Here is a 287,508-nt window from a genome sequence, read left to right on the forward strand (position 1 = left end):
TATCTGTTACAAATGTCTAGAGAAAATGTATAAGCGAGTATCACGTTTCTATAGCCTGGAGTTATTTTAATATATCATCATCTACATTTCCAATTACCTTAGGAATAGCAGTCTTTGCTTTACGCTCTTACATCCTTCTGCTTTAAAATCTGTCTATACTATGTTTTGATTTATTATAAAAGGAATGAAATGCAGACTGTCAACATAGGTTTGAAAGAATGCATAGATTTATCATTAAAAAAAAATACTTTTACCAGATTTATGACATAAAAAAATAAAACAGTCCACATCAGCAAATGGAATGTGAACGTTATGTCAAACGCATGTTCACTTTGAGAGTCTGACGAAGTAAACCAAGACAAGAGAGAAAGTGTCAGAAATGTTACATTTAAACAGATGTCATTCTTAGATAGAAAACTTTTTCAACAAATTTGCATAACAGACTGAGTTTATTACATTGTTTGATAGCCAACATTAATTGAAATGTATTTGCGATCGAATTAACCTTTTTTTTTTTTTTTTTTATGAAGTGCCACGAGGCAACATTTGTTGCAAAACGGCACTTGACAAATAAGCTGAATTGACTCATGAGCCGGAGCTGAGGAGGCACATAAACACTGTATATGTTGTCATGGAGACGACAGGACTGGGAAAATATTTGTCCTCGCATGTGAACTGAAGGATAATGCAAGGTATGCAGGAACAAAGAAGGATCACAAAGATTAAAACGGAACAAATTCAAAAGAAAAGCAAGACATGAAAAATGACAAACACGAGAGGGAATAGCGCTGGCAACGAACGTTCAGAAGCAAACTAAGGTTGAAATACACAATAATGTTAAATCGGAGACCAAATATGAAGCTAAACAATTAGATAAGGCAAAAATACAGGTGAGAAAAGTTTGTTCCCTCAGTTTAGTGAATGTCTGAGCAAATGGTTTAGTGAATGGATTAGCGATCAGATTTTAGTTTCAGGTAATGTTCACATGGTGATGTGCTTAGCTTTGATAATCAGGGTAGAGCTGAACTGGATTCGACACATTTTGCCCTTTCATCACTTCATTCTTTTGCGGTTTTGATCTTTTCTTCTTGACTTTTTTGTTACTCATATGCGTGTCAGCAAATATATGTAAAGAAACAGATTAGTTTGATTAATGATGTCTTTGATTCAAGCAGTAGTCTCTGGTCATTTTTCTCAATGTTCCTATCCAATGTGACAGGAATAAGCTAGTGCTAACAAAAATATTAAGTCCTGTTTTTATTTGGAATGTGTAATTAGTGGTGGGATGAGGCAAAAATAATGTAATTAAATTAAATTACTTAATTGATCACAATTAATTAATTGTGGCAATTTTGCCAAATGCCAATATTTGACACAATAAGCAAAATTTTAAAAATTCCAATAAATTGTGGTGAATGACTGAATCACAAAATGGGTATAAATTTGCATGAAGAGCATGTTCATAAATTTTCCCTAATTTAGTGGAAACCTGTGGTACATCCAGTCAAGAGCCACATTTAATATTTCTTCTGACTAGTAATCCTGCAACTTTAACCTTCATACTCTATCTGTGTAAGAATGTACGTTGAGAAATGGCTAGAAAAGTTCTTCTGTATGCTACAGCAGCAGGTTTGTGTCATGTACGTCTATATTTTAATCTTAACAGTCACTGTATTTTAGTAGAAATGTGAAGTCTTCCATGTGTGGAGTATTTTTCTCAACACCCCACATCCCCGCCTGAATAAAAGCGCAACAAAGTAGCTAATTTAACGCATCATTTAGTGGAAAAGGAAGCAATTCCCATCAGATTGAGAGATTATTTGCATAGTGGTAGAATATTTAAGACTGGTTTACATATTAAATTCTATTGTAGTGGGGTTTGATAGTGCATTATGTGGGTACAACATGGTTTGTTTACAGATATGAAATGGAAGCAGGTTGGAATAAAATGGCCACATGTGGTTTCATAATGGAGGCACAAATCGGCAGAAGGTCAAAATGACTCAAAGAAAGCTAAAACAACATTTTGTTTTAGCTATTTGAGGTCACGACAAGTTCTCCCAACAACAGTTGAGATAAAGTGGTAATATTGATCATAATGCCAACATTATTGAATTTATCTCTATTAGTATATTACTTATTGGGGATCCACCGCAGCCACACGGAGAACAAAGTCAGAGTTGCACACCAAGGACAAAAGAAGCTTGTTAAGAACTGAGTCCCAGCAACCTGCTGGCATGGCGCGCTTCTAAGTTGGAGGGATTTCCACACAGTTGGAGATTCCATGTTACGTCACAGAGGCATTAAAATAAGGAACACGGCAGCAGACTTCTCCTTCCAGCAGCTCTCCAGCCGCACACACATGAAAGTCTTGTGAACGTACTGAGCTTGTTGGTTGAGTGAAAGACTTTGAACCTGCAAAGAAAAAAAAAGCTTGGACGAAGAAGCTTCGAATGGGCTGGTATTATGTATTTTTCAGGCACATAGTGGCATTTTATAGCACAATCAAGCAACTATGTCACCTTCAGTAGTCATAAAAATGCTATATATATATATATATATATATATATATATATATATATATATATATATATAGTCCCACAGGAGCTAAGATCCTGTGGGACTTCCAGATCCAGACAGACAAGATGGTAATGGCGAACCAACCGGACATTGTGGTGGTGGATAAAGAACAGAGGAAAGCCGTTGTGGTGGATGTAGCAATACCAAGTGATTACAACATCAGGAAAAAGGAGCATGAGAAATTGGAGAAGTACCAGGGCCTCAGGGAGGAACTGGAAAAGACCTGGAAGGTGAAGACCACAGTGGTGCCTGTGGTCATCGGGGCCCTCGGGGCAGTCACCCCCAAACTGGAGCAGTGGCTCAAACAGATCCCAGGAACAACATCAGACATCTCAGTCCAGAAATGTGCAGTTCTAGGCACAGCCAAGATACTGCGCAGAACCCTCAAGCTCCCAGGCCTCTGGTAGAGGACCCGAGCTCAGAGGATGAAACAGACCACCCGCGGAGGGTGAGAAGGGAATTTTTTTTATGCAGCTGTTGAAAAAATGAAGAGGCCACTTAAAACGATCAGTTTCTCTGATTTTACTTTTCATAGGTATATGTTTGAGTAAAATGAACATTGTTCTTTTATTCTATGAACTACTGACAATATGTCTCTGAATTTCCAAACTAAATTTTAGTATTTCTTTGGCAGAAAATGAGAAATGGTCAAGATAGCAAAAAAGATACAGTGCTTTCAGACCTCAAATAATGCAAAAAAGACAAGTTCATATTCATTTAGAAACAGCAATACTAATATTTTAACTCATTAGTTAAACATTAGTATTGTTTAACTAATACTAATACTACTAATACTTTCTGAACTCAGAAATATTGATTTCTGAGTTCAGAAACCAGGTTTTCAATGGGGTTATATAGTAAACGTGACTTAAGAGAAATTTGACGTCTTGGAATTGGGCCTCTGTCTCTTTAAGAAGCTCCTATTCTTTCGCTCCATCTTCATCGTGTCATCACAACAGTTTTTCTCATTATGTCATTAATGGAACAGGGAATAGCATTATACCATGATCAAATGCACAAAAAAGTTGATTTACATATTAATCCCCCCTTTAACGTTTTTGTCTGTGGAAAAATCCCTGACTTTTTTTAATCTCTATTGTTTCAGGACATACGTTTAGAGGACTTTCTGCTGTTTAAATTATATTTCAATTAGATTAAATGTTTGTAGAGAAGTTGACCAGGCAGGAAGTAAGAAATTTGTCTGACCTGGGTGAACCTGAATGATGTTTGTTCGTTTGACAAACTAAAGAAAAAACCTTCAGACCTAAGATTTGTCCTCAAGCCACTGGCACCTAGTGGACATTTTAAGGCACAAAGCATGAGAAAAACACAACATTCAAGCCATTTGTTTCACTTTTTTCCCCCTGTTTACTGGTCCTTTTATGCTTTTTAAGCATCCTTGATGTGTTTTATTAAATCTACCTGCCTTCTATTTTTCCACCATGTTTTTTAATCAAATTACTCTCCCACTGTAGTCAAGGAGAAATCACAAGGAAAAAAAAGCAGTCAATAAAAGACGTGTCAATCAGATTAAAAATGGCGGACCAGGCAGGTGCTGCCAGCCGCAGCCGCTGACGCTGTGGGAGGCAAGAGCTACAAGTTAGAGGATCGGCATGAAAGGTGTTAATTGCTGCATGTTATTTGATTTTTGTGAGCCATATAGGAACACACACACCTATGCGGTTCTTATCTTACATTCCCCCAATATAATCCAACACCCACACGCCGTGGCTACACTTGAACATTAATCATCACCTTCCGTTATATCAAATGCCTGTACCTGCTCCTGGTGGTTAAGTAAATAACGTGGCATTCATTGAGCCTGACAAGCACCGATGATAATCTGACATGTGTCAATGTGCCGCTTTCTTATTTTTACTCTTCCTCGAAACATCGGAACATGGAAAGTGTTAATTACAAATGGCATGAAAGGAGCACTAATTAGAACGTATATGCTTAAGGATGTAATCTGAAAGTTATTTTTAAAAAGTCTCTATATGATAATTTGCGCTCTTACATACAAAAGAAGGAATAAAAAAAATGTTTCACCTCATCTTGTTCTCCCTTTAAGTTTATTCAGGCTCGTCTCTGTTTTTTACAGCACCTCTCATACATGCGTTCCTGCAAGCCTCTGCCCTAACGAGCAGATATGAGAGAGCTATTCTCAGCTATGCTGAAAAAGATAGAAAATATTCTCAAATATAAAAAAAGACACTTAATTCAAATATTTGAATGCGGTAGGCAGTGGTGGGAAGTAAAAGATGATGTTGGCATAAAGACGTCGAATTGGCCTTCAAAGAAAAACTACATTTCACACCTTATATCTGCAGCTTATTCCACATTCAATTTTATTTCTTCAAAACTCCATGTCAGTTCCAAGTATTACAAATCAAACCCTTGAAAAATCTCTAATCATGTTGGTAACGTGATCCGTTTCAAATTGAAAGGAAATTTTAGGCCTCTAAAATGATCTCTCAGCATTTTTATTGTGAAATAGTAGCAAAAATAGTGTTTCGTACTGTTACCTTCATAAAATGATAGACCAAGTCAATATTTTGGCAAAAGATTACTTAGGCAAAAAAAAAAAAAAAAAAACGAAAATAGACGATTATTTGGAGAAAGTGATGATATGAAAGTTGTGAAACATTCCATTTTGGAAAATCAAAACTTTTCAGACATGAGTTTTAATTTTACCCCTTCGGTATGTGATCAACAATATTAATATGTTTTTGTTTCCACCCAAAAGTAAAAAACAATCCAAATACTTTTTCACAGCTCAGTTTCTGTTTGGACTCCTTCATCGTTTATGAAATTGTCTCCCTATGATGTGTATACCTCCATATGTCACATTAACCAACATGGCTTCACACACATAATGTACAACGCAAAAAAAGAAAGTCCCTAAAAGTTTATGAATAAAATTCCTGCTGAAATACTTTCATCTGCACGTAGATAAAGAACATGTTGCTGAAGCTCTCACTAGCTACTTTACCAGACACATTACCATCGTCCCACTCACAACAGCAGGGAAAATGTCTGCTCTTATTACAGGACGTCACCTTTTCCAGCCTTACCTTGTCTGTAATTTGCCCTAGTTGGTATTGCATGTGTTCTTTAATTCCATTACACTGAGCCAGCAGCGTGTTTCACCCAAAAAAAAAAAAAAGTGTAGAAATTGATGATTGGTGATATTATCAGACACCTGTATATTTTAGATTCTGAGTGCATCACTTATGTGTCAGTGGGAATACTGATCAGCTTGATCCGGCGATGTGAGCTTGGCATTGATGTTATGCAAATGCACGGCGCTCTCCTGACTGTGTCCACACACACTCTGAGCCCCTTCCAGTGCGAGGCGTGAAGTTTCATGTGATCTGGCGATAATGGAAGCTCATTTTATTCAGCTGAAACAATAGGGCGCGCCGGCTATAATCAAAGCGGTGTAAATAACACGCTCATACCTGTTCATCTTTGTCCCCCTGCCTTTCCTCTTGTTGAACTCGTTTACGGGTCTCTCTAAAGCAACACGGGGTTCTGCGAAGGACGTTACGTGACCTTTGGTTCTGTACCGAAGACGCTTCGTATACCGAGTCCGGCAACGTCAACTGAGAACTCGTCGTGATTGGGGGTTTAATTTTTAAAGTGCGAGATTATAGGCCTGCCATCACAGCGGCTGGTTGTCAGTATTACAGAGGTACAGAAGTGAGCAGTGTGACCAAAGCCTCTGAGCCGCTTCAGTGGGATTTTTATTTTAAGAATCGGTTCAGCGTGCATGGAGAAGACATTAGGAATCTTTTCTCTGATTCAGAATAATCTGCAGTAAGAAAAAGGCTTTTGTTTTTGTTTAGTTCAGTTTTGTTTTTTTTACCAATTAAAATTTAGACGCAATTGAAACACGAATATACAAAATGGCAATTACTTCAAAAGAAGCAGAACGATGGAAAAAAACAACAACTTTAAAGTTATAAATAACTGTATAATAAAAGCATAAAACAGACAACTGCCTACATCATCTGCCTCAAATGTCTTTCTATGTGTTAATTATGTCGTATCATTTTTTTCCCCAAATAGGACTTTTTGAATTGAACATCATTAAAAGTTCCATTATCCAAATTACTGAGCTCACTTCATGAACTGAAATGTCTTTTTCAGTGTAGTTTATTTCTTTTATTTTTTCAGATCATTTCTTTCTCCTGTTATCATCATAAGATGTTAATAGCCAAACTTAATGCACACTCATTTTTTAATGTACATCATGGAAAGATTCTTGTGGCCACTCTGTAAAACAAAGATTAATCTCTTTCATACATTAACTCTTTACGAACGTGCATAATGCTCTCAGCTGTATTAAAAATTTGCAATGCCTTTACATATGTTTTAAATAGTTTCTATGAGATTTCCATTTGGGTTTGTGATCTAAAATTGCTACTAAAAACTAAATTTGTTTCCTCCCTCCCCCAATTTAAGAATTTCTCATTAAACGTCTTGACATTAACCATATGCTGGATGATAATTACAAGTCAGTTTTTGTAAGAAATAATTGTGTCGCATACAAAAAAAATGAAACTGTAGTGGAAAATGTGCTTCATCTTTCACATTGTTATATAAAACAAAAAGCGTGGAGGTCCTAACGCTGAATCTTGTGGAACGCCACAATTAATGTACTTGAGCTCTGATCATTTGTCATTGAAATGTACAATCAATTTTCAGCAACGATGCACAAAACATCATATTTCGCAAGCCAATAATCCTAAAATAAGCTTTTTATAACTTTTTTTAAAATCTAGAAATATAAAAATATATACTTTTTACTTTTCCTTTGCTGTTGTAGCCATAATGGTCAAGTGACTACAATTGGATGAAAAATTCTTAAAACAATGATTTTTAATCCATTTAAATGGGGCTTCTTTTGCTTTTTTGTTTAAACTCATTTAGGTAAGTGAAATAATGTCAGGTGCTACTTTGTTTTTCTACATCCACGTTTCACCTCTCTGTTGCGCACGAGCAGGCGAACGCGTCTCGAGAGAGAAGATATTATGAGAAGGATCCACTGGACAAAAACACTTTAGACAGCAAGATCAGAGAATAAATATGTTAATTGGGGTTATCATGGGGGTGTTTTCTTCTTTGTGCTAAAAAAGCGAGTAGGTTTGATTTTAACTAACCTCTAAAGATAAGCCATCAAAGTTCTCTCCCCTGGCCATTCCCCCCGCACTAATACTCTGAACGAAGCAATTGATGTGAGCCTCTTAATTATGATGCACACTGAGATAATGATAATGGTTGCTTTAGCCTGTTTGAAGATTGCTCCGCAAATTCAAATTCAGATGCGCCCGCGTGCGAGTGCGCTGTCTCACACACACGCACACACCCCCACGCACACACACACACACCCACACACACGCACGCATGCGGAATGGGACGTATGGCTGAATGTCAAAGGAAGGAGAAAAACACATAGAAAAGCTTTTTAGTTAGTTTTTTTTTTCTTCTTGATCTACTTATTGATCAGGACCGAGAAGCTACTTTAATGTAATTAGCTCGTTTGTATGAAACTTCAGAAGTAAGCAGCAAGGTCGGTTTTCATTTTGTTTACTTGGAGATATTTTTCTCCCCCACTGACTGTGCATCGAGAACACAGTCTGCCTACAAACCTCTTGGATTATTATTACTATGTATATATTTTTTTAGCATTTTGTGTTTCTTTTCATATTCCATAATCTCCACTGCTTTCTATCGTGATATCATGTGATAAACCAACACAGAGAAGGGGATAATTGTGAAGTGGGAGGACGTTGATATATGGTTTGCATGGATTTTAATTATTTATTTTTCTCTTTTGCACATAAAAACCTGTGTGATTTATTGTCAGTGTAAATTCAGGCCTTAGAGGTTTTCACAGAAAACCGAAGCGTCCAAAGAAAAAGTCTCCTCGATAATTTTTGTTCAGAGATAAAATAGAGTAAAAGTTCAAACATTTGCAATGATATTAGATTGGTTACGGGTGAATGAAGGCCCACAGAAGCCTACATGTGCAATACGGGTTTGAATCATTGCAGAATCAAAATCATATCAATCTAATTCAAGAACTTATGTTATTTCCATGAGTCTGAAGTTATTTTTACAGAAATGTGTTATTTGTCAGAGAGGGACATGAAAGCTGGTCTGCGTGGCGTTAAATACAGATCCATCGTTGGGGGAAAAAAAAAAACTAATTATAAGCTACTAAAAGTTTGAGAATTTGGAGAGTCACCCTACAACAGAACAATCTCACTAAACACGAATGGCCTATTCAAAGACCAACACTTTGCGACTGAGAAAAAGTGGCAAGACTTCAATGATTAATGCTCAAAGACATTTTTCATCCAGTCTTACTGATTAAAAGCATTTCCAAAGAAAAACAAAAAAAGAATTCATAGTCTTTCGATACGCAAACAGGACAGAGACCAAATTGCACGTATGGCTGAATGTCAAAGGAAGGAGAAAGTCACCAAAAATCAACAAATTTGATTTTGTGTGAATTTTGCAGATCTGTGAAAAACTGGAAGAATTTACTGATGGAATTTGGAGTCTAAAGCTCCACATAAAAAGATACAGCGCCCCAGATTTGTCCCCCGGTCCTTGAGTGATTTAAGGTATATAAAAAAAAGGAAAAACAGTAAAAACGCAAAAGAAACCAAAACATTTTTTTATAGCCTGCTCTTCTTTCGTTCTTTCACTCAGAATTTCCACTTCAGTCCACTTTGATGCGACGCTCGCACAAGTTCAACAACAAAGGTGAAGCGAGGAGCGACGTGTGACCAAAAAAAAAAACACACACATACACATTTGCAAACCCAAACAGTTATGATACTCGGGTAGAGAAAATTAGTGCACTCAGAGCAAACCAGCATGCACTGCAGAGCCAACAGCTGCGCGAGTATCTGTCGACATATGTGATGAATGATGATTTCTACCTACAGTTTGGCGGAGAGCGGCCTGCGTCCTACAGTTTGCCTGTTTATTTATGCATTCCGCCTTAAGGTGGAGTGCTCTCCACAGCTGCGAGCGTGAACGGCCCATAAAGAGGTTTCCATTTGGAAAGCCTTTGTCATCGCACGCCCCGTCAGAGTGAAACGCTTCGCTTGATGAAATACCCCAAATTATGCAAGAAAAAAAAAAAAACGGAGGAAGAAGACTGACATTTTAATTGTAGAGAAGTATAATTTTAAAATGAGGCAGGAGAGTTTGGTGCTAAAGGAAGGTGTGCTATAGAAAGATAAATGTTAGGAATAAATTGGAGCTCGACTTTCCACCGGCTTCAAAAACACCGGGAGGAGGAGCGTGGGAGCAGCAGGCGGAGGAGGAGCTCTCCTTCCTTCAGGAGAAGAGAAAACACTTTAAACACACGAGCGTTTGCGGTCCCCTAAAAATACGCGGACAAAGTATTTTGCCGGAACTTCGTCGTGAAAGGACGATGAAATGACATTAAAGTCGAGCTGTTTGATCCTCCATCTTGGCAGAAAGCCTTCAGACGGCAGCAGACTCCAATTTTGGTAGCGACTAAAATAATTGCGCATCTCGTTACAGGGTTTGAAATGGATTGGTTACATTTATGTGCACTATTTGTGCTTCGTGTTAAATTCTAACATAAAACTGACATTGAGGATTTTCCTTTAATATGTGATGATCCCCGTTTCCCTTTCACTAATCATTTACTTAGACCGGTTCCAATCCCCTTTCAGAAAGCTTCTTCTTAACCGTTAAAAAAAAAAAAAACACTTTATTTAGTCATATAGAGTATCTACATAGGCTATTTCACATTTTGTTCAAATGCAATTCAGTATATTTATGGAGCGCTAATTCACAGCATGACATCTGAAGGCACCTTGCAAAAAAAAAAGACATGTCAGTCCAATCATACATACTTTACAATTGATCATAGTAATAGAAAAATGCTGTCAAGTTGAGTTTGGCTCTCCCTTAGAGATAGGGTGAGAAGCTCGGTCATCCGGGAGGGACTCAGAGTAGAGCCGCTGCTCCTCCACGTCGAGAGGAGCCAGTTGAGGTGGCTCGGGCATCTGGGTAAGGATGCCTCCTGGACGCCTCCCTGGTGAGGTGTTCCGGGCACGTCCCACCGGGAGGAGGCCTCGGGGAAGACCCAGGACACGCTGGAGGGATTACGTCTCTCGGCTGGCCTGGGAACACCTTGGCATTCCCCCGGAGGAGCTGGAAGAAGTGGCTGGGGAGAGGGAAGTCTGGGCCTCCCTTCTGAAGCTGCTGCCCCCGCGACCCGACCCCGGATAAGCGGAAGAAAATGGATGGATGGATGGACAGAAGCAATCTTCCCGGATAAGACTCCATCTGCCAGCTCAGCTCTGAAGACGGAAGAAGAAATTGGCTAAAAATGTTTCATATCTAGCGTAATTGCATTGATTCGCCAGCTTGCAGCGTTCACTCCTCCTGTGGTAGCATGTAGCCACAGTGGGCAGTTGTTTGCGTTGTGCCGCTGACTTTGCAGCAATCCCTCCTCCTGCATCAACATTGGCAGTAACTTGATGGTCAAGACAGCATCAAAAAGTAACTTACTGAAAAAGAAACTCTGTGTTCATGCAGTAGCACGCCATAAATGTATTTTTTTTAAATGTGCTTTTTTGTTCAGACTAATTTAAAGACCAACATAGTCAAGACATGTTTATTTACCCTAAGACACAAATGAACCGTTCCTGAAGAAGCTCTTATTCCATGAAAGTTGCCATGAATAAAAGGGAAAAAGTATTCAGCAGCCAAGAAGGTAATTTCATTATGATGCTATCTATTTGAGCACTAATAACGCTGGGATCTGTCGTTTTGTTACCAATAATTGCTCCTCAAAACTAGAAATGACTGGATTTTGAAGTCAACGTTGACCTGAACCTCCGCTGTGGGGCTGGTTCTGTTTGACTGGCTCACACTTACATCAGCTTTTGAATAACATAGCACCGCTTTCATCTTTAAACTCTTCACTAATGTCGCACTGTGGATGTTGGGAAATCCAGTCGACATCAAAAGACACCGCAAAGTCAATAAAAATGTCCGTATGGGATTCAGTCCCTGATAACTGGTAGATGGGGAGCAACTAGACAATTTTAGCAACTTTTATGTCTATATAAAGATGTATGGTTGAAAATGGCCACCTAATATTAACTTGCAAGGATTGGGAGCGTGGTTAGTTTGCAAATATTGGCAGACTTTTTGCACTTTTCAAAAATTATTCTATGAGTTATTTCACTTTATTACACATAATGCCGTTACTGACATAATTTATTTTAACTTCATTGCGTATACTTGGGTTGCTACCATTGTCAATTCAATTTCCCATTTGGAATCAATAAAGTATTTTGGAATCAACTTGAACAATTGTTGAAAAATGTTGACATGTTTGGAACTTCTAATCTTATTAAATAATTAGATTCTTTAAAATAGAAAGCAGAAAAAGCTTAATCAAACGAAACAGTTTGGTTTACAGGGTGAAAACATCGTCTGTACAAAAAAAAAAAAACATCCAAAACAAAACTTACCAAAATAAGTCTTCTCTCTGCTTTGCTATTTGCTATTTATGGCAAATTAGTATGTCTATATAAAATGTGCGAGCACGCCACGCTGCGTTTGTTGTTGTTTTCCAAAATGCACAAGCCGAAGCTTTCCGAGCTTTTACACCAAACACAAGGTGCTTGCAAAAAAAAAAAGCCCCCAGGGGAAAAGTTGTTGGATTGAGATCCATCCATCCATTTTCTTGACACCCTTGTCCCTTAGTGAGGTCGGGAGGGTTGCTGGTGCTTATCTCCAGCTGGCGTACCGGGCGAGAGGCAGGGTCACCCTGGACAGGTCGCTAGTCTGTCGCAGGGCAACACAGAGACACACAGGACACACAACCATGCACACACACACTCACACCTAGGGGCAATTTAGACAGACCAATTAACCTGACAGTCATGTTTTTGGACTGTGGGAGGAAGCTGGAGTACCCAGAGAAAACCCACCATGCACAGGGAGAACAACAAGCTCCGTTCAGAAAGACCGGGGCCGGGAATCAAACCCAGAACCTTCTTCCTGCAAGGCAACAGCTCTACCAACTGCACCACTGTGCATAACATAAACATAAGTTCAGATGTTGGATGAAAAGAAAAAAAGTCTCCTTTATGTTTCAGCCTCTGGGTCGATTCAGGTTTAGACTGATGTTCAAAGTCAACCTCTATGGTCAGAGCATTTATAGTTAGATTAAAAGGTAAAGGGAATATACCTGCTTTTTTTTTTTGCTTCTAATTTATCTACATATTATAACGTAAATAAATAAAACATTAAAGTTCTCTAAAACTTACGGGGTTTTTTGCTCAAAAGCAATCAGACATTTTTTTTTAGGTTAGAACCGGCTTCTTACTCCAGAGGTAGACGTAGGTTTTTGCAAACATCAACAGAGTGACACATCCTTACAGGAAAAGATCTCTGAGGTCAGAGCGAGGCACAGAAAACACCAGCTGGACGCCTGACTTGAGCTTGGACCGCTGGAGCGCTTCATTATTCTCTTTGAGCAAAGAGAAACAAAGGTTCCTTTCCATGCCTCTTTTGTCCATATTTGTTATTTCACGTCAAAATCATACGAGCAGAAAACATCACGACCTCACAGAGTTAAAGATAATACAATACAGCTGCCCTTTTCCCTCCGTTTAAACATTTGGTGTCGTGTAGCAGCTGGTCCAACGGATCCCAACGGTCACTCCGCTCTCCGCTGTAACGCCGGCCCGTCCCTGTGGAGGAAGCACCTAAAAGGAGAATATATTGCATTTCAAAGGGCTCAGGTGTTTCATCGTTGGCTTGAAAGTCTTGCGAACCCAAAGGTCCTGCTTAGAGGCTGGTGGTTTTTAAAACAACAAGCCTAAAGTCTGCCATATTTTGATTTACCTCCACTATTTGATTAAATGGTCAAAAATGACCTCTGCACGCCTTGCATTTTGTATTTTTCTAAATGCTTAAGACTGTTAAAGTTGAGAAATAGTTAAATGTTAAGAGTCTCCCAAGTTACAATATAGCTCTTTTAAATATTCTTAGCATATTTTAGATGCTTATATGCTTTTATTTTTCACAGCAAAAGTTTGGATTTTTAAATCCACTCTGCTTTCTGCATCATTTCAAATAAAATCATCGTATTAATTTCTTTCGAGCACCATAAGTAGATTTGCCTTTTTAATTTCCTTCTTTGTGGTTCGTATGTCATCAAACGTTTGGTGCTATAATAAAAAAAAGCACAGATCCGTCATTAAAAAAGAAAAATAACACATCTTAAATGTACAGATACATTTTGTAAAATAAGGGGAAAAAAGCTGTTTACATCCATTTGCCAGCGATTATTTTGTGCAATTAAATTATTTAAACAGATACTGAAGCAGAACATCACATTTAGTAATATTGATTTAAAATGAGAATGAAGTAAAACAAAATGTTTCATTAAATCCTAGCCACCTCTGTCAAAGAGCATTTCTCACCTCAGAAAAAAAAACAGAGGATGTTTTATGTGTTTTTCTTACTTCCAGTTTTATTTAATCTATTTACTCAGTTCAATGTGTGACTATAATAAGTGACAATATTTATATTAAAGATGACAGTGCTAACACATAAGTATAATAAAATATAGTATGCCTTGTTTAAAACCAGACCTCCTGCTGGGTATAAAAATTGCAACTTTCTAATGTTTGTAATACAATAAATGCTCTGAAGACACAAGAAACACAGCCTTTGCTTAATATTTTGCTGGTGAAAATCAAAATTGAGCCGTTTTCTCTGATCATCCTTGAGATGTTTCTACGAAAATCGAATCAATTCAGTTGATTGGACATGATTTGGGAAAGCACACACCTGTCTGTACAAAGGTGCCACAAGCTGCATCTCCATTACAAATGTGCTCAAGACTTTGTCAGTATTCTGCTCATGTTGAAAGAAACCACAATGTCCCCATTAAGTAAGAAACATGATTAAAATCACAGTTTCTTTAAGCAATAAGTCATTAAAAAAAAAAAAAAAAACATGTTGCGCCACGACCCGTCTTCTTCTTCATGGTTTGCGGCAGTGGCAAACATGTAGTTGTTGGTCATGTGATTCGTGTGATGCGGAAAAAAAGTGTTTCCGCTGCAGTTTTGCTAAATAAACCAATTTCTATACCAAAAAAACAAATCGTATCGCCAAAAAATGTTGTCAAATAAGTGTTTTTTTAAATGTTTTTTCAAAATTGGTATATTTCCTTCGAGCACATTTTTTTTCGCAATCTCAAATTGCGCAATTATATGGTCAGGGGAATTATCTGTACACGTCCAAGACAGGATTGTGTCGAAGCACAAATCTGGGGATGGCTGTAGACAAAGTTCTGCTACTCTGAATGTCCCAATGAGTTCAGTGGCCTCCATCATTCATAAATGAAACAAGCCGTTTAAACTAGCGATCGGGTGGAGAAAGGCCTCATACCACGAGAAGCAAAACTCTCACCGAAAATCAAAGATTGAACTCTTTGGTGTGGACGCCATGTTTGGGGGAAACTTCATCATCCCTTTTACTTTAACAAAACCATTCACTGCTTCTATTAAAACTAATATGGATTACACAGATAGTGGCAACATAAGGACAAAAACTCCCGTAGCACTAATAAGATACAACTAAAATTGTTCTCGCTCCTTTACGGTTTCTTTCTCTCTTTTCGACACAACATCGACGTGAGAATGAGAAAAAATAAGACGGGGGGTGGGAGGGGAAGAAGGAAAAAAAAAGCACAGGAGAATTGAGTTAATTTGCATCCCTATCATGAAGCAGCAGTCATTCACTGACTGCTTCCAGAAGACTTGGCTTTTCTTCAGAGTAACAGGGAGTCATTATTATTGATGGCTTGACAGCCACTAAACATCGGCAAAAGGTAAACTGACAGTTATCTGAAGTGCAGTATTTACCATACTGATGCGATTGTAAGATGAATGACAATTAGGTACAGCGGGGGGGAAAGCAACAAAAAAAAACAGCAAGCGGCCGACAGAGAGGATGCGAGATTCAAAACGAGAGTCGTCCACAGGAGAGTGAGCACTTACTCCTTAATGTGAAAACTATGTGGTCCTTAATTGAAAGGATAGCAAGCAGCTTAATTCCAAATCTAGAAATGTCTCTCACAGGCAGACGTACTGCAAAGGCTTCCGCAGATCAGTCATGCTCGTCCTCGGTGTCTCTTCATAATGAGGCTGCCCCCCCCCATCCCATCTAATATGCTTTGAATCCAAAGGGGGAAAAAAAGGCTCTTATAATTAGATATCTCCCAACACTGACACAATTAAGGTGTGAACGCAGGCGGAGAACTGTGATTGTGTCATCAGAGCAGTTCCTACCCCCTTCAAATTTGGTGGGGGGAGAGCGAGAGAATACTTTCCTGAATCTTTTCATCCATCCAATTTAATCTGTGTCAAAGAGACCTTCCATCAAAACAGGACAATAGAGACTGTTGTGAGTGAGCATGCAATCTACCTGTGTGTTATTGCAGAAGGAGGCCCATACTGGATGCACTGCAGGGTATTTCTACACCATTTCTAATCACAGGATTTTGACTTTAAAAAATTATATATATATATATATATATATATATATATATATATATATATATATAGCCATCCTAAAACATATCTGTATTTAAAATTGAAAACTTAAAATGTGATCTGCATTTACAGTGAGCTCAGGTGCATCTGGTTTACAGGTGCATCTGGTTTAAACCAGTCGTCTCCGAGTTGCTTCTGGAACTTCATTCAATTCAAAGTTCAGATTAAAAAAAATACTTTATTAAGCCCAAAAGAAAACAAAATGTTGTTGTAACTCATTAATTTAGATACTTCGAAGAGTAGGAAAGGTCTCTTACAGCAGTCAGTGCTACACTGAATCTGAAGAGAGCCTCTGACTGAAGATGGTCCAACTTTCCCAAGACAGTCTCGTGAAGAGGATGATCAGGGATGTCCATAATTTCCTTAATCCTATGATTTGCATAATCATCTCCAGAGGTTCCACAGTCGTCCCCAGAACAGAACCAGCTTTCTTTAAAGGCTCTTCAAGCCTTCCATAAGGGTCGATCTGTGATAAATTCAGTTTATTGTACATGATTTGGAACGGGACAGACTTGTCTGTACGGTTGGCAGTGCATATCAGAGCAGAACGCAAGGCATGAAGTCAAAGGAGTTGTCTGTAGACCCCAAACCTGACTTGTGTCAGTGGGCAAATGTACTGAAAAACATATTTGGGAGAATTCAAAAAATGTCTAGACTGGGATTATTTCTGAATCCTGGCCACTCCACCAAACCGAGTCTTCTTGGAAAAAGGGTCAAGGTAAAGGAGATAACCGAGAACAAAAAGGTCATTAGAGTGCTACTTCAACGTTCCCTTGTGATGTAGGATAATGGCCATTCAGAAAGTCAAACACAGCAGCGTTTCCCCTAGGGGGCGCCCCATCCCACCAACTAGTTCACTGGGATTGTTTCACTTTCCTGTTTCGCCATCATTTTTTCTTCTGTATCAGTTGGCGCCACTTAAAAATGACCGGCGGTGCCCTCTACTGGACGGTGGCCACACTACACCACTGACAAAAGTTCTAAGTGAATGTGGAGCTGATTTTAATCTAATAAACCAGTTGTTTGCATCTCTAATAAATACAGCACATAAAAGATGAATAAAGAAAATTTTCATCTGTTTTCCGTAGTATTACAAGGCTGTTTTGTGGCACTTCATTTTTGAGGATAAACACTCAAAACCAAGAGCTGTGAATACTCACTGTATATTCAGTGCTCACCTCTAAGCTCTTACAACAACAACAAAAAAGCCTTTGAATCATAAAAACCCAACATGCCTCATTAAATATTTAATAAAAAAGGGAATATTGTTCTTTCCACAGTGGTAAAGTTTGCAGTTTATCCAAGTCTTGGGAGAAGACAAAAGATGGATGTGCCTGAAAACAATTTAAAGTCTAAAATGTATTTTCATCTACCGTCGTTTGGTGGTGACATGTATTGATTTACCATCCACCTGACTGAAGGTTTTCACCAAAGCCAAATGCTTTTTTGTTTGCCGTTTCTTTCTTTCTTGTTCTGTCACAGAACAAGTGGGTATCTGGTCTTGCGATCAGTCTTTTGTATTGAAAAGTGTTCACAAAATATTTCATCACTATTAAAAACTGTTTTTAAATGATGAGGGGTGTGGGACTCTTATCTCAAACTGGTGTTTTGTTTCAGCTGAAACTGGGAAGTTAAAAGGCTATTTCATATTTCAATAAGGTATGTAACGACGATAAAGCAAGTCAATATCCCACATAGGTGACTCTCTAAGCATCTTGAAATGCTTACTGCAACATATTGCTGCAGAACAACAAACAACGGTCAGTTAGTCGAAAACGTTTGACCTTTCTGTCAATGACCACTCTTGAGCAAACAGAACCACAGTGTAAAGATATATATTTTTAATGTATTTGAATGAACTACACTGGCATTTTTTTTGTCTAAACTTGGAAGAAATCTGGTTGTTTACTGCGTTACTAATATGCTTCAGGTGAAACACGTCTAACTCCCTTGTTACATCTCAAGGAAAAACAAGTTATGTTAAATTTTATTGTAGTTTAGAACCACTTGATTGCAGCTCTCCTCTCATCACTGTTGTATCTTTATTATCCTCTGGCTCCTTTGTAGTTTGAATCATTGCAGCAAAATCTTCAAAAACATCTAAGACCTCGATTTTAGAGATCTTCGACTCAGCCTCCAAACTCAGCCACCTTTTGATCCGTGGCACCTCCCCTAATTATTATTCCCCTGGCCCTCTGATTGAACCCTTTGAATTCCAACTTAGCATTAATATACAAAGATGCATCAGTTCAGGTGACAGTGTGCTACATTCGTCTTTACCCGTTACTCAAACTGGAAGAAGTAACTCGACCTTTAAAATTTGCTCCAAAGATGTGAACAACTCTGCTGATAAAATAAATAATTGCTGCCCGATCTACCATCAGAGCCATTATGTTTAATTCACTGACATGTTTTATTACCATCAAACGTCTGCTTTTTGCTATGTAAATTTACCAATCAGTAGAGTCATACTGTCAAAGTTAAGAGTTTTGTGTCCCTTCTATTGGTGGAGCATAAATAGAAGGCAAAGTAGGAGGAAGAATGCATGAAAACAAAAATGTCCATAGTGTCATGAAATGTTTCAAGGGGCACCCAATTGTAAAAAGAACCTGCAAAGCAAAATATTTTAAATGAGAGAAGGAGGTGATGGACAACAGAAGCAACATGACAGGCTGAGGGAAGGAGACGGATAAATAAAGAAGAAATACAGGTGAAAACAACACTAATGTGACAGAACATTCACAGAAATTTTACATTTAGATGGTACTGCTAAGACACCTAGAGTCAGCTGTAGTTGTAATGCCAGGCCTCTATGTGGCGCTGTGATGTTAGCATGTCATCGAGCGCACATGCGGTGTTGAAGCTTCCACGTTACTGTAAACAGTAACCCGTCGCCGTCCCCCCATGAACGAAGTGCTTATTCCTTATCAGAAATAATTGTGTTAAACCTAACAGGCGACGTAGTAAAACGCTAGCTGCCATTGTTATTGTTTTCTGCCGGATCATGACGGTGTGCGTCTTGTGGGTAAGCACGTCCACACCGGTAGAGTAGGCTACTTCGTACCTCCGCGAAGCCTCCATCATTCATAAATGAAACAAGCCGTTTAAACTAGCGATCGGGTGGAGAAAGGCCTCATACCACGAAAAGCAAAACTCTCACCGAAAATCAAAGATTGAACTCTTTGGTGTGAACGCCATGTTTGGGGGAAACTTCATCATCCCTTTTACTTTAACAAAACCATTCACTGTGGCCATAGCAACGCTATAGTTAATTTCTATCATCACTATAAGTTTCAGGCTCAGGATTTTTTTTTTACTTTGAGCCCTGCTATACTCTCTGACAATATAAAGTTAGAAATGTGTATGATAAATTTTTGAGGTCTACTGAGATTGTTTGCGACAAAAAAAAAAAAATGCCAAAGCTCCTACACAATAAAGTTGTGAATTTATGAGATTTCCACTTGGATATTTTCCAGGATCCAGGCTCTTTTCACATCAGACTCATCATTTACATCTCTGTAAATATTCCAACCCTGGAATAATGTAGAATTAGCTGCATCAAACTGCCATGTCTAAAAACTTTTGACTTATGTTTCCCTAATAAATTTAAGAATCATACATGTCATATTTTGGCATTACAATGTCAAAGAATATCCTGGTTTCCATATTATAAATTCCTTCCTGAATAGTGGAGAATGTACCTTTTTTTAAATTACTTTTTTGCAAATGCAAAACTTTTTCTACAAAATATGAACTTTTTCTTTTGTAAATATATAAAATGATTCTTGAAGTTTATGTGCCTTTAGTCAAAACTTTGACTCCCCTCATGGCTACATTTTTTTTTCTCTGATCTACAATGGCCTTGACACTCCGCATTAGGAAAGATGAACACAAAAACAGAACAAGACAATGTAGAAGTGACTAAAATACAAACACAAAAGAATACAAAGAAACACAGAAAGAGGAGAGGAAGAAAACTGAAAATAAAGAAAACAAAGCAGCTCCATAAAACAGGAAACTACAAATAAGAAACTCGGATGTTAATCTAAATGGAACGTGAACCAAGATGCTTCAGTCTCAAAACAAATTTAGGAAGCAATTGGAAATTATGCACTTACATCTGCATAAGTACATCTACGTATTTGGAATCTGGAAACATAGAGAACACAGTCTTTAGGGGGGGAAATGACTTTTATCCCAGAATCATCATTTGCACCTCAGATGTATCACAAAACATCTCCTGTTTGCTGTAAAAGACAAACAAACAAAAAAAATCCCTTTTTGTTACCGCTTTTTCAGCCAAATGTGGTTAATGGAGTCTTTCATGACTTTAGTTAGTCTCCACTTGGGGGAATATGATTCACTCATTCAAAGCAACATGCGACAGCCAGGTTGAAAACGCAACGCTGCACAAAAACACACGTGCATGTTACGTTCTGTGAATTCATTAACAGAAGCTAATAACTACAGAGGAAAGAAACACACTTAAGATAAAGAACAAAGCCACAGCAGGCACCTGAGGTCACCGTGACTCGTGTTTGGCTGCGTTTTGTCGGTTCCACCAAATGGCTGAAAACCATTAACAGCTTTAAGCCCGAGCAGCGCTACTGCCACGGCTCACAAGCCTTCAGCACCTCTTGCCAAGCTTTAATCAGCGCCTCACAGGGCAGATAATAATTATATGATAATGTAGCGCGTCCTCATAATAATCTCTGAAATGTTCAACAAGGCTGCAGCACACAACCTAGCATTACAAGGCAACAAACACAACAAAGTGTGTAGCGCTCGATGGCCTCAGTTTGCCCCATTTGCTGCGTTAGTGTTCAAAAGAGACGTCCAGTGGTACTTTAGGAGAGTTTGGATCTGTCAGATCTTCCTTTGAAATTATCTCTCAGCACCATGCCATCACTCAAATCGCCTACCCTAATGCTGAGATGCATTCATAAACAGAAAAGTCGTTTCTAAATGTTAATTTTTTTTCAAGCTCATTAGCCAGAAAATCCTGTGGTCTACGTCTGTGCAGTAGAGGGCGCTGCTGCTGCACTTATAAAACTCCTGATTTGTCACCTCATGTAAAAATAGTACTATTAAAACCCACAGACTCACATCAACACTCTTGGACAAATTCAAGTCTTGATTTTTTTTTTTTTGCTTCTAATGAGCAAAAATAATCTGCAATTCATTTGAATTTATTTCAAGTTCCACCAGCGTAAAATGCTTTACATAAAAAAAACCCCACTCCCCTCCCAAAAGAATCCCTCAAAAAGAAAGAGGAAAAAAAAACATGCACAAATATTACAGATGAGATATATGGAACTAAAGTTAGTTAGTTCCATATATTGTATTCCCAAAAGTATTGAGTCACTTTCCGTTACATGAACAAGACCTTTGATGATGTGCCATTTTTGTTGTGGTGGTGGTCCACCCTTTACTGCCATAACTTTAACTCTTATGGGAAGGCTGGCCTTAGTGCTTAGAAGTATGTTTCTGGTAATTTTGTCCAGCCTTAAGGAAGAGTGTTTGTGAGGTCAAACACTGATGTTGGACGAGTAAACTCAGTTAACATCCATCCATCCATCCATCCATCCATCCATCCATCCATCCATCCATCCATCCATCCATTTTCTTCCGCTTATCCAGGGTCGGGTCGCAGGGGCAGCAGCTTCAGAAGGGAGGTCCAGACTTACCTCTCCCCAGCCACTTCTTCCAGCTCCTCCGGGGGAATCCCAAGGCGTTCCCAGGCCAGCTGAGAGACGTAATCCCTCCCGCGCGTCCTGGGTCTTCCCCAAGGCCTCCTCCCGGTGGGACGTGTCCGGAACACCTCACCAGGGAGGCGTCCAGGAGGCATCCTTACCAGATGCCCGAGCCACCTCAACTGGCTCCTCTCGAAGTGGAGGAGCAGCGGCTCTATTCTGAGTCCCTCCCGGATGACCGAGCTTCTCACCCTATCTCTAAGGGAGAGCCCAGCCACCCTGCAGAGGAAGACCATTTCGGCCGCTTGTACCCGTGATCTCGCTCTTTCGGTCATGACCCAAAGCTCATGACCATAGATGAGGGTGGGAATGTAGATCGACCGGTAAATAGAGAGCTTTGCTTTTTGGCTCAGCTCTCTCTTCACCACGACGGACTGGTACAGCGCCCGCTTCACAGTAGACACTGCCCCAATCCGCCTGTTGATCTCCCGCTCCCTTCTTCCCTCATTCGTGAACAAGATCCCCAGATACTTAAACTTCTCCACTTGAGGCAGGATGACCCCCCTGACCCGGAGAAGGCACTCTACCCTTTTCCGGCTCAAGACCATGGCCTCGGATTTGGAGGCACTGAGCCTCATTGCGCCAGCTTCACACTCGGCTGCGAACCGCTCCAGTGAGAGCTGCAGATCACGTTTCGATGAAGCCAACAGGACCACATCATCCGCAAAAAGCAGAGATGCGATCCTAAGGCCACCAAAACGGATCCCCTCAACACCTCGCTGCGCCTAGAAATTCTGTCCATAAAAGTAATGAACAGAATCGGTGCCAAAGGGCAGCCTTGGCGGAGTCAAACTCTCACCAGAAACGAGCCCGACTTACTGCCGGCAATGCGGACCAGACTCTGACACCGGTCATACAGGGACCTGACAGCCCGTATCAAAGGGCCCGGTACCCCATACTCCCGGAGTACCCTCCACAGAGCCCCCCGAGGGACATGGTCGAACGCATCCAAGTCCACAAAACACATGTAGACTGGTTGGGCGAACTCCCATGCACCCTCCAGGACCCTGCTGAGGGTGTAGAGCTGGCCCAGTGTTCCACGACCAGGACGAAAACCACACTGCTCTTCCTGAATCCGAGGTTCAACTATCCGACGGACCCTCCTTTCCAGGACCCCTGAATAGACCTTACCGGGAGGCTTAAGAGTGTGATCCCCCTGTAATTGGAGCACACCCTCCGGTCCCCCTTTTGGGACCGGAGGGATTGAGGAGGTCTTCGAAGTATTCCGCCCACCGGCCCACAACGTCCTGAGTTGAGGTCAGCAGCGCACCATCCCCACTATAAACAGTGTTGGTGCTGCACTGCTTCCCCCTTCTGAGCCGCCGGATGGTGGACCAGAATCGCCTCAAAGCCGTACGGAAGTCTGTCTCCATGGCCTCTCAAAACTCCTCCCACGCCCGAGTTTTTGCCTCAGCGACAACCTGAGCCGCATGCCGTTTCGCCCGTCGGTACCCATCAGCTGCTTCTGGAGTCCCACAGGCCAAAATGGCCCGGTAGGACTCCTTCTTCAGCTTGACAGCATCCCTCACCGAAGGTGTCCACCAACGGGTTCGAGGGTTGCCGCCACGACAGGCACCAACAATCTTGCGGCCGCAGCTCCAATAGGCTGCCTCGGCAATGGAGGTATGGAACATGGTCCACTCAGACTCAAGGTCCCCCTCATCCCCCGGAACATGTTCGAAGTTCTGCCGGAGATGAGAGTTGAAGCTCCGTCTCACAGGGGACTCCGCCAGACGTTCCCAGCAGACCCTCACTACACGTTTGGGCCTGCCAGGTCCTCCCCCACCACCGGAGCCAACTCGTCACCAGGTAGTGGTCAGTGGACAGCTCCGCACCTCTCTTCACCCGAGTGTCCAAGACATACGGCTGCAAATCCGATGAGACGATGACAAAGTCAATCATCGAACTGCGGCCTAGGGCGTCCTGGTGCCAAATGCACATATGGACGCCCTTATGCCTGAACATGGTGTTCGTGATGGACAATCCGTGATGAGCACAGAAGTCCAACAACAGAACACAGCTTGGGTTCAGATCGGTGGGGCCGTTCCTCCCAACCACGCCTCTCCAGGTCTCACTGTCATTGCGTTGAAGTCCCCCAGTAGAACAAGGGAGTGCCCATGAGGGGCATTCTCCAGTACCCCCTCTAAGGACTCCAAGAAGGGTGGGTAATCTGAACTGCCGTTTGGCCCGTAAGCACAAACAACAGTCAGAACCCGTCCCCCCACCCGTAGGCGGAGGGAGGCTTCCCTCACGTTCACCGGGGTGAACCCCAACGTACAGGCGCCCAAATGGGGGGCAACAAGTATGCCCACTCCAGCCCCGCGCCTCTCACCGTGGGCAACTCCAGAGTGGAAGTACGTCCAGCCCCTCTCAAGGAGACTGGTTCCAGAACCAAAGCCATGTGTCAAGGTGAGGCCGACTATTTCTAGCCAGAACCTCTCAGCCTCGCACACTAGCTCCGGTTCCTTCCCCACCAGAGAGGTGACGTTCCACGTCCCAAGAGCCAGCTTCTGCAGCCGAGGATCAGGCCTCCAGGGTCCCCTCCCTCGGCTGCCGCCCATAGCACAATGCACCCGACCCCTTTGGCCCCTCGGACAGGTGGTGAGCCCATCGGAAGGGGGACCTACGTCTCCTCTTCGGGCTGAGCCCGGCCACCAGGCGCTCGCCATCGTGCCCCACCTCCAGGCCTGGCTCCAGAGTGGGGCCCCGGTGACCCGCGTCCGGGCGAGGGAAAACAAAGTCCAAAGTTTGTATTCATCATAAAGGGTCTTCGGACTGCGCTTTGTCTGGTTCCTCACCTAGGACCTGTCTGCCTTGGGTGACCCTACCAGGGGCATAAAGCCCCAGACAGCATAGCTCCTAGGATCATTGGGACACTCAAACCCCTCCACCACGATAAGGTGGCAGCCCAAGGAGAGGCAGTTAACATTCTCTTCTCTAATTTATTCTAAAAGTGCTCTGTCAGGGTGTAGAGGTTAAAGTTTCATGCAGACCAGTCAAGATCCATTTGAATCCATGATCCATGTTTGAACTAAAATGAGCTTGGAAACATTGAATAGCAGATGAATGGACTGTTTAATAGAGAAAAATTTTCACAAATGGACTTTTGGGACATTTGGCATCTTTGGAAGTCACCGAGCTCCTGAAAGAGACTCGATCGTGGTGAGGTGTGTGGCCATGCGTAGCATTGTCAACAAATGTGTGTGTGTCCTGAAAGAAAATAAATAAGGTTAAGGATTAATATAAATTGTTAAATTACTAATCTAGAGGAATTAAAAAGTATGAAGAAGTAAATGTATCGACGAAACTGTGAAAATGTGTTTGAAACGTAAATTACTAGAATGTCAGTTATAAACAAGGCAAAAAAAGTTACATTGTAAATATAAGGTTATTACACAATTTAGAGCTCAAATGAATGATAAAATTAAAAACATGTGTTTGAAAAGATTCCACACTTTAAGCTACCCTCAAATCTTCTGGTAGTTCATTCCAGGGATGGGGACTATATTGATAATTTAAGGTCTTGCGGTGTGCGTTATTGATCTATCAATGATGAATAAACAAAGGCACCTAGTTCAGAGCCTGAAACAGGCTGTCTGCACAGAACAGAGAAGATCTGGAAAACATCCCGGCTGTGTTGGTGGAGCCAGCAGACAAAATGAAGTTTCTTATCCAAACAGTTTCCAGGGATTTGTTAACCAAAACTTGGCATCCGGAAGACAGATGAACAGAGAGATGATGAACTTCTCAGACGCCGTTTTAGATTTTGTTTTTTTTTGTTTGTTTGTTTTTCTTGCTCCTGGTCTCTGTGTCTCCTGTTGAGTTTTCAGGTGTGCTATTTGTAATTTTGTTTCCAACTTGTCAAAAGCCCTTATAATTTAAAGACACATTGCACACTGTGCCGCATTTTGACAGGTTTTTGGTTAACAGTTCTTTGGGTATCTCCTATTTGGTGTGAAGCTTCTTTTTTTGGAGGCCTGTCAAACTGTCATCTTTGCCTTTTTATTTTATTGCTACAAGAGAGAAAAAAATATGCATATTTTTGGCAGACTGCTGGTAGAGCAAAAAGATATCATTTAAGATTCATCCTGTCCAACACAACACCAGTTTCTCTATGGGGGTTTTAAATATAACGTTTTAGTACACAAATGTTATATAAAAAATAAAAAAAGAAGAAAAAAAAGATTCTATTAAAAATCATTTATTTAGAACCGATGCAACAACTTGACATGCATAAGAGAATAAGCACATTTTTATAGAAGAAAAATCGTAAAAAGGCCTAAAGGAAGCCGAATGAATCGTTGCTTTTGTCTGTTTCTAAAAACTTTGTGTTAGCCCCTTGATACAAAAGTTAAACAACTGAAAGGCTGCCATAGACTTTTTGCAAAGCTGTAGAAGTTGTGAAGCTTAAGTTCAGACTTGGTGATGCAATCTTGCAAACTGAAAGAGTTCAAACGTCGTTCTACTGGAAGTGCTGATGTCGTCTACCGATGATGGAAGTTGTGTAATGTGCTCTTTGTGATGACAGCACTTTGTTCTCAAAGTCTATAAAAGACTCTATGTAAGAATTAAGACATATACATTATCCATATGAAGGTTTACATGTTGTTCAACACATGTAAATTAATTTATATTGTTATTTTATTGTACTCAGTTAAAGTAAATGAAAGTGATTCTGTACCTTTTAGAAGGTTGAATTTATCTTAAAAAGCTCTTTTTAAAATGGCAGTAATTTAAATTTCAGATGTACAAGTATAACCAAAAATAAATAAATCTCTTAATAAATAACTTACGTAGCAACTTAAGTATGTGAAATCTAACTGTCATTGTGGTGGTGTGGGAGTTAATTGCTCTTAATCACTTAACTTTATTGCCTCTTACTCACTAGTCAAACCACTTTATTACTGGATATTATTGAATTCTAGAGATGTGCCGATCAGGTTTTTTCCTGCCGATACCGATACCGATCACCCATGAGGGCCAATTGCCAATACCTATACCGATCACATAATTATTATTATTATTATTTTTTTTATCATAAACACTACCGGTTACATTATGTGGAAAAAGGAACCATAAATTCACCTTAATTTAGACAAAAACTCGTTTTTAATAACTTTTTCCAAGAAGAAAACTAAACAAAACAGGCATTGTGCAAATTGTACTGCTATCAATAATACTATCTTTAACAGACTGATAACATATGAAGGCTCTGAAGAGGTTAAATAATGCAAAGAGCCAAAATAAAACATCTCAACATTGCCAAAAAAAATCAAGTATAAAACTTAACATTCAAAGGCAAATACAGGATCCATTACAATAAACAATCCTGAGTTACTGAATGAAAACTTCCTGATAGCATGGCGGCTAGCTGATTACTGCTAGTTCTGAGTGGCTGTTTCTGACTGAGTGGAGTAATTATGCAGAGCAGGGAGGAGATCGATTATTTTTTTAGAGATTATCTGTCTCATGTTAGGACAGCGAAAGTTTTAATACGTATGTAAAATGTATTTTTTTTAGGTTAGATGCTGCAGCTTTAAGCAGAGGTTCGGTGTGAGAGTCACTACCAGGTGGAGCAGAAGCGGCGCTCCGTCTGTGAAATATTACTACCTGTAGCATAGCAGCGGTTCAACAGCGAGAGCAGAACCAGCGTCTTACATCGCAGCTCGAAGACTTAAATAATTTTGCGGGTTATTTATTTAGCTTTCTGACCGTCATGCTAATCCGGGTGAGTGTTTGTAGCTGTGCGCTGCTTTACCTGCTATCTGATCCTCCATATGTCTTTTTTACTGCAGTGAGCCTTGATGTAGCCAAACTCCGTCAAGTATGGCATCGTTTTTATGCCATATTAGATTAGTCGTGTTGATGCATTTTGACGTGCTTCAATTTTCCGCCGCAACACGCAAACGTCCTCATTCACTCAGTGCGTTATAGTTCCACATCGCTTAGGATTTGTTGCTGTGCAGTGTGAAGGAAAGAGGAGACCAGCTGCACAGGCAGGCTGCGAAATGAGATGCAGGTGATTGGTATCGCCAACAAGAGCCAATGATCGCCGATTACCGATCATGCACTTTTTCACAAAAATTGGCCGATTATGATCGGTGACTGATCGATCAGCACACCTCTATTGAATTCTGTTGCTAAAGTCTGATTCAGCATTTTTACATGTGAACAGACGCATTCAGAGCAAATGCGTGTACAAAGCATTTGGAACCTCAACTTTTAAAAATGTATATTGATTGATATTGTCGTGTCAGTGGCTACAATTCAGAAGAAATTGCCTCTAATTACATATACTTGCAAATTTATGTTAAAAATTCCACTGCCTTGCAAGAGACAATGGAATCCAGTTCAATAGTGTTTTTACATTATTTGTGTGTTTTATTATTTTTAACTGGTAAAGTTATGCTGTAGGTTGACACTGATGGTCCAGGAGCGAAAGATTATCATAAAAAAATGCATTAAATGAATTACGATCAAGTATGAAGTAATCTGTCACTCATTATATCTGAAACCTAAGATCTTATGCATTTTTCTGACGCTAATGCTTGGATAAGGAATTTTCTTTGGGTTGCGTTCAATTTTCCTCAAATGGCAGATATTTTGTCCTCGCTAGAGCTTCTGATACGGTAAGCTAGCGCTAGCATGTTTCTCTCAGTTTTGATACAACTTGTTGATAAATCAGCTCAAAAAAAATGTAATTGTGCGTGGGTCAAACCTAGAGGGATTGGTATTAGCTAATGAGATCCGCTCACTAGCCAATAGTAAAAATTCAGCGGACTTGAAATTACAGACAGTATACCAACAGCAGGTACTGAGAGTTAGCTATGACTATGTCCAAATACACAAAAGTTCCATGATTTGACTTTGACTTGCTACATGTAATCTGGTCTGGAAATTACTGGACAAAAAAAACTGACCGCACATTGTGGAGAGTTAGTCACAAAATGTTACTTTATGTAACCTTTTACCTTTATTTCCAACTGGTTTCGTTACATAAGACAATTTAATGTCCTGGCAACAGTAAATAAATGTATTTATAGTACAACGCTGGACAATGCTATGTCAAAAAAGCTTCCTGTGGCATTTTCTTAGGACTGCTATGCAAAATATCAAAAATTAAACTAATGTAACTGAATCTGCTTAAAATGGCACATGTGGCAGAGTTACACCAATCAAACACAATGGGTTTCTGCTGCTTAAGAAAGCACATTGTTCTGCTAACCTATATAAGCATATTGCTGTACAACTAGCTTTTGTTTTTTCTGACTGTGTCTAAATGTGGTTTCTTTGTTACCTGTCTGTGCCCCTAGATGTCCTCAACACGTTCACTTCATCCTGAGCTCACCCTGTCACCACCTGTTGTCCGTCTCTCATCTACCACCACCTTAGTAATCCCTCATGCCTTTCTTGTTTTCTTTGTACATTGGCCTCATTGTTTCAGTCGGGTTTTTTTTTTTTTTTTTTTAGTCTTGTGTTATTTTCCTGCTCCTACATAACCTGTGATTTTAAATTCTTTCTCCTAGACTTAGTTAGCAACCGCCTAAATTAACTCATATGTTTAATAAACTTGCTAGTAAAATTTAATTAAATACTCTTCAACTCAAAGGACAAAAAGCGTCTCCTCATCTGGTGTGTGAGAAACACTTCACAGTGCGCAAAACGTTTGAAAGCCAAACACGTTTAGACTGGAAAACAAACCACAAAGTGATAGTATGTGAGAGCTGGAGGCACATTTTCCTGATACTGCAGACACATACTGTAATTTACCAAACTGTTGTTCCTCCTTACTGGAAATTAAATACCAAGTGAAATTCTTGAAATATTTTGGACCCGTCTCCACTTTCACGTGCTGCCAGCCAGCAGTGGCTTGATTTGATAGTTCACTGACAGGCCTCTGAGTAACTCAGTGGCAATTCGTTCTTCTTAAGTCATGTGCTTTAGAGTGACGACGAATCTAAAAGCATGTGGGACGACCCAGTCTGAAGAGCAGGATGGTTTGATGTTGACAGATCCAAAACTGGTTTTCCAATTTCTGAAAACAAGGTGCTAAATCATGAACACAAGAAAGTCTTGATTGTGTGTCGATTTCCCAGAAACATTCCCTTACCAGGGTTTCTCACGCCCATGCAACAATGTACCTGCCAAGTTTTTGTTGGTTTATTTAAAAAATGTCTTAGAACCAGTTTTTCATTAGGTTATTATAATAACTTGCCCTGTCTGTGTATGGGCAACTTTCTCTAAAAGTTGAATCCAACATTGTGAACTTGTCATGTTTGGTAATAAAGGAGAACCTGGGTGTTAAAAACTTGCAGATGAGAATGACTTTTAAAAATAAAAATAAAAAGGATTTAAATGGAGTGAAATGGAGAGAGCCAGTGGAGAACAATAGCTATGTTTCTATTTCAAGTTTCTTGGTATTCTGCTAATGTTGAAGAAACCCAATTTCCCAATTGTGGTGTTTCCATTCAATAGGAAGTTCAATTAAAATCACACAGAAATAAGCTTGTTCACATGATAAATCATTAAAAATAATCTACCAGTCATTGCAGGAGACGTGAGCATCTTACTGATACTTTGGAGCAGCAAGTCCCTTATACTTGAGAGGAGCTACATACGCGCCGTTTTAAGTGATCCATTTTACAGAAGAGCGACAAATTCAATACATTCAAATGACAAGCTCAAGTTTTGATGAACTATGCGTTGCTATGAGACCTCTGGTGGAGTCAGCTGCACACAGTCCAGAGAGACCAATGCTCTCAAATATGAGCGCTTCGAAGCAAAAAAAAGTGTTTCCATTGCAGTTTTGCACCAAAACATCCTTTTTCCCCACAACTGGCACGTTGCCAGTAAGCAAATGTATTTTCATAATTCCAATTTGTGGAACTTCATGGTCAATGGAAACACAGTTAGTGAAACCAAAATGCCATCTATGCACACAGAGGAACCAGAGGAGCTAATCAGATGAGAATGGGCGACAGCTGAGAGAGAGTGCAGGCAAAGCGAAATTAGGAGATGGAAAGCAGCTGGGCTGGGATTTGTTGTTGCCAACCGTCAATAAATACCAAAGAAGAAGAAGCATGCTGGTGGGTTGAGGTTGAGTCAAAAGAGAAACATCCAAAGGTCCAACACCTGGGATGAAACCAGAAGACTCAATTATGGAATCACTTATTTCCAAAATTAGAAAATGACTGCCGTCTCTTCAAGTGAAAAAGCCTCAGAGATAAGTTACCTGCGTGGGAGGTGAGCAGACGCTCGCCTTGGAGATTCGCCCCTCAAACAGTGACATTTGCCACATTACAATTGCCTTCCATGCCGTTAATATACCCTTTCCGTCTGTATAGGGTCTCAGGTGGTTATCACTGTTAGAAATGAGATTGTGGTTCGAAAGGTCACCAAGGGCAAAAAAAGGTCAGTGATATTTGCTCAAAATACATCCGCCACCTCGGTTACATCCAGAGTAGGAGAACACACAGAGCAATAGAGCAAATATAATAAAAAAAAAAGTAATCTTAACCATTTTTCTTAACAGGATATTATCCTTCACCCTTTGCTGAGAGAATACACACATATGATGGTCGTTTCATCGTACATCTCTTTTTGGGATGTAAATGTCACTTTCTTAATGCCCTTTTCCAAGATTTTGTTCCGTAACCAGGATTTTTTAAATTTATTTATTTTTAATCATGTGAGATGGGGAGGTTGAGATTTGTGGAAAATCACAGCAGCACGATCATAAAATCCCCACAAATTTGACCTGCTTTAAAACGTGGTGATTGATTTAAAGGTTTACTAAGAGAGAAATGTTTGAACGGTTGATTGATTAGGAATATCACATAGACAAATAGATATGACTGTTGTCGGTTGAAGTTTTTACCTTGAGAGAAAAATGGTGGTTGTTGTCTCAACATGTTCCTAAAAAAAACCTGATGGGTGAGTTGTTTTTAAGTTGGTTTCGTTTTCTGTCAAAGGACAGGGAGTGAGACTTACTTACAGACAAACTGAACGTTAGCAGTCGTATTAATTACCATGTGAAGTGAAATCCACCAATCAGAAAGTCCTGCAAATGGGAGCTTTTTGTCTTCAGCTTTACTTATTTAATATTCAATGGAGCGTGAAGAGAAAAAAAGCTTTATGCAAATCATGTCATTCACGTTGTGATCTCAATGGATTTTTTGACATCACAACATCAAATAAATTTTGACACTTTTTGATGCAGCACAATATATGCTGCACATACGTGCCACTGCTATGAGAGCTAGCAGTGACAATATAAACTCAATGGTGGCATAACTTAATCAGATGTTGTGCTGCGTTAACATTCTGCCTACGTTGATGAAGATCCACTCACCTCAGCATGTCAAATGCTTTAGGTGAGTTATTTAGGTAATAATTACTGTACCTTACCAGTCAAGGATATTCATACAATGTTTATAAAGCACTGAATTTCCAGCCAAAGATGATCAGGCGAGTACAAAGGTAAAAACAATTCTCTAAATAGTTATTAGAAGTTTTAAATATTCCCTCTTTTATATTTATCTTTTATTCCAGTTTTATTACGTCTGCTTATTATGGTTGTTGGTGCAATTGTGAAGCCTTTTGGAGAACTGTAGTTTTTGAATTATCTATCTTAATAACAAAAGCATAAATCTGAAATCAGTTTTAAATAAAATAGCAACAGGGCAGCATAAGGTATTTTAGTTTTAACACATTCTGTTTTTTGTTTTCACAAAAACAAAAAACCCTAGAATATAAAAAGATTTGTTTCTTGCAATAATTTTCTCTAGGTCCAAGATAATCATCCCAAAAAAGTACACACATAAAATATTCACAGAATTCATATCTATACTGATAATAGTTTACAAAAAAATGAAACCAAGTCTGTAGGTTGGGTTTCTTTTGGTTTGTTAAAGGTAAAATGCTAATAATATTCACAATTTGCCCTACATATGCATTGGTAGTCCAGTGTTCTATTACTATTCTCAAAAATGAAATAAAGAAAATTGCTCTCAAAATATGAGTAATGACATTTTTGAAGTCGGACAAAAAAAAATGAAATCCCACCATCAGATCTTACAAAGGCTTAAACTTCAGAGACGCATGTTTGGCATTTGGAGCCTCTCGTGACCTTTTCAGAAGTTCGCCAAACATATCTGAGTGTCAATCTCACCCTTTGCCTCTGAAATTTTAATTTCTGTTCCTATTGACGAGCAGAGTGGGAGAGAGCGGGAGCTGTGTTTTGAATCTTCTTTAGGGTGGTCAGGAAACGACTGAGTACTGTAATAAAAGAGACATGAATTGATGTTGTAATATTTCTGCTTTCACATCTCTGGTACAGTCCTGTCAGCTTTTTGAGGGAAGATAATAATATACACTTATAAATTTTTTTTAAAAAAAACTCACAAAAAATATGTGTAGAAAATAAAATCAGCTACAGAGCTCAAAGAAGCTCTCTCTTGCACCTTTATGTGCTCGACTCATATCACTGATTAAATATGTAATAAATAATGAAATAAAAGCAGAAGCATGATCAGGATATTTCTGTGCAACACTAAATGTACGGAACTGCACACAGCATGGTTTTAATGCAGCTGTTTCATCTTGAGCCACAGCGCCACTGTGTGGTGAAAGAAGGAACTTTACATTCAGAGCTTCTCTCTTGCAGAAGTGTTTAAAAAATGTAAACATCAAAGCTCTGGCACATAAAGGATATTAAAATAACCCATTATTTCATAATAGGCTGCATTCAGTGCGCATTTTGTTGCATGGTGAAGCAATCGCTATACCACTCGCTCACAAGCAATGTGAGCGAGCAAGTTTTGTTTACACTTTTCTAGATAAAGATCACAAGATGTTTCACAATGGTTAAAAATACACATATATATAGATAATACACTAATTTACAGAGTTCAATAGCTGCGAAAAAGGCACGATGGTAAATAGTCCGAATCATAATCGGATCTCACACCAAGCTGCGAGCTCTTCTTCTTCTACAGTCCAGGGTGTGGCTGCTTGATAGCAGCGGTCGCGTCGGCTTTTAAATCGAATGTGAAATCATCTTAATCGTCTCCAGTCCAACAAGCTTGGAGTCCAAAGCTGTAATGAGGCGCTTGAGCTACGAAAGTTCACACCAACACTCTCAAATTATTTCCAGCGAACCAGCCGATTAAACAGGACGGATGGCTTCTTCTATTTAACTCCAGTTGAGAGTGTTACTGCTGCCTTTTTCCCCTACCAGAGGCAAATCATGAGCTTTCAATTTTTTATTTATTTTTTTAAACTATTGTCCTCATTTTCTGTGTATAGGGAAAACACATACAAATCTCGGTCATTTTGACCCGAGGACAACAGGAGGGTTAAGTAAAACCTAAGCTAATTCACTCTCTGACCTTAGACTTGTCAAATTTGAAATGATTATGAAACGCAAAATACAACATTTGAACTGGATGTTTTGGCAGATTTGACACAACTCTGGAGTTTCCAAAGCCTCTGTCAGAAAGTCCTTTTGTTCAGTGTTTATTATGCCTCGCAGTCTGCTGAAATGTCCTGACGCAGAACGGCGGGAGGTGGAAACCACTAATATTACACCATTGTTCAACCTCGGAAGGTATTTAAAAACCTGTTTCAACAGCTATGAACTGCAAAGAGAAAGTGGATTTGCAAGACAAGTGTGATATTGTGTGTCGCAGCTCTTTAGTCCGCCGACCTACAACGAATGGAGACCTCATATCATCCTCCATTTTCCATCCAATTTGAGAAATAGATGGATTGGCAGAATTTAAAACACTGAATGTATTGGGAATGTAATTATTAGTTATTGAAGTATTAACTCTGACGGTAAAAAATTTAACTGATATGAGGGAACAATTACTGATGTCTTCTGTGCCAACGCGTAGGAAACTGATTTAGTGTCATCACTTCAGCACAGGGCCCTGGACCCTGTCGGCCGCACAGTTTCTCTATTTCTATCACTTTCAGACTTTACAAAATGAAGCAGAAAGACTCTTAATGAGAACAAAAGAGAAGATGTTACGCCTGTTCTGGCCTCCTTGCACCGGCTCCCTGAATATTATGGTTTAAAATATTAGTCCTGACGGTCAGGGCACTTCATTGCCAAGCTCCTCAATATATTCAGGATTTCTTGGAGCCTTAAACTTGAAGTTACAGAGGTTTCAATGCCTGTTCTGGTGCTATAAGTCAACACTTCTCCATTTTGTATTTCTGCAGTTTGGGACAGCTGCCGGGCTTCATACCCGCGTTAGCGAGCTTCGATAGAAACCCTTTATGGTTTACTGAAAGGAAATGTGGTTCTCTGACAATAACACATAGCCCATGAACCTAAGATCAATAATTTATTTAGATTTGATAAGGTTTAATAATAAGTGTCATCTAGAAAAAATGGGGTTCAGAAGCAAAGGTGGAGCAAAGGTGGCTGATGATGTGTTGAAGTCGGAGTTTGAAAGAGGAGGAAATTCTTAAAGAGACAAAGGCCCAATTTCAAGGAATTATATTGCAAAGTCATGTTTGATATACTTAGCTTTTTTATAACAACTGTTTATAGTTTGACTCTGCTATAAAACAGTGCTATGTGTCTAGAAAATACAAAATACCGCCCCTTTAAGAGAAAAAAAAGAACAGATACAATGGCAACGAGTGGATATTTGCTAAAAAAAAATGTAGAATCAGTGTTTTGTATTGGTCAACTTAACAGCTCGTCATATCAGCCATAATGGAGACAGAAGTGTTGTATGCTGATAAGAAAATGATCATGGCACCAGGCGACACGCTCTGTTAGCACAGTGCATCTTATCTTTTGTGTTATTCCAGAAACTGACCGCACAAGTTTCTTTTATCGTTTCATGGAACAATGAAACAAAGAAAATGGATGGGTTTATCGTGTTCTTTTTTCAGTATCAAGTATGGTCATCTCCTTTAGTTTTGCATTCCACAAAACCTGCCGTGTTTCTCGGTGGGTTGTGAGTGCGCGTTTGTTTATTTCGCACTGGTACAAAATGGTCCTGGATGGGAATTTTTATTTTTGCGTGCTCTGATACAATGATATAATGGATCTGATTAACATCTGCAGACAGGGGACCTGCTGGGTTGTTTTTGCACTTGTTGAACTCAAATTATTATTTTTTTTACTTAATTTTGTAGGTCAAAACAGCAAAAGTTTGGAATTAAACTCAAGTGGTTAGAAAAAGATGTCAAAACACAATCCAAGCATTATAAATTAAAAATATATACCATCCATGGTCATGCTATGCTAATCTAGCACAGGAGTTGTTATAGATGCCATCTTGGAACCGTGTTAGAGTTGTACATCTTTTGTGTCCAATTACTGTATTTATTCAGATATGCAAAGTGTCCAAATAACACATCCCTAACCAGTTTCCTTTATAGTTGATGATACTTGATGATACAGCAATGTTCCAACTAGTTGTTTCAACTTTAAAGGTTTTATTTCTCCACCATTCGTCTCTTATTATGCTTTATACATTTTTAGCTACAGTTCTGATTTCTGATCTCCTTTTGTAAAACTTTGACCTGTGGATATTGATTTAGGGAAATTCTGGTCCCTTTTTAGGAACTTAGAAGAACAGAAGTAAAAGCGAAGAGGAGCTGCATGGACGAGTGTCATCATCAGTGCAGTCAGGCTTAACAATCTATAGAGATTTTATTATTTAGGGAAAAGAAAAATCTGAATTAAAATTTTTTTTGTCTGACTGGCTGAAAGTCAAGCATTTCTACTGAGTCACTTTCTCAGTGCAAATATCAGTTTCCAGTTGAAAAAAAAATGATGATAATAATAATAATAATAAATAATAATAATAATAATTAATAATAAATTTCCCTTGCCTCCTCAAATAAAGTGGGATAATGTTTTAAAGGAAAAGAACATACAGTATGAAGAAAACTAGAAATTAAACTATTTCAGAAGCATTACTTTCAGACAACTTATTTCTTTCCAACTAATAAATACAGATTCAGTAGCAAACATTGACATTTCTTCCAGGGGCGTTGGGAAGCTTAGCCGGTAGATCAGGCTGCAGTCATCGTCTTTGTTGTTCTGGGTTTTGTTCCCAGGCTTGAGTCATTTGTTACATGTTCTTTCACCTCCCTCTTTCCTGTCAAGTTATTGTTCAAAAAAGGCCACTAGTGCCAAAAATGTAATTAAAAAAACATATTTTTTCATATTTGCTTTAGGCTTAGAAAAAACCTCAAACCAAATCAACCCTGAAGAGATCTCTTTGTTTAAAAGGTACACATGTACCAACCTTACAATCACAGCCTACTTAACACTTCTGAGTCCTGAACTAATAAAAACTCCTGAAACCGGTTCTGAATGACACAGCCTAAGGCATATCTTATCATTTTAATAACAAACGACTGACAATTTCTTCATAACATACCAAGCAGTTCTGCCGTTGCTGAACAGCTGCGATTTGGAACGGTGTAAACACGCAGTTACATCATGTTCTGAAGCGCTGATGGTCTTTGTGTTTTTAATGCGACATCAAAAAGGTCCTTCGTAAATGTGGTTTTAAAAAAAGGGGGTTGGGGGGAGGACGAACGCAACTGCAAAAGAGTCAAACAAAACAGGCCATCATTATATTTCCTTTCCATTGAAGAGCCTGTGTAATTTAATTCAATTTAATCTTTGTCTATCTGGAATGTGCTTTGTGTGTCTCGGCTTTGTTTTCCAAATCCCTATTCACTCTCGAATGTTTGCATGTCTAAATTTTAGCCAGCTGTTTTAACACGTTTCCTTTGACACAATGGGAAGACTGGTCGGTGATGCGTTGGAAGAAGATACAAGAAGCGCCACACCTGACGGAGCTATGTCTGAAAGAATGTGACAAACGGCGTCGCGTGGCTCTCGGCACAAAACCTGGAGACGGGTGAAATGCGGTTCTGATTCAGAAGCTTCACTCTCTGCGGGGACGGGGATTTGTTCCGCTAATGAGAAGTAATCAAAAGAAACCTTTGAAAGTGCGCAGATGTGACCGAGATGACTAAATCGTTGTGACGAATACCTTGCTGGCCTCTCGAAATTGACGCAAATGTTGGTGGTTATGCAGAAACTAAGAGCCGAGATTATCCACGGTTATTCTTGGATAATCAAATGAAACCTGTATTTACGTTAGCCTTGTGTTTCACCAGTGTAGTCATACAATGTAGCTCATTTGTCAGACTTAAAGTACCATAAAATAACTTGAAAGCAATTATGCCTGAATGCATTTTAAAGATTTCAGATTAACAGATGGTACTTTTTGGCTCTACTTAGAGCTTTAGAGGGAGCAAAAGTTGTTTTCCTTGAACAGCTTACTTAGGCAGGTGTGAAAGCACATGTAAACCTTTATGTCAACCCTGGTCAACTTTAAGAGCTCACCAAATTGTTTTGCTTTGTGCCGCGCTTTTGTACGGCTGCATTGCTCTCAAACAGTTACACAGTTGATTTTTTTACTCTTTTTTTTCATTTTAGGGTTTTCTGTGGCACTAGTGGTCTTCATTCGACAGCTTTGTAGCCAAGAAAAGGCTCCAGAGAGTGGAAAAGAAACTTGCAAACCCAGGACAGCTTAGTGGAGGACTAGCCTCTGGACAATGGACCAGAGGCGCCGCCCACTGCTCTGCCAGTTTACACCAGCTTGGTTCGCTTTTACTGGATGTGAAAGTGGGCCAGACTAAATAACGGCTTGATATTTTTGGCCAATCAAATCGAGTTCCCCGACTACCCTGGTCTGAAAATGCACCAAGTTTCTCTCCTGTGTGTTGTAAGGTGTGATTCTTATTTTCTTCTTCTGCTTCTGATCTGTTGGTCTATTTGATCAGCAGTGGCGCCTCACTTTGACGTAAGGTCAGAGTGACCTTACTTAGATTTCCAAATAAAAAGCAAAAGAGTACACTTCCCTATGTGCTTAGGAAGGATAATTAAATAAACTTTTGGTAGGCTTTCACAAGTCAACAAGATTTTACACATCAGTCTTGGGTTACATCTTCATCTTCCTCAGTGAATTTAACAGACACTCACTCTGCGCCACCTTTTCATAGTTTTAGTGTCAATTTGACCTCAGGGTAAATTTAGCACCTTTGTCACTGACAGAAACATGTATGTCTGCTATGTAAAAGCTGTACTCTTCCGTCCATTTGTTGCAACCGGGAAGGTATGAAGGAAAGTGATTTTCCACTCTGTCATCATCATCTGCTAACGACTAGGCAGCAGGTCGGGGAAGACGTCACAATTTAGTCCCGTGAAAAACTTGTTGATGAAAAGTATCAGGGTAAACAAAGACATTTGATCACCAATACACAAGATTATATTTTCTTAAACATAAGCCTCTAACTTCTGTTTTGTGTAATTACCACCAGCCAGCAGGAACATGGTTCCAGATTTCTGGAACAAACCAGCTGTAACGTTTTCACTCTTATCGCACATTGTGTGAATAATCATGGCTTAGTAAATCAGAACACATGATGTCAAAGCAAATTAACAATCCCACATCACCTTTTGTCTGCAATAAACACATTTAATCACAACACAGGTCAGGGTGCCACAGACTTTTTCATTACCTGTTGTTGTGCAACAACAGGCTCGGTTGGCCTTGGTTCATAGCCTATGAATAACTAATATTTAAAAAGTGCTTAAGGTACCATTACAGTACAATTGATACCGATATTAACCATCCTGGAAGTGTGTTACGCCCATTTCTTGCATGAATAGAAAAAGCTGTGATGACATCAGCACAAATAGTGAGTAGCATCTTTCCATTAAAACACCTTTTAGCTTTAGCACAAAGATATGATTGGTGAGTATTTACCAGTCATTAACTTTACAAAACAACTTTTTTTTTAAACTCTGACTCACTGGCCTGTTTGCACTCAAACCACTCAGCACCACAAAATGAAGCAATCAATGCTCAAGTTGTTTCATCGCCCAAACACAACTCCTGACTGGAACCATTGGGAACAGGAGGATGTCGAATGGGTAAGTCCGACGAACCAAGAGCCACTCTCGGTTTCGTTAGCTTTGGGCTGGCAAATGCGTGCAGCACGCAGAACTGCGGTTTCAAATGAGGTCTTCTCTCAGGACAAGTAAACCGTTTGTCGATGTAAACAAGAACAATATTTTCTCTTGGGAAATCTACAGCTAAGATAAGCCTGGTTCAGGCTTATTTTGGGACCAGCATGCACAAACAGCAGATTCATTCATTTTGGATCCAAGGCTTCTTCAAATCCAACTGGTGTGCTGAACCAGCTGGTTTTCTAAAAAATAGCAGGTTAGAAATAATTAAGCAGTCTCCACTATGCTTACAGGTTTAAATGAATTTAAATTTACCAGAGAGATTGACCAGAGAGACTAGCATTAGTATGCGTTTGCTCCGTGTATAACTGGTAAATCATCTCACTCTACAACTCCAGAGACCGGCTCGCTCTGTCTTTTGGTGTTGAACAAATAATAGATATATAAGGAAGCAGAATGAAGCACTGCAGTGTTTATGCAGGTGACTGAGTAATGCAATTAGCAGGCTGGGAGGAGTATAGGGAGCCACACCTAAAAGATACAAATAACAAGAAATACACCGACAGTGATTGCCAATAAATTGAGGAAACAAAAAATGAAGAAACGGTGAAGGAACGGCACATGACGGTAAATCCCCGCCCACATATTACTAATAATCTTACATAACATTTGTAGCCAAGCATGAACCTGTTCTACAATAACCTAATGCACAAAAAAAGATCATGCCCTATGATTAGGACACATCCCACTGGACACGTCCTGGTAAACGGACCTAAAAGTGTTTCAGCCATTCACTCGCATGCTGATAGTGGCAAGATGATGGAGCCAGGGTCCAAACCGGAGACCCACCGATTGCAGCAAAAACTCACGAACCAGGCCCCAGAACAGGGAGGGACTACGTGACTAACACTCAGGGATGAGTCCAAGAAGAAGACCGGATCAAATGAAACAGATAATCCACAATTTAGAAAGGTAGTCAAAAAACGAGGGGCAGGTCAAAGGTCAGAATATCAATGAGAAGGTTGGAGTGCAGACAGAAGTCAAGACAAACTAGAAAAGGGGAAGGGAACCAGAACAGAACGCAGAAAATGGTGAAACCGCATAACGGCCGATTTAGGAAGACACCTGAGGGGACGAAGGATGACCAAAGTAGAATATAATAGACGGATGTTTGGATTGGTAGATTGATTATGTTCCTGCAACTTCCCAATTATTCTCACTTTAAAATCTTGACAGTCTCTGGTCCAAACGTGGCACCGTCTGTTTGTCAGTTCATGTGTTTCGTGACCAGAGGCATGAATTGGTCCCTAAATGGCTCCGTTCTTTCCACTGTACACAAAGACAGGCAGAGTGGTGCATCAAGAGAAGACGGTCAAAATGGAAGACATATCAGGAGAAGTTATTTCAGGAATGCAGAAACGCAGTCTGCCAGAAACAAAGAGTAAAAAAAAAAAAAAAAAAGGTCGTCTTTTAGGACTGATCATCCCTGTTAAGTGTGCAAGCACTTACTTATTAGTTAACTAAGCAGAGTATAATGACAACACAAATAATATTGGCTGTAAAATTATTGTTCTAATGTAATTTTCCTGTAAATTAAACCTGACTAATTTTGAGTTTGGGGCACAATGTGATCTGAGACTACTGAAGTCTGGAATAGTTAAAGGGACACACATTACTACTCAAAGGTTGAGGACTTCCTTCTGCTGCAGTTATTTCAGTACAAACTGCAAGACAGCAGAAATGAGAAGTTGAGTTGCACCTTTTTGGGACAATAATAATATGATCCCATGTGTGGTAGAGAATCCACAGGAACAACCGTGAAGCTTTAGAGAAGGACAGATGGAGCAATGACGATGGAAACTGCAGATTGCACTTAGCAACAAGTAAGTTTTGCTGACATCCAATGTTCTTGCTGCTGTAAGAGGAAACGTGTTAGGGACATAAAACCACAGTCTGTTCACCAGGACTGTCAAAACTTTGCCAATTTGTATTATTCAAACCATGAATTTAAAAAAAAGAAGTTTAAATCAGATTTACGATGCATTAATAAAACAACAACTTACCATCAGAATGACATTTCCAAGTCTGAGGAGTTTTGCGAGGCTGAAATCCTGGAAGGACTCGAAACTTTTCTCCACTGCGGGAGAAAATTGGACAAAAGAGAACAAAGGTCAATATTTTGAAAAAAATGCAACATTGTTTTCACACATTCCATAAAGTGAAACGTGTATAGTATATAGATTATTCACATTTTAATTTGACAATAGTGGCAGATAGCTCATCAAAACCCCCAACATTCAAGTTCTCTGTAATAATTAAGGCAGGGAAAAATATATTTTAAAGTAAACAGATTACCTCCTAAGGCTCCTAATAACCTAACTTTCGTAATCAGGTGCGTTAACAGAAAGACCTCAAAGTTGTAAGACAGCAGCCCTCAAGCACTGGAGTTTGACACCTGTGATTCAGAGTCAGGAATCCCCTGCAGGTGTTTTGTCTTATTTAGCTAATTAGGGCGTCACCACAAGTTTCACTTTTTCACAATAATGTTCTAATTTTCCAAGACATTGACTTTTTGGGTTTTTCATAATCTGTAATCACTAAGCTAACAAGTAATAAACACTTGGCACATTTAGCTTCATGTGTAAGAGCCCACATAATGCATGAATTTCATTTTCTGAACTGAAGGTCACAAAGATATTTGTGCTTTTCCATGATTTTCCAATTTTCTGTTTGGAGGTTCTGTAAGAGACGGAGTCCAGTTTCAAAGCAATCAGATATTTTTATGACGCAAAGTTATGTTTCTTTTAAATTGTTCTTGATATAAACTGAATTTTTTATGACAACTAAAGTTAACATATTTGCTTGATTGCCATATAAAATGGCAGCATGTGACTGGAAAATACATAATACCCTCCCATTTAGCATCCCTTTGCAAGTTTTATCCTAGATTTTCATGAAACAAAACAAAATAAAAATTAATCTTGGACAACGAATTCCAGCTTTACATAACTGCTCAGTTATTTTTAACCTCGACTTGAACAATTTAGGTCAAGCGAAAGGTGGGGGTGGGGGGGAGGAACTCCTGCTGACAAATGTTTTAAAAAAGAATCCGTCTTCTTTTGAATTTTTAAGGGGACCGTGTTAAAACGTCAGGTTGGAACCTACTTTGATGTGTTCTCTTGGGCATGTGCATCTTTTTTTTTTTTTGTAGCTTAAGATAACTTTGTTACAATATGATCAGCAAAGAATACGTTGCATTCATGTGTTCCAGTTTCATTGTGTCCTTCATTTGTCACTCAGAGGCTTTGCTGTGACAAGACAACATTTTTTGTCACGGTTGACATAGCGTGACCGACGAGTTGGTTGTGATTTATTGATATACAAACATCACATTTTCTAAGGTAGACCTACATCCAGCCTGACATGTGTAAACATGCCGTATTTTAACAGGGAGCCATTGTGTCTCATTCTGCAACACAAAGAAGATGCATATTTTACAATTTTCTTGTAGATGGTGTGTTTGTTGTTTGATTGCAATAGGCTTAAGCAACGGATATCTGCAAGAGGTCCCCTTTCCAGTCTAACATAGAAAGTGGTGGTAAGAGCCCATATCAATAGGCACCATTGTATAGATCCGTCCCGTTCAAATGGTGCAAGGAATGTCCGACCTTTTAACTCGCCATTAACTCTCGCAGTCCAGCAATTTTATAAACGTGGCTGCTGGGAAATTCCACTCAATTCCTTTCCAAATAGAAATGAAAACTAAAAAAAAAAAAAAAAAAAAAAAGAGAGAATAAGGAAATGTGGTATAAGATTTCATCTTCACATCTTTGTTTTCACACTTAAGACTTCCCTGAGCTATCGTTGGTAGAGATTAGGCCCCTACGCCAGTCGTTGGCATGTTTAAAAAAAAAAAAAAGTCTTAAGTTGAGATTTCAAAACTGTAATATTTCTCTTACATAATTTTTCCAGTTTAAAGTCCTTTTACCTTTACTGTGACAGGCTGTGCTGCCGTGACTGGGGTTTGTTTTTGCTTCACAACGTTTAGAGGAACAAACTGAGTCGATGTTTGGGCCAGATTAAAAACTAAGCCTGCCAATAAATCACAAACAGGAGCTGGGAATGTATTTTCAAAACTTTAGTTTCTTGAAAATATGGCCATGCTAAAAATAAAAAATTTAAGATTAAAAAACTAAAATAATGAAAATAAAGTCTGAAAATTACGAGAATAAAGCCACGGCATTACAAGAATGAACTCGCACATGAATAAAGTAAAGAAAAAAAAAGAAAATAAATTGTTATAACAGAAATAGTATAAGCAAAAAATAAAATTTTGTGAATAAAGTCAATATTACAAAAACAAAGTATTACCAGACTAAAGTTGTAATTTTACCAGAGTAAACTATGTTAATATAATGACTTCTTGAAAATTGCTGTAAATTTCAGCACCAGCAATGCAAGGTATATATAACTTTTTTGTTTGCTTAAATTATTTTGTTAATGTTAATGTAGCGCAATTGTAGCATTTTTATTCAAAGTTACCCTCCGCTGATACCGACTTGGACCTTGACGGAGCAAAAACATGTTTTAAAAGCATTTAATCAAATCTTTCTTTTGCATGCAGCAATCGAGTTTCCTTTATTTTCCCAGTAAATTTGTGTTTTTTGATTCTGATCCATTAGTCCATCCACTTTTACTGTTTAATTCAATTTGGGGCTCAGTTTGTGTTGTCGGCTGAATATTGATTCTGTTGCCGACAGACAAAAGAAGCAGTATCTTTACCGTAACTTTCACACCCACTGAAACCAGTCAGAGGATCTCTGATGGGGTTTAAGACTGAGCCACTTCCTCCAGTTCTTTCCCCCCAATGTGTCTAGTTTATCCACAAATATCACCGATGTTACAGCATGCAAATTGCATAATACAAATTCAGGAAAAAAAATAAAACAAACCCTAATTACCATAGAATGCTTTCACAATGCTGATTTGACAGAGGAGCTTTAGAGGATTAAAGCAAACAGATTTCACCCGTTCGACTCATCCAGTTTTCTGGTTTCTATATTTACATCGTTGCAGGTTCAGCTCGGTGTAGCAGCGGTGTTTTGACAGGGACGGCGCCCCACCCTTCGGATTCCTACCACGGTGCCGGACAAATGCAAGAGTTTATTCTGAATTGAACTTCCTGGTAGAACCTTTCACTCTGGACATCTGTGGATTTGAACTCCAACCTTAAATTCATTGTTTTTGGTTTTCTGGTTCCCATTAGGCTGGGCTGTGGGTTGTTTTTACAAGTGAAAAACTTTGTGACATTTGGAAAGTTTTCATGATCCTGTTTGCTTTCAGAAAATTTAATGGAGCTTGACTGGCTTCACTCAAAAGACTGAGAACGTTGTAGTTACAGGTGGTTAAATATGCAGTTATATTAAGTAAATTAGAATACGTGTTCAAACCATTTATCAGACAAAATGTTCCTTTTGAAAACAATCTTTAAAAATATATTAACCATACTTAAGTGTTTGAGGTTTTTTTCTCTTAGGCTGATGTTATATTTTAATTTTTAAATATCATGTTTTTGTTACCTGTAAGTGAGAAATGACCATAACAGTAAAAGGTTTTCAAACATCCATCTGTGTCCAATTATTCTTTAAAATGTGTTGCACTCAGTAATAACATTTCTGAAATAAATGTTTAACTTTTTAAAGCAATATTCTAAGTTATGGGCTGTAAATACACGGTACACTTTTCAGATTTTGATATTCCATTAGTTTCCATCTGAATTACATTTCTGTACTAAATAATTTGTGTGGATTTGTGAAATAATCAAAATACAATACATATATATATATATATATATATATATATATATAGTTTTTACAATCATTTACTGTGATAATATAGTTATAATAATATGTAAGGAACATTTCATTATTCTGAAACACTGACTACAAATACATATTGCATACATGATAGACTAATCATGACCTTAGTTATTTTCTAAATGACAAATATGTTGTCTTCTTCTGCATTGTATGAGATTTAAAGAGATACCCAAAACCTAAACTACATGCTATCAAAACACTTTTTGAATGTTCCAGTTGTGACAAAGTAAACAGCACAAACTCCTGGGGGGGAGGATGTAAACAAATAAAAACTCCAGAAATATTTTTGCCAACTTCATACTTCCTTCTTCCTTATGGATAATCATCAGCATTTTTCATCAGCCAGAAAGGTCAGTTATTTTGAGAGCTTAGTTTAGTTCAAGTTCATTTTCTTCTACTTTGGTCTTATGTCAAGGTCATATGTTTTGCTCCCAATAGAGTGAAATCTAAATCTGAACTCGTATGAACCACTTTTTCAGACACACAACAGTTACTGCTGGGTTGGTCTTTGTTCTTTAATTATTCAACAAGATGTCAGAAACATTCGGCGGTTTTGGTCCAAACTGACGTGATGGCATCACACAGTTGTTGCAGAGCCGTTCGCTCCACAGCACTAGCTGCGTTCCCTTTACAAATGTGCTGCGAAACGTTTGACAATATTCCGCTAATGTTCAAAAAACACAATCTCACAATTTATGTAAATAAGAAACACAATTAAAATCACACGTGAATACGGTTGTTCACAGGATAAGTCGTTAAAAAACATGCTGTGCCATCATCCTCCTAACACTTCCAGTCGCCTTCGTCTTTCCCGAAGAAGGCGTTTGTTGATCGTCTGACTCATGATGTAAAGAGTGCTCCCATTGCAATTTTGTGAAATATGCTAATGTCAATACAAGTCAAAAAAACACCTTATCCTACAGTTTAATTGAAAAACATGTTTTTTTTTAATTGCCATTAAGCCAATTTATTTTTGTAATTCCAATCTACGCAATTCCAATCTCCCATCTCACTACATTGCAAATGGTCTTGTTTGGATTGAGGTCTTTTTTGGATGACTGGTGGTCATGGGAGTATGGGCAAAGTCATGCTTAAGAAACCAGTTTGAGATTATTTGAGCTTTTTGTGATTTAGTGTGACATAGTTCTGGATCAGTTGTTACTTTAGTGTGCTATACCCTCCTCACCATTAGTCTCCATTACCAGCCAAAGCGTTTGCTACCAGCCAGCATGCACTCATGATTTCTTGGAGGAGGTTTTGACCTGCTATCTACAGATGATATCAAATCTCAGGTGTTTCAGGCAATGTTTTTCCAATCTGTCATCGCCCGGCTATAGTGTGCCTATAAAAACAGGGGCCTTAATTTCCCGTTTCCTGGTTGGCAGGAGTGACACCCGTTGGGGTCTTCTGCTGCTGTAGCCCATCGCTACGAAGCTCAACTTCTTGTGCGTTCAGAGATAATGTTCTGCCTGGTTATAGTAGGTAGGTATTTGAGCAGGAAGAATCCCCATGAGCCCCATAAACTGGTTCTGATGCAGCAGATTATTTGAGAATCAATTTTAGCAGCCTAATTCAACACAAGGAACCCGTTGTTGTGCAAAATTAACTCAAGCGACGTACATGTCAGTAGATTTGTACAATATGTTTCAACATCTTCGCACATTTAGAAAGTTGTGTTTCTGAGAAATGCAAAACATTGATTTGATGTCCTGATAAGATGATTTTTGATGCTATTCCCTTTGCTGAACCGCTTTCCTGTTAAAGGCCAAACACACTGGAATGTCTATGAAAGGTTATGCAATATGTCATATGTGATTAAATAAAACATAATAGTAATTACAGATATAGATATGTCTGAATAGAAAATATGATGGGAGCAATTTTTTCACTGTCCCGAGTTATGATTAATTCTATTATGTTTGTTTTTTTTTCTGGTCACATAACTCCGGAACGAGTCGAACTGGTCGGACAATTCGAATCTCAGCAGGAAGTTGTTAAAGTAAACACCTCCTTTCTGCTACTTTATCACTTTGTCACAAAGTCTCAAGGGACAAATGCGCGACTGACGTGACAGGGGCCTTAATAACCTCCGGCCTGATCCAAGTTGTATTTTAAACTTCCTGCGGGATCTTTAACCCACACGGGCTTCTCGGCTTGTTCTCTGACGGTCAGGGCGATGAGATAAGCCTTTCCAAATTTATCGTCTTCTGGAGAACAAAAGGTAAGAGATACTTTGGTTTAAATCCAGACATAATTATCTCATGATATTTAATTTTGATTTTTAAAAAAAAAAAATTTATCATGTTTGTCGATTTTTCTGGTCACCCTTCATCTTTGTTATTGAGTGATTTTATTTAGATGCCACGAAAGAAAAACTCTTAGAACATTTAGTTTTGCATTATGGATAAAAATGGAACAGAACGATCTTTAATTAGCTTAAATAATGTCTGTTCTAATATTTTAATATATATTCTAACTAACAATTTGGTGCTGTAATTGACAAATAAGGAAACAGATTTGACTAAGTGGATAAAGGACGCATTGAAAGCATGCCGTGTTTACGCCTCGTGCCGATGCTGTGAGTCGCTCGCGCTGCTGAGATTAGTAAAAGTTTGAGTATCGACACGATGTGGCCGGGTTGCATCGATTTATCGAGGTGTTGAAGTAAAGCTGTTCATCCCGATACATTTGAGAACAACGGGAGAAAGCTCATTGGGATGACATCTCGAAATAAAATGGAAAATAAAAAAAAAATCTTAAATTTGCTCTCCTAAAAAAAAAATCTTGTTTATTACTGTTTTCAGGTTGCAAGTGAAAATGGCGCAGGTGGAAGTCCAAGACGAGAGCACCAAAAAGCCGATGGAGGAGATCACGGAGGAGCAGTTCCTGAAAAATCTTTACCTTTTCATGAAGAAGCGAGACACGCCGATAGAGAGGATCCCCAATCTGGGCTTCAAGCAAAGTAATTATCCGCGAAAACGTGTTGAGACGAATGTCAATAAGCCCTCAGTGTCTTTAAAAAAAATTTAAATTACATACCGTTGTAACATCATGACATAATTCAAGTGCATCGCATTCCAGCTGCGTTTGTTTGATATATTGTCAACAAACATCTCAAATGTCAGATCGAGTAAAAACGATCTTAGGAAACATCCTACACATCAAGATGTGAGATTTGGTGTTGAAATAGTTATTAGAGGAATTTAGATCAATATATGTGTTTCATATTGCTAAATTGTTTAGCTAAAAACATTTGAGTACCTCTATGAATTAAGAAATATTTTCAAAGAATAATCCTACTGAATGTTTTATGTGGTGTATTTTTTTCTCCCTGTGAATATAACACTTTGCATGATCTCAAAATCAAGAAAGGGGAAAAATGGTCTTAAGCAATCAAATATGAAAAAAATAACTGAATTGCAATAAATGACAAATACATTGATTTTACTTTTGAGTAATAATTATAATATATATTCATGTTTTTATTTGTTTTTGCTTTCCAGTTGATTTATTTTTGATGTTCAAGACTGTCAACGACTTGGGTGGCTACCATCAGGTAATTTTTTTATATAAATATATATATCATACATGGTATAATCATCATTTTTATAGAAGTAGATTAAATGATGTATAAGGTTAAGCTATGTTTATAAGTATTGCTGAATTTTCTAAACAAAAACTAGCCTTATTTTTTTATTTTCAATTTTGCCTTACAGCATCTTTTAATGTCAAATTTATGAAGACACATTTATTATAGATGTCTGAATGGAACATCTATTCTATGTTCTACAAATAACTACCACTTAGTTATTTGTAGTGGTAGATATTGTTTGCACTAAACCCTTACTTCTTTTTTTTAGTAAAACTGTTTTGGTGCATTTCTGTGTTTTAATGCCGTTTCCAGACAAACAAACACAAATTAATCTCTCCTCTACACTCCAGGTGACGTCTCATCAGCTCTGGAAACGGGTTTACAACACGCTGGGAGGAAACCCGCGAAGCACAAGTGCAGCCACCTGCACACGCAGACACTATGAAAAGTGAGTGCGGTTATCTGCGAGAGCAGTACGACCGGGTGGTTTTCTCTCGCTGGAAGCTTTCGTCTGACTCGGTCCCCATTTGTTTAGGTTGCTTCTGCCTTACGAGTGTCAGCTGAAAGGCATATTGATGAGCTCCATGCCGCAACATCAGACGAGGCCCTACCACGACCCCAAAGACAATCTAGGCCATAGGCCGCTCAAACGTGGGCTCTTACCGCTGTCACCGGTTGGTTACATTTCTGTCATTTTTAGCTGTATTTTATAAGCTTATGATGTGAATAAAGTGGTTCTAATGCAAGGAATAATTCACTGAACTATGAAGGCTTACTTCTTAATTTACAGACAAGAGAAAGGAGTCTCACTAAGATAATCTCTGATTTTCCCCCTCAGCTAACCCCCTGCTTCCAGTCGGACCCACATGGAAATATCTACTCTCTACCTTTCCATTACTACCCAACTGGGTGGCCAGCTCATCCACTTCTGCCACCTTTTGTGCCGGCTGTAATACCACCAAATATCCCCCCCTCTCCGAAAGTCCCACGTCTCCCTTCCCACCCGACTCCTCAGGATCCGGTCAACATGGTCAGCCAGTCTCTAGATCAGTTGCGTAGGCTGGCGAAGGAGTACAAGGACTCAACTGGATTGTCAACCTCTGAACCCCTGAACCTGAGCACGAAAGCTCCAGCTCGAGAGCCCCACACCGACACTGACCCTCCCTCGTCGTTCGGCCCACCTTCGTCCAGCAAGACCCCAAAGTTTCTGAACAAGCCCTCCACGCTCTACAACCCCCTTAGCGCAGGCGTAGTAAGAAGCGACGGAAGCGAGATGCAGGAGTCCAGCGAAGGTGTCACAACCCTCTCTGAGTCCGAGAAGAAAGAGAGCAGCGATGCTGATGTCCAAGCCCGGACGCCCTCAGACAGCCCTATATTCATTTCTGCTCTGACGCCGGAGCCAAACAAAGGCGTCCTTGAGACGACACCGAAAGTCGGCTCTCTGAAAGCAGACTTTCCAGTCCAACCGCCAGAGGACAGAGAGGCCAGGATGGAAGCGGAGGGTTTCAATCTCAGTCACGTTCTGCATAGGATACCCAAAGGCGAGGAAGGCAAGATGGAAATTGAAGTGCCGCTGTCCGTGGTTCGTAACTGGCTCAGGTTTTACGGTTCTTCGGCAAAGCTGCCCGAAGCGAAAGAGCTTCCCGTCTCCGTTGACGACGTCTCCGGGGGGAAAAAACGTGTGTCAGATGTGGACGTTCTCCCGACAGGCTACGAAACACCTCGTAGTCCTCAACACCAGAGCTCAGCTGAAGACCTGAGGCTGAGGAACAAACCAGGACTCATGCCAAACACTCGGGCAGATCACCACCAGGAGAGCCACCTCACCAGCTCCAAGACTTCTGGTGGTCTTCCGAGAAAAGTCGGAGGTGGCCGGAACGCCTGGGCACTCGACCAGCAGGATATCAATAAACCATACAAGCTCAACTCAACAGATTTCTGGAATGCCTCTTCCAAAGAGACGACGGCTCCCCACAGTCCGGTGAAACCCGAATCCAGTCCCCCGAGAAAGTCTTCCAAGTTCTACATGGAAGACCTGTTGCAGAGAGGGATGCAGAGGTTGGAAGTGGAGCCTTCAGCCGTGTTGATGGTGAACTCCAGCCCCACGTCCGTGTTTCCTCTGACCACCGACGAGATGAGGAAGCTGCAGACCATCATCTCAAGTTCATCATGACAATCAGGGAAGGACCCCAACACCACATTTAAGCTGCCTCCCATTACTGACTCAAAGCCTCTCATTAGCGTCGTTGCGCATCCGGTCGACGTCTACGCGCCATTAACAAAGAACAGGAGGATGGCAAAGTCAGCATTTTCAATGGATACATTGTAATCTGCATGATTTTCAGTATTAATGACACAAACATGAGGGAAAACGTGTGTGCATTAACATTCTCTTATTCCATTTCTAATCTGAAGAGTGATTAGTTTCATTTGTCAATATCTTTGAATAAAATAAACTGCAGATGAAATCATTCCTATTATACTTCATTAACCCAGTGTCGTAACAAATAATAGAAAATAGAGATTAAAGTCATGCATATTCAGAAGTGAAAGATTTTCACTCTCTTTTATTCTGCTTAAAATAAAGAGATTTTTTTTTACATTTGGAATTTACTGTAAAGATGTAAATTAATTTTGTCTATTTTTTTAAACTAAGCTTTTTATTTTTCCCTAATGCTATTTTTTTATATTAACTTTCTATGTATTTTTGTTGAAATGTCTGAAATAAAAAAAGAATGAATGTAATTCAGCAGAGATTAAATTAAAGGCACAATGTAGCAGAATGTGCTTTGAAGAAAATGTCTTCATTGACATTTAATTATCCTGTAAAATATACATGACTTGTACATACATTTGATTGTGAAAATCAAATAAATTCCATTAAAAATGTGACTGGCTTGTTCATGGAATGAAGAACTTGTTACAAATGTTTTTTTCCCCCCCATTTGTCTCTTATTTTGCTTTGCATATTTGTGTGACGGCTGTGTGAAGTGTGTGCCTGCAGAAAGCAATAAAAAAAAAACTGCATATTTTTCTGCCAGCCACATGATTGCTCAGGGGAATTTTTTTTTTTTTTTTCCGGGGGTCAGCCTGTGAAGTTGCTTTGATTCGTTTGCTGCGAGGAAGAGCTATACATAGAAATCAACACTTCATTTAGCCACAGCGAGAGAAGAAAAAAAGGTTTTTATGCAAGGAAGCAAATATCTGGATTAAGATCTTGGTGACTTATAGGCAAAATCAGATTGAGACAAAGTGTTCAGAACAGCTTTTTATTTAGAAAGCATTACCATCGAAAGAATTACAGTGTAAAGAGTTTGAATTGGTGTGACAATGCTAGCTAACTATGGCAAACATTAATATACACACCTTAAAGAATCTAATTCCTCCCATTCCTTGGAAGCATTTCTGTACCTTTTTTTTTATATTTTATGAAACATTTAAAGAAGAAATTCCTCTGCATCAAGCACACTTTTTTTATTTTATATTATTTCTGTTTATTGTCTGAACACTGGCACGACACGTGCAACCTGTTACGTTAGTGGTTACTGTCTGGGCCTTGGATACTTTGGATATCATCCAAAGTGATAACGTGCACAGATCTGTGGTGAGACAAAAACATGCAGGCAGAGGCGACACGCCCTGGACTGTAACGAAGACGCTGAGTATCGCATGCACATCGTTTGCTGACGTGTCAGACGTATCACACTCCATTACGACCTGCGCTTCAGAATCTGTCAAGTGAATTGAGCTTTAAAATCATTAGCAGCAGCAGCAACCAGGAGAAAACTTTTACTGTTCATGCTGTTAAACACTTCTTTTGTTAGATCTGGTGACGTGTTCGGAAGGAACCCGATTATGAACGCCTGTCCTGACAGGCATTGTATTGTCACTTCAATTAAGTTGTTCCTTTGCTGATCATCAATCCATGGTCCCCTGCTTATACTTCAGGTTTCATTTCTGTTCCAGAAAATTTCCGAGTTTCTTGTAATGAAACCCGAGCTGTAAGCTTAAGAACACAAATGGTTCAAGGAAGATATTATGTTACATAAACAATCTATAAAAACCTGATATCCTATATTGATATTATAGAATTAAGCTTATTTAATGCTCAATTCCATAGCTATAAAAGTAATGTGATTAGATGGATGCAACTGAAACACTTTTTTCACATCACACAAGTCACATGATCAAAACCTGGATGCCACTGGTGCAAACTCAGCATTACAGTGGAAAGACCGCAATTGCAAAATTGTGTTTTTTGACATTAGTGGAATATTGACAAAGTTTTGTGCACATTTGTAATGGGAACGCAGCTGCTGCTTAGACTAGATGTGCACTGCGCATCACCCACAAATCATCATTTCTACCCTGCAGTTTGGAAGAGGGAACCTTACAATGTGTGGCTGTTGTATATTTGACGAAAAGATGAAATTTACCGGAACTTTCTTGACCAGAGTTCGAAGGTGTCTTGCTGGATTTTCCAGCAAGACAATAATCTGAAACTCAAAAGACAAGAAAACCTTCCAACTGATTTCAAAACGCTGCCACAACGACCCAGTCAGTCACCCAATACGACTCCATTAGGTAATCTACAGAGAACAGAATCAGATCAGAGTGCATGGAAGATTTAAAGAGAATGGATCAAACTCACGCCCAGTATGAGGCATTAAAAGCATTTCAGTAAAAAATGTTTAATAATTAATCCCTGCATCATTCAACTTCACTGCATATAATTTGATCCGTGGAATTTTGTTTTGATTTCTCTTGGTGTGTGGATTAGTTGGGCTGATACGGTTTGAACTTTATTCACCGTTTTTTAAATTTTTTTTTATTTCCATGCAGTGTGTCAACAGCATTCCACAAGGTCACACTAAGGATGCAATATATACAATGCATCGAAACGCTAGGTAGCCAAACAGCTACTATGCAGCGCTTGCCAATGGGTGGGGTGATGTCAACTTACAGTAAAAAAAAAAAAATGTTTGTCTCGTGAGTCAGCCCGAAAGCAGCCAGATGGTTTCAGGATGAGAGTCTGAAAGCTGCAGGGTGACAGCTGACAGAACGTTTTATTTATAGCTTATCGGAAAATTTATTGCAACAAAAACAAAGAAATCAGAAGGGCAGTTTATGTGCACAACAAAAAAACTATTGACTGGATCTTGAAGCAACTTGGTTTGTTCGCTCCGGTTCACCATTTGTATTTTCACAACACAAATGCTAACATATTTGTAGACAAATGTACCATTTTCTGAAACTTAGCTAGTATTTTTTTGTGACTTTTTTTTTTTTGCTTTTTAAATTAGAAAACCAACATTCAATGAAGTCCTGGATTTGTGTACGGGTAGAAAAAAGCGACAGTAGGAGCCGTTACAGTGCGCCTGGCGTCCTTAAAGAACGAGCAGCATTCATCATGTTCTTGTCCTTTTCGACCAGGTTTAAAAAAAAAAAAAACCACAGACGAGGAGAACGGGAGAAATCGTCTGCCCACCGCTGTATCTCTGTCAGGATGATTAATAGCTGGAAAAAAGAAGAAGAAAAGAAAAATGGTCACTGAAGTTGAGAGCTAAACAATGAATTAGTGTCCTGAATTGACACTAAAGACACCTTGCAGAGGCCAGCCTGATTTTTTTCAGGCTTTTTAAATGTCCAATTCCTGTCCCGGCTGCTTAGGCAAAACAGCATGGTGGATTTGGCAGCTTTATGTTCATGTTGGGGGATTTGCTGTACCGTATAAAGGTGGAAAAGGGAATATTTTTTGCATATTTAATTTCACTCTGCAACTGGGTCGTGCAGTAAGGAACACAAGCCACGGTAATTATACACACTTTTTTTTTTTTTGCCTGAGTGTTTGACGGCAGCCGTTGCCACCAACAAGACTCAGTCGGTTACCTAAAATGGCCCGATTGACTCCAGAAGCCATTTTTTTCTCCACAATAAAAAAAAAATCTACTCAAGACTCCGTTGCTGTATTTACTTGAGGTTGTCTTCGTCTGATATTAACTTTTTTTTTTTATTTGATGATCTTAAATATGTCTCTCATATACGCCTAGTGTAATGTGTGTCAACACGAAGGTGGAGAAAGTGAGGACTTCTTCGCAAACGAGTGACGGAGGGTACGGGACAGACGGGGGCCAAGATCAATATTTTATTTATAGATATTCAACAGTCCCTGTGCAACTCGGAAGGAAGAAGGTGTGAAAATGCAGGAACTTTTTTTTTCCCCTTGTGGTTTGCACACACCCCACTCAACAATGTTGTCTTCTATTAAAAAAAACAAGCAAAAATAAAAATAAAAATCACACCACCCTGACAGTTGAAACTATTCAGACATACTTCTCAAAAACCACAATTTGCTCTCATGTGGGGATTTGTAAGAATGAGGATATGAAGCAGCTTTTTTTTTTTTTTTTTTTTTTTTAATGGCGCGATGACACAGAACCTGATGAATCACTCTGACCAGAATGTCGGCTTCTGTCCATCAGTTTAATGGAGCGTTTTGATTTGTTTTAGCGACGAGCCAAGCAGGAGATTTCTAACATCATCTGATTATTCAGAGATAAGATCAGAACGCGGCACTGTCGCATTGTAACCTCGAAAAATTTGAAATATAATTTTTAGATTTAATAGACCTGGGATTAAACAATGTTTTGTTTAAGCCACATCGATTTATTTTATTTCTCTTTTTAAATCAGAGTTTGATGCACAGATTATAACACATCTTGGAAATTGTTTCGCAAATACGGTATTTACTTTTCCATAAGACAGAAATTCAAAACTGAAAAATAAAAAGCCAAACAAAACATATAAAGCGATTGGAATTTTTCTTTTTATGCATTTTCTTTTCTGACTGGCAGCATGACAATCAAAGTGTCAAGGCCAGACCCAACAGGTTTCCTCTCACAACTAGAGCATTCAAGCTTTTGCCAAGATGTACAACTGTTAGAAATGTAATGGACACACAAAAAAGAAAAAAAAACGGGGAGGGGCGGGGGGGTGGAAGAGGTTTAGCAGGAATAGAGAGAGCACAAGTCGTCCTTGTGCTCTCTCTGCCTCTTACTGTTTGCTTTAAACTTATTTTGCTGAAATGACTCACAGCAAAACACACTCTGGTGAAAATGAGTGTATTCAAGATGAAGCGAGGCCATTGTTGTTAAAGCCGAACTTTGTTGCCGTGACCCATTGTCGCCTCACATATATCAAATATCAAACTTTGCGGTACAACCTGTTGTGTGACACCTTGTGACCAATCGTCGGATTTCTCTCCGTGCATCTCGCAGTCGAACAACAGGCGTCTTTCTTTCCACACTTAAACTTACGACTTTTGTCTGCCGCTCTGTGTAACAACTTAAATTATAGGTTTGTTTTTTATGCACTGCGTTACAATGTGCCATTGTGTTTTGGCTCAGAAGGCGTTTGTCTCGCCCGGCCTCGGTGACATCAGTGAAGGAATGTCAGTGCTGACCTAAAAAACAAGATCATCTTCATCAACGTCTACTTATGTCATTATTGCGAATAACATAATTAAGCTGTGATAACATGGCATCAAAAAATGTGTATATTATTGGGATGGCATCTTAATTGCTATAAATGGCAAGACACAAATGATGCAATGAAGCTTTGTCCTCTTGTCACAAAGATGGCAAATGATCTTTCCGCCGCGGCTCTGAAAAGCGTTCACTGTCTGACGTTTGTCGAGTCACAATTCAGTGGATCTCATTGGTACTCGTGCTTCAGCAACACGAAGCAGTGCGATTTTGTGAAGTAGATAGAAAATTGTTTAATGTCTTCCAATTTTGGTGTATAAAATTCTGAAAGGTGTGGCATGCATTTATAGCATGCCATATTTTACGTTAATAAACCCCAAAATAAAACTGCCTTCAGGAGACACAGAATTTGTAAACTGACTAGGTATTAACATGTTCATGCATGAATTATGATCCTTTGTGTCAGGATTTTTTTTTCTTAAGGGATAAAAAAAAGTTAGGAAAAAAATTCTGTAAAAAATATTTTTATTTTTTATTTTTTTAGGTGATCAATTGTAATTTTCTCCAAATACATCAGTAGTATTGTTCTTTAGGGGTTATCTGATGTCACAATATTTTTTTACCTGTAAGAGTCGTCTACAGTAGAAGGAGGGACCGGGTCGGCTGGCATGCTTTTGTGTCTGTCGGCCATATTGGATTTAAGAAAAATAATTTCTTGCATTTGCAGCTGATTCCCAGTGGTTTATGGTGCATTTTATGATGCATTAGTGTCCACTTCAGTGGTCTGTGTGCATTTATAACATAAAAATCCACAAGAAAATGGCTTTTAGATAGCTGTCCAGTGTAGTGACCACTACGCATGAAAGGGTTAATACATCAGTTCTGTGAATACAAATATATATATATATATATATATATATATATATATATATATATATATATATTATATTTACCTGTAAGAGTCGTCTACAGTAGAAGGAGGGACCGGGTCGGCTGGCACACGGGTCAGCCGACACATATATATATATATATATATATACACACACACAAACACACACACACACACACACACTTTTTTGGCAACATTAGTGAACAAATAAAGAGCAGAGAAAAACAAACATACCAGACAGTCCTGGGATGTACTAGCAGAAAGGTCTAGAGGAATGTCATGTTATAAAATCCTCTAGGGTTTTGTAATCTCGTGGGTATTTATGGTGACGTTATCTCCCCGTGCACGGAGATGATGTTGTGTTTTGGAACCGATTGTTATCTACAGACTTGTTCCTCGTCTTATTCAACTTTAAAGTGTCTTGAAGCCACCAGTTGTTCCAGTTGAAATTAAAAAAGCATTTAATTTTGAATTGAATCAGAGCTGCGCACAGTCATGGCCTCTGATATTTTTGAAAAGTTTGGTTTCGACAGGCTCTTTCTTTGAGACCATGAAGCGATAACGTGGAGACGGGCTGGCACAGAACTGAAATAAAAAGAAAGACCTGATATTCAAGCTGCCGCTGTTTGGGGCTTTTTCCCTTTCCTGCTACTCATTCTGATGAACAGTTCTCTCAGTTTACAGTCCTCATAAAATAATGGCAAACTGAATAAAATCTTTCTGTTCAATTGTAAAATTGAACTTTGCTGTCAAAAATTATGAGTCTAAAAATGAGTACGCATAGGGTGAATTTGCATGACACCATCACTTGAAAATTGCTTCCTGAAGTCTTTTTTGTCTGGTGTTGAAATTTGCTGGATGACAGTTTGACGTTCATAGATTTACTTCATCAAATTTCACCGAGTTTGGGCTATTTTGAAAAAAAAATTAAAACATTTTTTTTTGCATGTCTTTGAAGCAAAACCTCAAAGACATGCAGCTGCCAGTGGAGCAAAAGATTGTTGTGTGCAGCATCGACTCAGACGCCTGACACTGATTTTTATTTGCAGAAGAAAAAAAAAATGCATTCAAATACCCGTAACATTGAGATTTGTGGTTGTGTCAAAAAAGTTAAAGGCGCATGACTGCATTGGCAAAGCACAAATTACATTTAAGATTAATAATAAATTGGCTCTTCAGACACATTTCAAACCAGTGAGTAAAATATGACCCTTTACGTCTTTGTGAGCTGATTCAAACCTTAGATTCGTTTCAATTCCTGCATGTTTGTACGATAAGAATCCATTCTGCTCGATGTTGGAATGTTGAACGGATTGTTCTTGGAAGTGTTTTTACCCTAAAAAAAAAAAAAAAAAAAAATCTGATTTCTTCTGATTAGACCTGAGCCAAAGTATGAGGAACATGTCTCAGAATGTTGTGGACCATGTTACATAATTATCCCATGTAGAATGATTGCCTCTACTTCTGCAACTACTTGTAACAGCTTATTTAATGGCAACTATAAAGTATTAAAAAATAAATAAATAAATATATATATATATATATAAATACACACAAATATTAATAAAAAATTACACTCTTGAACTACTGAATACGGTGAATGTGGCTCCTGCATTGCCTTTGGAATGACGTTTGGTTTTTCTTGGCTCTGTGGGTCTTTGTTTTTTCTTGTGGTTGGCAGGAGATTACATTACATTAATTCCATTGTAGTTGATCAACCATTGTATCGTAGGCAGCAAGCAAGTTTGTTTTTTTTGGGGGGTGGGTTTAAGAGGAAAAAAAATGTGGGGGGAAATTTTCTGATGAAATATGAGGAAACGACAAGCTGCCGTTGGTTGATCTCTCTCTACTCGTTTGTTCAACATCGCCGCTTCTGAAACAAATTAGTTCGCATTAACACATCTCACAGATACGCCTTCAATATGCATCACTGGCACCAATCGACCCGTGTTGATTGGTGCCAGTCGCCAATATACAATAGAATAGAATATACTTTATTGATCCTAGATATACTAGATATAAACAAATAAATAAATAACAAGCTGTCACGTGCAATATATTAATCAATAACCTATAAATGAGCTCAAAAAAAAAAAAAGCTTTCAGCCATCTTTGGACTTATGAAAACTGTTCAACCTCGGAATCGACATTAATGTGGAGATTTCAAACTATGTGGAACCATTGATTATATCTGTTGCAGTTGTGCTTTGTGTTTAAAGCCTCAAGTCAAGCAAAAGAGAAACAGAAACGATGCATGCAGAAGGTTAAAGGAAAAAAAGTTTTCTGCTGTATCGCTTTTAATAAATAATTTTCCAATCCAGGAAGAAAATAGAAATAGGGTGTGACTTATTCCCCTTCCACATCCAAATCCAATCATATCCACAGTATTTTGTTTAGATTCCCTCTGTGTGTGTGTGTGTTTTGTTGTTGTTCCTCACTCAGGCTTTGGTTCACTGTCGACTCCCACAACCACAGAAATCCTAAGCATAACAATCTCTTCCAGACATCAGTAATGTTGGACGGTACGTGGAAATTTATACTTTGAAACTTGCATTTTCAGCACATTAGGAGACATTTTTTCTTTAAAGTTTTAAAGTGGGAAATAGAGCGACTCACATTTGGTTAACATGAAAGTAAGTGAAGCCGAGATAGCACCTCATGTTTAGAAATTTGAAGTAAAAAGGTGCACATTGGGAATTAATCTCTTGATATTTTGACATATTTTGCATGAATTGAAAATTCAAAATTTAACATTGGGTATTTAGCCAGGAACTGACTTTCTACCTAAATTTACTGAAAGTGCAAGCAGGGACATTTTTAAACAATCTCCGTTTGGTGTGAGCTGTGTCCGTCCAGCCGTTGCAACAAGTGATTGTGCACGTCAGCTGAGCATCGAGAGGATTTCCTGCGATTTATCCTGAGAGCAGAAGCAAAAGCAGTAGTTTGACTGCTGCAGCCAATCATACCTTTCGCTGTAGTAAGAGGACAGCAACGTTCGTATCTCATGAGACAAATCTGGAATGGCAGGACCTTTTCTCGGAGAGGAGGGCGTTACTGTAAAGGAAGAGGAAGATGGAGATAATGAATCCAACTATCAAACTCAAATCTTTCAAGTTTAACTCGCAGTGCCAGAAAACACTTGAAGGAGATGAGAGACTGGATATGAGGAAGTTTGAGAAAGTTTTTGTTTCGTTTTTTTCCCCTACTTCCCACCCTCTCCTCCTTCCAATCACATTAAAACTCTGAAACATCTCTTAACCACAAACATGTTGCATATATTTTGATCGGTATGAATGACGTTTTTGTCAGCAGGTGTAAGAGATAACGCGGTCGGTCCAGACGACAGCGTCTGACATTCTGTCCCGGGTCATTTATGGGTACTCCTGTTATTCACACAGACTCGTTTGTCCACTTTAAGGTCTGGTTTCTCCCCAACTTGTTGGTGATAAACACTGAACCTTTGTGTTTTGTTTTTTCCGTCTCAATTTCTGGCATGAAAGAACAGGCATGATTGTTGAAGCAGTCATTGTAACATCAATGCGCGTATTGATGTGAAGATTTAAGTCTTCCACAATAAAGTCGTTTTACGGGCAATCTGGTTTTTACAAATTCTGCTCGTCTCTACTTGATCTGTGTAGCCGCACTTGATCTGTGCAGCTACATAGATTTAATATTTCTTACTAATGTGGAAATCTATTCAAAAATCATGTTGTTAAAAAAAATCTAATAAAATCTTAATTCAAAAGGGTTACAAATAGATTAAATATTCATATTCAATATTCAATTTCAGCTGAAATTTCAATACAATTTTGCCATATTAATGTTCAATCATTTTAACAGCTGCTTTCATTTAGTTTGCACCTCAAAAAAAAAAATCCAAACTATATTTAATATTAGCACTGAATTGGAAACAAGAAAAGCTGATAACTAATTCACTGGGTCTTTGAGCCAGAGGCTGGCAAACTAGAGACATATCAATATTTCAAATTAATGTGGAAATAGAAAATTAAGAGGAAAGCGAATATTTGGACTCGCTTGTCAACTGCACAAAACCATAATCTTGGATTGTTGAGTAGGTATGACAAAGCAATAAGTCCAGTGCTTGTTGATTATTATATGAAGAAAAACCTCTTGCTTTGATCCCAGTGTGTCAAATAGAAAAGCCTGTAAAGTAGTTGATTTATGACTTTTACATCTTGAAGAATTATAATTACTTTTTAAGCTTTCTGAATGAACTGAGTTGATTTTACAAAAACAACATTTTCTCTCTCTGACATTAAAACCAGGCGTTTTGGTGAAGGAGGGGGACCGGTGTACTTGAATAATTAAATCGGCATAATGCGGAAAAACATTATGTGGAAATATAGAAGCAACATCAGCCAGGAAGTTAAAGCTTGAGCACAGGTAAGGCTTTCATTGTGGATGCCCCTTATATCACCAAATTAATTACGTGTTTTATCCACAAAAAAGTCAATGTCTTGGAGCGGCCATCACTAAGCTCAGCTCTATCAGAACTGCTGCATTTATACTGAGATTACGTCAGACAGCGTTTGAGTCATTTTAATTTAATTCATGTCTGAAGGAAAATGGTAGTGCAAAGTTTCATTTCGGGTATCAGTAAAAGGGGCAGACAAAAACTGTACCACACACAAAAATGTTTTAAAACCATGCACCCTTTTCTTTCAACTGCACAATTTTGTGTGATGTTTTCATACATAAAAATAGAAAATGCAGTGAAATATGTGGCTGTGGCAGAAGAGTTAACTTCTAGAGGTATGAATACTTTCGAAATGCACTGTAAATGTTGACATTTTCTTTGTCAGACAAGACGTTTGAGGGCGATGGCAGCGACTGCCGTTTCAGCTCGTCTCCATAACAGTAATGTAAATAATTGTGCAGCCGTAAAACACACACACACACGCACACACACACACACACACACACACACACACACACACACACACGCACGCACGCGCAAAAAAAAACAACTCCAGTGTTGTCAATTTAATGTGTTGGCTCAAATCAAGGATGCATTTCATGGCATCTTTTCAAGTCTTGTTTTCTGTACTGGCATCCAATCAGAGGAAAGTCTCAAACAAAAGAACGAAGCAAGAGGAAATTAACTAAATTGAAAAAGAATGTATTAACTAATCATTTTTGAAAGAGGTGGAAAAATAAAATCACCTCCAAGAAAAACCCCTGAAATCAGACGCGGTGCGTCATCTCAGAAATGCTTGAATGCAGCGTCGCCGCTATGCTTTTGGAGACGTTACCCATTTCGTGAAACAGAGATCCCTGCTTGGCCGTTTTGGGTTTCCTGGACCTCGGTGCCTCAATCTTCATCACCTCATCGCAACACCGTTTCCACTGACCTGAAACAGCCCAAGTCGGCGATTACGCATGTCGTAATGCAAAGACGTATTCTTTAACAGCTTTTCGTAATTATTCAATCATAATTATGTGGGCTTTATTCGTCGCTGTGCCAGAGTCTAGTCAAGTTCAGATTTTTGTTATACCTGCTGTACCACATGTCAGTCAGGAGGCCCAGAGGGTGAAAACAAACACACATACACACACTCACACACACGCATACATGTATACCATACCAACAGGGACTATCAGTTAGTCCTGCCAACAGGGGACTTCTGTTTCTAGTTTGTTGAAAATTTGAAACTCATAATACAATTTACTTTAAAGCTCTATTACCATATATATAATTGAATATTTGACTTTTAATCATTTTTAAAGAAATTGCCAAGAGGGCACCTAGATTTCTGAGCGATGTTTACCTTACAAAGAGGGGACCTTTACATATTGCATTAGAACTGACTACCACTTTTGACTTAAAGAGGATTTACTTACTACAATGAATTACTTTAACTATTTTAATACATTTATGATTTAACTGGGTTATGTTGTATAATTAATTATTTTTAATGCAAATATTACCCATAAAAGTAAAATAATGACCGTCATGGAAAATGAATAATTTTTGAATACCATTTAATGATGCATGAATAAATAAGGTCTGCAGTATCAACAACAAATATATATATTTAATATGAGTTTTGTCTCTTAAGGTCCTCTCGATTTCCAATACAAAGTAAAGGTCCCCACTTAGTCTGTATAAAACGACAGGGGTCTGCTGTTGGCTGGTGAAGAACGACACAGGTCCCTTCTTAATAAAGTAGGGATGGAAAGACATAAATATGTGTATATTTTTAATTCCAGCCCATGTCAAAGGCATTTCAAGAAAAAAAGGTCCCAACTTGGTCTGTACAGAACGACACAGGTCCCCTGTTGGCTGATGAAGAACGACACAGTTCCCCTCTTGGATGGGATGGAGCGACAGACACACTCCAGAATGGGGGAAAAAGAAGAAATTAACTGAATTATTTTAAGACAAAAACATATGTAAGCTGAATTAAAACAACTTAAGGTGAACTATGTCAGTTGACAAACTACAGATCCCAACATTTGTTAGACATGGAGCAACATACACACTCCAGATAAAGAAGAAATTACCTTTTATCAAATATCTTTACTTCTGAACTTCTTAATATAGTAGGGATGGACAAACAGACAGAAATAAATTAATAAATGAGTGTATATTTTTTTAGTTCCAGAACATGTCAAAGGCATTACAGGAAAAATTAAGGTCGCCACTTTGTCTGTACAGAACGACACAGGTCCACTGTTGGCTGTGAAGAACGACACAGTTTCCCTCTTGAATGGGATGGAGCGACATACACACTCCAGGATGGGGGAAAAAGAATTAACTGAATTATTTTTAAGTCATAAAATATGTAAGCTGAATCAGCTTTAAAAGTTATTTACAGAGCACAGTTTTTATAGACAAATTTAAAACAGCCCAGGTCAAACCTATTAGAAAAGAAAAGGTCCCACTTGGTCTGTATAGAACGACAGAAGTCCCTCTTGGATAGGATGGAATGACATACACACTCCAGGATGGGTGGAAATAAAGAAGAAATTAACTGATTTTGTTCTTTTTTTAAGACAAAAACATATGCACGCTGAATCAGCTTTAAAAAGTTATTTACAGAGCACATTTTTTATAGACAAATTTAAAACAGCCCATGTCAAACCTATTATAAATAAAAGGTCCCCACTTGGTCTTATAGAATGACACAAGTCCCTCTTGGATAGGATGGAGCGACATACACACTCCAGGATAAATAAGAAAATGGCCTATTATCAAACATGTTACTTCTGAACTTCTTAATGAAGTAGGAATGGTCAGACAGAAATAAATAGATAAATATCTATGTGTATATTTTTTAATTCCAGATGGAACGACATACACACTCCTGGATGGGGGATAAAGAAGAAATTAACTGAATTATTTTTTAAGTCAAATAAATATGTAAGCTGAATCAGCTTTAAAAAGTTATTTACAGAGCACATTTTTTTATAGACAAATTTAAAACAGCCCATGTCAAACCTATTAGAAAATAAAAGGTCCCCACTTGGTCTGTATAGAACGACAGAAGTCCCCTCTTGGATAGGATGGAACGACATACACACTCCAGGATGAGTGGATAAAGAAGAAATTAACTGAATTATTTTTTAAGACAAAAATATGTAAGCTGAATCAAAACAGCTTTAGGTGAATTATTTCAGTTGATATAACCTACAGATCAAAACATTGTCAGAAGTGTTTCCTCATCATGAATAGGTTCAATGGTATATAAACTGACATTCCAATAGTGAAAGGATCTGCAGCACAAAGTGATCAGCATAACGAGTAAAAAGTTATTTACAGAGCACATTTTTAAAGACAAATTTAAAACAGCCCATGTCAAACCTATTAGAAAAGAAAAGGTCCCACTTGGTCTGTATAGAACGACAGAAGTCCCTCTTGGATAGGATGGAATGACATACATACTCCAGGATGGGTGGAAAAAGAAGAAATTAACTGATTTTTTTCTTTTTTTAAGACAAAAACATATGCAAGCTGAATCAGCTTAAAAGTTATTTACACAGCACATTTTTATAGACAAATTTAAAACTGCCCATGTCAAACCTATTATAAAATAAAAGGTCCCCACTTGGTCTGTATAGAATGACACAAGTCCCCTCTTGGATAGGATGGAGCGACATACACACTCCAGGATAAATAAGAAAATGGCCTATTATCAAACATGTTTACTTCTGAACTTCTTAATGAAGTAGGAATGGTCAGACAGAAATAAATAGATAAATATCTATGTGTATATTTTTTAATTCCAGATGGAACGACATACACACTCCTGGATGGGGGATAAAGAAGAAATTAACTGAATTATTTTTTAAGTCAAATAAATATGTAAGCTGAATCAGCTTTAAAAAGTTATTTACAGAGCACATTTTTTATAGACAAATTTAAAACAGCCCATGTCAAACCTATTAGAAAATAAAAGGTCCCACTTGGTCTGTATAGAACGACAGATGTCCCTCTTGGATAGGATGGAACGACATACACACTCCTGGATGGGGGATAAAGAAGAAATTAACTGAACTATTTTTAAGTCAAATAAATATGTAAGCTGAATCAGCTTTAAAAGTTATTTACAGAGCACATTTTTTATAGACAAATTTAAAACAGCCCATGTCAAACCTATTAGAAAATAAAGGTCCCCACTTGGTCTGTATAGAACGACAGAAGTCCCCTCTTGGATAGGATGGAGCGACATACACACTCCAGGATGGGTGGAAAAAAGAAGAAATTAACTGATTTTTTCCCATTTTTTTAAGACAAAAACATGTAAGCTGAATCGGCTTAAAAAAGTTATTTACACAGCACATTTTTATAGACAAATTTAAAACAGCCTATGTCAAACCTATTATAAAATAAAAAGGTCCCCACTTGGTCTGTATAGAATGACACAAGTCCCTTCTTGGATAGTGACATACACACTCCAGGATAGGTAGATACAGCAGAAATTACCATAACTGATCATTTTAAGGCAGTTTAAAACTGCCTGTAATATAGCAGAAAAAAATTAAGCTTAATTAAAATATATGGCGTTATTTACCAACACATTTAAATCTGTTCTGACAAGAACTGTGATTAAAAAACATTTAAAAAAACCATAAAGTTGTTTTTGTTTTTCCTTCCGACAATTATCCATTTCTATATCGGCTATGTAACAATATATGTTTGTTTTCTTTTTCCAAAAGGAGAAAAGATATGAAGCAAAAAAGAAAAGAAGCTTTTACAGCAGTAACTTTAAAAAGACTTCTGTTTGTGGATGAGGAATGAACACTACAAAGTATGTGTTCATACTTTCTAGTGTAAACTTACATAATCTACAATCAGGCAAAGATTCATCGGACATTTGTAAAATTTAATATATTTGGTCTCAAACTTCATCTACTATGTTGAAATTGTCAAAAAATTACTTTGATAAATTGTCGAGTTATTAGACCCTTTTGTTAATTGTAAGTACTTTGAGTAACTAATTGGAAAGAACTCCACCACTTTGTCCGAAACTGGATTTATTTATATACAAATCAAACTCATAACCCTCAGGCATTTTAGAACTTAATAAATCAACTAGGCTCCAGAAAACTAAAAGATTCCCTTAGAAGTGGTTCAGGAGGATGGCTAATATGTCTTGATATTAACAAGGTTTTGGACAAGCTGCAAACTGACTTTGGAGATATATTTTCTGGTAGGTTTGTCTATCCTTAATGGTATTAATCTTATTTAGAAAGGACAGTAGCTATTAAGAATCAAATTGAAGTTCCATGCCAATGAGTTCCTCAAATCTTCAATTAAACTCTTACATTTCAGAAAATTTACTTCATAAGGATAAGGAAGGTTATCAATAGGGAAGGTTATGGGTTACAGTAATCTGTAAAATGAAGTCTGAATAAAAGATTGAATACAATGTGAAATGAACCAGGCTGTTCAAGTTTTTTCCACGTATTGTGAACAGGATTTTTGCCCATCTAAATGGCAAATCTATTATTAAGACACTCCCAAGTATCTATCTGCGGATCCTCTATCACCTATCAACTAGATACTAGAGGAGCAATAGTTTATTGAAATGAATAAACTTAAGTTATTCCTTTCAGAAAACGGAGTAGTGCATTGATAACATTTACATTTTGTTTTGGGCCTACAGATTTGTCTATTGTAAAAACATAATATTTGGGATTTACTGTGGATGAATATTTGACATTGGAAGAAGGAGTAAAAGTCCAATCGGACTCAGCTGGAAGAGAGCTAGCTTCAGTTATAAATACAGTCAAATATTAACACAGTCAGGGTCTTCTGAGAGACTGCTCTGCATCCCCAGAACTAGAATTAGACGATGAGAAGCAGCTTTCAGCTTCTATGCACTACAAATTTGGATCAAGCTTCCAAAAAACTGCTGAAACTGCTGAAACACTACCTTCCTTTAAATCTAGACTAAAATCCCAGCTGGTTAGAGTTGCTTTTGAAATGTAATCGGTTAAGAATTTAACAATGGCACTTGAATTAATATAATGATTTATTATGTAAAGCACTTTGAAATGTCTTGTTGCTGAAATGTGCTGAAATAAAATAAATTGATTGATTGATCAAATGATATAGGTGTATACTGAGTTGTAGAGGTCTTGTGTTTGCCCAGTATTGGATTACGGTGTCGGAGTTACTGTCAACAACCTCCCAGTGAAAAAGTTCAGTGTAGAGCCCTGCGATATTTTTTATATGTGCATAGAAATACTCCATAAAATGGCATTATATGGAGATATGGGTTTATCACGTGAAGTTAGATATCTGCAATATCTAACCATTTTGCAGATGTGGTTAGATTGTGGAATACGTTCGTTAAAATACCAGATCATAGATTAACAAAGCACATTTCCTTTCGGATTCACAATGGTATTCTTGGGCCAGACATATGGAGAAGATATTTGAGACTTTCCGTACATATAGGATTAAGATAAGATGTAATATTGAATAGCTTAAAGGTTGTTTGTTATTGCCAGCCCAAACTAAGCCCTCTTAAATCTCACAAACTGACTATTGGCTAGCTCTCCAGTTAATGGGTCGGGAAAGTCTCTAGTTACTAGGGCTTTTACTCCATGGATAATCTAGAGAACATTCTATTTAAGCTGGTGGCGGAGGACTCGTCTAGTCTCTAACTGCCTACAATCCAAAAGTTATCACCCTTTCCAATTATTAGAACAATTAACCCAGTACTCACACTGTTACTTAATTCCAATAATCACTCTGTTAATGGCAGCTCACTCCCTTGTAATAACGAGCACTTGGGTACACGGATCTGTCCTTACAGGTGTGCGGAGCCTTTAGCCGCTCTTGGATTCCAGGGCGTGTACTCAATCAATCAATCAAATGTTATTTGTATGGCACATTTCATCAGCAAGGCATTTCAAAGTGCTTTACATAATTAAAATAAAAACAGCATGTGACACTGAATAAACAGTGTCCTCTGCTGTTGATCTTTCAGCATCATGTTAGCTCTACTCCGACATCAGGAACAGAGAACACTTTGCTTCCCCTTCTTCAATTTGTATATCTTTTGTTTAGATGTGTGTGTATGTGGATGGTATACGTGACAACTCAACCGTCCACATGGGTGGTTCTTATGTGACCTCTTAGCTTTGGAAAACACTAACCCACTTTCACTCTCCTGTCTACATCAGCTCCTCCTCGAACATCTGTTACTCTTCTTCTTTTTAATGTTTTACTCTGCTTCTCAACAGTCAGCATGTCTCACAAAAGCCTCTTTTATTTAACCAATACTGTTATCTGATTTATATTCCAATATCAAAATGTACATTTGATTACTAAAAACCATTCCACTTAAATAGACACTGCCTGATTACTCAGACCCATAACATGTCAACCAAAATCAGAACACATGAAATACTTGTCAGACGAAATCAATTACATGTCACATAAATTGGGATATATGATTAAGACTTTCTATATTTAACTGTCTTTACTTCTGATAACACTACTCCTACAATAAATCATGTTTTCAATCAAGAGAAATCAAAATTACAATATGACTCCTTCCTCTCAGGCTCTTGTTATCTATTCTGCTTTTCCCTAACCTTTCACCTTCCATTTACATCCAACACAACATCAATGAGCTTTAGTTACACATTTTACACCATCTCAAGTTCAAATGTCAAAATCAGATTTAAAACCTTTTAGTTTCTCTCTTTGATTCAACATTCATATATAATATTATAACCATAATACCTAAACCCACTCTCGTTAGTTACTCAGCTACTCAACTAGTTACTCTCATTATAATCTTAATGTGAGTTTTACAGATGATGTTCTAAAAAGAAAACAAGAATACTCTGTTATTCTAATATTTAATACCAAAACTACAGTTACTTGTTTTACTTGCAAGTATTTCCACCAGAGTAAGTTTAAGTGTAAGTATTCTTATGAACGACCCAATATTAATATAAGTATTTTACTTTGGTCTTATCAAATTACTCAAATGTTTAGATTTTATTCTTTAAACCTATAATCCTTTGACACAAGGATTAGTCTGAACTATCTTATACTTTTGCAGGCTGGAAGTTCACTCCTCTTTCTCAGGAAACCTGCCCTTCCTGTTTCATGAAACTCTCTATGATTTTTTATGATCAGATAGAAAAAATAAGAATTAAAGCAAAGTTTGCAGGACACAATAACAACACACACAACCAGGTTCATTGTATTATAGTTTGACTACTGTTGGTCTTGATGTCACCTGTGTAATTAATTTCAGAGATAACTTTATTTATTGTCTCTATTAAACTAAAACCTCCAGCATGGGGAAGTAGAAGGATCTCAACTTTTCTCGACAGGTTTTATTTGAAGTTAGTGGGCAGTTGATATCTTACATAAACATAAAATAACGTACTTATATTTTACTAGAAGATGCCTATATGGTTCTTGAACCATATGCATCACGGAACCTGTCTATAAAACGACGGTCCATGTGCGCCCAGTTCAGATCTGCACTTGGCTTTGGAGACAAATACCAGAGGAAGGCCAAAGATGTCTTTGTGTGATTTGGGGAAAGTGGAAGTGAAGTCCACTTTTTGTTTTACCGTTTTTTGTACTTGAGGTTGAGAAATTATTTATTTACTAAAATACTTTATATTAAAGGGCGGGGATAAAATTTATATTTACGTATTTTATGTTTCAGTTAGCACACAATTTATTTTGAAGGCCTGGCACCTTAGAAGCTTTTTGTTTAAAGAAATGTATGTCTGTCTGTCTGTTTATGTTTTCTTGTGTCTTGTAAGCCTTTGTGGGCTGAGAACCTGTTAAAGGGTAAATGCCACTTATCTGTCTGTCTACAATATCAGACACTGTACTTTATCTCACCCAAGTACTGTAGGTCATAATAACATTTTCTAATATGTATGCTAATACTTTGCTCTCTTTGTCACTCTTTCTGGTATTAAAGCCGGTTTAGTTCTTTTCTTGTTTTGTAAGATTGCAAGTGATGCTTTATTGTGATGATTCAGTAATTCTGCCATGTTCTCAGAAAAATGTCGTCTAATAACAAATGTTTACATTACGTTAAGATGAAGCTCTTGATATAACATTGCATTGGTCCTCTTTCTATGTTTAAAGAAATACATTGCATTTTTAGTTTACCATGCCAGAAACAGTCACTCTGTGGTCACATAGACCGTATGCACAATTATTAGGCAAGTTTTAGTTTTGAACCATGTCATTATTTCTATGGATATTTTAAACTACAAGCTGTATAAACTTTAATCTTTATTTAACGGAACAAATCAGCTGATGTGTATTTGTTTAATGAGGGAGGAAGTTGCCTATAAAGATCAACACCCAATATGAAGGTGTGCAAATTATTAGGCAGCTTCTTTTCCTCAGGCAAAAGGGGCCAAAAATATTTAAGTGACTGAGAAAGGTCCAAAACTGTAAAAAGTTATCCAGAGAGATGCAGCACTGTTGAAATTAGTAAAATATTGGAGCGTGATCACAGAACCATCACATGTTTTGCTGCAAATATGAACATGATCACAAGAAACATGTTGGAAAAAAAAAGCTTTGCTCCAGCCTGAAATGTTCATATGTTAGGGGGAAAACTAGAACAAACACGTTGGTAAAACTTATTGTAACCCTGTACTAAATAAAAATAAGTATCGTAACAATAGCACAAGTTTGTTTCTTTAATCAAGTAACAAGTTTGTTTCTTTAATCAAGTATGCTTCACATAATCCAACAAGATGAATTTACCAACATTTAGAAACTAAACAATCTTTCCTGTTGGCATTATCCAGCAAATAAGATGCAAAAAGATTTGTAGCTATCAGGTCCAGTAAACGGGAGGACTGTTGCCTCCCTGCTGACCAGAATACTTGTTATTGATTATCAGTTATGTAAATGTGGACATGATGGTGAAGAACCAAGTATTATATTTTCAGATTATAAACAATTTAACAAAACAAGGCATTTCACACTAATGTTTAGTTTTCACTGTACTTAATGTTTTATACAAAATAAGCAGTATTTTCTTTCAAGTTGTTTTAATTAAGTTTGTGTTTGAAAATATGAAGACAATCATATGTGTAACATTACACAGCTATATTTTTTTGCAAGATGTTCTGTCTCAGAACTGACTTCCAAAAGCCACACAGCCTCCTGTGAACTGGACAAACCGGTTTCACTCAGGCCTGGCCATTCAGAGCCAACAAAGGTCTTCACCCAGACCATTCAGAGCCAACAAAGGCCTTCACCCAGGCCATTCAGAGCCAACAAAGGCCTTCACCCAGGCCATTCAGAGGCAACAAAGGCCTTCAGCCAGGCCCTTCCTCCACCACCAGGACACATCCAGAGGAGCTGAAAGAGCTCCTCAGGATGATCCTTCACCCAGAGGAGGTTCATGAGAACCATTCCTCTGTAACATTGGATCATGTTTGGCATTAAAGCCTGATTATGCTTAACCTAATCTAATTATGTCTCAACGTAACAACTTTCATTTTCTTTCATTTTTTACGGTTCATTCTGTCTTGGTAATTAGTTTATGGAACAATTTGTAAGTGAATCAAGATGGAAAAGAAATGATGACACTGAACAAAAAACATATGATTATTAAAATAACATTGATCCAGACAGTAATGTATTACATGGACCTAACAATTGACAACAATTGTTGTCGGTGATTTCAACATTCATGTGACAACCCCAAGACCGAGGGGCTAAAAAGCTCTGTAATATATTAGAGAGTTTTGGTTTAACACAACATGTCAAACAAGCAACACACACTCAGGGACACACACTGGACCCTGGTTATCAGTAAGGGTGTGAATATTTCCAATGTTTCTGTAACTGATATTGCCCTGTCGGATCATTTTGCTGTTATCTTTGATAGTTCTTTATCCGTTAACCCACTTGAACAAAAAGCTACTGTCACAAAACGTACTTTCACAGAAAACACAGCAGAAACATTTAATCAAATCTACTCTTCTTCCTCACTCTTAAGTTATAGTGACGTAGATAAGTTGGTGGATGATTTTCAGTGCAAACTTTCAGATATCATTGATTACATTGCCCCACTAAAGTGAAGGTTGTGACTGGCTGGAAGAAATCTCCATGGAGAAATGCACAAACAGTTCAATCTGCAAAACAACTCTGCCGAAGAGCCGAACGGAAATAGTGTAAAGGTCAACTGCACGTTTATTATGACATCTACAAGGAAAGACTACGCAACTATCACACAACACTAAAACATTCCAGAGAGGCTTTCTTTGCAGATGTCATAAGCAAAAACATTAACAATGCTCGAGCTTTATTTGCCACTGTTGACAGGCTCACAAATCCTCCGATGATGTTGCCACCTGAGCTTCAATCTAATGCCGCCTGCAACAAGTTTTCAAGTTTCTTTTTAGAGAAAATTCAAAAGATCAGAGGATTAATCTGCACATCCACTCCAAAGACAGTACTAATGCTGTGCCCAAACAAAACAAATGCAGGAAAAATGACCCAATTTCAACTACTAAATTATAAAACCCTAGAAGAAATTATAAGTCAATTAAGCTCCGGTTCCTGCTGTCTGGATGTCCTACCCACACATTTCTTTAAGAAAGTCCTGCCTGTTGTTGCTAATGATCTGATCCAAATAGTAAACTCATCGCTCTCTTCAGGTGTTTTCCCCCAGGCTTTTAAAACAGCAGTTGTCAAACCACTGATAAAAAAGAACAATCTGGACAAATCCCTACTGCAGAATTACAGGCCGATCTCCAACCTCCCATTCATCAGCAAAATTATTGAAAAAGCTGTTTTTAAACAATTAAATAACTTCCTAACAATAACAAACTGCTTTGACTCCTTCCAGTCTGGTTTTCGTGCTCACCACAGCACGGAGACGGCCCTTGTAAAAGTGTTCAATGACATTCATATAAATACAGACTGTGGGAGAACCACAGTGCTGGTTCTGTTGGACCTCAGTGCAGCTTTTGACACTGTTGACCATGACATTTTACTGAACCGGCTGGAGACTTGGATCGGACTCTCCGGTCCAGTGCTCAACTGGTTTGAATCTTACATAAAGAACAGGGATTTCTTTGTTTCAATCGGAAAATTCTCATCAGAGAGGTCAAAGGTCACATGTGGGTACCCCAAGGTTCAATCCTAGGACCCCTTCTTTTCAATATTTATATTCTCCCACTGGCTAAGGTTATAACAGGACATAGGATTAGCTACCACAATTATGCGGATGATACACAGGTCTACATCACGATGTCACCAGGGGACTCTGAACCCATCCAATCACTGAATAGATGCTTAGAACAGATCAATGTGTGGATGTGCCAAAACTTTTTCCAGCTGAACAGAAACAAAACTGAAGTTATTATCTTTGGACCTAAAGATGAGCGAACTAGAATCAATGCACAGCTTCAGTTGTTACAACTAAAAACCAGCGATCAGCCCGAAACCTGGGAGTAGTGATGAACTCTGACCTGAACCTTCAGAGCCACATTAAGACAGTCATAAAGTCGGCCTTCTATCACCTGAAGAACATCTCTAGGATTAGAGAACTTATGTCTCAGCAGGATCTAGAGAAACTCATCCATGCGTTTATCTTTAGCCGCATTGATTACTGCAACAGCGTCTTCACAGGTCTGACTAATAAATCAATCAAACAGCTGCAGCTGATCCAGAAGCTGCTGCTGCTGTTCTGACTAAAACCAGGAAGATAGAGACATAACACCAGGTTTAAAGTCCCTCCTCTGGCTCCCTGTAGCTTAGAGAATAGACTTTAAAATACTGATGTTAGTTTATAAATCACTGAACGGTTTAGCACCACAATACATTAAAGATCTGTTATTACTGTACCAACCGTCTAGACCCCTCAGATCTTCTGGTTCTGGTCTGCTCTGCATCCCCAGAACCAGAACCAGATGAGGAGAAGCAGCATTCAGTTTCTATGCACCACAGATTTGGAACAAACTTCCAGAAAACTGTAAAACAGCTGAAACACTGGGTGCCTTTAAATCTCAACTTAAAACCACCTGTTTAGAGTTGCTTATGGCTAAATTAGGGTTACAGTGCAGGTTTTGATGTCTTCCATGTTTTTATGTCTTTAATGTTTTTATATTCTTCTTCTAACCCTTTTCTTTTTACTTTACTGTGATGAACCATACATATAGGCAAATGATAACTTATATCACTTATTATGATCCCAATGCACATAACCTTTCCAATTATGTTTTTGAAAAATGACCAGAGTTGCACTAGTACAAGTAATTCTGTCTGGTTGAGTAAGCACTGGATATAAATTTAAACTGAACAAGGTATCTGCAAAATCTGTAGTCATTTTGTGTTGTCTATTGATTTATTATTGTTTTAATAAATCAATATTGAAATCATCACATATTAACAAAATTTTCCTATCATTTCATCCATTCAGGAGATTTTCACTTCTATTCCTAACAGAACCTGGCATTATATGTACAAGCTACAATGCTACTTATTTTCTGCTTCTCAGTTTCAACAGTAACACTTTCCATCATATCATCTAAAGGAAATGACAGACATTTAATTTTTCACATCTCAAGGAACAACTAACATACAGCAACATCCCACCTTTGTTCTTCACTCAATTTAATGAAAGAGATTTTACCTCTCCAACTCCAAATCTATAGATTTCTCATTTAACCAGGTCACAGAAAATGTTACTTGAAAGTGACTTATGAATGATTTCAAATATTCACTGATATTGTCAAAATTTGTCTGAAGAATTAAAATGAATAAGTGGAAAAAAACAACCAAATGCACAGCTGTTGACCTGTACAATATTAACAATTGTTAGGTCCATGTAATACATTACTGTCTGGATCAATGTTATTTTAATAATCATATGTTTTTTGTTCAGTGTCATCATTTCTTTTCCATCTTGATTCACTTACAAATTGTTCCATAAACTAATTAACAAGACAGAATGAACCGTAAAAAATGAAAGAAAAATGAAAGTTGTTACGTTGAGACATAATTAGATTGGGTTAAGCATAAATCAGGGTTAGGGTTAAACATGATCCAATGTTACAAGAGGAATGGTTCTCATGAACCTCCTCTGGGTGAAGGATCATCCTGAGGAGCTCTTTCAGCTCCTCTGGATGTGTCCTGGTGGTGGAGGAAGGGCCTGGGTGAAGGCCTTTGTTGCCTCTGAATGGCCTGGGTGAAGACCTTTGTTGCCTCTGAATGGCCTGGGTGAAGACCTTTGTTGGCTCTGAATGGCCTGGCCTGAGTGAAAACCGGTTTGTCTAGTTCACAGGAGGGCTGTGTGGCTTTTGGAAGTCAGTTCTGAGACAGAACATCTTGCAAAACAAATATAGCTGTGTAATGTTACACATATGATTGTCTTCATAATTTTCAAATACAAACTTAATTAAAACAACTTGAAAGAATATACTGCTTTATTTTTGTATAAAACATTAAGTACAGTGAAAACTAAACATTAGTGTGAAATGCCTTGTTTTGTTAAATTTTTTATAATCTGAAAATATAATACTTGGTTCTTCACCATCATGTCCACATTTACATAACTGATAATCAATAACAAGTATTCTGGTCAGCAGGGAGGCAACAGTCCCTCCCGTTTACTGGACCTGATAGCTACAAATCTTTTTGCATCTTATTTGCTGGATAATGCCAACAGGAAAGATTGTTTAGTTTCTAAATGTTGGTAAATTCGTCTTGTTGGATTATGTGAAGCAATACTTGATTAAAGAAACAAACTTGTGCTATTGTTACGGTACTTATTTTTATTTAGTACAGGGTTACAATGAGTTTTACCAAACTTGTTTGTTCTAGTTTTCCCCCTAACATATGAAACATTTCATTTTCCTCAACATGTTTCTTGTGATCATGTTCAATATTTGCAGCAAAACATGTGATGGTTCTGTGATCACGCTCGAATATTTTACTAATTTCAACAGTGCTGCATCTCTCTGGATAACTTTTTACAGTTTTGGACCTTTCACAGTCACTTAAATATTTTTTGGCCCCTTTTGTCTGAGGAAAAGAAGCTGCCTAATAATTTTGCACACCTTCATATTGGGTGTTGATCTTTATAGGCAACTTCCTCCCTCATTAAACAAATACACATCAGCTGATTTGTTCACGTTAAATAAAGATTAAAGTTTATACAGCTTGTAGTTTTAAAATATCCATAGAAATAATGACATGGTTCAAAACTAAAACTTGCCTAATAATTGTGCATACAGTCTATGTGACCACAGAGTGACTGTTTTCTGGCATGGTAAACTAAAAATGCAATGTATTCCTTTAAACATAGAAAGAGGACCAATGCAATGTTATGTCAAGAGCTTCATCTTAACGTAATGTAAACATTTGTTATTAGACGACATTTTTCTGAGAACATGGCAGAATTACTGAATCATCACACCAAAGCATCACTTGCAATCTTACAAAACAAGAAAAGAAGCTAAACCGGCTTTACTACCAGAAAGAGTGACAAAGAGAGCAAAGTATTAGCATACATATTAGAAAATGTTATTATGACCTACAGTACTTGGGTGAGATAAAGTACAGTGTCTGATATTTGTAGACAGACAGATAAGTGGCATTTACCCTTTAACAGGTTCTCAACCCACAAAGGCTTACAAGACACAAGAAAAACATAAACAGACAGACAGACATACATTTTCTTTAAACAAAAAGCTTCTAAGGTGCCAGGCCTTCAAAATAAATTGTGTGCTAACTGAAACATAAAATACTTAAATATACATTTTATCCCCACCCTTTAATATAAAGTATTTTAGTAAATAAATAATTTCTCAACCTCAAGTACAAAAGACGGTAAAACAAAAAGTGGACTTCACTCTCACTTTCCCCCAAATCACACAAAGAACATCTTTGGCCTTCCTCTGGGTACTTTGGTCTCCAAAGCCAAAGTGCCAGGTCTGAACTGGGCCCACATGGACCGTCGTTTTTATAGACAGGTTCCGTGATGCATATGGCTCAAGAACCATATAGGCATCCTTTAGTAAAATATAAGTACGTAATTATTGTTTATGTAAGATATCAACTACCCACTAAACTTCAAAATAAACCTGTCGAGAAAAGTTGAGATCCTTCTACTTCCCCATGCTGGAGGTTTTAGTTTAATAGAGACAATAAATAAAGTTATCTCTGAAATTAATTACACAGGTGACATCAAGACCCAACAGTAGAGTCAGACTATAAGAAAATGAACCGGGTTGTGTGTGTTGTTATTGCGTCGTGCAAACTTTGCTTTAATTCTTCTTTTTTCTATCTGATCATAAAAAATCATAGTCAGAGAGTTTCATGAAACAGGAAGGGCAGGTTTCCTGAAGAAAGAGGAAGTGAACTTCCAGCCTGCAAAAGTATAAGAATAGTTCAGACTAATCCTTGTGTCAAAGGATTATAGGTTTAAAGAATAAAATCTAAACATTTTGAGTAATTTGATAAGACCCAAAGTAAAATACGTATATTAATATTGGGTCGTTCATAAGAATACTTACACTTAAACTTACCCTGGTGGAAATACTTGCAAGTAAAACAAGTAACTGTAGTTTTGGTATTAAATAATTAGAATAACAGAGTATTCTTGTTTTCTTTTTAGAACATCATCTGTAAAAACTCACATTAAGATTATAATGAGAGTAACTAGTTGAGTAGCTGAGTAACTAACCGAGAGTGGGTTTAGGTGTTATGGTTATAATATTATATATGAATGTTGAATCAAAGAGAGAAACTAAAAGGTTTTAAATCTGATTTTTGACATTTGAACTTGAGATGGTGTAAAATGTGTAACTAAAGCTCATTGATGTTGTGTTGGATGTAGATGGAAGGTGAAAGGTTAGGGAAAAGCAGAATAGATAACAAGAGCCTAAGAGGAAGGAGTCATATTGTAATTTTGATTTCTCTTGATTGAAAACATGATTTATTGTAGGAGTAGTGTTAATCAGAAGTAAAGACAGTTAAATATAGAAAGTCTTAATCATATATCCCAATTTATGTGACATGTAATTGATTTCGTCTGACAATTATTTCATGTGTTCTGATTTTGGTTGACATGTTATGGGTCTGAGTAATCAGGCAGTGTCTATTTAAGTGGAGTGGTTTTTAGTAATCAAATGTAAATTTTTTGATATTGGAAATATAAATCAGATAACAGTATTAGGTTAAAATAAAAGAGGCTTTTTGTGAGACATGCTGACTGTTGAGAAGCAGAGTAAAACATTAAAAAGAAGAAGAGTAAACAGATGTTCGAGGAGGAGCTGATGAAGACAGGAGAAGTGAAAGTGGGTTAGGTGTTTTCCAAAAGCTAAGAGGTCACATAAGAACCACCCATGTGAACGGTTGAGTTGTCACGTATACCATCCACATACACACACATCTAAACAAAAGATATACAAATTCAAAGAAGGGGAAGCAAAGTGTTCTCTGTTCCTGATGTCGGAGTAGAGCTACCATGATGCAGAAGGATCAACAGCAGAGGACACTGTTTATTCAGTGTCACATGCTGTTTTTATTTTAATTATGTAAGCACTTTGAAATGCCTTGCTGATGAAATGTGCCATACAAATAACATTTGATTGATTGATTGATTGATTGATTGATTGATTGATTGAGCACCCTGGAATCCAAGAGCGGCTAAAGGCTCCGCACACCTGTAAGGGACAAGATCCGTGTACCCAAGTGCTCGTTATTACAAGGGAGTGAGCTGCCATTAACAGAAGTGATTATTGGAATTAAGTAACAGTGTGAGCTACTGGGTTAATTGTTCTAATAATTGGAAAGGGTGATAACTTTTGGATTGTAGGCAGTTAGAGACTAGACGAGTCCTCCCGCCACCAGCTTAAATAGAATGTTCTCTAGATTATCCATGGAGTAAAAGCCCTAGTAACTAGAGACGTTCCCGACCCATTAACTGGAGAGCTAGCCAATAGTCAGTTCGTGAGATTTGAGAGGGCTTAGGTGGGGCTGGCAATAACAAACAAACCTTTAAGCTATTCAATATTACATCTTATCTTAATCCTATATGTACGGAAAGTCTCAAATATCTTCTCCATATGTTTGGCCCAAGAATACCCATTTGTGAAATCCGAAAGGAAATGTGCTTTGTTAATCTATGATCTGGCATTTTAACGAACGTATTCCACAATCAAACCACATCTGCAAAATGGTTAGATATTGCAGATATCTAACTTCACGTGATCAACCCATATCTCCATATAATGCCATTTTATGGAGTATTTCTATGCAAATATAAGAAATATCGCAGGGCTCTACACTGAACTTTTTCACTGGGAGGTTGTTGACAGTAACTCCGACACCGAAATCCAATACTGGGCAAACACAAGACCTCTACAACTCAGTATACACCTTATATCATTTGATCAATCAATCAATTTTATTTTATTTCAGCACATTTCAGCAACAAGACATTTCAAAGTGCTTTACATAATAAATCATTATATTAATTCAAGTGCCATTGTTAAATTATTAACCGATTTCATTTCAAAAGCAACTCTAACCAGCTGGGATTTTAGTCTAGATTTAAAGGAAGGTAGTGTTTCAGCAGTTTCAGCAGTTTAGTGCATAGAAGCTGAAAGCTGCTTCTCATCGTTTGATTCTAGTTGTGGGGATGCAGAGCAGTCTCTCAGAAGACCCTGACTGTGTTAATATTTGACTGTATTTAGGCTATATTTAGGCTGTATTTAGGTATGTAGGCCCAAAACAAAATGTAAATGTTATCAATGCACTACTCCATTTTCTGAAAGGAATAACTTCAGTTTATTCATTTCAATAAACTATTGCTCCTCTAGTATCTAGTTGATAGGTGCTAGGGGATCAGCAGATAGATACTTGGGGAGTGTTTTAATAATAGATTTTGCCATTTAGATGGGCAAAAATTCTGTTCACAATATGAAGTAAATTTTCTGAAATGTAAGAGTTTAATTGAAGATTTGAGGAACTCATTGGCATGGAACTTCAATTTGATTCTTAATAGGTACTGTTCTTTCTAAATAAAATTAATACCATTAAGGATAGACAAAGCTACCAGAAAATATATCTCCAAAGTCAGTTTGCAACTTGTCCAAAACCTTGTTAATATCAAGACATATTAGCCATCCTCCTGAACCACTTCTAAGGGAATCTTTTTAGTTTTCTGGAGCCTAGTTGATTTATTAAGTTCTAAAATGCCTGAGGGTTAGGAGTTTGATTTGTATATAAATAAATCCAGTTTCTGACAAAGTGGTGGAGTTCTTTCCAATTAGTTACTCAAAGTACTTACAATTAACCAAAAGGGTCTAATAACTCGACAATTTATCAAAGTAATTTTTTGACAATTTCAACATAGTAGATGAAGTTTGAGACCAAATGTATTCAATTTTACAAATGTCCGATGAAATCTTTGCCTTATTGTAGATTATGTAAGTTTACACTAGAAAGTATGAACACATACTTTGTAGTGTTCATTCCTCATCCACAAACAGAAGTCTTTTTAAAGTTACTGCTGTAAAAGCTTCTTTTTCTTTTTTGCTTTATATCTTTCTCCTTTTGGAAAAAGAAAAACAAACATATATTGTTACATAGCCGATATAGAAATGGATAATTTGTCGGAAGGAAAAACAAAAACAACTTTATGGTTTTTTAAAATGTTTTTTTAATCACAGTTCTTGTCAGAACAAGATTTAAATAACGCCATATATTTTTTTTCTGCTATATTACAGGCAGTTTTAAACTGCCTTAAAATGATCAGTTATGGTAATTTCTGCTGTATCTACCTATCCTGGAGTGTGTATGTCACTATCCAAGAAGGGAATTCTGTCGTTCTATACAGACCAAGGGGGGACCTTTTATTTTCTAATAGGTTTGACATGGGCTGTTTTAAATTTGTCTATAAAAAATGTGCTCTGTAAATAACTTTTTAAAGCTGATTCAATTACATATTTTTTTGACTTAAAAATAATTCAGTTAATTTCTTCTTTATCCCCCATCCTGGAGTGTGTATGTCGTTCCATCCATTCAAGAGGGGAACTGTGTCGTTCTTCACCAGCCAACAGTGGATCCGTGTCGTTCTGTACAGACAAAGTGGGGACCTTTTTTTCTTGAAATGCCATTGACATGGGCTGGAATTAAAAAATATACACATAGATATTTATCTATTTATTTCTGTCTGACCATTCCTACTTCATTAAGAAGTTCAGAAGTAAAGATGTTTGATAATAGGCCATTTTCTTATTTATCCTGGAGTGTGTATGTCGCTCCATCCTATCCAAGAGGGGACTATACAGACCAAGTGGGGACCTTTTATTTTCTAATAGGTTTGACATGGGCAGTTTAAATTTGTCTATAAAAATGTGCTGTGTAAATAACTTTTAAGCTGATTCAGCTTGCATATGTTTTTGTCTTAAAAAAAAGAAAAAAATCAGTTAATTTCTTCTTTTTTCCACCCATCCTGGAGTGTGTATGTCATTCCATCCTATCCAAGAGGGACTTCCGTCGTCCTATACAGACCTTTTCTTTTCTAATAGGTTTGACCTGGGCTGTTTAAATTTGTCTATAAAAACTGTGCTCTGTAAATAACTTTTTAAAGTTGATTCAGCTTACATATTTTTATGACTTAAAGATAATTCAGTTAATTCTTTTTCCCCCATCCTGGAGTGTGTATGTCGCTCCATCCCATCCAAGAGGGGAACTGTGTCGTTCTTCACCAGCCAACAGTGGACCTGTGTCGTTCTGTACAAAGTGGCGACCTTAATTTTTCCTGTAATGCCTTTGACATGTTCTGGAACTAAAAAAATATACACTCATTTATTAATTTATTTCTGTCTGTTTGTCCATCCCTACTATATTAAGAAGTTCAGAAGTAAAGATATTTGATAAAAGGTAATTTTCTTCTTTATCTGGAGTGTGTATGTTGCTCCATGTCTGACAAATGTTGGGATCTGTAGTTTGTCAACTGACATAGTTCACCTTAAGTTGTTTTAATTCAGCTTACATATGTTTTGTCTTAAAAATAATTCAGTTAATTTCTTCTTTTTCCCCCCATTCTGGAGTGTGTCTGTCGCTCCATCCCATCCAAGAGGGGAACTGTGTCGTTCTTCATCAGCCAACAGTGGACCTGTGTCGTTCTGTACAGACAGAGGGGGGACCTTTTTTTCTTGAAATGCCTTTGACATGGGATGAAATTAAAAAATATACACACATATTTATTTATTTCTGTCTGATCATTCCTACTTCATTAAGAAGTTCAGAAGTAAAGATGTTTGATAATAGGACATTTTCTTATTTATCCTGGAGTGTGTATGTCGCTCCATCCTATCCAAGAGGGGACTTGTGTCATTCTATACAGACCAAGTGGGGACCTTTTATTTTCTAATAGGTTTGACATGGGCTGTTTTTAATTTGTCTATAAAAATGTGCTGTGTAAATAACTTTTAAGCTGATTCAGCTTACATATATTTTTGTCTTAAAAAATAATTCAGTTAATTCTTCTTCCCCCCATCCTGGAGTGTGTATGTCATTCCATCCTATCCAAGAGGGGACCTGTGTCGTTCTTCACCAGCCAACAGTGGACCTCTGTCATTCTTTATAGACAAAGTGGGGACCTTAATTTTCTTTTAATGCCTTTGACATGGTCTGGAATTAAAAAACATACACACATTTATTAATTCATATCCATCTGTCTGTCTAAATGAACAAGAATATCATCATTGGAGAAACTTATTGTCCACCAGATTCAAATCCTACTATGAATGTGTCTGTCTGTCTGTCCGTCCCTCCATCATTAAGAAGTTCAGAGGTAAAGATATTTGATGAAAGGTAATTTTTTAATTTATCTAGTGGAGTGTGTATGTCGCGCCATCCTATCCAAGAGGGGACTTGTGTCGTTATATACAAACCAAGTGGGGACTTCCTTTCTGTATTGCAAATCAATAAATAAAATCCTATAAATATAGATTGAAGCAACAAGTATTAAAAATTCACACAATTAAAAAGTAGAAATTTGCTGATATGTCTCACATGGTATCATTTATAAGTTATATTGGGTAGCCTCAGAGAACTGTATTACAGATTTCTGTAATACAAATTGTAATACAAAATGCATTCCTTTAAATAAAGATGTAGGACAAATGTTAATTTTAAATTTGGTTAAAATACATTTTAAAAGTGGCTAATGAATGTTTTGGAACTGAAGAAAATGTATTCATGAAAACACAAAAGAAGAAAACTATTTACTTCTTACCCTTTTACATTACATTTTATTTTTATTGCTTTTTCCAAGTCCTGCCTTTAAATTCCTCTTTAAATAAAACTTTTATATTTTGCTTAAAAAATACTAAAGTGTGTTTCTAGATCCTGGTTTATTCCCAAAGTAGTCTGTTTTTAGCCACTCCACAGTCTGAACGGCTTCTCTAGGCTTCTTTGTATTGTTAAGTGGAGTGTGTGTGTAAAACACAAAGCGACGTGTGTAAAAGGGCCATTGAAATTCCTGCCCCAACCTGGTGTGGCGCTGTTGAGCCTTACTCTACACACTCACACACACTTATGTCCCCTCTTGGCAAAAGTCTTAAAAATTTTCCAGATGTTTTTTTAACATGTTTTTAACTTTATTTATAGCATGTCCAAGAGGGGCCCTGCTCTAAATCATAAGTTTAAAGAGTTTTAAAAAATTCCAGGTTGTTTTTAACTTGAATTAGAGCATGACCAAGAGGGGACCTAAAAAACGTCCCCTCTTGGTCCGAGGGTCCCCTGTTGGTGAGTGTAGAATTACGCCAATATCCCCTGTTGGATGGTTTTGTAAGTGCACGCACACACACACACACACACACACACACACACACACACACACACACACACACACACACACACACACGTGATATTTTCAGTTGTTCTGTCTTTACATTTTCATCATTCATTGTAGTGACAAATTAGCAACAGCAATGTTTTTTTGGTTTTTTTGAGGCTTCAGCAAATTTGTGCTCACCACAAAGCAGCTTATTTTATGTCTAATAAAAGTCCAAGTCTAATGTTCTGTAAGAGGAATGCAGTAGTAGTCTGCTATAGTCAGATAAACCAATCAAAGGCATTTCAGCCATTTTGTTAGTAGTACAGACTCTTTTTGGTTGATAAAAATGCATCAAAGTCTTTAGTGGACTTTGTTTTGCCATTTCAGCAACATCCCAATTATTTAGAGTTGGTCTTAAAACTAGACCTGCCCTAAATAATGAAGGTAACAGCATAATTGACACGTGAAAATTAAAGTTAAAGTTAAATTAAAGGTTTCTAGTTGTGGAAGATAAGGACTTATTTTAGCACGGTATTTTGTGTTACTGTTGTAATAATGACAAAAGTGACGATAAGAACCATTTGTTACGCCTGTTTTTTGGGGTATTTTTTTTTAGATAACTGTACGGCAAAGACTGCGTCACAACAGTAATGGCCCCACGAACAAATACTGTTCTGGAGGAACATTCCCATTGGAAATACTTTCTTTTTTAGAACACCAGTCACACTGTGACAAATTGCAAATTTGTTGGCATTTGATGCTTTTATTGAACAAACGGCGCAGAAAATAGTAAAACTAATACTCCTGACATTAAGGAGACTTTTGGGAGTGTTTAAACGTCACTACTTAGAATTTATTATGACAAAGTTGCAAAAGTGTTGGGTGGTTCTACAAAGTATCAACTCTGTAGAACACACACCAATCGGGCTTTTCTTCGTAAAAACTTTTGAAAACTATGCACCATGATGCCAAAACACAAAATCTTATCAAGTATTTTTAGTGAAAATGTCTTGGTACACTTAAAATAAGACTAAACTAATTCACAAGTGACTTTTCGGCAAGAAATAAGAGCTTGGCTTAAGTCAATAATTCCTTATTCTTGATAAGACAGATAAGAAAATGAACTGAGATTATTTCACTTCTAATAAAATATTTTTCCACATCAGTGAAATAATCTGCCAGTGGATGTAATACTTTATCAAAAATCAAGCTCCTATAACTTGCTGAAAAGTTGCTTATAAGTTAGAACACTTGAAATAAGACCAAATTAAAATACTGAGTAAAACTGTGTTCACGTTTGCTTCGGTACCTATGAATTCCACAAAGTTCGTGGGTTTGCTCCAAAATTCCCCTCTGCTTAGTTCCCTTGCGTGCCGACAACCCCCTCCGCTGCAGCGGTTAGAAATCAAAAACCTGCTTTCACTTTGCTAATAAAAGTTTTCATAGCAGATAAGAGCTTAAGATAAACAAGATTTATTTTTCTGACAGATAATTTCCTCAGTCACAGTCTTACTCAGGCTGTAGACATGTTGCTGGAGGGCCTTGATCCAGCCTGGCAAGTCTGCAGCATTCTGGGTGGCAGCTGCGCAGGTCGCATTCCCTCTTTGAGGCTGCATGCTAATGCTAATCTGCAGCCCGTGGACAGGATCGCTCTCAGACGTACACACGTTGGTATCCTGAAGGCGGACAATAAATCAAATACAGACACTGTGTAAGTTTCATATTTAATTTAGATTTCTCAGATGTTTTCTGTAAGGACAGCAACATTAATATTACATTTTGGTAAAAAATAAATAAAAATAAAAAAGCTATATATACCCACAAACACATGCATCCCTATAGGTCTAAATTTGAGTCAGCTGCTAAGGCTGAGGGCAAATGTTCTCTTATAAATCCCAGAGGCCTTCACAGACCAGCTGTATTTATGCTGAGATTAAATCACATACAGGTAGACTGTTTACTGTCTGAGGGACTTCGCTTCAATGCGTTGACATAGATTTCATTTAAGGGCGTTGGCCCAGTCTGTTACCATGATGCTGCCAGCATCATGTTTCATGCAGTGCTTGTTTTTTTTTGTATTTTATTTTAGGTCAGTTATGGTTTAATTTGGTCTGTCCTGACCAGAGCACCTTCCTCCACATGCCAGTTTGACTTTTTGTGAAAGAACTGGGAAAAGTTCAGGTAACAAATAAACACTTCGGATTGCAGGTGCATCCTTTACCAGGAATGGAAATTCGAGTGAACTTCCTCTTCATCTCATGAGACATGACAGGATCGACAAGCATTTTATGGTTTCTTGAGCGGGTCACATTTTACCACGTTGGAAAAACTGGCTTGGTGGAAGAGTACAAATGAAAATACAGTGCGATGGAGGGGGTGAGGGAGCTTGAATTATCTTTTGTTTCACTTTTTGATGTCAAATTGTACACAGCTTTATTTAGCATGTCTGAACTCCATCTCAAGTTGAGCATTAATCAAGATACGTCATCAGGAAAGTGTTTAATGCTCCAGCTAAACTGAGAGAAAACATCCATTTAGCATTGTGATTTTCTTTTTCCAATCTTCGCAGTTAAATTTAAAATCGCAATGATTATGGTAAAAAAAAAGAAGAAAAAAAAAAACCACTGAATAATCCTGTATCGGTATAAATACGTAAAAGATATTTGACATGAAATCAGAAGTAGACGCGTAACATAATCAGAGCCAAAACAGTTTTTTTTTCCCCTTTCCTGTTTAACAATGCCTGGCTTTTCCAAGCAGCAGGTTAATGCCAGTCTGTGATTGATGAGGAGGGATCCGACTGCCCGTGCTGAATGAGTGGCCTCGCATCCAACACGACAGCAATCGATTTATAAAAGGTTTATTTTCTCTTCAGAAACTTACAGGAATTAAAATATGCCACTCGCTGATCAAATTAAAAGTAACATTTGAAAATAACCTTTTAGCAGGTATTAAAACTTTTTATTTATTGTTCTGGTGTAATATTTTAATCTTAAATATCATGTTCGTATCAGGCCCAAGCAGAAAATCATCGTGATTGACAAAAGCTTGAAAATAGTCTGTATAGTGTTTCACTCACTAAAATTAAATTTACAGTAATATTCTAGATTATTGCCTAGAATCATTCAATACATTGAATATGATTGCACATTGGAATGCGTTGTATTGATAAAATGTACAAATGACTTCAAGAAAAACAAAAACTCCCATCCTTGTGCAATGTTGTTGTCCCATAAGCAATAAGTTAATGAACCATATTAACAGAACATTTCCTCTTCACTCTCACTTCCTCATAATTGTTTTTGTTTTTTTGATGCGCTGGTATGTAGTAGCTGGCATTTACCAAAAATAAATGTAAGAAGAGATCCATCTGCAAAGGGGGAAACAAATGTGTCACAAGGAACAAGATCTGATAAATTGTCATTATCTAAGCGAGGAGTCAGGTGGATTTTTACAGATGCGACCGTCTGCAGGTTTCTGGTTTGAACTGGTCCTCTTGACGTCACTGGTTTCTGGCTTATCCAAAACTGTACAGATTAACAATGAGATCATTTTCTCAAGGCTTTTTTTTTCTTCCCCTCCTCGTCTCCTTGCAGGCAGCATCAGTCAGACGTGCTGTAAAAACTCGGTGTTTCTCAGTAAATTCAGGAAGTTTGATGCTTCGCCGAGATATTTTGTAAATTTAGCATATATACATTTAGTTTTCTAAACCAGTGGTTATGTATGCACAACTGAAATACTATTTTACATCTAGTCAGTGATCAAAGTTAGAGGAAACATGGTGGCTGGACGATCTCTCTAGATCACCTAGAGGAATGGTGAACGATCTGCTCTGTATCCTGTCATCTTGTGAAATGTTTTTGAAGTTTCAACATTTTTTGCACTGTGTGATTATCCAGGTGCAATATTGATACATTTAGTTATTTAAATAGGTGTCCCTATAACACGCTGTGGTTTAGTTTAGAAGTTATTCCATCATATTTATAGTACAAGTTATACTGTCACAAACACCCTGCAGCAGTGCCCGAGGAAAAACTGCAGAGGGCTTAAAATTACACGTCGCAAGTCGAAGAGCTATAAATCAGTAGACTGGAGCTCAGACTGGCTTTTCCTCAACTATGCAACAGGTGAATGGTTTGAGGTAAACAACTTTATTTCTTTACAAACCAACATTTTCCCAAAAAAATAAATGAATGTAGCTAAAAAACAGACGGCTCAGTTCCAGTGTAAATCTCCGTTTTGATGAACATGTCACTGGGTGCAATTAGTCAAGTCCTATTTTTGAGGATTCATTTTTAATAATCAACTACACAATTAATCCAAGACGCTAATAGGTTTCAAACATGAATGTTTAAGAAAAGTAAAGGGAGGTTTTGACTTTGAGGTTCTAAAAATATGTTTGTGCACAACTATTGGGCAAATGTTGCTTCACATAATGATCATGCAACTAAATGCAAAACATGTTCACACCACACTTATTTTCTTCTCTTGAAAGCAACAGTATGTAACCTATGAAAAACATGTCCTTCACATATTTGTCATTATGTCGTGACAATGATATGACAGATAATCTGAACTACTGCTCTGCTTTCTCATCGACGGCTCGCTGCCTCCCCGTTTCCCTCTGCTATACACTACAGTCGTTCAGCACAGTATAGGTTGATGAGTTCATGGTAGCGTCACGCTTCTTGTCAAATCTTCTGCAGTTACTTTGCATCTTCAATTCTCAACACGTTTCTTGCCACCCTATTGACTATTTGCGACAAAACGTTGGATGGTTCTGTGATCATGTTCCAGTATCAGAGCAATTTCAAACGAGACTTTTGGTCCTTTAACTGACTTAAAGGGGGAAAAAAAAAAATATATATATATATATATATATCTTTTTAGGTCCATTTTGCCAAAAGAAAAGAAGTTGACTCATATATACACATTTTGATACGTAGGGCATCGATCTCCTTTCACACCCTCCCTGCTACGCTTGAATCCATTAGGCATTGACATTTAGCCAGCTTGGAGTTAGAAAAAATGCCTAAAAATAATTCAAAATAATTGCAAACAGTGCAATGTCACGATATTTTTTCCTTAAAGACACGCGGATCCGTCTATGCTCGTGGACTTTGTGTAAATGATATGAATAATGTGTCAAATTAAATGGACTTGCGAAAGAATGGCTGTTTCAACCCCATTTCCTGAATTTGTCAAAAGCAGAGAGGAGTAACACTTGTTGCCACCCGCAGTAAAAATGTGTAAAAGTCTAAAAGATTCTAACTTCACACCCAAAAAAAAACCCAAACAAACCCATAAAAGCTCTCATGGCTGATCTGAGATTTGTATTTCACCTCCCTCTGCTTGGGAAGAAAACTCTCGGCTCCTCATCCAGCCCCGTTTGTCACAGTAGTTCATTTTATTTCTTAATTATTTTTTTACAAGCAGCTTTTGATCTGTTGATATTTTCTCGCAGCCACTTCCCGACTCAAAGATCAACAAACCTGTGCTCTACTTCAGCAGTATGTTGCTTTTCTTTTCGTTTGTTTATTTATTTTATGATGTCGGTGAGAGAATTGGGCAATCTGTTTGACATTGCATTCATGCACCAGCCTATCAGGAAGTCGTAGATAAAGTTTCACAGGACTTAAAAATGAAAGTGTATGTTTAAAAGAAACGCCTCAGTTACGGTTGTTTAATTGGAAAATAATTGTGACAGCACAGAATGTTTCTTCTCACCACAACATGCAATAAATGCTCTAAGGATGTGAATTTCAGCGGGGGAATGACGTTACTGCAAAGACGACCCATTTATCTATGGCTATAACATGAATAAATATGACAAGAATGATATGACAGATAATCTGAACTACTAATTACAAGGTGTTCTTATAAGTGTGTAGGATGCTGCAAGTTAACATAAAAACACTGTTTTAAGTGTGCATCTGCAGCTGTATTTGACTGAATTCATTCCATACTCTGAACTTTGAATAAACACATTTTTCACAAACCCTCATTATTAAACTACTAAAATAAATAACTGAACAGATTAGCGTGATATCTGACCGAGTGTGGGGAGAAATAACCCGGATTCAAACCGTGAAACGCTCAAAACAGTTTTGCTCGTGTTTTTACTCACCGGTGCCCTCTAGTGGTTTTGTCATGCGACTGTAACCAACCCAAGCATAATCTCTACATCTTTGCATTGACTTCATTCTGACTTTGCATATTTCAAAGCCAACCTTTGTGACGGGGATTACAAGCAGAGGCTCGTCCTCCGGCTCCAGGTCTTCTCCACTTCCATAGCAGAGAAGAGTTTGGCCTATGAGGACACAGAAGTAGTTTCCCCAATGATCTGCATCCTCCTCAAGCTGAGTGAGCAATAAAGACACACGCAAGTAAATCAGAATCAAAGGGAGTTGTTGTGTTTGGTGGTAAAAAAAAAAAAATTAAATAAAAAAAAAAGTTACAATATGTATTCACCTTGATCTTGAGTTGGCCCCTTATCGCTGGCTGAGTCATGCATAAAGGCTGAGCGACTAAGCGGCAGCACATGTTTCCGTACAGAGGCAACCAGAAAGGATTATCCTCTGGGGAGTGGGGGGTAAAAAAAAGCCTAAAATCATACTTAAAAAAAATATACAATAAGAGGGTAACAACAGGAAATTACCTGTTGCTGAAAGTGTTAAATCATGGGTCTTGAAACCCTCTCTGACATCTTCAATAGTCAGTGTTGTCTGAGCTAACAGGCTATACTTTGGGCCCCTGTGAATACAAAGAAATTCATACAATTAGACTCTCTCTTAAAAAAACAGCAATAAAACGTGTTTCAAGGAGAGTGACCGTGCCCACAGTGCAGAAGGAGGTGAAACATGTCCAGGCCTTGCGGTCCCTCCACCAGGACAGACAGAGCCACACGCAGACGCAGACTCAAACGCGGCACGGATCTTTTTCCCAGAGGAGCATCCCAGCGAGCCTCCCAGGAAGCTCATTCTCCTGGGAGCCGGAGCCGGGGCCGCCGGAGGGAAATCCTCGGCCGCGCAGCAGCTATAGAGCTCGACGCGGAGTGAGAAGCCCGGACCCACCTTGTCGCTGGGTGGATGTGAAAGGTCTTTTAAGATCTTGCACGTTGGAACGCGTTAACTCGGTTGTGGAAATTTTGCCTTACAATACGACCGCGTCCTCAAAGCAGATGTCGGTCAACGTCCTGTCCACCATCACCAGGTCGGTGTCGTGGATGTCTGAGCCGCACTGAAGCAGGCAGAACACAGCGCAGCGATGCAGCTCTGAAGATGGAGAAAACGTGATTTTATTGGGGATTTTTATTACATTTTTGGGGTGGAAATTGTGACATTTACATATAAAAATACTAATACAGGCGCAGAAATGCCTACAAAAAAAAAAATTATATTCTTACAATGAATACGGCAAACTTTTATCTGGATATTTTCCCACTGAGAGAAAACCTGATCCCGTTTGCTTACCTCCTTTGTTTTTGAAGTACTCCGAGTCTTTCCACATGAGGGGGATTCGCAGGTCTGCAGGGTGCAAATTAAGAAGTCAGACATGTAAGAAAAGGTTTGTTGCAACAAGCAGCTGAACGACAAACTTGGCTGCTAATATACAAAGGATTAAACAAATACGATTTGTACTCAGACATTTTGTTACCTGAAAGTGACACTTTCCCAGTACATGGCACTGCATCTTCAGATATCCTGCTGTCAAAAATAACCAGCAGTCAACCCACCCACATCCAGGAAATGGAGAAAATAAAAGAAACAAAACGTGTTTTTGTCTATTCTAAATCGAAAAGTATTGGCACATCAGTTGCATATTCACGACTCACACATCAAGATTTAACTTAGAAACAAAAATTTCTGGATCTATTCATTGTGGAATATAAACACAGCTCATGCATCTCCAAGTAACCTCGCCTGACATCTTGTTTGTTGGCGCAGGCTGTGCATTTATTCCACAAGAATTACTTTTTCAGTTCGCTTTTTAAAGAAAAAAAAAAAAAGACTTTTTAAGTTCCTCATTTACATGCATCTCCCTGACCAATTACCTTCCCGTGAAATCATGCATGCGCTCAATCCCTGTGCTACTGACCCGTGTCCCTCTCTCTCCAAGATCTGTGCTCTCCTCATCCTCTGCAGCTGGCCGAGCAGAGCCAGGATGCGGGCGTTGCAGGTCATCAGACTCTTGGAGGCCTCCAGGGCCTGATCTCTCTGGGAACAGGCAGCCAGCAGTTTGCAGGCTCCCTCCTGCATGCGCACCTCCCTCTCAATCTGCTGCAGCACTCTCTCATCCTGTTGGGAACGAAACGGCGGCATAATGCGACACCCACATCTAAGAAAGTCTGTATTGACAACACTGAGAACAGAGGATGCGCTACAAACCCCCCCCCCCCAGACATTAGAAAGGCAACGTAAGGGAATCTTAATTATATAGAACATTTTCAGCAATAAGGCAATTCAAAGTGCTTTACATGAATTATAAGGAAATGCTAGAAAAGCAAACCGAAAAAGATGAAACCACTACATAATTTAAACTCATAGGATCTAAAGTTTGTTCTCGATTAGTAATATGAAGAACAAGAGCTCCACAATTTATAAACTAGTAGGAGTTTCTGTGTCTCAATGTTTGATTCTTTTTCTGAGTTGCTGCTTAGTAAGAATAAAGCTAAACATTGGTTCCCCGTGTTTAATAAGAAGAAGTACGTCAGTTTATAAACTATGAAACTACGATCTCTGGATCTTAAGTTTGTTCAGGATTGACTAAATGTTGGTTCCAGTTGCTCTGGGTTGCTAAGTGAACAGTATTTTCTAAGCTTGTTCCAGATCCAATGGATTGCAAAAAGTATTGTCGTTTACAGAAGACATCAATACAAATTAAAAGTCACATCCTTAAGGAAACATGTAAAAACATGTAAAGTTCATAAAAAATTATTCAAAACATGAGTGCAGTTTTGATGACGTAGTGATGAATGACTTCCTGAATGATGTCATATTTTAGCTCCAATGGTAGCGTATTCCAAGAATTTGAAGCCGCGACCAGAAAATGGCAATTAGCTGAAAGAACTTCTCCTGCATGGTGTTTTACAGTCTCTCCTACTAATTGCTCTTGTAGTTGTGTTTGATTATAAAACAGAAACGTAATCCATCTCTTCATTAACTCCTTGTTAGGAGGAGTTGATGACAAGATAAAGGAAACCTCCCAGAAGAAAACCTGTTGGAACCTGCGTTAGACTAACAAAAGTTCATCTTCCTGGAGGAAAACAACGCTCCACCCAGACAGACCAAGCCTTGTCTGATCTGACTGAGCTGGAGCCATTTCGCAAAGAATGGGCAAATCATCGGTCTGCGTGTGGGTGGACACACCAAAAACAACTTGCAGCTATAACTGCAGTGAAAAGATGGCTGTAGGAAGAACTGATTTAGGTGGATTGTATCCAAATGATGGAGTGTTTCTCAGATTTTTCCTCCCCCCTCACATCACAAATATGCACCATTTTGAGTTGGACTTTTATAAAGAGAACCCAGTGAAATGTACAAATATTTGTAACAATGTGGCAAAATGTGAAAAAGTTTAAGGTAAATTAATACAAGGCCCTGCACAGTTAATCATCATGCAACTGTACTGAACACTATGAAATGTTTAGGATAGTCAGTGTAGCCTCCAACCTCACAATGAGCATCTATTATCCTCTGAGATTCAGACTAGGTTCTCTTTCATTGGCTCTATGAATTTGCTTCTTACCAAAAGTGTTGGACTAGTCCAAGTGTTCAAGTATCAGTTACCCTGATAACCAAAGTTCCTCAAGCAAGCTTCAGTGTCGATTGGTTACTCAGACGTGGTGTGAAAAGTGCGTCGTGCTAAAGCTAATTGAATGGTCTGATTTGTTTCGGAAGTCAACGAAACGTGGAATCATTTCGGCCTCGTCGTTTTTCAGTTTTCTTGTCACAATTCAGCTTGTCAATAAAATACAGTGATCAGACTTCGTGGAGATTTTTTCCCCGTCTTTCAAGCGAGTGTAAGAGTTTTGTGTGACATCAGAAATGCTGACGTTGACCGTACACGTGAAAATGAGAACCGTGTCCGTTAGTAACCTGGACTGAAACACCCGACAGACAATGCTGAAACCAGACATGTTGCATCAGGGGCTGAACTGGGCACGTCTGAAATCCAGGACGAAGTTGTTAAATAACAAACCGATGCTAAGTTTTTGTGACAAAAAACACAATGTTCTTTGTGTCCGTTTCCGAACACTAAAAACTGCAGAAGAAGACATTTGCGTAGTAAGAATTCCCAAATGGAACTTTTTTTCCTTTCTTTTTTAACCAAACGTACAAGATTACGGCTGCAGTTGCTGTTTTATTCATGATTGTAATGTATTGATTGTGTCCATGGTATGGTCTGCAGTCAGCATATGTTTAATACAGCTTTTGGCTTTCCACACTGAAGGACTCCACCGGGTTATTTATTGCAACCCCAAAAACAATCGACAGCCTTTCAAATGAGTCAAATGCTTTTATTCTGCCTGAAGTTTGCATTTTCCTGTTGATTTAGCATCAGATGAAACTTTCATCTATCAACAAACCTACTGTCGTCATATCTTTGAATCTCAAAATTGTTATAGAACGTAATGCGTAGTGGATTCACAATGTACTCGCTACATTAACAAGTCATGTGTTTGAGCTTTGGGGGGATCAGAACCAGTTTCATAATTCAGCCGTGCTGGTCTGGATTCAGTCTCTATGGATAATGAATAGTACATGTACCTCACTCAATAGGTTAAAATATATATATAAAAAGTTTTCTCCTTTTAATATTAAAAAAAAACCTGATGACAAATGTTTTGTGGTTTTTTTTTCCTTATATGAATTACTACTAGAGAAATAATAGAGAGATAATTGTTGATCTGCGCATCAGAACTATCGTTTTCAGCATAGGAACCTTTTCTCCTCCGTTTGCTTACCTGGTTCCTGTCGGCCATGGCTCCACTCAGCTGAGCCTCAGAGGTTCTGTTCGAGCTGCGCTCTCTGGCAGCGGGATAATCCTGCAGCTGGCTGGACCGGCGTTCGGACTGGATCTGCAGATGGAGCAATTAGTTACTCAACAGAGATCAAAACAATCTTAAGTCTCCATACAAGAGGCTGGAGCACGAAGGATTAGAGCCTCAAACAGTACACTCACTCATTCAAGCAGCTCTATAGCGGGAATAATGCAGGCCCATGTATAGAGTATTAGCTATAAAAATCATTATGTATCATATATATATATATATATATGGAAGTCAGTCTTGTCAAACAGTCTTCATATGAAAATCTTACTGTGAATTTCCATTTGGGGAATCAAAGTTAGAGGAACACAACCAGTTCATTTGTGAATTTACAATGGAGTTGAGGTATTGAGTGATTAATTTGAAGGGTATCTGGTAATTCCTGAGAAAGGATCAATGGTACCTGGCATAACTGGCATGCATTGTGCAACAAAGATCCCACTCAAAACGAGCAGGAGTATTTCCTTACTGCCTGGTCACTTTCCAAAAATTGTCCCTGTAAGGGGGAGAAATTAAAAAGTGGAGATTCATCAAAATCTCAAGTCAGGAAATAAGTGTTTGTTTTTCATGCAGGCAGTTCCTAACAAAGTTGAAACCAGGAAAAAAAAAGTTAGAAATTAGTGCTTTAAATTATGGTATTCTCTTCAAAAACATAGCTAGACTGTTGCTTTGATTCTTTCATGCATGTTTGAGAAATCCTTTGATCTCCCATGGCAACCATGCAGCTGTGCAAAACACCTGGGTAGAGCTAGCATCACCATAGAGGACTAAGTTCCTCCTTGGAGCTGCAGTTGTCCTCCCCCAAAACCCCTTCAGAATAGCTAACAGCAATTAGCAAAACCTAGTGGAGTTTTTTCAGCAGAAGCTGAGCTCATGAGCCACTTCTCAGTGGAACACTGGTAAAAATGTTAGAGGAGCGATATGATAACTTCCTGAAGGCAGAGTTTCAGAAAGGAATTTCTTAAAGAGACAGAGGTCCAAGTTCAAAGCTTTGTGTGTCAAATTTCTTTTAAGTCACAGTACATGCCATTGTAAATGCTGGGAACTACAATACCACCCTTAGATAAGTGAAGTTGGATGCAAACAAAACGTCACCTGTGTTAGTCAGAGGACGTCACATGTCTGAAGACACAAGCAGATCCTGGACTGAAATCAAGACCCTCACTAATGCTGACTGCCACCCAGTAACCATAAGGTGGGATCTGTGAGGGAAGGGCTTAAAACAACAAGCATCATGTTGGGAGGAAGTCTGACCCACATGCAGAATCACACAGGGAAACAGAGGCAAGTTTAAGCATTTATTTTAAATATGTTCAAAGAGGTACGAATATTGCAGAAGTTCTCCTTGGTTCCGGTCTGGGGATCATCTGCAGGAGAGGCAGATTAACGACGGTAAGGTCAGAATGGTTGAAAAAAATTCTGATGTTGCAGGTTAAGTGGGCTTATAGTACCTTGTAGGCTTCTCAGAAGGAGGAAGGTGAGGGGAGGGGAGTATAGGATCTGGCTGCAGGTGAGCACACGGTTCTGGACCACTGGAGGATCAGAGAGAGAAGAGTGAACCAAGCAGAGACAGTGGAGCTAAAAAAAACGATGAGTCACATAAATTCTAGCGTTTCTCAGAAGAGACATCAGCAGGCCAGCGACAACCTGTTTAAGTTTTCATCCAGCAGAGAGTGGAGGCCTTGCAGCTCCTTAAACCCTGCCAGGCTGATGATCCAATGAGCTGCAGGTGAGTGTCCCTGCTGCAGGCCAGCAGCCAATCAGAAGCGACTCAGAATCGCACAAAATCCTGACAACAAGACGCATTTTCAAATGTCACATCTATACATCTTAAGTAAACTTAAATATTCAGACAAGTAAATAAAATTTGTGGAGTCCAGTTGACGCCAGTAATGTCTGTAAGCTGCTGGAAAAAAAAAAAAGAAGATATTCAGATGTTAGGATTTCTCAGACTCGTCTTCATTAGAGCTAAGTTCAAAATGACTCAGAACGCCAACAGATTTGGATTTAAAGTGATATTTTCATTTAACCAACATGTGTTTTCCCAGATCTGAATGTTTTGGAGTGGAGAGTCCTGATTTAAACCTGATTACATAAACGGCTGGGAGGCCTTTCCGACTTCAACACCTGAAGCTCATCCATCAAACATGAATCGTCAGAATACCAGAGGAAACAGGTGTTACGTTGCAGAGCTCAAGTTTCGATTAACTTTTAAACAAACACAGACGAGCTGAAATCCTGAACCGCCGGCAGTTATTATTCTGAACTGGTCTCTGAACAAAAGGCTGAGACATTTGTCTCAAAACTTTGACAGCAAGGTTTGTCAAAAAAAGAAAGAAAAAAAGGAAATGGCAGGACTGACGGGACAATTAAGAGCATTAGGTCTGCACTGACAGATGCTGTCTTCACTTGCACTGCAGAAAGTGATACAAATGACAAGCATGTTTGTGTTTGGAGTTGATAAATTGCTTTTTGCAGAAGGTGTTAAAAAAAAAATCCCTTGAATGGGAATTGATAATTGTGTCTAGCAGTGCCTGTTCAGACCAGCATGTGGGGCATGAAAATAAAATAAAACATATCAGTATTTAGAAGTAAAACAACAACAAAAACAAGCCCAGAGTGCCATGAAAGTGATCTAATACCATGTTTAATTTTCTTAAGTGTTTCTGTCCATTATAGGGTTCAATTCTAAAACTTGATAAATGGCACATTCAGCAACTTAGAAATTGTTTAAGAACTTTATGAATAAAAGGAGAGAAAATGCTGGTTGAACACAATTTCATATATTCCCTCTCCCACCACACAGTTCAGGTGTTTAAGAAGTAGTTAAAACCTTGGAGAGAACAAGGGTTTAATTATCTTCTAGGAAAATACTTAATTTCATGAAGTCATCAAGAATTACGAACAGGGTTCCTTCCTATGTAATGCTTCTCTAGAAGCAAATTTGAAACATTTCCCAAACATTTGAATGCAATAATTTTTAAAAGCATAGAATTTAAAAATTCTATGCTGGGGAAAATCAATAAGTTCAACAAATGCTGAAGTGGAGATGTGGCAACATGGGGATTATAAATGTAAATTAGATTTCTGTAACTTTAAATTTATTCCAAGAAAGTAATTGAAATAAAGTCTGGCAACTGCTACGCTGAAGTTTTCTCCTCACACTTTTACAAATAACTACAGGAAATTCCAGACTTTCAAGGTAGCTGCATAAGACGACTAGAAAAACATATTACAGTGTTGAAGTAGATAACTTAGATTTTAAACAGATTTTCCATGTAAATTATCCCAATAACAACATAAATACATCAGACAGTGAAGTGGCTGATAGTTTTATTTAAGACAATATCACACTTCAGAGACATATTTAGTATTCCAGTGACAGAGGGAATTTGACAGCAGAAAGCAACTACAACGGAAAAGCATGTTTCTATTAATTAATTCAATAAAATATTTGTTTATATTAAATCATAAAGCACGTAAATGCTACAATGTTGTTGGTCTTATTTATCATTTTCCCCACATTTCAGAGCGTTTAACAGGACTAAACAAGTCACTAAATCTAATACATCTAAAGCATTCATTTAATATTTTTCGGTAACCGACTTCTGGTTGTTCTAAATTTGTTGCATTGTGTAATCATCTGCACGCCTAAAAATATATTACACACACTGGATGTTCAAGTTGCAAACGTAAGTAGTTCAAGGTATCAAATATAATATATTGACTGGTTCTCATCTGTACAAGGTGAGGATACACACAGCTACATATGGAAAACACTGGATCTGGTTTTTTATACAGAATGACATCTTTTGAAGTTTTGATGAACACAGAAAAAAATCAAATATATGCAAACATGTCTTCTTATGTAGTTAAATTTCTATTTAAAACCAATGACGCGGCCTAAAGTCTGAAAAAGTATGAACATGGAGAAAAGAGGAAAACAATCAGTTCTACTGTACAATATTTACATTTTCACAGCTGGTTTATGAAATCTGATAGTAATGCCTCAGTCAGCTGCCAGGTGTTCAGTCTACCTCATTCTGTCGGCCATATTTACACCGTTTCACATTTGTATTTAAACTGACAGAAGCTTAAAAATCACATTTCAGTACATCTGTACACATTCAAAGTGCTTGTTAAAGTTTATGAAATACGTCTGGTAAAAGAACTGAGAAAAAAAATAAAATAAAATACAACCTTAAATAAACCACTGTAGAAATGATACAAGAGCATAAAAATAAAAAAAAAAGTGGAACTGCAAGTGCTTTGCAGCTTTTATCCTTCATCAACTTCTGTGAAGATGTCACTCAGGAAGTACTGCGACACGCTCGTAGGCTCGTTGTCGACAAAGCCGCTCTCCCTTTCCGAGGACGTGAAAGCCTGCGAGAGAGAGCAAACAATTAGGTTTTATAAAGCTCATGTTGGAGAACAAAAATTAGCAAACACAAATCTGTATCCTCCTTACCGTAGATGAAGACCTCAGGTCAATATGCGCACGAACTGGTGCCGTAAGCGCCTCTGCTGCTGCCGCTGCTGCTGCTCTTGTTTGACTGGGAATATTAGAATTTGATGCAGAGGCTGTAGGTTTTGAAGATGTCTGTGCTGCTTTGGTTGGAGTTTTCTTCTGATTTCTCCTACTTGCTGCTTTTCTACACTTGGAACTCCTCGTTTCATAAACGCTCGCTTTGGAAACGTCAGAAGCAGAAACTTTGGGTTTTCTGTGACAAATGAAAATATAGTTAAACTAAAAGTTTCTAACCTGACAATCTGGAGAATTACTTCGATTTTCTTCCTCACCTGCTGAGACGAGTTTCCTTGTCGCCTAAATCATCACCGGTTGTTTCGTTCGCCTCAGCGACGGAGTTCTTGAGAACTTTAGGTTCAACAGAAACTTCTGGATGGTTTTCTTCTGCTTTCAAACTCGCCTCAGAAACACTGCAAAGGGAGAAGAAATGGGGAAGGTGGGAGGAATCAGAAGCAAAACTAAACGACCCAAACTTCCCCGGACGGAGAGCCGACACGAACCTCGTCTGCTGTCCCGATCCACCTGTTGCGGGAAGATAAGAGAGGTTCTGGGCTCCGCTCGCTCCCACTTCCCCTGCTGAGGGGACCGGGATCTCCGTCAGGGAGAGGATGAAAAAGGGCTCCTCTAGATCTGAAGGCACTTGCTCTGGCAGCACTGAGAGGGAGCGAGGCATAATTCAGTCAAAAAAAAAAAAAACAACAGGAAAGAGAAAGCAAACTTCAAACAAATCGACGCGAGTGGGAGAAAATCTCTGACTTACTTTGTGACAGGAGCGGATCTTTCTGAATTGCCTCGGTGCTTGATGCTTTATGCTGGGATTAAAGGAATCAAAGGGAGAAAATTTGAGGGGAAAGTAACGGCGTCTTTTTGTGTAGTACAACCCATCGTTGATCAAAGTGCCGACACTCAGTACTACAAAGCACGCTTTCTCAGACTTATTTAGTCAAAGGTTGTTCTACGGTCTTTGGGAAAGTATTTCTCCCCCCTTGTGTTTCCCACAATTTGAGTTTGGTAAGTAGAACAAAGAAAAACTCAATTTTTTTTTTTTGTTTTGCGATAAAAAAAAAAGAAAGTTTTTTCCTTGATCTTCAAAATTGTATTTTCCACCGCTGGATTATATTGGGATTAATTACAAATTAGATTACTTCAAAAAGCCAAATTAGTTGCACTGAATTATATTAAGGGTTGGCAAGGTAAATGGATTGAAACACAATTGTACACAAGACTTTTTGAACTAAAAAAAACAAAAAAAAACGACCAAAAAAACACACCTTTCACATTAACTTATAAAAAAGCAAGCCAAATTTGCCAGTAGAAGCTGCTGCTATAATGGTTATCATTTAGCTTCATTTAAAAAAAAAAAAAAAAGAAAAAGCATCGTTGAGAAAGAGTCTTGTTGATAAAGAAGCATATTTACCCCATAAGAAGATTGTGGTTGAACACAACTATGAGAGGAATGAGAATCAATTGAACTTGAGTCTTTTTCGTTCGATTTCTCAAGGGCTTTTTCTGGATCGTGGGTGTCGGCTTTAAGTTCATGTACAGATTTCTTGATTTCCCTAGAGGCACCAAAGGCTTGCAAAGTACTGTCAGAGACTGTAAAAAAGAAAAGGAAAAATAGTTTAAATCCCATTAGTTATTAAATCCAAACCAGTCAGGATTGCTGAGAACAGGAGAACCGTGAAACCTGTTTCCATTGGTTTTGTGTTTCCAGCTGGCTGGGTTTGCTGAAGACGTCCGCTGCAGCGCAGGTTGGGTTTCGGTTTAATAGCCAAGTTGCAATCTCCAGATGCTGGGTCTGTATCTGACATTTTGTCCTCAGTTGATTCCAGCGGTTGCTCCAATGCAACAGACAACATCTCTTTACTCTGGTCTTCAAAAGGTCTGCTGTGATCATCGGACTGAAGCTTTCTGACTCTACAGCTTTTTTCTAAATTGGGCTTGGGTTTGACTTTGGAAAAGCGCTGCCTTCGTTGAGGAATTGTTTTTTCTGTGACAGCTGAACTTGAAACTTCAACATTTTTTAGTACTTTTTCCTCAATTTCTCTATTCTGCTCAGAGGCCTGGCTTTGAGGTCTTCTTACAGCCTGCGTAGTTGTTGAGTTTTCTGCGTGTGATTTGTCATCCTTTTGATCACGGGCCGACGCAACACAAGGCTCCATCTGGTCTCGGGCTGAACTGCCTATATTTACAATGCTGATAATTGCTGATTTAACTGTTTGTGAAACATTTATGCTCTCACTTGGTCCACCTTGAGCTGTCAAGTTTGCATCTGTGAACTCAGAATACGTCCCTTTCTCTGCGGTTGTCTGCTGTGCACAGAGTTGGGGTTGGACTTCAGATTTGTCATTGGCTTTGGACCTTACAGGTCTTGCGGTCTGTGATAAATTTGGTTTAGGTTTTTGTGATCGACTCCTTTTGACCAGCTGAGCAGATGGCACTTTATCCTCCTTCTGACTGACTTGTAACTCTTCAGAGGGAGCAAAGCAAGCTGAAAGGTTGCTTCTTTCTAGATCTGCTCCTGAATTCAGGTTTGACCCTTGACCAAACTGTGGTCCTTTAACTGTTGGGCTATTATTGCTGAAGGTTGAAGATGTTGCACCTATGAGGTTTTCACTGGATGTTGACTCTTGTTTCATCAGCTCAGGATTGACGTTAAAGTTTTGCTTCTTTGCTTCAGAAAGTGTCTTTTTCATTTCTGAAGATTCAGAGGTAAGAGGTGGACTTAATTCCATCACAGGATTATTATTTCCACTTTGTCTGTCTGACAACGGGCCGCATGTTGGGTCTGGGTCCGGTTCAGGATTTGCGTGATTCTCTGACTGTCTTTCTGATGTTCGAGGTTTCAGCTTTGAAGCTCTTGATGCTTGAGAAATGTTAGGTCTAAGTCTGATTTTTGATAATCGATTTCGCCTCGGCTGTTCAGAAGCTGCATTTTCCCCGTCAGGTTTGCAGACAGCCGACTCTTCCTGAGGTCTTACAGACCCAGCAGGTTGACCGCGTTGGTCTTGGTCAGAATCAAAGTTTGTTCGACTAACATGTGATGTCATGTCACCACGACAACTAATTTCACTTGTTTCATCGAGAGAATCCAAAGCTTTATCTGTGGACTTAGAAGCCGAACTTGATTCGGCGCTGGTTTGCTTTTGACATTGGTCAACTGGAAGAAGTTCAATGTCAACCTGATTAACAATCTCAGTCGATGCAGGTTTGTTTGTAACCTGCTTTGCTGTCGATACATGAATGGAGTCCGAAGCCAGTATTGGGTTCAACCTTGAAGCACAGTCAGTGTCTTCCAAGTGAATCTGTGTCGACTCTGTAGGACTTTTGATTGCTGTGTCTTCTGTGGCTTGAGGTTTAGTTACTGTAGCTCTTAAAGTCTGGGTTAGATTTGGTTTGGGCTTAACCTTCTGCAAACGGCTCCTTCTCAACTGAGCAGATGTAACATTACTCTCTTGTTTACTAGCTGGTTTGTTTTCTACAGGGGAGATCGATGTAGCAGGACTACAACTTTGTTCTGGGACTGCAGCTAATTCTACATTTGATTTATATTCAGCTTGTGTTTCTGGACTAGAAAGAACCTTAAGAGTATTCTGGCGTTCTGCTTGAGGGGACACATCAACATTTCTTGACAAAAAGCTAGTAGATTGGGTTTCCACATCTGGTATGGTTTGCTTTTGGGATTCTGAGTTTGACGTAGTGAGTGGGTCTGTCTTTACAGTCTCTTTACTGATCTGAGATTTATTCATTGCAGTTCTTGACATCTGTGAAAGGTTGGGTTTGATTTTTGCCAATCTACTCCTTCTAGGTGCAAAAACACCCGTACTCTTTTGATTGGCAGGTAAATCTTTTTCAGCAGGAGGATGTTTGCTGCTGCTGTCTTGGATTGAGTCTGAAGGTGTGCATGGCTCTGGCACAATACGCGTCAATTCTGACTTAGATTCCAAAGAGCTGCTTAAATCAGACTCATCAGTTCTGTCATGAGGTGCAACACTTACATCTTTACGACTGGGTGAGTTTGTACCTCTGGCAACCTCATTCCCACTAAATTCAGCCTGGGATAATGACATGGAGCAACCTTGTGTGATCAATGAATTCCCAGATTTCTCTTCTGTTAGTTGAACTTCCTTAAGAGAATCACCGTCTTCTAACAATGCTTCATCAGAGTCTGCTCTCTTTGGGGTTGCTTCAACAGCACCAACCGAGCGTCTCTCTTCAGCCTCATTCTTTTTGGAAATCTCCGTTTGGATTGTTGGAGGTGTGGTCCTTGAAGATCGCCCAAGGTTTGGTTTAGGCTTTACTTTAGAAAAGCGCGCCACCTTGGTTGATGGAGAATTGCTATTTGAGCTCTGTGCAGTCTTTCGCTCGTCACATTTTGGCTCGGTGGTTTTAACATGAGATGTATCGCTGTGCCTCATTTCTAGGTTTCCTAGGTCCACACCGGCAACAGTTTCTGAAATTTCTCCGCCTATCTGCGAACATGCAGTAGATAAAGCACTTTGCGGTTGTGCATCAGCCACAATCTGTTCATCCAAGTGGTCTGATTTATTCCCATCCGTTACCATTCCTGAAATTAAACATTGTATACATTAACTCAACTTAAATAAAGCAACATCCAAACATAGATGAGGAATTCAGTGGTTTCTGATGCTCCTACCTGATGCGGAGGCTTGCGTAGTCACTTCTCCCTCTGTTGACATACAGACGTGACCAACCTTACCGATCGTCAAAAGGGTTTGAGCGGCCTCATTATAGCCGTCATCCTGAGAAACTGAGTGATAAAAAAAAAAAAACATAAATGGAGTCTCTGAAAACATGCTGGACTTTCTATTCACCAGAGGCTTCAAAGAATGAGCTTATAACATACATTCTGTTTGTTCTGAGGTAATAATGTCGATAACATCCTGCAACAGAAAAAAAAAAAGATTTAAATGTCAATAGGAAAAAGAAACAGGACACACAAAATATGCACAATTGCTCCAGTTACACTTCTTCATAATCTTCACAATAGTACACAGTGCTTTATAAATGTATTCATGCTCCTTGATCTTCTTGAGAATGTCACTTCACAACCACAAATATGTGTAAAAACTGTGTACAAATTTCCATCTCCATCTCTCGGTTTCGTAGTATTTCATCAAATCAAGAGGTGTAACTAAGTCTACAAGGCTCTGTAAGTTGTAAATGTAACACATTGCTGAATATGTATGTTATTTGACTATCAACAGTACATTTAATTTATCTCAAAACTATCCGTTTCAACTGGAATGCACTTATGTAAAAATTTGGATCGATATTGAGATCTGATTTTAGAATTGCTGTTATGGCTGATAGTATATCACCATCGTCACTGTCAAAATGGCCGACTTCCTCCCCTCACTCGCCCAAAAAAAAAAAAAAAAAAAGGCAACAAGATCTAAATAGATATCGGTTGTCAATATTGGCGTGGTTTTAATCATGGGACAATACAATATGTTAAAAAGTGACAAGCAAGTACAGATGTTTGTGCCGATACATCGGGCATCACTGTGTTTTATTTCTATGAACCAGATTATGGGAGACCAAAACACCACAACAGGATGTTGTCGGTCTATTATAATTAGGACCTTATTTCTTTGTGCATTGGATCCATTATTTTAGCTCACTATACATATTTTTCTTTTAATTAGTTATTGTATGTAAAACATTGTTTTGCCATTTTTAAAACATTCATAGAAACACTTCAGTCTTTTTTAGCGAATCTGCATGAAGTAGTTCTGGTTTATTATGAGTTTGGCAGCGCCCCCTGCTGTTCAGGCATCCACACTACCCACAAGACACAAATCTACCTCCAGCGTGAACACACTCAAGGGCACAAAAATAAAGATCAAGATTTGTGACTCGCATAAGCAGTTTTCCATAGTTAAATTTGGTGTCTGTGTTCAGCAAAAAAAAAAAAACAAATTTAAAATGTGTCTGTGTGAAGATGTTAATGTCGGTGTTCAAATTGGTTTTCTTTGAAATGTGTTGAACTTTTATTTTCTTTGACTTGTAGAATAGAACCGTACTAAGGAATCTGTATGGGTCTTTTGGTCGTCATTATTGATACTAAAGATCTGTGATTCTTTGGTTCGGGGTATAAGAAATATAAAGACTGTTTTTCTTTTCCATTTAAAACTTAATCTGTCACAGGTCAATGTTAGTATTTCACAAAACAGCTAAACTACTGCAGTAATAACTCATGAAAAATAGAGCAAATAATGCATGACCTTAAAGTGTAAACAAATAATACATTGGAATAAACTTGATCTAAACTGAACATCTGAGGTTGGACTCGAGAAAGAATAAATTCAACACTAGGTGTAACTGGGGATTAAGATTTAACACACAGCACGATTTAATGATACGTGACTTACAACCAGCAGGTCCAGCTGATGATCACATGCTTCAGCAGTGCTTGTCTCATACTGTGTTTGATGGCAAGATGAATCAGGACACAGCACATCTTGGGAGATGCCCAGCATATCAGGCATACTGGACAAGATATCAAGCTAATTATAGGAATGGGAGGGGTCAAGAGTGGAGGGGTTAAAATATGCAAAGTAAAATATGAAAAAAAAGGGGAAAAAAATAGTTGAAACACAAACAATGTTTGGAGGAGAAATGAAAATGAATGATGTGCCTCGGTGGCGTTTAAGTGGGGGAGTTTTCTGCTTCCTACCTCGGCCATAGGGTCATCCACTTCTGAAATCACATCATTCAACGAGTGCAGGCCACAAGACATGATGCCTTTATCGGAGATGCAACATCCATCTTCCTCATCTTCGTCGTCGTCGCTGAAGTCTGGCTTGGAGGATCTGAGAGTAACCAGTTTGGATTTCTTGGGTTTTTGGTCGGATTGCGGTTTCAGTGATTTGCCTCTTTTCAGAGAAACTTTGGGTTTGGACTTTGGGGCTGAAGACGTTTCTGCTTCAGAGGAATGTAATTCATCTTTGCTAGGATAAGCAAAGGCCAGATTGGGTTTGGGGATTCTTCCATATCTACAAATCAAATGGACAAAAGTAAATTGTACTGTAAATTACTAAGGGATTAGAAATTAATCAGTTGGGGTCCCGTCATTTATTTTGGCAAAAGATTGATTACTTTACCTGGTGGGTCCTTGATGCTTTACCGTTTCCTCTTCCTCTTCAGAAGAAATGTCATCGCCAGAAAACCTTTCCCTACTAGTTTTGCGTGCATTTGATTCATTTTTAGTCACCTAAAACATAAACAGGCTTTAAATAAGAAAAAATTACAACATAAAGAACATTTTGATGGCTCAAAATAGAAATTAATAACCTGTTCTTCTTCTTGTCTCGCATTCGTATCTCCTTTATCTGACTGGGTTTCTTCACTTTTCCCCTTTGTGCCTCGCTTCAGGCCCAAAGGCAGGAGTGGTTTTGGTGCTCTGGCTCGTGACAGCTTGGCTGGCTTGATGACTGGATCCTTGGTTGTATTTACGTTTGGAGACCTAAATGTTAGAGCAAACCAAAAAGTTTCAATTTCAATTTCTTTCAAAAAAGTGTTGCATCCAAACCTACTGCACAGCATTACATTTCTGAATCGGTGTGGCTCTCAGGAAGTGCCGCCTCCAAGGCTTCGGGTACTTCAGCTGAAAAAAATAAAGGAAGACTCAAAACATCAAATGGACATTTATTAACAAACACACCTTTTGAGTTCGAGAGAACAGGTAAAAAAAAAAACAACAACAAAAAACAGCTGGTTGTCCAAAACCAGCTGTTTTTACTTTTGAAAAACAGTTTACAATATTATCTTTTTTTTTTTATAATACTCTTAATTCTGACGTGAAGTCCTTTTTCAACTACAAAATCTCTGACTGGTCCATCTCTACTGGTCATAATGGAACAAACTTATAAAAACAAGAGTCAGATTTTTTCTTTAAAGACCTGTTTTGTTTTTCTTCTCATTCGTTTCCTCCCCGTTCTTCTTTTTGCGTTTTTTCATCGGCTCAGAAGCAGGAGTTTCCCCTTCGTTACACTGGTCCTCGTTCTCTTTCTCCTGCTCTTCCTCCAAATCAGGAATTTTGTTCTCCTCCTCTTCCTCCACGTCACTCAGACTCTTTGCCGGTCTCTTGCCTGTAAATAAAAGCATAGATTTAGAAATGAGACAAACCTATGAAACACCTCTTTGAAACGTCTGAGGAGTATGTTACCCTTTGGCCTCGTTCTGGCTTTTCTTTTGTTGTTCTTCCCAACGAGTGACTTGAGTTTCTTCTTCTCTCTCTGAAACTCCATAATTTTCTCCAGCAGCTTAGAAAAGTATTCTATATCCAGTTTTCGCCTCTCTCCTAAGAAGCAAACGTCCCATTAAATTACATTCACCAATCATTACTCACCTACTGTCACACTTGACACACTTACTAAAAGCTTTGTCGATCCTCCAGGAGTTTTCTCGTTCTTCTTTTTTGAACTTGTTCTGAAAAAGTATACATGTTTGTATATTTAGATCGCCTGTGAATTGCCTCTTTATGTCTTGTAAATACACATATTACAAGTAGTTAATAATCCTACTTTTATTTCTGACCGAGCTCTGTGTGGAAACAGTTGGCAAATCATGGAAAAGTCTGTCCCCACCATGCTGACTGCCAGGTAGAACATGTCGGTCTCTGAGGAAAACCAAACACAACAGAGATGTGTCAAAAATGAATTCAAGCGCATCACAGCCATGCAATAAATTTAGACGACAATCTGTGTGGGCTGAACCTTCAATCGACCAGGGTTTGGAGTAATTTGATTTCCTGAAGCTTGAGTAAGTTGTCGTGGAGCCTCTCTCAAAGATGGGGTCTCTGTCGGACGCCGGGTTCGGCCCTTTGGCTCGCTGGACTTCCACCGTTAAGCTGGAGGTTTGATAAATCACAAAAAAAAAAAAAAACAAACATCACTTGATTGCAAAACAAAGAGGGATCATAACACACTGTGAAGAACTCTGCTTACCTCTCTTCATCAATGATCAGCGAGCCGTCTTCTGCTACTTTGAGCTGAGGAACCATGAGAGATTCCTCCTGATCTTCCTCTGCCGCAGCCTCTTCCTCCTCCTCTTCTTCTTCTCTGGTATTCACTTTGGTAGGGGTGACCTCAGGTACCGGAGGTCGCTCTGTTGACCTTTAGGAGTTGGAAAACATAATGTGTGTTGGAATAAAACAACATTTTGAGAGACATTATTCAGCCCACTGCTAAGACCCGCAGATGTGGATTTCAGGCAAAAATGTGTAACTTTATCCAAAATATTCCTTCATTTAATGTCATTTAGCTTGAAGTGAAAACCAAAATTGAGACATCGCACTCAGAGCATTTCTGGATGAAAGGTACTAAAGGCGGTCAAAGTTTAAACGTACCAGATTTCATGCATAATAAGCACCACAAGAGGATGCTCACAAGTCATTTTTCCTCACATTTCATTTTCATAAAAAATGTATATCAGATGTAAGGTAAGGCCATCAGGTATAATGAGACAAACACACCCTTCTCTTCTTGGCGAAGGTGGGATCACCGTCTCGTTCTCCTCATTGTGTTCTTCCAAACTGGATCTGAAAAGATTGACAAATCAGATTTTAAAAAGCAGCTTCATTCACAATCACGAAATATCATCTCTGAGGTGCTGGCCTACAGAAAATGTCAAGAAACGTACCTCATAGGATTGGACGTAGGGAGGTAGTGGATGAGGTCTCTCATGGTCATTTTTGTCGGGTCTAAAGTGAAGTCCTTTCGACGTGTTTTAGCTCTTTTGAGATTCTGCAACAAAAAATGATGCAGTATTTCATTTATATCCAATAATACCGGTGTTGATAGCAATAAGAAAAACTTTAATGAAGTTAAATGTCCTGCATGCTGAGAATATGAATAATCCTGAGCCAACCGTTTCTTTGGAGCGCTCCTGCCTCAGCAGCTCTCTCAGCCTCCGAGCCTTCAGCATCCTCTGTACGTCTGACGGGTCATTCAGGAGTCTGCTCAGGGACATCGCTGATGGGGTCATTGAAGTTAAATTTTTTGATGATATGAGAGTCTTTGCTTTCTCTGATATTTCTGTAGCTTCCTTGTCCGGTATAGAAGGTGGCACTCTGTCGTGTGCTCTTGAATGAACTTCCTTGGCCTGACTGGTTGAAATGTTTTCCACTTGTTTGCTGCGGTCTGCCGGCAGATGGGTTGGCTTTGGCGAGTCCTCAGACGGAGAAACAGACGGAGGTCCTGGTTTCTCAGAGGAGACGGGACCGACCTTTGGTTGTATTTTGTGCTGCTTTGCATCTTCAGAGAGTCTTCTTCGCCTCGGGGACTGGAGCCCTCGAGGTGCTGGCGTTTTCGCCGGCTGACTAGATGTCGACGGCTTTTCTAGGTCTGACTCACACATGCCGTCGCCTGAAGGCGTAGAGGCTGCTTTGACGGGGGATTTTGGTGTCCGGGAGATGGCTGGAGGCCGACCAGGAGCCACCTTGGGCTTGATGGAGAAGCGCTTCCGTCTCTGGACTGATGCCGAGGAGCTGGCGCCGTCCCCGTTCTGGTCATTGCCATCGCTAAACAAATATCTGAAGAGTTAGTTTGGCTACTCAATGTAAAAGAAAAAGCTACAGCTAATCGAGTAGCTTGAGTCGACTCTCCCACTCACCCCGTACTGGGAGCGTTTTCTGATGGTGTAGCGTCAGACTTGCTTTCTAGAGAAGCGTTACTGCCCTCGTTTGGTTCCTTTTGGGTCTGACCTGCCTCCAGGCTTGCTGCCGGGGGTTCCTGAGGCGTTCCCGCTGCCGTTCTCCCGACCGTGCTGACATTGGGGCGAACACTGAATCTCGACCGACGAAACATTTTAACCTGAAGACCAGAGATTAGGAAGCAGTGCAGTTAAAACTGCAAGACCAATTTATCCAGAGATAGCAAGTCATTATTTAACAGCTACTTTAAAAGTCTTTTAAGACAGACATTTAAAGAGCAATTTGCTTAGCTTACATATTTTCAAAAATATTCACTCAACCACAACTTATGCTAAATATTTAGTGAATCATATGTATATCCTACCACAAAGTGACGTCCTTAGCTAGTAAACTCCAAGTCCAGAGTTACATGTTCATCAGTTCTCCCAACCTGATAACAAAATAAAATCAGGATCAGTTAATAAGCTTACATCCTCACATACTCTCGGCTACAGCTGTGATAAAGTGGTTTATCGTGCTATTCTTTGCCTTTTCTGTCTTTTATCATTGTAATTTCAATCAAACATCCACAGGATCATACACTTTTATTATTGATTAGATATAATAATAATCTAGTAATATAAAGAAGGAATTCATAAGTACATAGATTGCCTGGAAAAAATATTCATATCCCCTTGAACATTTTCCCCCATTCTGTCATATTACATCACAAACCTTCAGTGTATTTTATTGGGAATTTATGCAATAGAGCAACACAATGTAGGACATAGTTATGAAGTGGAAAGAACAGTTTATATGGTTTTCAAGATATTTTAAGAAATAAAAATCTAAAGAAAAATTGCTTGCATTTGAAAGCAATTTATTTTACTTTGATACTGATAAATCATACACTAAAGCAGCCATTTGAATTCACAGTACATCTTTGCATAAATCAATTAAATATTAGTTATGAAAGAGTGCTGCAGTTTCCACAATGCATGGTGAAACAATAAATATGCAAGATGTGCTGCTCTGATCAGATGACAACAAAATTGAGCTTTGTGGTCTATAAACACCATGTAAACTAACATTGCACATCTTCCTTAACAGGCCATGCCTTGAGTGAAAGATGGTGGTGGCAGCGTCATGCTATGGTGATGATTTTCTTCACTGCTTCAGCAGAGCGTTGATGAGAATATGGAGGTAAATAGACATACAGCCAGAGCAGCAGAACTGTTTGTTCAGTTATTTGTCATGCTAGTGTCCTATTCAAAGTCTGGATTTGAATCCCACTGAGATCTAAATTCACTTTCACGTAGGCAGACGACCCACTTTCACTGAAATGCTATGTAATTTTACAGGAAAGAATTGGCAAAAAATTACAGTCTAAAAACAATAATTTTTCATAGCAATTAATTGTTTTTCCTTTGACTTAACGTTTATGTACAACTTTTTGTTGTTGTTGATCTGCTACCAATAAAAGGCAGTAACTTTATGGTTGTAATGAAATAAAAGGTGAAATCAAATGGCTATGAATAAGTTTGCAAGGTCACGTGTAACACATTTATTTTTAAAAGCTAGCACAATTAGTTTGATTGCCACCAATTATGTAAATGTTTAGCTACAGTAAACATGTAATCTGTTGCATGGAAACTAAGAAACCATTCAAATTAGGTTTCGTAAGACATATTTTGTCCAGGCAGTTTACAGCAATAAAACACTATTTTTATTGCAACAAATAATCAACTTGTCCAACTCCTGCACCAAAACTAAGAATGTTTTGACTTTAATCCACTGCTCTTTCCAGCTAAGACTCAGCGGTTCGGTTAACTGTCAAGGCCAGCAATGTTCGACACATGGGAGAGCGTTTAGGGTTAATGTAAACATAAATTCACTAAATAATTGAGCGACCACACCTTTGTGCAAAAACGACTCTATCTTTAACGCGCCAAATAAAGCGCACCTTTTCATGGCAAGTAGAAAAGTGCACAAGGCAGCGCTTACACCCCATAACAATGCTTCAGTGTGGCAGACTGTCTGAGATATAGCTTCATGCTATCAAAGTAGTGTGACTCAAACGGCCGTAACAATCTCACCGACACAGTTGCTGTTCACGTTCGTACCTGTTCAATAGTATCCCGTTTTCTTGGCTAAGCAAGCCACAATGTATGGAAGAAAAGAAATAGGTAGCGGATCCAGTGCGATAACTAGTCCGCCATGTTTTTTTTTTATGACGTAAAATCCATGTCTACCGTAAATTCTCTCAGTGAAAAGATTTGTGGGAAACGTAGTCTCGCGATACAACAGTTTGGCTGAAGCAATATGAGATGGTATGAGAGAAACCACAAGCTTGTTTTCTGAAGTCTTTTGAGTAAGTCGTTAAAGCTATTTTAGGAGTTCTAAGCATTTCCTGAGTAAAATATGACAGAAATTATTTTTTTTAAATCAATGTGTGGAGAATTAGGACTAATTCATATAGTGAATATACATGTTTAAAGTTCAAATTTGGAGGAGGGGGTTGTTATAAAGACTTGAGATGTATTATGCTAAGTTTGTTGTAGCAATATAAATCACTGTAAAATATGAGGTTTGACCATTACTATTTAATAATATAATTCTTGATTGTTTTATTGCAAACAGTGACTCCAATGTTTTCTTTTATAATATTTTGTCTGAAATAAGCTAAACCAAACTTAATTATAGGGAAATCATCTCAAATAGCTTCAAAAGTCAGTTTGGAAACAAAAATTAATAGGGCAGATGTTTAAAGCTTGCACGTATATATCTATCTTTTATTGCAGCTCTATTAAAAAATCTTCTCAAATCAAACTAGTCGAGCATTTGTTTGTTCCCAAACAAAAACAGAATATAATTAAAGCTATTAACATGTTTTTAGCTACCTATTCTCACCATAGGTTCCCAAAATATTGTTCATGTTAATTCACAATCAACCACAAGATGGCAGTAGTTCAAAAAATAAAAGGAACACGAATGAGCTTGAACCTTTTCACATTTTGCCATTTGTAAACAAAAAACTTCAACGTATTTTTAATAGATTTTGTGTTATAGGTCAACCACCATGGGGGTATATTTTCTGAATTCAGTTTTTTTTTATCTAACCATCTTTCTTTTTCCTATTATAACGGAATCATACATTATGAATCTAAAACATAGACTCTTTACTAGTGAGGTAATTTCTGAACATAGTTGGCTGCACTGGATTTTATTTTGTAGAATCAGACTAAAGGGGGCTAAATTTAAATGTACACCACAGATATATTATACTAAAAAGTTTTGAAAACCAGGCATAACTTTCATTTGACTCCACTATTGACTGTGTTCTGTTAGTCTTTGACATAGATGACGTAGATTTATTAATCTGACCTAGAACTGATTTACACATGAGGAGCAGATTTTGTATGTGTATTTGTGGCTGCGTGAGACACACAGTGAAATCTATCAAATTTAAATATGAGGAACAGTGTCAATTAGGAACCGTGTCAAGAGTCACTTTAAAGATTCGAGAGTTCTACCGCTCGCATCTAAAAACATTTTGCATTTCTCTTACGATGTCGTAGATCAAAAGATATTCATAACTTTAATCTGTGCCGTTGGTCCCTTCTTGATCTCCTCTTTGCATTTCACAGAATAAATCTTGGACTTATAATTATCCACAGTCCCTTCGATGCAGACACAACAGTCGCTGTTGAAATTCTGTTAATATTTTCCTGCATAAATCAGCCACTGTTAAATCCAAAGTTTACAGTAGTATAACATTCTTTGTGATATATAAAGAAAGTCACAAATCAAACATTGATTAAAAGAATCCATGAGACTCATGTAGAATCTAAAAAATGCACAGTGCCCTTTTACCGTTTCTGTCCATCCATTTAAGGAGAGGAAACCATTCAAGAGTCCATAAAAATCTTTTACTTATAGAAAACTTTCACTTTCCTTAAAGCCAGAAAAATATATTGATGTTAATTGCCTGTCATTATTTTACACTCCAATGACGTTTCATCATGTTCAATGGGACATGTCTCTATTCCACTGAACACTATTCAATGGAGTAGAGTTTTATTTACTTTTTACTTTTTAATTTTCTTTTGGTGCAACCCTGTAAAGTGGCTATTTATTCCTCCTAGAGTGTAGTCAGCCTAATTTGTTCTCAAGAAAAAAGCAACTGAACATTCTAAACTCTTGAATGTTCCTCTTTTTTCAATCATGAAGCTTCCTCGGTTTCACACACTGGTGAAAAGTCACATGCTATTTACACTCATGGTGGTTTCAGAACTCCTGCGTTTGTCAGCGACTCGTTTCTTCACACTGCCCTCCGTCAGGGTGATTGTTATCTTATGAGGCCTTTTATAGCATTTGAAAACATGCAGTCTCTGTTACTGCGTGTGATGTGCATAACTGGTCTAAAACCTACTCATAACGAATTCAAACCCCTGTCATAAAAAAAATACATGTTGCTGTCACTTTCATGTTTACCAGGACCTAAATACCAGCGCGTCAGCTGACATGTAAATTTACACAAATGCAAATCTACACCTTCGTGGTTGTATTTACACAATTCACAAACCGACGAGGCTAGTTCCTGTTTTATGGACTGGACATGTCTATCTTAAATTAGTTTTTTTTGTTGTTGTTTTTTCATGTTTGGCTAAATTCAATACAAAATAATACATTAAACATGATCTTTATCTGAGTTCACTACAGATTCAGTGAGCAAATAATCTTTTGTACCCAAGTACACAATCAAACATTGACAATTGTTTTATGCAAAATTTTAGTTAGACATTATTCTGAAATAGGGTGTGAAATTTATTCATCATTTGGTATATTTGGTGGAGATTAGTGAAGACTTTCCTGCTGATTTACATGTTGGCACACCCTTAGAAGTTTCTTGAAACTCTGTGGGTGGGGTGTGAAGCATCTGTTAAGCCTTCATTTGAGGAACCACAGTATTTGTCTTCTTTTCTTCAGAAAACGTCTCAATTTGGTAAATAGAAGTGCAAAAAGAAACTGACCCATTCAAAAGCCAGATGATTAGCTTAAAACCTTTGATGCTTGCGATTCGGTATTATGCAGATAAGACACACTTTATTGTCCCCTACAAGAAATGTGCTGCCGGTAATTCTCCAGTGACTGTAAAACATACAAACGTGTTGCAAAAAGATAAGAAACATCACAGAAAAAGTAATAATTTATAATTATGCTAACAGTACGTGAGACAGGTGCTGCAAGATCTATTGTCCCTGTTTGATCGCAGTACCCTCATGAATCTTCATTGAATATTTCACCATATTTGGGAATGTAGACTTAGGCTGCATAAGCCAAACCAAAAAGCCATGTCATACCTAATTATACTGCCAGGAGCGACATTGTGAAAGATCGGCTTGATCTTAGATTGGACTCCACACACCCTCAAGTCTGCACACACACACAAAAGCAGTCTTTGGGTTAGTATGGAGCAGAGATCGTCACCATGACCACGACAGCACAATGTGTTGCACCTTGGCATGTGCTCTCAAACCCCTTGGATCAAAAATAATTTCCTTAGTTTTACTAGGATTCAAACTTGGTTTTTATCACACCTGGTTATAAAGGTCACAATAGATACACAGTAGAGTCCTACTGTAACACATTTAAAATAATAGTATCATCTGAAAATTTGATGACAGTTATTGGACTGCATGCTTCCACATTCGTTAGCGCATAAAGGAGAAAGTAAAGGAGAGCTGACACAGCCTGTGCTACAGTTTTTTACTTAAGACAAGAAGTTATTTACTCATCTGTTGAGACCTGTTTGTTGAAAAAGAATACAACCTAACATTAACACTCATATTGACCAGTTTTTTGACAATCAAGTGAGGTTGGACTGTATCAAAAGTTGCAAAAAAAACCAGTGTATCGGCCTTAGAATCTTCTTACATATGAAGTGGTATCGCTGGTGACAGCATCCTCTGCTTTGGCCATGCCTATAGACAAACTGCAGGGGGTCTTGCTCGTCGTAAACATTTCAACAGCAATTCTTTCAAAACATTTCATAACTACTGAAGTTAAGGCCATGGATCTGAAGTGGTTAAGCGAAGGACAAGACACTTTGGGAACATTTGACAGTCACCAAAGAGCAGGAACAGTATAATTAGTTTTTTTATTATTATTATTTAAAAAATTTAATGTCACAAGGTTTGATAATTGACTTTGGACTGTACAAAAAAGTGTAAAAAGCATGTATTTTAGCAGAGAATACTCCTCGATGGGCAGTGATTTGAAGATTAAGACTTCAAGAAAAAAGTTCAAATGATGATGCAGTTCTTCGGTCATGGTGAAAACTATGTAAGACTGAACGTCTTAGTTTTGACTGAACAAATAGCTGATGCTGACATGGCAGCAGCTCATTCCATCAAGCCATCTGGTGGATTTGACTTGATGAAATTAATTTCAAGCAGAATATGGAGAAAAAAGGGATTTAAGTGACTGAATGCAGCGTGGTTGCTATGACCACACTGGCTGGTCTTTGTATCCCAGAGGCTGCTGATCCACTGCGGTTTCCAGAGAAATTCTGCACAATAAGCTTCCAAATGTACAACAACTGTGTTTTCTACCATGTCAACATTGACAAAAATCTCAGAGGAATGTTCCCATCGCCTTGTTTAATCTCTGCTAAAACAAATCTAACCTACTACGAGCAAAGTAGAAAGAATATTGACCACTGGATGTGTTTCAGTCTATCTACTGAGCCTCAACATCACCATGTGGCAAAGCTAATGTCAGGAGACAAAAGTACAACAAAAAAATAAATAACAGGATGTATCTATAAATATAAAATCAGCCATGAATTATCTTTTGTTTCTGTCATATTATTCATTGATAATTGTTAGATCATTAATAGAATGTCTTACCAAAATAAAACTGTGGTCCAGATTAAATTGGCCGATACATAATATTCCTGTGTTCTGTGTTTGTTGCTGTGCAACTAGGCAACACGGGGGACAATTCCTGTAGTCTGTTAGCGTTTCAACATTTATAGTCAAGCTACGACTTTAGAAGCTCTCATCTGGAGGAAATTGCATCATTTGTCGTCGCAATTATCCAACTCTCAACACATTTTCTGGTGCTTTTCTTCCTCCCGTGGATGAAGCTAATGCAGGAAAGATAGCAAAGTAGTAGAGAACCTTACTGTGCGTCGCTGAATAATGTGGTTGATATTTAAATTTAATCACTTGGAACCAAAACGTAAAACTTTTGAGTCAATTATTTCATTCTTAAAATGATCCCGCTTTGTAATCACCAAACGCAAAAGAGACATCCTGCTTTTCTGCTCTGTCAGATAAACACGGGGAGGTGGGGGGGAGGGAATGTGAGAAAAATGTCACATCTCAGTTCAGTTTTTGTTACCATCACAGCCTTCCATATACTTCCTCAGAGACTCGGTTTTTGTCTCAGTCATGGGGCTCAGTCAATGGAGGAACTTCCTCATTATTCTGGCTATTGGTGAGATGTCTTTTTAGCATTTCTCTGTTTTGTTAGAAATGTCAAGCTCACTTTCAGATGTGTGTATTGAACTAAAGAAGATATAAAACTGCATACCGTTTTCATAACTGCACTTTGCTAATTGTTTGCAGCTGCCCACATTTGTGTGTTGTGTTATGCTGCTTCAGGTCAGTCATGTTCAAAAAGCAAATGTACTTTCAAATTTGTTTTTTGTGTTCACAGTTCATATATATGTATTTGCTAATCTCATGTTTATCAGTTTCTGTTGGATTTAAAAGTAAAGGAAAGTGCTATGGAGACGTTCAAATCCAAGACAAGAATATGGAAACATTCGATGATGACAGATGGCACTTCAACAACAGCAAAGTGCTTTGCAGAAACACTGGTTGTGGGACAGCACTGGAGTCACTGGAGTCACTGAAGTCACTGAAATCAGAGACGACCCCCACATCTAAAACCCCCGATTTTTGGTGTACGGGAAATGAAAACTCTTTTGATGAATGTCAGCGCAAGAATAACAAGACCCAGAACTCAACTGCCAATAAGGCACTCGTTGTCTGTTCAGGTAAGATGCTCAGTTATAATATACATCAGAGTATCATTTCAGTCATAGGGTCTAGCAGTTTGCAAAGTTTTTGTAATTTTTACTCTTCTACAAGTTAATTTCCTTGACTTTTGATCAGATGACGAACAGTCTATTTCAGCTTTATGGTCGTTTGCATTAAAATACTTACTCGGATTGTTTTTGTATCGCTCCCATTTCTTCTTTTTGCACTTTGAAGCTCTACCTAGAATCTTCTTAAGGTCCAACAGTGCAAAATGTAAATGTTTGCCATTTTTCAAGTGGTCTTAAGATTTTAATTTGGAGTGCATGTACAGATGGATAGCTTTGATTGGTATTGTACATTTTGATTCTTTTTTCCCCCGCGCCCCCATTTGTGGAAAGAAATGTACAGTTTCACCTAAAATAGTTCAAGCCTCACTTCCAATAGCTTCATTGTTCATGTAGAGGTATGCGTCTCAAAAATGAGTGAAATAAGTTCATTGCGCAGAGCGAAACATGTCAAACCAGTTTCTTCTAATTTTGATAGTTATGGATTACAGATAACAGAAATGCTAAATTCTGTTTTGAAAAAAGAAACAAACATGAATACTGTGAAAAAAAAAATACCGTAAAGTCGTGGTGTCACAGTCTGATCAGCCAATTAACCTGAAACACACCCAAAAGGTTTTTGGAGCATCAAATTGGTCTCTCAGTCTGGGTCAGTAGACGACATGATCAATCTAGACTGCTGATGTCACAGATGTACAGAAAACAGTGATTTTCACCCTGCAAGAGGAGGCTAAACCAAAAAAGTCATTGATGAAGAAGCTAGTTGAGTGCCGTGTCAAGATATAGAGTTGAAGGGAAACGGTGTGCTTTTCCTGGGCTGACGAGTAAAAAGAGCTAGATGTTTTCTTTGTGGTCCAAACCCCACTTTTCTGATAAAAACAAAGTTTGCATTTCATTTGGAAGTCTGGAGGAAGACTGGACACGAATTTGTGTTGTTTGAAGTCAAGAGAGACAGTGGTAGACTGTGAACATGTCAAGTCATAGGCGTTTCCCATGACTAGAAATCATAGCAATGACGTCTACTACTTGATTTTCCACAGCGATCAGGTAGTAAGTTGCTCTAAATCTACCATCTATTAGATTTAGAGCAACTACCTGGTGCTCTAAATCTACCAGGTAGTCATAGAGTACTTTATGCTTCTGACAAACTTTACAGATCCTGATTTTATTGTCTGACAGGACTCAAGTTTCCACATTCAGAGGTACAACAAGCAGGTTCAATGACTGTGGTGTTGTAGTGATTGACCAGCAAACTGGCCTGATCGGAACCTTTTAGAGAATTTTTAGAATATTTTCGAGAAAGATGAGACAGTAAACAATGGAGACGAGAAGGCCTCCATCAAAACAACCCGTACTTCACTTACACCTCAGCAGAACCACAGGCAGATCGATTCCGTGTCAAGCTGTGTTGACGCAGCAATTCATGCAAAAGGTGTTGCAACCAGGTGCTGAGTACATGGAAATTATCTTTTTGTTTAAAATATAATTTTTATTGATTTTATTCAATATTCAAATTGTCTGCGACACTCAGCTTGTGATTTTTCTTACCTGTACACAATATTAAAAAATAAGAAAACGAGGCTCACAATACTTCACTTCAGTTTAATGAATTTACTGAAGTGAAGTATTGTTAGTTTTCCATTGAAAAAAACTGAATTTGATTTAATCCTTGTTTTTTTGTTTTCAGATGCCATTTCAAAGCCCAGAATCTCACTGACGCTTCCTAATGGGACGTCGATTAACTTGTCACATGCAGAAATCCTCAGGGGTTCCAGCTTCTCCATCGAGTGCACAGTTGACTCAATCCCCGGCAAATTGAAATTTTATTTCCTTCAGCAATATAATGGCAATTCTACAAAATTAGAAAGCAACCATTCAGCTTCTTTTAACATTTCCAAGGCTGATTATAAAAACGAGGGCAACTACAGCTGTAGGTATACAGTGAACCTGAATGGAACATACGAGTCTGATGAGACGGGATGGATTCATGTCACTGTGACAGGTAAGACGACAAAAGTCACAATGAGTTTCACCTCAGGGATCAGCACTTAATGCTCGCATTTCCATGGTCATTTTGCTCTTGCAAAATCAACTCCAGGATATTTTCAGCATCAAGATAAGCCAAGGCAAGACAAAAATGAGCCGTTTCTTAAGGTTAGAACCCTTATAAAGCACTTTTTTGGATGCAAGACCCCATCTAGCGAGCTAGAGAGTAAGAAAGCGGCTTACGACAGATATAGCCTATTAGAGCAGGAGGGTAGAACGGTATTTATTTTTTAGACAGCAGTTTCAAAAGCAGCATAATTGCAAAACAAAATATTTCCTAAAACAGTAGAAGTGATTACGCCCTTTATTTCATCGTGACAATGCGTAGAGGAAGTGTTAAGAGCGTGTGCAACATCAATTTTCATCATGCACGTTTGAAGAAATTTTTTTTTTTTTTACTTTAAGATTCATGGTGGAAACTGCTGCTTTACATATTGCTGGCCGGGGTCCCGGTGCTTCTCCTGATAGTTTTACTGGTTGCCTGCCTAGTCCGCAGAAGAAGAAAACTGGCTGAAAAGCCAAGTGACGTGGTCTTAAATCAAGGTGAGTGCCCATGTCCAAGTCTTTGGACATTTGATGTCTTACAGCATGAGTAAAACAAGGAAAACCTGAGCACCATTTTGTCTGCTTATTCTCATGACAACTTATGTTGCAGTGACTGTTAGAAACAGTTACATAGACGACGACCAAGAGAGGGACTATGTAAACGTTGAGCCGGTGAACACCAGCAGTCTGGGAACTGAGGAAGTGGACGAGAAGGACAGTGATTCACACGACTATGAAGACCCTTCACAGGATAAAAATGACAGCAGTGATGATGAGCATGATTATGTTGATACTAGTAAGGGTCCTGTTGCAGCAAGGAACGGCACAAAAGAACAGAATGAGGAAGAGGACAGCAGTGATGACGGGGAGGACTATGTAAATCCCAGACTGGGTCCTGTTGCTGCAACAGGGGACGGCACAAAAGGACAGAGTGAGGAAGAGGACAGCACTGACGATGGGGAGGACTATGTCAACTTACAGGAACAAATTGTGGATATATACGGAGAAGACCTGGATATTTATCAAAACCTTTAGACAGTACACTGCAGGAAAAACATCTTACTCAGTATTTTGTGTAGTTTCTAGTGCAAATATCTTCACAAGCTTGAAATAAGTCAAGTAACTTTAAAGCAAGATATAAAAGCTTGTTTTAGATAAATTCCTTAATATTGATGAAAAAGTTTGTTTCATTGGCAGATTTTTTTAAAACTTACAAGACATTTTTCCACATAAGTTACTTTTTCTGCTATTAGAATAAGTACTTTATTATTTAATTATTTACTTTAAACACAAGCCTTCATGTTGCGCTGAAGTTACTTTTGATTCAGTTTCGTCTTAATTCAAGTGTAATGGGATATAGGAACCAGACCAAAAATCCTTGGTAAGATTTTGCGTTTTTGAAGTGTAGCTTGGAGAAATCTAACCAAGTACCTCAATAATATTTCCTACCTAACTACAGTCGTAGATCAGTACTGTTGTTGAAATGTTTATTAGCGTCAGTCACTACAGACACCTCGCCTCTTCCATAAGGGTGGTTGCACCCTTTATTTCATCGTGACAGATTTTAAATTTGAACTCCCTCATTTTCTGCTGTGCTTATAAATGGCCACTAGGGGCGTGACAGGATCTATTGGCAGAATATTGAGTTGAAAGATGTCTAACCAACTTAAACACGGTCTTGTATTCACAGTTGTAGTCAATATAGGACTTTATCAAACTAAGCTAAAGTGGTTATTATAGGTACCAGATATAAAAAGGTTGATTTAATTAGCAGTAGAAGTTATAAAGGTAGTATTACTGGTTTGCTAGCTTGTGTTGATATTCTAGTTTGGCTAGCTGTCTCAAACACACTTCCCTGCCACTTTTAATTGTAAGGCATTTGGGTTTCCTCTGCAGGAAAAAAAAAGATACAATAAAGAGACACACAAGACAGAAAACAGTACAACAGATTAACCGTTAGCTGCTAATGATGCTAAAGACTGTGTCTGAAGGTACAGGACAGGGAATAAAGGGCTTTGTTTTTCCTATACAAATTTTTTTTTTTTTTTTTTTTTTTAAATCAGGGAATCCAGTAAGTCATTAAATCAATTTTTGTAAATAATCTCACCTGGTGAATATTTGTAAGATGTATTGAAGGAATCTAAAATGTTTCATTTACAATTGGTCAACATGCTCTTCCAACCATATACTTTTTGTTTCAGGCGTGTTTAAAATGTCTTAGTCAGAGAATGCATTTTTAAACATCTGCAGTGAAAAACAATGGCAAAGTTATGCAATAATGCCTTCTATTTAATACACAACTTTTAGTTTCTTTGCCTCTATGCCAATTTTTGTGTGGTCAGTGACAAGCATCCCATGTTGCAAATAGGAACTGTTTCTGAAATGCATGTGCGCATTTTCTTTTATGAAATCAGTTCAATATTTTCTAATGAAATAAAAAAAATAATTTTTTTTTATAATCACTCCAGACAGGAACTAAACGATTTCAGAACAAAACAAAAACGTACAATACTTGCACTCAGCTTGGCAATATGTGAAATGACTTGTGATTATCTTTATTTAGATAAATGTTTTACATCAGCTGAAGCTTCTGAAGAACAGAAAGCTAGGGTAAATGTTTTTCAGCTACTGGAATCCATTATTAGGGCTCAGTATCATGCAACTGATCAACGTTTTCAGATGTGCAGTTTTCTCAAATGCTGTTTGTATCGTTTCAGCAAAGCACAATGCAACTTTGTTCAGTTAATTGTATGAACAACCTTTTGATAAAATTAACAAAAACCTCAATTGTTTCCAAAACTTGCCAAGCTGTTAATTCTAAATGTATTTTGGATCCTGCCTGACTAGCTTCAATTGAATGAACTCTACAACCGAAGACTTTATATTGGAAAGATAAACTGAGTAAAATCATGAAATATTTGGGGGGAAAAAAAATATATATAAAAAATTGTTTAGCAGAAGTTCCCATAACCCTTTCAACATCAGTGTTTTGAAATAACACAAAGTGGTGCATAAATGCAAGAAATGTATAGCTGGTTTCCAGGCAGCAACACAAAACTTTGGACTTAAACCGAGCTGTTGTACCAAATATCAGTTCAACCATTTCTGTATTTTTGCAATCACAATCGGATGCAGTTTGTGACATCAATGAGAGAAAGCAAAGATAAATGCACTGTACTCCAATTTCAAAAAATGGAAGCGATGATATTCTTTGCTTTCAGTATCAATAAAACTCAAAGTATTATTGATACTTTGAGTTTGAAAGATTCCACTCTTGATAAGCATTACTGTAGTATTTTGCTAGTGACATTCAATTGGATGAATGTTTTCATCCAATTGTTGCTCGATGAAAACATTCATCCAGCAACAATTTCTGTAGCTACAAACTGACACTTCATCCAACAGCAGTAAAAATTAATATTTTTTTAAATCTAAGAAAGCAAATTGTTTGTGATCAACTTCAGTTGGTTCCCTGTTACATAGCATGTTTCTCAGTACAAACTACTTGATTAAACAAAGCTGACAGAACATAGTCAGAACTTGACAGTGTTAAAACCACAACAGCAGACCAATTGGAGAAACTCGATGTTTCTCTAAGTGCATGCAATACGAAGCATATATACCAGAGACGTCACACCTCATTGCAGACTTTCTACAAACTTACTGGCAACAGTAGTTGGAGACAAATCGCTTCAACCAAGTCACAGTGCAGAGACTAGAGGGAGTTGTGTGTGTAGTTTGTCACAGTGGTGATGTAAACTGATCTGCATGGATGTTTTACTTTTACAAATCATGATCCATAAAATTTGACTTGAGAAACCGATTTCTATAAAAACATTTAAGATGATTCCATAAATATTAATGACCGTCTTAATTCAAAGGTACAGCCAGTTGTCCAACAAAATGAAAATTGGAGTGCAGTGACTGTGAAGACAATGTAAATTGGGAAGGTCCATTCACTTGTTAATCAGTATTGCTGGCCAACTTTATGGCATGAGTACTAAAAGCCAAAAACTAAGCAAATTAAATGAAAGTTTACTGAAAAATAAGTCAGGGATAGAAATGAAAATCACCAAGGCACAGAACATTCTATGTAGGTAAAAATGCAGTAGGGAACCTAAAAAGTATTTTACCCATGTTAAAGTGTCCCGACAGCACAAGACCGATGGAAAAAAAAAAAAAAAAAAAAAAAAAAAAGAGGTCAAAATAAAAATCAGAAGGTCTTGTCACTGTTAATCATCGGTGTGAATGCACTGCTCACACAAGCTTAAGATCGGTTTCCTGCAACTGTGTAAATGGCCAAGAAACAGGAACAAGTTTTTCATCATTTGCCATGTTACTGGTCTGCACTTTCACAGCAGGCTCTGCTGTAGAGGAGAATCTGCAGTGCAGTACATGAAGATGGAGACAAGCTTCCAGGCTCAGATTGGTTTCATCCATCATCTTACACCCTTATCCCTAGTGGGGTTTGGAGGGTGCAGTCAACAAATGAGGCAGAGATCACACTGGACAGATCACCAGGCCATCAAAGGGCACTCAGATTGGTTGACAAAATGCAGTACTCCAGGTCTGTGTTGTACCACCAAAAGAAATAAAGTACAAAATCTTCCATCTCAAGCTGTGTGATTTTGATTGCGTCAATATTCAGTCAGTGTTGCCTTTAGAAATTGTAATTCTTGCTGAAACAGAAATTTTAGACTGAAGGACAGCTTAAAGCTTTAAAATGCCGGAGAAAAAAAAACCTATATACAAATGTCCATGTTCTCAAAGAGCAAACCAGTCAATTCACTTCACCTTTTGTAGGATAGAAAAGTAGCCAATTGTAATTGATCTGTTGCTTCCTTCGCAATGATGCAAAGAATCAAACAATTTACTGCGTAATTTCTGATTTATTTCTTTTACAAAGATAGCATTAGCAGTGAACATTTAAACATCACAACCATTTCATCAGAAAATCATACCAAAACATTTACCAAGTGGATCAGTCAACAGGAACAAGAGTCAAAGGCTGGTGTGTTGGAAGGAAAAAAAAAAGGTGGTTCAGGGACAAGAATAAGAGTTCATTTGGATTGGATTGTCTTGCACAGGGCAGCTTGTCCTGAAGATAAGTTTGAGGTGGAGAGCTTCGTTTGCCCTGCAATTCCTTTCACTGTAAGGCATTAAAAAAATAAATTAAAAAAAAGAGTTAGGTTTGTTCCCTTATGATGTAAGGAACAAGCAAACAGGTACTTACTTACTCATGGGCCAACCTGTAGTCAAGCAAAAGGATTACCAAATGCATCTCCAAAGGCATCTGTGCAACCAGAGGCCTGAGCAACTGTATTCTGCCAAAGAAAAGTGTTTCATCACCAAGAGTATCAGAGAATGCAACATCTTGATTAACAAGTTCTTACCATTGGTGCTCCAAAAGGATTAGGATCCGGGACACCAAAGGCTTTATCAAACATGTCCTGACCAAAGCCTTGCCCCAGCGTTTGTGCTGAATTGTTGGGAACTGGAGCAGAAGAGAAGGCAGCATCAAGGAGGCCAGGAGTTTGCACAGGTACTTGCTTTGCAGCATCTAGAGGGAAACTGAGTTTCTTAGAATGTACAGCAAAATGGTTTGCATGAAGTACTAGGATTGCAATACCAGTAATGGCTCCATTATATGTTGCGATTTTAGAGAAAAGTCCATGGAGTACCGAGAGGCTGACTAGCGACCCAAATGCTCCAGTTTCAGGAGCTTGGATCAATTCAATATTTTTGCACCAGCACAAATGATGTGCGTTTGTCATTTTTCAGGTCTCCATCTCCCAGACAATCTAAAACTCAAGATGCATTGATTGGATCTGGTTAATACATAGAACATAACCAGGAAAAGGCCAGCCCCTTGTTCTATGTTTTGCCTCATACCAAGAGGTCTGGATCCTCCACTTTTGAGAAACAACTGCTTGCTAGCATGGACTCTGAAGTTTTCAACTTTACCCAATTGCTCTCTCTAGAGGGAATCCCATACTGCACAAACCGATAATCAAACCATTACCGATAAATCTCACTTCAAAAAATAAATCCAAATTATTCCTTTATTTTAAAACCCTGAGCCATCTTACCATTATTAGCAAGTGAAGACATCCGACTGATGTCAAAGTCATCATAGTCTGCAGCCTCCTGGGCCACACCCACTTTATTGGAAAAGTATTCATCGAATGCCCCCGACTCTTTGGCGGCGGGTGCAGCAGCACTTGATGCAACTTCCCCTTTCCTGGCTGGGATAGCAGGAGGTTTGGCGAGCTGGAAGTTCTTGAACATGTCCTTCCCAGTTTTCTTCTCCTTATCGCCAAGAGGATCCAAAGCAGTGAAGGCAGCGTTTTCCACTCTGGCCGGAGTCTCCTTAGCAGGCGGCCTTGGAGGGGGGCGTGACGGACCCTGGTCTCCCATTGTTTGGAAGGGATTGGAGGGAGCTGGCTGAGCCCACTGGAGGTGAGGCGGAGAGAGGGGTGGGACACTGAACTGAGGTGCCACCTGCGGACCCCAGGGGGGGGGCTGCATGGGAACAGCAAAGGGAGCCGGTTGCACAAAGTTGGGTCTAGGGCCAGGAGCAGCAATTCCTGGCATGTGATACATTGTGGCTGGAGCAGGGGAGGAACCCCACATGCCCATAGGTACACTTGTAGCTGGTGGACCCAACTGAAGATTGCCTGAATGTACAAAAGAAAGCAGTAAGTTTACAGTAAATTTACTCAAACTTTGGGAGAGAAAAAAAACAAAGCTCATTACCCAGAGCAGCCATGGCTGAAGGAACAACATTTGTAGGTGTATTGTTGAAAAGGTCAGCTGGAGATGTCTCAGAAGAAGCACCAAATAAGTCTGCGCCAAACAGATCACTTGACCCAGCCTAGTGGCACAAAATAAGATGCCAATGAGGGATTTTGAACACAGAAATGCAAAAATATTTACCCAAGACTGCTCAAATGTAATCTAGCATGCTCAAAGTAGAACCCTGATTACTAATGTGTAAACATGCTTCAAAACTTACCAGTGCCCTTTAGTCACTTGAAGCATGAATGTTAGAAAAATAGGTTAAGAGCCAAGGTGAAAAGAGGAAGAAAAAAAAGTGTTCGTTCAGCAGCATAGTCAAAATGCAGCGTTTCAAAGCCGGATCAAACCACCAGTGCAAGCATAGAGATGAAGAACATTTCCTGAAAGATTCAGAAGTCACTGAGGCCTTGCACGGCATCTACACACAGGCAGTCAAACTGTCCTCGTACCCAACAGAACCGTGAAAAGGTGATGTTAGACGTGAACCCCAGTCTCATGCAACCCCACTATAACTCTACTGGCTGTGTGGTTTCACCTTTGTGTTCCTTCGACCTCGTCCAGACTTAAAGTTCTGTGGAGGTGGGCTTATGACAACAGAGTTGTTGCTATGGGTCACCGGTGCTTCTGGGTTACTTATGTTGTAAGAGACTGGGGACGTTTTCAAAGAGGAGTCAAAAAATGGGTTTTTGGCAGAGATTCCTTGTTGACATTCATTCCCGTCCACCATCGTTATCCCAGTGCCTTGTGTTATACTACCCCCTAGTGGCCACTGTCCATTATTGAGCGCAAGGATCATCGATTTACTGGATAGTTCATTCTTCTGCAGATTTTGCCCAGTCTCTCCACTTAAACCATTAAGATTTGTCTTAACAGTGTCAGAAGAAACATTAAGATCATTTGTAGGTGGCTGATGTGCATCATGAGGTACAAAACTATTGGGTTGACTAGAAAGGGGGTCATCTCCAAATGGGTCACCATCTGGAGCAGGAAAGTAGCCAAAAGTTGACGTATTTTTAGAATTTGTGGGCACTTCATAGTCGGGGCCAAGGGAGTTCAGAAAAGAGGAATCCTTCATGCAATTTTGATTTCCATCAACTCCAGTAGAAAAGTCCAGCAACAGAATGTCATTAGATTCCTGGTTAACATGGACAGTGAGAGAAGAAGAGATCAATGAAACAATTTCAGAGTGCGCATATTAATCACATGGTGTGAGAGACAGGTGCTTTAAAGCTGCTACAAGTCAAAGGTTTTAAAAAATATATACATCATTGGTGTGCAGATCCATTTGGCAATTAGGCCAAAAACTCATTTAAGCAGTGTCCGGCGGTGGGGGAAAAAAAAAAAAAAAAAGTTGTAGAATTATATTTGCCCACATAGGTTTTCAATTGAATTTTGAGATCATGTGACAGACACAGTCTGGTGTTACTGTAAAGTAGTCACATCAGTGTGATATGCATTTGTATTCAGCAATTACCAGATTGGCCAAATCGCCACCAACTTTGCATAGTTTAAGACCATAATCTTAATTCTTTGAACAAACAAATGATCATTTTCAAATCCTGCCAAAGACTCCAGATTAGAATACAAAGCAGTCAGAAACAGCTGTATGTATATAGTGACACTCTAGTGGACCCCCTCAATATTTGGAAGTTTGAAGAGTAGGAATACTTTAGTGATCTTTGGAAAATATTTCATTTTTAAATCTAAAAAAAAAAAATCATGCACCCAGTGTTTTACTTTTATGTCAATACAAACACTGGTAGTTTCTAGAAGCAGCATATTAAAAATGTTCAAAAAAAAAAAAAAAAAACTTGTAGCAGCTTTAAGGTTAAGACGAATCATAAGATTGGTAAAGGGCGAATTATCCAAATTCTTAAACAGGTTGATTGCCTCCATTAAAAAAGAAAAAAAATTATGGCATTTAAATATTAAACACACTAAACTAAAAACATTGATGTCCAGTAAAGCCATTTTAAAATCATTGGATTTTTCAGCAAGTGTTGAGACACACAGTGACACACAGATACAAAGTATTAATATTAAGATGCCATAATACGACTCCAAAAATAGAGTTTAGCCAGATAGAGATAACAGCAGCTACAAACTTACTTCTGGAGCCCTGATGTCTGGGGGAGTTTTAATGTCTCCAAAAAGGTCGAGCTGCTCCACTGGCTGGAAATTAATCAAATATTAAAGCAAACGCTTACAGGGGAAAAAAATAAAAATAAATCCCAAAACAGGAATTCCTACCTGTGCAGGCTTCGATTCATTATTGTCACAGTTCTAATAAAAGAGAGGAGAATGTTAAGAGAAAGTCCAACTTTTCTGAAAACAAGAAGCTTTAGGGAGCTTACCTCTGCAACTGCAGAGCCATTTTGAGCCTGTGAAGAGAGTTACAATGTCAGTGATTCAATAAATTTTGCTGACATGAGCCTCGTCAGTGAACGAGAATGTAATTCCCTCACAGAACATCGAGAGGCACTGTTGATTTTCAGGAGGTGCATGGAGAACAGATTGCATCATGGCAGCTCTGCCAGTTTAAGACAATGTTTTGTTCTTCCACAAAGAAACAGAGTGTCCAACTTTAAGAGGGCGGCAGAGGAAGTTACAGCTTGGTGCTAAAACGTTACCTTCTCTGAGGACTCTGCTTCTTTCTTCCTCATGTTGAAGATTACTTGGAAAAGATCTTTCAGATCGATGACCAAAGGTTCTGCCTGTGCAAGTCCACAGAAAATAAAAAGTCTCAGTGCTGCCTGTGAATCTTAAGATTTACTGCTCTGCGACTCTGCTCATGTCATTACCTGTTGTGCCGTTTTTATGGCAAAGAACTGATGCTGTCCTTCACCCCCACATACATATCCAAACGCTCTGTTGTCCGTTACATCTCTGGCAATGAAGGAGATTTTATTCACCACATGCTCATGTTCAATTACCTGATAAAAGAGGGAAAAATAAATTGCAGTGAGTTATCTGAAATGCAAATAGTAATCCTCCGCAGGCAGCATTAAACTAGACTCACTCCTGACTTTTCATCAACAATCCTTATACCAGACATGGAAATGTTGACCCAGATTCTCTGTTTGTGTTTGCCTTGGGACCGAGCAGCTACCGCCATCCCCTGCAGGGGAAAAAGAAAAAAAAAAAAATGAATTTGTTCCATTGCAGGAAATTTGTTTAGTCCAGCACAAGCACACAGCAACAATATTAAAAGTTTAAAAATTATTTGACTCCAGCTGTACCTTAAGCTTCATCATAGAGTCCTGGCACATTTTGTCTCCACGGGCCTCGGGGACATCGTCGATACCGATGAGCTTGGCTTTGTACCTCACACCGTCCCCTTGAAACCTGCTCAGGAGGTACTCATCCGTCTTCTCTACCACTAAAAACAGGAAAATGTTTATTATGCGCTCAAACTGTTGCACATTTAGCATTTTGTCAAGCAGCTACAAACTGACCAAAAATGCTACTTCTCAAATTGTGCATTAGCTCCAAGGACATTGTATGACATCCTGTTTCAATTATTCTGAGTTCCAATTTTTTTGTTCACTTCACCGAGTGTTGAGCCCAGAGCAACTTCCTGCTAGTAGAAAATTTATGAGTTGAACAATTCCGCATAGTACAGGAAATCAATTGCTGCTTGTAATTCAAACGGGACACATCCTGTTATAGGCTGCAGTCATTACCCAGACATTGGGTGGACCAAGGCTGCAAATGGTCACAAGTCTTTCAGATAAAACAAAAACTGGTACTACAGTTTTACAGGTGCTAAATACAACTGGAACTATCGAGTTAAATATTGATATGACACACAAGTTGATTGAAATGTTTGTGTGAAAGTCTTTACTATGCAAGCCTCCTTGTCACATTAGGAATTTAAGCCCAGCTACAAAATTCAGACATTAGTGCATTCCGTTATGTTACATTAGCAAGACTTGTGGTTCTTTGTGCATAGCAAGTGACCAACCCACAAAATAGTCTATTCAGGAAATTGAGTCTTATACACACAAATTGCAACAGCCATTAAAAAACATTTCTCAGGACAAACGAGCAGTCCTCAAACATCGTCTTAGCTCGCCAACAGTCAGGGTTGTAGCCCGTTAGCTTGCTAGCTTCAGGTGCTCAATACTCTGAAATCTGACTTTTCAACTAGAAAAGTTGGAACAAACACTTGTAATGCCATTACAAGTGTTTGATTATAATATCATCGTAATAGCTACAGAAAGCAGTTGTGCTGTGCGGCTAGCAACCAAGGGCAAAGAAAGTTTGTTAAAAATCTCAGATTCCACCTTGTTCCACCACACCCAAATCAAATGAATGGCATACAGATTGTATTAACTCATGGTTTAAAATCCATTAGTGTTCCTAGAATTTACACAAGCTTTTTATTCCCCAGTGAAGGTTCTTTTAACGCCATTTGAGAGAGGTCTGTAGAGTAACACAAGCCTTTATTCTGGTATGCTGAAAACACCACTCTCTTTTAAAATTGGTTCATTAAGAGCCTCGAGTATTAAAGTTATTCAACTGACCTTTCCTCTTCTCTTTTCTCAACAGGCCCTTGGGTGTGGTCGTCAGAGGAGAAGGGGGTGGGCTGTTGGTTGAGGCTGTGGCTGGGGAACTTGGGTCAGCGGTTGCTGGTACACCGTTTTCCACCTCTGTAGACATCGTGTGAAGGGGTCCAACTTTACGGGACAAGCGACAATCCTAGGCGAAGCAGGCTGCAGCTCAGTGTTGCAAAGCAGAGACGAGTCAACCAGGCATATGACTTAACACCCACTCATCCTTCTCTTTTTGTTCGTCTGGAGTAGAAAAAGTGAAGTGAACAGTGATAAGCATTGGTGGAAAATATAAGACGTCATTAAAGACTCCTGGTAAGTCTGCTAGGGGGAAAAAAAAGGACATTAGACTAAGGCTGTAGTTAAGAAATTGATGAAGAGCTTCATTCATTTGCTCAAGAGCAAATTAAACGACATGCAATAAAATGTTTACAACCACATAAAACACCCATCAGAAACAAGCAAAACAAGCCATTATGACCAATAAAAAAAAACTCAAGACCACGAGACACTTTGACCTTCCCTTTAAAAATTTTTTTTAAAGGATTGCGATAGTTTGCTTGAAGTGAAATATTTAGAAATACAATGATGCCAAAACTATGTGCTTTAACATCTTAAACTCCATCATGGCAGTTCATTATACACCCAAACACTCAACTGTATAGAGGGACCAAATGTTTGCCAGAATCATCAACATTGCTGGAGAAAAATCCCACATGTACCCATGTTCAGTCAAACCGTTGACCCAGAAAACAAGCAACGCAGCACAAGTTAGTCGATCTGTGGTACCCACACAAATTTAAATTTGTAACAGCACAGGCACGTCTGAGTCAAATTATCACTGTAGAAGACACAATTACAAGCAATCAGCTACAACAAAAAGCTCAAAGCCACTGAAAAATATCTGGCACAAATCCTGCCATACCCAGTAGACAGACATACCTCAAGGACCAGCTCCAGAGGGAACACTGGTTAAAGCGCGGATGTAAAGAGCCCGTGACTACCGTTGAGCAGACCAAAGGTTGGAAACGGCCAAAGGTTGAGCAATTACCTAAAGGTTAATCTTAGGCTAGCAGAGTAAGAGATCTCGTGATGCCCAGCTGAGCAGGAACAAGAGGAAATTGGTGCCTTCAGAATGATGTTTGCCCACAGTCCTCTTATGCTTAAGCCTTGGAGAAGGAATGCCAGACTTATCAAAACCAGATAAGTTTGGGAGCAGAGGAAATGAGGCCGATACTGAGAGATATAAAAGACAGCATACCTGCCAGTCAGCAAATGTGCTGCAGCTTGGTGCCAGTAATCATCTGGCAATGAGCAACACCTGATCGTACAGAGAGGAGGGGTGGAAGGACTCACAGCCGACTTGCTACTCATTTGGTTTAAAAAGACAAAAAGTATCAGTTGGGTTTTAGCTGTGCAGTTTTTTTTTTTTTACAACAGCTACTGCGGAACTGTAAAACAATAAACCTCGACATCATCTACCAGTGATGGTGTTGAACACACACCAAATGCACAGCAGGATGCGTTTGCCCCATCATTTGCCATGTAAATTACTGCAGGCCACTGACACACACACGTGCAGATTTTGTTGTGCTTGGAAACTGCTGAAGGCAAACTTTAATGCATCACTCAGATAATCCTGACACATGATTGTTCTTGGCCATCAAGCACAGCTATGGCAGAAGGAGGACTGGAGGCAGAGCCTAATAAAACTGGTGTAATGTCAGCACTTCCTGGATATAACAGTTACATTTTAACAAAAATCTCAAGGGGTGCCCGTCAGGAGGAATATTTAAAGTCTGGAAGGTTTTTTTTTTTTTAAACGTACTTGTGTCACAACAAGTTAAACTTGACCACAGAGAACAAGCGTAAATCTCTGTCAGCAGAATTATGGCAGTGCTGAGTGCAGAAGTGTCACAATGTAGGGCCATCAGGAAACGTAAACTTCTGCACATCTGGAGGAAATCAGGGAATGAGTCAGTCTGCGAATGAATGAGATGGTGAAATACCACAGGGCGCTGTGCACACAAAGGCCAGTCACTTCCAAAAATGCTTTTAGAATTTAAACTAATTCTCCGAGGTGGTGCGTAGTTAAAAATACACCTTTGAATTTCTCTCGGAATTAAATGAAGTACTTTAGGTAAAAATGGTGCGCGCTTAGACCAGAGGCTGTAGAAAATGTTATGAGTCAGAGGGAAACAATGCAATAGGTTTAACCTTCCAAAGTGATGCCTGGATACATTTTAAGTGAAAACCAAGGTTCTATGAAGGTTAAAAAAAAATAAATAAAAATCTTACACTCGTCACAGCAGAAGCCGTGAGACGACCAACTCATAGACACGTTTGTATCCCTGCTGCATCAATAAACCAACAACCTGTAATGTTGCTGAGAGTTTGATGGGAAAACGTCGGGAAATAACAGTGACGTACCTGTTTAAACGCGCGCGGTGACACGGCTTAGCTACTTTGTTGTCGCCGTCGCACCTCGGCGGCTCTGCAGCAAAATGAGGAGGAAAAAAACAAAACACAAACCTAGCTCAGGACAGCGAGCAGGAGTCTGACTTTTTCCTGCTAAATACCGTGGACACACAGGGCAGACCCCTGCCAGCTCCAACCTTTAACTCTTCACTGACTGACTCACTGCAGCTTTAAAGTGGCAGAGGGGCGGTCACTTTTGGGATAGAAGGACACAGAAAAAAAATAAGCTTCCTTTTTTTTTGCTACATTTTAAATGTTAGGCAGCTGTCTAAGCTTAATTCACAAATTGATTAAGGCTAAAATATACACTTTAGGATATAAGGTATAGTCTTACTCAAACTAATTGTTTAATTTTGGAGTATATTTTGAAGTTTTGCAGTATTTCAGTTTGTTAAAAAAAAACACACACACACAAATGAATAAAGAAAGAAAATAATAATAATACCCTTGAACAAGTCTAATATGTCATATTTATACGGGTTCCCCACCCAGCTCGCTCTATATCTTGGTGGCAATCCCTGCTTTGTTTGCTTCCATAAATTTCCTCTCCTCTGTTCTGTAGTTTTGGTTTGACATAAACATAACTACTCATGTGACCTGCAGAGAGTCAGGAGCTGGATTATACGGAGGTACTTGTGACCCCTGGCCAAAGAATATGTTACAGTTAAGTATGGTACTTCTAAAAACTAATACCTGCACAAGTTTACATATGCAAATAAGTGTAGATTTTAAAAATGGAGTGTGGACAGAACACTGTTGGCGGATCATCCGGGAACGAGATGTGTGGGAGTTTCCTCTTAAATGGAAAGCAACGATCCGAGCGTATTATTTCATTAGCTATTGATAAATAAAAGCGCTACAGGTTACCTGCTGGGGTTTTTTTTGTTTCGTTTTGTTTTTTTTCAAAATCTGTCAATTTACTGACCTTATTATTTTTTTAAACAGCCTTGCCATTTAAAAACATTATTTTATTTGTTTATTTCAGTCAGAAGGTGGAAGTGTGCTTCCTGTAGGTACGCCCCAACTGATGCACCGTTTATATGGTTTTGTAAAGAATACCAACCAACCCGGCCCACCACTTGCTTCACCGGTTGACAAAAGGTGCAGACCCAATGCACCTCACTGAGCTGTTGCACCTGGCTGATTGACAGGAGTCACAAGGTGTTGTCAATGGCTGAAACAATTGAAATGGTTAATTGCTTCAGCAGGATAATAAGCAGCTTAGCTTTTTGAGAGATGCTGGTTGTTCCATGTCTGCTGAGTCTAAAATCTGAAGTAAGAAAGAAAAATGAAGTGTGAACATACAGACAGACTAATGAATACATTAAACCACAAGGACCTTAGTTTAACCTCTTGACTACCAGGAAAAGAAATTATGTCCAATCACCATTTTTTTTTATCCCACAGTCTTTGTAAGGTGATAAAAGGTTTTATGCACTTACTTTGTCTCTTCCCATAACATGTGGTTATTACTGATAAATGCCATTTTTATGAATTAGAAAAAGGTATGTACAAAAGTCCCACCCCTTCACATGTGGTATCATTGAAAAGCCCTAAATGTCCTCTCCAGATACCAAAAGGTATTAATTCAGTAGAATGCAGGGGGTGGGAGATATTCAAGTTTAGAAATGTCCTCTACAGAGGACAAAAATGAACTACTGGTAGTCAGGAGGATTTAAGTATGCATTTTCACAATACCTCTTTAGCTAGCAACATAAATGTGTTGTCTTCAAGCACAAAGTTTTGAAAGTGATTTAAAGGGCCTATAAAAATATTTTATTAGAGCATTTTTACATTTTTTTTATTTTTTAAAAAAGCTTAAAAACTTGACAAAGGCTGAATCACTGGTGACCAGCTCAAATGTTGCTTTGCAGACAGGTGTGGCTTGCCTCCTTACCGCCTCATCAAGCAGGTTAATGGTTAGTTGTTGGTATTTTTAATTTTAAACGTGTTGTGAACCAGCAGGATCTGTTAAAGGAGCTCTGATAGCAAGTAAAAACAACTACTCCTATATGGTTAAAACAAATCCTAACAGGTTTGAAAAGTTAAAAGGTTTGAATACGAATATGAGCTGAACAGCGTTAAAAACGACCAAGATTTCCACATGAAGACACGCTGGGTCACAACAGTAAGCCAAGCAGAGATCAGGAAGCAGACGTGTCATTATCCAGCTCTACCCACAAACAGAGGATTTCAGAGCAAAGGGTTCATCACACCGCACACAAAATAGGCTTCAAGAAGAGAAAGCCCAGCGAACGAAAGGTGGAGCGATTCTAAAACCGCATTCTTTAGTCACATGAAAGAATCCTTCTCCAAAAAAAAGGAAGCAGAGAAGGAAAAAAAAAAAGTAAGAAGATGACAACGGTGACTCAAATGCTGAAGAAGATAACATTCACAAAACACAAGAAAGCTAACAATCCACCTACTAAGGTTGGGAGGATTTGTTGACAGTGAAACTCCACAAATCTGGCCTTTATGGAAGAGGGGCAAAATGAAAGACGGAGTTAAAAACAAGAAACGGATACAAGTATGAAACGTAGCAAAAATGTGGAGGAGAAAAGAAGAAACTGAACGTTTTGGGAGCGTTTAGGAAACCTAGCAAAGCACATCACCCTGAATATGCCCTTCCCACCGTAAAACATGGTAGTGGCAGCAGCGTCCTCTGTGGAAGTTTATCTAAGGAAAATACATGCCACACTTTTCAGAGGAGTTTAAAAGTTTCAAGTGTGTTTACGCTGCTTATTTGTGAGAAAGTGGGATTATGGGGGGGATAATGTGAGTCATTTGGAATTGGTGCCCAGATTTTCCTATATTTGTTATGCAACATTTTTGCAACTTTGCGTCTTTATGTGAGAAACCGAACGAGGATATTAGTTGTTGTGATTTTAGAGAATATCATTTTATTCTAAAGTACTGTATTGGGAATAGTGGTATAAAAACAAGCTAGACTTTTGAAGCATAAACATCTCATGTTTGAATAAGATTTATGGTTTAACTGAGCCAGAGTGAAATCATATTATGAAAAGGAACAATGAGGGACTAGAAGCAGGCGAACTAAAGCCCCACTCCTGCCAACGCAGCAGAATTTTTTTTTAAGTGGAGGCCTGACGTTTCCTGTGCTGCGTACTGATCTGAGTCCAGTTCCATAAAAACCGACAACTGTAAGTAGTCCACCGTCTTCCTTTGTATGAATACCTTTGATGTCATCCAGTGATTCAGTAATGATGGTTTTCGTATTTGCTGCTGTAAGCAGACAGTAGCCGTTGCGACGTTCCCAGGAAGAAAATCTGCGATTCGCAGGAAGTGGGCTCCGTTTGCTGTTTGCACAAGCATCAGTGAATGTTTGTTTTGGATAATTAGAGAAGGAGAGACGGGCTATTAGCTTAAAACTGGGGTTTGCATCGTACATCGAATGAGAACTTGGAAGGTAGTCATCATTAAAAACAAAAGATTAAAAAAAAAACTTTTGGAGAACCTGAACATAAACTGGATGCATGTAGGCGTCAACACTGACATCAGTGATGATGTCATTGTGGCTCATTTCTCTGTTCTGGTTCGCTTTCACTTCTGTAAACTTGCGGTTTAGGGGGCCGTCACATAAAAATGCTTTATTAATATGTTTTAGATAACTGTTCATTTAAAAATATGTACATATTTACCAAAGCACACCTTATTTTCTAACCTCTTGAACAGTAGTGTGTGTGGAACTACTTTTGGTTTTGCAAACAGGTTGAACCTGGAAGGTAGTTTTCCTTTTGGGGATTCAACAAGTGAGCAAATAATGAATGAAGCACATCATCATGAATAAATAAAAGCATAAAAATAGCAGTGCTTTTGTATACAAAAAAACAAACAAAAAAAACTTATGTTTGCCTCATCTGAATAAGGTTAAATTCTCTGTAGAGTGAAGATTAAAAGATCCCCAACACAAAAACAATTGTAAAAATGAGATTATAAAGTTTAAAAAGAAATCACCTAAAGACAAACTTAGGTTCCTTCAGAAAAATAATTTCTGCAGCTGCAATTGATAATCAGATTTTTTTTAACTACTTCTACAAATCAGTTATTTTCTTCCATTTAGGCTGGAGCCCAGATTAAAGGTTAAAGGTCATCAAATAAACCTGCATGGCCTTTCTGGCAATGACATGTACAGTATAATTGTGCTATAAGTTGGACAACAGACAAGTGAGAGTGAAGAGGACACAGGAAGGATGTGTTTCCTGCTCTTTATCCTGTGTTCTGCTGACAGAAGAACAGATTCCTGATGAGCCTGGAGTCTGACGTTCCCGTTGTGGAGCGATGAGCCACGAGGCGAAGCATTTTTATAACCTACAATTTAATAAAAGGAAGCTTTACGATGGACATAAAGCTTATTCCTGAGAAAGATTTGTCAATTAGAATAAGCTTTCATGTAGTAGCTTTTAGGGGCAAATTTGGAGTAAGTTTAGTGTTTACATGTGTGGGTATAATAGTATTAATACGCTGCTGTGGATTTAGAATTGACAAAATTTCTTAGCCCTTACAGAGTATTTTCCACTTTGAGGTGGTCCCAAAATGCTAAAATAAAAATCAATAGCACTAATTCCTACTATTAGTATTCGTTTTTTTGATTGTAACTTTCAAGTTGAGAATTTAGAAGTATTTAAGACTTAGAACTACTGTGTTATTCCATTCCAGAAGAAATATTGGAAAAATCAGCCAAACCCTTCATTTCATTTGTTACTTTCTTTTAGCATGATGCTAATTTAATTATTTATCTTTGAGCTCCAACCTTTTGGGGTTGGAAAGTCTCTTTAATATGACCCTGATCATTAGAACGCTGGAAAATAATTCCAGTCTGGACTTTGACTGGGCCACTTCAAAATGTTAATATGACATCCAATCAGGAAGTCAGCATTACTGTTTTGTGGTAGTAAGGGAGCACCCAAATGAGACAAGAGAGAAATCCTTTCTTTCTCTATCAGTGATTTAATTCAGCAGCATATGCCTGAGACGTGTTATTGTACAACAGGAGATTTGTTGTATGTCATTTCTACAGCCCCAGTTTTGAGATGAACACTATTGTTCACGAAAAACAAAAAGCGTTAGAAAGTCCACTCCACAATCGGGGAACAGGTGATACAATCGAGGACGAAGCCATCGGTAGGTTTATTTTCATGAAGTGCTGACAAAGACGTACTGGGATTTGTCCTTTCCTCAGTTTGACATGGAGGCCACATGGTTCAGGCACCAAGCATTTAAAGGGCGTCAATTCTGGAACTCTCTGCCACCGCAGCCAGAACTTAAGATAGCCACTTATCTCTGGGCCATAATTGAGGTTGACTTAGATTTTATCCTTTGTTTCCCTCTCTGTTCCTTTTTATTTTTTATTTTTTTTATTTATTTATTTTAAAACAACTCCAAGTAACAGAGCACAATTCCCGTCATCATATTCTATTGGATATAGCACACATTTTACAAAAAAAGAAGCTATACAATTGTGCCAAAACAATTGGTGCATGCTTCCAAGCTTCTTCTGAAAAACAGGAAGTCTTTCTAGTCAGGAGAAACGTTGGCCAAGAACCTTACCTACCCCCTGGTTTCCTGACAAAGTTGTGAGGAAACGGCCGAAACTTGTAAAAAGTGGTGACCTCAGCACATATTTGTGCTTCTTCGCAGGGCTATGACCACATTACCCCCCAAACTACCCCAGCTTTTCACAAGATGCTTGCAATAATCAGTGCAGGGGCAACTCCCAGACTCTCTGTGGACCCGTCAGGGAATACTGCGACTGTTTACTTAAGTCAGCAGGAAAGTACTTGTCAGCGTGCTGAATAATGTGGAATTTATCATCAGGTTTTTTTTTCTTTTCCTCTCTCAGATGGATGAAAGCAGAGGTTTGTCCTCCGAGTCTTTTTATGCAGTGACTCAGCAAATTTCATCATAATTCTGCCCCGTTATGAATTTGATACTCCTTACGGCTCGGCGGAGTGAGAAGTGTTCTGTTCTCTCTCTTTATTGGGAATCAAGACACACTTCACTTCAGTTTGTAACCACAGACTCAGCAAAAGCTTCCCAGATCACATGACGGGTCGCCGAGTGCAACAACTTGAAACTTCCTGTACATTGTGCAAGGATTCGTTTAACGATTTTTAATCCAGAAAGGGGGAAAAAAAGAGCTAAGATTTGTGTTTTATACAACGATTCTGCTACACACTGTGCTTTTCTTCAGTCATCTAACATGAAAACCAAGCGATGGTAAATCTCTCATAGATCAGTTTTGGCGATTGCTGCTCAATGTTGCCCTCCTGTGGACATAGAGTTTCATGCAACAGAATCTCTTTTTTTTTGTTCACGTTTCCAGACCCCCACCCCCCCCCCCCCCACCACCACCACCACCACCACCCTGATTTCTACAGTTCTGGTACCAATAGGGAATTTTTCTTGCATGGTGACCCAAATACACCATGGCCTCAATATGCCAAAGTGTTACAACATCTAACAAGAGAGAGAGAGAAAAAGAGAGAGAGAGAGAGAGAGAGAGAGAGAGAGAGAGAGAGAGAGAGAGAGAGAGAGAGAGAAAGAGAGAGAGAGAGAGACAGAAAGAGAAAATGAGGGAGAGGAAAATGAAACATCAAATATTTGCTCGCTTTGGTCAGGACATGTTTGTGTGGTTTCACAATCTTGGAAAGACAGAAACGATTGGGTTTTCTCCAACTGACCAGAACAAAAATAACATAAGTTATTAATATTCTCTACGTATGTAGCGAAAGAAAGGACAAACAGCAGCCATCAAAATTTTTCTTCAACTAGCACTAGAAATGTCTGTCAGTAGCTTCCTGTTGCCTTGAGGAAAAACCGAACAGATTTAAAGCAAAATATACACGGGCCTCATTCTCGAAAAAGTGTTTAATGCTCTTTAAATGTGTAATTTTAATTTACAGCTCTGACTGTGGACATGATAAATAAGGGAATAGAAAACATCATGAAGACCAAGGACAACAGGTCAGCTCTGGATAGGTGTAACACAGGAGTGAGGTAATTAAAATAAGCTTTAAACATCTCACAGGACACTGACCAATATATCGTCTAACAATGAGAACAACTGCATCCATCCAATCTGCCTGAGAGGGAGATATTTTGCAACGAAAAATGTGCAAAAACTCAAAAGTGAAAACAAGTTCATGCCTCACTTTTGAGGATTGTATTTGTGAAAACCACAGAAAAAAAGGTTTGTTTGTCACTTCCCAAAAATATATTATGGTTTCAAAATATGAGGAAGTCAATGAATTCTTTTGTAAAAGGTTGTATATTGTGATAATGTGGATACACTGAATAACAATAATAAGGACGTGTAGACTTCAGTTATTTGTCTTTTTTTCTTACTTTTAGAAGAAAGATTAGGTTTATGTTTAGGTACAAATTCTTGACTTTAGGACTACATGTTGTATTACAGGTGTAGTTGGACTCTTGCTTTGAAAGAAATAAAATTGCATTAAAAAAAAATAAATAAATAAATAAATAAATAAATAAATAAATAAATAAATAAATAAATAAAAAGCGCAGAAAATATTAAATAAGTTTCACTGTTTTCATCTGATTTATTTATTTTTTCTATCAAACCGAGCAAACTCGGGGCAGTTTCTGAACACAAAATCAATAAGGCCGCGGACAAAATCCAAACTATTGATTGTGAAAGCGCAAAGTTTTTTGACGGGTGATATAATGATTAACAAGAGGGCAGTTTAAAAGTTTGAACGTGAGACGTTTGTCTTTTCAAGGATTCACGATGAGAGCGGCCATCGCTGTGCAGCTGAGCCTCAGCGCCCTGTGTCTAACTTTGACGCTTTCCAACGTAGGATTGTACGTACGCTCTTCTTATTGTTTGATTTAATGATATTGTAGAGTTATTTCTTCTGAATACCTGAGAGAATATAATGTGTGCACATACTCAGGGCAGAAGTGCTTCCTGAACCAAATGCTGTAGACTGTAAGTGGAGCCAGTGGTCGCAATGGACTTCTTGTGATCCTTGCACCAAAAGGAGAGTAAGTCAGACAAACCTTTCACAACTAACCACTCATGTGTGTGAAAACGTTACGGATTTTTGCTTTGAATAGCATGCCTTTGCTGCCATGTATCTTAACACCACGTTTTAGGGGGTTGACTAAGTCTTTTTAATGTCTATCATAAGTTACGTTCTCGAGGCATAGAGGTGTTTGGCCAGTTCGGTGGGGAACCCTGCACCGGAGCAATCGGTCACAGGGAGTTCTGCGAAACCACAGAGTTATGCTCACAGCCAACCCCCTCTCCTTGCTCGGAGTCTGAGTTCCAGTGCACAACAGGTACAGCAGACTCTTAAGGTTCACCCACATTGCTCATCTGTGTTTGGTTTCTCTGGGTCTCACTGGTCTCAACCTGCATCTGTGCGCAGATCTGAAAACCTGCATCAAGAAGAGATTAGAATGCAACGGGGACTACGACTGTGAAGACGGGTCGGATGAGGACTGCGATCCTGTCCGTAAACCCTGTGGGACGTCCGACCTCGATAACAATGAGCAAGGCAGGACGGCAGGATATGGGTAAGCATCGTAAAACATGTTCGGATCAAATCAGGTGATCCTTGTTCTTTATGACCAATGGAAGATGTTTTTTTTTACCCTGCTCTGTATCCACAATGCCTCCTGTTCGACTTTTCTCAGATTTGGGGTTATTAATGAAGTATTATTTGACCTTTTGAGAGGATAATCAGCTGCTCCTGCTCCTGTGGTTACAAATCATAGCAAATCATCCAACACCAGAGGGAGTATTTGTCTAAATATGTATTGCTTCAACCAGAACAATTAAAAACAAAAGTCTATACAAAGAATATTCTGTGAAAAAGGTCTTGACAGTACTGCAGAAGCTAGCATCCTCACTCTTTCTCATCTCCATTCCTGCAACAAGGAAAATGAAAGCCTCTCCAGGATTTCCTACTTTACAAATGCCAGCCAATAGCGTGTCAAGAATTCCCTTCAGCTTTCCAAGGCAATTTCTTTCATATATTTTTGTATATGCGCTACAAAAAAAGACAAATTTGGATTTACATACCATAGAAAAATCCACGTATACAGTACCACTGCAAAAATAATTAATATTTACCTTTATTTCACCAGGAAAATCCCAACGAGATTAAAAATCTATTTTGCAAGAGAAATCCTGCCAAACACAGCTTCTGTGCGCATCATCAAATGTGAACTATCCTAACTATCTCCTTCATGAACCAGGGTCAACATCTTGGGTGCAGATCCTCGAATGAACCCCTTCAATAATGATTTCTTCAACGGGCGATGTAGCAAAGTGAGGAACCCAAACACGGGGAAGTACGACAGACTTCCCTGGAACGTTGGTGTGCTCAACTACGAGGTTAGTCCTGGCTACGTCTCCCTCGTCCAATCCAATGGAGTCAGATCTGCTGATAAATATACTTTTGTTGTTTCAGACTCTCGTAGAGGAAACTGTGTCCAGAGAGATCTATGAGGACACATACTCCATTGTGAAGGAAATGCTGAAAGAGAAGAGCTTTAAAATCGATGCTGGACTTTCTTTCAAATTCAGTAACAGTGAATCGTCTTTGGGGAACGTTTCTGTTGAGGCCAAGTTGAATTTCTCAAAGAATGAGCTTATTAGGGATGTCATAGAGTACTCTAAAATTAAGGTAAACTGCGGAACATGAGTTCCAAGTCATCACCCGAGCAAACAACTTTCACTTTGAAGATGTGTCACGTTTGTGCCTGTACTGTTGATTCTTCTCTCTCTAGAACATAAGCTTCATGAGGGTAAAAGGTAAAGTTCAGCTGAGCACCTACAGGATGCGCTCCAATGATATTAAAGTTGCTGAGGACTTCCTGATGCACGTCAGATCACTACCGTTGGCTTACGACAAGGGCATTTATTTTGCCTTCCTGGAAGACTACGGAACCCACTACACAAGAAGTGGAAAGTCTGGTGGCGAATATGAACTGATCTACGCTCTCAACCAGAACACCATCAGGGAAAGAAGTATGTATCCAAGCAATCAGCTTTACCTTAAACAACTTGTTTTGATTTGTGAGACATTTTAAGGCCTGCCTTTTGAAAAAAAAAAGGTTATTGATACATAACTGCTGCGTTTTCCCACTTTATTCCATCAGACATTACAGACAGAAGCATTCAAAACTGTGTCAAAGTGGGGATCACTGCGAACTTTGTTTCTCCTCCTGGCAAAGATTCAAACGGAAAAGGACACGTCAGACTGGGCGACTGTGAAAAAACAATAAGCAATAAGACAGGTTGTTTTCTTGTTTTCCTCAGTTGTGCTGATTTTTAACACCTTAAGTCAAAAATAAGTGTTAAAAGCGATGCAAAAAATCTAAAACGTGTTCTTTCTTGTGATTGGAAACACTGTAAAAATATATATATTTCAATGAAATAATATGACGTTATACTGCGTTTTATTCGATCACAGGTTTTGTTTTTGATTGCTTTATTCTGTTTTTTTCTGCACAGTTAGTGCTGATGGGAAGGCATTGGTGGATAAGGTGATGACTTCAGTTAAAGGAGGAACTCTGGAGACCGCCGTTTCTATGAGAGCCCAGCTGAACAGGGAGGGAGTCATGGAAATGAATACCTACCAAAGCTGGGCCAGGTCCATTGCAGATGCCCCTGCACTGTTACAGAGTGAGGTAGGAATCGTGAAGTGGCTAGTTCAAGTTTTCATGAGAATTTTATTTTTCAACATTTTATAATATGATATGGCTTATTCATTCTTGTGTTAGCTTTATTTGTTGAGCTGTTTAAAAGACAATTACACAAATGCTTCTTGAAACCCCAATAAGCAAAATATGGACATTTGTTGAGTCTTCCTAAATGACCCTGGAAGGACGCAATATTTATACCAATAAAGCAACTTTTAACATTTTTAGGATAGTATAGCGCGAATTTATCAACATGATTTTGCTCTTCCTCTAAAATTAATTCAGCGTTTAATTTGTTTTGGAAACTGTTCTTCTCGTCACGCTTGACATGAGTGCGTTTTACTCAGGTCATAAAACGAACAGCGATTGCACGTTATATTGTCACGAACCAAAGGAATGACCAGGCACTGCTGATCAGTTGTCAGGTGTGGTCTTAAATGTAGTGCATTAGTTGCATAGTTATTTCCTGCCCTAAATAGATACATTACTGACACACAGTATTATCCATAGTATGACATAATTGAAGGATATTCTAAGTAGATACTCTGTTGATTGACTTTATCAATATAGACTGCCTGGGCACTGCTCAGAACAAATTGAACAGAGGCGGCCATCTTCTCTGTGTGCCTGCTGATGTTTAGGCGGCAGAGACAGATAGGACAATTATCTAAACCAAAGAGTCACATTTGGTTTTCCACTTATTCCTGTCCTCATAAACTGGCACTTAGAAAAACATTCGTACATCCATGCCACCCTTCTGAATTCCCATTTTGTCTGACTCAAATATTCCACCAGCTGCAACAAATATCCTGTTTCTTTGTTGTTGTTTTGTTTTTTCAGCCTGAGCCCATCTACATGTTAATTCCACTGGACTCTCCTGACGCAAACACCAGAATTAACAACTTCAGGAGGGCTACAGAAGACTATATCGCCGAATACAACATATGCAAGTGTAAGCCCTGTCATAACGGAGGTACTCTCGCTCTGATTGATGGAAAGTGTATTTGCATGTGTCCCGAACTGTTCGAAGGCCTGGGCTGCCAGAACTTCAAGGCAGATAAAGCTTCACACCAAGGTAAGAAAGCTAAAAACAAACAACCCTTCCCATCATTTCTTCATTTACATTTTCTTTTTCTTGCACAATTCACTGATGCAAACTGTATTTGCTAGGTAAAAAGCCCACTCCTCTCCAGGAGGGCAACTGGTCCTGTTGGACGTCCTGGTCCTCGTGCAGCGGAGGGAAACGTAGCAGGACACGCCGCTGCAACACCGATGGACTCGGCCCATCTATCAGATGCAAAGGAGAGCTCGCTAGTGAGGACTACTGCTGAAAAGCACCAATCCTCTCTCGCTGTCAACGTGTGTTCAAGTGTTAACAACACAAATAAAGCCAACATTTTACTGCGCTTGGTTTCGAAGTTGCTTTTTAGTTTTGGACTTCACTCGAAATATATTTCTTTATTTTATGCTTTTTTTGTCACTATTAGTTTCAGATTACCAAGCATTTTTTTCTTATCATCAGACAAATATAATTAAAGCAAACACAAAAATGTGTTTTCAAATTTCAATCATCATATCAAGAGAAAAAGGCTGTTCAGTGGTGAAAACATGGCATCGTGGTAAATCTTTCCATGAAGTCACAAAAACAGGAGAAAAATGTGCAACATTTTTGGACTATGTTCTTCCCAACTCGATACAATGTTGCACTAAAATGTTTCTGAAACAGAACATGATATTGACAGACAAACGTGGTGGTGGGAATTTAACGATCTGGTTGTCGTAATTCATGGAGTCACGAATTCTGCTCTCTGCTGAAAAATCCCGTGGCAGAGCTCTTAACCTCAAGCTCAAACGCACTTGAGGACAGTAACCTGACGCAAATAAAACATTCCATCCCTGAAATTCATAAAGCAAAACAAGTTTTTGAAGTGGCCTGGTCAGATCAAATCAAGCCATGTTTATTTGTACGGCACATTTCAGCAACGTGGCAGTTCAAAGCGCAATTATGAAACAAGCAACAAACACCACAATTTGTCAGATGTCACCATCAAGAATAATCATCATGAAATATATCAATTTGATGAATTGTTTCTGCAGTTACTAGTGAATGGCAACTCTGTAGTTGCCTTTGATTAAATTTGCTTAGTCAAAATCTGAATTGAAATTTGATTTAGATGCCCTGGTATGGACTTTAAATAGGGTGTGGATGCTCAAAAAACCCTCCAAGGCAGCTGAATTAAAACAGTTCTGCGAAGGATGGACGGTCAAGATTCTTCTGCAGTGACGTAAAAGAATCTGTGCCAATGTTTGCAGACGCCTGCTGAAATTGTTGCTACCCGGCGTGGCACAGCCAGTTATTAGGCTTAGAGAGAAATTACTTTCTCACACGGGTCCAAGTTGTTAATGAAACACATATTTTTTTCTTTTTTTTTTTGAAAACCAATATTTGTATTTATTCAGGTTTTCTGTGTCGTGTCCAGAGCACCAGATTCAGATTAAACTACTTTTTGATTAAACTTTCAGTTGAATCCAGAAGTCAGACAACAAACAACACTGTGTGTGCGTGTTTCTGATTTAGTTCATTTTAACGGTATTTGTTAGAGTGCATATTAATGGACCAATAACTCATCATGTAAAGCACATTTCGGTGCAAATTGGAACCAGATGAGGAGGAACTGCCTGGGTGGAGAGAAAACACAACACTGAAGTCAGTAAGAGGCAGTCAGCATACAGACATAGATCACGGATTTAGGAGCTGGACATAAATGCAACATAACGACAGCCATTATGCGCAAACTCCAGTTTTATCTGTAGCCATTAAAAGTTACAAGTCGGCTATAACACATGGGAAGATGACAAAATGAAATCCTTTTGATTTAGTCACAGCTTATCACTGCCACTTTGTGGTGAACAAATGTGCAACTTCACACAGAATGAAATACATTTGTTAACTTGGATGAACAGATTCTGAACCAAAAACTTGTTTGGATGACACAATAGATGATTTATGAATTGTTTCAGTTTCAATCTCTAACTTTTCTATGGGATAAAAGATTAGTTTATCTATTTTCTTCCAAGTTACATGATCAATGTGTTTCTGCTGGCTTTTCATGGTGAGGAAATAACTCGCAGGAGACGTTTAACCTGCAGCATCAACTGTCTTTAATTCTCCATCTGCATTTTCACATAATGAGCACAGAGGTTAGGTCAGTCACTGTCAGGAAAAACCTTTTTTATGTTGCTCTTGAAACATAATCATGAAACATTAATCAATAATCTGATGTGTAATGACAGCAAAATGTAAAGTTGTTGCCAATGTTTTATGACTTTGTAATTTTGTGTTTTTATGATGTAAAGCACTTTTAAATGTCTTGTTGCTGAAAAGTGCTAAATAAATGTGATTATCAGTGATTCTTGTGGCTTTTCTTTTGGATCACAAAATAACTACAATACAACAATTGAGGGTTACAGTGATGGTATAGTGTGTTTTTTTTTTTCTTTTACAAAAATTAGAGCAATTAATTAAAATGTTCTGAAAAGAAAATCCTGACGTTATTTACTTAAAGCCATATTTTGTTTTAGATTTTATAAACCTACATTTCTGAACAATGCAAAAAAATAAAAAATTAAATGAAATCTGTCTTTATATGACATAAAACTATATTTTATTGCTAACCATCTGCTACAATGGTAAAGTGTTATGTGGCAAGACATGCGCTCATTTTCACACAATAAGCACATACATATGGTCAGTCTCTGGCGGTAAAACATCCGCTCCTTCTGCACGGAGGAACCGTGGCGTTATTGCGTGGGAATTTCCCATCATGTTTTCACACGACATGTGTTTCTAAAACACGACAATAGCAACAGAACGGCGGAACTGTCGTGACCTGCAATAAACATAGTTCAATAATATGCATAATTTAAAACCATAGTGATACTTTGTAAGTACAATAACCGCATTTCTTTGTCAGACACATAAGATACGCGTTATCTCGCCGCTTTGAGGATTACCCATAATACCTTGCTTTCTAAGAGTGAATGCAATATAACTTTTGACCAGCAGGTGGTGTATTTCAGCAGGATTTAACCTGAATCATTTTAACTATTACAGTTGCAGTAGTCTGATATAATGAATGGCTGCCACATTTGCTTTTCTTGACACCTTTTGAGTTTTTATTATTTTTGCTTGATGGTGTTTTTTTCTGTCATTTCCTAGAAATACTGAATATATCACAAGATATCCTCTCGTCTTGATTGACCGTGGAGGGCAAGCAGAGATAAAGTCTGGCAGTAGTGAGAGGCCAGTATTTAGATTTATACCATCCTGCCAATGTGGCATTTGTTCAGAAATAACTACACAACATTCATTTTATTTTGGTCTGAGAGATTTTTTATGGAGCACATCCATGGGAAAATGGATGAAAGAAAACCTCTTATGTGTTGCAATTGACTTGAAACTGGACTTCCAAAAGAGTTCAGTTTCAGAGGAGTGCGCACAAGACAAGGCCTTCTCCAAAAGACCCTGTCAAAGTCCAGACTTAAGTACAATTGAGAAATTGTGTCAAAACTTGAACACTGCTGTTCACAGATGCTCTCTGTCCAATCTGAGCTTGTGAAAAATGTCAGTCTATGCATATGGTAAGTTGGTACGCAATTAACCCAAAGTAGGTTTTACAAAATATTGCCTTGGGCGTCTCAATAAATGAAACTAAACAGATTAGATTTTTGTGTGGAAAAAAAAGGAAAAACAATCCATTGCTTTTGTCCCATTTCATCACTATGTAAAGCTTTGGGCTGGTGTACAATTTATTCCAAGGTAACGGTTGGGCACGGGTTTAAAGGGTTTAAAGCAAGGACACAAGATGCTGTGTCCTTAAAGCATTTTGTAGTGTAGTAAAGCATTTTGTGTACAAAACGTGGTTTACAGCGTCTTGTGTAGTGTAAAGCATTTTGAAGGCAATTTACTATTTATTATACATTGATATGGATTGGATTATTGTCCCTTTTTCACAAGCTTTGCTATTGTGACATGACAAAGCCATAAAGAAAATCCAACAGGTGAATACTTCTGCATGAAGCTGAACTTCATGTCTTCCCAGCACATCATCTGGTGTTTTCACATAGATAGAGAAGGCAACAATCACAAAAACACATGTGGATGTTGTGGTGAGATGTGAGGGGTGAATACATACTTAAGTAACCACTATAGGGAGGGGAGCTGAGGGGGCTGGCTGATGACCTCTAGCCTTTAGGATGTCAGTATAATGGAGTAAAAGTTTCGGACCCTATTGAGCTCTAAGGAGATCCCATTCACTCTGCACAGCAACCCAGCCTGAAGCCATTATCTAAGTCTAAGAAGGTTTTGTTCTTTGTTCAGGCCGCAACAGAGGAGCGCGCACAAAATAATGAACCTTCTGTTCCTGCCTACTTCTCTTTTTACTAATATTTACATTGACTAAAAGCTCAGTTGGAAGTAAAAATAATAAAAATCTAAGAATCCAGAATAGATCATGTTATGTTTTAGTCTAGTTGTTCTCCATAAAATAGGAGAGAAATATCCGACATGCCCAGCATTCATTTCAGAGACGTAATGCCATGTACAAAAAAATCAAATAAATTTGCAACTGTTTGTTTTTAAAGTGGCTGAGAACTTTAAATATTGACAAAGTTAACATTCAGATTAAAAATAGTGAATTGTACACCATTAAAATCAGTAAAGGAATTTGTAACTACAAAAACAAAATGAGATAAACTAAATGTCTATCTTATCCCTTGTCCCAAAATTATTGCAATTCTTGGGGGGGGGAACAACCTTATTTTCTTTTTTCAACATGGGACTTATTTTGTGGTCTTCTTCTTATTTTGAGAGCGCAAATTGGTCAGGGACGTTTTCCCCTTAGAGAGTGTGTGAGTGAGATCCCCCTGTACTTAGAAGTGCCTGGGCACAGCTGGAGTCGCCCCTTTCTTCCTCCTCGGGTCTCCCATGGCGTGTTTTATCAGACTGCCACGGCAGATTACTCCACACAGCTGCCCGAGCACCGTGGAAATGAAGCTATGCGTCCTGTCAGCTCTGTTTTGTGCTCCTTCTCTCACTCGTTAAGCGCTCTGTCTTCAATTGGACAGCGGGAGGCGAACAGAGGAGGACAACCTCTGTCCAGCACAGCCACCAAAAGCCACCTGATTGGCTGGCTGGATATCCTTTCGCTGAATCATCATTCAAAGGGGCTTAAACCCCCTCCAACGTCCAACCCTTCCACTATGTTTCCCTCATAAATCAGCCCCTTCCTCCACCTTTGCCACCTCTATAAAACATGACCCCCCCCCCTCCCCTCTCAGCCTCAATGCCCCTCTCTCTACCCTCTTCCCCCCCACCAACCTGTAATTACTGTGGTCCACTGGGGGGGGGTTTCAGCTCGCTTTGCTTTAGGTAAATTTGGTCATTTGTTTTCTTTTTATTAAATGCGAGGGCTTATAAATGGGCTAAAGCTTTTTAAGCAAAACCATATGTTTAGATTTTAAAGACAAAGTCAGCTGGCATTAGCTCATGTAATGAGCTAATGCCAGCTTATTACATGAGCTAATGTAATAAGCTGGCATTAGCTGTGCTGGAAATTATGTTTTATTGTGCATGTAGTATTATGAGCAATGCTCAATTGCTCATAATACTACATGACAACAGGATAAAATAGTTTATCCTGTTGTCACGACTATGGGGAGTTTTCTGTGCAACAGACTTCAAATGTATCTTTGTTAGTTGTTTATTTTATTTTGAGTTGCATTGAATTATAAACTCTAGTTGATCTATGTATATTGGGCTACTATTTGAGATTTTGACAGATTAATAGACAGAAAAGCCTTGTGTTGGTGTTATGATTCAGAATATTATACATCACATTTAATGTGTATAACTCAAACATATTAAGTACAGTCAAATCACTTGATGGTGGAAATTATTTTAAAGCTCTTTGTGCTAACAGCATTTTCAAGCAGGGACTTAACAAAGCTTACAGTGATAAACTTTTGCAAACATTTTTGCATAATTGTTTTTTATATAAAAATGTGTTCATTTTAAGCACAAAAATGATTATGTAATGTAATATTTCTCTCCTATGTTCTTATGTAATGCCTGCATTACATAAGAACAAATCCACTGCTCAAATGCTGTAACACTATAAAATCATGACTCAAATATCACAGTAATCATCCCATATTTACATAATCATCCACTTCTACATAGTAGGATGGGATGCTTTGCTCACCTCGACATGCTGGATGCTTGAAACTAAAAGTGAAACTGACGATATTACCTGCTCTCTGATTGATTTGACTTAAAATTATATTGGGTGAACGATGATCCACATTCTGAAATAAATATATAGAGTCAGCAAAAGTTAATTTGAAAAAAAAAATCTAAATCAATTACACTTATTAATGTCCAGATTAGAACAAAAGCTGATTCTTTCACAGGAAAACACCAAGAAACTGTGACACAGCATGCAAACTTGGCTTATTCTTTTCAAAACTGTATTTCTACAACAACTTATGATGTTTTAACCCTCCTATTATGTTGCAGGTCAAATTGAACCGTTTTAAAGTTAAAAATATTTTAAAAATAGTTGCAAGTATTTTTATTGCATGAAACTTTTTCGATTTGTCTTAATAGGTGAACTCTACATATAAATTGAAAATGTATTCATTTTACACATTTGCAGCCCGTCTATTTGCTACATCGATACTGTTTGGGTCAATTTGACCCGGCAGTCAAGTTAAAGTGCAAAAAAAGATTAAAAATGTCCAATTCTATTTGTTTCCTTACAGCTATGAACCCTATTTCACCACACACACACACACAAACACAACACAACACACCACACACACACCCGCAGACACACACAAACCCACTTTCTCCCTGCTCTCTTTACTTCACAATGAACTGTGAGAAAGCAGGTGTTCATACAACTTTTGACGGGAACCTATTCTGTTCCCGTGGGCAAACTCCACCCACACTGACTGGGCACTCAGTAGAAGTGGAGGAAAACATAAATACTCTCTGCATGACTCATTTATCTTGATTTTAATTGGCGGGTCAATTTGACCCGGAACAGTATGTGTGTCTCAAGTTCAATTATAAAGATCACCCTTTGAAAAAAAAAATTTAATGTAATATAAAAAAATTTACCAAAAATCACTTTCAAGGAAATTATTGTTTTTTGTGTCTAGGTTTTTTTTCAGTGGACATAAAAAAATGTAAATCCCATTTTTTTATGTCCAAATGAGTAATTGAGTAAGTTGTCGTCATTAATCCTTAATTTCTGAGAAATAAAAAAAACATAATGGCACAAATTTTGATTGAGATGGTTTGTATTAGAGTTAATAATCAGATTAAAAAAAATGTTTTGGAGGCATTTTTTGGTTCCTGACACTATTGCATGATAAAACTCTCCCTGGGTCAAATTGACCCACGAACATTATTGCTGTACCTCAGAAACGAACATAATAGGAGGGTGAAGTCACTTTGTGCGACAAAAAGTAGGCATACTATTTCATCACTTATGTGTTAAACTGAAAAAGACCTCTAAGTATTAGTATGCTAAACTAACTGTAAACCAAAACAAATGAGAAGCTGTGCATGGCGCATCAGCAGGAGCATGGCCAGGCGACGGGTCTGAACTCTCTCACATTGCTCTTCTCCTCCGTCTTCTATTGGGACAGCTGTCTTCTCTCTTCCCCCACTCCATGTGAAGGGTGACAGAGGAACAGGGTGAATGAAGTGCCCCGACATTGTGCTGCTGCCCCATTGTGTGCTTTGCATCTGCATAAAAGAGGTGCCACTCGACTTTTCGTCTGACCAATGGGACGGAGAAAAGATTTTTTTTTTCACCCCGATAGCAAAGGAGAATAGCTGCAACCGATGGTTTTAAGACCTATTATCACAAGTGAAGGAGGGGGCAAAGTTTTTCTCTCTTTTTTTGGGAAATCTCGGAGAGCTGGCTCCACATGAACCACAGGCATGCCTGCTGGAGACATCTGAAAAGTCTGCAAAACTATAATCTAAAAATCTGTAAATGTGTTCAAGCAACCATGTTCCGTATTTCTGAGAACAACTTAAATTAATAACGGAAAATATGCTTGGAAAATAAATAAAACACATTTGTTTCTTCTTCACTGACAATAATGACATGTAGCTCCAGTAAATTTGGGTTATTTTGGGCCTTTTACCATCTCTGTAGTTTTGGTTGATCTTCATTGTAAATTGAATCTTGATGCAATTTACAAGATTGTAACAGTCTTATAAATTGGTCATTTGTTTATCATTTCAATAAAATAATTGTTTCTGTTCTTCTGATCTTTTGCAGAAGAAAACATGAATTTCAACTCCAGTAAACAATATTTACCATTAGGGGGTGCTACTCATGTTTACTCTTTTGCTGTTTCATCATATTGCAGTGTTAGTCGTTTCATAGAACTTATTTGGAACTCACTGATATCAAATGATTTAAAATGTAAAAAGTCTACTGTAGTGAAATATATGACCCCAAAAAAATAAAACATCAACCAGCAGGGGGTGCTGCTTTGTTTGTGTTTTGTCTTGTTTGCCATGGGGACATTTTGCACCCACTTTGACAAGATGCCACTCCAAAAATTTTATTTAAAATGATCACACGGCTCCAATAAAGAACAAAATTGTTTCCTTCCCATAAAAAAAATAACTTGTGTAAGGCAGAAATTGCATTTAAAAATCACTTTATTCAGTATAGTTTTACATTCATGGGTCTGTGTTCTTAACATAAAATCTCCGCTCATCAAATTACAAGCATGTATATATTTTTTAAAGCATTGTGCATTTGAAGTCTTAAAGCAAACAGGCAGTGAAGACGAAACTAGCCAACCGAGCGACTTCTTCCCCAGCAGTGTGATTTATTCTTTCTTTGGTCCATTTGAACATGCATTCATCAGGAATTAACACTTCTGTCTTGTGCAAACATCCATGTTTACAGAGACAAGTGCATCATTCTAAGAGCTTCCTACAGCCGATGTTAGAATCTGCCCTGGGGTTAAAACTCATTTAAGTGGCTTAAATGAACTTTGGTTTTTCTCAAAGGGAAGTGACGGCTTACTCTGGAACTTCAGGCACGTAGAGACAACACAAACTTTCTTCATCTGTGAAACACACATGGCTGTACAAAGGTGGGGTTCACCTGGCCATACAGTGCAACTCGTTCATATATATAATATATATATGTAAAACTCTTATAAAAACATTTTTTTATGATATTGTGTTGTTTCAACAAAATATACACTGATGTAACGTGTGCACTTTAACACGCTAGCATAAAAAATGTTCTTAAGTCTAATTTCCAGATGATATTTCAGAAACACCCCAAGGTACAACAAATGTTTTGACCACCTGGGGCCCTCTGCTGGTCTGGAGGTCCTTAAGAGAATTGGACTTTACTCTGAAAAAAAAAAAAAAAAAACATGTTGTACATTTTGTCTTAAAACAAAATGCACAACAAGATATCACTTTTATTTAAAGCAGAAAAGCAATAATTATTTCAGCCGCTGCAAAAAATAATTTAGCATCCTGATTATTACACATTTAACAATTTCACCTGTGGCATTTCTTTATTTCTATTTTCAATCTTACAATTAGAATTTAGTCAAAAATAAACTCCTGCTGAGTTTAGTAGTTTTTAGGTAAATGTTTTTATTGCACAGAATGTGATGCCTTTATCACCCTTTGTAAAGTAACACTGGGAGTATGCTAAATTGAAATTGCTACTAGTTTTGGCGCCAACTACTGTTAGCAACAGAAAACCACGAATTTTCTCGACTTTTAAAATCTGATTCGACTGTATGAACATTTCTGCATTCCAAATGATAACCTTCATAGCTTAAAAGTACCATTAACTGGATCATATTTAATGCTAATTTTATTTGATTTTTTCCTGAATGTGTATGAGCTGGAGTTGCATTTTGGTCACCTTTACCCCTTTAACTATAAACTCTGCATTCCTCCCTAGCTCTCTAGGGTATGTGGGGTTAGCTGCAAGTGGGGATCCCAAATGGAGTTCTGCTCAGGGCCCCCATATTCCTTAGACTGGCCCTGGTCAAATGTCATTTTACCACATAATAAAAAAAAACGGTTGATAACAGTCCTTCAGATGAATCCTGCGAAAGCCACCATGAAGGTCAAAGTTTTCAGATGTGTTTGATAAGTTGGAGAGCTGCCGGAGTTCTCCACATAATAATCCTGGTAAATATCATCTTCCTCCGTGTCCTCCTCGGAGTCTCCGAAACCGCTGCCCGCGAACCTGTCGCCGGACTCCGCGCACAGAGTCTTCATGCTCAGCTTGATGTACTCGCAGATGTTCCTGTCGGTGCCGTCGCAGACGCATGCGTCGAGCTGCTGCGCCCTCGGCATGGAGCGCATTTTGGCGATCATTTTGCGGCAGCTCTCCGAGCACCTCTGGCCCCCGAAAAGCTTCCGGCAGTGGAACAGGTAGTCCGCCATCGCCGAGCTGCACGCCGGGTCCGTCTCGCACTGCAGCCGCGCCTCGGTGCAGCCCATGGTGCTGGTCCGCGGCATGCACGGGTCAATGGCTCTCTGGGTGCTCCGGCACACCGGGTCCGCGGCGCAATCGCAGTCCTCCAGATCCGGGCCGTGCCGGGTCAGGTTGAGCTGAATGAGAGACGAGATGCAGTGGCTGGGACACTTCCTGCGCACGCCGCTGATGACGGACGCGCAGGCGTGCAGGTACTGGTCGTACGCGTAACGGCACTCAGCTTCTCCCTGACATCTGAGGATGGCTTTCCAGCACACGGGGCGATGGTTATGGTTCGGAGATCCACCACAGGAACCGATGGCTATGATCAACTCGCAGCATATCAGAAGTAGAACCCGCTCCATTAATGATGGCAACAGCTTAATTTCACCCCAAGCGTGTAAAACTGACTTCACGAGAACGTCTCCATCGCAAAATCTACCCAGAATAAGGCGGATCGCTTCTCATCCCGTCACAGATGGTGGCTTAACGGCAGCGAGGCGCTGCAATAAAGTGCAAAGCTGCACAGTTAGAACCATATTTCAGGTTGGGAAACTTTCAAAGTTGAAGCATATCCTTAGTTTCGGTTCAGTAATTTAAAAAAAGAAGAAAAAAAGTCCCGTCTTCAGGAGTACGGTGGGGACGAAAGAAAGGAAAAAAAGTCTGGGTAAAGCTCAGCAAGACGATTCCGCCGGAACACTTATCTCGAGTTTTGCTTTCCAGAGACGATCCGCTGACACACATTAGCTCCAGCCTCCAAGTGTCTGAGTAATGCGGGAGTTGAAGCTACAGCATGACTTCGTTCAGCAACAACAGCGGCTGATTGGTCCGCTGCGAGTCAGTCGTCACCTATTATGGTCTGTGACGCAAGTTACGCACACTGACTGATTAGATAGATAGATAGATAGATAGATAGATAGATAGATAGATAGATAGATAGATAGATAGATAGATAGATAGATAGATAGATAGATAGATAGATAGATAGATAGATAGAGAGAGAGACAGACAGACAGACAGACAGACAGACAGACAGACAGACAGAGAGAGAGACAGACAGACAGACAGACAGACAGACAGACAGACAGAGAGAGAGAGAGACAGACAGACAGACAGACAGACAGACAGACAGACAGACAGACAGACAGACAGACAGAGAGAGAGAGAGAGAGACAGACAGACAGACAGACAGACAGACAGACAGACAGACAGACAGACAGACAGACAGACAGACAGATAGATAGATAGATAGATAGATAGATAGATAGATAGATAGATAGATAGATAGATAGATAGATAGATAGATAGATAGATAGATAGATAGATAGATAGATAGATAGATCGATCTGAAGGGGCACTAGAGGCAAGGCAACTTTATCTATATAGCACCTTTCAGCCAGAGACAATTCAAAGTGCTTGTACAAAGAAATTCAAAACAACGTACAAGAAAAAACATGTTAAACAGATTATGAAAAAGTTTTAAAAAGAAGTATTTTTCTTATTTTTCATTTGTCAATGAAAAATTACAAATTTTAAGAGTAGGCAAGAGCAAACAGAAATATTTTTTTCAAAAGGGGGAAATCAGAAAGATATTATGATAAGGGTCCCGAGGTTACAACCTTGAGGAACTCCATATGTGATATTTGGCTGTACAGGTCTGTTTAGCACAGTGTCAAACACTTTCATCTACTTTTATAATGTATCAGTCAGGATGTGAATAATCAACAGTGTGGACACAGGTGGTGGTACATGGAGCTGAGCTTGAGCTGCTTTATAGATACATAGAAAGACAAACGGACAGACAGACAGATGGATAGTAGCTTATAGTTGTCATAAGTTGGTTAGGTAGTTGAGGGCAAGTTATGTGAAAAGAAAACTTTACTTCTTTTTTTTTTGCTTTTTTTAGTTTCGTGGGGTCTTTTTACAACTGTTTCCTTTACTGCCCATTTTGAACAAGCAAAAACACGCAGAAGCGACTCCAGGATTTGCTGAAGGGTATTTCCTCCGTCTCGGTTAGAACTCCAACCCCGAGGATTTGTGAAAAGAACAACTGAGGGATGCTGTGTGAACAATCTCCCAGGTTAGCGGCGCTGTAGGTGAAGCCTGCTTGGACCGGTTTGGGTCCTGAGGCCCACAGGAACAGGACGGAGCATAAGAAACAAAACCCATCCAGTGATTCACAAGAGCCTTTTTCTTCTGACCCTGTCACATCTCCAAACTTTTACTTGAAAAGATCCGGCAGCTCTCAGGGGTCTTTGGACCCCAAATACCAATTAGAGAGATTAGAGAGGAGTCAAAACAAGAGCTGAGGAGTTTTACTAACCTTACCGTCCAAACCCCCGTCCCTCCCACTCCTCTCCTCTCCTTTCTGCCTCATCCAGCTGGCATTCCATTCAAAGTTACTTCAGACTTCATTTAAAACATCAAAGTTGAACATCAAGAAGGCCTAAATGTCGAAACGGTCGAGCGTTTCTGCTCACTGTTAAAACCGTGGCCTCAAATCTCTACTTTTGAGAGAGACTTTCACTATAATTCAGAAAGAAAGAGAGAAAGAAGAAAAAACTGAACACACCCGGCCTTAACATACTTACATTTTACTTTTAAGGCTGAGTTTATAAAGCACAGCGGAGCCCAAATCCCTCCAGTGTTGGACGGCAGCCAAACAAGAACAACAGCCAGATTGAGTGGAGCCAGCGGCTCTAATGGAGCGCTCCCTGTAACTGTACCTCTTAGACCAGTTCTCATTTACATTCTTCACTTCTACACCACCCATTTACAAATTGTTCCAATTTTAGGGGGTTAGGGAGGCTAGTGCACCCCCACTCCTTTTTTTTCCTATGTATTTCATGTGGTTGTTCACGGCGACTCGCTCTCGATGGCGTTTCCAGAAATGGAATGCGGTTCCCCAGTTAGATTTTGTAAATACTTATAGAGAGACAGACGTGCTCTTCAGTTCGTCTCCACCGCTGTCAGATGTCATTATACACAAAGCTGCCCTGCCAGAACAATGCGCTGAGCTTTGTATTAAACAGCCTCCAAAGCCTGGAAACAGGCAGAGGGAGAGGAGGGGTGGGGGGCGAGAAGGCAGTAATAAAGAGCTGCCAGGAATTTCCTTTTTTTGGCAGACTTTTATTTTTATTTTTTTGTTTTCTTCATTTTATTTTGGCAATCGAAACTGCTCACGTGTCAGTTTTACTCCGTCAGCGAGAAAGAAAGTTGTTGATGGGAAATTTTCTGGAAAAAAAACAAAACCTTTAACCTTTTGTTCTGCGCAGGTACAGAAACAATTACCAGAGCGTCATCGTCTGCATGTGTACCGGGTGCTTAGCACTCAGAGAAATGCTTCCAGTGACAGATTGCAACATGTGGTTCATAGCTTTGAAAACCAGTTTTTTTGGGAGGTGCGGGTGGGGGGGTTTCATGACAATTGCACGAACAAACATTTTAGCAGCACATGATGTCATTTTTTGTTCCAGTAATTCACAGCAGCTCTTCACCGGTTGTGCATTCTACATTACTGTTTAATCCCTAAATTCGTTATGTTAGTTTTATACCGAAGAACTCTCTCATAATGACAATGTTTTTTGCAGTTTTTGCCTCTAGCATCAATTACAGAAAACCTGCTAAGTCCAGCGGTAGGGGGCGCTGTAGGCAGGGGCGGATCTAGAAAAATATTTATGGGGTGGCAAGAGGGGGGAAGGGATTTTTTCAGGGGTGGCAGCATATGCCAATATATATATATATATATATATATATATATATATATATATATATATATATATATATATATATATATATAAAATGTCTCATTCTCATGTTTAGCTTACACAGACCTAACATAGGACTTAATTTACTTGTTGCAAAATATTGTTTTTAACTTGCATTATTTCAAATCTAGCTTCATGTAGCACTGAGGATTAAATATAATTTCTTAATATAGTATAGTTAATTATTTTTATGTCTTTCATACTCCTGCTAATTGATATGTATTACTGGATTGGACAGCGCCTATTAGTCACTATGTGATTCATTGAGTTATGTCCAGAAAACTATTACGTCCCAATGCAGGACGAGCAGAAATCTGTCACAAAAATATTTGTAGCGTCATCATTTGTTATCAGATATGTCTAATAAAGAGCAGAAAACTGATGTTTGATAAATTCTCCGTGATACAAATCTATAAATAATTTTGTTTCTGTTAGTTCTGTCAAGATTCAAGAAGGGGCAAATTTCTCTTATATTGGTCAATCATTTTATTTTAAATATGCTATAGGAACCGTAGTTTGATGATTAGTGTGGGATTTTGTGTGGGAAACATTTCCCACACAAAAAAGTAGCAAAAACACCAAAACATAACATTCAGTCTGTTACATTATGCTGTCAGGCTTGATGTCTATATTGTCATTATTAATAAATTTTCGCCTGAGCACAGCGGTGGTTGATTAGCTGATTTAAACAGCTGCTCTACTGATGACTTGGTGGGCGGGTTGACCTGTTTTAGTCCTAACAGAACCAACACACCGAACTGCGCAGCACAGTCAATAGGCTACCAACAGTTAGGCTAGCATAACTGTCTCACTGCTCACTTTTTCAATGTTTTCTTTATGTTTAAACTTTTTCCTCACTTGTTAAATCTGAAGCCCTTGTTATCTAATTTATAGGGTTGAATTAACCACTAAATATTGCGTAGATTTTTCAGATTCTTTGCGTGACTGTGCGTGATTTTCCTGACCACCCATAATGTTGACTCAATGGACAGCAATGGCGCGTGTGTGGGGCACAATAAGTCACGTAATGTCCAGTCCAGTCATTTATATCCATCCATATCAATGCTGCTGCCTCGCGCTCTGTCCTTCTCTTGCACTTCCCGCTACTCAGCAGTAGGTGTCAGGTTACATTGTGTTGCATTCAATGTTGTCAGAAAAAAGAGTTTCATGCCCTTAATGTCCAATTTCCCATAACTATTTATTGAATTTAAAGTCACCAGCTGGGGTGGCAACAGGGGTGGCAAGGCTCTCATTTGGGGTGGCAACTGCCACCCCGTGCCACCCCAGTAGATTCGCCCCTGGCTGTAGGGCAGTCGTCTTGCAGCCTACCGTGTTTCTGAGTTTAAAAAAAAAGTTTAATGTTGACAGACATAAAATAAGTAAACAATGCTTAGCCTGGCTGGGGTGCAAGTAAAGTCTGCCAGGCTTATGTAGTATACTGGGGGAAACCCTGCTAAACTAGCTTGCTATGCCATTTTTGGGAGCATTTCCCAACATTCTTCTCTCCAAATCTTCTCAATTTCATGGAAGGCTGGATAAGCAGCGTTGGTAGACAAATATTTTTAGTTCTTTCCAAAAATGTTCAGTTGCATCGGTCCAATAATTGACATTGACAGATTGCTTCTGAAGCCGCTCTTTTGTTGTCTTGGTTGTGTCATTTTCATTTCGGAAGCTGGTTTGTACCCAGTTGTTTCAAGCGGTAGATACCGCGTGTCTCAAATGAGAGCATCCAGTTCAAAAGGAAATTTTCCACTTGCTGGAAGGTATTCCTGAAGCTTTGGTCTGAGTTTAGAAGCCCTCCTGAGCTTGTTAATAATAAAAGTGGCACAAATGTCCAAACTAATCTATCCACGTCTCACTTGTTCAGCTCAGTTTATTCACTCAATTAAACAAATCGCACAATAAACTTACAACACACTAAGTCGTGACAAACTAAGTTGTAGTTTGTCACGTTTGAGTTTAAACATTGGACACTTTGGCACGGCTCTCACCAACGCAACCCGCTTTTCTATCAAGCAGTTTAGCTTCCAGCACAATCCATGTCTTTATCACACTAGAGATGTTTTATTGTGATAAGCAGGTTCTGAGTCTATGAGGATCCCCTTTGCAACGCAACAGAAAAACAACTTTTAATTTGATAAACTGGATATAAGGAGAAAATGAGAATAAACTGCTTTCTTTTTCCTCAACTTGTTTTCAGAAGCTCTAAATAATATGAAATATTTTTCTTCTGGTCCTCATTAATTTGAGTGGTTAATTGCGGCGGATGAAGGAAGAGTGCAGTAGAGTCTGCTCAACCTGCAGCAATAAAACACGTCTGTGTTGTTCAGACGCGCTCGACGACACTGGTTGTTTTATGATCAGATAATAGCTGGTGTGTTCCTCCAAGTGTATGTTCACAGTGTGACAGATAATGAGTAATCCCACAGAGTCTGAGGGTACAGAAGGAGAGAAGCTACAGCAGCGCTGAAGAAGCAGGACCTCAAACGCAGACGGTAATTTTAGTTTTGTTTGAAACATGAACTCTCCTCGTCAGACACTTATCCTTTCAAGAAGAAATGGCTGCTCAGGGACGGATATGTCACCGCATGCATGTCAACACAGAGAAGCCTTTGTTCACAGCACGGAGAAAGAAAATTACCGCCCAACATCCGAGAGCCGAACAGAAAGAGGGGGCAGTATATGTTTCAGGGCTTCTCGTGATTTGTAAGTGCTTTAATCAAAAACAGACCTAAACAAGCTGCTCTAATTATTATTTTTTTGTTTGTTTCTGTTGCTCTTTTCGGTTACAAGTCGTTTTGTGACTTGTAAAACTGAGAGCGGTTCTTCAGGGGAAATGGATATGGATGCTGCGAACATTTAAAACATCTTAGCCTGGACGGGAATCAGAATAACTAAAACGAATGCTGTGGACAAGTTGAACAAGATCCTGTTTAGGATCTTGTTCAACTTGTCCACAGTTGAACAAGATCAACAAGAGTTGCTGCTAGTTTTCTCTCAGAAACTAGCAGCAACTCATATTAGCTTTTTCTGAAAAGCAAACAGAAATATTGGACCACAGTTCCCAAAAGTGGGAACACTGGTCTTTGAAAACACAAAGTCTTTCATGACTTTGTGTTTCATTTGAAGAAAAAAACAGAACGACATTATTTCTTTCACAAGACGAGACGTGCCTGAATTGCAACAGCTTCTAATAAAGAAAAGCAAAACCGAACCAAGAAACTCATCAATATGTTATGTTTTATCCCAATAACAAATAAAGACACGTGAAAGGGCTTACGTATATTATTTTTTGAGCATTTCTGTCCATTTTTAATATGTACTTCATCTTTTGTATTGGCTTACGTTTTTAATTTGCCGTTCTAGCACTAACGAATAGGTTTACAGCAGATTTAGTGGTCTAACGTTGCACCAAGAAGTTTTATTCTGTGTATTTTTTCAAGATTTACATTATCGTTGCAGATTTTTGCTTTTGTATTTCTGCTTTATCTTTCAAATGACACAAATTTGGTTTTATCCAAGTTTGATAAGTTCATTTGTATCAAAATGTTTATTTATTTCATGTCTTTCGTCTGTGGTCACCTCCAAAACCAGCTGCAAATCCATCCCAGAACAAAAAAACGAACACTCGCAATCGTCCAACAAAACAACTGTCAATACATTTGATGCTCATTGATTTACATCTTAAACACTTTCAGGCCTAAAGCTGACCTGTGAGGAACCCCTCACACCGTACTCCTGAGTCTCAACGTCGACTCATTTGTCTGTTAGTCAGCATCTCCACATGCAGATGTTTTGCTATATGACGCCAGCTGAGGTGCTTTCCCTGATATTTCCCAGAGTAACACTACTTGACGTTTTAAATAGGAAATATGTGTTACCAAAAAAAAATAAATAACACCGTGCAGCAGACATGTTCAAAAAGGACGGTGTCGTAAGTCATTCACAAAACTCATTACTCAGAGTGTTGATCCCGATACAACATTCTTTAAAAAGAGAGAGAGAAAAAAAGATCCAACCATAAATAAGTAAAACATATTGAAGAGCATCATTTGATATCCCATATTTTAGTTGACATGGGAGAAGCCTGTAGTTTAATGGCTAGCCTGTCATCAGAGACAGTAACCACATATATGCATTTATCCAAACATGTGCTGCCTAAGGCCAAAACTCTGGCTGCGACAGGGACAGTGTGTCTCAGGGCTGGAGTTCATGCTGGCAGGCAGTGGGCGGCAGTTTGGGGAGATAAATGTGTTTTTTTTAAAGGGCATGGGAAAGGAAAGGAAAAGAGTTACTAAAACTGAATTAGTTCAATTTTGACAATGAAGTCAACAGAACCAGGAAAGTGACAACTTGGTACTTGAAAGTGTAGCTTTAAAAAAACAAAAAATCATTTTCGTATAAAAAGAAACATACAGTCTCAGCTTTTCATTTCTTGCAGAATCCCAGTCTTCAGGAAAACATTCAAATGTCATATCACATTGAGTTTTTTCATAATATACGTCATGTGAGAGCAGGAAACCGCTCTACATATTCTCAGTGCACGACAGATTTACGTCCAGATTTTTGGACGCGCATGGAGATTTAACGTAAGTGTTTCGAAATAATTGAAATTCCTTCAAACAAATTCACTAGTCTGGGTTCAAGTGTGAAACACTGACATCACGCCGCATTCAAATATGGATTGTCTTTTGTCAAAATACATAATAGGATCGCGTCTTTTTTCCCCCAATTTTCTCATTTCCCCGATGTATTTTTCTGCCATAAAGACGAGTTATGTGACAACAGGTAAGAGACGTGGATACTTTTCTGGCTGAAAGGTTACGGAAATATTTAGATTAGAAGTTAGCTCGGCGTCTGGGTGGTCCGGGAGGACCAGAGTTTACATCTTAGTCAAATAAAAGGTTTCAGGGTCTGTGTTGTGTCACGGTGCGGCTCTGTCAAACAAAAGAAAACCAGATCTGAAATGCAGACTCACAACGTTCGCTTCAGATGAGTAACGTAAGAAAACAGAGTTATTGACACGAGAGCTAGGCGGGTTTCTGAAGAGGCCGCAGAAAACAAATGTTTAGGTGAAAATTAGTCAGCGCGGCTCTTTCCAACCAGACAAAGAAATACAGAAAGCAGCACGCGCTCTTCATCGTAAAGAGCTAAAGTTCAGTCGGTTTGGATGGAGAGAGACAGAAGCAGAAGTTTTCAAAGACTTGCCACAATTTTTCAATTGGATTTCATTCTTGACTTTGACTAGGTCAGAGAAATTTCGCTCAAAAGGTCGCCGTCTCAGGTCTTTGTGAAGCTTTGCCTTCACAGCACCTTCTGGTTTACATGCAGGGGAAAAAAAGTTCAGTTTTGGTTTTGTTTGACCCTTAGTGTTTCATGACATTAGATCAGGTCACTATTTTGTTGCCTGACACTGATTTGAACATTTTCTGAAGTTTTTTTCTTTCTGATCTGTCTGCTGTCCACTTTCACGTGTTTCTTCAGTAATTTCCTCTAACAAATTTCTGAGACATTCATTACAAAAAAAAAAGATGAGATTTAAAAGATGACTTTTTATTTTGTAAAACATGGTGAATGTCTTTGCATCACCTTCCTTTAAACCACAGTTGTTGTTTCCTCCCCCTCCACTTTGCAATGAGGGCTTCCTGTGGAAGTTCATTACACTATAAAATCCCAGCAAAAGACACCGTAGGCTGAAACATTGCAAAATGAGGTAAAAGATTAGTCTTTGTAAATATTTAGAAAGGACGAGCTTTTGGAAGCGTCAGAACACTGTGCAGCGTCTAAAGTCGCGTGCTTTGTTTTAGAACACCGTCGTTTTGTTGGTTCCTACTTGCAGACATATTATGTTTTGGCATCATCACTACCGAGTGTCGAGTAACAAAAAAAGAAAAGAGAAGAAACCTGGTATTGGAGATGGGTAACGGCTGCTGGTGCTGCAGGGCGACGTCGTCAGCCTTGCAGACACAGACGCTCCGCCGTTACGCTCTTCATCAGAGTGTAAAGTAAATAGAGCCTGTTAGGACACGGGCTGAGCATCAGTCAGACAGTTTGGGAATACAAAGTGAAATAACAGGTACTGGCATGACACTGACCAGGGCCAGTGTTGCTTTAGCGAGATTCACTGGGAAATTCGCAATTACAGTAAAGTTATTGCACCCAAAGCTACCAGAAAACTGCAAAGAAAATCATGAAATAAGATGCTAACAGCTGAAACACTGGCCAACTCAAGTCTTGGTTTAAATATTGTGACGATGACTCTTGGTGATTTTGTTGTGCTGTTTGTTGATTGTTTGGTGTTCTCAACGTAATTGGTTATTGCATTATGTTCTCAGTCATGTAATTCACTTTGAACTGCCTTGTTGTTGAAATGTTCTGTTCAAACAAACCCGACTCGACTTGACTCGACGTTTTTATAGACGCATCTATATTCAAACCAAATACTTAGCCTCATATGTAAAGAAAAAAAAACATTTTTCTCATTATCCAACATTAAATCAGACTGAACTGTTTTCTGTTTCGGTCAGTACGGCTGAAGTTATTTCAACTAAAGTTTTATTGAGTAAAACAAAGTTATTTTTGTGTGTTTTTTTTTACATGCAGTTAAATCACTTGACTCTTCAGACTTAAAAAAATGACAAGCCATCAATTTGTGGTCATTTCTCCTTAAGGGATGTCCTAATGTTTTCACTTGATTATATGTACATAACTGGTTTATACTTAGTAAAAGCCATTGAAGCCCAATTGGAGTTGAAGTCTAAATCAAGGCCTTAGATTTATTAAATTTTTTTCCCCTAAAAAAAACAATCAGGTGATGATTCTTCATGCTCCGCAGCCCAGCAGACATAAAAGCACACGCAAGCAGGCCACAGTCAGTAGCAAGGGAAAAGCAAACTTGTCTTTCGCTTCTCTTGTAAATATAAATATTGACTCCACACCCTATAATCATACAGAGTCTGAGGAAAATTGAAATAAACAAGGGTGTCTGAAATGTCAGTGTCAGTCAGTGTGTGTGTGTGTGTGTGTGTGTGTGCGTGCGTGCGTGCGTGCGTGCGTGCGTGTGTGTGTGTGTGTGTGTCTCCGTGTCTCCTGGGTGCTGCGGCTCCAAAGCGCTGACACTGACAAAGACGGTTTAAAAAAAAATAAAAAATATGGAAGTGGCTTCGTTTTCAATGGAAGGGGGTGGAGGGAGGAAAAAAAATGGACTCCTTTCACTGGAGCTGTATTAATTATTCTGTAGTCGGCGTGTCTCCATAAACACATGGTTCTTTCAGAACTATGCAGCTTCCTGTCTCCAATTAGCAGTGGACATGTATGTTCAACTGACAAACTCCCATATGAGTCATTCTGCTTAATGTCACCAGAGGAATAAAAAGAAGGATTAGGTTGTTTTTGCATTTCGGTGTAATTTCCAGTCATTAATGTGTTTTATGTGGAAAAAACCTATCAGATGGATTTTTTTTTCCCCCCTATTTTTGTAAGCTATAAGCGCAGCGTGCTGCACAGTAAAGTCTGCATCTGCAGGCTTTGTTGTTCTACGCTCCATAAATCAGCTCGATTGATTAAAGGGGTCTTTTGAGTCAACACTGAGTTTTGTGTTGTTGTTTATCCGGGTAGGTCTTTTATGACTCATCATCGGCCTCATGGCAACGCTCAGAAATGTTTTTATTTTCAAGAGCTCATCGGGCTCCGATTCTGGTTTCTCAAAGTCATTAGCGGTGGGAAGTGTGAAGCTGGAAATGTATATATATATATATATATATATATATATATATATATATATATATATATATATATATATATATATAATCCTAGAAAATTAAGTCATGTCACAGAAATGTAAAACTTTAGTTTGAAAATTTTTTTTTTTTTGGTACTTATGTAGATTATCTCATGTCAGAATTTTGATTAATGTGCACAAATTGTTCTATACCAGCGATTAGAGTGATGAGATGTAGTTCAGATGGTAGTTTTTAATGAATAGAAGACAAACAAAAATTAAAAACTAGTTTTTTGTCGCAGCATAAGTAAGTGTTCTACTATTTTGTAATGTTCAAGATGTTAACAAAAAAAAGTTTTTTGATTTTGAGTTATAAAAAACAATATGACTCGCATCTCCAAATACTACCTATCCAACACCGGACTCTTTCCCCATGGGCAAAAAGTGGGGTTTTTCATACATACAGTATTTTTATAGAAATTTCTTACAAATTGCATTTTTTGCTACAAGAATTTTGTGAGACCATATTTATTTTACATCATAGCACAACAACAGCAGGTTTATGTCAGAGAAAATTAGTGTTCACTTCTGTGGAGGGGAGCAGATCTTTCCCTGTGACGATCACCAAACCACGTTTTCAAGTACCTGTTGCTTTTTTCTTGGTTTTTTTATGATATGTAAACATGCATTATTTTTCCCTCAACAAAAATCTGAGTATTCGCAAACATACAGTGACTTACAGGCGTATTCTTACAGCTTGAACTTTTTCACGTTTTTTCACAGTGCAACTACAAATTTGAATGTATTCTGTTAGGAGAATTGAAGGGACTGTAAATGGATAACTTGTCGTTACTTACACAACGTTCAGTACAAAGAAGCTACACGTAGGAAACTCGGTGATATGTGATTGTTTTATTTAAAAAATACAGGGTAGCTTCTCTGAGAACAGCAAACTGCAACACCAGAGGGAAGGGTTTGGTTTCTTTATCAGTGCAGCCCAGCGATTGGGTAATAACAAAACAGATGTTTTGTATCTTGGTTGTTTTTTTATCAGCCTTGACATGAGTTACGACCACTGGAGGGAACCTGACAAAGAACAGAGAGGCAAAGAGATTTGAGCAACGTGACGGTGTTCTCGTTGACGTCTGCTCTGTGGTTTTATGAGTTAGTAAAGGAGCGAGTACCTCATTTGTTATGCTTCTTGTAGATGGAAAGATACTCTTGCACATCGTCAGGGGATCCCAAGATGACAGGGACTCTCTGGTGGATGTTGGTGGGCTGGATGTCCAGAACGTTCTCTGACCCGGTGGTGGCCTTGCCTCCTGCCTGCTCCATGATGAAGGCCATGGGGTTGCATTCATACAGAAGCCTCAGCTGAACGAACAAGACGAGACGATTGGTTTTGGTTGGGTATTTAAATAGATTTAACAAGGATTACCTGAAGAAGATTGTTTTGCTTTCAGAATCTCTGCTTGCTCACCTTGCCCTTTGGACTCTTGACGTTGGCAGGGTATAAGAAGATCCCGCCGTACACCAGTGTTCGATGAACATCTGCCACCATCGAGCCAATATATCTGCTGCCGTAAGGTGCAGAACCATCCTGGATACAAGATTCACAGAGTTCAAACTTTGAATACATTACAAATATAAATATATATCATCGGTTTATGATTACCAGAGTCTCATTGGGTGTGCTGTGCTTGCATTGGCTTTACCTCTGGGTGTTTCTTCTTGTGAAGGTACTCCGTCACGTCCGGATAAAAATGCTGTGCATACCCTTCGTTCAAACTGTAGATTTTACCCTTCTTCTTGATCTTCACGTCTCGGTCTACCAAAATGAACTCGCCGATTGCCTGGAGAGAAGCGTCGTTAAAAATAACATTTTAGCATTGGATGCAGTTGCCCAATCTTTGTCCAAGCTGGAGGAAGTTGAGGAAAAGCAAGGAAGTGGTAAAATCTCCGGTCTTACGGGGTCCAGCATGAAGCCGTTCACGCCCTGCCCAGTGGAGATGACCATCATGGTGGCGCTGCCGTACAAGGCGTAACCAGCTGCTACGATGTTTCTGCCGGGCTGCAGGGCGTCCTGCTCACATGGCTCGCCAGCTGTGGTCTGTGGAAAATGAGGAGTAATTTTCAGAAAATGGAGCCGAGACGTGGGAAAACCAACACGACTTAATGAACACGTATGTTGTTCTGGACATTTCTGCAAATGTAGGGTTCCGTTTCATTTTTCCGAGGCAAATTTCAAAGGCTGACGGGATGTAAAACCATTACAGTTTCAAATTAGGTCAAGTCAACCCTCATTCCTATAAACTCAAGGCTCTGTCAACCTTGTGTGTAAAATCGCCACGGTTATGTTGTAAAATGAACAAGTACTTCATTTAATTCTGTGTTTTAATTACTTGTTAAGTCAAAACATAGATCTGTGAAACAACACATCAAACCCAAATTAATCGAGTTTCAGGTTCGAAAATCAGTGGAATTAGCCAAGTAACATCCTCCGTGACACTGTTAGTGCTACAAAGAAATAACAACGTATTCATCTGCATTTTGTGCTCTTAGAATATCTATAATTGTTAATAGGGGACCGTAAACAGACATAAGTGTTAGAAAAGCATGTAAACTGTTTTGTTCCAGGAGCTATAAATAGACTTTATATGAAAATAAACCGCAGAGTGAACAAGAAAAAAAGAACATAAAATCTGTTTAAATGACCATTTGTTAATGGTCATTTCTAATAGTTGAAAAAAGAAAATAAAGTCTTTTTATTTGACTCATAAACTCTACAAGGCAACAAGTGGGTCACTACTGTTAATGAAATGAAACCACACAAAGCTATAAAGTCCTAAACTGAATTGTTTAACATTCCCATAACATCATATTCTCCCAATACATAGCAATATTCTACAGGTTAATGATGAAATCCATATTACATGTAGGTGAAAAGACAGATCAATATCAACAATTCATTCGTGTTTTTTTTTTCTTATTTACACATGGTTTTCACTTCTTTTTACATATAAAAATCGGAGAAGCGTCGCTTGCATTTGTATTCTCTCCCCTTTACTTTAATGCCCCTTAAAAATCCAGTTTGCCTTAAGAAGTCACCGCAAACAGTCTACTAGTGTTCACAATTGTTCTCCATCAAATCTCTGAGGTCTGTCTTCACAGAACGGTAACATTTTTACCGAGATAAAATTACACACAGCTGGACTGCTGGACAAGATGACGTCTAAAGGCAATTTACTGCCTCTGATTTTATCAAGATGCGTCAGAGTAAGAGAGGTTGAATATAAATAAATGCACGACACAATTTATCAGTTGCAAAAAAATTTTTTTTCAAAATGAATAAGCGATATAATTTTCCTTTCGCCTCATAGTTATGCACCAGTTTGTGTTGACCTGTCAGGTAAAAAATGCCAATGATCCTCACTGATGTTTGGGGTTGTAATATTTACTGTACGTCGATGGTTTTATAGTTCTTTGGGAAAGAATAACAGCAATAACTGAACTGTTTACCTTATTCTACCAGAAGGAGGCGCTAGAAGACAAACATTGAAGAGTCCATGTGTTCCTGCTGTGTGCAAGCATCGATTGCTGTTTTTAGATGCAAGCGTGTTTAAAACATGTCTTTTAAAAAAGACCCACAGCTGCATTTTCCCCCCCCATCTTTTTGCAAACAATAACGACATAATATATTTCCATGTATTTCTAATTAAACAGAGTCACCGACCTTTTTGTAGATGGCAAAAATTGTCCCAATGGAGACAAGACAGTCGATGTTGGAAGATCCATCTAGTGGGTCAAAGCAGACGATGTACTTTCCCTTCATAACGACAGGAAAAACTGTTATTATCATTATTAAGAGGAGGTAACAGAAATCTTCTGACAAACATAATAACTGCACGCATACTCTCTTATCTGGCTCCACTATGATGGCTTTCTCATCTTCCTCCGAGACCAGGACACAGGAGGTGAAGGACGACTTGATCATGTTGATCACCAGGTCGTTGGACAGGATGTCCAGCTTCTTCACCTGGTCGCCCGTCACGTTGGTGCTTCCAGCGATCCCATATCTGCACACCGAGAAAAGAGGAGTTATCTTTACAGCAAAAGCTGAATTTTTACATCAATAAATCAAATATTGATTGTGATGTAATGATGGAAACAAAGCAAAATAAAAATATTCTGCAGTAACGAGTTAAGCTGGTCCATTGTGTCCTCAACCTCTGGACTCAGCGGTTGTGTACAGCATGACCAAAGGTAAACTGCATGCTGATTTTCATGCTCTCATATTGACTAAAATTGGTTCATTGGACAGATAACTGCTATTTAAATTGCAAAAATGTAAGAGTTTAAGAGAAATGAATGCACATTTTTGCAATACTTTATTGCTTTAAATAAAATATTGAGTGCTACTCACAGGTTAGCAATCCCAGCCTTCCTGACTGCAGAGGAAATAGCTTTGACAGCGGTGCAGATGGAGTTCAGCAGGGTTGTCAGCTCTCCAGTTCCTTGGGCCTTCCTGCCTTCCTCCAGAACAAACCTGGTGAGGGTCACCACGTTGGTGTCGAAAGCTCCTCTATCGGACATTCTGCTGGCTTCCTGACCTGCTGGGACCTAATGCTGAAAGGGGCAGAGGAAAGAGTGTGTCCAGCGTTAAAAGTGGACTCTAGAGCAAAGTTAGGAGATGTTAGAGGGGCGTGCAGATCTTCCAGCCAGTCAGAGTTGATGAAATCAACACTGTGTCTGAAAGAGCAAAGTCCAAAGATAGTGGACGTGTGTGTGTGTTTTTTTTAAAGCAGCACTTGCAGATATTGAACAGTTAAAAAGGTGTTTTGCCAATATAGTATACATTTAGATTCAAACTATTTAAGTTGATGTGATATGTTTTGACAGTAACTGAATGCATACCCACAGGCATCCCAAAGTCAGCACTTTTCTCAATCAGCCTTGCAAACTGCTTAATGTTGCTTTTCACAGCATGATCCTGTAAAAGTCTAAAGTTCGAGGTGCATTTGGGTAAGAATGGTTTCTCTGTGTGCAGATTATCGGCTTACTGAACCGTCCATTTGCAATGAATAGATAAAATGGAGCAAGAGTACATCATTTGCATAGATCATAAGATTATTTAGGTATAAGTCTTATCACAAAACAGGCTGGGAATCTGCTTCACAACAAAACTTACATTGAACTTTGAACTTCAGACGACCTCAGAAACGCTACCATGAGGTAATGAATGACTGGTCTTTTCAGGATCTGGTTGAAAGTGAATGTGTAGCTGGGATTTTAATAAACTTAAAAGCAAAATAAATGTATAAATCAATCTGTAAAAAAAAAAGATAAAATCAGGATAAATTTTAAAGCTAGTAAAATTAGCAATTTGAAGAAAAAAATACACAAAAAAACGCCATACTTTAATGCTAAAAACCTTGTATAGGGGTATTTCCAAACTTGTCCACACGATGTCGCTGTTCATCGTGGAACGTAACTTCCACGATGAACAGCGACTGCTTCACTGGCTGCAGGTGAATAAATGGGGTAAAAATGAAATAAATAAATAAATAAATAATGTTTATATAATATATTATATACTAGTATAATTATTATAATTATTATTATTGCTGTTTATTTATTTGTTTACGCTAGGCCACTTCAGTAAATTTGAATAATATTTAAAAGTCCTTTGTGTTTAGTTATTTCTTATATATTAATTAGAGTCAGACTGGTGCGTTCAAACTATCAATTTTTTTTTAAATCGATCATTTTTTCACACCAAAGAAAAACACATTTGTCTATTTTTACACAAATGAAAACTCTGCGCCTTGATGATTTAAAATATGCTTAATACCTGCTTAATAATTGTTATCTTCCAAGGTGTTCTTAATCTGACAAACGAGCGTCATCAACGATGTATTTTCTAATCAGATTAGAAGATTAACATGGAATTGAATTTTATTTTCGGGAGTTTTAATTTTCCCATCGTAAAGATGACCACATCGACTCACAACAGAGCTATAAAGATAATACATGCTTTGTAATCAAAGACGAGAACAGAACTGATGAATATTTCACTACGACCATCGCTCATCACATGAAATGCCTCCCTGCCAGCAGCGCCTTGTCTGCGCAGGCGCAGTGACGGACCTAACCAGTTGGGAAGAAAACTTTGCTAAGGTGAGGGTTAATGGGAAAAAGCATCGATGAAAGACGAAATGCGACAACGTAGGGGTAACCTCCGCACACTGACGGCGCTGTTTGACTTTTCTCGAGTACTGAGTTAATTAAAAACTAGAGTTTTATGGTCTGCATCACACTAATGAGCCGCGAGCTTCTATTCTGTGCTCCTGCTGCTACGCAGGTGAGTTTTAAAGGTACCAGGCTTCACTGAGAACTCAAGTTTTAAGTGGTTGCCCTTCCGTGGTTTAAACCTGGTGTGTTTGCCATAACTTAACCATGCTAGTAGTTCATAATGGCTACAAGGAATCAGGTTTATTCAGTATTCATCCTTTATAACCTTACAAGAGAGAGGGTTTATTATACTTTCAAACGTTATTGCTAGACTTCTGCCTTCACTGGCTGAAGTGAAGGCTCTTTAAAAAGCTTCTCAACTAGCAGAGAAAAACGACTACTCTGAAGAGTGTTTTTCGACACACTGACATGTATCTAAAAAAGTTGATCATAACTTTTTATGTTATGATCAACATAACATAAAATGTAACAGCTTAGTAGTTATAAATATTACATGTGAACATTGTTTAAATTTTTTATGATCATCACTGGCAGGTTAGGATTTTGGGAGAGTGGGGGGTTTAGCTAAATATAACATTTTGTTCTCACTTCTGTGCACACCCTTGAATTTGAAGAATATATTTGGGACATTTAATCATATTAGCATTTAGTGTTGGTGGCTGTAGGAAACCTGACCTGAAAGAGACCAGAGATATTCAAGTTATATGATTGCGCTTCCTTTATAACTTGCTCAGAGAGTTTTGGAGAGACTCTCTGAGCAAGATTTTTCTAGCTGATGAGTATTTCTGAAGGGAAATTTGAAAACCATATGGCAGACAAGAACACAGACTTGCATGCAAAGGAAATGACAAATGAAAGGAAATACAAACTTAGTTGCCCAACCATGAAGGCTGGTTCTGTCAGTATTTGCCTTTTTGTTATGCTGGCTAATATTTATGTACCACACCTCTCACCCAATGAACCCTATGCCCACTTATTATTACTATTAATTAATTCACATTAGTTCCTTGTTTTACATTTTTACTATATTCCTTGCAGTCTTTGACTAAGTCTTTAACGAAAGCAAGAATACACATAAAAGGGGAGGCATCCTTAAGTCCTCTAAATGCTGAGAACAGCAGCTGCTTACTGATGAGAAATTGATATGGAAGTTGTGCCATGAGTCTTAGCTTATTCCTCAGATGAGTTTTGCAGAATTAGCTATCATGTGGCCTAGCCAGGTATTGCATTACCTCTATGCAAGCACTGTACAGTCAGCTGTTATTGAACCTGGGCTTGGAGAGAGAAAGTGGACACAAAAGTGAGGCAGTGAGAGAAAGGACTAATAACTGTGATGTAAAGCAAAGTGTGTGTACCGTTCCTTTTTTTACAGTATTTACACACGGATTGGACGTAAATGGACATTATGGCTCAAAACAATTATACCCTGAGAGACGTGCCAGGTAACTATCGATTTTCTATTATTGATCTCAAGTGTTACAGTTCATAATCATTTCTGAATGATTTGTACATCTCTGTGTGTCTCATATGTGTTCAGGTATTACATTACAGATTTATATTCTGAGCTTACAAGGATTTGAAGTCCTCTAGTTTGAGGCAACATTTGCTAAATAAATACAAATGAAATAAGATGCAAGTGTATTGTTTCAAGTAGTTGCTCTACTTTTTGTTTACTCACTGTCTAAAATAATTGGAGGATGTCTGTGGTTTAAAAACTTGCCAAGACAGAGAATAGCTGGGCATTTAGAGGGAGAGTTTTTGCAGTAATTATAGAGTGGATTCAGTCTATGTAGAGAGACACAGCATTTTGGAAAGGAATGGCTGCTCAAAACAGCGCCTGTGTGAGTGGAAAGGCTTCCTGTGTCCCTCCTCCTCTGGTGGGATAGGCTAACAGAGATTATGGTCAAAAGCCGTTCATGGTGGAAGAAGGCTTTTGACTTGAGTAGCAATGTGCATAGAGGAGCACATCGTGCTGAGGTAAGGACAAAGCTGTATTTTTGTTTTGTAATGTGTAGTTTTCAGTAAATTTTGAATCAAATATAAAAAATGTAATGTATGTACTGTTTACTTCGATGTTTATCCCATAAACTTGTGTTCCTTCTCTGATTGCTTCAGTTTTATTTGTTTTTATAAATGCATTTACATGTTTCTGAGAATTAAAGCTCGACTCCTGGCCCAACAGATCAAAAGAGCGAAGACTGTATTCCTGAATATCAGGGAACTGAATCCCATTATCAGTTGGACTTGGGTGGCATCCAAAACATTATCACTATGAAGCGCCTAAGCCTTAAAAGAAGGCCCAGAGGAGTTCTCAACGATGTGGAAAAAACACAGAGTGGAGCTTCAAGTGGCCCGGCGCATTCTGCCGAGTCCCTGTCATTACCTGGCAACGATGGCACGAGATTACTGGGCATGTCTTCGTCAGCCAAAGGTCGACCTCCGTTACCTCCTCCACATAGTTCCTTACTGGATGACAGACGTTCCAAGGGTGAAGGTCCAGGCAACTCTCAGAGACACACAGAACCAAAACCTCAACAAACTGAGAGAAATGCAGCTTCACAAAGGCCAAGCCCTGGGGTAGAACAGTCAGTCTTGGAGACTCATAAACACATAAGCCAGTCTCCACCTCAACCCCTTCCCCGTCGCCGATTAGCTAGCTTTGGAGGCATAAGCCCTTCTGGGTCACACTCACCCTTCACAGGCCTGGGTGCATATAATCAAAACAACAATGGCAACAAGCCTGATGACAATATGAGTGCCCACCTTACCTCATCCCTCGGAAGCAGAGGCAGCACCGGGTGCCTGAAGTTGAGCCCACAGAGTTCTGGCAGAAGTACTCCAGTTACAAGCCTTGGGTCTATGCACCTACAACATGTCCGTGATCAGATGGTGGTAGCTCTAAAAAAGCTAAAGGAGTTGGAGGAGCAGGTGAAAATCATTCCTATTCTTCAAGTCAAAATATCTGTCCTTCAGGAAGAAAAGAGGCAGTTGGTCTCTCAGCTGAGTGACAGCAAGAGTATAAATGACATGACCTGGAAAACATGTCTTGGAGAAGATGGGATTGACTTTGAGAATAAACGGCACACAGAAGCAGAGTCCGAAGGCACCAATGAAAATGTTTATACTGACTTTAGAGAGTTCAGGGAGCTCACTGAAGAGATGCAGGCATTGGAAAGAACCATCAAAGGAGGTCATATGCTTTCATGGCAAGAAAAAGGGCATGGTCTATTGCACAAAAATACTACTAAGTTTATTGGCATTAAAACTGATATTGATATGAAAATGACTTTATCTAAAACCTCAAAAGAAAACAAATCTGTGCACACAGACCGAGTAGAAACCAGATCCATTGCAACAGAAGTGACTGAAGTCAGTCTTGGGATTCACACAAAACATGAAGCAGAGCTTGAAGCCCAGCAACTACTAAATGCTGCCTTAAAGGAGAGGATTTCCCAGTTAGAAACCGAGTTAAAAGAATCAGCTCTACAGACAGAGTTGACCCGTCTAAAACTGGAACTTCAGGCAGCAGGAGCCAGGAACCGTGTTGACAAGTCCTGCTTTGCTAAGCCGCACACTGAAAGTGTAGGCACAACAACAAGACCGTGCACTCAAAGTCAGGGAGTCGGCAATCACAAAGAGTTTCAAGATGCCAGCACTGGAGAAGCAGCAGAAACAAAAACTGTGGGGGTATCTTGCAAGCCTAAAACGACGGATATTTGTACAGGCCTGGATGTGCCCATGAGCCACTGGGAGATTAGGGAGAGAGTGGAGACCAGCGACAAAGCTGTTGGGATACACGTTTTCACAAGCACAGTGAGAGTTGGGACAGAGATAAAGTTATCTGATGCCGAAAGCAACACAGAGTTACCGCTAGAAAAGCAAGTGTTTCAGAAAGAAAAAGTGAAGTGTCATTCTGTGGCTTGTGGGGCCTACTCTGTTGACTTGACTATTTGCGAGTCAAAGGATATGATTTCCCAAGGTATTACCACAGATTCAATCAGAAGAGTCGATCAGGGAATACTGGCATCGCCCCAAATGGCTTCCCAGCGTACCAACACAGTATCCAGTTCAGTGTCTCGCTTCACCAACACCAGTCAAACCTTCAGCAACGACTCCAGCACAAACACACTCCTCAGCAAGCATGACAAGCACACCAACACCAGCCACACGTTCACTCGGACCATATCAGTTGGCAATGGGGTTGGAGGGATTATTTGCACAACGGAAAGCCGCACAGTTGGTGTAAATACAGCAAATTTAGAGTGTTATTCAAAACTACCACCAGACACAGTGAACAAGGCAACCCGAGACTGTGGTGTTGGGTTAACAAACATTTATGAGAATTTCCTTGTGGGACTAAAAACACGCAACATGGCCTCCGGACCATCTCACATTCCTGACCCTATCAAGACAAGGAGCATAGGTGTAGGTGACGGTAGGATACGTGATTTTTCTGTGTCATCTTGTGCACCTAAGCCAAAGTTCCAGCAGCCTTCACAATTTCAGTGGGATCACGAACTGAACCATTACATAGAGAAGATGCACAGGCTCTTAAAGGAGCATGGGGACCAAAGTGACCATTACCCCAGCTCCAAACCACTGAGCAATATCAAAAGTATGACAGAAGGAGAGGCAGTTATACATCGATTCACCTCTCATCCAGCAGGTAAGACGATAGAGGTTCCAATTTATTGCTTAACATGTAGGTAATTGTTCTGATACATATTCAAAACAACACCTTTAACAGGACAAAAAGTACAAAAATTTCCCCCTCTCAAACCATAACACGTCATCCCACCAGGTATTAAAAGATTTTATAGGCCGGATGTTTTCTTTGGAAGAAAATTCTGCTATTTTCCTTCTGTGATTTAATTCTTATTGTGGAGAAAACAGAAGGTTACATGCTGAACAAAATCAATACTCATTGGAAAATGTCACTGTCAGACTTTCTGACCAGTTTCCATCTGGTGTTTTCAGCAATTCTGGGTAAAACAGTGTGGTCCTAGCTTTCTCTCAGTATTGAGGAATATCTTTACATCATTATATAACATAAGGCTGAACAAGTTTATGCCCTTCTGACTGATGCCTTTGTAGAAATTTATTTTATTTTATTTTTTTGTAAAATCCTACAAGGATGGGCAAGCTGTATTTTATGTGCATTAGATCCACTGTAATTTATTGCATTATTATTTTGTCCTGTTCCATGTTTACTTGTGTTCTGGCATTTGCTTTTTCTTTTTTTTATGTTGTTTCTTTTTCATTTATATTTTGTCATTCTAAATTCCCTTACATGTACAGCAATTTGGGCCACTTATGTTTTGAAATATGCTTACAAATAAATTTCACTTTGAGATGTAAGATCCAGAAGATAAAATACTGAAATTACATTAAAATGTATTTTGAGAAGGTACTATTTGAATTGTGTGGACACTTATAGAACCAGATTGTTGCACATTTTTATGCTATTTGTCCCTCCTAGCAATTCTTTGTCTGTTGTGTCACCTTATACTTTTAAGTTACTTATTATAATCTTATTTTTTCTACATCTGGAATTTGACACTTTTGAGAGCCCCCCCCTAAAAAGCCCTAATACGTAAAATGCATTGTTTATCAGTTGTGTCATTTTGATGCTAATCTTTCCTCTTCTTTTCACTGCTGTAACAGATTTGCTTTTCCCATCTCGACCTTTAAATGTCTCCAAAGAACACTCGGAAATCTCCCAACAAGATGGTAATGAATCAGAGGTGAAGAAAATGATAAAAATGTTAGAGCAACAAGCGGCCTCCGCACTGCAAGGCAAGCAGAGTTCGTTCTGTTTACGTGTATCCTACGCTGCGTGTCTCAGGTTTATCTCCTTTAGAAACTCTCTCAATGTCCAATGCTAATGAGTCAGGCTTAAAGATTTTTCACAGTGCAGTATAAAGCTGTTTAAAGATCCGGCAATGTGGCTCCCTTTGGTTTGGCCTGTGGCATGCACTTGTAATGTTTGGAATGATATTTGGTTTTGGAATCCGTCTTGTCCCACATAGCAGTTTGTGGCTTTGGATCTAAAATTAAAAGGGCTTCGTAGGAGGAACCGGTGTCTGGAAATGCTTTCTCCCTTTTCTTGACGTGGAAGAATTTTAGCGATTACATGACTTCAAAACTGACTGAGTTTGTTTTGTATTGCACGATTATTAGAAGTGGTCTGCATCTCAGAAGATGCAGATCAATGCAGCACATTGAATGAAAATTAAACGGCTTTTGACACTTTGCAACTATAGATTTCAATGGACTTCATGAGGGGATTTATGTGGTAGATCATCACAACGTGTGGAAGGAAAACAAAAACAGTTCCATACAACAATCTAAGGAGTGTCACATTCATATACATTAAGTCTCCATTAGTGTGATAGGCTTAAAAAAATCGAGTTCATCCAAACGGGTTCAATACTCATCGAATTTGCAAACAGAGTTTACTTGTGTGTAGTTCAGGATCATTGTAACAGACAGCTAGAGAAGATTTCTGCCAAGTTCTAATTGTAGTTTTAATATAATCCACATAGCGGGTAAAATAAACATGTGGAACAATGTGCTCTTCTCAAATGAAACCCAAAATGTAACTTTTTGGCTTACTTAAAAAAAAATCCCATCCCATCATGAGAAAACCAAGTCTGCACCCTGAACACACCGTCGCTCTGGTCATTAACGTCAGTAGCAGCGTCATGCTGATGCACTACATCCGGTCTTACTGAACCTGAACCATTTAGGTGAAAAATTCAGACTCTATTGGTGCAAAGCAAAATTGCAGCCAAAAATATGGCTGATGGATGCCACACTTTTTAGATTTAGATTTTTATTTGAAAAAAAAAAATGCTAAAAATGTATCATCTTTCATTTTTGTTGTTTGTTTTTGGTCAATCATAGACATCTCTCATAAATTATAGTGAATTAGAGGTTTAACTATGACAAACCATGTAAAGAGATTAAAGTACTTTGCAAGGAACTGCAAATGACGAATGAAATGCAAAACTTGCTGTGATATTTGACTATTGACCTACGACACACGTCAAAGATGTTCTTCATTTTAGATATAAAATAACATTATTTAAAATGTTTGCACTTTACAAACAGACAGACTTATGGTTGTTGTTGTTTTTTTTTCTTGGATAAAACCTTTTGGGGAGTTTGAATGGAGATACACTGCTTTTGTATGTGAGCAATGGAGATTCATGAATGCAGTTAAATCCTAAGAGTGAAGGCCTGTGTTTTCACTTCCAGACAGGTCAGCTAACGCCGCTAAGCCGTGGTCTGCCATGAAGAAACAGGGCGCTGACCAGTGCCACAGCAGCAACAGGAAAAGCATGAAATTTATGAAGGTGTCTGCAGGGTAAGTTTTTAACTTCCAGGAAGGATTTACAGCTGGAGTCCTCAAACGGTGGTGATGAATTAATTCAGTCTTAGGTGAATTTTAGCTTTTATGTATCGTCTTGGTTCGATAGATTGGAGCCGACATCCGCTTGCGAGCCCGAGGAAAGAGAAGGAAGAGGAAGCGACACCGTTAGAAAGGTTTCCCCAGAAGGATGGCAAGCAAAAAAGGGAAAAGATGGCTCCAACAAAGGATCAAAAGGCAGTTTGAAATTATCTAGACAACACAGGTAATGTAGAAAGTGTCTGTGTGAGTTTTAGGGTGTTACAAACTTTCTACAGTAACAACATAAAACAGCATCAGCTTGATTTTCATGTGAAATTTTCTTCTGACCAAAACTAACTTTGCTACTTTTCAGATGCAATCTAAGTGAAAGGATGTTTTCTGCGTGCCAAGCTTTAAAGATGCACCTGAGCGAGAACCCGGCCATGTCCAGCAGAGAACTGGTATGTTATTCAAGAGGCGACAGTCGTCAGCATGTCTGCAGTTTTTCTCTAGTGCATCTTTTAATCTCATCTTTCCACATCCATCAGCGCTTTTGGCCGCTTGTCTGGCTTGTCTCAGTCGCATGCCAACCAAATGTCACTTTTTGATCCAAAATCCGGTTTGCTTTGCAAAATAAATCCTGAAAGTGTTCAGACGTACGTTGGTTATTTTTCCCAAGTCTCCCTCTTTTCTCCCTTGCAGCAGGATTGCCTCTGCTTGCTCCAGCAAGAGTGGTTCTCCGTTTCCAGCCAGAAGTCGGCCGCTCCTGACACAGTAGGGGAGTACTTGTCTGCGTTCCAGATGATTTCACCCTCAGTGCTGCAACACGTAGTCAACATGGCTGACGGCAACGGAAACACAGCGCTGCACTACAGCGTGTCTCACTCCAACTTTGGTGTTGTCAAGAAATTGCTTGATGCAGGTACATGAATATTTCCTTTAAAAGCTAACCTTAGCAATGAATCCATTTTTTCACTACATGACTGAACGTTCACAGGTGTGTTATAGTATATGCTAATTTCAACCATCTTAATGCTCCTTTTCAGTACAAAGCTACTCTGATATCTACAAATTCTTATATGTTTTACTTCAAATAATTTAGATATCAAAATTTTGTTTATAACTGAAGTGTTTAGAAAATGAATTGCTTTTTTTTTATCTTAAATTGTTTCGTGTCTGAGCTGCACAGTGGCGCAGTTGGTAGAGCTGTTGCCTTGCAGCAAGAAGGTTCTGGGTTCAATTCCCAGCCTGGGGTCTTTCTGCATGGAGTTTGCATGTTCTCCCTGTGCATGCGTGGGTTTTCTCCGGGTACTCCGGTTTCCTCCCACAGTCCAAAAACATGACTGTCAGGTTAATTGGCCTCTCTAAATTGTCCCTAGGTGTGAGAGTGTGTGTGCATGGTTGTGTGTCTCTGTGTTGCCCTGCGACAGACTGGCGACCTGTCCAGGGTGACCCCGCCTCTCGCCTGGAACGTTAGCTGGAGATGGGCACCAGCAACCCTCCCAACCCCACTGAGGGACAAGGGTGAAAGAAAATGGATGGATGGATGTTTCGTGTCTTTGAGCTTATTTTCCTTTGCTTTGATAGCTGCAAAAATGAAATCCAGTGCGGTCAATTGATCATTCCAAGCGCCGCTCAATGCACCAAGGAAATGGCCAGTTAGAGTCCAGACCCAAATCAAGTTGAACATCTGTGGTATAAACCAATCATCGCTTTTCACAAACATTCTCCGTCTAATCCGTCATAATCTCAGAAGACTTGCAGCTGTAACGGTGATCACAGTTTTTTTTCCTACCGAGTATTAAATCAGGGGGACTGAATGAAAAGCTGTGCCAAACTTTTCAGAATAGAAAAAAATGCACAAATACGTGGAAAGTTCAGGTTCTAATGTGATCAAATGTGAAAGAGTTGAAGTGGTATTAACAAACCTGCAAGTTGTTATGCAGAAGTTGCATTCCAGACTCCAAATCCTGTTTTTCCATGACATTTATATCCCATTTCATAAACGATTTCTTAACTTCTCTGCACAGAGTAGTATAAATCGTCTTCTATTTTTTGCACTGATTGACTTTTTGACTGACTTGCTAAGAAACCCAAAGATCATACAACTCAAGGCGAGGCTATTCAGGTCCTCCACAATGTAAGTGGAAGTGGCAGACAGATTTACAACATCGCTGCTGCAGGTTGCAAAAGCCAATCAATTTGAGGCAAGCAACCGCGGAGCATAAATATTTTAAGAATTTATTATTTTTCAATGTCACATCCAGGCATCAATCATGCTCCTGAGTGAGCATAATTATTATGTTTCTTGGAAAAGGCTGGCAGTGAAATATCAACCGTCCGTCACTGGCAAACGTCCAGACCTTCACGAAATGTGAGAAGCTGGGATGTGTCAAGGTCGTTTGATGCTTCATATTATCATCTTATTTTTATCTAACTGTTTTGTCACACTGCAGCCACATTGTTGTTTTTGTTTTTGTTTTGTTTTTTAGCTTTTCTGCTGTGTCTATAAATTATTGCTTAAGAGAAAGCTTGCAGTAGATGTTATGAAAACGGTTATACATACACAGCAAAAAAACACAAAATCTCACAATGTGTTTCTGGTCTAGTTTCTAGTGCAAATATCTTGGTGTCCTTAAAAGGGAACATAACTAATTGTTCTAATTCCTTAATATTATAACAATGAAAAAGCACTATTTCGGTGTGACAGTATATTACCATCTACTTAGATTTCACACTTTTTCTTGCTGCATTTTGAAACTTGATTGAGTCAGAGTATCGTAGCATATTTATGTTCTTGTTGACTTTAACGTCTTTTTTTTTTTTTATGTTCTCACCACAGAGGTGTGCAACGTGAATCAGCAGAATGCAGCGGGTTACACCCCCGTGATGCTGGCTGCACTCGCCGCCGTGGAGCGTCCTGACGACATGAGGGTGGTGGAGCAGCTCTTCTCTAAGGGAGACGTCAACGCCAAGGCCATCCAGGTCGACTCCGTACTAATTCAAAGAGTTTGATAAAGATATAGAATTACAATCAATTGTCCTTTTTGTGAGGGTGGGTTTTGGCGTGGGGGGTTGATTAATTATTGTTTAATTACATTGTAAAAAACGGAAAAAAAAGACGAAACACTGAATAATTTTTTAGACTGCATGTCTTGCCCCCGCATCTACATTTTAATGACACTGTTTACTTATTAATTTGTCTTTTAAAGTTGCCTTATTGCAATCCTTTCAGTTTATTTTTAGCCTTTCACTTAGCAGCAAAATTATCTGTAGTCAAAATTTGTTTACTCTTCTAAAGAAGCTTTAATTTACTCACTAAGAGATATATGAAAGTGTTCATATCCAATTGGGATTTTGCGGTACACAAAGTAATTTTACAGATTAAATTCTAATCATTCATTTTTAGCCTCTCTAACATAAATAACTGAACTTTATCTTTCCCTAAATAAAACCCAGTGCGACTAAATGCCCTCAGAGTCCAGATCAATGTGAAAATGTCATTTCTCTACATTCACTGCCATCATAAACACAACTTTGTGAGTGGGACGCCTCTCTCTGCAGGCCGGTCAGACGGCTCTGATGCTAGCCGTGAGCCACGGCAGGCTGGACATGGTCCGGGCTCTCCTGGCGCAGGGGGCAAAGGTCAACATCCAGGACGACGAGGGCTCCACAGCGCTGATGTGCGCCAGCGAGCACGGCCACGTCGACATCGTCAAGCTGCTCCTGGCGCAGCCCAACTGCGATGCCACCCTGACTGACAGCGTGAGTCATTTCCTCCAGCAGCTGCTGTCAACATGCTGGCTTCACGCTGGGAAGAAGAGGGTTCCCACAAATCCTGTTAACGTGGCGTAAATGTGAAGGAATTCTCGTGATTTATTTGTTTGTTTGTTTTTTCATTTTTTGTTAGGCAGAATATTGACAACTCTGTATTTTAAAGCATCATAACTTGAGGTATTCTCTGGGCCAACAGGATGACAGCTCGGCCCTGTCCGTTGCTTTAGAAGCTGGTCACAATGACATTGCCGTCCTGCTTTACGCCCATGCCAACTTCTCCCGATGCACAGCGGTAAGCCGAGATGCTAACAAATGCACTCAAAACTAAGCAGTAGGGAAGCACAACCCAAATCCACTTCTTGTGACCAAATGCGACATCTACCTGTTTTTGTTTTTTTTCACCGTACTCAGAATGCCTCAATTCCAATCTTTTCACCCTCGCTTCCATACATGGTGCTAATTCTGATACGTGTTCAATATTTTTTAAAACGTCTGCAATCTGAGCAATCAAGTCGTATTTTATCTGGCTTCTGTGTCACCGAACCCAGGCATGCGTCATAATTTTGCACCAGAAGAAACCAGAAGCAGTAAATCTCACAACGGCTGAAAAATTATGATTATGAACTTATGAAAGAAGTCTGTCACATCACAACCCCACCGCTCTTAGCTCCGACTGCATCCAAACAGACCTCCCTACAGAAACTGCAGTCGTTGCCATTAGTCGTGCTTTCTTATTAGGTTCCTTCGGGTTGTTGTGATCTTGTGACAACACTGTCGGCCCTCATTTCTGAATAAACACTTTAAAATCCATAAACGGCTCCATCCATTATTAATGCCGTAAACCAGAGGTTCCCAAACAGTGGGGCGCCGTCTGGATGTAAAAAAAAAAAAAAACCTGAACGCTGTATGCTCTGGGTTTTTACCTTAGAATGGCCAACTCTGTTATTCCTCTGTCAATTTGATACAGTAGGGGCTTCCACACTTCCCATATCTGTGTCCTCTGTCACTTTTATCAGCAGTCAAAACTGTTTAATCCGTTGTTAACATGTATTAACCTGTTTTTCTGAGCCACCTTTTAATGCAACATGAGCGCTACAGCGCTCGCGCTGGGTTTACACCTGTGCGCCGTGAAGGAGACCTGCTGCTGCTGTGCAGAGCTGCACAGGTGTGTGTTAGAATCATGTCAGCAAACCAGAAAAACGCAAAGAACTTTTCACAGTTTTTCCCCCAAACTAACTGACTGTTGAGTAAAGCTGTTGGATGCAGGTAAAGTTAGCTAAAAGATGACTAGCTAATATCAATAGATCACCTTAAGCTTAACAAGTAGCCTGTAGGCTACTGGTGTTGTCTATGTTCAGCTACGTACATTCATTTTGCCCCCCAAAAACGTCGTTCCCCCCACCCTCCCCCGCTCGCACAAGTCATTAAACTAGACAGCTATTTGTAGGCCATTGGGGGGCCCAGAAAGTGTTTGGAAACCACTGGGGGGGCCCAGGAGAAAAGGTCTGGGAACCACTGCCATAAACAATGCGCCGCTGGGTGATGTCAGTGTGGATGCGGGTCGTTTGGGGACGTAAACCTGCTGTGTGTGGCTAATGTGTGAGCTCATTGTTTTTTCTCAACATAATTTGCTTGTATTTGTGGATCATGTCTACAGGGAGCAGCTCGACACAGCGGCAGGTTTCCCTCATCCTCAGGAGGATGGAGCATCTTCGAAACCTGAAGGGATTTCCATCATTTTTACTCTTAATGCCCTAGCAACAAACCAACAGTGTTATTTTTTTTTAATCTAATAGCACAATGCTATTTTTATTTTTTTTTTACTGTGCATATTTGCACTATATGTCAGTATGGCAAAGTAGTTAACAATTTGTCACAATAGATTAGATCAGTTTCAATTAATATGATTAAGTATTTGTGGGGTTTCTTGGAAAATATTTACTTTAATATAATGCAACTTTTATCGGATGGCATGAAATTATTTAAAGCATTTCTTATGATATACTAAAATTAGCATCTTTTCCTATTCTCATATTATTTAAACATGATACCAGAGCCACATAATTCTAAGTTATAATTTTTTTTGGTGCTGTTTAAAATGTAAATTTTGTGTTTCATTTGTTATATTATTGAACCTATTAAATTAATTTTGGAAAGCAGAAGGTTGAGCTTTTGTTCTGATTTTGTTTTGAAAATGTGGCTGCAAGAACAGATGAGCCATCTCCTTCTTCTATTTTCTTGCATAATTCATTATGTTTGATTTCTGCAGCTTATTGATGTCTCAAGTTTTATTGTTTGTACTTTTTTGTTTGTTTGTTTATTGTGGCTCCTAGCAAGTTATTTTAGTGGAATTTTGCGTGACAGATCAGCACAAAGGAGCAGGAAAAAACTCCCCTAAATGTTCAAAGATTGGATGGAACATCAACTTTTAAGTCATGCCAAAATCTGGGCTTTGACTAGGCCATTTAAACATGTGCTCTGAGCATTCCACCACTTTGTAGCTTTTTGTGTGTGTGTGTGTGTGTGTGTGTGTTTGACTTTGATCATTTTCCCCATCTCTTCTGAATGAAATTATCCCAGCAGCATGATGTTACAAACCCTTTTTTATTTTTTTATTTTTTGCCGGGAGGGACGATGTTTTCAGGGCCTCACTTTACATGCGGGTCAAAAAGATGTAATTTCAATATCATTTGCTGTATGAACACTTTTGGGAGCTGCACTGTAAAATCTGCCAGGCCATTTTAAACACAGACTGTGTGAGACCTTCAGCAGCCGATCCCACGAAGCCATGTTCACACACTTCTCACCTCCTAATCTCTCTATTCGCACAATCCCACCCACGGATAGCGGGAATTGTCCTTTTGGACTTATCCTCGCCTCGGTCTTTTTCAGCCTCCTTGAGAGCTTTGACAGACAATTTCATAAGGTTGATGCAACGGGCGTTTTAATTTTTCAAACCTCCTCGGAGAACAAGCTCTGACTGACTGGGTTTGAGACCTGACACTGAATCCCAGCACAGAGAGCTGATCAAAATACTCCAGTCACTACCCCTGATTGTGTGACACTTTATTAAAAGTGAATCTTAATTTCAGCGACTGCTGCATCATTCATGATTTTTGTTTTTTTTGGGGGGGGAACTAGCTGTACCCTAGAGTTCTTTGTATTTTAATGAGCGTCTCACATTAGATGCAGTATTTATGCGTGTGACTATTGGTGAATAAATATGAGTCAGAATAATCATGGAAGGACTTGTGTCCATGCGCCAAACGGCGTCTTTTTCATTGAAGCACTGAGCTTCTGTCCAGATGCATTAAGGTGTTTCTTGCATCTAAAAAAAAAAAGAATAAATATATATATATATCTATCAATCAAAAGTGTGAAATCCTGCCAGCATGCCAGGGTCTCCCCCTCTTCCTCCTTCTCTTCTCCATTCCTCAGAGATGGCGCGTCTCCGACTGAGAACAAGCCGCCTGACTCATTTCCCGGCAACAGCAGTAAAACACAATGATTTACAAGGTCCAATAACAAAAAAATTGCAGTTGCCATGGCAACAGCCGTTTTGAGCAAGTGGGTCTCGAGCGTTAATCTGAGACGAATACCTCTCGTTGGCTGAGGTCAACCCCATCCGCTCGTGTGACTTTTTGTCTAAAGTTGAAAGCGTATCTGATATATATTAATTAAAAATAATAATAATAAAAAATGCTCTCACTATTTAAATAAATAATGCAAATCATGTTAGCTGACATGCCAAGAATAAAAACAACAAAAAAAGAATTCACAATTTCATGCCAGTAATGCAAATTAATCCCTTTATGCTCGAGACGCAGGGGGGGGAGAAAACGCAGCATCTGACTATGGACTATGTTCAGAGATGTGCTGCTGCTGTGCTGCATGATTATGACACAAAGTCTGAGTCGTTTTATCTTACATTTCAGGCCTGGGAGCCACGCAACCTGTCTTCACGCTCACAGTTCACCAGTTTGTCATCTTTTGTAAAGCACTTCTCTGTCTTGTGTTGGCCTGTTTGAAAACAGCGCATACTGTACAGGAGAGAGATATTAAGAAAATGTAACAAATGAATTATCTAGTGTAGTTATCCTGTTGTAAAACTGAAGGTCAAAAGTGTTTCAGTGTTAAAAATAAAAATCTTGTTTTGGGTGACTCAGAATTTGCTAGACTTTGGTGGTCATTAAATAACTGCTTATAGAGAGAAAGCAGCTGAAAGGCTTTTAAATCATTTAATTTGGGCAACATACTTAGATTTGAATGAGCTGCTACCAGGGTAAGTAAAGTAAACACTTCCATACCTCAGTAGTGTAAGTACGCTTCCCTAGAAAAAAAGTCAATTTCAACTTTTGCTAGAAAGGTTCTTGCGTTTTAATTCGGTTCTGTCTGCATGCCACGTTTATGCTGATTCTGGCTTTTAAGTTTCCTACATTATGAATTTAAATTAAACTTTCTAGCAACCAGAAATCCACAAAACATATTGAAAGGTTTATTTGAAGCAAATTAGGCTGATGGATGTATAGGCTTAATCTTCAAGCAATGTTTTTTTTTTACTCTCCTAATGTCATAACTCAAAAAAGGCCTAGATTATTGTATCTCAATCAATTGTATGACTGCTGGGTTCTGACTGATCTAGAAAATATATTTCTACAAGTCAAAAGCAATATTTGCTATATGTATAAAGGCATTTTTTTCAGCATTTTACCACTGATTACTTAACAAAAAAATAAAATAATTGTTCTCATAACTAGGCTGCACAGTGGCGCAGTTGGTAGAGCTGTTGCCTTGCAGCAAGAAGGTTCTGGGTTCGATTCCCGGTCTGGGGTCTTTCTGCATGGAGTTTGCATGTTCTCCCTGTGCATGCATGGGTTTTCTCCGGGTACTCCGGTTTCCTCCCACAGTCCAAAAACATGTCAGGTTCATTGGCCTCTCCAAATTGCCCCTAGGTGTGAGTGTGTGTTTGCATGGTTGTTTGTCCTGTGTGTCTCTGTGTTGCCCTGCGATAGACTGGCAACCTGTCCAGGGTGACCCCGCCTCTCGCCCGAAATGTTAGCTGGAGATGGGCACCAGCAACCCTCCCGACCCCACTGAGGGACAAGGGTGCAAGAAAATGGATGGATGGCTCTCGTAACTATAACGACAACAAAGAAATGCAACAAAAGCTTGCCAAACATTGATGTTTGGGGACTCAAATACAGGCATGATGCTGGCAGAGTCATGGTAAGACGGGAGCATAACAAGGAACCGAATAGAGTTTTACAAAACTGGAAACAACAAGGAGCACCAAGAGAGAGGTTTCCCACAGAGCGCCACGACGGGCCGAGCGGCAGGTAGAAAGCAGCAAAATCCGACTTTGACAGAAGAGAACCAAAGTGTGTAAGAACCGGAGAAGGTGTGCTGGAACAAGGAGCAGGTGATTTATTAAGTAATGTTCAGCTGTGGGGAGAGAACATAAAACGGAGCTACTAACGGGAATCAGACTGGAAATGAGAGAGAAAAAAAATATCTGATTGCAATCGAACACAGAGAGTGAATAAGAAAACTCAGCAAAACTCAGGAATCCACAGAAAGTACAGATCTAACAAAATCAAAACAGGCCCAAGCAAAGTCTCCAGGATCGCCTTACACTTCAGGCTTTAGTTGACTACACTTTGCTCTACTGGTTTTGTTGCTTTGGCCACAGCGTGCAGACGTCTTTAACTTAAATAGACCTTAATTAGTTAGTTTTGTGCAAACAGCTTGGCCTGCTGCCTTAAAAAATAAAAGCAGATCAGATCAATAATGCTGCTTTCACTTGCCAATCATTAATAAGATAACTTCAGCGTTACAAGCAGGGGTCTCAAACTCAACTTCTGTTCAATCGCCTCCCCTCCATATTCAATGGCTGGATTTCCTCTTCAATGGGCAATCAGATTTTACAGAGTCCTGCTAAAAAAAAAAAAAGTATGAAATTTCTTGGTGAACTGTAAACTTCAGTGAATCAGTAGTAGTAGTAAAGTTGTTCCGAGTTCACAAAACTCTATAACATGTCTGCCTCTGAATATCTTTTTTAAAAAAAAACAATACAAGAATTAGTATAGATTTTGCAGGGGCCTAGTCAAAGTCCAAATGTTAATCTAGGTGAAGATACTGGGTGCAGGACCTTAAACGGGATCATGCTCGTGCTTGAAAACCCTGCAGTGTCGCCAAATGAAAACAATTCCGTAAAGAAGAGTGGGTCAAAACTCCACCACAGTGATGCAAAGGCGCAAAACTATTTATGGCGATTTCCTTTTGGCAGCTTCTACAAGCCTTAAAATGCCTTTTTGTTGTCGTTTTTGTTCTTCTACAACATAAGATGTTCTCCACTATCACACTATTGATCAAACAATAGAAACTAACTGAATCTACATGCCAGATGACAATATATATATATATATATATATATATATATATATATAGTCTTGCCTGTCTGATTTGAAATACATTTATGTCATTAACAGGAGTTTAAGTCACTGTGGAAATCAGCTTTTCCCCTCATTTCTATGTAGCTACGTTCCTGTCGTGTGAGCCATAACGTTTTGCACAACATGCTGGAAGACGAATAAAGAAAAAAAAAATCGAATCGTTTCACAGAAACCAGATGTGCTTGAATTGTAGCCCGAACTGGGCTGCTTTCCTGCTATTGTTTCAGCTCCAGCAGCGATCAGTGCTGCAGATTTTCAGTCATTTGCCAACATCCCCTCTACCCCTCCACCATCTCTCTCTCTCTCTCTTTTTTTTCAGCTTTCGTAGAGGGGAGTCAAGTGTAATTTGAGTCAATAACACTCGTGCAATAATTGGAATAATTTCCAGGCTGCCTATATAAATGTAAAAGCTGCGGTTTGTTGTGGCTGCTGCGCCTTTAACGTCTCTGGAACAGCGCAACATTTTTTTAAAAAAAGGGGGGAAAAAAGACAGAAGTAATTACAAAAAAAAGGAGGGTGTGAGAACTTTTAACAGCGGGGGTGGGAAGACAAGAAGAAAAAAACACACATCTGGGGGGAAAAAATGAAGGAGACGAGCTTCACGGGGCCTGTCACAATCAAGAAAGGAAAATACTCCCGAAAGCTGCAGAAAGGAAAGGAGAAGAGATGGGTATGGCATTAATATCTTTTCTTTTTTTTTTTTTCTTTTTTTTTTTTAATACCCAGCCCCATTGATTTGTGTATGAAAAACATAGCGCTTTTATTCTCCCCCCTTCTGGGCTCCGCTTTCTGAGTGATCAGCTGATGAAGAGACATAGCAGCACGCCGCTATGCTGCTTTGCTAATTCTCTTCCCCCCACAGCTGCAGCCGATCCCGATAGCCAGCCTTGCAGACTGCACTCAGGTAAATATCCTCCTCCATGTCTTTCTGTCTCCTCGGGCTCCGGATTCAGCCAGGCTACATCGCATGGGGAAGGGAGGAAGAGATGGATATTTTAAAAAAAAGAAAAGAAAAAAAGTGTGTGTGTGTGTGTGAGAGAGAGAGAGAGAGAGAGAGAGAGAGAGAGAGAGAGAGAGAGAGCGGGCGTCTGAGTTTATATTCCTGCCTGTGCCTGTGCGTGCGCGCGCATGTGTGTGTGTGTGTGTGTGTGTGTGTGTGTGTGTGTGTGTGTGTGTGTGTGTGTGTGTGTGTGTGTGTGTGTGTGTGTGTGTGTGTGTGTGTGTCAGGGAGAAGAGAGGGAGTGTGTAGGTGTGTGTAACAGATGAGAGGGGAATCTTTGCCAGATTAGTCAGGGAAGAGGCAGGCTGGTTAGGAGAAGGCACACGCATGCAGGCGGCTCTCAGATGGGCTGTGCATCTTTCAGGATTACCCCCTGCCCCCCTTCCCCTCATTCCTGCACCCCCTTTTCCAACCTCTCCCCCTCTATATTTCCCCTCCAGTATGCTGCTGGGGCGACCGATTCTAGGCACCTCAACCAAGCGATGATGATGATGATGATGATGATGATGATGATGATGATGAGCGGGATTTGAGATTGGCGCAGCTCTCGCCGTCGTTGTTGTTGCTGTCACCTCTAACTCACTTCTTCTCTCTGCCATGTCTCCGCGCTTTACTGTCTCAGCGATTGTTGATTTTCCTTTCCCCTCTCTCTCTCTCTCTCTTCTGTTTTCTGGACGCGTCTACTCTTCCTCTTTGACCAACATGCGCGCAAATAAACCTCCCCGCGTCCCAGCTCGATCCCAACCTCTGTCCTTGAGAAAACACGTCGCCACATGTGTGCTGCTCGCTCTTTATTTGAAAGCAGATGTGTGATCCTGTCTGATGCATCAGTATTCTGGTTGGATTATAGTCTGGGTCTGCGTGCCTTCGCTGCTGCTGCTGCTGCTGCTGCTGCTGCACGGATCCTCGTGTTTTCTGGCATCTAATTTATCTTTGTTGGAGAAACAGAGGCTGCGGCAGATATTGATGAAGAAGGATGCAGAAACACGCTGTAATTCACCTCTTTTTTTTTTTTTGGTGCCATTCTGCAGAGAGCAAGCCAACAGAGTGACTGAGATTATTCTTTACTTGCGTTGTGGCTTGCTAGAATGTAGAGTGGCTGAGCTGTTCCGCATTCATTCACATCGCATGTTGAATATTAATAATTTGACATCAATATACTCTGGACCAAATGACGTGTTCTAAATCTGCAAAGGCGCCGCACGGCATTTCGGGTCACTATACGCGCTTCCTGCAAAATCAGAAATGAAGGAATTAATAATATGTTTTTAATATTTAAGGATATTAGTAGGTCAGAGATTTCGTCAGCAATTTCCCATCTCTGATTTTTTTTTTTTTTTTTTTTGCTAAAGCTTGTACCTGCAGATAAGTTGAGTCAAAACCAATTTCTCTTAAAAAACAAACAAAATTCAGTATGTATATATACTTATTTTACTTTCTGGATAATCTGACAATATTTCTAATGCGTTTAGCGTAAAAATGGACAATCTTTAAAATAGCCTCTGGTTTAAATAGCTGCTTTATGTGTATGCAAATAAGCTAATATAAAAAAAGGTTCTTACTTTTATCCCTTAAACATTGATACAATAGATTATGGCTCTCTATATTTTTTGTCTAAGTTAATATATGACTTAATTGTCTGATATGTTCAATTGTTAAATCATTTATTCATTCATTGTAACTATCCAGTAGCTCTAAGACGCCTTTCTATGATCAAGTAATTATAACGGAGCCAGAGGTGCTGTCACACTGTGTGAGAGGGAGAGCAGTTGTTCTTACACCGCTCTGCAGTCAAAATAAGGTGATCGTTAGTTTAGTCGGTATTTTAACCAGGTTTCAGCATCTTTTGCTTGCAGTTAGCATAATTAACTTGGCTAGCATTGCTAGCTATTAGCTGCCTGTGTGCATGTTCCCTGTGGAGATTTCAATGCAACTTCCTTTCTAAAAGTTTCTAACAGCTTTTTTTTTTTTTTTACTTCCTTTGACTTTACTTCAAAAGAGCTTTCTGATATTAAAAATAAGCAACTGATTTTTCTCACCTCAGTAACGACATCCACACTGAAAGGTGTAGTTGTTCATCGGTTAATGCAGATGGACAAATGCGGTCAGAAAAAGATCCGGTTTGTAGTTTCTGACTTCCACGTCCCAGGTTGGCTGATCGGCATAAAATCTGTCAAATCCAGTTACCATTTGTCAGCACTTCTCTAAATTGTAGTCAAAAAAAAAAACTCCAGTTAGCAAATAAAATGTATACTTTTTGAGATTTTCAGACTTCAAACTTGTGCTTTGACGTGCTGTAGGTATTAGCACCGCAGCATTTTTGAGACTCGAGGCGTCTACTGTCAGAACACGACACGGTTTGCAATAAAAGAACAAACCGTGCAAACCTTCAACCTCACCTGATCCCTGTGCGTCTGTCTGAGTTTACTAGGTTCCCCCCCCGCTCCCACCCACTGCTTCCTCTTCCTCCAGCCTGAGGCAGAAAAGAACAGCTCCCTGCAGGACATGGAAGAAGATATCGGCCTGAAGAAACGTAAAGGTGATCACCATGGAGAGAAAGAGCTGCAGGCAGGCCAAGCGATGGGCGAAAAGGTCAAAAGGAAGCGAGGACGCCCACCGGCTGAGAAGCTGCCTCCAAATCCACCCGAGCTCACCAAGACACTGAACACTCTGGTGGACATGGTCATCAACTACAAGGACGGGTCAGTCTAGTGCTTGTGGACCGGTGTTCCAATATTGCTACTACAACGCAACAAGCTTTCACAAATCCTCCAGTTCTTTACCTAGATGGTTTGAAGTTACGCTGACAGAGAGTACTGAATGCCAGCGCAGACACTCGGCTTTTAAAGTGAGAAAATTCTGATCCAAAATAGGGGGCGAGTTAAGAATAACACTCATTGATGTGATTTTTAACGCTTTGTCAGAAGGCCTGAAGCGAAGACTCCGTGGGATATCCTCGAATTGTTTGATTTTGCCTTTTTTTAAATACTCCATAAGCAGCAGTTTTCTGAGGGGGTTTTTTCTCCAAAAATACACATCTTTTTTTGTGAGTGATGTAAGAAATGAAGATTGATCTATCAAAGTCATTACAGAATATTCCGCTTCTCTAAACGGGAAAGCTCCTGTGAGTCTTTAGAGGCATGCTGTGAGTGACTGAAGTGGCGCTCTAGTCAAACCTTTGATGGAATCACAACAGATATCTAGAACACTTCAGAACGTACCTTCATTTTAGCTAATGATGAAGGTATGACGAGAATTAAGGTAAAGTAAGACACCTTGCCTTACCTTATTGCCTTATTTTTCATAGTTATTCTGCCTGTGCTTCTAGTTCAACGTGGGTTCACCTGAATCTTTCGGAAAAAACTGCTCTGGTTCATTTCAGCTTTGCAAAGATGTTTACAGGAAGTTCATCAGGAACAGTCTAACTTGCGATGTTCGCCGATACTGACATATGTTAGTGGACTCTGCCTGTAGCCGCAGTGGCATAGGAACGCACTTCGCCATGGAAAAACAATCCATGCACACCAGGCCGTCATGGATTTTTGTGAATTTGTCGAAAAAATTCTGCAACATGAGCACTGGAACTCTTGCAACGCAAACTCAAATATCACTGCAATGATTCAATAACATAACTTAATCACACGCAAAGCTATGCAGATACTTAACAGGGTGTCTGCGCATGCTTAAAAAGTCTTAGAAAATTTGAATGAATGCCTTAGTTCACGAAAAGATGTGAGTTGGTGTTAAATTAAATCATCACAGGTCTTAAATTTTGACGTGGCAGGGCTATTTTAACCCTTGAGGCAAACGCAGAGAACTGTGGAAAAGGGTACATACAAGGGTTAACCTCTTAACCCTTGTATGTCGAAATGGGGTCCAACCGACCCCACACACTTAAAACTTGTATCATTTTCCACAGACCTCTACGTTTGCCTCAGTCCTCGAACACACAAGGGTTAAGTAGTTTTTTTTTTCACATTTGACATCTTCACTGCGTTCCGTTACTGGACATGGTTGAGCTTCAACCACGGTTAGCTAGCTGCTCATATACCCTTGCTAGCTAGCTAGCTTTTTTGTGTCTATCATGGGTAAGAGGAAATATTAGCTGTGTCGAAATTCAGGGTCTGCATCCTTCGAAGGACGGATTTGTAGGCCGATTACGTCATAGCGTGGCGACAAGGCCTGTCCGAATTCAAAGACTCCTTCAAATGTGGCCTTCAAATGCGTCCTTCTTTTCCCCAGATTTGAAGGATGGGTCCGGTGTATCCTTCACGGCCCACGATATCCCATAATTCATTGCGGGTTCCTGTTGGGCGTTCAGGCAGAGCGTCAATGGCGGTGAATAGCGACAAATTATTTAGCTATATAACACTTTAAATGACACAACGTGATTTGGTACAAAGTTTTTAGGCGAGAATGTAAGTGTGTAAATCTCAAATATCTGCTCGGTTCATCAATACATCACCTAATTGCAATATTGCTCTGACATTTTCGGACCTGTCTGCTACCGCTGCGTTAACAGCCAGCTCCCCCCCGCCTGCTATCAGCTGGCCGGGCGCTCCAGGTTCGGTATGCCGAGAGAAAACGCCTAACTCTTGGCACTTTGTTATAAAAACTCCCGCTAGCTTTCCCCAATGAGTGGGAGTTAAACACCGATATTATTCAGACAGGTCTGGTTGAAAAATGTTTGGTTTATAAAGTATTTCAAAGCAGAGCACATCGGTTTGATTGATTAATTAAAGTTAAACCTTCAAACATAATAGGTTTATTTAACCGTAATGTCCTATCTGCGATGTGGAGAGTATTATATTTGTAAATGAATAATTTGTATTCCTTGTAGAAAAGTGCAGTACACATTTTAACATTTTAGAATCAAACTAAGAGATTTTCTTTTTACTATGGAACATCCTTTAATATAAAAAGTGAAGAATAATATAGAAATCAGTAATACATGACTGAAAAACAAACTTCGGCTTCGTTGTTGTTGTTTTTTTTCTTCTCTCTGCTTCACGCTGTCACGGTTGCTTGGCAACATGAGTTACGCTGAGGTGGGGGCGGGGACAGTTGGTGAAGGCTAGACCTGTCCGAATCCACAGATATTTTTCTTCCGGTCTTAATTCTATTCTAATTTCATAATAAAAAAAAACGAAGTAATTTCTAGTTCTGAATTCGGACACAGCTATAGTTGTCTGGACGAAGTTCATCTTCTCCACTGACTCATTTGTTTCCAACACATATGAGGCTACGGTGAAAAAAAACAACTAACTTTTAAGCTTGCCACTGTGGGGGTTAAGGTTAAGCGGTCAAACATGCTTAACCCACCTCAGCATGTTGGATTCTGGAAATGTGATGGTAAAACTGACTGCATAATTTACATTCTGATTATTTGACTCAAATAATATTTTGTTTTAAAAAAATAGGAAGAAAATAAATAAAAAGGCTGATGACACCGTAGCAAAAGTCACACATTGTCAACGTGAAATCATTTCGATTGGATTTTCACTTGTAAACAATTTAAGCATTTTATGAATAGGAATGAATTTTGTATTTGTAGTTTATGACAAACAATTTTCTATAACCTTTCAAACAAAAAAAACTTAAACTTTAAAATTGTAAAACTGTTAATTTCTTTTGTCTATATCTGTAGATGCGAGGAGTAGCCTTACATCTGTAGTCATTGTGAGACTCCACTAGGACTTTGAAATGTCAGCCCTTTACTGTATTACCACTGAAGTTTTTTTTTTTTTTTTATCAAATGAGATTATCTGAAACCTCATCTTGTTCTTGCAGGCTGGGACGACAGATCAGTAAAGGTTTTGTGCAGCTTCCCTCTAAGAAAGAAGTACCGGAGTATTACGAGCTAATCCGAAAGCCTGTGGATTTCAGGAGGATCAGAGTACGTGTCGCAGAGCGCCCTCGGGACCCATACACTGATCTCACTGTCATCGTGACTGCTAACATAGCAGTTCATGAAAAATGTGGATTAACAGATTGGAATGAAGGTTGTTAGCGGAATAAGAAGGGAAATATATATATATATATATATATATATATATATATATATATATATATATATATATATATATTCAAGCCAACATCAGTAGATTTTAGCACCAACTGCACACGGATGTTTCTGCATGTACCGTATTTTCTGCACTATTAGGCGCACCTAAAAACCTTCAATTTCCTCAAAAGCCGACAGTGCGCCTTATAATCCGGTGCGCCTTAGTTGTCAGAACGCTGGTTTGTTAATAAAGTTTGTCTGACCTATCTACCTACCGACCTGATAATCAGGTCGTCTGCAGGTCATTTAGCACGAACATGCTGTGCGCGATAGGAGAAGGGTGACCATCATCCGGCCACGCCCCGACCCAGTCGCGGAAGGCTCTCCTCGCCAACCCGAGTCGGACTATTTTGTTGACATTCTTTATGTCAACAAAGTGGCTTTAGACATTCATCCGGGGTGCTTCGACTAGGGTTACCAAGGGACCAGCCCCTATACGTTTAAAGCCGTGGGGGTGAGGTGGGGTGGCAGCGTGTCGGTTGGTCTGTGTTATCCAGAAACCAGTTGGGCACAATATTGCAACACCAACACCATGAGTGAAACAACGACTGGGGCAGCTACTATATAAAGAACTCAGAGACCACTTCTTTATTATACATCCACATTTGTAGAGTACGGAACAAATCGCATCCCGTATAGGTTCAATACGGGACGGGTGGCAACCCTAATTGTAGCGTCTATTCTATGAAAAAAAGTTTTAAAATAGGCCATTCATTGAAGGTGCGCCTTATAGTGCGGAAAATACGGTACTGACTGACATGTGGAGAAGTTTGTTTTTCAAAATATATGAACTTTCTGAGCACTATGAAGGTCACATTTACTTGGGTTTACAATACAAAACCCATTAAGTTATGAAACATTTTGCTAGCATATTAAAAGCATGGAAAAAAGGGGGCAATTTGGAAATTGTATTATAAGGCAGAAAACAAAACCCTGACTCAGAGATGGTACTGTGTTTCAATGCACAATGCTGAGAAATCACAAACCTACAACTAAAGATTGTATGTTTGCAGTACTGTTAGTATTCTGCAAAATTTGCATTCATACGTTTATATAGAGTCAGATTATTAGATTTGTTTATGAGACTAAGACTGCTATTATATTTGATTTGGTGGTTATAGCATAGATAAAAATATAATTCAAAATTGTTATAAAGAATAATCTCCAGTTTGTTATTGCCGTTTTAAATCTGTTAGAGTATAATTGTTGTTTGTTCAGAAATAAATCTTAGTAAATAGTAACCAATTAAAAATGATTGATTTCAGTCATTTCAATTAAACTTGGCCCTCTTCCAGGTTCCACCAAAATCTGTATTGAAGCGCTGTTAGAGGACAACCTTAGCAGATAACCTTGTGCTGGCTGAAGATTGTAAGAAAAAAAAAAATTGGCATTTTATTTTGGTATCTAGGAAGCAGAAATTATTTTTAGGTACCTTATCTGAGAGAAAGTAGGAAAAGTTTGGCCTTATTTAATGCCAGTCAATAAGAAAGAAAGAAAAAACGTTTTGCATCTTAGTGCAGTGTGCATAAACTTCCTGTTTCAACTCGTGAAATTCTCTCTTGTACGACGGATTCAATTATGTCTAAATTATTAACTTTTCTTCACCCTCTCGTTCTCAGGAGCGTGTTCGTAACCACAAGTACAGAAGCGTTGGGGATTTGGAGAAGGACGTCTTCCTTCTATGTCACAATGCACAGACTTACAACCTGGAGGGATCCCAGGTGAAGGCTCAGAAACTCTCTCACCGGCTAGCTAGCTCCTTTCCTTCGTTTTCATTCCTGCGTCGTCGTCACAAACGGGTTTTTCGATCTCGACTCGACGCACTAGCAGCTTAAGCTCTGATTAATTCTGTTTCTTGTCCACTCCAGATCTACGAGGATTCTATCGTCATCAAATCGGTTTTTGAGAGCGCTAGGCAGAGAATTGTCGCGGACGAAGAGCAAAAGGAGACTGTTAGCGCCGCTCACGGCAATCATGGCGGAGGAGCTGAAGACCAGTTCGTTCAATCAGGTTGAGCTTTGTGTTTTAGTAAAAATGATCTGAACAAGCTTTTTTTTTTTTTTTACTGTAAAGATTAGGATTTCCCCCAGTGTATTATAATCCAACACAAAGACTTTACTTGGGCCCCCACCAGGCTTAGCATTAAATTATTGACTAAGTTTTTGTTTTTTTTGTTTTTTTATGTTTGCATTGTTTAAGACTTTACAGTTGGTGTTCAGATATTAATCTTCCAATAACACATAATTATCAAGTGACATTTTCAACTTTCCTGTCAACTTCAAACATTTTTTAACTCAAAAAAATGCCGGGCTTCACAATTCTTCTGGGGGAAACCTTGAAGATGATGAATATGATTTGTCTGTTTTGGCAACAACATCCTGAAAAAATGTTACTATTTAATAAATTCTGTTTGTCTCCTTTTTGTAACCAGTGACTCCATTACCAGCTCAGATAAAGAAGGAGGATAGAAACATAACTACTATAGCCAAGACCCTCCACAGTGATTTCGATAGTGAAGAGGATCCAGATGACAACAACACAAAAGATCAGGGTTGAAAGGAAAGGCTCTCCCGTTTTTTATACATATTCTTGTTCGTGCATTTTCTCTGCCATATCCCTTTCTTTTTTTATTATTATTCAAAGAATGCTCCTAAAAAATAAAAGTGGAGAAACCACTCTAAGACCAGCAATTACGAAGCTGCGCTTTTTTTTTTCTTTTTATTATTCCCCCTCCGTTTCAGATGACTCACACGTTGCTGCACAGACTGCTGTCGCTCTCCTTTTTCACTATTCTCTTCCAAATAATCAGTCACGTTTTATCTGCTTCAGTCCCTGTGATTGCTTTCGCGGTTTATATGTAAAAGACAGATTTCGATGACTGTTTCTAATCGGGATGTTTGATTGTATGAAGTGTCTTCATTGTGTATTCGGAGCATGATATTTAATCCGGCTCCTCCGGAGGAGCCCCGGCCGTCTGTGTGTTCGAGTTTACAGAATTGAAGCACACACTGAAGACTTTGTAAAGAAATTGTAACAAAAATGAACATAATACATTTGTGTAAAATACATGGGGATTTTTAAAATAACGTATCTTTAATAAAACAAAACAAAAAATAGAGGTAAAGCATAGTGGGAATAAAAATGTGGGCCTAGAGATGCACCGATTAAAATTGTCCTGCAAAGTTTCTTCACCTATCAACGTCGATTTCTCTTTAAAACTAAAAGTATTGATTTTACTAGCCCCCCTGCCATAAGTGATCATTAGTTATTCAAAATATAAAGACATTGTCATGTCTCATGTGTGAGAAAGAGCATTTACAAAAGAAACAAACCTAGACTATATCCAAAACTAGCAATTTTTCCTAGCGTTAACATCTTTAGCCTTTAGCCTGGATAGCATTAAAACATGACTTCCCAGATAATGTAGATCCTTTTTTTTGACAAGGCTGCAAGTATTTGCAAATTACAGACACAAGTTGAGATACAAAAGGCATAAAACAGAGCAACTTTGTCGTACTGCCTTGCTGTTCTCAAACTTTAGTGCTCTCCTGTGGCTTTAATGAACCACAGAAGTATCTCAACATGTCATAGAAAAAATACATTTATTTCAAATAGGTTATTATATCGCTGTGTTTCCTGTGACTCTTAAACACCTCACTGATACTTTAAATTCTCTGATAGGAAATTGAGCTAACTTTTAATGTTTGGTCAGTAACAGTGTCCATGTTACGTTTGACAGTGTTGCTAGATATGGTGTGTTCAATTATCAAAAAATATATAGGATTTTTACGCTTCCTACCAGCTCGTCATCAGATAGGGGTGATGAAACTGGTGGGTTCGGGTCAACAGGAGATTTCTCGGTGCATCTCTAGTGAAAAAAAAAAAAGAAGCACTTTTCAACTAGTAATGCTGGTTTGAACTTTGTTACTGATGCTTCATGGAGTCAGTTTGACCGTAGTCTAACAAAGGGTCTCCATGTTGAACCCTTGTGCTACAATATATTCACATAGTGTACAGTTTGTGTGAAAAGTAATTCAGTTTCTTTCATGTACTCTCCTGGTTGTTGGGGAATTGGACAGCTTCATTGTCAAGACAATCTCTTCAAGTATGTATCGCCTACAAAATAAATTTTACCAAAAAAAAAAAAGTGTTTCTAGTTTGTGTTTTGGCATTTGAAATCTGAATTCAAGTGTAAAGTTTAAGTATTTTTTCTTTTATATTTAGAGAAAAGAAAAGCTATCAAAATTATTGAGAGAGCACACAGGAAGAGAACATATAGTTAGTAGTAAACTTTTATAGACAAAATCCCCAACGATCTTTACAAAGAAAAAGCACAAAATGTAAACAAATTCAAGCATAATTTTAAATTAATGATACAGACCAATAAAACAGGAATACAGTGATATTTTTAAAAATCATAAGACAGCTGTGTTTAAGTAGAACAATTGTTCAGCTGCTTTTTTACACGAGTCAAGGCTCTCAAGACAACAAAACGGGACCAGAAGCAGCATCTGTTCAAGTGCCGCTCTTGAAGAGAGTAAATATCAGATTAGCCAGAAATCTTCAGTGCACATAACACAAAGAAACTACTACTGGTCTATCATTTTTTAAAGATATGCTGCTCTTAAAGATAATGAGTTTTTGAAGTTTTACCTCTCTAAAATATAAAGGTACTATCACGTCTACATAATGGCAATCCATCTACAACCTTAGCGTTTAGCTGCCTATTGATGTGAAATGAAATCTGAACATTTTCTAAGCAAAAAAAAAATACTTTTTCAGTAAAAATATATTTTGAAAGAGGATACAGTGAGGTGAGCACTTTTACTTTCCCCCCAAAAAATTGCTACGCAGGAAAAGTGAGTGAGATTCTTGAAATTAAGAAGGCTGATTGTCAGTGAGTGATTATTGGTTTTTAAAAACACGTGGTCAATGAAAAAACTGGTAGCTAAACCTGAGAGAGGACTGTTCTTATCAAACACGTTTACTCACAATATTTAGCATCAGTAACTTTGGCTTTTTTTTTCAGTTCCTGAGTAACATTATCAGTACTTTGACTTACTTTCTAAACATACTTTTTATATTAGCTTGAAATGAGTTTTTAGGGCCAAACTACATGTTGTTGTTGTTAGAAAGCCAATAGACTAAAAGTTTGAATGACAGAATAATGTTTTGACAGCTAGATTTCAGTAATTTAGATGTAAAAGAGGGACTGACTGTGGGAAAAGTGAGACTTTCTTCTGCTTCTATTCACCATTTATGTTTCACGTCACATAAAACATAAGTCGTATGGTGCAACTGCTTGCATCATTGCAACACTAATAGGTAGAACCAGAACAGAAACATCTGAATTTTGCCACAGATGCTTTGATTCCAGACAGCAAACATTTGCCTCAACTAGGGATTTCATTTTGCTGTTTTATAAAGGCAAAAATAGTGTGATTCTGCAAATTTTGGACTAATATAAGTTCTGGCTTTATGTCAATTTAGTGAGGTCAGTTTGTGCTGGCAGAAATCAGGACAATATATGCGGAAAAGAAAATTGACTCTGTAGAATTGCTTAACCAAAAGTGAATGCCTAAATATGCAGTGACAAATGTTTAGAGACGCTTATTATGGTATTTCTTTAAGTGTGCTACAAACTTTTTATTAAAAAACAAGAACAAATATTAAGCATAATAAATATAACTGTCTCTTCAGTTCAATCTATTGCCTGATAATAGCTTCAAGTATTTCAACACTGCAAACTAAAATCAAATTATTGCAGTTTGACGAATTTGTATCTGATAACTGCATTTTCACAAGTTCTCCAATAGGTGGTGCAAGAGAACTGTTAGAGAACTGACTGTCACACTTGCATACGTACAAAGCCTCTTTGCGGTAACCTGCAAACAACATTTAAATAAAATGACACTCAGAATGCAGGTTATGTACGAAATTATCAAACAGAACCAAATAAGGCGTGAAGACATCTGTTATTGTTGGCTGAATGTGTAAAGTTTAAATACACCAAATACTGTTTTGTCAAAGACAGAATATCTACCATGAGATCTGCTCTGCCACACCAACACATATATAACTGATGCTTAAGTTATACCATTTTTTTTCTCACGTGCTTCACTTTTGCGATCATATCTCAAAAACGTTCATGTGACTTTGTGCTGCAGCCTCTGCGACCCCCAACACCATCACCAGCACATCATCTGAAGACTCTCAATTTTTCTGAATTTGTGATGCAAAATGGATCCAATCATAACTGGTGTGTGGCTGCCATGGGAGCTCTTTGCTGACTCGTGTGCAAGTTGGATATAAAACTGGTCTCCACAATCAAAATAAGTCCTTCCTGCTCATGCAGTCTCCATCATTTTACCTTTATTGTATCAAAACTATGATAACTGTAAAACACACACTGCGGGAAAAAGCTGCTTAAGCAGTTAGCACAATAATTTTTATAGTAAAACATCTTGGTTTGCTCAGAACTCAATTACATGTCAACTAATCCTAAGAATGAAGATAATCAAAAATGTCATCTAATATAGTTCCTAAATGCATCACTGCAAAATTTTCAATTTATTTTATATCTCTTTGGTCACACCAAAACAGAAATGAACCCAAAAATCCTTGTGCCATTTTACTCATCCCATCTGTTGCACTGGAGTCGTCTTTCAGGCCACCATGCTTCCAATAGGCCATTGGCTTTCTAAATTGTCTGTTTAGAGCAATTTAGCTGTAATATTCTCATAATATTTGCAGTTAGACGGTTGGTGTGTAAAGCAGTAAAATAAATAGACATGAAAGAAGATATATATATATATATATATATATATATATATGAAAGAGAAAAGAAATGGAAAGGGGAAAAGACATTTCAATAACCATGGCTAACTTATTAGGGAAACATTAATCACAAGATAAAATTCAAGTACTTATTAAATATTTAAAAGACACAAAATTAGCTGAGAGGATTCACTATGCGTATGTATATGTGATATAGTTATTTGAAGGTATTAAAGATATGGGATAATTTGAATTTCTCGATTACACCTCCGTCCAGTTGATGGCGGTAATGCACAAAGTCTGTATACTGCCTGTAAACATCAGAGAAGAAGAAGTTTGTTGTAAGCTTGTGGAGAGCACGTGAGCGGCTCTGGGAGAGAGTTGTGGAGACGGTACGAGAAGGAAGTGTAGTCGACATTTGAGATTATACTGGAAGTGTTTTGGATTTGTTTTTATTTGAGTATAAGTGCGGTGGAGTGCGTGTGTAAAATGAGTTGTAGTGGCGTGACCGCAGAGCAAGCTGGAAAGCATTTCAATGAGTTTGAAGAAGAGGAATACGGCGCGCCGGTGGAAGAGACAGACTCAGACTCGGACTCAGAGTTTGATTTTGACGATTCTGACTATGAGGTTTGTTCCTTGTTTGTTAGTTTCTTTCTTTGCTTGTTTATTGGGCCTGGGATATGCACAGTCAAATATTATAATCGGAATAGAGGCACACTGCACTAGTTTATACAAGCTTATTCCCATCTCCAGGTAGAGGATCCCTCCATTTTCTTTGACGAAGAGGAGGAGAAGGAGGAGGAGGAGGAGGTGATGGTCACCCGCTCCCGCTCTGTCCGGATGACTTCCACACCTCAAAAAACGCCACGGAGAACACCACACAAGTCACCGCAGAGAACACCACAGAGAGCCAGAGCCAGATCCAGATCCCCGCTGTGTGAGGCAGCAGCAGAAACACGCCACGGGAGGTGGAACACCGAGAAGGACGCAGACACGGCCCCTGTTTTAAGCCGTTTTCAGCCTAAGAGGACACCAGGAATACAGCTAGATGTTCTGGCCCCCTACAGCCCAAAAGAACTTTTTTTGTTGTTCTTTTCAGCTGACACAGTCAAGACCATCTGTGATAACACAAACAGATATGCTGCAAAAAACCAAGCTCGTGGAAAGAAATATAAATGGGTTAAAGTAGACACGGATGAGTTGTATAAATTTTTGGGTCTCCTGATCTATATGTCCTTGGTGCAACTACCATGTGTCCAGGACTACTGGAAACAAAATCACTTTTTGTCTGTGCTAACTCCAGCCAAGGTTATGGCAAGGGACAGGTTCAGGACCATTATGTGGAACATACACCTAAGTAATCCTGAGGAGGATGTCAAAAATGACGAAAAGAAGGGAACACCAGGCTACGACAAACTATTTAGACTCAGGCCTGTTTATGATGAGATCCTCCGTGCCTGCCAGGCTTATTACCACCCAAAGAGGGAGATTGCAGTTGATGAAAGGATGGTGGCAACAAAGGCAAAAACCAGCATGACCCAGTACATGAAGAACAAGCCGAACAAATGGGGGCTAAAGCTATTTGTGTTGGCCGAGTCAATCAGTGGCTACACTCTGAGTTTTAGCTTGTACACTGGCAAGACCTCCTCTCCAAGTGAGCATGGGCTGTCTTATGATGTGGTTATGAGCCTTATTCAGCCATCTTATCTTGGCACTGGCTACCATATTTACATGGACAATTATTATACCAGTCCCACACTGTTGACGGATCTAGCCCGCGCAAAGTTTGGAGCGTGTGGCACCTACAGGGAAAGCAGAAAAGGATGCCCTAGAGAGAGGCCGAATGCTCTCACTAAGAAAAGTGAGAGAGGATCGGTGCGATGGATCAGAGAGGGCCCACTGGTCTTTGTGAAGTGGATGGACACACGGGAGGTGTCCGTGTGCTCGACCATCCACCCTGCGTTTTCAGGCGAGATGGTGCAGAGGAGGGTGAAGGATGAAGAGAAACGCTGGACTGTGAAAGAGATTCCATGTCCCACTCCGATCATGGCATACAATAAGTATATGGGGGGGGTGGACCTGTCTGATCAGCTCATCCAGTACTATTCTGCACAGCGGAAAACTCATACTTGGTACAAGAATGTGTTCATGCATTTGATTGACATTGCCTCAACAAACGCCTACATCCTGCACCGTGATTTGAGCGCCACCAAAGGGGTACAGCCCATGTCACACAAAGACTTCAACGTGATGATCGCCAGTCAGCTTTGCGGTGTGGACATGGCAGGCATGCCAAAGAGCAGAGCAACTGATCACACTCCTGTGCCCATCCATGCTGAGCAAAAGGCCCACAAAGCCAGGCGGCAGTGCAGACACTGCCTCCAGGTGGACAAGCTCAGGAAGGACACTTCATGGAAATGCAAGCGTTGTGATGTGCCGCTGTGCCTTCTCCTTGACCGAAACTGTTTTGAGAAGTGGCACAGCTGATTTGTGTGCAGACTTATCGTGACGCCCATTTTGTAAATAGTTGTAAGAAAAAAAAGAAAACCCATGAGACGTTGTGATGTTTTAGAGAATTTGTGGTGGAGTCATTGAGACACATTTTATTAAATGGTTGTTTAAAAAAAAAAACACCTTGGAAATTGCCCACGATTTGATATAAAAACATGTCATCCTACTAAACTTTTACACGTTTCTAAAATTTATACTGTAGATTTTCATTTTAGATTAGAAAAATGGTTCAAAATTTTTTTTGTATTTTAGTTCATATCTGTTTTTTCTACTGATTTTGTTTTTTGTGTCATTTTTTTATGATCCACTGTGATAATTCATTAAGTCAAAATAAAACAGACACTGTTAAATCATAAAACCGAGGTTGTGCTGAAAATAATTATACCAAACAAGGCAAGATAAATAGGCTTTAAAGTGAAAATATGAAGGGTACATTCAAAATTAGTCAAAAACGGCAATTTAGAGGGTTCAAAAGTGAGTTTGTCACCCGTCTCTAGCTTTCCAGCACAAGAACAAATCAAAGATTTAACAAAAGGCATTTTGACAACAGCATTCATTATCATTGTGGTTTGTTCGCTAGTCATTAATGGGAACAAATCATGTGTAAAGACATTCAATTTGTCTTCAGAAAGGAAAGAAAAATAAGCGTCTGGTAGAGCTTTGAAGAATGCACCACAAAGAACAGTCTGTGCCACAATGCAACGTTGGAAAGTCGGAATCTACCAGATTTTTGCTTGATGGTGTTTCAATGAAATCCATAAAATGTTTTTGCATTACTTTGTCATGTCAGAACGTCACAAACATTTTATTACTATTACTCAAAATATGCTTACATTATAGTGCTTGGAAAAAATATTCATACCTCTGGAATTTTTTTTCCTTTTTTTATCATGTTCCAAATACTAACTTCAGAGTATCTTATAAGATAAACTAACTTAAAGTGGAAGTGTAGCACTGATGCTACAGGCTACTGCAGCTGATGTCAGTAATTAATAAACATAACACACAATGAAAATTTAAATACCACAAAAAACAGGAAAAATCCACAAAATAAATAGCAATATTTACACAATAGTTAACGTTCAAGATTAATGTTCACAAATTTCCTTGAAGATGCAAATAGACGGTCACGAATGTCCCCGTTAAATGGCACAAATAGGGAAAGTTTAAAGAGAAGTCCATGACTTTATTTGGCCAACTCTCCGAGGGGAAATGTCCAAGTGTGATTTTCTCCACAATGGAGACGGGATGAGTAATGATGTTTGTGTGTCAGTATGAAGATAGAAGAGCACAGACTGTCACAGCCTCCTACCACAACAATGGCCAATAGAATGAAAGTGTCACACTGGGTGCGTTTCTTTCCGTCTCTAGTGGGTGTGCCTGTGTGGCTACTATCCATTGTACCAACCCATGAAGTTGAGTGTAACGGTTTGTTAGAGGCGCGAGCTGCAGCTTTTTCCCTACCTCCCTTTTTTTTTTTTTTTACAGTTTTCCTGAAAGAACGGTAAAAAAAATAAGCTGGTGTCTGTAGCTACCAGTATTTTTTTTTATCGTTCTTTCGAAAGAACGGCAAACCACAGGCAGCTATAGACACCAGTATGGTGCGTTCACACTGCAGCCTGAAGTGACTTAATTCCAATTTTTTGGCAATTCCGATTTTTTTTTGCCGGCCGTTCACACTGCCAGGAAATGCGACCTGTATCCATTCTGACTGATATATATTTGCCAATCAGACTACAAATAATAGTGGAAGTTTGCAGAAGGTGAGGAATTGGGAGGTGGAGGGTTAATTATTATCTAAGAAGAATTTTATTGTGAAGATAATCTCAAAATATTCCCAGATATCAGAGATTTTCCTCTTGCTGGCTCCATTTCAGACAATTAATCAAGTTTATTTGTGTAGCACATTTCAGCAACTATGCAGTTCAAAGAGATTTACATCATAAAATCACAAAAATATAGTTATAAAAAAAACAACATAATCTACAATTGAGAAAACCAGTAACAAACATTACATGTTGAAGAGTGCCATCATCAATACACATCAAATATGTTGGTCAATGTTCCTTTTATTTTGGCCACTGAAGACAAATATTTTCCTCTGATGCGAGACCAAATGGACAACAACCCATGATGCAGCACGGCTCATCGCGCTTTTATTTTGAAAACCGACACGCAAAATGAAGCAGTCACGTGACCCATGCAAAGTGAGGCCTCGTTTGTTGCCAGTCACGTGGTTTTCAGCAAGCCAACACAAGCCTCGAAGCGGGGCTTCATCGGACACGCCCCCTTTTTTACTCGAAACCTGGATTCAGATGGTCCATCACTAGTTGTTGTTTTTCTTCCCACTTGCGCGTATCAGCACGCAGAATTTGTTGAGTATCGGTGACGTTCAGTTCGGATGAATGCGGCCTGGACGTTATGGTCGCATTTGAATCGGATACGTGTCGGATGTGGGTCACACACAGGTCAGACTGAACAGCACATGTCAGTCTGACCTGTGCTGTTCAGACTGACATGAAGAGATCGGATACAGGTCGCATTACGTCAAAAAACTCGGAATTGGGTCATTTTAGGCTGCAGTCTGAACTGCAGCTTGAAGTTTTTACCGTTCTTTCAGCTGTAGACGCCAGAAGTTTGCCGTTCTTTCACAGTACTTGCACTGACGGTAATCTACTGTGTTAAATTAGAGGAATACAATGTTTGTTTTCCTCTAGTGTCCCGAATTCAGGGTTCCTCATGTACAAAGTGGAAATCACATAGTCCCCATTCAACTTCAGACACATCTAGAGTTTTATTCAGACAATTAAATGCATAGAAAAACAGATCAGCATCACAGACATCAAGAAGTCCTAACTATAAAACAGACATTAATTACCTGAGAAAAGTAGAAAACTTAACAAAATACAAAAATAAGAGAAAAAGCAAAGGCGCCTTAGGGAATTGCGTGTGCGGCTTCAAATAAAGCAATTCGATTTGCTTCTGTGAAGTGGAGGTTTTGTAGTCCTAATTTCAATATGTATTGAAGGTGTGTCGTCTCCTAAACCTCTATGCAGTTTCAAATGACCTAGGATGGTCTAAATGATTTTGTCACCTTTTTTGAGACCTATTCAAAACCAAAGATGAAGAAAGAGAAAGAGCAAAGGTCATTCTCAAACAGGATTTTCTCATGTCGGTTACATCTGGTATCTCGCCTGTTCCTCCCTTTCTAAACATTTGAACAAAGACCCTAATTGTCAGAAAGAGATTTATTTTTCACCTAGACCTTGTTTTATTTTTCTCCAGGTTTTAAGTATCTTCCTTAGCCCTAAAAAATCACCAAAGAATTTGACTGTGAACAGACAGAACTTGTCTTTTCCGTCCTGTTTTTTTTTTTATCTGAACTGCCATCCGTTTCCTTTTCTGAGTAATTCATTAAAAACAGATTCCTGCATTAAACCTGAAGTAACATATAGGCAATTTGGAACCCAATGTTCTTATTTTAAAACGCTGATGGTTTTATATAATATTGTATATATGGTTAAGTTTAAAAACTAGCATATTTTAATTGTATTTTCCTAACAATTGTCAGGATTAATTACAGTACAGCTATTGTGCGTTTACAGTAAACCTCTAGCGTCTTTAACTGCCAGTATTTTACTGTAAATGTACAGGATTATTTCTTAGAGTGTAACATCCTAAACAGCTTTAACCAGCTTTTTTTAAGCTGGTTAAAAAAATTACTGAATTATTTCAGTTATTTTTTTTCCTCTCTTTTTTTTACAAGCAGACAGCACATAAGCTCAACAACACAAAGTATTCATCTAAGAATCGATTTCTTCCTGTAATGAAAATGATTTCTGATTAAGTTCTCTGTTTTCATACTTTCATGGATTGTTCTTCTTTTTTCCATTTTCTACACAGTATTAATGTTAAATTGCACCCTGGACCTTCTGGTCACCAGACAACCACTCTACCATCAGAGCCACAGCTGCCCTAGAAAATCTACTGCTTGATCCTTTTGCTAATGTTTTCTAAAATGCAGAATTGTAACAAGCTACAATTCAGCGCAATTTAATATGAAAAGTGAGTAGAAAAGATAAACTAAAGGACAAAACATAAAAGCACAAGTACAGTGAAAATAAACAAAAATCATTAGTATTAAAAGAAGAAACTTTAATTCTTAAATCAATACGTTGCTATAAACATTGAGCCGAGTGTTGTGCCGTTTCCCACTGAAACAGTGAAGGGAAAAGGGCTAATGAACGGCTAATTCAACTCATTTTACAAGTTTAACAATAATATGTTTGGAGTTTCTTAAACTCTTTTGGGGCAATTTACAGTGACCAACTGCCCTGACCGACATGTTTTGGGAGATGTGGGGGGAAACCGGAGCACCCGGAGAAAACCCACACAAACACGGGGAGAAGATGCAAACTCCACACAGACCGCGTCTGTGAAGTCGCAGCGCTAACCGCTGCTCCACCGTGCTGCCCATGTTTTTTCCAATTGGGGTAGGGATCTTTTTTCTAGTTTGTCAATGAGAGATGAGGAAACTTTGACGTTTTAAATTTCCTCTTGACGGAGGGTCGCAGGGCGCCCTGTACACAGGCAACAACCTCCATGCGTTTGATTGCAATCCTCCTTTCCTCTGGCATTTTTATTCTTTCTCCTTATATATCAAATATATATATATATATATATATATATATATATATATATATATATATATATATATATATATATATATATATATATATATATATATATATAACAAATATATCAAAATCAAGAACATTACACCTGTTCTTGATTCTCTTCACCCTTTTGTTTCTTTTTTGACTTTTTGAACCCCAGAGTGTTTTGTATTTTTTTCCAAATTGAAGTTTTTGATTTTTTCTTTTTACCGTCCTCTAGTTTTGCTGTCTGGATTGTCTAAATCTTCTGGGACGGTTTCTCCTGCGGTCCCTGTCTCCTCTGTGGGTTCTGGATCCGTTGAACAACCTGGTAAAGAGTCTTCTAAGAGTTCCTTCTCTGAAGAAACCTCTTTACTCGATTATTTAACCAGGTTGACTGGGCTGTGTTAAACTTCCTCCTTCTCCTGGAAAACGGTGGTCTGTTTTTGATCTTCTGTCTGAGCTCTCAGGGTGTCTTGTAGATCCTCTTTTGTTTTTTCTTCCTCCTCTTTCACACAGCTCATCTCCAGCTGGTATTTTTCGGCTTGATGTTTTAGCACAGTCATATCGGTTTCGTACCGACGGTTTAGCTCCTGGTACAAACCTTGAACTTTCTGAAACTCAGCCTGGGCGCAACTTTCCTTCTCCTGCAGGAATTTGATTTCTGTCATTGTGCTTTCTTGGAGGAGGGCATTCGTTGCTCTAAGGTTATCCAGAATCGCCATGTCTTCCTCTGATTTCTGCAGATGAGCTTTTTTCTCTTGAATTATCTGCTGCTGGAGTTTTTCAATTTGTTGCAGTGCAGACTGCTGTCTTTCCTCGATAAGTTTCTCTTCCTTTCCTCTTTTTGAAAGAGCAGTTTCCCCCTGCTTTATCTTCTGCTCATACATTTCCGCCTGCTGCTGCAATTCTATAATATCTGTTATTAACGTTTGTTGCACCTCCCTCTTTATGATCCACCAAATGTTCTCTATAGGTGAAGGATCTGGACAGCAGGCTGGTCATTTCAGTACCCGGATCCTTCTCCTACGTAGCCATGATGTTGTGATGGCTGCAGAATGTGGTCTGGCATTATGTTGCTGAAAAATGCAGGGTCTTCCCTGAAAGAGATGACGTCTAGATGGGAGCATATGTTGTTCTAGAACCTGAACATAGTTCAATCTGGAAAGACTCAGATGGACAAAAGGGGAACAATTAAAAGATTTAATGACAGGAATGAATAGCAGTTCTTTGGCGCTCGGGCCCCGGCAGCTAATTTGAGCTGAGATTTAATGTGAACTCGATGAACATGCCGATAACTGATTAGGGATGCTCTCCCCCGGGGCCCGACACTGGTGGTGGTGGTCAGGAAAGGTTGCTATCCTAGAGAGCCCAAAGATGTGGGTGGAGAAGGGGAGGTGGTGGGTTGAACGCAGCTGGGAAGCGGCTGACGGTTTGGGTGTGGATCCTTTATGCAGAGCCTGATTGCTGATTGAACATGCCGGGTGACGTTGAGCGCTGAGGTCAGAGATGAGCATGACGTCGATGGGCGAACGGAGGGGGCGGAGTCTTCCAGTCTGAACTTCCGCTTTAGCTCCATTTCTCGGCATTAATGGTGCCTTTCCAGACATGCAAGTTGCCCAGGCCACCAGCACTCGTGCACTTTTGATGATGTTATGCACGGTTGATGATGATAACTTAATGTTATTTTACGCTGGATAACACCATTCTGGTGTTGCTGCACTATCTTTCTGTGCAACAATGGTGGAATTAGAGATCCTCTTACCATCTTGGCTTCAGAGAGACACTCTAAGAAGGTCTTTTTATACCCAATCATGTTGTCAATTGACCTAATTAGTTTTAATTGGTCTTCCAGCAATTTGTTATATGTTCAATTTCCTTTTTTGCTACTTATTGCTACTTGTCCCAACTTTTTTGGGATTTGTAGACACTGTGAAATTTTGAATCAACATATTTTTCCTTTAAAATGTTAGATTTACTCTGATTAAACTTTTGATCTGCCATCTATGTTTTATTACGAATAAAATATTGACATTGGCCATCTCCACATCATTGCATTCAGTTTTTATTCACAATTTGTTTAGTGTCCCAACTTTTTTGGAATCCGGTTTCTATTCTATTCTATTCTATTCTATTCTATTCTATTCTATTCTATTCTATTCTATTCTATTCCAATAAAATGTCTGTTTCCTTAATGAAAGTGCAATAGAGACCTTAAATCAACCCATGCAATATGTTTACATCAGTGGACTTTTTTGCATAAACTGTAATTTATTTATCTCTATACACACATACTTGTTGGTTTAGGTATATATTGTTATGTTCTTTAAATGCAATTAAATCACTTCAAAAGTAAATTTGACATCAATATGCAAACGCTTCAGAACAAGGAAGTAGATATTAAAAACGGGCATCCTAATTTTCTCAGATATCAGTACAGTATATTATCTGTGTGCTGTGATGAAGTCTGTGCCGTTTGGTTCTGACACAGAACAGGACAGTTACTTTTCTCATGGCACTTTTCTTTCTTTCCATAATTACTGATTGTCTGGCTATGAAACATCATCATCATGGGTTAAAAATGGTAGTTTCCCGGCCAAAACAGGAGACTTGCCAGTAAGTCCTTTTCAACTAGCTACTCTTAATCTATTCTGCAAAAAAAATCCTATTTTATTAGCTGAGACTAAAAATAAATCCTTTTTTTTTTTTTGCTGAAATGAGAGTAAAACATAAACAAATTTATTCAAGGCCCCATCTAAGATATGATTCTTTCATTTAATGTTTAGATCATTGATAGAAGTAACAAAAAGTCTGCCGGAGAATTTCAGAGATTAATTGTGTCCAAGTAGCGGAGGAGCTAAAAGGCCATTCGATTGCACCGCAAATAGCTCTGAGAAACATAATGGCACACATGTATCCTTAATGAACACCGCGCATGAAATGACACGTTCAGGCTAATGGAAAAGCACAGAGAAAGGTTTTGCTGAAGGTAGAAAGCACAAAATGGTTTCTGTGGCTTAGCAGGTCCTTAAGGTGGCTTTAATCTACTGAGGAGACAATCCATTTCCTCTTTCCCCACTGGAAATCCACCACAAAGATAGCGTGGCTCTTTATTCACGGGGGAATTTTGTAATCACCTGTAATATGACTTGATTATGTTTCTTCCCCATGTGGGTGTCGATGCGAGACATTTTGATGAGTGGTGCTTTTAAATCCCCGACACGGCACTTTGTGATTGCTTTAGATGTTTGGGGGGTTTTTTTTATGTCATGTCGGTGTCCTTTGTAAAACCCTGTCAGTTGCTCCTGAAAAACACACTGGATTTGTCAGATATGTTTGTCTCTGTCACAGCGACGTCAAGTTTTCATGGCAGAGCGCTGACAAATTCATTTGCACACAATGTGCAAAACATGGGGGGAAGAAAAACAACCACTTGGCTTGTCTTCTGCTAGGTGTGTGGTTAGTTTGACAGAATCAAATAAAGTTTCAGCCTTGCAAGAACACTTCCAGGAATAATGATCAGAATGTAAAAGTTAATAACTCAATTACCGTTCTCCGTCTGCTGACGCTGTTTGTTTGTCTTTGCTCCATTTTTACTGAGAACTGACTTTACGTGGCTCTCTATCGGAGCTGTATGTAAAGATGTTTTCATGACAACTTAGATAATAACATTGAAAGATACCAAGCCAAGGCAGAAAATCTACTTATAGAGAACAAATATATACGTAGGATGTGATTTTCTCTTCCCTCATTAAAAATGAGACATCATATATTGTGATATTTATGTAAAGTTTATGAGGAAATTGTCATGAGGTAAAAAAATAAAAAATCCTTCAGAGTGCTGCTTAAGGCATCAGCTGCAATTTATCACCTCAGTGAGACTCCCACACCTCTCAGCAGGCTGTCTGGCCCACTCTTAAGTAAGCATACGACTGAATTCATTTCGGATTTAATGACTCACTTCCCAGCTGCCCGTCTCATCTGTTTTCCACAGCTCTTAGATAAGAATCGCGTGGAAAGCTGCTGCAGATTGTTGAAATCCTCTCTTCTTTTCCACCATTGTGTTTTTGACACGTTTCGAGCTTATTATCCTCCCTTTATCTGCATGAATTTTCACCGCTGAGACAGACTCATGCAGCGTTGCTGGAAAATTTCGACAGATTTTGATGTGTGATTTGAAAAACAGCAAAGGTTCAGCAAGTGGATTCTCTTTTTTTATATGTATAAACTCAAGGCTTTAATTTTTCTATACATGTCGTGGGAAGTACTTCTTTCAGTGACTTTTTTATCCATTTAATGTTTTCACAACATTTTAGATGCTACTAAAAACAAAGAAGTACACAAAAAGATTCTTATATTTCTATACAAACTGCAAATAAGGTAAAAATATATATATATTTTTATATAATTAAACTTATTGTGGCTTAGAGGGGTAAAATTACGCTTAAGTTTTTGACAGCATTTAGTTTGTTAGCTTGTGAGTAACGTTTTTTAGGGGCTGCCAGGCTAGTGGACGTCAAACAGGAGATATTGTATTATTTAACATGTCATTAAGGAGTTTAGCGCCAAACACTAAATCTGTCATTGAGCCTAATATTTAAAATAGACTTCATAGTGTTTCATCCTCATTTTTTTTATCTCTCCAAGCAATTTTATGAGTTTGGTTATACAAGACCTTTCCTGAAACTGACACAAAATGAAGTTTACTGCTTTAAAGTCCACTATTGGTTTTATTTAATATAAAGTGAGAACAAAGAAAACACACCCTGGAGTGTTTCATTGAGACAAGAACAGGAAAGCAGAGGACTTAAATCTAGATTTAAAGATAAATTATGTCCAAGCTTCAAACTTGACAATTTGTGAAAGTTTTCTGTTACTTTTGCTCACAGATTGAGTCGCTTCAGGTACCCCAGCCATGTGGTTTCACTATTTTTTCATTGTGGTTTAGAAACACAGTAAAAGAGAAAAATAAACAAATCTCTAATTTACTGAAAAATACCGACAGAAAATTACGGTAAAATAAATATGGTAACATTTGTATACATTATAAATGTCAGAATTTTAGCGTATTTATACATGTTTACAGTATATGTAGCTGCTGGTATTACCATAATTTTCTTTCTTTTTTGGTTTATACAGTGTAGATGGAGAAACTCTTCGCAGACGCCGATTTCTTTATCACGCCTCTTGAGATAATGCATTTGAGAACAGAACATGACAGAACCGACGAGGGCATAGAAACAAATCTCACAAGATGAAATATTCTGCGTATCATGAAAAAATGCCCACACACATACAGTGCAATCACTATCCAACACAATTTGTGCACTTCTCCTTTCACACACCCACAAATTTGCAGAGCAGAAATAGCCCGCAGCATTGTCCGCAGCGTTTTGACATCTCAGTCTGATAAAGTTATATACAGGAGAAAAAAGATTATTAGACAATAAGCACATCCAAAGGGAGTCCACCATGCCAGACAGAAAAACCCAGTGGATTTATAGCCAACTCAAAAATCAGCCTCCATGACCTACAGGTTCATCTGTTTTGGGGTTGTGATGAGGCCTTGCACATGAAATTTTAATCAGTTGTTCCAAAACATTTTCTGCACATGAAGTGACTCTGCGTCACAAGATGCCAACAGATTCAACTGAACCAACTATAATTATAAAAAGAAAAATATATTTCTCTCCCTTATCCTTTTTTTCTCTGTGTAGCCTCAATGACTTCAAAACAGTAACAGACGCGCATTTTGCGATTGGCAGGTATTTGCCTTTATTTTTTAAATAAATTGAAATTTAAATTAAAAAGAGCTGAGCAAACACAAGCAAGGCAGATTTTACAAACACTAAGAGACCAAAACAACAAATACAATCAATATATATCTTAAAAATAAGAAAGAAGATGTCAGGACTGAGCTGAGTTTCAGCAAAGGTCACACTGTCAGATTTACCTTTTAGAAAAATTGTTAGCACGGTAAGATTTAAGGTCGTCTATGTAGAGATGTGAAATAAGAAGAATGAACTTTTAAATTAATCATTTACATGCATGTAGCACTAAATCAGTACACTGTACAATAGAGTTTACACTGCGTTTTCTTTCAGACCTAAAAGCCGTTTTTGCAACATAAATGACGCAAATAATAAATCGTACAAATGTTCATCGTGGGAAACCACTAACACAGTAGATTCCAAATGAAACGTATGAAACAAACTTAAGTAATTGTCTATTAATAATAAATTAACGCAAACATTTAATACTGTAGAAATAGATCATATTACACAATCAAAGAATCTCCCCTGAATGTAAGACATGAAACATTTTAATTTGGCATGGTGACCGTCGTCAAGACAAGGCGTGATGGGAATTGTTTTATTTTAGACACCAAATTGATTTTTTCCATGGAATTGTACAACCTTTTTAGACTTATGGAGATAAATCTGCTATAAATTGACTTAATGTTCTTTAGTCCGTCCAATTTGAATACTGGTTAAAAACAATGGGCCACCATGTTACGTTAAATTTACACCTGAGGGAAACACAAAGTTGTGTACTGCTAATTAAAATTTTCGTCACATTTTTATCAATGTAAAAAGTAAACTAAAAGCATGTCATTGACATTTATATGTGAAGATACATTTGACTTTGTTAAATGTCGGAACATGGCAGTGCAGGAATATTGGAAAACACTGAAATAAATGTGGCGGGTGCTTTAAAAAAACTGTTTCAATGTAGGCACTCTCCTCTCATAAGCTTGTCCAACCTTGTCACACATAAGGTTACATTACATCAGCTTCTCGCTATCACGTCCTACAGATGATCATGAATAAATCTTTACAGTTATAGGTGTTTAAACCTTGTTGTGTCCTTTGAGGAGCAGGAACACATTTTCCCAGTCAACCTGGTTTTCATATCTGTCAACCCAATGCCAACTGTACTGCCTCAGGGCACTGGAGCAGGTACTTTGATTAGACCAGGCTGACAAATTCCCATCACAGTGTGTTGCACTTCAGCTTTGTTAAGCATCCTGCTCTGCTGTTTAATCCCATATTTCATTTTCTGCTACTGCGCCCAAAGATGTGGGTGTTCATTCTTCCACAAATATGAGAAAACTTTCAAGGGGACAAGATGTTCAGAACACTTCTGACAAAGAAAACAACGGCGCAAGAAAATCACAGAAATTTGAAAAAAAAGACATAAATCTAAATATTAGTTTTTCATTGCAAATCATTTCTATATTTATATCTATATTTTTATGGCTTAACACGATATAGTAATCTCTTGTATTTCAGTCCATTGGTTATCCACGGCTATACTTTTTCCCATCGTGATTCATGTAAACAGTTCATGTGGATGCAAATATTCCTAAGTAGAATAAAAATCTGCAAATAATGCCGTCATGTCATTAGCAGATTGATACTTCAAGGTCTTATTTGTGTTCTGGCACTTTGGATCATCTATTTTGTCCTTTATGTAATATGCACCCTTGCTCTTAACTCAATTATTTTTGACACATAATGGAGATAAATATTCAAAAAATATATGCCCAAATTCCACAAATTCCATTAATTTAATTGGATTTTGCTTCTCCAGGACTTTAACTTGCACTTTGACTCCACTGATTGAGTCTCTGACTGTTAAAGTTAATTTAACTGACTGTTTTTAAAAGAAGGTGCAAAATGCCTCCCTATCGGAGCACAGATTTGGTTGGCATAGGTGACCAAACAATAAGAACAGAGGAAAATGTGAAGTGTGTCAACGGCATCTGTTTCATCAGAAATGATGCTACTCTGTTGTTAGCAGAGGAGTCAGTGTTCCGGCAGACGCCACGAACAAAACATCTGTTTCTGAACTCAGAACATGGGGAATTTGAAATGCAGCTGGCTTTAGGTAGAGATGCTCCTGACGGCGTAACTATGGCAACCAACAAAAATGGGTTTAGATGAGTACTGGAAGAACAAAAACCTAGAATTGTTCATCAAGGCATTTTTTTTCCCAAGTGGTAAAATTGTTGTGGCACTTCAGCAGCTCTTTATGCATTTGGTTTGTTGGAAGCCTCCTAAATTCTGATGGGTTACACTAAAAACATTACTGTTTGGAATCTTTTTCTTACATGTTTATGAGATTGGTTTGTTTAGTACCAGAGAACATGACAATTCGGGTGACTGTTATTAAATCTACTCCTCCCGAGTCTGACTATTTACCAGACTGGTTGAGGTTCTGATTCCCAACTGGACCAGTTGACTTTTATGAAATTTTAGAGCTCAGAGCCTTGAGTCACAAACTATCAAAAAAGCACATTTCCAAACAGAAGAAAAATAATACATTGTACACAAGTGATTTTAAAAGCTAGCTTTTGAAGCAGGTACAATATGTGGTGCTGTTTGTAAAGTTACACAGTAAAATATTAAAAGTAATAACTTTGTTTATTTAGCCTGTCATAGAGAACGAAATGTGGGTCTTAATTTTTCAAAGTGACATTTTCACCATGTTGTCCTACATTTATAAATATCAGATACAAACTTAATATTCACCTCACAAGCTAAATGTTCAACTTAGCCTGATACCAATAGTTTTTATTTAGTCAATTTATTTGATCAAAAATAAATTTAGTTAGGATGCTAAATATTTATTTTGGAACTTTGACATTTTTAAATGTAGGAAAACCATGGAGAAAATGTGACTTTGAAACATGAACACCCACTATTTTTTACTTTTGGACAGGTTAAATAAGGCAAATATTTACTGTTAAATTTTTACAGTGCAACTTTGCAAACAGAACCCCACAGTACTAAACTAGTGTTAACAGATTGACACATTATTTCTGGGATTTATTTTATGCGTGTCAGATGTGAACAATGTGTCACAATAACAACTGAAGCTATCTTCATTTAACATAACGTCGGGTTACATTCATTAACAGCAGACATGAAAGGAGCTTAGATCTTTACGAAACATGCTCAGGCCATGCAACACCTCAGTCTGTCTAAATCTGTGAAACTTTTTCCAAATCCTCCATGATCAGATCCTGCTCTCTGACGTCGTTTCCCTCCTGACACGTTCCGTTGCCCATGAACAGTGACCCGGCTCTGGACGCCGGTCTGCTCGGCACCGTCGGGTGGACCGGGAGCACGGCGTTCCCCCTGATCCGGTGGGAGAGGGTCCTTTGGCGCAGGACGTCAGCGGAGCACAGCTGGAACTTAAAAGCTGCCTGGAAGCCCTTGCGGAAGTTCTCGTTGAAGAAGCCGTAGATGATGGGGTTGATGCTGCTGTTGAAGAAGGCCAGCCAGTGAGCAAACGGGTACATGTAGATGTTAATGACGCGGTACTGGTGCTCCGTCAAGCTGGCGTAGTCACTCAGCATCATGAGGGTCCAGAGAGGCAGCCAGGACACGATGAAAAGCAAAGCCACGACCAGGAGCATCATTATCACTCGCTTCTTCTTCCGCGTGATGGTCTGACGCCCGTCCACACTCAGTTTGTTGTTGCCACTGCCCTCTAGTTGGGTGCTCCCACTGCCCCTAACTGGAGGTAGGGTGGTCTTAAAGAGGGTGAAGCCGATGCGAGCGTACATGATGACAATCAGACTTAGCGGGGCGAGGTAGATGTTGGTGAAGAGAACCGTGGTGTAGACCTTCCTCATCTCCTGACTGGGCCAGTTCTCCCGGCACCAGTAGAACGGACGAGTGTCGCTGTTGGGACCGAGGACTATCCGGACCGTCTGCTCCTTTGTGACCTGGAGCATGACCCCCGACGGAAACATGATGAACACAGCCAGGACCCAAATGATGATGATGATTAGCTTTGAGGTGGCGATGGTCAGCTTCTGCTTGAAAGGGTAGACAATGCAGCGGAACCTGATGAAAGAGGACATTAAAAAAAACATTAAAAAGCCTCAGACAAGAATTTTCCAGAACCAAACACACATGTTGAGGTGAAATACAAACCCGCACCTGTCAACAGCGATGGCAACGAGGGTGAATACAGATGCCGACACAGATATCCCTTGAACCATCCCACTCAGTTTACACACAATGCTACCGAAAGGCCATCCTGCAGAAGCAGAAACATCTGTCATGGCAACATGCCTCAAAAAGACATTTTAACATTTAGCTCATGGTTTCATTGAGCTGCCAGCGTTTTGGGGATATCTCTCGCAAGAGGTGTGTGATACTTGATATTGTGGTATCGATCCGAATAAATAAAGTAAATACAGGGACAGGTATCGCCGATGTTGATACCAATACAAATACTTTTTACTTAAGGTTGATGTATTGTCAAACTTCTGACTTTTAGGTGTTTTTAGTCGATTTTCCTTTGAAGTATTTTGTTCAAACTTACGATAGAATTTGGACAAAGTTTTTAGGTGTCTACAAAGTACTTTAAAACAATACCAACATGATTTGAGCATATATTGCAAAAAATAAGATTTTGTTTTGATTTAAGAGCAAATCAAAACAAAAAAATTTTTTGAGGCAGAGCCGAGAAACCACAATACAAAAATAAAATCACATTTCAAAAGAGAATCTGAAACTAAAGTATCTATCTTACCATGCTAGCATCAAACCGATATTGATATGGTATCGATATTATCGATATTTTTGAGTTGATCCGCCTGTCTCCATCTCTAACAGGTTAGAATATCTAGACACTGAAGTTTTTTGCTAAATATTTAAAAACAAGTCAAGTGCATTAACAGCCGATTTCAAGCTTTCCCACAAATTCTCAATTTGATTTAGGTCTGCACTTTGACTAGGCCATTCTAAACATTCAAGAGTTTTGTAGCCTCTATCACGTTTTTCTCTACAATAACTCTGTTTGCTTTCCCATCTGCCCCCTGAAAAAGGTTAGAAGACTTTTGGAAAGAACTATAAATTGCTTCAGAGCAGAGTCCCGCTAGTAAAGCTGAATATTACTCGATTACCTGTTATAATGTTGTCCAGAAGTGTGGTTGGCATGCAGAAGATGCCCACCAGGAGGTCGCTGATGGCCAGGTTGAGGATAAACAGATTGGTGACGGTGCGCATGTTCCTGCTGCGCAGCACGATGAAGCACACCACCCCGTTGCCGACCATGCACACAGCAAAGATGAGCAGGTAGGAAACGGTGAAGACCGCAGCCACGCCGGGTTTGTGGAGGTAGAAATCCACATAAGTGATGTTCTGCTGAGGCCAAGGCTTGTTCTGCAACACCGGAGCACCGGAAAGGATCAGGTCCTCTGAGGTGGTGTTATAGGCCGGGTTCTCAGTCATTGCGGTACCTGGGGTGTGAAAAGAGACACCGAAACTGGGGGAGGTAGCTCTGTGTTACACATCGGATGGATGATCTGTTATGTCTTTGGTCTAGCTCACGTTTTCTGAATGAAAAGGTCCCCGGGAAAGACAGGGCACCGTGACATTCACAGTGAGAGAGCAATCCCGCAGACTAGCAGGTGGAATCAATTGTTGAGTGTGAAACAGCAAAGCCTCCTGAAAATTCAATAACGACTTCGTTGCGTCCTTTGACTGACTCGTACGTGTTGATTAAGTTCTTTTATTTTACTTCAGACAACAAGCAAACCTAAATCTACAGGTATTGCAGAAGACAATCAGTCCTCACCTTTTCATCTCGCCTCCCGCTCCTCCATCCTACAGAGACCGGCCCTTACAAAACGTCTTCTCTGCTCCTAAACTAACAACCTGTTTTGTCTCTCCGCTGGACTTTCTGCCATTTATTGCAACGCAATTTCTTAATGCAACGTTGTTTTTGAGTGGTTGCGTGCAAAAATAACTATATTTCAGCTATGTAACTGCAATCTATAACAGAATCAGACATTATTTCTTGCCTGAATGTTACCTTTTGAAGAAGAAACTCCAATGAAGTCCGTTTTACAATGTTCTTAAGAGGTGATGGCTAAAATGTAATCATCTTATTCGTCTTATCTGGTCTTTTCATTAATTTATTTTTGTAGCTCTGCCTCCGTGGTGGCAGGTGTTTGGTAAGACTGCATCACTTCTTGAGTGAAATGTGCTGTTTCATATTAACAGAACAAATGGCAGGTCTGTTTGGCTCTGAATGATTTATCACTGAATATATTAGTCGCAGAATTTTAATTAGTGATCATTTTTTAAATGTTCAATAGTTTGGTTAAAATGTAACCTGCCTGACAACAGGACATTGGCTAAAAAAAAAATCTCAGATCTCAGTTAAGAAGAACAAGAAGGGACAAGAAAAAGTTACGGACATCCACCTGTCATTTCTAAGACTCTAGGAATCCTGTGAGCCGCGTAAAAAGCCATTTCCACAAGTGGAGAAAACATGAAACAGCAGTGCTGCAAAACTCACTTGGTCATTGTCAGTCTTTGCAATATTACAAGAAGAAAAAGACAAATATGGCATCTGTGGGACATTTCCAATGCAAAACCGCCTTCTGAACAAAAATCCCCAAAGGCCTGACTCACATTTGCCAAAATGTTCCACTTTTTTTTGTTTTTTGAAGGCGTAAATCCCGTTACATCTAGCGTAAAACAATGACATTGTATGGTAGAACATTTTCATTGCACAAATTAGAATTACAAAAAAAAATTTTGCTTCATACTACAAGCAAAATACTGCTGCTAATAACGGCAATTTCAAGAAAAAAAAAAGCTTTTCAATAAAAAGTTTTTTGTGCTAGGATGAGGTGTGTTTTTGACTGTATTACAGTTAGTGTAATCTGAAAAACTGCATCAAGAATAGTTTCTTTCACCCCAGCTGTCATGTGATCAACAATCAGATCTTACTATTGGGGGGTAAAAAGACGAAGAAGACAACAGGAAGTAGATGGAGGATGATGGTTTTGCAATGATTGACGCATGAACAAACTTACTTCCATTTGGTTTTAATTGCGTTTGTTATTTAACTGAAACATTGCAATTGCGAAATTGTGTGTGTGAGGCTGGGGGGTTCAACATTAGTGGAATTTTGACAAAGTTTTGCATACATTTGTATTGGAAACACAGCCAGATTCTGGACTTGAATACCACCAAGAAGTTGACCAGACAGTTAAAGGTCAAAAACTCTCCAATGAGACTGAACTGAACCACTTATGCAAAGAAGAGCTGGCAAAAAAAAATCCTCCCCACACCAAAACAAAAGGTTTGTTACCAGTTACTGTAAACACTTGATGTTAGTTGTTGATGCCAAGGCTGCAACTAGCAGCTATTTGACGAAGGGAGCAATTTGTTCTGGAAGGTTTGGATAAATTTAAGTGAAATCAATTGAAAATTGCCTCACGTGTTTCTTCAGGTTATGTTCACGTGACAGTAAAATGTTTTTGATCAGCTGAGACATTTCCGTGTGATCAAAGGCACAAACAGAAGAAATACAAAGAGAAGAAATCTGTGAGGGAGGCGGGGGGGGGGAAATGAAATCAGATCTTACTGTATGATTCAAATTCTGCACAAATAAAGGTTGTCAGTCTTACATTATGTGTCTGATTTGTTTATGTAGCAACAACATTGCCAGCAATGAATCACATTCCTAAAATATCCTAAAAAAACACACACAAAATTTAATTGAATTCCAAGATGCAAAAAAAGTGTACTGTTCATTTTGCCTATAAATATATAGAAATTTCTGAAACAAATTACAGCAGACAAAGTAAAAAAACAAAAATCAACAGTCTTACCTTAAAAGAAGCAGTATTTTATTTTATTTTATTTTTTCCTCTCTCTCTCTCTCTTTCCTTCTCACAGATGGTTTAAATCCATTTCACAGGAATCCCCCTCGTTCAGAGCTGCGACACTTTCATCCCTTGGTCAGATCCTGTGCATCTGCTCAGTGCTCCTGCCAGACACAGACTGCTGTAGCACTTACAAATGACAGAGAGGAGACGGGATGCGTTCGTGGTGGGCAGGAGGGGAGGAGACGTGTTGGGTGGTGTAAGTAAGGGCTGGGAGAATTAGATCTTCAGAGCGCTTCATGTGAACTCAGAGACACACCTGCCAGCAGCGGATGAAGGGCTGGCCGTCCTGACCGCCTCAGACATCTGCGTCTCTGGCGTCAAGTTAGTAGGCAAACAGGTGAAGGAGAAATATGACTTTTCTTCTTTTTTTCTTTTGTTGCTTTTGGATCCGGATCAATTCCTTCCCTCTTCAGTCTGCGCTGATCCATCCACCAGAACAGACTTTTGATGCCATCGCACACGGCGTCCAACTGTGTTCTGAGAACACGGCTTGAATCAGAAAGAGGAAGCTTTGACAAAACACATGCTTTTTTCCCCTCCCTTTCGTCAGGAGACGAGGTTTATTAAACAGACTGTACTTGAAAATAGTTGAAACTAGGTACAGCATGAGGGGATGTTTGAAGAGCTGTAGAGGCGACACCTGATCAGGCTGCTTCAAGGTCAGGAGGACATTTGTGGGGATGATGAAAATTCAGATCAGAGTTGGGTTTATGACAGGCCTGCTCATGTTACAATGACGAATAGAACGATTAATTAATGTGCCAAAAGGCCTTCAGCGCTGATTCACTAGGAGCTGTGTGGAGAGGAGACTGACAGCTAGATTTGTATGAAGTGTTGTTTTGTGAAAAAGGGGAAATTTTGGTGGACCGCCAACAGTTTAGAAAAAGAAACAAATGTTGTCATAGCAGCGTCAGCAGAGCAGATTTTCAGTTCTACTCAAAAGAAGAAGAAAAAAACTAAAAAACAAGTTTATTTGTTCCATATTATTTTAAAGTTGTATTCTTCCAGAAATCAATCAATCCATCCATCCATCCATCCATCCATCCATCCATCCATCCATCCATCCATCCATCCATCCATCCATCCATCCATCCATCCATCCATCCATCCATCCATCCATCCATCCATCCATCTTGCAGTCTGTCATTCTTGTGTTTAAAACATAACCATAGTCAAAATAGATGTCTTAAATTTAGATTGACATTTTATTTATACATTAAAAATGGATGGAGAGGGCTAACATCTCTCAAATTTAGAATTGTAAAATCATTTAAAAAAAACAAATGCAGAAACCCTGTCCTCCTGCTGTGTACAATGTAGGTGTTTGTGTCTTATTGGATAGAAATGTAAGAACAAAAAAATAACAGACATATTTTTAAGGATTTTTACACAAGCAAAGAAATCAATTTAAAATTAAATGCAAATAATAAAAAAAAAAATCTAAAATTAAAAATCCTTTACAACTTTTTTTATTATTATTATTTCCAGGAAGTATGGTGTGAAAACATGACCAGAAGCGTGTGACTTTGCTAAATTAGAAACAAAAATAGAAGGTTTGCTACATGTTAGCACTAAACACTGTGAAATGGCGTGCCCTCAAAATGTTAGCCCTGTGATGAAGGCAAGGAGAAGGTTCTTTTTCACTGAAAATTTCCAGCATATATAAGGTAAGAAATGTAACATGGTGTTTAATCACAGGGATTTGATTGGGCCGTTTCATTTAAGCTAATGAATGTTGGCTAACGTGACCATTTTCCATAAAACAATAAGAAACATGACAAAAAGTCCAAACATATAGAGACAGAGACATTTTAAGGGTTACATCCCAATAGTTTGCTAAATGTTAGCAATCATCAGCTCCAGCTGTCAGTCCTGAAAATCCAGCCAGTGATGCAAGCTGATGAAACTTGTTTCCAAGGCTGTATAAAAGGTTGATGTTATGATTATGTGCCATGCAATGTTTAGAAATGGGGGGTTTTTTTCACACAAAACGCAAAACATTTTCTAGCTTATATGAGGCTGGTTGTAAGGGTGATTGCTTCATCGTCACTGGCAGCAATAACTTAAATAGCCATTACATAACACAGAACATTTGGCTTTGAGAAAATAAATATTTAATTTGGTTAATAGTAAGAATATCCTCACACATATTTTTCCCGTATTTTTTTTTTGTTCTTACTGAAAAACGTGGATTTATGCAGATGCATCTCAGTGGCTCAAAATTATCGCACGGACACTTTGAAAAACATTTCACATATGTTTTCAAGCACATCCTTCAGCTAATTGAGATTGTTTTTTTTTTACAACAGCAAATGAAAATATTTAATTTCTTATATTACAATATGACGTAACACCAATAAAAAAATGTTTTAATACAGATATGAGAGCTTAATTAAAAGTATGTTTAATTCTTCATTATATGTTATTTTCAAAAAGTACTTTTAATCTGACAAACTGTATTGCCATTTGTATAGAGGCGTCCGGTTTATTATTAGAGAATATTTTTGCATAATCTACAAATCGCATTGGAAATCTCAAACAGAATCTGATGTAAATCCATAGTAAGAACATTTACACTGTAACTCTGTTATGAATGTCAGAAGTGGGAGGATAAACAGGCTATCTTTAGGATTTTTAGAATGTAATTGAAATTAAATTCTCAGCTATACATTGACCGTCTGACTGATTTTGCACACAGCGAAGGAGAAAAACCAGCAAACACCAGCTTCATGTCAACTGTCAAGCAAAAGCGATTTTAAAAAGCCGCGAATCGTGTCACACTGTGCCAGGAAGTGATGCGAGTCAACTCCCTATAATTTCCAACCAATACATTTTGCATATGAATTCATTACTGTAAGCATCTCAGTCGGCTCAAACACGTTTTCCTTTGAACACGAGAAGCTTTGATGTCGATTTTAGTTTTTTCCTCTCTAAAGTTAGGCACAAAATTATTCACGTCCCTGCTAAGTTTAGATGTGTTGTACTTATTCAATCAAGAGTTTGTTTGTTTTTTTTTGATAGAAAATCTCTCAAAATATAATGAAACAATACAGAAGAGATAGCAATAAAAATCTAAACTTTTTTTAAACTGGGTACAGATTGAAATACACTCCATGTATCCAACTTTTCTCATCTTAGAAAAAAAAAACTTTCACATTGAGAACATGTGTAAAAAGGGTATTCTTTTTGTTATTTAATCTCCTCATAACACCCTTTTTCTTTTTGTGACAAGTTGTTTTTCTCTACACCCTGTGAGGACAGTGTGTAATACTTCAGCTGTCATTAGATCGCACCAAGTCCAATCACTGACCCTCATCTTCACACTTTCTCCTACGTGACTTTTGGCATCTATGTTCACATGAAAAATGTAATTTCCATTAGACAGACATCTGTTTAATGGCTCGACGGACTAATAAAACCCATTTCCGTAAAGACAAGAGTCTGCTGAGAGAGAGCGAGCGAGAGCCTTCCAGTGTGGTCTGCTCTAATGCCCTGAGGGAAGCAACACTAATAGCCTCTCTTCACAGAGGAATGACAGAAGGAGCACTGTTTACAAAAAAAAAAAACAAATCTCTGTTGGCTGTTGTGATCCTCAGTGCCCACCGTGGGAAGTGTGAGTTATTACAAATGTTAAAAACTGCCGAGATGAAAGGCTATGAAACGTATAGCTCCAGTTAATTTTTTCTTAAAGGGGCGCTATTATGTATTATTTTAGGCACAGTGCCATGTTAGCATCTATGTTACCTTCACTTGTTAAAAGTGCTGCATATGTAAAACATGACTTAAAATTTATTTGACTTCTCAACTTTGCTCCTTGAAATTGAGCCTCTGTCTCTTTAAGAAGCTTCTGTTCTTTTTCCCTACCCTCTGCTTTCAGCATGTAATTAGAACAATGTTTCTCCTAAAGTATCAGGTGTTTTGCACTGAGAAGTAGTATGAGCTCAGTGGCTCCACCAGGTGTTTGCTAATTGCTGCTGCCGCTAGTCTGGAGGGGCTGAGTGGAAGAGGTTCTCAAAAAGTCCATTTTACATGATGCTGCCCTTTAGTAAAAATAGTTTTTGTTGAATTTAGCAATAAATATAGCAAATTTTTTTGACTATACCACTAAACTATTGTTGAGCTACAATTTCAATGTGCACAAACTCCTATTCATTATTTTTTTACTTAAAAAAATTGTTCGATATAAACATTATTTTATGTTTTTTAAAAGTCATTTTTAGGGAAAGCAGCCAAACACACACTTTTTTAAAAAAAATTATAGCGTTTCAAGTTGTTTTAAAGAAATTTTTTTTTTAAATGTTTCAGCATGAATTAACTTTATACAGGCAATATTTATTCACCTCTGGAAAGTTCTTCAACAGCTGAACATCAAAAATCACTTTGTTCATGAAGCAAAACAAATCAATAAGTCTGTGAGCGACAGCTCCTGTCTGATGTCTACTTGTATTTCTTTTGGCTGAAATAACTTCAGTAAAATGAGTTTTGCACCGTAAAGTACAATAAGATTTTTGTAAAAAAAAATGAAAAAATGTATTAAATGAATAAATAAAACTTTGTTGACAGACTGAGACCCAGTGGGGTTGAGACTCTTGCCTTTCCAGACTGCAGCTGAAGACAGAGGTGGATCGAAATGACGAGAGAGAGAGAGAGAGAGAGACAGTGAGAGAGAGACAGACAGACAGTGAGAGAGAGAGAGAGAGAGAGAGAGAGAGAGACAGAGAGAGAGAGAGAGAGAGAGAGACAGACAGACAGTGAGAGAGAGAGACAGAGAGAGAGAGAGAGAGACAGTGAGAGAGAGAGACAGACAGTGAGACAGAGAGAGAGAGAGAGACAGAGAGAGAGAGCGCTCGTTATCTGGAATCAGCAAAGCAGCAGGTGAAGCCACATGGACAGACAACATGAAAAAGAAAAACACCTCACTCCTCCAAGGGATTAAAAAAAAAGATCAACCTTTCCTGAGCGAGCAGACAGCTGTCACAAGCAGAGAAGAAGTGTCTTTCCTGTAATCAGGAAAATTTGAATGCAAATTGTTTCTGAGATATATATATATATATATATATATATATATATATATATATATATATATATATATATATATATATATATATGTGTGTGTGTGTGTGTAAAAAAAAAAAAAAACAAGACGACAACACATTTAAGAATCATTCCGATTGTTTTATTGCTCTCATTTAAAACACTATCTCATAGAAAAACACTGACACTTTAATTCCTTCGGAGTAGCCTGACAGTTTAGCACATACGATGCGTGGTAGAAAATTGGTTTCAGTGTCACAGGATGATAAATATAACAGGTATGGAAGCAGAATGAGAGAGGCCGGCGTTTCAAGATGTACAGAGTACGGAAACAAAGAGGAAGACCCGGTGGGCTGGATTAGTGGGAGGAAGAAAAAAATGCAATGTTAACAGTCATTAGATTCACATTTATAAAAAAAAAAAAAACATACTGTAAGAGATGAATCAGAGCCGTTTAGCAAGACCAATGAGTGACAAAATAGTGTGCGCATGAGAATATTGTAATGTTGGAAGTAATATGTTTACACAGCTCAAATGATTTGGATGCATTAACACACACACATAAAATCATTTGCATAAATCAGTTTGGTACCGGTGATGAGCTTGATTGAGTAGGAACATTGGAAATGTGTTTGCTAAATGAAAATCGGAATACAGTGCTGCAACAAGCATTTGTCCAAAATTAGGTATTTCTTTTGTTTTGGCTTTTCAGTCGCATGTTTCAGATCATCAATCTAGATTTAAGAGGAACCAACCCCATGTGAAAAAGGTGATTTAGCTGCGATTTGGACGCATTTTTAATACTCCAGCTTGTTAAAAATTCAGCAAATAAGTCAGGGGGAAAAAACAGAACAAGTCCTAAACTAAGTCAAGCCTCAGGGTTCCTGACTTAAAAACAAGAAAGAGATTGGGTCAAAACAGCCACCATGGGAGAATTCACTGGCAAAAAACAACAACAAACAAAAAAAACAAAACAGAAAGGGCAATGTCACATGTTTTTCAAAAACTATTTTGTTCATCCCCAAGGCTTTTAGGGAAATATTCTGCAACTGAAAGAAACAAAAGTGGAACTTAGAAGATATTTCTGCTGTTAAGAGCATTTAAAAAAAAAATGGAAAATGCAACTTCAAGATCTGAACAAACGTTTAGTGATTCACAAAACCAGAAATTCTGCTCATCAGTTTGTGACCTTCAGGTCAAGTAAAGTTGGGTTGTGCAGCAGGACAGCAAACATCTGAAACACTCCCCCAGTGGAAGTCCAGACTTTCTACTAAGACGTCGAGGAATTTCAATGGGATCGATTATTTCCACATAATGTTGGCCTGATTTGTGCAGGTTTTTCTCCAATAAATGAAAAAAAGAGAAAAAGACAGAAGATTGCTGGTTTTGCTCACTGAGATTTTCTTTGTGTACTTCATTAGATGGTCTTTCACATTTTTATGTGGCCAAATAGCAAAAACGTAGAAAAAAAAAGAAAATCTGTAAGTAGGCAAACACATTTTGCAGCACTGTATGCATCTTTTCTGACTTTTTACTCCAAAAGACAATGAAGCAGTAGCTGGTCTGAATTTGGATTTGCATTATTAAAAAAAAACAACAACAAAACAAAGACTACAACCTAAAAAGTATTTAAAGATTAAATATTAATCAAATCATCAGCCTCTGTATAAGATCACATTGTAAAATAAAAGCTACCTAATAAAAGAATCGATTGTCTCGCGGACCAGCAGCACACTGAAGTCATAAGACGAGCTGAATCCTTTTATTCTCCTCGACTTCAGTGTTTGAAATATCATCAAAAGAACGAGTTGCCGTATATTAATATTAATGCCATGTTCAGTTCAAATGCAAACATTGTTGTTGTTTTTTTAAATCAGGTGGATTTACCCTTTCACATATCTGCTATTTCACTTTTTACAATGATTAAAAAAAAAACAATAATGACAGTAATAATATGCCGTAAAATGAATCTGACATTTATACAGTGCCAAATTGAGGAGATACGGAATAAATCAGATTAGTGTTTGATCAGAAACCATTGCACAATAGACGCATTTCAATCATTAAAAAAAGAACAAAACAAACATGTCTGGCACCTAAAGAGAAGAAGAGGTAGAGCTACGTGAGGGTTTCAAACATCCTGGACTCTGTAAACAGGGAAACGACAGCTGAGTGGACGCAGACCACCGAGAAGACAAAGTGAAAAAAAACAAAAAACAAAAACTATTTCCATCTCTTTCATAAAATCCAACCAGCAAGCTATTTTACTGTGTGTTTAAATACAACAATAAATATATAGAAAAAGGTAAATGAGGCTGGGGAAAATAAAAATGAAGATGAAACCTGTGTTGATACTGAGACGAAGCTGCTATTTTTAATTTTGTTTTTTTTTAATTTGTTGGAACAAATCCGTTAAAATGTTTATAAGTCGGCTTGTGGTTTTTGCATAGATGACTTTGTGTAGGCCGTTTTGTTCGCAACATGTAAAAGGAAGACATGGATCCCAGCGACGTTCAGGTGAAGATTTCTTTCTAAAACAAGAAACTTGCATGCGAGTGTTTCATGACAATAATAATAAAAAAATTTAAAACTTTGGGTATTGGTATGTACAGAGTAACTGACTTAAGCAAATCATATAATTGCCATTGCTTCCAGGACCTCTGTTGATGCCTACAAACGTTATGTTTAATAAATTAATTAATAACACATACTTTCAAAAGTGAAGTCAGGTGACGTTCTGCTTGTTTTCCAGCTGACGACGCTGAAAACTCAGTACCACCAAAAGTGTTAAGACGAAATACTTCCAGCTATTTGGATTGAAATCCTCGTGTGAACTGTCATAGAAATAACCGCTACAGATCGGCACTGTGGTAATAAAATAAAAGTTCAAAAAAAAAAAGAGGACGTTTGCAGTGTTGTGCTGTTTGTGTACAGTTTTCTTTCACAGTTCAGTTTCAGAGCTCTTCCTGCCGAGGGAGCCGTTATCCTCCCGGTCGATCCTAATCCGAGGTGAGCCGTGTGAACCGCAGCCGAAACTGAGAGAAAGACACAAAAATAAAGTGACATGAAGCATCTCGCCGCCTTCACATCGCCTCAGATTTCGTCGCATTTTGCAACCATAAACCTCAATGTCTTTAATTTATTCTAAAGTAAAACATATTTATCTACAAAAATGTCTAGTTAACTGCTGGATTCAGCCCTGATTATTCTGCCACATCTCAATAAACTCTTGTGCAATTTTTGAGTCCAGTCAAAGTCCAGAACTGAGCTGAATTGGGAGTCTGCAGTGATACTTTTGCAAACTTTTGCTTAGGGTTGAAACGACTAATCAGATTAATTGTGATTATTCAGTTGTTGAAATAATCATCAACTTAGTCAGTAATAGATTAATCGTTAACTGGAGTACACACATTAAAAAATGGCCATTTGCTAAAAGAACAACACACTCAGAGTAGAAATTAAGCTAAAATTGTAGGAAAAAAATCTACACATTTTGAAGTTAAGATAATAAAAAAAATGTAAATACATTCTACCCAGAACTCATCTAGTGGTATAATTTGAACTTCAAAAGTTTAAAATTCTGTAAAAAAAAAAAAATCTCCTATAAGTATATTTTTAATATGCAATTATTAACCAGTCAATTAAAAAAAAAAATCAACAAATCAGCCCGACACTGTGGCCTTTTCAAGCACAAATGTCTGAGCTTTTCACATGTTGATGTTAGAAATACATTAGTTTTAGCTGTAGACACAATTTTCGTAATAAAAATATTTCCTTATTTTAAAAAAGAAATTTAATTTTAATGTATTTTTAAAATTGCATGAAAAAAAATCTTAAATAAAAAATCTGTAGAATTTACCATTTTACTTATTCGATTAATCGATTAATCGTCAGAATAATTGTTAGGTAGATTAATCGATAACTAAAGGAAACGCTGGTTATGACCCTACGTTTGTTAACTCAGAGGTTCTAATTGCAAGTGAATCTTTTTTATAATTGTAAAACAATATATAGGACAGCTGTGCAAAAGGAGGATGGTACTCACTTACACAGTGGGGGAGCCAAAGTACTGTTCAGCACGGTGAATGGGGGTTAAGGAAAGTTTGCGGCGAATCTCCTGAGGGGGGGAAAAAAAACAGCAAAAGTGTTTTGTCAAAATCCTAAATTTCAAATTAGGCTGCAGAAGCAAAAACTAGAGAAGGAAAAAAAAGCAAGCAAGCAGTGCAAAGCTTTATTTTTTTATTTTTATTATTTTCTTAGGGTTCCAACATGAACCTATCCGCTAACGGATTGAGCTGGGCAGGAAGTCAGAGTCAGCACTAAAGGGTGAGCGCGGCAGAAGAAGAAGCTTCGAGAAGCAAAGTCTGAGCAGCTCTCTTAGCGGGAGCGAAGCAATCCCTGGCCAGTAGTACTCACTATCCAAAGATTTATCCCCCAACATGGGCTCCTGTTCCATCATCTCCATAGAGATTTTTATAGAGGGGATATTTTCATGGTAGGGGTAGTCGGACTGTGGGAGGACGGAGGGACAACATTAACCGCTGGAGAGCTACTTTCTGACACGTCACATCAACAGTGGAGTCGAGAAAAAGTGCCATTTGTCTCCCATTTGTCCCGCCGACGGCTACTTACGTAGTCAATTTCACTGTCGATGCTTCCCTTCTTCTTGTTTTTCTTCTTCTTCTCGTCCTCCTTCTTTTTCTTGTCCTTCTCCGGGATCACGTCATCCAGGTAGCTGAGGTCGTGCTGGGAGAACACGTAGTCCATGGCCTTTCGTACGGCAACCAACGCCAAAATCTGCGAATGGAAGCGCAGGGAAATCATTCTCAACAGAAGGTTGGAGAATTTATCAATCCGTAGCAATACGTATCGCGATAAACGCATTGTCAGTATCGATCGATATACACATCTTATGGAATATTCAATGTATAGGATATTTACTGAAGTCTTATTCAGAACTGTGCAGCATTTCTGAAGATGTAGGCAGAGGAAAGACTTTAGCGGCTTAACTTCTCATGATTAGATTGGTGGCATCAACTAACTCACTCACTAGCAACAACCTGCAGAGTAATGTGCAAGGCAACAATTTCGGTTTTTGCCACCGTGCCTCGTAACGGCTTAAAATGTACAATGGCATGGAAAACCGTGGCTAGAGCAGGAAAGGTCATGCTACCAGTTTTGTAGTATTTCAGATATTTAAAACAAAAAATAAACAATTACTGATATTGACATTTAATCGATGTCAGCCGATATAGCACGTTTTTCTCGTGGTACTCGTGGTTTTTTCAGACACACAGTCCGGCCCTGTCCTTTGTGCTTCAGTTTTCACTCGGCTACACGTCAGGCAATCCTCACCATGACGGGGAAAATGATGGCGGCCACGGTGGACTTGAGGATCCAGAGCAGAGCCAAGCACAGGACCTGGATGAAGGTGAAGAGGTGGATGCGTCTCTGGGGAACGTGGCGCAAGTAGATGAGGTCCGGCTGGTGCTTGGCTGGCATGAGGAGCAGCTGCAGACGGTCCATGAACTGTCGGGGATTTTGATTTTTTATTCAAAGCAGACAATGAGATGAAGAAAAATGAAATGAAAAGAAATCAGTACTTCTGTTGTGGGGTTTTTTTCCCCACAAAAGCGTTCAGAGAAAGGCTGGCGCCTGAGAACTGGTTCTTAACTAGTTTTATTGGAAGTAAAAAGCAACAAAGAACAAGCCTGTCATTTTACAAAAGGAGGGCCAGCCCGTCACAAATCTCTGTTTGGCTGTTTGGTTTCAATTCTGACTACAATACCCAACTTTTGATCAGTGATTTAAACACTGATGGACAAGAATCTACACAACAACAGGTGATACTGAACAGTACTTATATGCCAAGAATATACAGGTTTGTAGTTATAGTTACTCATTCAATAGTTTGGCTCTTTTCAGGTTATGTACATGTGTTGCTATGACGATACCTAGTGCCTACCAATACTAATATTAACTCCTCTTTGCCATTGTAACTAAACCGAATGTAATTGGAAACATTTTTGGAGAGGGGGAAAATGTATGTGACAGCCCAAAAGAGTATTTGCATAACTCTGAAAAGAAAATGACTTGAGTTTTTGTAAATAATAATACTATTCTGAAAAGTGTGGATTTGTGCATTTGTATTCAGCCCATCCTGGTACACAAATTTATTTTGTATTTAATTCAAATGCAGTTTCCTCCTTAGATAATTCCTTTTTTTTTTTGTAGATTTTGTAACAAAAATAAATGTTCACAACTATCCACTTAATGATGGTTTGCTGCACAAAATCTCAATGAGCAACTGTGAAGTTTATTATTGCAACATCAAATGTGAGACTCACAGAGGGCTATGAAAAAGTAACGTATAAGCTAGTTAGAGTAGAGCAACTCACCTGGACACCATTAAGAGACGCCACGCCCATATAGAGGAACACACCATAGAGAACAGGCATCGGGATGAACTGCAGAGAACAAAGCAAAAACAATATCCATTTTATACATGCAGATGAATGTAGTATCAGCAGCTAAAGTTAAATTATAAATAAGAAACCAGAATAGTTTTGTGTGTTAAAGCTCCAGCTAGTTTAAAGTAGCTCACAGATAGCAGATTAGACAACAGTTTGAGGGGAATCTACTTTTCCACGCCTGGAAAACAAAATGGTCACTAGGGGGCGCAGCAGCTCCAACAACAGCCTCCGCTCAGGTTCTTTCCCAGCTTAATGAGGGAATGGAAACTCTACACTCTTCTCCAACTGGAGCTTAAAGTCCTGATGAATTTCACATCGAATTAGTTCAGGTACGGGGGCTTCTAATCGGATGAGTGGAAGATTTTAAATGATTTTTAAAACATAAAGACAAGTGACGAGAGCTCGTCCAAAAGGGACGGACTGTAATCCGCGTTTCCATGGAGGAATTAGGAGCTGGACGGAATACCTTCAGTATAGGAGCCATGAAGACGGAGAGTCCTGTCAGGAGGAACACAAAGATGCCAGTGACTCTTTGTTCCCTGGATGAGGGCGTGGGGGGGGGAGAAGAAGGGGAAGAAATAGGAAAATCAACATCATTTGTAAAGCCTGAAAGTTTTCACATGCAAGGACTCTGACTTCTGAAGCTTTATGATGGGTTCTTAGCACGTAAAAGGGGGGAAAAGTTCATAAAAACAATGTTATGGAAATTTATGTCATCAGCTATAGAGACCGACGACGACGTCATGGAAACTGATCGGAACTTTTTTTTTAGAAAAAAATGTTTTCCTGATCTGAGCAATACAGCAATTAGTTTGACTTTTACACACTGAGTGTATTTATATGCCACAAATGTATTAAAAAATTGGAATAGGAGATTTTTAATAGAAGCACTCGGTGAGATCCTTCTCACCAATACTTGAAAACACGTGAAAAAACGGCCGTAAATATGATAGAAGAAATAAATAAAAATGAAGCAACAACTCACCTGACGCCCAGGAACTTGGGCTGCTCTCCGGGGGCGGAGGTCTGGGTCTCCATTTTCAGAGAGTCAATGTGGGCGATGGAGATGACGGTAGCAGCTACGTACCATGGCAACCCCATGAAGGAGCAGAGAATTATCAGGACGGCCACCCAGAACAGGTCCAGGTGATAACCGGCCCCTTTCTGAGCACAAACAGGGAGAAGACAACGGGTTTGATAGGGTTATGATGGATGCATCTACTGGAGTAGATGTAACTTTTTACTATGATGTACTTTTTAATTTTACTTGAATAATCCTACTATGAAGCATCGCTACTCTTACAACAGAAGGATTTCTGGATTCTCGGCCCACTACGAGGGACTTCGTTGAATTAAAAACGAGCTTATTTTAACCAAAGATTCACACACCTACGTTGTGTGTTTTATATTGAAATAATTTTTTGGGGGGAAAAAAATTGTTCTTTTGCTGGACTTGGTTGTTTTGTAGTTATTTTATTTATAGGAATTATTTTCATTTTGGTCTTTAAAATACCAACATTTCCACATAACTTTAGGTTTTGGTTTATCTAATGATGTCATTTAAAAAAAAAAAATTAAGTGACCGAAGTTTTGATCAGTTACTCGATACTTGAGTTGCCTTTTAACCAAAGACCTTTTTCTTTTTTTAAATCCGAGGACTACTTTTTACTTCTACTTGAGTAAAAATATGAAATGCCTGGCACTACTGACTAAATGAGCTGGCCTTTCACATTACTTATGGAAAAAGCTTAAATAGCTGTGAATATTTTGTGTTGTATTGTATCTACTGTTAAGAAAATAAATTTAAAATATGCTAGTTTTAAAACTTAGCAACATGTCTTGATTGAAATAGCCTAATTATAGTTTTTGGACTAATCTTTAGGTTACCTGTAGCTACAGCAGATTGCCTGCCGAATCTTGTGATCTACCCTTTTGTCTGTGTGGGAAACAATCAGGAGAAGTTCCAGCTTTCACACTGATCTGTGATGAGCTATAAAACAGCAGGAGTTCAGACCAGTGGAGGAGAAGCTCTGCTTCCACTTTGTTTAGATAAAGGAGACAACTGATGTTTGATCTTGAAAACAAATTGCAGGGAGTTTCTAACTTTAAAGAGGGTCAGAGACAGCTCCTGGTTGGATGAGCAATGATACGCCTTATTTGAATAAATTAAAGACAAGAATACGCCTTTATATAAAAGTTTGTACTCAGGAGTAACAAATCAGATTTGCTCTTGCAACTCTCCAAAGACGTCTTTGCTTTCTTTCTTTGTTTCTTTCTTTCTTCTTCTTTTCCATTTGTCTCAGGTAAATGAATGTCTGTTTTAGTCTGTATGAAGTGTCTGTGTTGCTGATGTCATGTTATGCTTTTAAATATTAAAATAAACTCTGAAAATGTATGACGTGGAGCGTTGACTGTCATCTCTGTGTGGCTTTTGTTTCCACGAATGGAATCATTGAATCCGGGAGGACAAGAGAATATAACGAGCCAGAAGTTAATGATTTTATACTCTACACTACCCACCTTTGTGAATGAATGAAAACTAGCTTAAATTAAAAAAAAAAGAGTCCTTTCTGCCCCATGTACTTAAACGCCTCATTTATTACTGAGCTCTTTGTCTTCACCATCTTTTTTCCAATGTAATTTAAAAGTAGTTATCATATACAGCTCCAAAATATTTCTTAAGTTGGTGGTTCAAAAATGAACCTTTTGCCACTGCAGTACTTTACAAGGTCAAAATGTTCAATTTTCCTTTAAAAAAAATGTGATTACTGATGTATGACAGATATAAAGATCTTCTTCGTACATTTGACAACGTTCAGGTGAACTGCCTACCTTTAGCTTGTGTTCTTTCCTGTTCACAATCACCGCAGTGATCTGCTGATCCATGAAGATCAGAATCGTGACCAAGAGGGCGGGAAGTGCAGCAGCCAGGTACACCCACCAGGGGTTTCCTCCAAAAGGAGGAATAAACCAGCCCCGTGCTGGACTCGTGGGCTGAATAAAGAAAAATAAAGGGGAAAAAAGCATTAGTTGTAATGGTCAATACTTCTGTTGGACAATCCACATGCAAGAACATGGCTAACATCCGAAGCATGAAATTAAGGAAGCAGGTACCCAAACCCAAAGGTTTCGATTACTTGTGCATTATTATGTGCAAAGAAAGCCGCCTCTGTGCTCGCAAAGAGAAGAGTGTCGGTTCTCACATCACCTGTAACCACCTTTTGCCCACTCCTCCACCGAAAGGGAGGCCTACCAGCCAGCCGTCCAACATTTGAGCTCAGAAATCTCCAAGCATGCCTGTGTCTTAGTTTCAAGGTAATATGTGTCCAACTGAGCAAACTACAAAGAGCGCATTGAGCAGGGGACTTTAAGGAATTAGGGAGGCTTTCTTGCAGAAACATGGATCATTAACAGTGTAATCTAAGGAAACAGCACTCTGCTCACCACAGCACCGGCCTCTGTCTAAGGTGGAGGGGGCGTCCAGCGTCCCGGGGGCCCGTGTGAGGCCCCCAGACTGACTTCAGTTCAAGAACGGCATGTTTGGCCAACCCAGCACAGGTGTCGAATGTAAATGGAGACTATTCCATTTTTAGTTGGGGCAAAATTATCGCAGACAAAGTCAGATTTTCTCACAATAAAAAAAAAAAATGTTGGCAATAAAACAATCACTGGTCTTTGAATGACCACTCTCTTAGCGTTCTCTTGCAAGCAAGCACCCACATCCATCCACTTTTACTCAAAAGCTGAGTTTGATGCACCCAAATCTGCTTCTAATTAATGTATTTAACATGGATTAAAACAGTAAGAGTTTTCAAATAAACTGCAACCTAGATATTGATTTTATGGCTCAGAAATGACTAAAGGTTATAGTTTTTCCTGTTGATATGTAGAAAATTTGCAAAACATTTTTTAAATACAGCAACATTTTTGTAGCAATAATAATATCCACACCCCCTTTCTAACAACAAATCTGACTACTTTATTTGTTTAACTAAAAAAAAATCACATGCTTAGTTTATTGTTGAATTGATAAAAGAATATTTTCTTGGCCCTCAAGTCGTTTTGACTTGACGATTTTGGCCCATGTGTCAAAAGTTTGGACAACCCTGGTCTAAAGCATATCCAGCACCAAGACGTCAAGCCCACATTGAAAACCATGCATCTATGTGTATTTGAAATGTGTAGCGATTACCTTAAATTCACTAGGCACTATGAGCTTTGGAGTGTCCACACCGACCAAGGCGTCAATGCCACAGAAGAGAAGAATGGTCAAGATGATGGCAAAGTCACTGATGAGCTTCCTCACCTAGACAGGGGACAACATCACTGTAGGTTAGAGAGTTTATTTTAAGGAAAAGAAAATAGCTGAAAATGTTCCACTGATTACTAATCAAAGGTAACTCTAAACCGCTGGGTTTTTGGTCTCGATTTAAAAAAAGGAACTAGGTGTTTTGGCATCTTTGCAGTTTTCTGGAAGTTTGTTCTGGATTTGTGGTGCATAAAAGCTGAATGATGCTTCTCCATGTTTGCTTCTGGGGATGCAGCGTAGACAAAAGACAAACACATGGAGGAGTTTCTAGATCTTGCTTGGACTTTTGTCCTTTGATCCTAGAAATGTTCTTCAGGTGATGGAAGGCCGACTTTTGAACTGTCTTTATGTGTCTCTGAAGGTTCAGGGACACGCCGATTTTGGGCCTGGTGTTGTACAAACAAAAATGTCAGAAGTAAGGCTTCCAGTGGTATAGCGCCCCCTAGAGTCGATAGTCTGCAGAGCCTTTAGCTGCCAATACAGCAGAAATTCTTCTGTATCTCTATCATTTTGCAGAATTACAGACCAAAAGCTTTGCCAGTTCTCCTTTGAAAAAGACCTACAGCTCAGTCAGAGATGAGCTATTGTTCAACTGTTCATCACTCACTGTTGTGGGGAAGAATCTACTCGTCTTGAACTTCTTCAGAGCCATGGAGCAGGTGTAGGTCCCAAGGAACAGGATGAAGGACATCAGGGTAATGTCTGGCACATAGTCACAGGCCTTTCCGACCAGCAGCCCTCCAAACTCCTTACACTGATGCTGGGTCAGGGACGCCCAGGTGGCGTTCTCCTGCTGGAGAGGCCAGGAGTAAACAAAGAGTTGGGTGAGAACAAGTTTGAAAAACCGATCCCTGAATCCAGGCTGTTTACACTGTTCAGTTTTGTGTTTTTAGAGGACAAGGACACCACATACCGGATCAGTACGGTTTGTCCAGGCAGAAGTATCAAAGAGTGTTGATGAATTACCTAGAAGGAAAAAAAAAAGGAACAATGATATCTAATCAGTGAAGCGGGAATGCTTTTGATGTCAGCTGAATCGCTCTTTGTCAGTTTAAATCTGATATAGAGGATGGGAAAGTCAGCAGGAGTGTCATTTGTTATTTCCAACGCAGACGTGTAAATAACACACAAGTCCCGGCACCGTGACAAATTCAGCAACATCAATCAGCACCACGGTGACCGGGTTTGGTCTGTCAAGCTGCGGGATACGCACCCGGTACACAGCGGCAGTCGTACTGAGTGATGAGGTTGTGATCGAACTCCGAGTTGATGGGGTTGTGCTGGGCCAGCTTTATCATCTTCTTGAATGCGTCATAGATGAAAATGAAGCTGATAAGCGCAGAGAAGCCTTCCTCTGTGAAGCGTGTGAAGTACTGCACCAGGAAGCTTGCATCCGTGGCAACCAGCACCAAGCAGAACAAACCAGACCACAGGCCGATCCACAGCCGAAACTCGAGGTAGTCGAAACTATTGTCTCTGAGTACGGACGAGGAGGGGGGGGAACAAAAAAAACAAAATAGTTTCAGTGAAAGTGGCAACTTAAAAAGACCGCTACGCCTCTGAGAATTCAGATTTTTAACACAAACTCATTAAACAAAAGCTCTTGTGATACAATACAATATTCTTTTAAGCAAACGCCACGCAGCATTAGCTGCAGCAGACAAGCTAATGTTAGCTGACTAACAAGCTAGTGTTGGCTTCTTGGACTTGTGTTACAATTTTAGAAGTTTTGAAATAATCTCCAACCTTCCTCAACGTCCTGCTTTTGACAGACGCTATTCTACTAATAACATCGATTTCCAAGTCAAAGATTTTAGATGCACCTGTTGTAGGTGATGTCATATTATTTAAGCAGCAGTAGGAATAACTGCTACTTTTCTGCTTTAAATAAAAGTAATGAACATTTTTGTTAAATATATTTGTGTAAATACCTTCATGTTTAAGTATCATGTTATTATGATAATGTCGTACCAGGCCCATGACAGCTCTTTGATAGAGAAAGCAAAACCCTAAATTAAAGGGCTCCACATGCAACTGCACCACATGCTTTTATCTATTTACCATCTGTGGCGCAGGGCATGAAACGCTTGTGTGCAGCCTAGCAGCTGCTAAGAACGCCGGAACCGCTTGCAGGGCACAGACACCCACAACATTCTCCACTCGCAGCGTAAAAATAAATGAGAGTGAATTATTGATAACGGAACAGAGTCAGCATGTTGTCTGGTAATGCTAGAAGACCGACTGAGGGGCTTAGAGCAGAGCCAAGAGAGAGACGTTGGCATTAAACAGCCTTTAGTGTTTGTAAAATGATTCTGTACGTACAATTTTTATCATCGTGTGAGGAAAGATCACTCATCTGAATGCTGCTGAGTTCAGCGCTATCACAGGAACCAGGGTTTTTTTTGTTTTTTTGCAGCGTGCCCAACATCGTGTTCTAAATAAGGTTTGACGCTGTTCTTGTCTAATCAATCAGAACAGGAAGCTAACAGTCAAACCGTTCTGCGAACAATCTATAAGTGCCAAGAGATTTACACCAGGAACTATCGGCCCACTTGCAGCAATCTAAAAAAAAAAAAAAGAAACATCCGATGCAAAGCTTAAGCCGTGCTCTACGTGTTGATAGTTTCTTGAAAGCTGCTGCTCTGGATTCTCAATCGAATTTCCTTCTTGTCTTTATTCTTTACGTCATGTTTGCATGATGACTATACAGTCACAGGAGAAATCCTGTGACTGACTAGGGTTGACTGGGAGGTACTCACTTGCTGAAATTGAAGAGAAGTCTTTCGAACACAAGCACCGGGCCCGTGCTACTGAGGATAGTCAGGGGCTGACCAGCTAGCAGGCAGAACACTGCTCCTGACAGCGCCGTACCGAGGAAACTTTCCAGTACTCCCTGCGGCGCACATCAAAAACAAGTTAAGATTGTTTTCACCGAGGTGACAGAGTGAAGAATTGAAGCAAAGTATGACTATAAATGTACCAGAAACACATTTTATCACAAGTATTGTACAGCTTTACCGTCACAAGTCAACGCTAAATTTGTTCTTATGCAGATGACACTTTAGTTTTTCTTGGAGATAGCATAAATTGGGGTGGGCCCATTAAATGTTTATTAGTTTACAGCATAATGTTGAGGAGAACAATGAACAACAGAGTTCTACCTCTGGACCAATGACTAAGAAAGGCTATCCCAGGGCAGGGATTCCCTCTTTACCCAAATTAGAAAACAGGATTGCGGAACAGTGATGAAGTCCAGGATTGAAGGGGGGGGGTTCATTTAACACCCATGCTGAGGCTACAATGGCTGAGTAATCTGGATCTGTGGTTATTTACAGCTCTGGCAAATCCCCCGCACATGGCCGATGCTCTCTGCATGTGTCCGTCACAGCAGAGGCCAACGCAAGTATGGCTCCCACCAGACAGGCCATCACCTAACAGGTGCATGTGAATGACGGCGGCCAACACTGCGTGCTATTATAGATAAGTTAAAAAGTCCTGAAAGGAATCCGCAGTTTGGTTCAGCAAATGGATTTATTATGAGCTTCTAAGCCTTAAATTAGCATGGCTTAGCAGCTGAAGAGACAAAATTGGTTTAACACGAGGAGCGATGACGGAACGATGAGCTCAGCTGACGGCCGATGCCAACTCAGCGTCCACTGACTCCGCGTCAAAACTTGGGATTGTTTAAATGACTTAAAGTTAACAGGTAACACATCCGGTCGCCCAGGTGCTGCACTTTTTACATCGTCCTCATTTCCTCCTTGCTTTCTTAATCAAACAAAGGCATTTTGACGAGTAAGGCTACCTGCATGTTGTCTGTAGCGTCTCCAAGCAAACCTCCGAACGTGATTGCGTTGGTGACCGTGCCCAGATAGATGAACAGGATGGCAGACAGAGACTGAATGTGGAGGGCGTCGCAGAAGTCGCTGGCGAAAAACGGCAGCTTTCGCTTCACGTCCAGGATAAGACCTCCGCAAAACCTTAAAAAGACAGAGAGAGCCGTTGGAGTTCGTCAGCTTCACGTGACAACTCAGTTTGATCAAAGAAATTGGAGGTGCACAAGGTGTGATAAAGATCGGCCTGGGTACGTTTCTGTCAGAGTTTCATAAGACGGGGAATGTTCTGAACAAAAGAAACACAATAAGGTTATTCAGCTGTGAAGTGCGTCCATTGTTCTGTAGTTTCTTGTTCCTCACTAAAAAGTTTACTAGAGAACAAAGGCTGAGAGACTTTCATTTGACTCCAGACATGTGTCCTCCTGACAGCAATTGGAGACAATCAGGATTATAAAAAATGATGCTAATACACTCATGTCAAAAACTTTCCACAAGAAAATTCCAAAACATACCAAGCTTCTTTTTTTTAAAGCTGTCAGCTCCTGTCGTTCTCATTTAAACTTGTCTCACAACTTATAACGATTTCACAATGGCATGAAAAATTTGAATTACTTTTTTGTGCACTGCAGCTCCTCTCCCACTTGGTGCCCTCCTCCTCCTCCTCCGCCTCCGTGTCCCGTATCATGGGGGGTGTCCCCGTTCATCTGAGGAGCCTCTCCTCCGGCGTACATGTTCTTTCTTTAAAAGCACAAAAAAAAGTATTGCTTACAGATTAAAGAAGAAAAAAAAAGAATCTTGAAATAAATATCTACGATGCAATAAATGTTTATTGTAAGGATGCGTAGCAAAAATAAAATCGTCTTTTGTTGTGTGGCAAAGTCTCACGCTTTGAGTGTTAGAAAAACACGATCAGCATTTATTAAAGAACCTCTCTTCTTCACTTTTCTGGCAGACATTTTTGTATTTTGAAGGGGTGATCCATTTTGTGGAAACATAACAGATTTTATGAATATTACTCAAGATCCTCAGGCATTCACGTCAAAACAGATTGCTTCACTTTTGATATTTAATTAAATGTTGTGCTCTCAGAGGATCACACGCCCACATGGTCTTATTTGGTTTTGTTTGATGTGAGGCCACTGACGGCAACGTAAGCATTACGCAACATGTCAAACAGCAGAGTCGGTTTGTTTACTTTAAAGGCTTCGTCCAAATGTTTCCATTCGCTAATGTAAAATCTGAAAATACAAAGTTAGGCGACCAAAACTAAAACTAAAGGTGTCACGTGATGGCTAATCAAATGTGGATCAGATCAGACCTTTTGTCTGAGGAGGGAAGGGACTTGGGCGGCTCGATTCTGATGTCGGGGTCCCACTCGCCAGGAGGAAGGACGATCACTTCGTCCAGGAACTCATCGATTCCAGCCAGCAGGTCCTTCCTGCCTTTCGCTTTGTAGGCGATGTCGTGAAACACCTTCGATTGAAACAAAACCGACCGATTACCATTTAAGAAATGAACGTGTGCTTTTCTTTTTTTTTTTTTTTGCAATCCAGTGCCTGGAAACAGAAACAAACAGAAAAAAAAGTCTGCAACTCCAACAACTGAGTGGAAAATAAATATTTCCCAATAGCTTTATTTACCGGAGTGAAGGATACGACACGTCACTGACTGTAATTTATGGCACCTAAAAATCTCCGCTATGCAGATGTTTCTCAATGCGCACACACATACGGGTTTACGCCAGCACCGAGGCTTCCAGTGTGTATAGTACTACCACTAAACAACACGTGAGGCAGCAAGTCAAAAATACTTCAAACGTCTGACAAACCTGCGACACGACCACTCTGGGTGGGAGCTGAGGGCGTAAAGTTTAACTCGAGGAAATCCAGAGAAAACTCTTCCTAAAACTACTATATCAACAGAGAGCATGTGACCGGGAGAGCTGAGGCCTGTGGGAAAAATGCAGGCCAGGTGCTCCCAGTATTAAAAATGCTAAAGGCGTCGACCTTTCTGACAAATATTGTGGCAGGTGTACAAAAGACACCAAGCAGGAAGATTTAAGAAATCCTTTACTCCAATCGTTTCCTTATAATTTCAACTGGAAGTTAGATGACAGCGGGACTGTTTCCTTATTGGTGGAGAACACGCTACATGGCCAATTTTATAAAATCACAACCAGTTTGCTCCTGTGCACTGCTTGCCAGGGTGCCAGATAGTCTAGCCGCATCATTTTACTAATCCAACAAATCTGGGTTTTCCAAAACAATCCTAGTGTTCGGCCTTTACAATAACGTTAACAGGGGAGAGAGATGCTTTACTGGCTGCTGTGGCTTCCTGTCTTTCCGTGGTTTATCACGTGCTCCGTGCTCAGAAGGTTGCACAGAAAGCAGCGGAAACTCAGGTTGTTAACGTTTAAGACGTACAAAGCGAATATAAGGTAAGCTTTACGAAGCAAGAAACCAACTTTTGAAACCGTTTTTCGCAAACGATCACCTGGAACTGCTTTAAAATACGAGACAATGATCAAAGTGTGACACTATAAAACAAAGTAACATGCAACCGTTAGCCTAGCATGGAAACATCTGTGGCAGGAGCAAGAGGGGAATTTATTAATGGCAGCAGACTGTACAGATTATGAACATTATTGGTGAATCAGTTAAATTTGACACCAGGAGAAAACTAATATGAACCAGGTGGTGAAATCAGTGTTTGCATGTAGCAAACACTGATTTTTATTTTACCTTTGGCATATTACTAGACTGGGTCTTAATATTTACCAAATGTCTATTCTTAAATGACTAAATTAGTATTGGCAGACAAGAAATATCTTGATCTGGACATCTCTTCCATAATTTTTAAGAAAAAACATATTCTCAACATTGACTTACCTCATCGGACATCAGGGTAGCGATTGCTCTTCCGATCTCTCGGTAAGACTTGGACTTTCCTTTAGGTCCCAACAGTACAAACATAAATCTAGGTACGACATGAAAGTATTAATTTTGTTTTGTTTTGTTTAATTCATGTTTCCGTGCGACATCAGTAGGTCACAGGAGGATTTTTACAGCAGAGTACCTCGTGGGCACGGGGACTTCAGTAAGCGCTCCCAGCATAACGGCCTGCTGCAGACGGACAAAAGCAACAAACGGGGTTTCCAGGAAGTCCACCTCTCCGACCAGCACGTTTGATGCCTCGGCATCGCGAGGCAACTTTTTCATGAACTTATTCTTCAGCTGTGGAACAAATCAGAGAGAGAGAAGTCAGAGTGAATGAGTGAGGCAGTGGAATAACATAGAATACCCTCAGGATCAATACTTAGCTTGCAAGATGATTTATGAAGCACATATGATTCATCCAATATCTTCCATTTTAAAATTATGAAAACATGCCGACAGGACAAAGAAAGTAGTGTTGCTTTTATTGCCTTTAAGCATGTAGAACAGCAGTGGTGTCTGCCCCGTTGCTTGAATTATGTGGCAAAACGCATCTTGACTTTATGCCATCCAATAAACAAACCTGACAAGCGCATATATCCAAAGTCTACACCGGTCTTACTTTGTAGTTGACAAGGGGACAAACACACACGTTAACAGATTTGTTACAGTCCTAAAAACACCCATAGGTTGCAGCAGATTAAAGACACGGAGCAAAGTCTCGTCTTGCCTCAAACTCATAGTTGAAGGCACTCATTCTGACTTTTACTTTGACAAAAAAAGAACCCACGTGAAAAGTACTGCCAACCCCTCCCAGGGATCACACCGGTTCATCAAGGTAGGGCAATGCACTCCAGGACAACAACCTTCTACTGCCTCCCCATTGAGGAAACTGTGCGAAATGAGCAAAACGTGGTGCAATTGTGTTGTAAGAAAATTGCTTGGAATCATCAATAAGCAATGGAGTTGTTCTGTAAAACAAATATCTGTGTCTTGGCACACTAAGGGTTCAACTGTTTGACTTTGCTTTCAAGTGTAAAAAATAAAATAAGAGCATAAAAAAATCTGTATGTGTGTGCATTAGCATCAGAAGGTTTTGGTTAATTAGGCAGTGTTGTGATAGAAACGCTTTGCCGCTGTCCGCTTCCCACATCCAAGGAGTCATGTGCCTGCTGCTCTTTATTTGGGTCAAATTCTTTTAAGCAGAGGCCATCAAATAATTAATAAGAAGTAAACAACAGTATTACGTCTAATCGCCGTATGAATTAGACGACAGATAAAGACCTAAATAACAATCAATAAAAAAGGAAGTAGTTAAGGCCAAAGTGGTTGAGCATATCCACAGAGTTATTAAAAGTTTTTACATTTTAACCGGATCTGCCCTGCTTTTAACTCCTGCTGTGGATCCGTCACCATCAATATGACAACAACTTACAGAGAGCTACTCCATCCTGAACCATGGCGGTGGCAGAAACAGACAGGAGACAACTTAGAGAAGCCAAGATCTGTATTATGATTATCACATTTTTTTCCCCCCACAAATGTATGATGTAAATAAAAAAGCCCCGCCACAATAATTGGAACTCTTGCAAAGATGTGTGAAAACGCCTGAAATTTTTTATTTATTGTTTTTTGCAACAACGTATTTTAGAACAAATACTCAAAAAGAAAAAAAAATCAAACCCGAAAAATTATTGTACAACACTTACTGTTGCTCTCATTTCAAGGTACCTTGAGTATTTTTACTTTTTTAGTTGATCTGAATCTTCAAAATGGGAAACACCAGCGAACATAATATTCATGTAATTCATTCGCATGTTCATCAACACGGCAACACACAAAGAAAAGTCATTCAACTCAATTTACCCATGTTTACAGCCAGAGAAATATTTAAAAATAGGAAAACACCAAGAATTGTGTTTATATTTCAACTATACACCCTGAGGAGGATGGAAAGGGAGAATTAAATAAAAAAGTCTGGAGAGATAACTGTTGGTACAACCGCCTGGTTATGGTAAAAATCTATACATGTGGATGTGGATGGTGCTTTCACATTACCTGATCCTTTTCTGGTTTATCAGAGAAATCGCTCAGGCTGTTGGAGGTGAGGTTCCGGTGGGTCGTGGTAGGGCTACCTGCAGATAGACCATATGCATATGCCATGTTTGAATCAATAAGACAGGACGACGCAGTAAATTAGACATTTTCTGCCTTACAGGAGGTGAGCAAGAGTAAAGAAAAGCATGAGTCGGGCAAACAGAAGGAGCCAGAAATATCAGCTAAATGTGTCAAGGCTTAAGCTTAACAAGTAATGCCAGATGGCCGTTCATTCAGCAAGGAGAGCTGGGCTGTGTGGTCATCTCAGGGCTTCTGCTTGTAGGCGTCAGCAGACACATGCTGCTTAAGCAACTATTAGCAAATAGAGAGAGAGTGTAAACTTTGGAATTTTATTCCTTCGCCGTTATTGGCAGAAAACAGAGACGATAACAATCTCTGTTGCCCAATTCTAATGCGTTCTAGTAAGAGTGCGTCCACATTCGAGTCAGTCTACACGTCTAAATGTAAATGTCAGTGAGGCTCTGCTCTGTCCCGTGTTTTCACTTATGCGCCGCTTCTCAGATGGAGGGCCGTGACCTCACTTACAGAGGTGTCCCATGCTGGAGCTCCTCATGACCTCGCATGACTCCGCCGCGTCTTGTGGAATTAAACAAGGCACAGAGTGATCGAAGGAGGAGCGCGGTGCTGTCCCCACCCCGGACGCAGGAAACCAGCACAGACCCCAGGAAGATCAAGAGAGAGGGGAAGAGAGACAGGAAAAAAGGGAGAGAAGAAACAGTTTGGAAGGGCGGGGAAGAAGAAAAGAAGGAAAAGAGATTGGATCAGAAAACTATTAGTGCAGAAAAGGTAGTTAGTGTTTGGAGAAACGGTAGAAATGCTGGAATTGACAATGACTAAAATTCAGGAAAATCGGTATTACCATTTTCCTGATTTGAAAACAGCCGGCTTGCGCTGGAAACGCTCTTGCCGATGTCGGCAAGAGAGCGCAGGTTGGACTTCTTGGTCTGGTGGCGATGCTTTCGTAACAGCGTGTACACGACCTTCTCCTTTAGGTCTGCCTTCAGCTGACCAGTCTCAATCTGGCTGTCGGTGATCATCTCTGTAAAATGGAGATGTGAAGGATTAGGACAGTGTCATCCGCAAAACAGTGGATTTTTTTGTGCGTCGACTCCACCGACCGACAACTTGTTGCAGTGTGGATGCCTCCATGTCTAGCAGGATTGTCCCCTTCTCAATGTACGTTTTGAGCTCCATCAAGCTGTGTAAGGACAGCGTGGCAACATGAGGCTTGCTCCAACGCTCTCCGCCTTTCTCCACCTTCTCCTCAAACTTAATCCACCTAGACGCAGCACGATGAAGACAAAGAGGCAAGGGACAATGTCAAGAGTTGCTTGGACAACACCCAAAAAGGTACAGAGTGTGATTGTCTTTGCTACAAATCCTGTTTTTGAATTGGTCACACTCCAAATGGTAAACAAAAGCATTCAGGTAAAAACTTAAATCAGTGGCTGTAAAAAAAAAAAAAAAAACAGCAAGGTACCAGTGTGATGAAGCCAGTGTTCAATGGTGCTCAGACCACACACACGGATCATTTGGTGAAACAAGACTTTGTTGGCACCCTGGCTAAGCTTGTCCTCAGGGTACAACCCCGGGACTAGGATTCTTTTTTTTTAATAATAAGTGGCATCACATGTCACTGGTACAAAGAACTATTCACATGAGGCCAGAGGATGGGGTTTCCTCTCGGGATAGAGTATCCCTTTGGTCGTCGTCCACATGCCTGCGACCTGCCGTCTTGTCTAAAGAGGAGATACCATTCACTTGTAGGAGTTCATCTGCAGACACTCCCATTTGACTCTTGCTTCCTTAAATAGGAACGAATTTTAACTTGCAAGGAGCATCTGTTATCGCCTTGGAAATTTCTGCGGCCTTGTAACATTGACTACGTACGTCAACGTTATGGAAGCACGCTTTTCTTTAGAAATAGCTTGAACTGATGCCTGTATCTCATCTTATTGAAAAACAAGCCGTGGAAATGTAGTTCCAGAGGTTAAAGGTTGGGCCTGTGCCAAACTAAATCCTGTTGGGATCATGTGGGAGTTTGAGCCCTTTCCTGGTCTCACAGGGCAGGTAGTGCAAAACGCGATCAGATAAGAACATACTGGGAGTTCACTGGAGTGCAACCTATTTCCTTACACAATCATAAAACATGTTGGGATTGTGTTCCACGTTCAGGACTGTGAAGCAGGAAATTTCTCCCAACTCTGCCCATTGCAGAGCAGTGAGGAGTTGGGTCGAGGGGCCGACTGCTGAGTGGCTCACCTGGCCGTTTCTTTCCATTCCAGCTCCTGACCGTCCACGGACAGGAGCTCGTCCAGCTCTGTGAAGAGCTGCGGGGGCGGCGGGCCGTCATCCTCCTCTCCCAGAATGAACCGAATCCTCTCAGCTGGAGAAACTACACAGCGAAGAGTTGCGAGGTTAGGACTCTCAAAATCAAATAAAGCATATTTTGTACCTGCGTTGTCTTGCAAAACAAAGCTTGAATTGAGGAATGTCGTCACACACATGTTGAATGTGTTAAAAAAATAGTTTGAAAAATTAGGTTTTGTTAATTGCTGTCATTGCTGAGGGACAATTTTATCTGAAGTTGGCAAAACAAAAACAACATATTTGTCCCGAATGTCTGCATTCAAAGAATAAAGGACCATGCTAAGATATGAAGATGGTACAATGCTATGCTGGCCACTGGGTTAGTGAGCTATACACTGTAAGAAGTGCAAATAAAGAGTTAATTCATGCAACTTTCAAAACATTTCGCATGTGCATATTAAATCCGAATTCAAAGGCATCGTTACATGTGGAGATTGTTTATTTTACAGTAGCCAATTTGTCCTTCTTTACTCTCAGGGTGAAAAATCTAAAAAGAAAGTTTTTTTTTTCTTTTATAAAAGAGTTATTAAAATCTAACTGTCCGTTACGTCACAAAACCCAAGTGACAATATCTAAATATATTCTTCCATACACAGAAATGCTTGAAATACCAAGATATTGAATGACAACACGTGTCAGAGAGGAAACATTCAGCAGGTAACAGTAAGGCACAACGGAGCACAGAAAAGTTTCTCTTTTTCAATCCTTCCCTTTAAATCTCAAATTTCAGGAAGGATTTTTAGTCTCAGAGTGAGAATACACACAGAACGTTGTTTTAGAAATGCTAGCTGAGCTAATTGCTAATATAAAGATGATAACTGCTTTCTTGGCAGTGTGAGATTCATTGGCTTTCATACTAATTAAAGGTAACAATTAAAGACGTTTTACAGCAGGAAGGCTCAGAAGCATTTTTAAACATTGATTTTATAGTTAGTAAAATGAAATTGGAATCAGATAAAATTTTCATCAACAAATGAGAACTTGACAAAAACGTACAGGTTGGATATTGTTCATAATTTCTTTTTATCAGCCCCAGGAAGGAAAGCCTATGTTGCATGTCTTCTTACACACAAAACCTGCAGTTTCCTACATTATGTGGTATAACAGAGTTTATATATATATATATATATATATATATATATATATATATATATATATATATTATTTTTTTATTTTTATTTTTTTAAACATTGTGCCATCTTAAAACATAGGCAAAAGAAACAGGTTTAATCAAGAACTGAAAGGGTTGGCCTATCCATACTGTAAAAGATTAAAAAAAGCAAATGCAAATACTACAAATTTAAAGAAAAAAAAGGATAAGCAAGTAGCCATACACTTAAATATTATGTTGAAGTGGTTCTAAAAAATATATATAGAAAAAACTGAATCTGCATAGCTTTGTATGGGAAAAGACATTTATGGTGAAAAAATACTTTCAACAGACAAACCAAACCGATCAATTCATCTTCTGATCAATTCTGCACAAGAGAAACCTCTAACTATGAACCACGGCAGTGGAAACATTACAATTTGGGATTGCTTTAATGCCCCAAGTACTTAGCACCTGGTTGTTAAGTACTAAAAATATAGCCTCATGCAGCAGAACTGTTCAGGGAAAAGCGTTTGGTCACCTGGCAAGGAGCTGCACTGGAAGTGAAGCATTAAGTCATATACTTCTCCCAAAGCACAATTGCAAATCCAACAAGGAATGTCTTGAAGGGAAGAAACAGTGAGCCATGGAATGCTAAAGTCAAAGGGCAGGTTTGAATCTGACCTTTGACTTGGGCGGTGGGGGTGGGGCATTCTAGACGGGTGGTACGTGCATCGTACAGCTGCAGGAATTCTGCACGAGTTAAGTGTTCAGAAATTTCACCGGGGTGATGTCATAGCTCCTTCAAACCAAACACCAGCTCCTGAGGCCTTTGGGGGGGTATCAGCACATGTAAGGAACACCCTAGGAAATGCAGCGATACTGGTTGAGTATTTCTGGAAAAGGGAACCCCGTTTCACTGTCATCGTTACAATGTAATGTTCCGGTTATCTACAAGAGAGGCTAGATCCACACTCTGTATCCGGAGTTTGGTATGAAAAGAGCCATTGATGCTTGATGGGAAAACTCTGGCAGCACACCCATAGGAGGAAAACGTTCCCCTTCCCTTCTGAGAATAGCGAGATCTTAAACAGGAAATCATAGAGTTTATTGGCATGCATTAGCATTTATTTATCTTCTTGCTCTTCCTTGAATTAAGCTCAGGCATACTCTAAAACCAATAATTCCCTTTGTCTTGTATCCTACATACAAAGAGTTTTCCATTGTATAATAGGAAATAACTCATGTTAACACTACCAGGAAAGTTGTGCAACCGTGTTAAGTAGCGAGGCACAAGAGTCTATTTTTAAAGCTTTTTTTGTACACAGTACAAGTCAGCAGTCTACCTTGACGACGTAACATGGCTTGTAACTTTCTAATCCTGAAATAGCGCTCCGTCACCTTAATTTAGGACAGTCGTTTTTGAACTCGTACAATCTAAAATTAAGCTACAGTAAGGTCAAGATAAGTGCAAGGGAGATCGACTTATAGGGTATTATTCCTGTGTGAAACATCTCGATCTGACCAAAGACGTCCCCGGGACATCTCCGGTGTCGGGACTGCTCACCACCTCACGGGGTACCAAATCACCAAGCACGTCTCAGGTCGCCCACAACCGGTGCTCAGCGAAAGCCAGACCTTTAGTTGTGGTTAGAAACAGCTTACAAGTGGTGGGATGAATCAACGGGATTATAGGGATTTAGATAAAGGTCAAAACAGCAGGAAATCTATGAAGTGGAAGGCGGCTGTGTATGCACTGTCTACAAGTGTTTGTGTTTTCAGTCGGGACTGCGTGTTCGGCACAAAATGCTACCCACATATCTAATCCGATGGTGCCTCACTCTAACATATCCTGCATCAGTTATCTGAGAGCAATGGTCCAATCTGTATTTATTACAGCCAGTTTCTGATTATTTCTCCTGAGAAAGTTGAAGAGGCGTAGCTCACGTGCGGCATGACAGGACAGGGTAAAACAGCCAAAGCCAACATCAAATATTTTCCATGGGGTCACCAGGGTTGCTCACGGCTCCACAGTGGAAAAATGTTTAATCCGGCAGTGGCTCTTCATACACACGAGCCCGTCCTCTTCACTCAACCTTATGAGACTGTTTACCCTTCCTACTGAGATACACTCTGATGAGAAGGTGGGAGTCTATGTGTGGATGAGTGTGTTTGGGAGGAATTTAATGTTCCGTTGCAGTTGCTCTTCGCTGCTCACGTTTGGTTGCACTTGTTTCTCGCTGCCTGCTGTTTTACAGCCCAACACCGAGTCGATGAATGAACAACCAGCGGTAGTCTCGGCTTTCTGCTGCAATTACGAACGTGGAAAAAGCTGGAGGGTTCATCATGTTTTATTTTGTATTTAATCTGTGTGTTACCTAATAACTACATAATTAACTAGGCCTCTATAAGTGGACTGAACTGATTTTAAAGTAACACAAGAAACCATTTAGATTCATAGTATTATTTACCGAGTTATACAGAGTAGCTGTAAAGGTTTTATAAGTTTAATTGCTAAATGAAATAGCTTCCCACAGACTTACGTTTTTGTCCATGACCAAACTTAATTTTAAAGATTTAAACTAGATACAGACATTACACACTCATTTTGCCAGCTGAGACATAGAGCCTTTTTGGCAACACTGGTAAAGAGGTAAAAAATAAATAAATAAATAACGCCTTAAAATAAAATCTTTTCTTGTTGCCCTACCAAAATTACTATGATGTAATACATTCTGTGATATAGTTACTCTTTAGAAATATTAGCTCCCAAAAATTATTTTGAAAACAATTTCTCTAAGTTCTACTCAACTTTCCGTCGGTTGGAATAAAGTTAATAAAGCATGACTTCCTGTTATGCTGGGGTTTCTTTTATTAAATGACTACAAGAATTTGCCCAAATGGGGTTTTATTGTAAATAACAACCTTTAAGCAGGTATTAAACATACTTTCTCATTAAGATAATGTACCGTATTTTCCGCACTATAAGGCGCACCTTCAATGAATGGCCTATTTTAAAACTTTTTTTATATATAAGGCGCACCGCATTATAAGGTGCATAGAATAGACACTACAGTTATGTTGCCAATTTCTTCCGTACTCTATTATTACACAGCCACATTTGTAAAGATGTGGTCCCCGAGTACTTTATATAATAGTCTGCCCCAGTCATTGTTTCACTCACGGTGTTGGTGTTGTGATATTGTGCCCAACTGCTTTCTGGATAACACAGACCAACCAACACACTGCCGCCGCAGTCTCTGTCTCTCCTCCCCTCCCTGGCTTTAAATGTATTTTCAAACTTTATTAACAAACCAGCGTTTTGACAACTATCCCAGCATGCACCGCGCGCTTCTTCTTCTACAGGGGAAAATGAAGTTGGCGGCTGCTTACCGTAGTTGCTAGACCTGTTGTGGCTCAATATTGGTCCATATAGAAGGTGCACCGGATTAAAAGGCGCACTGTCTGCTTTTGAGGAAATTGAAGGTTTTTAGGTGCGCCTTATAGTGCGGAAAATACGGTAATATTCTAATCTAAAATGACCAAGTGGCCGTAAGTGGAAAATCATTCTTATTGACAGAAAAAAAGGCTAAAACAACAAAACAAGTTACCTGATCACATTTAGTTACTGGAATAAATGAACTTTTTAATAATGTTCTAATTTATTGAATGGTTCAAGCATCACAAATGTGCAGTTTGCTCAACAGTACAGAGACTTTAACTGAAGTTGTATGTTTTGGTTCGATCAGCATAAGATTAAAGGTTTTGGCAAAATAAAAAATAAAAACTCCAGGTGGATCTCTAAAGCAGTGGTGTTCACACTCTTTGTCTAGCAGTCCAAAATCAGCCAAAAAATGATCATTTTTAATTAAACGAGCAAAAAACGAAAAAAATTAAATGTGTTTTTGTTATATTTCCATGCACTTTAACTAAAACGTTAAAATTAAGGGGTTTTTAAGTGCGCTCATGGCAGTGGGGGTCGCATTCTGCAGCTCTTGTGTTAAAATTCAAATGATTTTCAGAGTAATTAAATTGGGTCTGAGACATGAAGATAAGGAGATTAATGAGACCAAGCCACTTATCATATCAAGGTATCTTCGGATGACTAAGCACACAGGCTGCATGACACCAGACCGTGAGGCGCAACAATGGATTACAGCGTCAGAGAAGAGAGGATTACCCAAGAGCACGTCTGCAGCGTCGAGGCTGAGAGACAGCAGCTTCATGTCGCAAATGCACGAAATGAAAACGTGGGGGAAACTTTCCGATGTCTTCCCTCTCCTCCCACCAGTTTTAAAGTAACATATTATTCTCTGTATTTTTGCAAAAAAGAAAAAAGAGCACAGTGTAAATATTTGTTCTTCTGGCCAAAGAAGCCCAACGAATTTCAGATGCATCCTTATTTGCAGTCCAAACATTACACACAATATTCAATAGTCTCCCTTTATCTGAAACAATCATGTGGCAGCAACAGCTGACATTGATAAAAAACAACTGTGAGAAGGCAGAACAGCTGTACATTCCTGCAGACCTTCTGTCCTGATGCTTCACTTCATACTCCCAAACAACGCAGGAAAAACATTTCTGAGTGTAAATTCTGGACCTTTTTTTTAGTTTTCAGATATCTTGCTATGTAGTAGTTACTCTTAAAACACATAGTGGGAAAATTGCCTTATTTTACATCAGCTGGTATAGTTGTTAACAAATGGTAAGTTGTTTCTACCGTCCGACATTGAAGTCCCTGAAACCTCTTCATTGAGAACATGACCAGGAATTTAGCTCATCCATTTGCACCGTTTGAAAAATCACCATCAACTGTTAATGGAATAAATGCTAACTGTACATTTGGGAAATAATTTTTGGGGGATTTTTTCCATATGGGTTCTGTGGACAGGTTATGAGTAAACATGGGCTGGTTACTCATATCAAAGTTTGCCATGGATTTAAAGTTTCAGGCCGCTACAGTTTGCCAGAGAAAGTGTCAGATGTATGAGTAATGTTCCCAGGTCTACTTCAGAGCAGCTGGCTGCAGGCTGCTACAATTCTCCCTTACCTACAAAAGGGACATATTCAGCTGTTTAGACATGATAATAAATCAGCATCGTCCATCAGTCTTATGAAGATAACTGCTTAAAAAAGAGGTAAAATCTTACCTGAGTGTTTATACACTTTAATCTGTTTTATCTTCATGTGAGAATACGGGCTAGCTTCACTCAGTCACTGTTTTTTCTTTAAAGCACATAGAAAATCCCTAGGCAGATGGTAACTAGTAGCCTGGAATATGCAATTCTGCTCGATTCTCATCTACCCTCTGCACTCCATCAGTTTTCTCCCACTGAGTTGGATTTCTCCAGTAGAATTTATCGGGCCAATCAGCACACAGAAGGAGAAGTTCTGATGGATAAAGTCGATTTGCTGCGCTGTAGTGTGCCTGTAGTTTTAGCAACGACAGCAGAGAAATTGAGAGAGGCTGTTTGGTCCATTTATTATTATTAACAGCTGCCTTGTTCAACTAACTTCTCTCACTGCAGTGGAGGATGGTTGTTTACGGTTCAAGCCATTTGCGGTAAGCGTCACAGCATTGAACCGGTGCTTTGCATGCGTCACGGACAATTGTTGGCGATTGGGTAACATTTAAAACTAACAAGAGTCCACGTCTCCAGAAAGCAAATGTTTCTCATTATCCAAGAGCCACGACCCTCTTTACGAAGCAAAGCATAGAATAAGAGGTGGGTTTTTTTCTCCTGATTCTTCAGTTTAAGTCTGTATGCAAACCAAGTCTCTACATTTTTCCAATACACTCTTATTTGACTCTACATTGTTTTATCCTTAGTTTCAGCTTTTCCGATACCCTTTAATTTGTTCGTTATTTCATCACAAAGATCATCCAAACCCATCTGAACTTAAACCATCATTCTAATCACCAGTTTACTTCCCCACATACTTTCAAGTATCCTAACATTTTTCCCTACATGCCCTGTTCAGTTGGGAGATTTACCTTTTTCTCCGGCTCTTCATTCATTTTAATACCTTAACAATTACCTCAAACAGATTCGTACAAGATATTTTAGGTAAATTTCAGTACTGCGAGTGATAATTATACGGCTGGCAGTTGAAATGTTTTGGGGCAAACCTCTTGGGGTTAAGATAATCCCCCTGTACAATTACAGTAAGTGGATCTTTTAGTCTACACTGATGCCAAATTATAATGTTGATTTGAAGGTTGCTGGATCGTTCCCACCAGCAAAGCTCATTAAAATTTTTATTTTGTTGCATAGCAGGTTTTATACATCACAAACAATTTTTTTTTCTTCCTTACAGATATATCCTGTTTTTAGTCATTTGTTTCAGATCAAACTAATCTTAAGATCAGGAAATAATAACCTGAGTGAATAGGTTTTTTTAAGGCTGTTAAAAAAAATGATTCATTCCATTAAGAAAAAAAAAGTATTTAACAAATTAATAAATCATGAAGTAATTGTCACTAATCACACTTTTGGTCTGACTTTTCTAGCCACCGACAATTGTGATTAGTCAAGGAATAGCGCCTCACTGACAACACAAAGTAGACTAAAAGAGCCTCATCAAAACCCCATCATCTACAAAAATTTAAGTAAAGATGATAAATAAATCAATGGACACCCATTATTCTGGAAAATGGGGGTTACAAAGCTATTTCTAAGACACTAGGGGCTTTAAAAACATTGATTTTTTTCAATGTTTGATGAATGGAGAAAACATGAAACAGTTGTAAAACTTCCCAAGAGTGTCGCCCTCCAAAAATTACTCCAGGAACAAAACTGACTCAGAAGTCACAAAGGAACCCCCCCCCCCCAAAAAACAAATAAGGTATGCAGGCCATCTCTTGTTAATGTCGGTGTTTATGACTAAACAATGTGAAGTAGACTGGGCCAAAAAATTATTTTCCTAAGAATCGAAACATGACAAAACATCCTGCGTGTTTTCTCTCAGCAGCAGGAGAAATGATAACGGACATTTCACATTATCCTTAACTTCTGGTAGTGTTGTAGTTTCTCCTCATCCATCTTGGGTGACATCTGTAATTCTCTGACTTTCCTCTTCAGCTGCTGGCCAACTACCTAATTGTCTCCATCTACTTAGGTTTTAAATCCTTTCCCACAAAACCCCAAAGAGCACAGCACAGTGGTTAAGCGCCCAGGTGTAAGAGAATACCTCTCTTTGTGTAAACTTTACACACATTAGGCCAGTCGGGTGTCATTTTAAGATTAGCCTGTGCCGTCTTCCCACTCCTATTCCCATGCTCCATCGGCTTTGTTCGGCTTCCCTAGCAGCAGAAACATTTGACGATGATTTGCGATAAGATGTTGAAATGTATCCAAAACCTCCTGAGTAGATTATGAAGTGAAGGCGCTGGCGTACGTAGAATGTTTTTTTATTTTTATTTTTATCAGATCTGAGAGTCAATTCGAGATGTACTCACTGAGTGGCTTCAGGATGCTCGTGCAGGAGTCGTCGGCGTTCTCCGCGTCGGACTTGTACGCTCCCACAATCTGCTCGACACGTTCCCGTTTCTCCTTGTGGTTGGACTTGCGTCTGTGGCGTCTCCTGCGGTGGTAGCTCTTGGGAACGTGCACACCGATGTACACAGTGTGGTGGCCTGTGACGGCACAACGGAAACACACCAGGAACACAGATCAAGATCCGTTATGTTCATAGACGAGGAGACGCCATTTTAACAGCAAAAGAAAAAAACAAAACAATAGAGACCCAAGTAATCTGGCTTTGTATGGGATACATCCTCATCTTAGGGACAGATTTAAAGGTATATTTCAGAATTTTTAATGTGTGGTTCTGTCGAAAGTGTTGATACATCTCAAAAGGCTTTACATAATGATGGCTGAAAATCTGATTGTCCAAATACAGGAAAGTAAAATAGGCAATGAAATTAAACAAGGCAATGCAAACACCTTCACTGATCAAAATTAGAATGAAAATATTTTAACTGTTAAATAAAAATAATTATAATGGGGTAAGAAGGCATGCCGTAAATCTTATGTTAATAATGTTAACTTTGTTAATACAAGTTGGCAGAGGCATAATTAACAAAAGATGCATTTTTTTTATCCTTCTGCAGCTGTTTTAAGGAATCTTTAGTAAACTTGTAGCACATGTCATGACTTGATTGATTTTTTCAAATCAATCTCAAAAGTAACAGGAAGTCCATGTAAGGTGGGTTAAATGTTCTCGCCACTTTCTTCCGGTTAGCAACAAACCATAAGCGCAATTTTGAATGAGTCTAAGTCTCCAGATTAATTATTTGCATGCCAGTAAACCAACATGATATTTATGGACATTTTAGCATCTTTTAGAGTCACAAATATTTCTATTTTTGCAAATAGTCTGAGGTGAAGGAATAAACATTTAAAAAACTCTTTTAGAAGTGAATGAATGCTTAAATAAAGGCCTAAGTGAGGTTATGAGTAGTTATTAATTTCCATTCTGCGGATTGCTCCCTCCGTGACTTAAATTCAAATGAGTTGGTCCTGGAGGCTAAAGCTAACAGCTAGTCCAGCTGGTCAAAGTTCAAAGCTGACTTTTACCATCTTAAAATAACTCCAATTTAAAAACATCACAGCTCTTAATCTGGGAACTATTTGATGACCCTTTAAATGAATTGGATGGTTATTTACAGAGTAATTAATGATTATTTACATGGGAAATGGAGATAACAAGCAGTGCGCCGACAGGGATCTTCCTGTGTGAAACACTTACTCCGATCAGAAAATGTAAAGTGATTCAAGTCAAAGTAGCTTATAAAAATAAAGTGATGTAAAAAAAAATATTACAGATATTTCATCTGAGTATTAAGTTTTACATACTCTCCTTTTTCTATCAGGAAGTTATTCTCACTGGAAACAATTTGCATGTTATTTGTTAGAATCCGTCTCACACAGGAAGGTAATTGCTGACACACTGTCTCTAACCTGCGTTTCCTGAGTGCATAATAGTGGCAGTTTAAACATTTATAAAAAAACTAACATTTGGTCTTTTCCCCACTAAGGCAAGCTGTTAGCTTCAACTTCTGGAACAAGCTAGCCTGAATGTACATTACATAAAAACACCAGGAGAGTTATATACCGAAAGGAAGTCTTTAGCTAGTAATCTTCTAACAGTACCGTATTTGAAAAACTATGAAGTACCCCTTTAATCCACAAGCCAATAATATCAGCAGGGAGTACAAGCTTGCCATCAGTCACAAGAGCAACTACTCCCTACATTCGAGGCTCGTACAGGAAATGATCGTTTATTCCGTCCAGGAAGTAATTAGAGGGAAGAAGAGAGTTAAACTCTTACAAATACTGGGATCAGCTGACTAAGTCAGAGTGAGACAACCATGTTTCTATTGTTTGTTTTATTTTTTGTCCTATTCAATCTCAGCATTCCTGAAGCATGTCTCGAAGATTTTAATGACATCTCCTGCGTTACGGCAGAAACCGACGCGCACCTGAGATGAGATTAAAAAAAACCCAACCCTGGACTCCCATTGCGGAGAGGCTAAAAGCAGACAAACAGAGGGACAAAGCGCCAAGAACGCCGACGTGCCTCTCGCTTTGTGTGAGCCTTTAAGTGGCGGTTGGGTAAACATGTTGGATGTCTCAGCAAATACATGTGGGTGACTCTGGATTCTTCTGCGGCTTCAGCAGACGGACAATGGAAGGATTGGAACGGCCGTTGTGTGCAAAATGTCATCTTAGAAGGATTAGATCCGTCATTGATGGAAGTTTCTGGGCCGATACTTGTGGGAAGATGACACAATTTTCTCGGTGTGGACACAAGAGGCCGTGGCAAGCGAGGCTTTACGGTCTGAACCAACGGGACAATGGGTCAGAAAGCAGCACTCCGCCTACCTTCCACTTCCTCTTCATCACAGATATGCTTGACAAAAGACGCTCCTCTGTCCAGCACTGCTTCATCTTCCATTCTGCTGGACAAAAAAAAAGGAAAACATTGGTGATTAAATGCCAAAGATTGGAAATTTTTTTAGAAATAGGTTTCTTCACTGTAAATCACAGCAATTATTTCCAAAGGTTTATTTAACTAAATCGAATTTCAAAAAGGATTCGTTGAGCAGTTTTTCTAACTTTCTCCACTTTAAATCATGTTGCAGTCATGAACAATACTCATTTTATTGGGATTTGATCTGCCGAACCAGTTGCGCACAATTAACCCCCCCTTTTTTTAACAAATAAAAATCTAGAAAGTTTAGCCAATTGTGCATGACTCGGTGCTTTTCAGAACCACCAACAGGTCGATTGGGGTGTGTCTCTGTACCAGCTTTGCTCTTCTAGCAAGTCCTGTTTTAGCCACGACTTTCTTGGAAATCACTATGGCTTATAGGCATAATAGCTGGATGGCATCTGTGAAATCCCCTGCATGCTGTGGATTCTCAACTGGATTTAGGCCTGGACTTTGACTGGGCCATCCTGACAGATGAAACCGCTTTGATCTAAATCGTTACATCGTAGTTCTGGTCCTCTGTGCCAGATCATGTTCTTCCTCATGTTCGCTGTGTCTCCGAAAGGTTTGTTGTGGAAATACATTCACGTATGGTTTCCCTCCTCAGATGTGTAGTTACACTCTGCACTCTAGTAGTAGGGCGGCTGCATGTTTCAACATGCAGCTCGAGATCAGATTTTAACTGGAAACCTTTCTCCCAACACCTTTGTGTCCGCAGCTACAAGATCTGAAAAATAAGTCAAGAATTAATCAAACCTCATTTATCAATTAATTTGAATTTTTCTGGGATTTAAATGAAGTAATTGATGAGGAGTGCGATCTTCTTCTAGTTTCTGGTGAAATTATCAACCACTGATGTAAAGGGTATACACAACTAGTTAGTTAGTAACATTGGATTAACTTCCACAACTAATTATACATTCAAAACTAGAGTCTGACTTTTTTCCTCCAATATTATTGAACATACCTAACTGATACAACCTCATTAACCTACTCTGCAGCATGAAGCATGAATTTATTTTACAAACAGTTGTTTTTTTCCATGTATCACAAGTGCAGCTGAAACACTTGAACGTGCCAGCACACGCGTCAGTACCAGACTCTGAGTAAGAACTGAAAGTCATTGGGAGTCTTTTTTTTTTTTTTTTCAATCACAGTTATAAGCCGCATCTTGGGCATAAAACAAGGTTGCAGATCCAGAGAGCATCTTAGGCGACTTATCTTCTCTGCTCTAGACTTCGTTCCTTTTTATCAAGTTGCTGCTTAAAAATGTTCCTGTGAGCTTGGAAGAAAATTTGGTTCCCCCCACCTTCTCTCTTTTCTGGTCCAGTAAAAGTACACACATCCAGGCTATAAAAAGCTGCTTTAGGCCACATGACGTAAAATAGTCAAGCAACCTTTTCTATAAACAGAAAATCGGTCTGCCACAAGCATTTCGTACATAGCGCCACAGACTAAACTTTTCAACACCTGCACCTCGGTTTGTTCCATTAAAACCGTCTCAAGCATGAAGAGAATCGAAATGAGAGAATCACGTTAAAACTGATCTAGATTGAGAAGATATCAGCCCATCTGCAATTTGCCAGAAGGGGAGGCTGGAGGTTTTTTTTGTCAGCTTGCAAATTAATCAGAGTGGGGCAGCGCTGGCCACTGTAAACAAAGCCAGGAAGAATACAGCGTGTCCCTTCAGTTACTTTCCACGCTTGCTTGAATTTCCCATGAGGATAACGATATCTGGATGTGAGATGACAGAGGTACAACGTCGATAGCAAGACATCAAACAAGTCACGAGAAGTGTGCGTTCAGCATCGACGATGTCAGTAATATCTCTGCCCTCCTTTTGTCGCTGATTAAACAGCAGTTGTGCTACGACGCTACATTACGTGGAAAGGCTCTGCGTTATCTTCTAGCTGCCGGTTTCTCCTGCCTGCGCTGTATATTCCTCCCCTCCAGGACAAACTGTACTGAAAGTACCACTCGTTTCAAGGACTTGATTATGTCACTCTGTTTTCTTTTGCGCAGATCTTGTTCCTGATCCCACTGACACAATTTGAACGAGTATTATCAGCACACTTTATATGTTTGGTATCTTTTTGTGTTATGTTACGGTGGTTTGTTGTGTTCACTGAACATTTTTTTTGTTGATTTGGCCATGCTTTTACACACTGCAATGAGCCAGGTTAGGTCTGAGATTGTTCTATAGTCTTGTGATGAAAAGAGTTTGTAAGGCCTTCTTCTTTGACTTTTCACTCTCAGAACATATTGTGTGTATGAAAGCTTAGTGTACTCCCTCTAGTTTCTTTCTTAAAACCAAATGTGTTCCCCAGAGATCAGTTCTTGGCCCACTCTTAAACAATTTGCATATCAACGGTCTGCGTTGAAAAGTAATGAACAATGACTTTCATTGTTATGCCAATGATACTCTACTGCATTCACACCTTAATATCTGCTATTCTAACAACAATCTTCCTTTATGGTTCAGTGCACTTGGTGCTACGTTATTTTAATGCCAAAAATGTGTTTTTGTAATTTCGAATTAAAATCTTCAAACCTTGGTCGCATCCTTCCTATGCAATTCCGCATGATTCTCATCTCCTATCAGTGCTCCGCCTAGGATTTCTCCCATTGAGCTTGATTTGTCTGAGTGGAGGATGTGAACAAAGTCATTCAGCCTGTGTCGGCCACGTTTCAAAATGTTGAGCAATTAAAGCCGCAGTAAGACAAATGCACAAGACATTTTATTGCCTATATCTGGATGCGAGATGACAGCGGTACATTGCTAAGATGTCATGGTCCTGTTCCCCACAGAGTTGTTTACAGCACACACATTTTCCAGTAAGCTTCATTGAGCTGATTCATTAGATACATCACTGCCAAGCCATTGGTTAAAATCAGATCCAATCGTTTCAATGTTAAACGCCAAGCCTCCAAAAGCAATCGTCTCTCAATACCCTCTGTATGATGCAAAGCTTAGAACAAGGTGCTTCAGTTCTTCATTAAGTTCTTTAACAAAGACCTTATCGCCATTTGAAGAGAAGCAGGCCCACAGCATGACACACGTCCCACTATAGGGGAATCTTCCCACCAAAACCACCTTGAGGGTTTATTATCAAACAGCTCAATTTTAGGTCGATCTTACCAAACCACACAGTTTCACTTGGAGCCTCAGTTGAGTTAGCTAAACTTTTGGACAAAAAAGTTTCCAATCTGTTGATGTCTAAAGTTTGTTATTAAGACATCTGTTATCACTCTGCTCACTCTCCCTGGTACAGAGATATAAGTGACACATCTTCCAACTGAGTACCCAGGGGCTAAAGGAAATTGACTTCATATTTATACCAAAAGGAATGAGGAAGTCATAAATTATTAATAAGCATATAGCACTAGATGGCCCCCCACCTCCCCCGAATTAATAAATAAACTGAACTTAAATGGTGTATTTTTCCACAATTTCAGTGTGAGGTTATGCTACCAATACAACATTACAATTAAATTGTAAGACTTCTTACTCATCTGAACGAGGAGTGGCAACAAGTATGTTTACGTCTGTTCAGACACTTCTGAAACTCACAGGGTGCAGCTGCATTCATTCACTGCAGCACAATCACACCACATGTGTGGGAAATGAGGTTAAGGGGGCGTTACGAGAACACGGCTCAGCAGTTTGTTTGTTTTTTTTCCTTTTCTCCACCTTTGCAGCAGGTATAGAAATGCAGCTAGGTGCATGAAGACAGGTCACGAAGTGCAACGAAAAACGCCTCAGAAAACCACTGAATGCACCGGGAGAGCAAACTAAGCTCATGTTTCAAGTTTCCTGCTGGCCAAGGAGCAGCATTAATCACCTCACACGGTGGCTTGGGACAGGGAGGTGGTGCAGGGACACCCAGGATGCAGCAGGGGAAGCCAGCGCGCGGCCGGTGTGTGAAGCAGGTTTTAGTGACACAAAGAAACCTGAATTCTGCTCTTTTAGCATTGCTCAGCAAAATCAACATGAGGCCAAAGCATGGGAACACATGGAAGATAAGATCCCACCGTATCTCCTTCGTCACATCATTGTTATGGGAGCATATCTAGATCTCCGCTTTCACTTCCTGTTGTGCCTACTTCATGTGCAGTGGTCAGCTTTCTGCTTTGCTTCGTGTTGCCCTCGTGAGGCTGGATAAACCCGCCAGAGCATGAGGAGGCAGGATCAGGATCAGGGATCATCTACATCTCTTTACAGAGTGACGTACCCAGTCCCAGCAGTCAGCTAGACTTACCATGAGGGCAGCAAGTGCAACAAGATGTACAATGATGAATTAGGAGCCCTGCGCTGGTAACGTTTACACTTTGCTAAAGGGGCTAACTTCTCTGGAGGAACTCATTTCAAAGAGCCCATTATTAATCGGTGTGTATATATATATATATATATATATATATATATATATATATATATATATATATATATATATATATAAAATGTTTTATTTAACTTTATATATATATATATATATATAAAGTTAAATAAAGTTTGTTATGTCGAGGCATAACAAACTCACCTGGCATAATATGACTGCAGGTGCTGTTGCATAGATGTCAATATGCAACTTTATATATATTTAACTTTATATATATATATATATAAAGTTAAATAAAACATTTCAATTTGCTGTAAAATTCCTTAGTCAGCTTCTCCAAGCAATCTCAAATTGACATCTATGCAACAGCACCTGCAGTCATATTATGCCAGGTGAGTTTGTTATGCCTCGACAGCGTTAACGTTAGCGTTAGCAAAGAATATCTAGCCGATTTTCTTTTATACTAAGTGGTACATTTTCACACACTTCAAAACAATCTCTGTAGATAATGCTTAGCCTGTTTAGATTATATATTACACACAAATCAACTTTCAAAAGGTTGAGGAAAAATGTAGCTACCTATAAAATAGCAAAGGGAAATCCCATCGGACACTTGTCACAATAAAAACAAAAGTAAAAATAGAAAGAGTTACTTGAATAATTACAACCATAGTTATCAAACTGTGGTACAAATAACCCTGGTGAATCCTTTAGTAGAGGCAAAGAGATAAGAGGGGAGTTAATAAGTCCAAATAGCCAAAACCAAACCCCTCAGTGGACACTGAAGCAGATACCAGCGCACCAGGAAGTACCACTGACCACATTGTATTTACTTCTGAAATGGTAATATGGATTAAAACCCAACTTAAAGATATTTCTAGCTGCAAGTTGGAAAACTAAAAGGATCTGTCAGATCTCCACACTCACTGAACAGGCTAACGACTACAAGCAACACAAGCTGATAGCATGTAATTTAGTCATTATCCTTTGTGAATCTTATACCTGTGAACCACTTTGCCATACTAGTTCAAAAATTGATATATCACAGCAAAAAATAAATAAAAAAACTTAACAGTTGGTGCAAAATTTGATTATGTCAGGGAAAACTTAATCAACAAAGCCCATTTTACTGTGCTTTCTAATGTCTACTTTCTTGTCAGGAAAAATGGATGCAACAAAATAGCAGAAACTTAAGTTCTAACACAATTCCTGAAAAAAAAAAGTGATTTAATGCGCGACCTGTTGGACAGGTGTGTCTTGGTTTTTGCAATTTCCAACAAAGAAGGTCTGACTGGTTAAGGAATTAAGAGAATGTGCAATTCCGAGGAACATAACTGTTAAGTTTCCGCCTAACAATAAGAAGCTTCTTTGTTTCCTTGGCATGCAAGAAAGCAAATGACAGAAAAAGGAAGACAAAAACATTTCCTTGCTATAAACCACGTGTCACCCAATGGAGACAAAGGAGAGAGAGAAATCAGGCCTTGTGTGTATACGCCCCCACACAGATAAGTCACTCTCCGCTTCGTATTTACTTTGAAGAGGACTCAACCCAACCCTGCAAATATTCCAAGGAAATGTAATAGCTAACATTAGATGGCACAGCTGATGCAATTCAGGTGCTTGAAGAATAAGTTCAAATCAGATGGAGGGGATTTCTGTTCGACGGTAATAATAAAGTCTGATTTGCTACAGAGTTGTGCCAGGAATTGCGCAACAATGACTTGCACAAATTCATTGTTGCGCAAGTCTGACTTTTCAACAATACCAACCCATCTCACTCTGGACATAGTTTCTAACGTATAGAAGATGATCATCCGCTTTTCTGTTTAGCCGTTCTATTTTTGTGAATCATCGTTAAATGGTGATCCCAAGCCAGTTAGTCCAACAAGGCTGAATCGCTTGGAACTTAAATGCTTCACCATATATTTTGAAAACCTGCAAATTTTTCTAATCTGCCATACTTTACTCACATCTATTTGATTGTTGTGTCTCTTGTGAAGTCATAAATCCAAACATAAGAAAGCAGATTTAGCCGTTTTTCCTTCAATGTGCTTTTTCAAGGGAAATCTATACTTCATTACCATTCTGTGATGAGGTTTTTTTTTTGTTTTTGTTTTTTTTAATCCTTCCTTTCGAGTCGTTACAATTCCTGATACTCCCTTGGTTAAATGGTGATCCCTCTGATTTACCTAACTAAACCCCATCGAAACTCTTCATCCTCCCTAAAGTGCTTGAAGAAAAAAAAACAACAACTGTGAATCACCAATAAAGGAACGACTCATCTCTCCATAAGTCTGGTGGCTGCTTCCACCAAACTTTTAAATGAAGCTTTGGATTCAAAAGACTATTGTACACACTTCTTTCTGAAAAATGAAGAGCATGGCAAATACAATTTTTAAATGACATCCTATGCCAGTAGCTTTCAGACATTTTCTTTTTAGATTGTGCATTTGTCTGGGTTTTAATCTATCAGGGGTTTTTTTTTTATTATCAATCAATCAATCAAATTTTATTTGTATAGCACATTTCAGCAGCAAGGCATTTCAAAGTGCTTTACATAATTAAAAAAATAAAAACAGCATGTGACATTGAATAAACAGTAAGAAAGAGAAAGAGATTTTAGGAAAAAAACAAAGATTAAAAAAGATAAAAACATTAAAACCCGCTCTCCTTTTCAACCAGGGGGGACGACACCCACACCCCTGTCCTTATCTGGGACTTTAGTCAAAAACCCTGTTTGACGAGAACTCCAACCTCTAGGTTTTTAGTGGAAACGGCGTCAACTGGGACTCTAAACCCAGTAGGACTTTAGTTAAACGTCGTTTAACTCAGTGCTTTTTTCTTTCTTTAGTTATACACTGTCAGATAAGGTGTCCCTCAAGGTTCTATATTAAGTCAAACCATTTTTGAAACTTTAAAGTAATTGTGTGGGTTGGGTTAGTGATGCATCACTCTATCTCTATGCTGATGACCCAGTTATGCAAATATACTTGGCCTACTTGTTCCACATTACATTATTCTGCTATGATTTGTTAAACTCAAGCTGAAAAAGCAAGGATATGTACTTTTAAAAAAGTACATATAGACATATGCCTATATTTACGCCTGTGCGGATAGGCACACGAACGGCTTTGTTGGTTTTTGTCCATTTTTTCTCCACAGAAGGTAAAAATATGATAAAGTATTTTTCTAAATACCTTGGCATTTCAATTGATGACAACCTGGCTGTCATTTGGAGCTCACTTAGGGCTCTTCAGTTGCTGCTTATTGTGCTTTCATTTAACATATTAAAAAACACACCACATTATCATCCAGCCAACTTCTTGTCTTACATTGAGATAAATCCAATTGACACTTTTTTTTTTATCAAAGAGCACCGAGATTCATCACAGAATGTAAACCTTTTACCAAGAATTGCACTTTTATTCATCCACTTCCTACAGACACATTCAGTATTCTTTGTGTTATTTCTGAACTTGAGGGAACGGCATGTGAAACTTGAAACAAGCTCCAACAAAACAAGTCTTACCCAGGTGAAAGATGTACAATACGTTTAAAGGATATAGTCGAAGCACCACGGGACGGTTATGAGGTTTTAATGTTTTATTTCTAGCGTCTCCTGCCTTTCCATTCTCTAACTTTCCAATTCTGTTTAAGGATAACACTGTTGTCTTGGTCTCGTTTAGAATAGACCTCTATTGAAAATGAGTAGCTCAAAAGAAAGAGAAAACAAACACACCGCGGGATTGTGGTTTTCATATCTAATATCACCGCGCCTGCGCTGTGAGCCACATGCACAGCTTTATTCATAAAGATGGACAACAGATGATCCATCCACCGCTGGGCCTGCTCGGTCTTTCTCTTCCTAATTGATAGTGACAGGTTCTTGGAAAACAGATTACCGTCCGTTCATCGGCACAGCGGTGCAGGAACAGTGGCTTATCTACAACCAAACGGAGCCTTTTTCAGTGACTGGTATTTTTCCGATCACGATTGGTTTAATCCACTTTTTTTTTCTTTTTCTTTTTTACCTAGTCACAGAAATACTACTCAGAACCGAAATTCACCATTGATGCAGAGTTTAAATCAGATCTCTACTCCACATCTGTCCTGAATGCAAGCTCCAATTTACAGATGGAACGGGGACGAATAAACTTTGTAGTCGAAGTTGTACTTTATCCGAAAAACACAGTAGTAAAGTGAACTTACTTGCTCTTTTCGGAACTCATGGCGACAAATTTCTTCCTCAAAGATGATCAAGCCTTGTACTCGGCAGATGTCTCTTTTTATGTGGTTCCAGTTGCGTTATTTGGAAGCCTTCACCTTCTCTCTCTCTCTAAAAAAAAAAAAAAAAAAAAAAAAGTAACAAAGGAGGCAATGAGTTGCGCGCTATCTGGCGGGGATGATCTCTTTGACTCGGCAAACCAAACTCAGCACATGAGGACGCACAAGCCTCCTCATCTAGCTGGACTCGTTGGGCTCGTGCCGGGCCAACATCTTAAAGAAAAGCGCAGCGTCGGAGGCGCGTGGAGTCTCCGTGAGCTGCGTGTCTGTTTTCCATATTTAACGTCCCATCCCTCCTCCTGCGTGACGCCAGCGTTTGGAGGGGGCGGAGGTCACAAAAAGTTACTCATGGGTGGCGCTCCAGATGCCTCCACTTGACAAACTGCTCCTCTATTGTTTACCAAATTAACTTGCCCTAGAATCTGAAAGCACTTTTTAAAAGAAAATCTTCGGCACCATTAATTTAGACGAATAAGGGAATGAGACGTCATTTTTTAGAGATGTAAACTGTTTATTTAAAACACGTTTTAAATTCAATACAATTTCATCATTTAAAAGCGGCAAAAGCTCTTGGTTTCACCTTAAGTAAAAAAATTTTTATAAAATAACCCACTCAATTAAAGAAACCCAAAGCTATTACTTCAGGTGGTTTTGTCCTACTGGCAGTGGTACCAAGTAAAAGCAGACAGATGTCCAAAATAGCCTATAGGTTATAATGGGGACTGGCGACACCTTCTGGAAGAACTACAAGTGCATCTCAGTAAATTCAAATATAACTTTTATATTAATGCAATCAAATTTTTGATTCGTTTTTATATTTATCACGGCTTTCAGGCACAGCCTGAGGGCGCACAGAGAAGAAAAACACAATAGGTAGAGTGATGATGCTGAAGTTGGAGTCCATTTCAGTTATTTTTTTATCCGAGCTGCATGATCATCTCTTCATCAAAAGCACTTATTTTGAAAGATAGCTTTGACTTTATGAGTATTCTTTAAAAATAAAAAAAAACTTTTTATTTTATTTGTGAAATGAACACAGATGCTGAATATTAAAGCAACCTGTGCAGATAAGCACACATACACACTTTAGTATTTCAAACATTATCCTTTACTAAATGTTGAAAAACTGTGCACTCATTTCCATTTATAACTACACAATTAAAAATTAACAAAAAAACAGCAAAATTATATTTAAAAAGTGCACATTTCAGATACTGACAACAACAAATTAATGAGAAAAGTGATGGTTGTTGGGGTAATTCATTGTTATTCCAGGATGTTCTCTTTTTCCGTCACAATGTGCTCAAGAACTCCTTCACCTAAAAAAAAAAGAAGAAAAAAAAAGAGAAAAAAAAATCTTAAAGGACATCAAGGGTCACCAAAAAATACAGTCAGCGTTCATTTCTGATACTGTTGATGGAAAGCACCGGCGTCCAGCTTTCGGCTCAATAAGCAGTTTTTGATTTGAGGTTAAACCGCAATGCGTTCTTGTTTACAATCAACAGAAAACTGCCCAATAAGCATCTTTTTTAGCTGTGTGAAACCCAATCGAGAGTTTCCTTCTCAACATCACAGCTCGCAGACACTGCAGAGCACATTGCACAAGAACATTCTACCTTCAACAGCTCGTTTAAAGTCTGTGCAGGAAAAGGGAACTAATGTTTTTATAAAAGTAGTAACTACTACTTTTGTCCTCAAAAGTGCAGAATTACCAGAATGCATCTGGAGGTGCACCAGTCAAGATTTTCCTGGCCCAGACTGACTTCCTGTTTTTAGCCCCCACCCCTTTACTGGTATTGGCTCTACCAGTTCCCTTTCTGACAGTCTCGTGATTTTATTTTTCTACATTTTGTTCCCTTTTGTATGAAGACTTCCTGCATTGCTTAAGAACCTTCACTCACCTTCTCAATCATGTCAGCAGTCTTTGAATCGTTTTGCTTAAAATCGTCGTTCACGTCCAAGGTCAGAACGGGAACGTCGCTGAGATACTCAAACTCCATGCTGTGGGCACACGCCATGTAGTTAGTGATGTTTAGCAAGTTACATCTCTGCATTCAAAACCATTTTAAATAGTAGGATCTCATGTTTTTCCATGTCCGAATGTATTCAATTTTTGAGTTTTTAGACAACATTTGAGTCCAAAATATGTTTTTAAGCTGTTTAAATCAAACTCGGCTTAAGAACAACCAAATTTAAACTTGCCTAAAAAAAACGTACAACTGAATCCACAAATATATGTACGTAAATATCGAAAATCAAGGTGTGACGTGGCAAATCAAAGAAAGCATTGTTTCTCCTCTTCAGTAAAAACAATAAATTAGACTTATAAGACAGAGAAAGGAAATTCATACCTTTCCAAACTGTAAGAACTGTGTCCAATAGTCTTATTTTTGAGCATTATATCTACTGTAAGTGCAGTATCGTTAGATCCACGACTTGTCAGAGTTCAACACTTTAACAGTTTAAAAAAATAACAATGACTTTGCAGTGAAAATGTAAAAATTCTAATATGCATTTAAACATGCTTATTAAAAAAGTCCATTATTGTTAGTTTTTGTTGGTCAGTAAAAAACATCCACGTTTTACCGTTTTTTCATTGAAGTAGAACATACAGAATAAAAGCAATGCCATTTCATAGATCGCCAGTTTACTATTAAATTATAAGTGCGCCCATCTGTAGCTACTGACTACATCATGTTTGAATAAGTATTTGTTAAATCGTCTTAGATTTTTACTTAAGAAAATGGAAATTAGCCTTTTCTTTTTTTCTCCCACTTACACAAATCTAAGGAGAATAAGAAACAATGGAAGGAAAATATATTAGCATCAACATCGGACGATCTTAATCATTTTTTAAAAATCAGTCTGATAAGTAAATCCAGGTTAATATTAAAAGTTTATATTTCCATCTTTGTACAGCTTTTGTTTGTGGGGCAGTTATGGGGTGTTTAACAGAAGCAACGTAATCGCTTTCACATTGGAAAAAACAATACGAGTGAATATTGGTTATAGACCATAACAGCAGTATTCATATGTATTCACATTGGCCCAAATTTTCATATCTGTGCGTGCACAAAATAAAAAACAAATTCCCTCCATTTGGACTGTTGTGTTGCCCTCTTGACTCGACATCTCTTTACAGAATGAACATTTTTCTGGTAGCTTTTTCCATTTTCTTCCGTGTCAGAAACATGGCTATAGAGTTGTTAAAAACTTCAAATTCTAGCTCAACCTTTAAATAGTATGCCAACAATTAGGGTGTGACGTTAGCAAGCCCTTTGCAGCTCTAAACACTCATCTGTTTTCACATTAATGACCAAAGCAGACCAGTTCAGGTGCATGCATGTGCATGTGACTCACTTCATTGTCTTATTCTGCAGCCAGCTCTCATGCCTGTAGTGGAGCTTCTCCAGGTATTCCAGAGGGATTTCCTGTTCCTCCTGTCTTCCCCTCATGTGTAAACGCTCCAAGCATTTCTGTAACGCAAACAGGAGAAAATGAACTTATTTGTGTAGTCCCGGTGTACTCCATTACAAAAATATCTATTCTGACATAAAGAAGAGCAATCAGTGAGTGGAAGAGTACCTCTGGTGAAGCTCTGAGGTAGATGATACCATCTAGCTCAATGTGCTTGCCAAACTGGTTGTGAAGCCAGCCATGCAAGTCCTGGTAGATGGACCATTCAGTCTCATTCATGCATTCACTCTCATATAGGTTGCCTGCAAAGATGTACCTGCGGCAAAAGGTGCACAGGAGACAGGAATGCCTACATTACTGAGACGTAAAACATGCCTCCCAGTTAAAACAGAACATACCATAAAATGAAGTTAACTGTTAAGCGCTAAAGCAGAAGCAAATGTTGCAGACTTAGCAATAACATGATTGATTACAAGAAAACTCTGTTTTTTTTTTTTGTTTTGTTTTTTGGGGGGGATGTGTGCGCCCTGATACCTGTCACTGTAGATGGATCTCTCGTAGAACAACACGGGATTCTCAGCCTCTTGGAGCTTCCCGTTTGCAGATTTGATCTGGGCGCGCACTCGGCTGAGGCAGGCGTAGCTCTGGAAGGTGTAAGCCCACCTCTCAGGCTTCTCGTACATCATCTTCAACACGTTGCCGCCGCTCCTCTGAGACGTGGTCAGCTCCTAACGAAAACGAGGTCAAGACCGTGTGAGAGGCTTTCCCCTCCATCGGCTCAAAACGCAGCAAATCCACCTCAAGCTTTGTGAAGAAAGAACTGACCATAAACATTCATCACTGTTAAATATTAAATGTACCCTGACGTAACTATGGCTACTGAGGAACGGAGCAAAAATGAAAGAATGTTTTAATATCAATATCCACTCTTCCGGTTCAGGTTATTGCCTCTGCATTTAGACAATCTAATCTCAATCACCTGAGTTTAAAGAGTCGTCATAGTTACTGTTAGGGGGGAAAAAAACACTTTTCTACGATAAAGGGTTTGGTACAAACACATTTAAAATCAAAAGTTTAAAACAGACAGTGGAAAATCTACATTCAAGGCTTTATGAGCTTAAATTAAAACACTGTTTAAGACAAAGAACCAGAACAAATCCTGCATCTCTATTATTTTTACTCTAGCAGTTGAAGAAAACATAAGTTGCATTAAAAAACATCTCTTAGTCGTTCTTTTACCCAAATTACTTCCAAGTGAAACAAAAAACAAAACAAAAAAAACCGGTGAAAACCAACTCTTTAGACTTGAAAACATAGATGTGTTTCAACCTGCCAGTAGAGGGCGTCTTATTACGTAAACGGCTGTTTAATGTAGATGTGGCAGCAGGACCTTATGCAGTGGTCTGAAACATGGGATTGTTGGCTCAGTGACATCAATTCCCGCCACCAATGCCAGAGTGCATAATGTACACAAAAGATAAACTACGCAGCTGTTTTTCTTTTTAAACCAACTTCAAAAACTGAGCTGATTCTAACCGGTTTCTTCTTTTCAACCACACGGTACAGTTGCCTTCTGCTTACAAATACAGAAATTAATCACTTGCAACATCTCTAATATCATGTTTATGCCTGGCAGACTAATGTGTGTGCATGTTAAACAAAACAAGGTTTAAGCTACAGGTGTGCATGTCTGTGACGATGACATGCTTAACTGTCGTGAAAGCACCTGTTCCCCTGGGTGTGTCATGTTAACTGTAACCAGCGCAGATATGTGGACAGATGGCAGCTGCACTCTAAATACAGATGAAGACTCTCCCAGTTATCCAGACATGGACAAAATGCTGCCTTCCTTCTGAGGGAAGGCAGCAGACCGCCGAATTATAGATATCATTCTCATAAGTCCATATTAAACTGGCTTTCTGTGTTTTTTTTATTTTTTTTATTGTGGTCTCTTTTCAGCCCATTAAGCCGCAGTGTTGGAAATACCTCAAAGTCGCTGCCTGTTGTTTGGACATTGCACCATCTAGCGATCGGTTCCGGTACTACCTCCCAATCCGTGCTCTCCTGCTCCAAAAGGCGCACAAAAGTAGACTTCCCAGCCGCTGCACACAAAAGATACACCAGCTCGACTTCAGCCATACAGTGCAATAAGAACTACAAGCGTAACAGTAGAAGTAAAAAATATTGCCGTTAACTTTCAAGTAAGTTAAAAAGGCGGACATATGTGACTGAAATTGGCGGCAAAGTAAATGCCCGTGCGAAAAACAATGTAACAATGTACACAATTAGAAAAGCGTGCTATGAAACGTTTAAATATCTTTAAAACTTTTATAAAAATCATAATTCTCTCAGACAAGGTTAACTCACCAATGTTTCCTTCGATTGAAATGCGCGTTATTCTCTTCTCCATAGAGTCATTCATTGCGTCAGGACAAGGTCTCTTCGGTATAGAAGGCATCTTCAAAGATTTGATAATCGACCCTAAAAGCGGATTAATTGAGAACAGGGTGAACAGCTGCAACTGGTGATAAGTCTTGTTTAAATTTGGCGGAATAAGTCCGGAAATGGTCCGCCCCGGAAGCGTTCTCCCCACGGATCACCCACTTCCGCCTGTTTACGTATTTACGTAAGCTTAAGTGTTTTAATGAGAAAACTCATCAGTCTCATTAAAAAACAAACAAAACAAAAAAACATGTGCAGAAGTAGTTATTGGTTCTTTAATATATTTTACATGCTGACGCGCAAAATGTGGGGAAATTGAAACTTCTGAAAGGCTCTGCAAACACAAATTCTCAAGGTACACAGTAAAAACTGGTGATTCAGCGAGTCAAGACCACCTTTATTTGCCTTGTAAACAGAATAAACCAATTCAGTAGCAATGAAAATCCATATCAAGCCATTATTTACAAACATCTCATCAATCAATAAAGCAAAGAGGATCAACTGTAGGCTGGAGGCTTCGTTGTGGGCATCTCATGAGGACGACATATATTCCATTACACTTCAGAGTATCTGCTCATCAGTAACATTCATAATAATAATAATTAGATAAGAAAGTGAAACAAACATTAAATATGCAAAACTGGAGTTTTCAATAACTGAATAAAGGAGACGAAGCAGCCTCTACAAAGACTCAATATATTCATTTAAGAAAAAGCCACTACTCCATGCTCACTTAAAAAAAAAAAAAAGAATCGGTCAGTCCTCAGTATTTACACATCAATTTTACTTTAGACAAATTCTGTGAGAAAACATCCGAGTATCACTGTTTTTGAGACAAAGCGGACGAGCTTTTTTCATTTCTGTCCCAGCCAAATTCAAGAACAATTACAATTATTAAGATTTAGAGTACGAAAGAGTCAACTGGTGATCCGTTTAGTGTTTCAGTCATTGCATAGCAACTCAACTTTTACATTAGGAAATGGGAGCATGCTTCAACTTTTTAAAGCACAGAAACAAAAAGAAAGAAAGAAAAAAAATCACATAAGTAGGATAAATCATTAGTTGTGCCTTACAGCTAACCTCAGAGGAAACTGATCCATTTAACATTCATTTGGAAAAATATGAGGAAAAAGATACAGTAGCTCTCAAAACTCAGCTGTTAAAATTTCAGGATTTTAAGACTTGGAGCATGATAAATAATTTCCAACGTTTCCCACCTTTAATGTAATGTAGTGGCTACTTGCACAACTTTAAAATAATTAAATCTAAATTTAAATTTTAGCATTTAACTTTAAAGTTGTAGTTTGTAGATTAACAGAAGGATCTCAATATGGAAAAGTATGATACGGTTCAGGTTCGTTCAAAGGTGTGGAAACTTTCTGCTTTTTTTTTATTTTGTCCCATAACGGATTCGTTAGCTTAGCTTTTAAATTGTACAATTTTGTTGCGTTAAAAGGTGGGGAAAAGTTTGGAAAGTTATCCATCATGGTATCGCATTTTTAGCTCTCAAAAAACCTGAAATTATTACAGGGGGCGTGTTTGTATATGTTTGAGCTGTACTGCACAGGGTCAGTCACATGACACATCTTCTCACAACGTTCGACATATGCAGAGGAAAAACATTCAGGCAAGAGTGGTTTGAAAACTTGTTCAAAGTGCTTCATGGCTATCCAGATACCAAGGTATGTAGCGTTATCCGACTCAAAAAATGCTTATAAGTTCTCAAACAGTGGAGGTTAAATATGCATCTGTATCTATCTGCAGGTAGGTATGTACAGTTGGAAGGTTTCCGATCCCTGGCTAAATGTTTCTACACGAAAAGGTTTTAGGGCTTAAAGGAGGAAACTAACACACAGGGACAAACCTAGGAGCTTATTATTATTATTATTAATATTAGTCCCTGCTCTAAAATATGAAAAAAAAGAACTCTAACCTCACTTCTATAACTTTTGACACATTCATTTATCATCACCTTCTCAGAGCACAAGGAGACTTGCAAAAAAAAATAAAATAAATAAAGGAGCATATTTGGGAGATTACAGAAAAAAATCCATCCAATAAAAGGTAAAAAATAAAGTAACAAATAGGAAAATTCAGGGTCGTTTAGGTCTAAAGGGAGGTAGACTGAAAACTTGAAATATGTCGATTGAAAATGGCCTTAATCTTCGGACAGTTCTCCTTGCTGATATAGGGCGACGACGAGCCATGCTAGGCACTTAGGGTTCTTCTGTACTGATGGCAACTACAGCAGTCGACTAAACTCTGACCTTTGAATGGAGAATGAAGCAAAAGAGGGAAAACTGCTGACCAAGGCTTAAAGCTGGCTTCAAATTTCACCGCTATTCTCACTTGTGAGTGCATTGGATGATCAGAGAAATGAAAATTCGTGAACATATAATATGTCTTTATAATCCTAAATTATCATCATCATCATGTGTGGATACAAGGGATTCTCTTCCATAGACCTAAATGTTTTTATTTTCTCTCTCTCTCTGTTAATCAAGTCTGTAATCCCTGATGATAATAATAATAATAATAATAAAAAAAATTAGTCCTGGTGCCTTAAACCTATCAAAAACCCAGCCGCCTTCCTGGCAATATTAAAAACATTTCCCCAAATGGAAATCCATGTAGTACATACTGCATACATACAGCCAGAGGAGGGTGTGGGCGTCTGTGCAAAAAACTAGAACGATAAAATACAGGTTTGCATTGCTGTTTATCTATCCTTAGTGGTGAGTTTCTCAATCAGCTCCTGTAGTGGGGCCAGCTCTTTTCTGTCAATGAGGTTGAACTCCTGAGAGGAGAGAAAGAAAAAGAAAGGGGGAGGTTTTTAATACTTGTGAGCGGATATTGATATTATTCTTCAAGTGTTTGAGAATTTCCACCTGTACAAAAAAGATGAAGTGTTTGAAAGAAGTGTTGAGGTGGGCCTCCTCCTGCAGCTGCATGACGGAGTCAAAGTGCTGGTGGTAGATGTGGGCGTAAACCCTGAACAGCCGCTTCAGGATGGTCTTCGCCACAGACATGAAGTTGCGCTTAAAGGGAACGCCTTGAAAAAAAAAGAAGAAGAAGAAGAAGATGGAACAATTAGGTGAATAAATAGCAGAAAAGCTATTAATTGACAAAATATAATGATTTGAAAATGTAGTCCATCCAAAACTTGTAGAGGGTTAGAGTCAGGAAAAATGGAGGTAAGAATCTCTGCAGACCACACACATCCTGGACATGAACTGCCTAGACATTTTCCCCTTCAGGTCTGCACAAAAACCAGTCGCCATAGAGACAATTTACAGTTTGGGAAATGTTAACTTAATGCGTCATGCTGTCCGTTTGTCCCGCTTTCTTTCTGCGCAGATGAAAAACAAGAACGAACAAGATCTGGACAGCGCGTTCACTCGGATTGCAAAAGTGTTTGTTGGCAGGCCACAGCACGACTGGAGGAAAGCAAGAACAATCATGACAGCAACACACAAGCGCCTCACGGCACCGACATGTTAAGCATTCGTCTCCAGGATGGAACATTTCTTCATGTTCAAACAGACCTCCGCTACTCCCCGCTGTAAAGCTCAGCAGTCTGCTGAGGAGAGCTGCTACAGGAAAACAGAGTCTCTGCAGATCAATTATTTATCAAGAAAAGGAAAAAAAGGGAGCGTAGTATTTATTTGTGAAGAACCATAGACATTAAAACTTCAAAAGGGTCTAATATGACATCTTTAAAAAGAAACAACAACTTTAGAGAACGTCTTATTGTAAAAATCATTCAAGTGTGAATAGGAGCATGAAAATGATGCTCACCCGTCAGATTGTACGTTTTTCATATTTCCCGTTGAGTTTCAGGGTGACAGTCATATTGAAAGATAGTTGTCGTTTTTGTTATTTTCATGACTTGGATGAACTTTGTCACATCGTACGTTTTCAACTTTGATCATGCTAGTCATATAATTTATAGTTATAATATTTAGCAAAGTCAGGCAACAGAACTGAACTAACTTTGCTGTTTGCGAGTTTCACACCAGCCATCAACTGGAAGGAGATGAAGACGAGTGACAGACAGGGAGACAGTCGTCTTACTGTTTAGTATTAGCTTCCGCTAATTTTATTGGTTTTAGCAGTTTAGCATTAGCTTCTGCAAATTTTAAATGTGGAAGCTACAAATTCTAAAAAAAAATTTTGTATTAAGCAGCTTAGCATCAACTTCAGCTATTTTTTTTATGTGTTTAACGGTTAAGCACTACTTTCCACAACTTTTCAATGTGTTTTATAGTTTAGCTTCAGCTCTTTTTTTTTGTGATAAGCGGCTTAGAGTCAGCTTCAGCTATTTGTGATTAGCGGTTTTGCTTTAGCTAATTTTCTTAATGTGTTTGGTATTAGCTTCAGCTAATTTCAGTAATGCGTTTAGTGTTAGCTTTGGCCAATTGTTTTGTGCTTAGCAAATTATTATTTGACACTAGGTATTTTTCTTGATGGCCATCTTGAATTTTTCAGTGACTAACTTTTTTTTTTTTCTCCAAAAATAAAAAAAAAGCAATCTTCTGTGAACAGCTATTGCTAATTAGGTTCTTGTATCCAAATGTGAGAGATTTTGCTGAATTATTCAATTATCTGCTGCACTGTGCTGCTTGGCTCTCAGTATGGAAATCTAACGATTATAGAGAAAGAATGCAAAATCTGCTGCCTCAGGGAAGGCACATTGAGCTCTTCTCCTGAGATGTACACTTCTGAGGCCAGCTGACACCCATTTATACCGGCTGGTATCTACAAAAATAATGCTCAACGCTTAACAACGCAAGCCTCAGCTGGCATAGAGGCTGAGACATGACTGTGTGCTTCAACCACAAATTACAGAACATGAATCCTGCTTAAGTGTTATGTACAAGCATGAAATCTACCTCTGCTAAAGAGGCTGGCTGCCGCTAATTATACGTGTAAAAAAGGTCAGTGCAATGTGGACTGTATGTAAATATTAAAGCAAGAAGACGGGTCCATGTCTCTGCTTTATAGATCCAGGATTTCCATTTTTACTAGCTGTAGCTTTAGTGTATTTGTATAGCTGCTAAAAAAAAAAGAAAACTAATCAAAAGCAGCTTGTACACTTAGAAGACAGGTAAAAAGCAGCTGGAAAGAAACCTCACCAATCTTTGAAGGGAAAAGCGTTTCATCATCCAGCTGGTCCTGCACCCACGTCATGAGGTAATCGATATACTTGGGGGCTGAGCATTTAATGGGTTTCTTGATGTTGGTTCCGTCGGCCCAATGGTACTCATACCTGCAGAGAACAGATACAAGCTTTGTTTTGGCTTCATTTTGTGTGTGTGTGTGTGTGTGTGTATAAACTATAAATATAACACCTGGAAGGCCAGATAAGATTATCCAGTCTAGTCACCAGATGTCATTCTCAGTAGACCTTGAAGAGGCTAATCTAAAATAGTCATTGGCATGCAAAATGTCTGGTGAGCATCCACTGCTGAGGCAAAAACACATCTTTACTGTAAGAGGTTAATAAAGTAACTGAATGCATTGGATGTTTCAGAAACTTCCAATGCATTCAGTTTGTTGTTCAGCTGATATATGAAAAACAATGCAATAGTCCAATTATAACTGTTGTGATGAAATTTGCCAGACTTTAATAAAAAACAAGTGGTTGTTATGGTGCTCTTACTTAGGACCGGCAGACATGACTGGACAGCTTTCTTCTGTGCAAAAGTCTGTGATGGTGCCATACAGCATGTTGATCTGGTTGAAGAAATCCACCGCTGTGGGGAAAAAGAATCGAGGCTCGTTTTTGGACTCGCATTTCCCAAAAGGAACATTTTATTTAATCACTTTATCCCAAAACTAGGAAGCTGCAGTCAGGAAAACAATAAATCAAAGCTTCGGACTCAACTGTCCATTTTGTTACGACACGTTGATACATAGATAAAGTGACGCGTCTCCAGAGAGATTATGGGACTTTTGTGTGTGAATTAGGTGTGGATTTTCTCATGGGCAGCTCTTTGTACAGCTGAGCAGGTCGGACATGAAACAAATAAAAAATTTAAAAAAACACATTCCTGTGCAACTTCTTTTGATTACAACATGTTAAGGATGACTGATGCAAGGCCAACTTCTTGTTTGACAAGCAGTTTTTTCACAACTCCTGTTTATTTGGACTTTGAAATCAGGTCAATTCTCTGACCAAGTCATTCTAAGACTTTTTTTTAAAACAAAAATAAAGTCATGATGTTAAAACAATACAGATGTAGTAATATGAGAATGAAGTAATGTGATAATTAAGATAATAAGATAGAGAAGAAAGTCTTATTACCAGGATATTCAGAAATGAAGTAGTAATTTTATGAGAACCACAACACAAAAGATTAAAAAAATGAGTTATTCAAGCTTTTTTTTTCTCATTAAAACAACTATTTTTCCTCGTAATTTTAAGACAATTCTGGTAAAATTGCATCTTTACTCTGCTAGCATTACGACAAAACTCTTGTAAACAAACAAAACCTCTCGCAGTCTGGCCCTAATACTTTGTCATGCTACTTTTATTTCATGACTGAAATAAAAGTAACTTTTAGAACCTATTTTCTGTCATTTGCTTCCCGGCCCCCTCCCAAGAAAACGAGAAAAACAATTATTAAAATCAGATCTGGCATGGGACAAAAAAAAACAGATTTTATTTTTAAGCCATGTCACACTGTGTTGCTGCAGCTTCCTATGAGCAGCAATCATGTGTGCAGTCAGTGAGCCCTGATGGCGAGAGAAGTGACTGCTTACAGCTGTTTTTCTCCTGACTTCCCTTTATTGTGAAAGTCAGAGCAGCTTGTGCAACAGACTAAAAAAAAAAAAAAAGAAAAAAAAAATCTTCCACTTTAATGAAAACCTGCACCGTGTGGAAAGCGGTGCTGCGAACCTGGTGCAAAATTCTTGGTTCGTAACCATTTGGCTGCATGTCGTCCCTGCTGAACAAATTAAACTTTACAAGAACTGGATCGTGGGAGGAATTTATCTTTAAGCGGAGCCATTCGCCGTTGCTTAGCAGGGCTCTTAACGAACGGCTCAATAAAATCTATTTAGCATTCGCAGCGGTCTCCCTGGCATGAAAGCGAGCGGTCTGTTTTTAGAGGGGAAGCCAGGAGCTCACCGTGAAAGTTCACCCTCACCTGA

General features: G+C 38.9%; 14 protein-coding genes across 39 annotated transcripts in view; 5 read left to right on the forward strand and 9 right to left on the reverse strand.

The window, feature by feature from the left end:
• The first annotated feature begins 47,797 nt into the window (after positions 1-47,797).
• arid6 (AT-rich interaction domain 6) lies at positions 47,798-52,355 on the forward strand. The gene is made up of 6 exons (XM_017307787.2): positions 47,798-48,095; positions 48,679-48,836; positions 49,378-49,430; positions 49,817-49,914; positions 50,002-50,140; positions 50,305-52,355. The coding sequence occupies exons 2-6, from the start codon at positions 48,692-48,694 to the stop codon at positions 51,637-51,639; spliced, it is 1,770 nt and encodes a 589-aa protein (XP_017163276.1). The 5' UTR covers positions 47,798-48,095; positions 48,679-48,691; the 3' UTR covers positions 51,640-52,355.
• Positions 52,356-52,427: 72 nt separating this feature from the next.
• LOC103473342 (rhotekin-like) lies at positions 52,428-98,242 on the reverse strand. Of its 3 annotated transcripts, XM_081613418.1 has the most exons (16): positions 97,824-98,242; positions 97,628-97,708; positions 97,272-97,543; positions 96,093-96,206; positions 93,224-93,423; positions 92,783-92,832; positions 92,599-92,652; positions 92,283-92,400; positions 91,967-92,206; positions 91,785-91,879; positions 91,598-91,704; positions 91,357-91,485; positions 86,640-86,802; positions 63,113-63,211; positions 60,806-60,893; positions 52,428-54,983 (listed from the first exon to the last, which is right to left on the reverse strand). In XM_081613418.1, exons 4-16 carry the CDS (start codon positions 96,108-96,110, stop codon positions 54,977-54,979), a joined length of 1,368 nt encoding a protein of 455 aa, XP_081469544.1. In that variant the 5' UTR covers positions 96,111-96,206; positions 97,272-97,543; positions 97,628-97,708; positions 97,824-98,242; the 3' UTR covers positions 52,428-54,976. The 3 variants fall into 3 exon arrangements, with proteins under 3 accessions (XP_081469544.1, XP_081469543.1, XP_008421722.2); XM_081613417.1 differs by having other exon boundaries at positions 97,628-98,242; XM_008423500.3 differs by lacking the exons at positions 96,093-96,206; positions 97,272-97,543; positions 97,628-97,708; positions 97,824-98,242 and having other exon boundaries at positions 92,783-92,829; positions 93,224-93,525.
• A 1,250-nt stretch (positions 98,243-99,492) lies between these two features.
• On the reverse strand, positions 99,493-113,621 carry zgc:162472 (uncharacterized). 3 transcript variants are annotated; one of them, XM_008423501.3, is made up of 26 exons: positions 113,485-113,621; positions 111,747-111,812; positions 111,343-111,542; positions 110,599-111,250; positions 110,371-110,474; positions 110,204-110,269; positions 109,677-109,844; positions 109,446-109,579; positions 109,254-109,348; positions 109,104-109,158; positions 108,896-109,030; positions 108,630-108,818; positions 108,277-108,334; positions 108,022-108,193; positions 107,832-107,941; positions 107,405-107,723; positions 107,100-107,234; positions 105,572-105,608; positions 105,362-105,475; positions 102,392-105,271; positions 102,122-102,300; positions 101,465-101,516; positions 101,205-101,358; positions 100,977-101,114; positions 100,645-100,897; positions 99,493-100,559 (listed from the first exon to the last, which is right to left on the reverse strand). In XM_008423501.3, the coding sequence occupies exons 3-26, from the start codon at positions 111,534-111,536 to the stop codon at positions 100,455-100,457; spliced, it is 6,498 nt and encodes a 2,165-aa protein (XP_008421723.1). In that variant the 5' UTR covers positions 111,537-111,542; positions 111,747-111,812; positions 113,485-113,621; the 3' UTR covers positions 99,493-100,454. The 3 variants fall into 3 exon arrangements, with proteins under 3 accessions (XP_008421723.1, XP_081469541.1, XP_081469542.1); XM_081613415.1 differs by having other exon boundaries at positions 110,599-111,262; XM_081613416.1 differs by lacking the exon at positions 107,100-107,234 and having other exon boundaries at positions 110,599-111,262.
• Positions 113,622-118,792: 5,171 nt separating this feature from the next.
• Positions 118,793-124,500, forward strand: LOC103473345 (uncharacterized). Of its 2 annotated transcripts, XM_008423504.3 has the most exons (6): positions 118,793-118,864; positions 118,996-119,031; positions 119,124-119,429; positions 121,165-121,479; positions 121,929-122,066; positions 122,179-124,500. In XM_008423504.3, the coding sequence occupies exons 1-6, from the start codon at positions 118,819-118,821 to the stop codon at positions 122,601-122,603; spliced, it is 1,266 nt and encodes a 421-aa protein (XP_008421726.1). In that variant the 5' UTR covers positions 118,793-118,818; the 3' UTR covers positions 122,604-124,500. The 2 variants fall into 2 exon arrangements, with proteins under 2 accessions (XP_008421726.1, XP_008421725.1); XM_008423503.3 differs by having other exon boundaries at positions 118,799-118,864; positions 118,996-119,429.
• A 1,937-nt stretch (positions 124,501-126,437) lies between these two features.
• Positions 126,438-135,549, reverse strand: dab2 (DAB adaptor protein 2). 8 transcript variants are annotated; one of them, XM_017307671.2, is made up of 15 exons: positions 135,452-135,549; positions 132,893-133,162; positions 131,606-131,745; positions 131,386-131,484; positions 131,168-131,299; positions 130,997-131,080; positions 130,721-130,747; positions 130,617-130,649; positions 130,476-130,538; positions 128,902-129,501; positions 128,325-128,442; positions 127,658-128,245; positions 126,962-127,128; positions 126,806-126,892; positions 126,438-126,717 (listed from the first exon to the last, which is right to left on the reverse strand). In XM_017307671.2, the coding sequence occupies exons 2-14, from the start codon at positions 133,026-133,028 to the stop codon at positions 126,824-126,826; spliced, it is 2,256 nt and encodes a 751-aa protein (XP_017163160.1). In that variant the 5' UTR covers positions 133,029-133,162; positions 135,452-135,549; the 3' UTR covers positions 126,438-126,717; positions 126,806-126,823. The 8 variants fall into 8 exon arrangements, with proteins under 8 accessions (XP_017163160.1, XP_008421732.1, XP_008421733.1 ...); XM_008423510.2 differs by having other exon boundaries at positions 132,893-133,067; positions 135,350-135,546; XM_008423511.2 differs by having other exon boundaries at positions 126,818-126,892; positions 135,350-135,546.
• A 7,574-nt stretch (positions 135,550-143,123) lies between these two features.
• On the forward strand, positions 143,124-147,495 carry c9 (complement component 9). The gene is made up of 11 exons (XM_008423513.2): positions 143,124-143,239; positions 143,332-143,422; positions 143,569-143,719; positions 143,809-143,956; positions 144,641-144,779; positions 144,856-145,071; positions 145,175-145,415; positions 145,547-145,684; positions 145,902-146,077; positions 146,930-147,164; positions 147,260-147,495. The coding sequence occupies exons 1-11, from the start codon at positions 143,166-143,168 to the stop codon at positions 147,418-147,420; spliced, it is 1,770 nt and encodes a 589-aa protein (XP_008421735.1). The 5' UTR covers positions 143,124-143,165; the 3' UTR covers positions 147,421-147,495.
• An 8,324-nt stretch (positions 147,496-155,819) lies between these two features.
• Positions 155,820-158,456, reverse strand: gas1b (growth arrest-specific 1b). The gene has a single exon (XM_008423514.3). It carries the CDS (start codon positions 158,001-158,003, stop codon positions 157,254-157,256), a length of 750 nt encoding a protein of 249 aa, XP_008421736.2. The 5' UTR covers positions 158,004-158,456; the 3' UTR covers positions 155,820-157,253.
• An 11,562-nt stretch (positions 158,457-170,018) lies between these two features.
• fbp1b (fructose-1,6-bisphosphatase 1b) lies at positions 170,019-173,805 on the reverse strand. Its single transcript, XM_008423515.2, has 8 exons — positions 173,549-173,805; positions 173,039-173,201; positions 172,859-172,951; positions 171,095-171,235; positions 170,841-170,978; positions 170,606-170,725; positions 170,310-170,499; positions 170,019-170,211 (listed from the first exon to the last, which is right to left on the reverse strand). The coding sequence occupies exons 1-7, from the start codon at positions 173,716-173,718 to the stop codon at positions 170,311-170,313; spliced, it is 1,014 nt and encodes a 337-aa protein (XP_008421737.2). The 5' UTR covers positions 173,719-173,805; the 3' UTR covers positions 170,019-170,211; position 170,310.
• A 1,446-nt stretch (positions 173,806-175,251) lies between these two features.
• On the forward strand, positions 175,252-188,709 carry LOC103473351 (KN motif and ankyrin repeat domain-containing protein 3-like). Of its 4 annotated transcripts, none has more exons than XM_008423517.3 (12): positions 175,252-175,302; positions 176,750-176,819; positions 177,560-180,043; positions 181,042-181,173; positions 182,638-182,746; positions 182,859-183,014; positions 183,144-183,231; positions 183,473-183,692; positions 185,613-185,755; positions 186,335-186,535; positions 186,744-186,839; positions 188,205-188,709. In XM_008423517.3, the coding sequence occupies exons 2-12, from the start codon at positions 176,774-176,776 to the stop codon at positions 188,268-188,270; spliced, it is 3,741 nt and encodes a 1,246-aa protein (XP_008421739.1). In that variant the 5' UTR covers positions 175,252-175,302; positions 176,750-176,773; the 3' UTR covers positions 188,271-188,709. The 4 variants fall into 4 exon arrangements, with proteins under 4 accessions (XP_008421739.1, XP_008421738.1, XP_008421743.1 ...); XM_008423516.3 differs by having other exon boundaries at positions 175,257-175,486; XM_008423521.3 differs by lacking the exons at positions 175,252-175,302; positions 176,750-176,819 and adding an exon at positions 176,891-177,354.
• A 4,595-nt stretch (positions 188,710-193,304) lies between these two features.
• Positions 193,305-204,210, forward strand: LOC103473353 (SWI/SNF-related matrix-associated actin-dependent regulator of chromatin subfamily A member 2). Of its 2 annotated transcripts, XM_008423526.3 has the most exons (7): positions 193,305-193,669; positions 193,862-193,903; positions 196,472-196,701; positions 199,790-199,895; positions 201,683-201,784; positions 201,932-202,073; positions 202,495-204,210. In XM_008423526.3, the coding sequence occupies exons 1-7, from the start codon at positions 193,583-193,585 to the stop codon at positions 202,617-202,619; spliced, it is 834 nt and encodes a 277-aa protein (XP_008421748.1). In that variant the 5' UTR covers positions 193,305-193,582; the 3' UTR covers positions 202,620-204,210. The 2 variants fall into 2 exon arrangements, with proteins under 2 accessions (XP_008421748.1, XP_008421749.1); XM_008423527.3 differs by lacking the exon at positions 193,862-193,903 and having other exon boundaries at positions 193,306-193,669.
• Positions 204,211-219,756: 15,546 nt separating this feature from the next.
• Positions 219,757-228,147, reverse strand: LOC103473355 (neuropeptide FF receptor 2-like). 3 transcript variants are annotated; one of them, XM_017307686.2, is made up of 4 exons: positions 227,655-228,147; positions 224,931-225,189; positions 223,960-224,059; positions 219,757-223,863 (listed from the first exon to the last, which is right to left on the reverse strand). In XM_017307686.2, the coding sequence occupies exons 2-4, from the start codon at positions 225,079-225,081 to the stop codon at positions 222,993-222,995; spliced, it is 1,122 nt and encodes a 373-aa protein (XP_017163175.2). In that variant the 5' UTR covers positions 225,082-225,189; positions 227,655-228,147; the 3' UTR covers positions 219,757-222,992. The 3 variants fall into 3 exon arrangements, with proteins under 3 accessions (XP_017163175.2, XP_008421751.2, XP_008421752.2); XM_008423529.3 differs by having other exon boundaries at positions 224,931-225,266; XM_008423530.3 differs by lacking the exon at positions 227,655-228,147 and having other exon boundaries at positions 224,931-227,634.
• Positions 228,148-232,865: 4,718 nt separating this feature from the next.
• On the reverse strand, positions 232,866-274,982 carry LOC103473356 (electrogenic sodium bicarbonate cotransporter 1-like). 8 transcript variants are annotated; one of them, XM_081614032.1, is made up of 27 exons: positions 274,420-274,982; positions 265,765-265,841; positions 263,337-263,513; positions 254,677-254,809; positions 253,533-253,693; positions 253,274-253,453; positions 252,940-253,038; positions 252,355-252,431; positions 250,439-250,596; positions 250,252-250,339; positions 248,682-248,836; positions 247,976-248,101; positions 247,333-247,507; positions 246,287-246,420; positions 244,741-245,003; positions 244,441-244,493; positions 244,135-244,320; positions 243,411-243,524; positions 242,051-242,212; positions 240,204-240,382; positions 239,685-239,757; positions 239,144-239,212; positions 238,101-238,274; positions 237,378-237,542; positions 237,162-237,255; positions 236,795-236,862; positions 232,866-235,780 (listed from the first exon to the last, which is right to left on the reverse strand). In XM_081614032.1, exons 1-26 carry the CDS (start codon positions 274,437-274,439, stop codon positions 236,819-236,821), a joined length of 3,336 nt encoding a protein of 1,111 aa, XP_081470158.1. In that variant the 5' UTR covers positions 274,440-274,982; the 3' UTR covers positions 232,866-235,780; positions 236,795-236,818. The 8 variants fall into 8 exon arrangements, with proteins under 8 accessions (XP_081470158.1, XP_081470157.1, XP_081470162.1 ...); XM_081614031.1 differs by having other exon boundaries at positions 236,791-236,862; XM_081614036.1 differs by lacking the exon at positions 252,940-253,038 and having other exon boundaries at positions 236,791-236,862; positions 265,765-265,838.
• Positions 274,983-275,584: 602 nt separating this feature from the next.
• dck (deoxycytidine kinase) lies at positions 275,585-280,539 on the reverse strand. Its single transcript, XM_008423534.2, has 7 exons — positions 280,279-280,539; positions 279,898-280,013; positions 278,446-278,639; positions 278,080-278,227; positions 277,855-277,970; positions 276,396-276,495; positions 275,585-275,813 (listed from the first exon to the last, which is right to left on the reverse strand). The coding sequence occupies exons 1-7, from the start codon at positions 280,367-280,369 to the stop codon at positions 275,787-275,789; spliced, it is 792 nt and encodes a 263-aa protein (XP_008421756.2). The 5' UTR covers positions 280,370-280,539; the 3' UTR covers positions 275,585-275,786.
• A 190-nt stretch (positions 280,540-280,729) lies between these two features.
• Positions 280,730-287,508, reverse strand: part of LOC103473359 (MOB kinase activator 1B) — a 9,079-nt gene continuing 2,300 nt past the window's right edge. Inside the window, exons 3-6 of the mRNA XM_008423536.3 lie at positions 286,016-286,109; positions 285,489-285,622; positions 283,242-283,405; positions 280,730-283,150 (exon numbers count right to left, since the gene is read on the reverse strand). Coding sequence (XP_008421758.1) covers positions 283,073-283,150; positions 283,242-283,405; positions 285,489-285,622; positions 286,016-286,109 — 470 coding nt within the window. The 3' untranslated portion in view covers positions 280,730-283,072. The remainder of the gene's footprint in view (positions 283,151-283,241; positions 283,406-285,488; positions 285,623-286,015; positions 286,110-287,508) is intronic.

The sequence above is a fragment of the Poecilia reticulata genome, chromosome 12, assembly GCF_904066995.2.
Source record: "Poecilia reticulata chromosome 12, P_reticulata-male-v2, whole genome shotgun sequence".
Lineage (NCBI taxonomy): Eukaryota > Metazoa > Chordata > Actinopteri > Cyprinodontiformes > Poeciliidae > Poecilia > Poecilia reticulata.

Excerpts from the sequence above, each read along its gene's own strand:
- LOC103473342 (XM_008423500.3), bottom strand. The coding sequence starts at position 93,447 with ATGCCGCCGTTTCGTTCCCAACAGGATGAGAGAGTGCTGCAGCAGATT. Across the intron at positions 92,401-92,598 it reads GTACTTCAAAAACAAAGGAG|AGCTGCATCGCTGCGCTGTG; the intron begins GTAAGCAAACGG and ends CTCCATCTTCAG. Across the intron at positions 63,212-86,639 it reads GCAACATGTCTACAGCCTGA|GTCAGTGGAAACGGTGTTGC; the intron begins GTAAGACTGTGA and ends GGGCTGTTTCAG.
- gas1b (XM_008423514.3), bottom strand. The coding sequence starts at position 158,003 with ATGGAGCGGGTTCTACTTCTGATATGCTGCGAGTTGATCATAGCCATC.
- zgc:162472 (XM_081613415.1), bottom strand. The coding sequence starts at position 111,536 with ATGTTTCGTCGGTCGAGATTCAGTGTTCGCCCCAATGTCAGCACGGTC. Across the intron at positions 109,845-110,203 it reads CCTTCGCCAAGAAGAGAAGG|GTCAACAGAGCGACCTCCGG; the intron begins GTGTGTTTGTCT and ends CAACTCCTAAAG. Across the intron at positions 100,560-100,644 it reads ACCTGAGGTCTTCATCTACG|GCTTTCACGTCCTCGGAAAG; the intron begins GTAAGGAGGATA and ends TCTCTCTCGCAG.
- arid6 (XM_017307787.2), top strand. The coding sequence starts at position 48,692 with ATGGCGCAGGTGGAAGTCCAAGACGAGAGCACCAAAAAGCCGATGGAG. Across the intron at positions 48,837-49,377 it reads CAATCTGGGCTTCAAGCAAA|TTGATTTATTTTTGATGTTC; the intron begins GTAATTATCCGC and ends TTTGCTTTCCAG. Across the intron at positions 50,141-50,304 it reads GGCTCTTACCGCTGTCACCG|CTAACCCCCTGCTTCCAGTC; the intron begins GTTGGTTACATT and ends TTTCCCCCTCAG.
- dab2 (XM_017307671.2), bottom strand. The coding sequence starts at position 133,028 with ATGTCTACAGAGGTGGAAAACGGTGTACCAGCAACCGCTGACCCAAGT. Across the intron at positions 127,129-127,657 it reads GTCTTCACTTGCTAATAATG|ATGCTGCAAAGCAAGTACCT; the intron begins GTAAGATGGCTC and ends GTTTCCCTCTAG. Across the intron at positions 126,893-126,961 it reads ATCCTTTTGGAGCACCAATG|AATACAGTTGCTCAGGCCTC; the intron begins GTAAGAACTTGT and ends TTTCTTTGGCAG.
- LOC103473353 (XM_008423526.3), top strand. The coding sequence starts at position 193,583 with ATGAAGGAGACGAGCTTCACGGGGCCTGTCACAATCAAGAAAGGAAAA. Across the intron at positions 196,702-199,789 it reads GTCATCAACTACAAGGACGG|GCTGGGACGACAGATCAGTA; the intron begins GTCAGTCTAGTG and ends TTGTTCTTGCAG. Across the intron at positions 201,785-201,931 it reads ACAACCTGGAGGGATCCCAG|ATCTACGAGGATTCTATCGT; the intron begins GTGAAGGCTCAG and ends TGTCCACTCCAG.
- LOC103473356 (XM_081614029.1), bottom strand. The coding sequence starts at position 274,439 with ATGAGTTCCGAAAAGAGCAA. Across the intron at positions 265,842-274,419 it reads ATGAGTTCCGAAAAGAGCAA|CAGAATGGAAGATGAAGCAG; the intron begins GTAAGTTCACTT and ends TTTTTTGTCCAG. Across the intron at positions 239,758-240,203 it reads CCCAAGTTCCTGGGCGTCAG|GGAACAAAGAGTCACTGGCA; the intron begins GTGAGTTGTTGC and ends GCCCTCATCCAG.
- LOC103473351 (XM_008423517.3), top strand. The coding sequence starts at position 176,774 with ATGGACATTATGGCTCAAAACAATTATACCCTGAGAGACGTGCCAG. Across the intron at positions 182,747-182,858 it reads TTTATGAAGGTGTCTGCAGG|ATTGGAGCCGACATCCGCTT; the intron begins GTAAGTTTTTAA and ends TTGGTTCGATAG. Across the intron at positions 186,536-186,743 it reads ATGCCACCCTGACTGACAGC|GATGACAGCTCGGCCCTGTC; the intron begins GTGAGTCATTTC and ends CTGGGCCAACAG.
- LOC103473355 (XM_008423529.3), bottom strand. The coding sequence starts at position 225,258 with ATGACTGAGAACCCGGCCTATAACACCACCTCAGAGGACCTGATCCTT. Across the intron at positions 224,060-224,930 it reads TCTGGACAACATTATAACAG|GATGGCCTTTCGGTAGCATT; the intron begins GTAATCGAGTAA and ends CTGCTTCTGCAG. Across the intron at positions 223,864-223,959 it reads GTTGCCATCGCTGTTGACAG|GTTCCGCTGCATTGTCTACC; the intron begins GTGCGGGTTTGT and ends CTCTTTCATCAG.
- LOC103473345 (XM_008423503.3), top strand. The coding sequence starts at position 118,833 with ATGGAGGAACTTCCTCATTATTCTGGCTATTG. Across the intron at positions 121,480-121,928 it reads GATTCATGTCACTGTGACAG|ATTCATGGTGGAAACTGCTG; the intron begins GTAAGACGACAA and ends TTTTACTTTAAG. Across the intron at positions 122,067-122,178 it reads TGACGTGGTCTTAAATCAAG|TGACTGTTAGAAACAGTTAC; the intron begins GTGAGTGCCCAT and ends CTTATGTTGCAG.
- c9 (XM_008423513.2), top strand. The coding sequence starts at position 143,166 with ATGAGAGCGGCCATCGCTGTGCAGCTGAGCCTCAGCGCCCTGTGTCTA. Across the intron at positions 143,957-144,640 it reads GGCAGGACGGCAGGATATGG|GGTCAACATCTTGGGTGCAG; the intron begins GTAAGCATCGTA and ends TTCATGAACCAG. Across the intron at positions 145,072-145,174 it reads TAGAGTACTCTAAAATTAAG|AACATAAGCTTCATGAGGGT; the intron begins GTAAACTGCGGA and ends TTCTCTCTCTAG.
- dck (XM_008423534.2), bottom strand. The coding sequence starts at position 280,369 with ATGCCTTCTATACCGAAGAGACCTTGTCCTGACGCAATGAATGACTCT. Across the intron at positions 278,640-279,897 it reads CAACAGGCAGCGACTTTGAG|GAGCTGACCACGTCTCAGAG; the intron begins GTATTTCCAACA and ends CGTTTTCGTTAG. Across the intron at positions 275,814-276,395 it reads CTGCTGACATGATTGAGAAG|GTGAAGGAGTTCTTGAGCAC; the intron begins GTGAGTGAAGGT and ends TTTTTTTTTTAG.
- fbp1b (XM_008423515.2), bottom strand. The coding sequence starts at position 173,718 with ATGTCCGATAGAGGAGCTTTCGACACCAACGTGGTGACCCTCACCAGG. Across the intron at positions 172,952-173,038 it reads TAGTGGAGCCAGATAAGAGA|GGAAAGTACATCGTCTGCTT; the intron begins GTATGCGTGCAG and ends GTCGTTATGAAG. Across the intron at positions 171,236-172,858 it reads TTTTTGCCATCTACAAAAAG|ACCACAGCTGGCGAGCCATG; the intron begins GTCGGTGACTCT and ends CATTTTCCACAG.